General features: G+C 41.4%; 8 protein-coding genes across 11 annotated transcripts; 4 read left to right on the top strand and 4 right to left on the bottom strand.

Moving 5' to 3' along the window:
• Positions 1-12,828: 12,828 nt before the first annotated feature.
• LOC308295882 (F-box only protein 4-like) lies at positions 12,829-20,274 on the bottom strand. 2 transcript variants are annotated; one of them, XR_013962591.1, is made up of 8 exons: positions 20,035-20,274; positions 18,039-18,316; positions 16,755-16,975; positions 15,821-15,896; positions 15,530-15,702; positions 14,717-14,949; positions 13,536-14,611; positions 12,829-13,292 (listed from the first exon to the last, which is right to left on the bottom strand). XR_013962591.1 is itself a non-coding variant. In XM_080738956.1 (7 exons), the coding sequence occupies exons 1-7, from the start codon at positions 20,194-20,196 to the stop codon at positions 14,513-14,515; spliced, it is 1,242 nt and encodes a 413-aa protein (XP_080595082.1). In that variant the 5' UTR covers positions 20,197-20,274; the 3' UTR covers positions 13,397-14,512. The 2 variants fall into 2 exon arrangements, 1 of the variants encoding a protein (XP_080595082.1); XM_080738956.1 differs by lacking the exon at positions 12,829-13,292 and having other exon boundaries at positions 13,397-14,611.
• Positions 20,275-22,693: 2,419 nt separating this feature from the next.
• On the bottom strand, positions 22,694-30,013 carry LOC308295585 (F-box only protein 4-like; the record flags this gene model as incomplete). The annotated part of the gene is made up of 7 exons (XM_080738637.1): positions 29,865-30,013; positions 25,724-26,001; positions 25,034-25,254; positions 23,875-23,950; positions 23,600-23,784; positions 22,896-23,128; positions 22,694-22,792 (listed from the first exon to the last, which is right to left on the bottom strand). The coding sequence occupies exons 1-7, from the start codon at positions 29,889-29,891 to the stop codon at positions 22,694-22,696; spliced, it is 1,119 nt and encodes a 372-aa protein (XP_080594763.1). The 5' UTR covers positions 29,892-30,013.
• A 2,573-nt stretch (positions 30,014-32,586) lies between these two features.
• Positions 32,587-44,031, bottom strand: rimoc1 (rab7a interacting mon1-ccz1 complex subunit 1; the record flags this gene model as incomplete). Its single annotated transcript, XM_080739378.1, has 6 exons — positions 32,587-32,903; positions 33,087-33,201; positions 34,611-34,742; positions 40,146-40,292; positions 42,760-42,869; positions 43,938-44,031. 6 exons carry the CDS (start codon positions 44,029-44,031, stop codon positions 32,668-32,670), a joined length of 834 nt encoding a protein of 277 aa, XP_080595504.1. The 3' UTR covers positions 32,587-32,667.
• A 1,795-nt stretch (positions 44,032-45,826) lies between these two features.
• oxct1a (3-oxoacid CoA transferase 1a) lies at positions 45,827-118,803 on the top strand. Of its 2 annotated transcripts, XR_013962567.1 has the most exons (18): positions 45,827-46,074; positions 48,930-49,038; positions 49,801-49,891; positions 55,078-55,213; positions 55,528-55,677; positions 56,130-56,236; positions 57,202-57,262; positions 84,289-84,396; positions 84,714-84,828; positions 85,302-85,396; positions 87,267-87,315; positions 87,790-87,862; positions 88,845-88,920; positions 104,021-104,110; positions 105,560-105,640; positions 115,884-115,985; positions 117,132-117,240; positions 118,035-118,803. XR_013962567.1 is itself a non-coding variant. In XM_080738220.1 (17 exons), the coding sequence occupies exons 1-17, from the start codon at positions 45,964-45,966 to the stop codon at positions 117,165-117,167; spliced, it is 1,590 nt and encodes a 529-aa protein (XP_080594346.1). In that variant the 5' UTR covers positions 45,827-45,963; the 3' UTR covers positions 117,168-118,803. The 2 variants fall into 2 exon arrangements, 1 of the variants encoding a protein (XP_080594346.1); XM_080738220.1 differs by having other exon boundaries at positions 117,132-118,803.
• A 2,544-nt stretch (positions 118,804-121,347) lies between these two features.
• On the top strand, positions 121,348-146,838 carry plcxd3 (phosphatidylinositol-specific phospholipase C, X domain containing 3). The gene is made up of 6 exons (XM_080739505.1): positions 121,348-121,519; positions 133,877-134,133; positions 135,020-135,193; positions 139,846-140,021; positions 141,128-141,229; positions 142,704-146,838. Exons 1-6 carry the CDS (start codon positions 121,417-121,419, stop codon positions 142,855-142,857), a joined length of 966 nt encoding a protein of 321 aa, XP_080595631.1. The 5' UTR covers positions 121,348-121,416; the 3' UTR covers positions 142,858-146,838.
• Positions 146,839-148,204: 1,366 nt separating this feature from the next.
• On the top strand, positions 148,205-157,623 carry c7a (complement component 7a). 2 transcript variants are annotated; one of them, XM_080738219.1, is made up of 18 exons: positions 148,205-148,340; positions 148,675-148,736; positions 148,832-148,901; positions 149,173-149,314; positions 149,717-149,861; positions 150,379-150,502; positions 151,432-151,575; positions 151,699-151,942; positions 152,049-152,165; positions 152,322-152,494; positions 152,768-152,990; positions 153,945-154,116; positions 154,871-154,958; positions 155,316-155,448; positions 155,535-155,723; positions 155,947-156,046; positions 156,239-156,423; positions 157,142-157,623. In XM_080738219.1, the coding sequence occupies exons 1-18, from the start codon at positions 148,335-148,337 to the stop codon at positions 157,324-157,326; spliced, it is 2,502 nt and encodes an 833-aa protein (XP_080594345.1). In that variant the 5' UTR covers positions 148,205-148,334; the 3' UTR covers positions 157,327-157,623. The 2 variants fall into 2 exon arrangements, with proteins under 2 accessions (XP_080594345.1, XP_080594344.1); XM_080738218.1 differs by having other exon boundaries at positions 152,768-152,999.
• Positions 157,401-170,711, bottom strand: rgs7bpa (regulator of G protein signaling 7 binding protein a; the record flags this gene model as incomplete). Its single annotated transcript, XM_080738222.1, has 7 exons — positions 157,401-158,616; positions 158,680-160,989; positions 162,429-162,499; positions 163,040-163,187; positions 165,141-165,271; positions 169,325-169,491; positions 170,562-170,711. The coding sequence occupies 6 exons, from the start codon at positions 170,709-170,711 to the stop codon at positions 160,898-160,900; spliced, it is 759 nt and encodes a 252-aa protein (XP_080594348.1). The 3' UTR covers positions 157,401-158,616; positions 158,680-160,897.
• A 29,415-nt stretch (positions 170,712-200,126) lies between these two features.
• On the top strand, positions 200,127-201,407 carry htr1aa (5-hydroxytryptamine (serotonin) receptor 1A a; the record flags this gene model as incomplete). The annotated part of the gene is made up of 1 exon (XM_080738636.1): positions 200,127-201,407. One exon carries the CDS (start codon positions 200,127-200,129, stop codon positions 201,405-201,407), a length of 1,281 nt encoding a protein of 426 aa, XP_080594762.1.
• Positions 201,408-230,918: the final 29,511 nt, after the last annotated feature.

The raw sequence follows: 230,918 nt of genomic DNA, 5'->3' as shown, positions 1-230,918 counted from the left end.
TATAAGCATATAAATAAGCACATTAATAATTTAATTCATAATCAAAATCAACAAAAAAGTATCAAAATCATCCCAATTTAAGTTGGTATATGGCCATTTCCGGTTTAAAACGGCCGTTTTGAATCTAGAAAATGTCAGAAATGGATTCAGCATCCTCAATAACCCCCAAAACCACTCCAATATTGTTCAAATCGTCCAATCAGTTTTTGATATATTTTCCATTATTATAGGTGATTATGCTAATTTAATCTAATTATGCTAATTATGAAAATTGCCCAACATATGCAAGTTAGCATCCGGCAGTTTCTAACTGCTGGGGACCCATACTCAACATTTCTAACATAAAACTTTAGGGTACTCAAAATGTCCGGGTTCACAATGGGGCTCTATGGGCTGGCTACTGGACTACTACGTTAAGGATGAAGTCTGAATTAGGCAAAATGTGCACATTAAAAATACATTTGTTTTTTATTATTATTATTTCAAAAAACATTCCCCAAAAAACAAAGATTTGCATGAATAAAAAAAAAAGAATGATTTTTCTAAGCAATTTCATTAATAGCCTATATAAAAGAAAGAAATTCTAAGAAATTCCATAAATTAGAAAATAATTGTTCCTAGTGAAAAAAGCCGATCTACAAGCTCACAACGCGGCTCAAAGCGACACACAGACAATCACAAATGCGTTATAGCCTGCAGATTAATCCCTTAATAAGCTTATTATAGCCTAAGCCATTAGGCTATAAGTAGCCTATTTTGTAATTATCCTTAATAGGCCTATTGACTATCATTGGCATTAAATATTGTTACTATTTCAGGTCTACTTAAATTAGCCTAACGTCAGTAGGCCTAGGCCCACAAGTGTTTATGAGGCTGGGGTGACCTCTTCGAGGACGAGGGGGGTCTCTCAGAAATATGTTCAAAGGTCAATAGGCCTTATCCTTGAGGGAGTTTCATGGGGTCCCCAGATAAATGATTTAGGAACCAAATGGACCATTATGGCTATGTAACTCAGAGAGTGTAGCATAGTAGCCTACAAATGGAACCAAATGCAAACAACTTTATTTGAGACAGACAGCAAGTTCACTGTAATTTCTGGTGTGAAATGGCAAGAGGGACCCCCACAAAAAGACCACCCCAAAAATCAGCACCTGCCTCCTCACTGCACGGCCCTGGTCATGACCATCAATAAGCCCACTCCCAGCCATAACACATGAGAGAAAACACGCAGCTGGTATTTTTTCAGCCTTTTGCATTAATTAATTTGATGGCTAATAAATGTGCTGCCTTTCAGCCTTTGATCACGTTTGTTATTCCCAATGGCATTCTTAATGTGATAAAACAATTTTGTGTAAATGCAAAATAGGTAGACTAAGTACAGTATAGAACAGTGAAGTCATGACATGACTCGCTCATCCCCCGGTTCCATGGAAGTAATTCTCTATGGAGAATAACATTGGGTCATCTTAATTTGTCTCATATAAGCATTGTGGTCCAAAAATAAACAAACGGTCTTTGCGATATTGTCGGCGAGGTGGCTCTGCATGGTTTAAGATAGTCAGTCACTCATAAGTGATAAAGCCTGTTTCTAGCGAAAATGTAACTAATTTGGCGACAGTAACATTAGCGTTTTTTCACCATCAGTTGATTCTTCATATCCATATGAGTCAAACCGCTGAGATCATTTGTTTATAATTGGAACACAGTTCTTATATGACGCGATATGAAAAAGGTCTATGGGAATTCAGAATGGGGGAAGAAAACCGCGAACCAGGTAGGATGTGTAAATTACATCACACTTCACTACTCTATTGTAGCCCCATATAACTGGCAGCTGGATATTAACCAACATCATAAGCTAATATTCAAGGTAGGCCTACTTTGCTTTTCCGAGAAAAATAGGCTAATATTGAGGAAGAGGTGCGTAGGCCTATAGGCCTGGCTGGGAGGCAGTGTCAAGTGTGTCAACATAGACTTTAAATACATAGCATTATGCAAAGAATTATAATAATCATAAAACAGTCAGAAATGGCCTGCTTTTGTGGCAAAGCAGGAGAACAAATTCAACCCTTTGTTTGAGCCAAATCTGGTTGGACGTGATTAGTGGAGCTGCCTCTGGTGTTATGATTGTGGACCTCATTGACGTTTTGGAAGTAGGCTACTGTACATGGGTATCTTAGTGGTGTAGTGTATCTTACACCAGGCCCATTGCAAGATGTTGTACTATGTCTAATATGGAGGTCTACGTGTGTTGATTATGTGTTTCTAGATTGGTGTTGAAATACTGGAGCATAAAGCTGTTGGCTTATTATTGTTTGAGTAATGGAGCACAACGAATTGCAGAATAAATGCTGTTTGTCATAGCAACTCTGGCAGACATCATATTATTGCCTGTAAAAATGTTACATCATGCTTTTCTTCACAGCATGATCAAATACCATGAGGCACACCCCATATAATATGCCCACGTTACAGAGGCTGATGCATCAAAAGCGGTGTCTTTCTCCCTCGTTCTGTCTCTGGAGTTCAAGCTCATTGTTACATGATTCCAGGGATCATTTGTACCAAATGTTGTGAAGGTTCATCCCCTATTGGTTGAATTGAAATTACTTTTGCCAACTAGACTGCTCTCTGTCGTGGTGCCAACTTGCGCCTTATCAGGTCGCACTTGTTGGTGACCGTCACAGAGAACGCTGCTCCCTCATTGGCTAAAGGCCCAGCCAAGATATGACCACATACATACCCACAGATAGCCCTCATCACTTGCATGCTCTGCTGGCACAAGTAATTACAGTCTACTAACTAGACTAGACTAATGTCCAACAATGCCCATTGGGAATGCCCCTCTGGTTATACAATTCCCAATGTACCTGTTATACCCATTGTACCCATTGTCGGAGTAACCAACCTGTCAGTGGGTACTTTGCAGTACCCATTATCATAGTACTCAGAGCCCAGTCTATGATGTCAGTAGTACTAATAATCATATAATGGCCATAAACCTGGAGGCCAGTCTATGACATCTGGGATCCATTTATCCATGTAAGGAGCCAACAGATCAGGCTTTGTCCGTTTGTCACAAGAGAAGATAGAGTTTCCCAGGCAGGGACACATTGTCCAAGCATTGCGGAACGCTTAATGAAGTTAACTCATAAATAGCACCGGTCACTTCCCTCTGGGTGTGATTTTTATAGATATCTTTGGAGATCTGCTGATCCAACCGACTTCACCCTGGGCGCACACACCCTAGAGGTATTATATGGAGGACGGATTTGGCACGTGGTGTGTGTGTGTGTGTGTGTGTGTGTGTGTGTGTGTGTGTGTGTGTGTGTGTGTGTGAGTGTGAGGGACAGATTTGAGATTTGATATCAATTATAAAACGCAATCATGAAATCTGAGATTATTTTCAGCAAGAAATGCTGCCCTAGCTGAAGAACAGGGCTGTCTGTTTTTCTGGCCCAATAACATTCCTTTTCCTACCTCTAGAAAACCTTGTTGATATAAATCGTGATGCAGAGGGAGAGATGGAATTGGCCTGTCTGTATCGAGCAGTCCTTATATTTATTCTCCTGTCCCTATCCAGTGCACAAGTTATGGCTTGACTTTCCCTACTCCTCTGTCTAGACAGAGGCATTCATAAAAAAGGCTCTGCAAATTCACCAGGATGGTCTTATGTAAAGAAACTATAGTTCCTCGTTCAAAGAGACTCCTGCAAATACGTTTGCATTTGTTCAGTAGTATTTTCATGTTTAAATCACTGTGAAAATGTCATTTATCAGCCCTCTCCCACAAGAAACCAATGTGTGTTAGGCTCCTAAAATGTGTTACATTCACCCCGCACTAGAATTGAAGCACTTGTTATTAATTCCCAAACACAAACAGTATGGACATGATGTGCTAGGAGTAAATAGCACACCCCAGCACATGTCAACATAACAAAAAATTACTGGACAGCGAGTTCCGATTGGAGGAGAGTGAGGGCGTCCATTGAATTAGTCCCTTTGTAATAGAATATATTCATCCCCCTGATTTTCTGCTCTACCTCTTAAGTAATGCTGGTTACAGCAATTGTGCTAAATTGAATGTGACAACAGAACAATACACAGCAGCCTACACAAAGTGATGCTACTGAGCTTGGATTAGACAGTTGGAGCAAAGGGCTCCTTTCATACCAACTTTAACCCTAAGCCATCATCATTGTTGTGTTTGGTCAACACTTTGTTGTTGGCAATTAAATTAATTTATTTGGGGTAATAAACAAAGTCCTCCCATAATTGAACTCCATGAATCTAAATTGACCTAAATGTTACTGTGTATACTGTACATTACACTTCGCCCATGTGATGATGACCATGTCAAAGACTGACCTACACCATTCCGAGAGCATTGCTGTAGTTTTAGGATCGAGATTCATTTGACATTAAATTTCATTTCAAATTTCAATTTTGACATAGTTTTGGATGCTGGATATCATGGTAATACTTGCAATATCGTTTTTAGAAATAAAGAATAACATAATTTGCAAAGGCCTTGCAGGTCCTACTTGGTTGATTGATTGATTGATTGATTGATTGATTGATTGATTGATTGATTGAACACTTTATTAACAGGTTGCAAAAAGTACATGTACAGTTTTGCAATAATGCTAAAAGGATAACACAAAGACATACACTGCACATACACATAATGACAAACACAGAAAAAGATTATTAATTATTTTGCATTATTCAAAACATCTCATCAGCTATAACAATAGACGTATCTTGCATTCCCTCTGATAACTACCACAGCATTGGTTCATTGTCATAGTCAACATGGGTTATCAGACATGTCACTCCAATCTCTAACTGAGGGCAACCATATCAGATGGTGTCATACAATACTATACAAGAAATCACCAGTAAAAGTATATTTACAGAAAAACTGTTGTGGGTCATTTCTTTTGGCAAGCTGGAAGACATGTCTAGGTCCAGTTCAGGCTTTTATTTCCCACGTAATGGGTTAGTGGCCTTTGAATCATCCCCTACCAGTCACCTGTAATGCATTTAATTCCTATTGGATTAGGATAGGAAGAGATAAGGTGGCTGCAGGGGTTACATAGACACATAGATGCACACAGACACACCCACAGGAGCATCAACAATCACAGCAAAGGTCCACTTTCCTTCCACTCCACTCACATTTTTGGTGTCCTCTAATCTTTAAAGGACAACTTTAGTTTTTTACAACAAGGGTTCATATTATAGATCGTAATTAGAGAAAAGAAAAGATGAGTGTAAAAATGTTTTCATTTATTGCTTTCTATTGTTTTAGCCATTTTAGTATTTTGATTTCAGTGGGTGGGGGCATGCGTACACATGGCTAAATATGTCTTTTTAGACACAATAAGCTGACAATTTCTTTGTTACTATTTACACCAACCCGCATAAGTCACATCTGCCCATGAAAGATTGTGGCGCATCTTGGGAATGGGCTTATTGTGTCTAAAAATACATATTTAGCCCCTTGCATGCAAGCCCCCAACCTTGGGGGCATGCATGCAAATCAAAATCGTTAAAATCACTAAACTGATAGAAAGAAGTAAATGAAAACATTCCAACAATCATCTTTTCTTTTCTCTAATGACTATCTATAATATGAACCCTTGTTGTAAAAAAACAAAGTTGTCCTTTAAAGATATGGAGTGTAGTTGTTGTTAGGCTCATACTGGTTCGCCATCTACAGTTATAAAACCGCTGTTCACAGTGTTACGCCTGATTTATACTTTGTTGCACACCATCTCATGCATGGAAAATATGCAAGCGCACAATGAGTCGCGCTGGGACATGTTGTGTGCTTGTAGATCGGCTATTTTCAGTGTGCGACACCAGCACACACCTAAGCACATCATGCCTTACAAGACCACATCTCATCGTAGACAAGCCAGTAGGAGGTAGCTGAGACGGAAGAACTGAAATAGGGGAGGAAATTGAAGGGAATTAGTGAGATTGTGAGGCATGGTGAAAATCCGAAGAGTATCAGCATGGGAGCCCCAGTCAGGTGCAAAACAAGCCAATTAAGAGGGACGCTTGGCCTAATCAGTGAATGCATCATGCAAATGATGTTATTTTTTCTCCAGTGTCTGCTTTAATGTTGGCGGTTATTGTAGAATACAAATCGTCAACTTAACATTGATGAAAAGGAGAGAGGGCAACCAGGAGGAAGAGAAAAGAGAGAAACTCATAGCAGAAGGAAAGGATGAAGAGAAAGCTGTGATGAGAGACAATTTTTTATGGGGAGGAACAAAAAGCTGCCTGCTGTATGAACGAGAGACTGCTGTTGGATGCAACTCTTCTCAATACTTTTCTCCAAAGTGCACATAATTATCCAATTATTATAATGCCATACACATTCAATTTGAAATAAGTGCTTTCTGATTAGAATTTGCAATGCTGTGTATTAAGTTATGCTCACTCTGCAACCATGAGAATCAGTTTGAAAAACACTGGGAGACACTCCTTTCAAAACATGCTGCTATATTGCATAATTGAATAGACAAAACATGTTGTATTGGTCCTACATTACTGGCTGATCCTGTTTTCTTCATTTAATTCACAAATGAGTCTTGAAGCTGAAGCCAATGGAAGGGACTTTGGATCTATTGGGTATACTTTAAATGATTTCCCTTGCTCTCTCTTTGCTCACAGTCAAGAAACTGCCACATTCACCCCAATTGAAATTGAAAAAATAATGAAAGTATTGCTGGATATGCTCTCTCTCTCCCCCATTCATTTAGGCAATGAAGGGCACATTAAATGTACATATTTCTTTCTTGCATAGAGCACTTCAACTCTCCTCGTGGTGTTGCTGAGGTCCCCTCGAGTGTCAGTAAACAGGGGCTTCTTGCTTGTGGCGTCATATCCTAGAGGCCCTTTCCCATTCTGGAACAGAGGCAAGAGGCATCCAGAGGTCTGGGAACCATCCCCCTTCAGAAACCTCCCCCAGCTAAGCCCAGCCTCCATTATGTGAACACATATGCCTATAGTCCACAGTCTAAAGCTTAAATAAACAGTCCTTAGAAAACCCCAAACCCAGCGAGTCCCACCTCTGGATCCCTATAACCACTAAGCCATTGCAACAACAATTCATTCATTCATTCAGTAACTCACTATATACTATTTATATATTTTAACTCCAGATAAAATGCACTTCATTTTTGTGCAAAAACAGTTAGGAAAGAGTGCAAACATTAGTTCATGTACAATAAAAAAAATAAACAATGTACATATTGTATTGTGTGTACCACCCTATTATAAGTAAAATGGGAACTAATAGAAACATCCTTACAAAAGCAAAATAATGTGCTTAAATATGGCAATACATTTTTAAGTTGAGTTTATCTGAAGCCCCTTGGCCCTTCAATACTTCAGTCCACTAGGTCCGTAATAAAGAGTGTGATATGGCCTTAGGGAAGAAAGACTTTCTACGATGCTCTTTGATATACCTTGGCGGGATTAGGCTGTTGTGCTCCTCTGCTTGTTCTGAACGGAAGGGGTGGGGTTCAACAGCATCCTTCTCTCTGGCAGGAAGTCAAGTCCCCTCCCCAGAGCAGAGCCTTTTCTTCTTCTTGATCGATTACTTGTGACAGGTGACAAAAACAGCATAGAAGATTGCACTGGCCACCACAGACGGCGAGACGGGTAGCACATCTGCTGCAGATTCAAAGACTGCAGCCTCATCAGGAAGTAGAGTCAGCCTGTGTCCTGACCCAGTCTTTTTGATTGTCCAGATATATTCACATGTATTTGTAGTCCAGAACCACCTCAATATCTACCTCCTTGATGGACACAGGGACCTGCGGTAGCTTCGACCTCATTAGATCCACCACCAGCTGTCAGTGGAATTTTCTCCAAACTCCAGGGAGACATTGATGTTCAGATGTTTTATTGCCAGATCGGGACTTTCCCGTTTTATTGCGGTGACCACAAGGTAGCAATGTGCAGCACACTTTTGGTCAGTCATCGTATTCAGTAAAAGGGATACACTTGTGGAATTCCCTACCAACTGAAATAAAAAAACAAACTTACCTCAAAATATTTAATGAAAACGTTAAATGTTGTTTAAAATCAAACCAAAGCTGATATACTGTATAGGCACATTTTAGAATGTTAATGTCACTGCTTTCTGACTGTCATTTGGGAATGTTATTGACTTTGTACTTTTTTTGTTTAGAGCTTCATGCATGTACTTTTTGTAATAAACCTTTTAGGTAGATATTTGTATAGAAAAGCCTAACCAGGGACTGGGGTTGCAAATGATAAACCCTATATACAATGTATACTTGATACATTGTTTTTTGTATTTATTGTCCCTGCCAAATAAACATCTATATAACTATTAATTTACTAAATGTCTGTCCACCATCTGTCCGCATGCTGAGATCTCTGATACTAAACAGTGTTGCCTCCATGGTAACAGCCGCATGCTGAAACAATGCCCGACATCACTGACTGACATCACGGAACACCATACTTTATATGGCCATAAACGGGTAAAACAGTCAGCATGCTGATATCACTGATATTAAACAGTGTCGCCACCATGGTAACAGCCGCATGCTGAAACCATGCCCAAATAATGTATGTCTGACATGATGAAACAAGTGACCAAATTTGGAGATGACTGACATCACTGACCGACATCACTACAGTGCCCAAATTTGGAGATGACATCACAGACTGGCCTGGACGCTGTGTCAGCAATGGAAAATCAGAGGTCTACAGTAGGAGAAAGCCCTATTTAAACAGACCGCCTTGTTGAGGGAATGAGGTGTGATTGGTGTAGGAAAGGGTGGCTGACTGAAAGCAATCATCAGACTGACAGCTGATTACAGCTGAGCATATGCGACTTTTGTGCTCCGCATGAACTAACACTATATGCTTCATTATCTGCGGATTCATTTAACGATTATTTGCATCAGTGGTGAAAAAGTGTGTTGAACCAAGTGTGTTGATGTTTATTTCAGGATAATTTGTATGTGTACACACACCCTTAATGGCCCTAGGTCTGTTTGTAGCTGATGATGTTCCTCATTCCACACATAGTTGTTCCGGAGTTTCTGTTTTAGCTTCCTATAGTGAACTCCTGATAGTTCATTTTACTGAGTGTAAAAATACACGTAAAAGTCTTGAGAGTTAAAATAACACTTTTGCTATAGCTTGCTCTACCTGCCTCATCCACACCCATAGTTTAGCCTTAGTGGGTAGAAAGGCTCTTTCCTTGTCTGGTAATCAATCAAGTACAGCGGCCCTGGGCCCCTCTGTACTTGTCCCCTTTTTTCCCTCAACACCAAATCTCTTCGCTGAAAATAGCTGATCCACAAGCTCATGTCTGCTATTTTTGCTGAATGTTTGCCTATTATGACATGCCAAGACAAGAGACGCTAAGGTACATGTAACATGTACGGTAGCCCCTAAACGCTCCTCCCTGGACGCCTCTGAGCAACCATCAGCTGGATAAAACTGACACTTTCCTTCTGGATTAATAGCCTAAAGAGGATGGGGGCGTGATGACAAGGGGCACGGATGGCGACAGTGGGGTGGAAGGTGAGGATGTAGGAGTGAGGAAGGGGAGTGGGGATGAAGGGGCGATGAAGAGGATGTGGGCTGAAGGGAGTGAGGGAGGGAGGGAGGGATGATATTGGCGAGGGAGGGAAGTGCGAATGGGGCGTGAATGAGTGAGGGGCGTGTGTTGGGATCTGAGAGCGATGGCGTTCTCATCTGTAGTCGTCCGTGGACTGGCCATCACTCCCAAGACCCCCATCTGGAACCTGAAACTGGAAAGGTAGGTTAGAACAGTAATAAGGGTGGGAGGGTGGGATGCAAAGTACTATGCACGAGAGATGGGCAAGACTGGCAGGTTTAAATACACCTCCTTATTGGCAATGGGTGGAGCATGAATCAGTTACCATGGCGGCTGTGCCACTGTGGATGGCAAGGGTGGAGCTATGATCAGTTACCATGGCATATAATTTGAGGGAGGAGTTGACTCAGTCACCTGGGTAGTAACCTCGCCTACCAGGCTTTGGTGTTCGTTCACAACAGGCCGTTTGGTTTCTGCCTAAAGCGCGGAAACCACTAGAAGAAGCGGCGTCGCTTTGATTTGGTTCCCCCCATTTGTTTCCCCAATCCCTATTAAAATGCTCGAGTAGCCTAGTGTAGTCTTGCCAGTCGCTAAAAGATGCATATAACAAACACATTTTTCAAAAGCAAAACTACTCCGCATCAAGGAGTTTATTAGTTAGGCCCTAAAAGTGTGTCCTTGAGCACAGGGGAATATTTTGGGTTAAAACTGAATCCGGTTCGATCTTTCCGGCAAATTGTAGTCCTTTGAGTACTACAACATGACGTTTTGTGGTTTCCGCTCCAGACCGGTTACAAACCCGAAAAGTGAAGTGATCCCAGACTACCTGGGTAGTAGGAATGAATAGAAGAGAGAATGTAATAACAATCTCATTGTTTGAAGGCGTAGTCTTCCTCCTGAACATACGTTGTACCAACTCCATTTCATAAAATGCATGGGTGTAGTACAAAAAGTTTTTTTTACATGTTAATCACAGAAGAAGGCCAATGAGTTTCAGGTGGAAAAAATGTAAACTTCTACCTTTTTTCTTTTCAAATGAAAATTTAAAATGGGTCAAAATGATCCAAACAAAACTTAAGGGGTAATCAATTTGAACAGCCATTGATCATTTACAAGTACAATGTACAATGAGTACTATTTCACCTCTGGTTTAACCAGAGGTGAAAGAGTAATACATGCACGCACGCACGCACGCACGCACGCACACACACACACACACACACAGCCTAATAACAAAGGATTTCTTTCCAATTCTTCAGTATATGGACTTTGATGACTCAAAAAGCCTAGGAGGAAATTATATTTGTCGCTACTTTCAGGTTATTGGGGCCTATTGTTGAAGGTTTTGCTCCTCCTTTATGGTCGGGCAGACAGTGCCAGAACAAAAGCGTATGCGTGTGTGCGCACACATATTTTCATTTGTATCACAGCAAGTGTATGTATGGGGAAATAGTTGAGAAGTTAGGACCAGCGAAATACACATCCTGTTTACACAGAACAGTAGGATGCATTCAGATGAAAGGGTCATTTCATAGTTCACATACACGTGCATGCAGCCATGCACGCATGCCTACATAGCAGCTGACTCCTCCATTATGTCTCTTTAAATTTAAAAGAATCCATCTTCTCTAGTATTCAGTCTGGACCTAATGCATCTAAATTGCACCAATCATTGGCCTCTTCTAAATTTGGAACTCTATGAAAATTATTAAATGAGAAACAGGGCCCTTTTAAAGAAGGGGTTGGAGGAAAAATGCAGTAAGGGCAATGATTTATGGTTACCTAGGGGACTGCAACAAAAGAGTGGTGTCGAGATACATTATCCTATTACTGCTGTCAGAGTATGTGTGGGGAAAAAAGCACAGGAATACTAGGAATATTGAAGACAATCTACTCATTTTCAGTGTACAACTACATGATGAATAACATTATGAGAATGATACAGTTTGAGTCCCACCAAATGGTGTCTCATGTTACATTTGTATTGGAACACAATCCTGAAAACAAAACACGATAATAAGGTGTTTCATGTTATTCTTTTCTTCGTGCTTTGACTATTGGAATTATGTTTTACCATGTCTTAAGGGGACAAAAACTCTTTAGGCTCACAATTGTACAGAAAATTGCTGCTAGGCTTTTAACTAAAACCAGTTGAGGCTGAAAACAATGGGTGACCATACCTTTCCTGTCCCGGCTCCTCAACTATGCAACAACCTGCCTGAGGAGCTAAGACTTGATAAATCAGTGTTTAAATCACTTCTTAAAACATATGCTTTTATCCAAAGGCCTTGAGATTGTTAATATTTAAAATGTTAAATGTTAGATTCTCATGTTTTAATTCTCACTGCACTTAAGCTGATGCCTAATTCACATTGGATCCACATGCCCCTCTGGTTATATAGGCCAGTCTATGACGTTGGTACTACAACATGTCATATTTATGACATCAGGCAGGGTTCTCCATATATGGGTATACAAGGTTGACAGGCATAGGTTTATACTTGGTTGTAGACCATGTTGCACTTTTTTGGAAAAGTATAATACTGATGAGGTATTGCAATTTCAAAATGTTCTGTTGAAAAGTACAATACTGATGACTTAGGATAGGATAGAGGCCATCTGGGAAGGTTCCAGATTCCCTGGCTCTGGCTGTCGCGCTGTCCATGAGCAAGACCCCCCCCCCACCCCACACACACAAACACAGTATTCCCACCACACACAAACAGTATTCCCAATCTCCCACCTCACGATTAATGAGGTCTACCTTACATCCATTATTATACAGTAATTAGCCATACAATTGGGTGGGAAAGGTGGCCTCCATTCTTTCAGAACAGAGTACTGGTGCCAAAGCAGAGAGCTCCCCTCTGGGATTAAGACAGATGTGGGCAGAGGATTATGTACCACTGCTGACCTCAGAGGAAAGGAAGCACAAGGCCTGTGTGGAGTCGCAGGCTGTAGACTCTTACTCTGCTGTGCCAGCACAATCTGGCTTACCACTCAACTCTGGATAGAGGAAATACCTTTCGTTGTCCTCATTTTTTTGGCACTTGTGAAAAGAGCAGCCGGCGGGCCGTATAACAAGTTCAATTAGAGAGAGAAGACAGATGGATAATGAGCCACGGTGGTAACTCACACACATTTTAAGTCCTTGTACTGCATGTCTAAGTTTATCTTTATTGAGAAACTCAAACATAAATCTGCAAACAACAGCAATGTATACAGTATGAACTGTAATTAGGCCGCAGGTTATAAGAATAGTTGATTTGTTTAAGAACAATCAGTCTTCAAAGCAATTTAATTGTGCAAACCATTGTAGCTGTAAACAATACCTACAATATTATATACATTTAGCATTAAACAAAAGCTATACATCTGAAATTCTATCAACACAAATTGTACCATACAATTTGTACTGTATGCCTTCATAGTTACATTTATGTGGGGAGTGAGTCTGTATCAGGTTTCTCAGATCTTGGAGCACAGGTCTTTGGGTGGCCTGCCTACCCAGGGCTGTGTCAGTCATAAATTCGAGTCAGCAGGACACAAGGAAGCTACGGGGTAACATACGGTAGTATTTCTTTGACGTATTATAATCATATCATGATTTCAATTGTGGGTTGATTGGAGGTGGGGTTCATGGTATATGGCTTTTTGGTAAGAAATAGGACCTGCTCAATGCTCCACAGTGTTTATTTAAAACATAAAGTTAGACGACGTTTCGGCCATCAGCTGGCCTTCATCAGGTCACCTGATGGCCGAAACGTCGTCTAACTTTATGTTTTAAATAAACACTGTGGAGCATTGAGCTGTGTGCGGACCTCTATTCTTTAATCTCATGTCAACCTGAGCCCAGCACCAGCACTTGGAAAGGATGTGCGCATCATCTTGTTCTTTTAACTAAGAAATAGGACCTGCCCACAAATGTTTACCATAAGCCAATTACAGGCAAACAGCATTGAATATCAAAATATCATTACATGACTCACAAGATCACCATTCTATTAATTCACCAAATACCTAATTTGGTGAAAAACTAATCACAACTAGAAAGGTGCAATTCGGGGAAACTGCAACTCCTATTTTGTACAATAGGCCCTCCCACTAACTTTGGAAACCTATTATGGACAAACGGTATGGACTATCAAAACTTTGCTTCTATATGTTTATCGCATGGGTCCAGAGATCATGTGTACAGATTTTAGTGAGACCAGGACAAAATGTAGGAAGGGAGAAAACAAAAGTGAGAATTCTAAATGGCGGAATATCACGCAAGGAATCCAGCAACAACATTTAGATTTTCTGACCTACGGTTCAAGAGACATGAGGCTGATTTGAAGAATTTGGGGTAGAGTGTGTTCTTTGGATTACTCCCTACTGGGAATATACATGGAAGGCTTGACGCAGATAGGTCGAGGAGTGTCTGAGATTCGCTGCACGGATGGACGGCTGCACACACAGAGAACATCGTTTTCAGTAAGACCTGAAGTGTGGGATCACTAAGAGATGGTGGTTGCCTGAAAGTTGGGAGAAATAGGATCTTGATTGGAAGGCTGTAGTGGTAATTCCTAAGTAGCAAGACATTTAATACCCAAGTGCTTAAGCGAAGCTGTTCTGGGTACCATAGTACGTGATTGTTGTAAAGACCAGTTCCTGTGTGTGCGTGTGTGTATAATATTATCCCCCCTTCCCCCTGCAACTCCTAAGAGTTGCTGTGATTATGTATGGGATTCTGTTCATTTTGCCTGAATGAATAAATGTTCACAACTCATATGGCCATTAGTTGGCCATGTCAATCATTCCAATACAAAATGCAAGGAGTGAAGTGGTGTAGAACAGGTACCCTGTGTAGCAACACAAGAGGTCAATTGAGGTCAATTGTTTCATGTCCTCAGTCAGCTAGCTGCTGTAGCCTGACTCCAGAGCACTTCAGCAACCATGAAACTCCATCCAGAAGCCCAGACAAGGATTCTGCTACAACATCCTGTACCTGACCCAGTGACAGTAACACACAAAGACAGAGAAAGCATATAAAGACAACACATGGAGCATTATGGAATATTATAATGCAAATGTTTCAAAGTGCAGGCAGTACCATCCAGGGATTGGGAAGTTGGGGAAGTCCAAGCCTGTGCGCTACTTCCACACAAGGTGTTCTCCAGCTGCCTCTTGGTCCTGTGCTAGTGCTACTGGATCCTAGGCTTGTGGCCATAAGTGTGTCTCTTTCCTCTCTGGAGACACAGGAGAGAACCAGGAGAGGTCTGGAAGTCAAGCCCCAGGCTGGGCTCAACACAGCCTGGATCTGAGCTCCTTCCAAGTCCCCCTCACCTGGTATTGACATAGCATTGTAAGCAGATGTTCTCTGATAATTAACAATTATCTGTTTTTGCTGTCAACACTAAATCTCTTTGCAGAAAATCTACAAGCTCGCAATATGTTGTGAGATTCACCCAATATTCGCCTATGACAAGCCCAGAATAGGGACTTTAATAGAATTAAATAGAATTAGGGTTTATGTGATTAAGCCCCATTAATATGTTGTGATTCACCCAATATTCGCCTATGACATGCCCAGAATAGGGACTTTAATAGAATTAAATAGAATTAGGGTTTATGTGATTAAGTCCCATTTACTTTATTTATTTATTTATTTTTAGATTCGTTTTGGGGATTGTTATGCCTTTATTGGATAGGACAGTAGACTGACAGGAAATGGGGGGAGAGATGGGGAGTGACATGCGGCAAAGGTCATCCGGATCGGGAATCGAACCGTGAGGCAATGACTAAGTGCGCCAGTGGGTCAGTGGGCGCCCCGATTAAGCCCTATTTCATACTTTGTCACAGATAGTTATTTTAGCTAATGGCATGCCCAAAATAGGACACAAGATTTACTGATGCCTCATCTCACCTTTGCCCGGCTCTGCGTTGGCTACATAGATGAAGCCATCGACCACCTGACACACTTCCTGGACCTGAGGCGTGGGGTTGCAGACTGGGTAGCCTGACTGGTCAGTTCCTCCCAAAGTGAAAAGTTTATTGCTGACGTTTTGCTGTTCCACTCTGGCTCGTTCCCTCTCTGCTCTGCCAACACAAACATCAACAGGTTAAAATAGGGTGAAAGGTATTCACAGTAATACGTGGAAATAAATGAATTATGAATAAGATTACATATTGTAATATAACTTCAAATAATGCTTACCTATTAGTTGAGTAGAGAGTCAGAATATTCAATTTGTGTTGGTTGTTGTACATGAAACTGATTCCGGAACCAACTCCTAGAACAAAGTTGATTGGTTGGTTGGTTTGGTTATTGAATGAAAAAGATTTGAGAGACAAGACAGCCACCTACTGGAGGAAAACTAAACATGCAGCATGTAAAATGACAATTCAAGTTTATTTACTTTCTGGACAGCATTAGATTAAGGCCTCTTAACAACAATAATGTAGAACAAAAATCATATTCATATTACAGCAAATGAGCATGACAGTGGTTATTTACTGTTACTGTAATACGTTGGATACATTACAAATACAGACATTGTTATAGCACTAAGGTGTCATTTTCACCGGGCACGATAAAGATACAAATATTGTTTTAAACATCGTTCTCAACTGATGTGGATGGAAGCGTCCTGTTGTCGGCAACAGGACAACAGGATGGCAGTTGTTAATTATCGTTATAGTTATCTTTATTTTATTATTATTTATTTATTATCTTTATGACGTTCAACAATGGTTGTAGAAGTGGACAGTATAAATGCAATTAGTAGAGTGCCAATCTCCACCAGGAGGCATAACCTAATGATAATAGTATGCAGTGAACATTCCTACAGCCATGACCGTTGCAAGCCCTGTGACAATGTACAAGTTGGTCTCTACTATTTTCCTCTCTCTCATATACACATTAAATTGTTTGAATCACCAGTTAATAATTAACGGTTGTGATATGATATCCAAGTGTTGAATTATCACTTCCCCACCTCCACTTCCTTCTTGAGAGGAAGTTAGCTCTGTAATTGTCATTGACATTATGTTTACACAAGCTGACAGTCATTACATAAATGTGACTGTAAAAGCGAATGCCTGTTATCCTGGTGGAGATAACTAAATGCTAAAGCTTCACCTGATCTCACCATTGATCTGTCGCTGGGGTATGCCTGCTACAGGGAGTATGTCCGGGCTATGCATTAGCCTGGTCACCAAAGAGACATCCAGCTGCTCCATGCCGGGGCCGAACATGGCATAGCGTGGCTCAGGTGACATTACCAGAGACTGAAGGAAAGATGTCACCGCCTCGTACGGAGGACGCAAGGGCCGCCATCTTTGCCTGTGGGCCGGGCAGCCTTTCAAGTATCTGTCAACACGATGAGAGACTCAACTTGTACTGTATGTCACTGACGAGAATGGACAATGTAAACTAAAGGCCCATTCATACTCCAGAGAGGTGAAGAGCAGCTCACTGCGGTGTAGTTTTCTTAAAGTGATCCCTGACTAATACGACAAATATGCCTTAATACATTATAATTGTCCTCTATAACTACAATGTAAAATTAAAAACACCTTAAATATTGTATTTCTTCAAGAAATAGCTAATCTTTCACTCAACAGGGGAAACGCCTGTCGCAAGTTGATGATGTCATAAATGTCATGTGTGATCTATCCCTATGGAATTTATGGAATGCAAGTGCAAAAAAAAATTGAAATATTGAGTTGATGCTCATATTAACCATTATGAAGTATTAAGTTTGTTTTTATTTGCACATACATGCCATAAATTCCATAGGGATAGATCACACATGACATTTATGACATCATCAACTTGCGACGGGCATTTCCCCTGTTGAGTAGATTAGCTATTTCTAGAATAAATAAAATAATTAAGGTGTTTTTAATTTTACATTGTAGTTATAGAGGACAATTATAATGTATTAAGGCATATTTGTCGTATTAGTCAGGGATCACTTTAAGTCTCACTTCACCCTCACTTGACCCTAGTATGACTTTAGAAAACTACACTGGGGTGAACTGCTCTTCACCTCTGGAGTATGAATGAGCCTTAAGGAGTAGTTCACCTCCAAAATGACTTTTTTTCCATTGATCACTAACGCCATGGAGACTTGATTTCAATAATATTTTTTGTATTTGTCGAATTCCTAAGACAAAAATGGGGTTATAGTAAATTTACCCCCATTGATTCCGGATGGGGACCCAAATGCATTTTGTTTATTGAACTCAAGTCTCCATGGCGTGAGTAGTAGTAGTAATCAATAGAAAAAAGGTACTTTTGGGGAGAACTAATCCTTTAAAAATAAGGAGTTATTTTTAAAACAGCTATAAACTCACCCATGAGCATATTTAAGGATTGTAATGGGAGAGTTGCAATATGGAAAAATATCAATAGGGGGATATAGACTCACTCTGCCATATAGTCATGTTTTGGTTCCATTCCTTGGTCATCATCCTCTACTTCATCAACGTTTATTTTGTCATTTTCACTACACAGTGGGCTTGCCAAGGCCTGTAGTTGGGGCATGGACACATGATCAACGGAGGACCAATGTGGCATGTCTCTCTGCAGGAAGTACCTCCACAATAATGGGTCTCTGACCACATCCCTCCAGTAGCGACTGGTGGCACCGAGGCGACAGATATCCGGAGGAGACAGGAGTGTCATGACCAGGAACTGTACATTCACCTATACATATACAACAAGCAGTTAGATTAACCCTGATTGGGACCTAATGTAGCAGTAGGCGTCTGTCTTTCATAGGTCAAGGTCAACAGAGTAGGTCTGCTATTAACCTTAAAAAAATAAAAAATAAATAAAAATAAAAAAAGGTCAAATGTGCCTATTCCGAATTACTTCGAGTGAGTGATTTGCTTACAATATTTTATATTCAGAGATTACATTACACTCTGATTCACATCCAACAGTAGCCTTATCTCGATACTCCTGGGATCAAGACTATATTTGAGGCTACCTTGATACAATACAAAACATATCAGTCATATCATATCAAAATGTTGAGGTATTTGTACTTTACTACCAATTTCCAATACTTTTACTTCTACTCCACTACATCTCGTATCCAAATATTGTACTTTTACGCCACTACATTTATTTGAGAACATTACTTTGTATATTGATTATTATTACTAGTAGACGCCTCAGGGCGACAATGTCTTGGCCGTCTGGCCAGTGATGTATATCGGACCAGTTCCTCATATGTGGATATGAAGTCCTGTTAGATATGGGCTAAATATTGATGACATCAGGGATCTCCATATATGGGCATAGAGTGGTTCCCATGACATCACAACATACAATCCCTTTTATGCACATACATGGGGATCCCTGTCTGAACCAGCCACACCACTGTGATGTCACCTGTTTATGCCCATATATGGATATCCCTGCTCTGAGTATCTGACATCACTGTGATGTCACAGTGAGGGATGTGTCAGGGCCCAGGGAACCACATGTGTCAGGCGTTACACGTATATACATATACGGACAAGCTGTGCCGGTTCTGACAGTAAACTGCAACAAAACAAACATTAACCAGTGACCACTCCATTTGAAAATAAATAGCCGATCTACAACTTGTGAGCTTGTAGATCGGCTCACAATCAAAAGATAACTTGTCACAGAGTAGCCTATTTCTACTTTTACTTTAAGTAAAATATTTGTTTGGGTACCTTTACAAACCAAAGCTCTATGGTCAAAACATGTTCAAGTGGAGGTAAACTTCCAGTGCCAACGCAGGTGAATGCCAGCCTAAACCTGGTCTTATACCTCTGTGAAGTTGGCACCCCATATGATGAAAAAATATATAAAAATGGTGTCATTCTTTAGTGCTGAATTTGTGCTGAATTGTGCCGTAAATGTTATAATTTGTGCTGGTATCACTTTTTAGTTATTCTACATAACACCACTGTTCTGCTCCTATGTTCTACCACTATCTCCATCGCCCTCTGCTGGCCACACCCCTGTAATGCTGCTAAATCTGCCAATTCATAACCATATAAATATTTATATATATATATATAAAAGCACAATTGATGATTTCAACGGCACAAATTAGAGCACATCCAGCACTAAAGAATGAGACCCTTTTTTCCGATTTGGAGCCAAAAAATTGGGGGTGCAAGGCTCAGCAAAACTATAACTTGAAATATCTCAAAAATGATACCACAAGCACAATTTTTTTTTTTTTTTTCATTATTAATGACACCATTTTTAATTATGTTTTCAACAGGGGTGCCAACTTCACGCAGGTTATCCTTATCGGTCTACTGGGACGTAGAACCGCCGGGCCATCGACATATCGAGATTTTGCCCTTTTTTGATCCATCGAATGTTTAGTTAGCATAAGGGTTTAGTTTAGGGATATTTTCTAATTGGTCTCTCACCGGTAACACGTCCAGAAAACATGGCATATCCTCCGCGTCTGTGTCAGCGATAGTTGTCTGATCATCTTCAAGTTTACATGCATTTGAAAAGTATTTGTCTCTGAAACGCCTGAGACTGCGAATCACAGCATATTCACTAAACTGATGACTTTCCCCCTCCATGTTCTGTTGAAAGGTGACGTCAATGCATATCTGATACTGAATACCACTAATGCTTTCGCTTGGAGAACGGACGGTTGTAAAAACATTGTGAAATGTATTTGCCAACAACAAATGTTACTCAGTGGCACTTCCTTGTTGCTTGGTTTGGAGTTTGTGGTGCATTCTGGATACTGTAGTTCTAGACAGCAGCAAAACATCATGGGATGGACAAATTCAGCAGATCGAAGCACTTTGGGCTACATTATGTAAGACAGGTGCTAAATACAAAGATATGATACATATTTACATATCTATGATTTATAGACAACGATTTTGCCATTAACCAACGCGCCTATTTATTTTCAATGAAGACATAAAAAAACAATATTTTTTTTTCTTCCTCAAAAGACCACCAACACAGATTCTCCATTTATAGGCATACTATCTTGCAGTAAATGGAACTTACAATAGATGAGGGAAAACAAGTGGCATATTACAAAGCTGATATTAAGAATAAAACTGTAGGCCTACATACTTGAAAAAGGTCTTGAATACTTCAGTCTCAATCAACACTTTTTGTGATCATCTCCTTACCTTTTGTAATATATAAATGCAATTAATAAAAAAAATATTAACAAAAAACAAAGGCAAAAAGCAAATAAAAATAAATTAAAAAAACAAATGCTGTGCAATCTCTCATTCCCAGCTGGATTATCGTTAAACTTTAAACAATCGTTTTTTGTTTTGTTTTTTAAATGTTATTTTCGTAATAATCTTTTTTTATATTAATATTAATGTTATTCTACCACATTCTCAGAGCAAAAGACATGCCCAAACCAACAGTCTGGAATCTGGAAGATAAGTGCTTTTCAGGGGGTGGACAGGGAGAAAAATATTTGATAGGATTCCTCCTTTACCCCCAACAATTTTACACCATATAACTTACTCTCTACACTGCAAACCACAAGTGTTAATTCATCTCTAGAGTGTGTCCAAGTGGAACTAAATGTACTCCATTTGGTTCCCGATTCCAATCAACTACAGCCAGGTAGCTAGAACCACCAAAGATCTCTGCATATTGTATAGTAAGCAGGGCATGGTGCACTGCAGGCGAGGGGGCAAGCTTTCTTAGGCCCTGTATTCCAGAAGCAAATGAGAGCAGATACTCTTGATGCTGTAGTGCTGCTCTTGCAGTGTGTAGGGACATTGAGGGCATGGGCATCGTTCTCAATCACCTTATTGCTGCCCATTAGTTTTGGGAAATCTGTGGGATGTGACAGACAAGGACATTAAATGCTTCTATAAAGCTCTGGTTGTCTGCTGGGCCTGGAGCTCTCTTCTTGGATCATATAGGCATGGCCCGTCACTGGCCACAACCCTTTAACAGGAACTGCAATAGGTCCTTTCATCATTACAATTAGATAATTTCTGGGCAGTTTAACAAAGAATTAAATACTTTGTCTGCAAAAGTTTAATATTTGTCACTGTATGCTGTATTCTATTTTAATCTAGTTATTTCTATTGTGATTTATTTATTATTATATTGTTCATTTGGTGTCAGTTTTATATGCACACTTCAAATCATAATGTATTGCTAAATGCTGAATAACGTTTTTGCCAAATAGAAATATTTGGACTTTCATTTGTGATTTTTGGCATTTTTTTGTAAAATAGGCCGTCCCACTAACTTTGGAAAACTAGTATGGACAAACGGTATGGACTATCAACATTTGCTTCTATATGTTTATCGCATGGGTCCAGAGTAGCCTAGTAAACGACCAACTTCCGTTCTCCAGGAGAAATGGTTTCTGGAAGAGGGGCGGGTACGAGGCTAGGTCCAGAGATCATGTGTACAGATTTTAGTGAGACCAGGACAAAATGTAGGAAGGGAGAAACAGTGAAAATTCTAAATGGCGGAAAATCACACAAGGAATCCAGCAAAAACATTTCGATTTTCCGACCTACGGTTCAAGAGCCATGAGGCTGATTTGAAGAATTTGGGGTAGAGTGTGTTCTTTGGATTACTCCCTACTGGGAATATACATGGAAGGCTTGACGCAGATAGGTCGAGGAGTGTCTGAGATTCGCCGCACGGAGGGACGGGCGCACACCTGAAGTGTGGGATCACTAAGAGATGGTGGTTGCCTGAAAGTTGGGAGAAATAGGATCTTGATTGGAAGGCTGTAGTGGTAATTCCTAAGTAGCAAGACATTTAATACCCAAGTGCTTAAGCGAAGCTGTTCTGGGTACCATAGTACGTGATTGTTGTAAAGACCAGTTCCTGTGTGTGCGTGTGTGTATAATAATATCCCCCCTTCCCCCTGCAACTCCTAAGAGTTGCTGTGATTATGTATGGGATTCTGTTCATTTTGCCTGAATGAATAAGTGTTCACAACTCAAATGGCCACTAGTTACAATGTCAATCATTCCAATACAAAAGGAAAGGAGTGAAGTGGTGTAGAACAGGTACCCTGTGTAGCAACACAAGAGGTCAATTGAGGTCAATTGTTTCATGTCCTCAGTCAGCTAGCTGCTGTAGTCTGACTCCAGAGCACTTCAGCAACCATGAAACTCCATCCAGAAGCCCAGACAAGGATTCTGCTACAACGTCCTGTACCTGACCCAGTGACAGTAACACACAGAGAAAGCATATAAAGACAACACATGGAGCATATGGAATATTATAATGCAAATGTTTCAAAGTGCAGGCAGTACTTTACCATCCAGGGATTGGGCAGTTGGGGAAGTCCAAGCCTGTGCGCTACTTCCACACAAGGTGTTCTCCAGCTGCCTCTTGGTCCTGTGCTAGTGCTACTGGATCCTAGGCTTGTGGCCATAAGTGTGTCTCTTTCCTCTCTGGAGACACAGGAGAGAACCAGGAGAGGTCTGGAAGTCAAGCCCCAGGCTGGGCTCAACACAGCATGGATCTGAGCTCCTTCCAAGTCCCCCTCACCTGGTATTGACATAGCATTGTAAGCAGATGTTCTCTGATAATTAACAATTATCTTTTTTTGCTGTCAACACAAAATCTCTTTGCAGAAAATCTACAAGCTCGCAATATGTTGTGAGATTCACCCAATATTTGCCTATGACAAGCCCAGAATAGGGACTTTAGGGTTTATGTGATTAAGCCCCATTTATTTTCTTTATTTTATTTTTTAGATTTGTTTTGGGGATTTTTATGCCTTTATTGGATAGGACAGTAGACTGACAGGAAATGGGGGGAGAGATGGGGAGTGACATGCGGCAAAGGTCGTCCGGATCAGGAATCGAACCGTGTGGCAATGACTAAGTTGTATGCGCCTGGACCAGTAGGCCAGTGGGCGCCCCGATTAAGCCCTATTTCATACTTTGTCACGGATAGTTGTTTTAGCTAATGGCATGCTCAAAATAGGACACAAGATTTACTGATGCCTCATCTCACCTTTGCCCGGCTCTGCGTTGGCTACATAGATGAAGCCATCCACCAGCTGACACACTTCCTGGACCTGAGGCGTGGGGTTGCAGACTGGGTAGCCTGACTGGTCAGTTCCTCCCAAAGTGAAAAGTTTATTGCTGACGTTTTGCTGTTCCACTCTGGCTCTTTTCCCTCTCACAAACATCAACAGGCTAAAATAAGGTGAAAGGTATTCACAGTAATAAGTGGAAATAAATGGAAGATTACATATTGTAATATAACTTCAAATAATAAATGCTTACCTATTAGTTGAGTAGAGAGTCAGAATATTCAATTTGTGTTGGTTGTTGTACATGAAACTGATTCCAGAACCAACTCCTAGAACAAAGTTGAGAGTTTGGTTGGTTTGGTTATTGAATGAAAAAGATTTGAGGGCATCTCTTATGTGACAAGACAGCCACCTACTGGAGGATAACTAAACATGCAACTCAACTCAAGTTAATTTACTTTCTGGACAGCATTAGATTAAGGCCTCTTAACAACAATAATGTAGAACAAAAGTCATATTCATATTACAGCAAATGAGCATGACTGTGGTTATTTACTGTAATAAGTTGGATACATTACAAATACAAACATTGTTATAGCACTAAGGTGTCATTCCCACTGGGCACGATAAAGATACAAATATTGTTTTAAACATCGTTCTCAACTGATGTGGATGGAAGCGTCCTGTTGTCGGCAACAGGACAACAGGATGGCAGTTGTTAATTATCGTTATAGTTATCTTTATTTTATTATTATTTATTTATTATCTTTATGACGTTCAACAATGGTTAAGTGGACAGTATAAATGCAATTAGTAGAGTGCCAATCTCCACCAGGAGGCATAACCTAATGATAATAGTACACAGTGAACATTCCTACTACAGCCATGACAGTTGCGAGCCCTGTGACAATGTACAAGTTGTACATGGTCTCTACTATTTTCCTCTCTCTCTCATACACATTAAATTGTTTGAATCACCAGTTAATAATTAACGGTTGTGATATGATATCCAAGTGTTGAATTATCACTTCCTTCTTGAGAGGAAGTTAGCTCTGTAATGTCATTGACATTAACCCTCACCCTAACCCAAGGTTAGGTAGGTAGGTAGGTAGGTACTTTATTGATCCCAGAGGGGAAATTCAAGTGTTACAGCAGCTCATAAAGACATCGATGAAAACACATCATGATAATAAATAAATATCTAAAAAGTGCATCTAAGCAAGTTAAAACTACAACTACAATGTTAACAAATAACTGACAAACCAAACCAAACATTACTAATAGAAGTCTGAAAGCTTGTATCCCACAATGACTGTCACAGGTTGACAGTCATTACATAAACGTGACTGTAAAAGCGAATGCCTGTTATCCTGGTGGAGATAACTAAATGCTAAAGCTTCACCTGATCTCACCATTGATCTGTCGCTGGGGTATGGCTGCTACAGGGAGTATGTCCGGGCTATGCATTAGCCTGGTCACCAAAGAGACATCCAGCTGCTCCATGCCGGGGCCGAACATGGCATAGCGTGGCTCAGGTGACATTACCAGAGACTGAAGGAAAGATGTCACCGCCTCGTACGGAGGACGCAAGGGCTGCCATCTTTGCCTGTGGGCCGGGCAGCCTTTCAAGTATCTGTCAACACGATGAGAGACTCAACTTGTATGTCACTGACGAGAATGGACAATGTAAACTAAAGGCCCATTCATACTCCAGAGAGGTGAAGAGCAGTTCACTGCGGTGTAGTTTTCTTAAGTCTCACTTCACCCTCACTTGACCCTAGTATGACTTTAGAAAACTACACTGCGGTGAACTGCTCTTCACCTCTGGAGTATGAATGAGCCTTAAGGAGTAGTTCACCTCCAAAATGACTTTTTTCCATTGATCAAGACACAAATTTGGTTATAGTAAATTACCCCCATTGATTCCGGATGGGGACCCAAATGCATTTTGTTTATTGAACTCAAGTCTCCATGGCGTAGTAGTAGTAGTAATCAATAGAAAAAAGGTACTTTTGGGGAGAACTACTCACCCATGAGCATATTTAAGCATTGTAATGGTAGTTGCAATATGGAAAAATATCAATAGGGGGATATAGACTCACTCTGCCATATAGTCATGTTTTGGTTCCATTCCTTGGTCATCATCCTCTACTTCATCAACGTTTATTTTGTCATTTTCACTACACAGTGGGCTTGCCAAGGCCTGTAGTTGGGGCATGGACACATGATCAATGGAGGACCAATGTGGCATGTCTCTCTGCAGGAAGTACCTCCACAATAATGGGTCTCTGACCACATCCCTCCAGTAGCGACTGGTGGCACCGAGGCGACAGATATCCGGAGGAGACAGGAGTGTCATGACCAGGAACTGTACATTAACCTATAAATACAACAAGCAGCTAGATTAACCCTGATTGGGACCTAATGTAGCAGTAGGCGTCTGTCTTTCATAGGTCAAGGTCAACACAGTAGGTCTGCTATTAACCTTCTTTTCTATGTACATCGCCTTTCTGACCCTAAACATCTCGATTTAGAAACAACGCCATTTCGAATAAACCCGTCGGAATGGCGGGGTGTCCCCGTTTTGCTATAGACATCACCATTCCGACCCTTGGAAAGCCCTTCTATTTTTGCAAAAGCAATGCGAGGCCGCTGCTTATATAAGCGAACGGTAGCCAGATAAGTCGACCTCTTTCAAAGTCGACCCAGACTCTTTTCCCAACGGGTCTGTAGCTAAAATTAGCCACAGATTTGACTAAAATCAAATCTGTGCTTCTGGGGGTCCCTGGAACAAAAAGGTTAGCAATAGGGGTCCATCCGTGGAACAAACTATTTTGAGATGGGGGTCCACGGCCAAAAATACATTTTGGGGGTCCTTAACCACTGATAGGCACATTCTACAAATGTCTTCTAAATCATAACAATTTTCTGAAAAAAACTTATGTGGCCATCAGTGTTTCTCAAACTTTGTCATGTGAAGGACCCCCAGAATGATATGTATTTGGCTACGGACCCCCATCACAAAATATTTTGTTCCAGGGACCCCCAGAAGCAAATATTTGATTTTTGTCTATTCTGCATCTAGCTAAAGGCCTCAGACCCGTTGGGAAACGAGTTTGGGGTCGACTTTGAAAGAGGTCGACTTTTCTGGCATTCAAGCGAACGATTCAACTGTGCGTAGAGCGGCAGTTCATAGGGGTGGAAGAAGAAAAAAAAAGGAATGAGTTTATGTGCGCATCTCCCCCCATCTCTCTCTCTTTCTTTCTCTTTCTCTCTCTCTCTCCCTCTCTCTCTCTCTCTCTCTCTTAACAGCAATCTTGTAACGGGCTAGTATTATTTCTGTACTTCAAGCTTGATGGTTTGATGGAGGGACAATTAAAACATTACACTGAATGAATATAGACACTTCACAGATATACAGTACTTAGAATTAGAAAAATCCGTTGAGAATTAACCGAGCAATAAGGCTTTGTGCGTCCACCGAGGCGGCGCCGACACCCAGGCCCGCGGACCACCGCCTGTCCCCCCGCCGTTCAGTGGGCACCTGGGCCAGGCCCACCGGAGCCTCCAGGACCACGGACAGCAACGACGCGTCATTCCCCATTAAAACCCTTAAGTGCTGTTCGGGTCATTTTGACCCGTTTTACATTTTCATTTGGAAAAAAAAGGTAGAAGTTAAAAATGTTTCCACCTGAAACTCACTGGCCTTAAAGATTCTTCTGAGATGAACATGTAAAAAAAATATTTTTGCACTACACCCATGCTACACCCCCCTCATATTTTTTGAACCTTAAGTGCTGTTCGGGTCATTTTGACCCGGAAGCACAGAAATACACAGTATTATGCCAAAACACAGACATATAGTCACCCCCACTTCTAACACCCCCCTTCCGAAGCCCCATTCCGAACCCTCCCCGCCTTCCTATAAGCATGAGCAATATTGCCCAGTATTAAATGAAGTAGTTTTTTTTACATGGATTTCAGCTAAATCAGTAAAAACGCCTAGCTCTTTCAGTGTTTAATGTGATATAGCAAAGCAGAAATGCAAACATTTACCAAATATATCATATGAATTGTTTGGTATTGAGTCAAAGTCAATGTATCATGATGATTTGTTAAGTTAAAATTTATATTAGTGTTGTTTTTTTTAAACCAAATATCCACCGGGTCAAAATGACCCGAACAGAACGAAGGTGTAGTGAATCTGAACAGAACTTAAGGGTTAATGATTGAATAATATCCTACAGAACAGATGAAATCGTAGCTGTAATGTAGGCTATATTGCTGGCTTAATTTGTTAATTATTAGGAGCAATAAATATAGTCTATATATGCCTACTTGATTTAACAATAAATAGGCTCAAGAAAGTTGCCAAATTACAATGGGTCACTGTGACATGGCTTATTTTTTTCAAATCTAATCAAAGCTTTAGGCCTATATATGCCTTTGGGTAGCTCACCAGATCTGCAAACTCGCAAGCATGCATGTTGTGTAGGCTAGTCTGTAGACACACCTCGTTGTGAGCTTGTAGATCGGCAATTTTTCAATCAAATGATATCGTCAGCCCAAAACTGACGGACATGGAATATATAGCTACTGACAAGGCGCACAGTTGTGCACGACGCTGTCTGTCTGTCTGTCCTTATTTAGATCGGATTGGTCATGTAAATGCACCTATTGCCGCGCTGTTGCATTAGGCCTATATTATCATCATCACATAAACAATCCATATTTGCGCGCCTGACGGCCCATAGGCATAACATAGCCTAATAGGCTCCAATCGCTCCATGTACAAGTGCATTAAACGAACAAAAAGGCTTAAATAGGCCTACTTCTAACATGGACAATTTCTTATAGACCTATCCCTTTACCCCAGTCTGCTTAATTTAACACACACACACACACACGCACACACGCACGCACGCACGCACGCACGCACGCACGCACGCACGCACACACACGCACACATTTGCGCTCTTAAGTTATGTAGGCCTATTGCTGCAACCAAATCGCCCCTCGGGGACAAACGAATATACACGTAGGCCTAAATGAACTTGGACACTGGCTGGGAGTGGATCGATCGCTCTCTCCCTCTCTCTCTTTCTGTCATTTGTTTCTTTTCCTAAATAAATAAGCAGCAGCAGTTAACGGCTGCATGGCGCTGTCAACTAAATGATCAGGTCGCTTTTGGCTGTATCCTCTATATATGAACCTCTCCCTCTCTCGATGAGTCGTTACTGGTAGTCTGGTAACTGTCGTTTCCATTCTGTGTAGAGCAATGGTTGTATGCAGGGACCACCACCAGGCTCTAAAAGTGATTCTCAAACGTTTTCATTTCTAGGACCCCCAGGTTAACATGCATGAGTCCATCCTTCCTTCCATCCATCCATAGAGAGAGAGAGAGAGAGAGAGAGAGAGAGAGAGAGAGAGAGAGAGATGGAGATGGAGATGGAGAGAGAGAGATTGCGGGATCCGTGGAGGTCGCTCGCACACCCCAGGTCGAAGTGGGGCATAGACGGACTTTGAAAAAATGCCCCCCTGGGCCCCAAAATGCAAAGGGCCCCCGTTCTTACGACCGTACAGCTACATAACGATGGTGTGTGTTCCGTGTGCGCGGCACAGCCGTGCCAGAAAAAAATAGAGTTTTTAAAGTCCCAAAAAAAAGATCCCCTGAAATGTATAGAATAGTTATACCGTAATAACACACACAATATTGTGTAGATAACATGGTAGCTATTCTTGAAAACATTTTGGTTGGGTTTATTTTCCCTCTCCTCTGCCCTAAAAACAGTGGTGCCAGGTTCAAAGTTATTAAACTTCAAAAACTTCCATAAGTTTGACTCAGTGAAAACGGGGCTTTATTCTATGCTGTGTGATAACATTCTTCATTAGCCATTGCTAATTCTTCGTCATGCTTATGTTAGCTGCTAAAGCAACTTAAAAGAAAAAAATAAGAACATCTAACAATACTTTATATAAAATTGGATCCTGACTTATTTATTTTAGATATATTATCATCTATATTTTAATAATACATTAAAAAGTGGGGGGGTGGGGCGCGGTCGAAATGGGAGGGGTCGAAGTGGGGGGTCGAAATGGAAATCTGTCCCCACTCCTGGGATCAAGACTATATTTGAGGCTACCTTGATACAAAACATATCAGTCATATCATATCAAAATGTTGAGGTATTTGATCCAGCAGCATAATAAGGGTTTAGGGATATTTTCTAATTGGTCGCTCACCGGTAACACGTCCAGAAAACATGGCATATCCTCCGCGTCTGTTTCAGCGATTGGTGTCTGATCATCTTCAAGTTTACATGCATTTGAAAAGTATTTGTCTCTGAAACGCCTGAGACTGCGAATCACAGCATATTCACTAAACTGATGACTTTCCCCCTCCATGTTCTGTTGAAAGGTGATGACTGTCCTTTATGTCAATGCACATCTGATACTGAATACCTCTAATGCTTTCGCTTGGAGAACGGTTGTAAAAACATTGTGAAATGTATTAGATGCGTGATTCCTAAACCCACCAGGCTTGAGTTAAGACCCGCCTCGCGGAAACGCGAGGACTTCCAGGAACACTCGCTGGAAGGAGTGGCTGAAATCCCTGCCTGACACATGGAGGGTGGATAAAGTCAGAGGCATGAAGACTTGTAGGCCTACTTGTGAAAAGCCTGCATTTGCACAATGCACAGCTATTAATTTCTCACTACAGTGCTCAAAATAAACTACTAAAAAAAAACTTGAAACTGACTTAATTGTAGTCTACTGTGCTTATTTAATAAAGGGAAAACTTTGTAACTTTGCTAAAGAGAAAAACGTACTGAGAAAGCTATTAATTTGTCACTACTGTGCTCAAAATAAAAACTCTTACTTTTTATCAGTTAAATTGTTATGGTTTGGATATGGCTTTGGGCGTATTATGCTGCGTGTATTATTGTAATGGATCAGTAGGTAGTAGGTACTTTGCACTTGAGCGAGCAGCACTAACGTTAGAGGAGGCGGGTCTTAACTCAATCCTGGTGGGTTTAGGAATCACGCGTATTAGATGCCAATGTTACTCCAGTGGCACTTCCTTGTTTGGAGCAAGGAAGATCAAAGAAGGAACGGACACCAACGTCATTTTCGTCATTTCAGGCTCCATGGGACGCCGCCATGACACTTTGGCCACCCAAAATTAACATTAGCGTCTATGAGCACTTCGTCACTTCCGCCACCCAAAAGTGGCCACCCGGCGTGCCAACTTCCGGGTGTTGTCTGTTCCTTGTAGATATTCCTTGGTTTGGAGCTTGGTTTGGAGTTTGTGGTGCATTCTGGATACTGTAGTTCTAGACAGCAGCAAAACATCATGGGATGGACAAATTCAGCAGATCGAAGCACTTTGGGCTACATTTTGTAAGGCAGGTGCTAAATACAAAGATATGATACATATTTACATATCTATGATTTATAGACAACGATTTTGCCATTAACCAACGCGCCTATTTATTTTCAATGAAGACATAAAAAAACAATATTTTTTTTTCTTCCTCAAAAGACCACCAACACAGATTCTCCATTTATAGGCATACTATCAAAGTTATCAGAGTTGCAGAAAATGGAACTTACAATAGATGAGGGAAAACAAGTGGCATATTACAAAGCTGATATTAAGAATAAAACTGTACATACTTGAAAAAGGTCTTGAATACTTCAGTCTCAATCAACACTTTTTGTGATCATCTCCTTACCTTTTGTAATATATAAATGCAATTAATAAAAAAAATATTAACAAAAAACAAAGGCAAAAAGCAAATAAAAATAAATTAAAAAAACAAATGCTGTGCAATCTCTCATTCCCAGCTGGATTATCGTTAAACTTTAAACAATCGTTTTTTGTTTTGTTTTTTAAATGTTATTTTCGTAATAATCTTTTTTTATATTAATATTAATGTTATTCTACCACATTCTCAGAGCAAAAGACATGCCCAAACCAACAGTCTGGAATCTGGAAGATAAGTGCTTTTCAGGGGGTGGACAGGGAGAAAAATATTTGATAAGATTCCTCCTTTACCCCCGAACAATTTTACACCATATAACTTACTCTCTACACTGCAAACCACACGTGTTAATTCATCTCTAGAGTGTGTCCAAGTGGAACTAAATGTACTCCATTTGGTTCCCGATTCCGCTCAACTACAGGTAGCTAGAACCACCAAAGATCTCTGCATATTGTATAGTAAGCGGGGCATGGTGCACTGCAGGCGAGGACCAAGCTTTCTTAGGCCCTGTATTCCAGAAGCAGATGAGAGCAGATACTCTTGATGCTGTAGTGCTGCTCTTGCAGTGTGTAGGGACATTGAGGGCATGGGCATCGTTCTCAATCACCTTATTGCTGCCGATTAGTTTTGGGAAATCTGTGGGATGTGACAGACAAGGACATCAAATGCTTCTATAAAGCTCTGGTTGTCTGCTGGGCCTGGAGCTCTCTTCTTGGATCATATAGGCATGGCCCGTCACTGGCCACAACCCTTTAACAGGAACTACAATAGGTCCTTTCATCATTACAATTAGATAATTTCTGGGCAGTTTAACAAAGAATTAAATACTTTGTCTGCAAAAGTTTAATATTTGTTTGTCACTGTATGCTGTATTCTATTTTAATCTAGTTATTTCTATTGTGATTTATTTATTATTATATTGTTCATTTGGTGTCAGTTTTATATGCACACTTCAAATCATAATGTATGGCTAAATACTGAATAACGTTTTTGCCAAATGGACATATTTGGACACCCTCAAGAAGTAAATTAACACGGAACGATTTGACTGTGTAGCCTCCCATTCTTCCTCCTTTGGCCAGAGCTGGCAAAGGATGAGGTTGCCTCTAGACACCGATCCAAGGACTACACCCCACCCCCTCCCATCCATCTGCTTTGCCCCACCATCACCCCACCACACCCCTAACCAAAAGGGCGATGATTTTATTTAGGGGTGACATCATTAAATACTGATCTCAGATCTGTGCCTGAGGGCAACTTCAACACAGAAGCAGCTCAGTTCACTGTAAGATACTAAGGATTTCCTTGGCATTCTCTGTGTTCCAGCCCTGGCCCTGCAGAGGACCCTCGCAGGCCAGCACGTATTTGTTGAGGATCTGTGTTCCAATGTCCCGGAACTGGAGGCGGTCTTCTTTGCGCTCCATTGTGTCAACGCTGCAGTCCTCGTACTTCACTGCCCAGAAGCACATCTCACCGATGTACATCATTGTCAACAGGTGGGTGTCCGAGAAGATGCCTGATTGAAAGAGTAAGCAGGGATGAAAATCAAATGACTACTTTGTATAGAAGTACTACTGGGTTTGCTTCTGAATGTCTTAATGAATCTTTCAATGTGGTGCTTTGATCATTAAACTTTTGTCAAGATTGGTACACCATATGTGATAAAGAACTGACTTGTTTTTGTTTTGTTTTGTTTTACCTTCAGAGAGGAAGTTGGCTGTAGCAGTATCATGGAGCACAACTCCATCGTTGATTTTCACAGAATTCCTCACCTGTAGCATTCGCATTAGGTAACGCACACCCTCCTGAATACACTGTGTCAACAGAAAAAGGAAGTTAATTATGGTGGTGAGCCGTAGAGGAAATGGTAGCAGAGTATTTACATTGTCTGTTATGGTTTGTTAGTGGCATGGCCAACAGTGGACTGAAATAAATAAGCCTGTCAAGATCACTTGATATACCTGCAAACATTTTACGTTTTTTTTCTTCTTCATTTACACAAATTGTGTAGACCAGGCGTGTCAAAACAAATCACTGTGTCCTGCAAGCAAGAAAGATAGTCTCTGCTATAGCTTGTGTCTTACTTAATTTAATTTATTAAGATTACCTTATTACCTTATAAGATTACCTATATTGATCATAGGGTACATTACATTTCTGATAAGAGGAAATAATTAAACTATTTTTGAAATCCAACATCAGCAGACAGAAATGCAGAATACTGTCCCACTCCCAGCTATAACTTTCTTCAAAACATTTCACTTAATAAATTAAATTTCTTCTTCATAACAAACATCCCGATACATTTTGCTTAAATGTCAGGGACTTCAGTTGCATAAACATAACATGCACGTGTCACAGTGCACTGAACATTCAGTGATCGTTATTTTCATAATGTCATTTGGATGTTTATGTATCACTTGCATAAATTGCACATTATATTTATTAATATTAATTATTGAGAAAGCCTGACTCCCGAACATCTCGGGTCTCCTGAATTTTGGCAAACAGTGATAGACGTTTTTTAGCGCTGCTTCAAGCTATAGTTAACTTTTGCTTTCTATGGTCTCCTGCGTTCTTGTCATGAACAGCCTGGGAAATGTGGCTATATAAATAAATGGTTGTATATAAGAGAGAAGAGAAGAGAGAGAGAGAATATGAATGAAATGGACATCACGTTTAGCTGATGTTTCAACAATTCCCAAAAGTCATACGATTGGAAGTTATTGCTCTACACAACTAACAGAGGAGAGGGGGAAGTGCGAAGTGAAGTGCAAGCGTGCGGACAGCCAGGGACGTGCAGAGAATGTTAGAGGCAGGGGATGACATTTCTAAAAGGGCCTTTTGGTGGACAATTCTCTTGAATGCAGCCTTCAGTTATGGTATAGAAAGGGGAAATGTATTTTACTAGTTTCTCCTAGTTTTATTGTTTTTAATGTGAAAATATGGCACTTTATTATGGGGAAAAACTGGTGTATTTTCCTTTTTTAAATCGCTAAAATAACAAATTTTTGAACACATTTACTGAATTTCCCCCTTGGGATAATAAAGGTATCTATCTATCTACATTTCCTTAACGGTTAACGGTTAATTAACCGATAAGGCATTTGGCCATCCCTAGATCAATGCAACTGTATACATTTGTCATGATCAAGCCCCCGTTAATTAATATGCCATGCTCATTAGTAAGCGTATCCTCTATGAAACAAGAATGATGTGCTACCTTAAGGAATGTGTCCTTGTTCTTCTTGATCCATTGCTTACGTTGGTGAAGGGTGTGGCAGTACATGTACAGCAGAGCTCCACGTCTCCAGTACAGACATTCTAATAGTTCAAGGCCCAACACAGACTGCACCTGCCATGGATCAAAAGACAAGGGCAAATGTGAGAAAGTGATGCTTGCTTTAAAGATGGGTCAACTTCACCTCAATAACAAAAAGGATGATTATCCAGCAGAGACAGCAATACAGAGTACAGCTATTGTACAACTCAAATACCAATCAAAATTGTGATTGGGCCTAGGAGATAAGAGTCTAGTCTACTAGATGTGTGTCCAACCTTGAACTTGCCTCACAATTCAATTATGATTAACCTGTTAACAATTTCATTATATGATGCAATCCAAATTATCTGCAATACAAGCAGTCAGATACATATAAGGAAATCATTTTTCATTTCTAAAATGTTTTAATTTTAAACCAAAATACATAGTAGCAATTGTATGTATTTTAAAACTATATAATAATAATATTGCATTCAAACTTTACAAGTGTGCTGTAGTGTAACTTCAAATCAAGCCGTGAAGTCTCGCCATACAACAGTGTCGCTCACTGAAAGCAACTGATCTATAAGCTCATATCACGTCACATCGTGATACGTTGTGAGCTTAGAGATCTGTCGAGTGCTTGAGCGACGAGTGTGTTGATCGTTGTTGTACAATCTAACTATACATTTTAGAGTCACACTCAGTCAGTCAGACAGACAGACTGCATTTCCACTTTATCTATTCACTCGCTTCAGCAACTGATCCCAACTTTCACATGGCATTAGCCATTAGCATTATTCAGACGGTGAGGAATCCCAAATTCAAGCTGTTTATTAGTGTTTTCTTCACACTTCTGTTCAACTCCACGGCCAAGTTTTTGCCGCTAATGCGCATGCGGTGTCTGTTGTTAGGTTACGGTTCGGCCCTCCAGGCCATGGGATCTGTAGCACTACCTACACCAGAGCCTTGCTCTGACCATATATATCTATGGCTCTGACTGCAACTTTGTTCAACTTCACAAACTCAACTAATCCACACAAAGCCAAGGACTTCATTACGCTTTTAGCCAAGGACTTCATTACGCTTTTTTTCCCTTTGCAATTACACTTTTTCGTCAAGGGGAAGCCGTCTCTATACACACCGCCGGGACACTAATTCCATTTTCCAGTGTTAGCTCTTGATGCAAACTTTTAGCGTCTACAATGCTGTGTGTGTGTGTGTGTGTGTGTGTGTGTGTGCTGTCAGCGACAGCGAGGAAATATAATTTCTCTGTGGGTTAACGGTGTGATGCGCGCGTGCGTTACCGTATGTGTACACATTTCTCTCTTCTGTAAGCCCGTCATTAGCATGTCCACCGTTACGTGGGCCGCATGCAATACCATGCTCCTTACATTATGATGCTCCTACACAGTGTTTCCCCTATATGCATTAAGGAGTGGCGGGCCGCCGCCCCTTAAAATCTGGCCGCCGCTCTATGATCTTTTTTTTTTTTTTAAGTTTCTTGTTCTCTCGGTTAGCTACGGCTGGAAGGAGATTATAGCGCTCCTCTGCTACACTCATTGATTGGATGGAGAAACAACAGCTGTGCACCGAGTACAAACCCACTCGTGGCGTCGCATAGGCACATTAGGCAGTGCACTGTTACAGGAGAAGTTTACTTGTTGTCCCATTCATCATTACAGCTTAGCTGTACATTTCTCAAGATTCATTTAAAAACGTATTGATAATGATTTTAGAGTGGTGTAGTTTGTGGTTGTCTGTGGCTAAATGTGCAGTTTGTGTCTGACTGTTAGCAAGCGACCTAGCCTACAGTGTGTGGAGAAAATAACAACATGCAGTTGCCAGGTCTGATAATATAAGCCATGTTGGGCTAACCTGACTTTCGCCAGATGGTTTGCAGCATTGCGTATGCCTGCATAACGCTCTGCTTCTACCATCTGGACTCGGTCCAGCACAACCGATGTAAGGGGCGGGCCATTTTTTAAAATTCTAAAGCAGGTGATTGGATATGGCCGTGCCAACTCCAACGACTCATATTGGCCTGTCTGCATGACGTTGCACCCAGAATCCACCTCCTGGGTTTCCACGTGGTCTGCAATCAGACTCTATTGGCTCAGAGCCGCTCAGAGCCCACCCATAGCTGCCGCTGATTGGTCCGGCCAGGGACATTCCGAAGGGAACCCCTCCTCCGCAAGTGAACCCAGATGGTAAAGCAATGCATAAGCAATGCTGCCACCATCTGGCGAAAGTCAGGTAAATGTTGGGCTAGGTTGGATGAAATACCATGCAGTGTTGCCAAATCTGACTATTATGTATTTGGGCTCTTATTTCTGTAAAGTTGCTTGTAAATAATGGTGGTTGCCAGGGCACCAAATTCTGGGCCCTGGGTACAAGGATTCACTGTGGGCCCCCCATTAATGTTCTTCATAGGGGGAGTGTCAGTGGTGCTCAAACCTTTTCATGTGAAGGAGGACCCCCAACATTATATGAATTTGGCCACGGACCCCCATCTCAAAATAGTTCCAGGGACCCCCCAGAAGCAAAATATGAGTTACAAATGTTAAGAAATACATATTTTCAAAGATTTGCACCCATTTTCACGACTTTTCAAAAATAGCAGATCTACAAGCTTGCAGCGCGGCACTCAGTGCCGCGCTGTGAGCTTGTATAGGCCTATCTGCTATTTTTCGATTGCTAAAGTATAAAATAATTAAGGCCCCTCCACCTTGGGCCCTAGTAACTCAGTCCCACTTTCCCCCCCTTTTGACGCCCCTGGTGGTTGCTTGTGAGCTTGTAGATCGGATATTTTCAAATAGCGGAAGTATTTAGGTTGCTCATGTGGCCTGGCTATATTCACTTATTTTGGGCTTGTTTTCATAGACCTGGTTGTTTATTCCTCCTGACAAATCTGACAACAGAACTTACTTAGGTTACTTAAAGGAAAATTCCAGAATAAAACATATTAATCCTTAATCAGCCTTTTATCACGTCTGTACATACCTGGTATGATGGATTTTTATCATAGTCCTTCCAGTTTTTACTTCTCCTGGACTCCTCAGATCTCTCTCCCACAGCCAAAACGGCAGTCAATTGTGGTTCTCCCAAAGCGCTAATTTTCACCGCTGCAAAGTTACTTTTTTCTTCATAAATCTGCTATTTATAGTTCATTGAGAGCCAGTAATCCACTGTTTTATCACGGGTTGAGGGAAATGGCCGTTGTTGACATGATCCCAATAGTACTCACAGAAGAAGAATGAAGTCTCGCGTCTCGCGTGATTACCGTGTTTCCTTTAGCTTTTTCTTTAGCGCAAAAGAAAGCTTTCTCCTGGAGTTATTACAGCCAGTATGTACACAACAAGGCATCGTGGTATATATATAAAAAATAAGAAAGCAGAAGAATATAATCTAGTTAGTCTATTGATCGCTAGAATCTAGTAATATGACTGAGAAGGATTCATAACAAAGCATTTTAACGGACTTCCTGTAGTCATAAGGTAATTCTATTACCTTTATTTATTTTTTCCTCAATACATTTCTTCGATTTTAATTATTATTTATTTATGGAATTACTTATAAAATAACTTTGACGTGTATTATTATTTGTAAACAATGTAGGCTACAATATAATCACAAAATAATCGTATTTTCCTCAAGACATTCTGCAATGCCTCACCAAATAAACGTTAGGTAAAAAGTACCTCATGAAAGACACGTTTCTGTGGTCATGAAGTAATTTTTACCTAAAGTTTATTTGGTGAGGCATTGCAGAATGTCTTGAGGAAAATACGATTATTTTGTGATTATATTGTAGCCTACATTGTTTACAAATAATAATACACGTCAAAGTTATTTTATAAGTAATTCCATAAATAAATAATAAATAAAATCGAAGAAATGTATTGAGGAAAAAATAAAATAAATAAAGGTAATAGAATTACCTTATGACTACAGGAAGTCCGTTAAAATGCTTTGTTATGAATCCTTCTCAGTCATATTACTAGATTCTAGCGATCAATAGACTAACTAGATTATATTCTTCTGCTTTCTTATTTTTTATATATATACCACGATGCCTTGTTGTGTACATACTGGCTGTAATAACTCCAGGAGAAAGCTTTCTTTTGCGCTAAAGAAAAAGCTAAAGGAAACGCGGTAATCACGCGAGACGCGAGACTTCATTCTTCTTCTGTGAGTACTATTGGGATCATGTCAACAACGGCCATTTCCCTCAACCCGCGATAAAACAGTGGATTACTGGCTCTCAATGAACTATAAATAGCAGATTTATGAAGAAAAAAGTAACTTTGCAGCGGTGAAAATTAGCGCTTTGGGAGAACCACAATTGACCGCCGTTTTGGCTGTGGGAGAGAGATCTGAGGAGTCCAGGAGAAGTAAAAACTGGAAGGACTATGATAAAAATCCATCATACCAGGTATGTACAGACGTGATAAAAGGCTGATTAAGGATTAATATGTTTTATTCTGGAATTTTCCTTTAAGTTTGAAAAGCCAAATAGTATTTATTTGTGTGTGTAAATAAAGCACTGAAGATGATGGCAAATGTTGATAATAAAATAAAGATCAGAAGATGAAGATTTCCGCCTGCACACGGCGCTGTGCGCGAACGCTATGCCGCTCCCCGCAACTCTCCCCCCACTCCTTCAGCTTCTGCCTAGGGGAAACAAATTCTCATACACGCACCAGTTAGTTACTTTCCCCATAACCCACACTCTGCACATATTTTGGAGCACATATTTTCAAACGGTTAAGTTCTAGTCATCGTTAACTTAACAGAGGATTTAGGGCACCCGCTGGCCTACCGGTTCAGGCGCATACCACATAGGCTCAGTGTAGCCTGACAGTGTGTCGCTGGTTCGAGTCCCAATCCCGACTACCTTTGCTGCGTGTCACTCCCCATCTATATCCCCATTTCCTGTCAGTCTACGGTCATATTAATAAAGGCATAAAAGCCCAAAAACATATCTTAAAAAATACAAATAAAAAATAAAATAACAGAGGATTTGACTAGCAATTGTATACTGGGTGAGATTTGAATCGCTTCCCTCAATCACTTCTCTCATTGTGACAGTGGTTAGCCTTGCAGCCTAGTAGTGTCAATGGAACGCTACTCCTGGAATGAATTGCATCTTCACAGCTTTATTGCATCTTCAAGTCATTATGTCGCAGAGTCATCAATGCCCGAATCACGATGCATCATTGAATCAATTATCCACATCTCCAATACTTGTACAACAAAACTAACTTTGGAGAAGCCACATCTATTGTTTTAATTGTAATACTGACACCTGGAATAGAGAAGAATAAATACCCTAAGAAAAGGTTTGTGACTGGCATCCACAGCCAATAATTTGTCAGTGTTCGGCTGGTGAATCAAATCTGCTGGGCAGGGTTTACATTAAGGGGCTTCTCAGTCATGTGTAATTAAACACACATGAGCACTGACTCGCATCCCACTACCACAACCCACACAAACCTCCTGTGCTGGTGCCAATCTTCCTGCCAACACCTCTGGCTCAGTGAGATCCTGCAGCAGCTGCTGAATTTTGAATGGTGAGCAGTCTTCAGGAAACTCCTGGTCCACGAGCTTATTCTCCTCATAAAATGTTATGTCTAGTATCACCTAAAACACACAAAGACAACAACCAAAATAGAGGGCATTCTTATTTTTTATTGAATTCCATGCAAAGCCTGCCATCCAAAAACCTTTCAAAACGCTCACAGGCAGTGCACATATGTGCATAATAAACACAGACATATACAAAGTGCCATTTGATGATCATTTGTCTCGATTTGCGGTGCTAATGGCATTTCAGTGACCTTGTGAGATTATCAACACACAGATGTTGTGATAAGGGTTAGGGTAATAGGCTGTTAAAAGCCCTTCCCTAATCCCCAAATAAAAGGAAGATTGGCAGATGTGTAGGAAATTCTGAACCAAATTAGGATGTAATATTAATCGACTAAGTGCATCACATTCCACAACTGTCTCTCTTTCGTCCTCTTTTCCTCTCTCTTTCGTCCTCTTTTCCTCTCTCCCCTTCCCCTCTTTCCTCCTCCTCTTCCCGTTTTCCTCCTGGTTGACATACAGTATGTGTCCTAAAAAAAAGAGATCAAGTACCTCTAGAAATACATTAGTGGCCAATTAGCCCTATTCACGGCCCGCCCACCTACTTCCGTTTCTCAGTTTCCCCCGGGTGCTGACTTCAATTTAGAAGGGGAAACTATAATAGAAATAGCTGGACAAATCGTTATTTCTAACAGTAAAGTAAATTATAATGCTTTGTGCCGTTTACTATCTTGTGTTCTTGATCATGCTAGCCGTATTTTATACTTTACTATTCGGAAATTGCATTAAATTTGCGATTTCTGTGCTAACTCTATAGGCTTATAGTAGGATTTTCCCCTTCAAAACGGGACTTCAGCACCCGGGGGATGCTGAGTGGGCGGGTCGTGAATAGGGCTAATACCTGGGTTCATTCAAGGCCATAGGCCAATAACAGTCCAATATCATATTTAGATCAATCATTTATGACCTCCACTGTACCAAACAGCTAAAATTACAACCTCTGGATGTTTAGTGTTGTCCACTCAATGAAATGATCTAATATATTCCTATTAATACATATTGACCATCCACATAATGCAACATTTTATTCCACAGTTCCATTTATCTGTATATAATTCGATTTTGCAAGCCCACATCAAAAGCAGTATCTAACAGCCTGGGTAATTAAATAGTAGGAATTATCATCAATCTGTGATAATTTTAAACTTTTGGTTTAATTGAACAGGCATGCTTCATTTGGCTTGCCAACCGATCACTACTTTTCATTCAATATTCGATTTTATATTCATAATAGTTATAACCTGCTATAATAATGAGGAGGCAGTGGCTCAGGAGATAGAGTGGCCGTTTGGTAACCAGGAGGCTCCCAAGTTCGATCGCTGGCTGCTCTTGGCTTCATGTTATTGTGTCCTTGAGCAAGACACTGAAACACTAACTGCTCCTGAGCAGCAGGTTGGTGCCTTGCATGGTAGCCTCCACCATCTGTGTGTGAATGGTGAACGCAACGTACATTATGAAGCACTTTGGATAAAGACGCTATAGAAAAGCGGTCCCATCCTCTTTTACAGTACATTTTAAGACATAATAAGACAGAATAAAGCCATAATAAGAAATAATGTGTTGGTAATTAGAGCTAATATATTTTATTAGACAGAAACAAAGACAGAATAGTAGAAAGAGCGAATACATTCTCTGGCACCGTCACCTGCCGCGGAACTGCAGCGGCAGACACTGCCGCACGACCGCCAGTTCGTGCGGCGGCCGCCGGTCCTACTGGCGGGACTGCTGGTCCTATCGCCGGCGATGCAGTGTGACTGCTGGTCGAACTAGCGGTCGTGCGGCAGTGTCTGCCGCTGCAGTTCCGCGGCAGGTGACGGTGCCAGAGAATGTATTCGCTCTTTCTACTATTCTGTCTTTGTTTTTGTCTAATAAAATATATTAGCTCTAATTACCAACACATTATTTCTTATTATGGCTTTATTTTGTCTTATTATGTCTTAAAGTGTACTGTAAAAGAGGATGGGACCAGAAAAGCTAACCTCGCGTCACCAGGCTTTCTCAGAGGAAAGGCAGGTATTCGTTTACAACGGGCCGTTTGTTCTGGTCTAGGCGGAAACCACAAGCAGAGGAATCGGCGTTGCTTTGTCAGGTCTATTTAGTATTTACAAAACATGGCACTGGCTTTTAATCCAGCAATCAACTACACTGAAACAACTGAACATTTCTCCGCATAATATAGAAAATGAAAATACATGACCATCAATTTGTTTGAGTGGTCTTTGTCACAGCATTGATACAGTTGGATCATGAGGGGAAAAAATGTTTTTCCTTAATCATATGCAATAAATATATAGCAGCTTAATTTAGAATAAGCAATGGGCCTGTTGATTTCCAAAATCATATAGATCTTAAAAATCATTAGTATGTTGAGCTTACTGAACATATTAAGATATTGGCAACACCCCATGCATTGCCGGCTGAAATAAAGAACCATCTAAAAGTTGGACATATACTGCAGTACCTGTGTGTAATCCTGAAGCAGCTTAGGAAGACTGCTACTCTCCCCTCCTTGTCTGTAAAAGCTTTTCAACTTGTCTAGTATGGCAGACGCATTTTGCAAATAGTCATCATCTAGGGAAAAATGAGATATGTTAACACGTTACCAATTGCAATTCTGACTAATGCAATGACTACATATACACAATATACAAGTTTTTAAGATACACTACAGTGACACTAGTGTTTGTCTGATGCATACAATGTGTTGATGTAAAATAACGGTTAGTGTCAGGGACTCAGGGTAGATAACCTACAAATAACTACTAGTTGATGTTTTGCATTTCGAGGCGGAATGACGCTGGCTTACGGATGTGCCACACTGTCACTTATTCGTCATTTTAAACTAGAATTAAGTACCAAATATTAGATACAGCTCAACATAAAAAAACTCTGGGGACCTCCAGGGGTCCTTGAGGGAGTTCCAGGGGGTCCCTCCCCAGCTAATGATAGTTAGGAACCAAATGGACCCTTGGTTCCATTTGTACACTCTCAGAGTTAAATTAACATTGATTTTACACTATAAATTGGGGTCCAAGAGATAGAAATGCCATAAATGGGTCGTAGCCTATAATACATGTCAAATTGGGGGTTCTTGGTGGTTGAGATTTGAGAATGACTGCTACAGCTGTTGAAGTCTTATCTTAGGGGGTCCCTGGAATAGCTTTTCAAAAAGGGGGTCCGTGGGCTAATAACGTGTCATTTTGGGGGTCCTTGACATGAAAAAGTTTGAGAATCACTAGTAGTAGTAGCTTGTTGACAAGTTACACATGCCTCAATATATTTCAGAAAGCCAGATGACTTCGCTATTTAGCAACAACACGCATGTATTTTAGTTAGCATTAGCAAGCTAACACTGTACCAAACCGTCAAAATGCAGGTAGTTAGCTCACATTTAAGTTGGCACGAAACAAAACATGCTAAAACGTCAGTGTATATCTACAAAACACTATACGGTCGGCTTCCGAGAGTTTATTTGGAAAACACGAAAGGTTTCATCAGAAGAGCAGTTGTTGTTGCTATGGTAGCATCGAGCTAAGTTAGATAACGCTAGCTATAGCTAGCAGGGCAATTAAACTGGACACAGCTGTCAGCTACACAAAAGGAACGAGCACAGCGTTGGTCTTCGTGTGTGTTGTGTACCTTGTTTTTCTGTTCGGAGGCTGGCACACTTGATATCCAACTCAAATATCCTTCTCTCCAGCTCGAAGCCCTGTCGCCTGCAGTCGTCGGCCATGACTGAAAATGTTGGTCACGTGATGAGCCTAGGATTATTCACGTGCCCCAAAGTGTGTTTATGTTTCCCTTTTTGTGTCGTAGAAACAACGGAACGGCAATGGAATAAAATGCGAATTTATTATACTGTGTCATATTTGCTATTTATTATAGTTGGTCGCACGACCCTTTTGCTCAACACAAAATACATTTAAAGTAACAAAACCTTGTGCAAAAGTACTGGAGTGTTCTGTTTATGTTATTTTGTAAATAACTAGGACCAGTAAATAACCTACAATATATAAATCAAACAAACAATATTGCAAAGTAAAAACATGTATTTGCAATGTGGGCCTTCATCAATGACAATCAGGCAACAGTTCAAAAAGAGTTAGACGCAGACCAACTATTAATAATGATAAAATAAAAAAATCATTAAGCTTATTAGAGTAATTACTAATACAAAACTAAAACATACTCAATTTAAAAAGTAAAACCTGCCTATTGAATTTCAGAAGTTCATTCCATGGAGAGATAAAAAAAAATGTGTAACTACTTTGGAATTCTTTTTAGTTTTATTTTATTTGGGTGTAAGTGTGAGGCCCCGTCCAAACATTTGCGACAGCTATCGTGTCTGTGTCGTTTGAGAATGAGTGGAGAGAGGGTAGGTCCAATTCATTCTCAATGAAGTTCACATGTTTTTTTTGTCTCTTGCAAATCTCTTGGCCAGCCTTCGGTTGAGCAAGAGACATGGCAAATACATGAAACCACGTTCTCATTCTCAAACGATACGGAGAAGATGTCTCACGCTCACGCATATGTGTGATTGCGGCCTACGATTTCTATAGGGTGGGCCAAATGTAGTTCTAAGAGCGGCTATTTATTGGGTAAACACAGCCTTACACAGGTGTTCTGATTTAGTTCTGATTAGACTATAGCATTAGTTCTATGCAATCAAACAATTGAAACACCTGTGTTTTTACCCAAGAAATGGCCGCTAAGGACTACAATGACGTAGGCGCTGGCACACACTATAGGGAGGGGGAACACTTCATACACAAAACATTAATGAATGGGCACAGAGTTGAGCTCTCTGTCTACCGAGCAATCTTCGTTCCTACTCTCAATGGTCATGAAGTAAGTGTGGGTCACGACCAAAAGCATAAAGGCCTGTTCATAGTATCTCCGAAATGTTCGGTGAGTTGGACTTTCCAACTCGGAAATTTCCGAACTCTCATTCAGACTAATGCTTTTCAGAAGTCCCGAGTGACGTCATTTTGTAGTGAACAGTATGGACAGGCCTTTAGATTGCGGGTTCAAGCGGACAAAATTAGTTTTCTCAGACGGGTGGCTGGCATTTCCTGGACCCGAGAGAGACTTGGAGTAGAACCGCTGCTCTTGGAGCTAGCTTAGGTGGTTGGGGCATCTAGTACGGATGCCTCCTGAGCGTCTCCCGATGCATGTCCCACTGGGACTGGGAGCAGACCCTGTGGCAGACCACCAAAGACCAGAAGATGGAGGGATTACATCTCTACACCGGCCTGGGAACGCCTGGGGATCCCCCCAGATGAATTGGATAAGGTTGCTCAGGAGAGGGTCGAGGACCACTGGAAATCTCTGTTGGAACAGAACAGCGACCCGATTCCGGATAAGCCGTTGAAGATGGATGGATGGATGGGCACAAGCACAACACCCGCGGTGAAGCAGTTAAATGTTAATGAGCTTGTCGAGCCTCTGTCACTCCTCCAGACCCGCCCACCGCCCCGCCCACAGCGCGCTCATCATCACTTGCAGAGAGACAGACGCGCTCTCCGCTTTGTCTGTGCTGCTGCTAATGTTAGCTGCACTGACAACCTGACATCCCTCCCCGTCGTCAACAACCCGTCCCACAGTCCCCCCAGTAACCTCATTCCTGTGCTGCATGCTGCTAGCAGCTATCTGACACCTCTAAAACATGGCGGCCTTTAAAGTATTGACGAGAGCGGAAAATATGTTCTTCAAAAATCTATCTGGCACCTGCAGACCTAAATTGAACTTGGCTACTCGTTCTCATTCCTTGGGCAAGGTCAGTATTGAAATGCGACCACCGAGGCTATAGCCGAGACGGGTGGGTTGAGTTTAGTAGTATAGTGAATGATCATCAGACAGGACAGGACAGGTTACAGTCCAAAATAAGGTTTATAAACGCTTTATTAGGTTTATTACGTTATGCATGATATTTGTTAGTGTTGTCTCTGTTTGCACTGGCAGAGAGGTTGTTTGTTCATCCGCCAACTGATTTATTTTCGACCCAATCTGTTAACATCAATGAAAGTCACCTCCATGAAAATCGTTATTGTCCTCAGATTTCAAACGTTATATGATTGTAAATGCAACAATTTGTGTTGAATGGCCACTAAGTATTATTTTAAATAGAGTAGGCTATTCATTTTTGAAATTGTATCTCAAGTGACATCAAAACCTCATAATGCACAAGCGCATTCTTACAGTAGGCTATCTAACTTTATTTGGATGTGTTATGAATCTTTTTTTCCAAGACATGTGGCTGTGTGTGTGTGTGTGTGTGTGTGTGTGTGTGTGTGTGTGTGTGTGTGTGTGTGTGTGTGTGTGTGTGTGTGTGTGTGTGTGTGTGTGTGTGTGTGTGTGTGTGTGTGTGTACAAATGTCCTTAATTCACACGTTTAAGAGAGAGAGAGTGATAGATAGAGACGAGTCACACAACAACCTTGCATAACCTACTACCAGCATGGTCTCACTCAGCTGGTGAGAAGAATGTTTCCATTGCAACCATGTGCTAAAATGGTCTTGGTCAGACCGTCTACCTGCATAATATTTGATTGATTGATTGAATACTTTATTAGAAGTTTGCATAGGAAAAGCACAGGACAGTATACAGTTCAGCTGCAAGGTCTTTAATAGGATTTAAACCCAAGAAAGCCAATGGCTTGTTTACATTGTGGTCCTTTTGTACTCAGTTCAGACAGATAGACCTATACACAGAACTATGCAAACAAAAAACATAATAAGCTTATCTGTGTAGAGGAACTTTATGTTTACATTTGAGAAGAGAACCCCTACACGCAATAATTACAATTATTAATGCATGATGATCTACAGTATTTTAAGGCATTAGATTGGGCATTTGGGCAAGGTAACTGCAGCCTGTCTGGATTTGGCAGTACACTTCTTCATAATGAGATGTTTGTCTACACTCTCTTTAATATTGTGTAAAGAAGGCAGAGTAGCATACACAACATCAGTCATATTCATATTTCTGGGCTCATGAGTCATGACATCCAAGTTGCTCTCAGACACAGCCAAAATATGGATGTTATCCTGAGCTAGTTCATCATAACCTCCTTTAATTAACATGCTGAATTCATTGATTTAACATGTTGAATTTCACGATTTGAAAACATTTTCTGTTTTCCAAACACATTTCTAACGTTTGAATGTTTCTCGAGTGTTGCAGCCTCATGCCTACAAGTGAATTACAGCCATGCTGATATTCAGTACAACAGCACAACCTCAAGTGTTATTGCTTTTATACAAGAGTTTTACAAGCACCATTTATGAATTAACAGTAATAAGAAAACCGATTGTAATAAATTATTTGGCTCTGCCAACTAAATTCATTCCACAAATGGACTGGGACTGGTGACTGGTCATATGAGCACATCTTGTAGTTTGCACTTAAGTATATTGCCTTCTTTCCTTCCCTTTGTCCTCTTCCGACTACCATTCATAATTTAACCTAAAGGTAATTTATGGAAAAATGTCCATCTTTGCGGTGCAATGTTTGTTACAGTGTAGCTAAGATAGATAATGACAGACCAATCAAATTACTTGGTTGGAACTAACTGTTGCATAATTAGTTATGACAGGAGTTAATAGATAAGCGCAGTAGGCGAGGAATGGGATACCGTCTGAAAATGAAAGCCCTGGCCCCTGACCCCAGATGGAGTTTAAGCTGCTTCAAATTGACCTTTTAACTCCTGGCTGTTGGTAGACACGAGACAGACAATATTACACCCTTTACTGACTGTCCACTGGCCGGTTTTCCCACATGTCTTACTCTTGAGGAAGTTCTTGGAGGAAAAACACAGGAAAATATTTTAAAAAATGTTTTAGAACTGTAAGCACCCTTTGTCATTCCAATCAAACAATCCAAACACTTTTTTCAATGTTGAGTTTCACATACAGTACTTTATTCACAGCATTGTGCTGCTGGCAAATACAATCCAGAATTATATGTGTGTGTGATAACATCGAAACAGTGGGGCCAACAGACCAACCCTAATGACAATGATAATTGATAAACATGTCGGATTGAAAATTTAGCACACACCCCAGGGAAAAAAACTAACGTTTAAAGTTTAACTGCATAGTACATACTGTCATACATACACTTAAATATTTATCTTTTACCCTGTCATTTGTTGTATGGTATTGGGGTCATACCATTAGTCTTGCAAATCAGTCTAGGTAAGAGCATCTTACAAAAGTCTGTCAAAGAAATAACATACACTGTTGTTGGTAGTTGTACTTTGAAAGATGCATAATAATATAGGCTGAATAATAATAAATAATGAATAGTAGTAACAAAGCTAGAAGGATAGACATTATATAATGTGTAAGCAATCATTTTCAAATGAATTAGCTGGGTAATCTTTATTCATAGCTGAGTGAAATAATGTATTTTTCTAGCTGAGTCTGCCAACTGTATTGGAGTGGCACAATGACGTCCTAAATCTCTGCTCCCTTTGTTGCGGGATTGGCTCAGCAGTTTTGTTTATCTTTTCATTCTTTGACTGTATAAACTGGATCAGCTGTATAAATATATCTGTTCCCCTCGCACATTGTTCTGTTTCTATCAACTCCACAGCTTATATATTAAAATGCATTTCTCCTCTTTCCACAGACATGTGTTTGTTACTTTTCCACTACCAGACAGAGGAATTCTAAGTTCTTCTCAGATCCCACAGAAGCTGTGAAAGACATCCCAAGCGGTGCAACTGTTCTGGTGGGAGGTAAGCTGTACATTTAGGACCACACTTTAGAACAGTGGTTCTCAACCTTTTCAGGCCCAACCCCCAAAATAATCATATTTTAACTGGGGACCCCTCCACCCTGACGAGCACTAAGAGTTGAGGCATTACATTATGTATAACATGGTATTGTGAAAATAGCAGATCTATATGCTTTGCGAGGCGTTTTGAGCATGCAGATCTGCTATTTTCACAATTTCTGCCTCTAATATTTGACAGTTTGGTTTAATTTGTCATTTTAGAGGTATTAAAGAGTCCTTGAATTCCTTGAAGTCCTTTATGTTGGTTTGTTTACTGTTGAGAGAGAAAACAATGTTGCACGTTAAGTTAATCATCTGGGGACCCCCCAAAATAATTTGGGGACCCCCTCTGGTCCCGACCTACAGGTTTAGAAAACGAGTTCGGTGACCACTGACGGTGTCACCCAGTTTATTATGAGCAAAATGCTGTTTGTTTCTTATAACAAAAACATGTGGGCTAGTAGACTGTTTAACTTGATTGGGCATATGATACGTATATGCTATGCTAGTAAGCCTTGAATAACCTTGCAGTCAAACAAGTGTCAAATCTGTGTTCACCACATTGTCTTACACATTCTGTGCCATTAGTATGCACACATACACACTGAGCTCCCACAGCTCATATTTATAGTCTCTACTTTCCATTGCGTTATCTCCATGACCTTTCTCAAAGCATTTGTCTTGTTCTATGCATTGCATAACCCATTTCTCTGTTCATATGCAGGCTTTGGGTTGTGTGGAATACCAGAGAACCTTATAAACAGTTTACTGAAGACTGGCGTTAAAGGACTCACGGCAGTAAGCAACAATGCTGGGTAAGTGTGTGTACGGTATTCTGTTTATTTGTGTGTGTGTTGTATATATGTCACATTCTGGTGTGCTTGTGACATCTAGGCCTAGGCTGTTTATATGACAGTGCACATCATGTGCAGGTACCTGCATGCAACCCTAAACCTAAAACACACACACATTACCTTCCATGGTGGTGCAAGATTTTATAAAGGATGTTGTCAAGCCAAAAGCTCCTTTTTAAAATTGTTTAAACAGTAAATTCATAATGAATTGTAAGAAGATACTTACTACTAGGTTTGTTTACATTTTGCCATGGCCTGTCATGGATGTCATGTGACATCAGAATCTTGGGGGGGGGGGGGGGCATGTTTAGATGCCCACTGGACCCGTATCCCCTCATTAATAAGGCTCATTAGGGATTGTTTAACGTCTGTTTAACATCTCCCACTAAGCTGTCAGTGGTGATTATTTTATTTGCCATTAGATAATTTGTGAGATAGAGAGAGACCAGAACACATTAGTCTGAATGCCTGTCTGTTGCTCATTGAGGAGAAAGCTGCAGAACTACCCAAGTATACTATGCTCTAAAATATTGTTGAATTTACAATCTATGCTTATCTCTCAGCGGGAAGTGCCACACTTTATTATGTCTTTTGTCAGATGATAAGGTTGGCAATGGCAGCATGAATTGGCTTGAAACTACCATTTGAAACAAAATATAATAGTGGTAACGCATGGTAGTGCTTCTCAAATTCTAGGCCATGTGGCCATATCAAAATTAAATTCAGGTTGTAAGGAGATTTAAATGGGTCCTTTGTTTAATGATCAGTCAGTATACCGTGAAGTGAATACATTTCAACATCTATCTTGTTTAGCTTGTAGGCTTTCAAGTTGCACATGGCAGATATGACATATAACCTAAATATACAAAGAAATTAATTGCATATTTGACAACTTTATACTTGAAAAAGAACATTGATAGTGGAAATACTTTTGAAAATGGTTGAAAATATATTAACATTTTTCAACATGTAAGCGATTATGACGATTATGACAACACAATTGCGATTATGTCAAATAATTGCGATTAGACGATTATGTAATAATTGTGACAGCCCTACTATCTTGTGACTGCAATGTTGGACTGAATGAATTGCTATAGTTTATTGCCTGAAAACAAAACCAGAAAAATGAAAAACAAAAGTGGTGATACTCCTTTGGACTTTATCACCCTTGGGACAGATAGTCAAAATGTTTGCTTTCCAGGATGTACTGTATGTTAAAGGTCATGCTCTTGAACACCCACTACCCTCTTCAACCTCTCTATCATTCATTTATGGTGAAATACCCACATTGTCTGAGGATTTGTTTAGCTTGTTTCTGATTTTTTATAAAGTCCTACTGCTCTGCTGTCTTTTCAGAATAGTACATGGAATTGGCTGTAACGTAACGTTAAACTGTGAAGTTATTAATTGACCTGAACTCCTGTAATTATTGTATTTGTATAAGGGAAACTGGAAACAATACAAATGTGGCACATGCAAATACACGATAATACATATTCTTTCATTTCCATGCATTTGCTTGGTGGATGGAAACAGTGCTTCTCCCTATAGCACTTTAGCTTCCTAGCATTCACTCGGAAACAAAGGGCTGTAGTGTAATATGAGATGGACAATGGTGCATGGAAGAAAAACTCAGAGAGGGCAATTCCCTACTGGAGTTTTACATTTCTTTTAGAACCAGTTGCAAGTGTATTAAGTCCAGTACCTGTCTACTGGACTTTAACCACTTTCAAGCTGATGGCCCTATTTTGGCATGTCATTATAGGTGAAAATCTATAGTATTATCTGTTTAAAGAACAGGAGAGACACTGAACAAACACAATATAAGAAGAATATCAGAATATAGAGCTTTATTTGTATATACTGTATATACCAGTGGTTCCCAAACCTTTTAGCTTGAGACCCAAAAGAGAAATGTGACATTTGCCAGCGTCCCAAACTAGTGACAATAGCAGATCTACAAGTTCACAACGTGTCGCTTGGTGCCGCGTTTTTTTTTGAAAATCGTAGCTTTTTGGGAATGTTATTTTTTTTTAATGTTTTGAAATAATAACAAGAAACAGTGCTCTTCCGAGCACAGGTCTCCGCCAGGTCAGGCGTCCTGGTGGTGCTATAATAGGCCAATTTGAAAAGGGTGGCATTTTTTCCTTGATTTGAGGCATTTTGTTCAAAAATTGAGCAATTCTGCAAACTTTGGAACTTTGGAAGGTAATATTAGCCAATTAGGACGGAATATGAAATAAGGGACAGGATGGTCTTAACATATTGTCTCCTGGTGCCCACGACGCGTTTGACCACGCCGCATTACAGCCTGTGTTATGAGATTTACAAAAGTGCATTTATCTCCTAATCTAACTTTTATATCACGTTCATGTTTAAAACGTGGCCTTCTCTACCGGCCTACAGTACCTTGTAGTACTAGTGGTTTATGGCAGTGGCTTTTATTTAAACATTGAGATGTTGGCCCTACTTTAACATGCCTCTGGCACAGGTGTGCACATGTTTGATCTGACATTTAGAAGTAGAAACTATACGTTTGTGGAGAACACACCCACCCACACACACACCCACCCACACACACACGCACACACGCACGCACGCACGCACACGCACGCAGTAGGCTCGGCTCCAGGATGAAATGACTGACGGGGCACATAATCTTTTACAGTATATAGTAAAACAATGTGTACATAAAACCTAAACTGTAGGCCCAGTAGGCCCACTGGCCTACTGGTACAGGCGCATACCACTTAGGCATTGCCACATAGGCATGGATGCCTGGCGGCATCGCCGGTTTGCTTCCCGATCCGGACGACCTTTGCCACGTGTCACTCCCCATCTCTCCCCCCATTTCCTGTCAGTCTACTGTTTTATCAATAAAGGCATAGTAAGAATGTTAAGCTGAAGGGGCAGAATTTGCAACTAAGGGTGCCAGACCCCCTCTGGCACCCCTGTGGCACTGGGCGAGACGCACGCACGCACGCACGCACGCACGCACACAAAACACAATCTGAACGTGAAGCTCTGTCCCTTTGCATAGCCTGTGTGTGTTTTTGTGCAACAGGGAAAATCATGTGATTATTTTTAGTATTCTAAGCACACATGACCTAGATGTCTCGTCAGCTGACATGACTTGAGCGAAGGACAAAGCAGGGTTCTCTGTGTTGTGTCGTCCTCATTCCACAACTGCTTCGGAACATTTAGTAACTATAGATAGAATACTTAGAATGAATCAGCGTACAGTTCTCTTCTTGGCTGGAATAATGAAAATGAAATCGACCAGGGTGTCTGATCATACAGATTGTATGGATAACTAATAGCAAGAAATGTAATTTTGTGGAGCAGTGGTTGTAAAAGTGATGTCTGGGGACCCTCATGGGTTCAACTTCTTGGTGGAGTTTCAGGAAGCCTACAGCAAAATGAGAGACAGTTAAATGTTTTGCACACTGACTAGAAGTGAGCTCAGTGAGAGAATTCAGAAGATATAGGTTTAACTCTCTCCAATCCTATCCTGCTACAGTATAGGCTAGTCTAGTTGTATATTCTTTCCTAAATCTAATCTAACAACACATTATGGAGGTTTCTTGCACAAAATCTTTTCAAAATAAGGATTTGTGAGTCACTGACATGAAAATGTTGATTTATTCTATTCCAATACGTTAATGACTGACTGACCTCATTCTTTTTCATTGCTGCACTAACACCATATAGAATACAAAAGGCATTATGACAATTGGCAGTCTCCATGGGCATTGCAACTACCCGTGTGAAACAATAACTTTACTGGACTTTTTATTGGTCTAAATCCATTATTCAGGAAATATCTTCTGCATTTTATATTGCTTCTAGTAATCTAGTAATTTGTTTTATCATTTGTTCTATCCACCCCCCTTTTCGCTCTTGTATTAAAATAATGATGTGCTTAGTGTTACACCGTCTTCCAGCTCTGAGCTCTTAAAATGCCTTGTCTTGTAGTTCCTCTTGGCCTTCATACTGACATGGCTTCATTCTGTGTAAGGTTTCATTGTTGTGGTCATAGTTGTGGTGAGGGTGCAGCTAGCATGTGCTCCGCCTGTCTAGTTTTGACCTTGAATAACCTCTTTGGTGGCTTCAAGTAAATGAGCTATGTTATAGATCAGGGCTATTCAACTTTAGATGACTCAGGGGCCACTCAGCAAAATACAAAAAGTCCAAGGGCCGCAAGATAGAAATGACAATCCTATTTTGGACGTTTAGACAAACCTCATTGAACAAAAAGATTTTCATGGATAGATTCATAATGAAATGATGAAGTTTCTTCTATTGGAACAAACAAAACAGCAAAAATGTTTCCTGTGGTTTTGGAGAGAAACTGAAAAATGACTAAGTAGACAATGAAAGTAGACAAAATATATATTGGTATGACCACGATAGGCCGTATAGACATGCCACAGGGGCCCATGGGCCACAGGTTGAGTAGTGCTGTTATAGATAGGGGAAATGCATGGAAGTTGGTGGGCGAATAAGAACAAATTACATAATCAGTGAAGGGAAAATGTCAGTGGTACAGAAGTGTAGGAGTGTCTTTAGGATTGCACTACAACTGATTGGTCTTAGTACTTAAGTATTATAACATGTGTTATGACGAGATAACGGCGAGACACTTATGTAGCATCAATCAAGGCCAAGGTTAGGTTGGTTAGGATCACCCTTTTCTGTTTGGCACTGCATTGATAAGTAGTACTGTAAGTATTACAGTTTTTTTTACCTCTGTAGAGAGACTGCTCTCTCTCTCTCTCTCTCTAGATGTAACTTGTGTAATACCCCCACCTGTGCAATATTGGTTTGGATAGAATTTAGAGTGTTAAAACCAGGCTCAGAGGCAGTAACAGTAATTCACTGTAGCAACCAAGAACACAAACACACCAACCAGCAGGCGCTGTCAGAGTATTCACACTTCTCAACCACTAGGTGGTGTTTCACTTAGAGAATCAAATATGTGAATATAAAAACCTAATCATTCTTGAATGAATGTTATGTAACAATTTGGCAATACCCAATTAATTAAATAGCTGGACAAATATATTTGGGATGTATTCATTATACAATGTATTCATTATACTATGATATATTCAGCATTCAATATTGTGTTTGTGTGTGTACAGGGTGGATAACTTCGGGCTTGGCCTCCTCCTCCAGACAAAACAGATCAAAAGGATGATTTCCTCATACGTTGGGGAGAACGTGGAGTTTGAGAGACAGTATCTGGCTGGGGAGCTGGAGGTGGAACTTACACCACAGGTTGGACTCACAACACACACACACACACACACACACACACACACACACACACACACACACACACACACACACACACACACACACACACACACACACACACACACACACACACACACACACAGCAACATTGGCAAATCCAACATTCTGAAGTATAAATGCTAAACGCTTAAAGCAATTATGTGGAGTGTTTGTTAGTAATTTATATTTCATCTAATCGTGTTGCTCAGTAAATAGCAGATTGTTTGAGTGGAGTGGTCGTACGACATAGCATAAATGAGGCTGTACTCCTCCCCACCTGTCAACTCTCCCTTCAGGGCACCCTGGCAGAGAGGATCAGAGCAGGGGGTGCAGGAGTTCCAGCCTTCTTCACAGCCACTGGCTATGGCACACTGATCCAGGAGGGAGGCTCCCCCATCAAATACAACAAAGATGGCACCATCGCCATTGCCAGCGAGGCGAGAGAGGTGAGAGTGCAACCTATTAGCATGCTGGTTGTCTCACTTGACAACAACTCAACACATCAGTTTAGTGCGGGGACAAACAAATTGTTCTTCCATGGCACGTCAGCTGTTTGAATGAAGGCCAACCACTAGACACTTTTCACAATTTTCATTTGGATTTCTTCCAAACAGCAGTTTGTGCTGAATAGAACCATCATGAGTCACCTGAGTTAAGTGGTGTGTGATTGTTGTTCTGTGCGACAATAATCTACTTTTTAGCCCCTACAATGCGTGTTGTGGATCTGGTATTTTTGCTGTTTAAAATAAATATATAAAAAAACTAAAATGTGGTTAAGCACTAAGCAATGTAGCTTGCTTTTGCCTTTTATTCCTGGCAACGTTTTAGAAAAGCACTATATAAAAGAAAAGCATGCACTATATAAATACTGCATGTATGATGTCTTGAATGTGTGCAGGTGCGGGAATTCAACGGTAGGAACTACATCATGGAAAAGGCTATCGTTGGAGACTTTGCTCTGGTCAAGGCCTGGAAAGCCGACAAAGCAGGAAACATTGTCTTCAGGTACTGATGGAGCCCACATTAGCCCCAGCATGTTCCCTTACAACAGTGTAAATATTTACCTTTCCTGTGGTTCAGCTACTTCTCACCTCAGAGCACGTTAAGCCTTTCTTAATCATCGTGTCATGTTTGCACTATAAGCAGCACATGTTTGTGCCTTCAGGCCATTCAGTAATGGATGGTATTATTTGTAGGGGTGTGTGGACAGTTCTTTCTTTCATCTCTTCCCGTTAGATGAGATAGTTTTAAAGGAGGAAGGGTCACATACCTACGTATCCCATAAGTAGATACGGTGGTGTTGACCTTTGGTTTACTTTGGTACTACCTAAAATGAAACGGTTGATTTGGTTTGGTTAGTATTTTCAAAGATGACATTAAAATATTTTCCATGGCTTAATTCATTAATGCTAGGAAATGTAGAGAATCATATGGGCCTTGTTGAAGTCATCGATTGAGTGTTTTCAGATATGGCTCTGAACCAGGGGTTTTCAACTGATTGTGAACGAGGAACCACCACCCTGGTCCCTGACCCACAATTTGGAATCACTCACCAGTTCTGGGCGTAGCCGCTCGTTTTCTATTGACCATGAGGGAGTTGGTCCGACCAGGTTAACATTCAACAGGTTAGCATTCACCAGCGTTAGTTTTACTGAGGTTAGGTTTAGGGTTAAGGTTAGATTTAACCTTTCGGCTGGTGGAGACAATGACATTATTTGAGAAAGGCATTTTCTTCCTATTCATTGATATCACTGCAGTTAAAAATCTGTTGATGCAGTTCAGTCTTTATTCACAAGAGAGCAGTGTTTCACCTCAAGTAATCTGTTCAACAGATACAGTGTTGATTGCTTTTTTAAAGCAGGTCTGAAAAGCAGGCATGGCTACTCCTTATTGTTTGTTTTCCAACCTATTTTGATGTGTGTTTGGGGTCTGTTTGGTTTATTGCCACCTCTGTCCTTCTCTTCGAACAGGAAAACGGCGAGGAACTTCAACCAGCCTATGTGCAAGGCAGCCAAAACCACCATAGTAGAGGTATGCATATCTGACACAACAGTCATCTGTCAGCGGCCCTGCACTTTCTTTACCGCAGTCACAAAGTTGTGGCACAGTGATTATGAATAGTCTTAGTATTACATACTTTATTATAATAGAATATTGTAAATAATACGTATTTCCGCAGGACAGCAGGTTGAGAAAGCTGAGCATGGCATCAGTAAATACTCCAATCCAGATGTTAGCAGTGCTGCGCGCGCACGCACGCCCGCACGCACGCACGCACGCACACACACACACACACACACACACACACACACACACACACATGGCAGCTACATAACATGTAGCTGCCATGCACCACCACAACACACCCACCACCACAACACATTATTTCAACTTAAGCTTTGTTCATACCTCCCATGGACAAACTGAAAACCAACTGCGTTTTAGTTTTGATTGATTGAAGACTTTATTTGAAGAAGTTTGCATAGGAAAAAGTACAGTTTCATGACGGTACAGTTCACTGGTACAAGGTCTACTAAAAGGAGATCCTAGAAAAGACTACGATTATTTCCATAGGAAATTAAATTAAAGGCTTGAATAGGTGCATGCTTCTTAAATAAACAGTCTGGAGTTAAAATAAGGCACAGGCTGCTTCCTGTGAGGTCCCTACATAACGTAACAAGCTGGATAATGGTGGTAAAGGTTATTTTGTAATCACCCCTGTCTTATCTGACACAGTAATAACTCAGAAACTTTTATGATTTGGATCAAACTTGGCAGTAGCAGTTAGTTAGGCTAGGACCTGTATGATTGATTGGTTGGGTGGTTGATTGATTGATTGAGCTGAATCAGTTAAAGGTCAGGTTTTATGGTGTGTGGTCTAAAGGGATGGGCCACAGCCAGGATACATGTGATGAATAAGACAACACCGGTGACTAATTGAGTTGATTGGCTGTCGTTGTCAAGGCTGCGTTTAAGGGTTAATCAACTTTCTTGAAAAATCGAAGTGCAGAGGAAGATGGCTGCTTGATTGGATAGTTCCAGCATCATTTCTGTTTATTTTGCTTAAATCATCCATATGTTACTTGAATCACGTGTGTTACTTGGCAAAACAGTCCTCTACTAAATCTTTGGATGGATCTGTGAGACAAAATCTAATCCTGCGATTCTACAAACGTTATCTGACATTAGATGGGCAAATCTATTTATGGTTTCTGAGGATAAAGACGACATATCTTATTTTTTTTATATACATTTTGCACAGACACAGGAAACATGAGCTTAAAATGTAACGATTACAAAGAGGTCTGTAGTTTTCTGATAAAAAACAAACGATAAAAAATAACACACAAACACAAAGTAAATTGGTATGCTTAAGCGTGAAGTGCATCTGTTGGTAGATAAGCAAAACAAGACTATCAGATAAAGACACCATATCTTAAATGAAGAAAACACTTTGGGAGATCTTCCAGGAGGATTTTCCTGGAGGCCTGGATTTGAAGTGCGTTCAGCTGGTCGTTGGCTCCATTCAAGAATGGGCCTCCCCTGAGGCCTTTCGTCATACGCTTCCTGAGAAACCTCGGCAGGGAAATCCAATATATGCGCTAGAAAATTAGCTTCTTCCAGGATTCCTCAAAGCTACACAAGATTGAGGGCACTCCTTCCTCGAGTGTAAATGTATTACTTCGCTTAGCTGAGTAGGGTATCGTATACCCTGCTGTATATCCTTCACTATAATACGCTCAGGGGTATTAAACATTGCAGTGCATCAAAAACTATAGAACGCTTCCTTGGATACTAAAGCACCTTTTCTACTGGCCCAACTCCACTCCACACCACACCGCCCACTTGTGTCAGGTTTTCCACTACAAGGACCTGGGTAGAGTGGTGTGAAAGTGGTACTAAACGTGGTACTAAAAAGTATCCAATCTAGAGTAGGTCTGAGCTAGGCCAAACAGGGCCAAACACTTCATAGTGACTGATCACTCACTTACTTTTCATTTAGACCACCAGGATATAGTTGTAATACCTGATAATAGATTATATTGTGTTATAACCACTATCATAATCTATTACAGTGTATTATAATTATCATAGTAATACATTAATACTTTATAGTCGTTGGCTCGAAGGGAAATTTGTCTTCACAGTCTGTTCAAACATAAAACAACATGTAACACATAGCCAAAAAGACAACACGATATGTTGTGTTGTCTTTTTGGCTATGTGTTACATGTTGTTTTATGTTTGAACAGACTGTGAAGACAAATTTCCCTTCGGGGACAATAAAGATTATTATTATTATAGTGTATTATTATCACAGTTATAATCCATTATAGTGTATTATAATTTTGGATAGTTGTAATACAAATTTATATTGTATTATAATCACAGTTAAAAGCGTCAATTTGTTTCTTGCCGATAGGGGTACTTTTGTGCAATGGAAAATGTAGATAATTGTATGTGGTGCGGTGTGGTGTGGTGTGGTGTTAAAGCTGCAGTCGAGAAGGGGCTTAATTGAATTATACTAGTAGACTGACCTGGTAATGGTATTATTCATTAACCAGATGCCTTACTTAGGGCCTGTTGAGCTATTTTCTCTCTTTTCGTCAGCTTCGAACTGTGATGCTGGGGAGCAGGGGGAAATATTGTCTCGTCTTGGGTTCTTTTCTCATAGTGTTTTTTTCTTATTTTTTGGAGCGGTGTGCAGAGCACATGAGCTCCCAGTGCACAGCTTTCAGCTTTTGTCCCGTCTAGTCCTTTTGTCCCGTCTAGTGGGAAAAGATTGTTTCGTTCAGTTCGAACAGGATCTACGCATGCGCACGCACGCACACACACACACACACACACACACACACACACACACACACACACACACACACACACACACACACACACACACACACACACACACACCACGTTGCGATAAAAACAAAGGTTAACGGCAGCGAGAGGGAGACGGGGGGAGAGGAGGGAGAGAGAGAGAGAGAGAGAGAGAATCGTATTTCAGAGAGAGAGAGAGAGAGCTGCAAGCTCACAACGCCTCGCGCAAGACGCACATCGAGATGTTGTCTGCGTGAAGATCAGCTGTTGTGTGTGTGTGTGTAGTCCGTTAATAACAACTAACAAGCATGGTATGTTGGCGTATCTCGAGTCGACCCCCTCTGCTGTCTGCGTCTGCCCGTGATAGCCGCTAGAGTGGAGGCTCACGAAGCATGCAGCCACCGTAGCGAGCCACGGGCAATCAAGAATTGACACATGTCAATATATAAATAGGTGAAAAAAGTCAGGGACTTTGAACAGTCTATCCAAAATATCTCTGTTCCATCTATTCAGCATGCAGCCACCGTAGCGAGCCACGGGCAATCAAGAATTGACACATGTCAATATATAAATAGGTGAATATATTTATATATTTTATATATTTACCTGGAACTGCTCAAATTCACCGCTCCACTTCGAACCGAGGTTTGATTTTATTTTTTGTGTGTGTAAGCTGTTAGTGATTTTTGTCCCTGTCTGCCTTTTGTGTTATACTATACTGGTTCCACTATACCACCACACCATGTGGCACCTCAATGAGTGCATTTTTACCACTGTAATGAATTTTGCCATTTGTACTTAAAGACTTCTACATCAACACACAGGATACATTTCATTCTGTCTGTCTGTTGTTCACGACATTCACATGACATTTGCAAAAGAATCATTGATGTATGCATACACACAGCCTAGTTTCACAGTAAACACCTCCAATATAGAAACTATTTGAGTCAGAGAGCAGCAGGGAGAAAATGGATATGTGTGAGGAAAAAAAAACATAAAGCTCTGTGTTCCATTTATGAGAAAACCTCTCCACAATAGATGCATTCTTACCCAGGCCATGCTTGAAATGCTATTCTTTCCTTGCTGGTGTGCCTGCATGCTCTCTCAAACTGCTACACCTGATCCAGAATGCAGCGGCACAGCTGGAGCCATAATATGATTTTTTTTTTTTTCATCAGAAGTATGAAAGATGAAAATATGTATTTTATCATAAATCCTGACATGGTGGAATAATAATGGTGATATTGTGCACACGTGAATGCTAAATATCCAATCCAATTTTTACCCCTAAATGGTTAGAAAAATGTCTGCAAAAACAAGGAAAAAGACTTAACAGACTAAAACAATAAAAAAAGTAATCTGGCATATGAAAGAAAAAAAGATTGGACTAAATTGTTTCGTGCTGTAAATATAATTACTCTATAGCGTTTGTTCAGAGCAATGCTTTAAGGGAGAAGTAAAAAAGTGGTTGGGACTTATAATGGGAAGCCAAAAAGCGGAGTCAGCCACTGGATAATAATAACGATACATGTATCATAAAAGAATATGTACTGTCTGGCATTCGTACTGTAGTGGTTTCGCCACTGGACCAAATCATGACTGGTATCAACGTCCATAAACGCAGCGATTTCCCCAAAGTTTTTCTGATAAATGTATTGGCCCGTTTATTCATATCAAGTTGTACCAGTCCAGCAGTGAAAATTTGCTTTGAACTGATGATAAATTCACGTAAATAATGGACAGTAAAGTAGTAAATTCATATCTGATCTTGAGCAGAATACACCATTTTAAAATGCACAAACCTTAAAGGACCACTTCAACCATTTTCAACCTTATCTTCATACCAATGCTCATAATAAGATGGGACAATTGGCATCTACTCACTCTGCATCTCATTGGTGGGTTATAATAATAATAATCTTTATTGTCCCCAAAGGGAAATTTGTCTTCACAGTCTGTTCAAACAAGAAACAACACATAGCCAAAAAGACAACACAACATATCACATAGACAATTCATCAGTACCCCACTGTACACAGAAAAGACCCTCTTAGCGACGGGGGCGATTGTTTAGCAGATTGTTAAGGTGCAGCAATGGCTGAGGGGACAAAACTCCTTTTAAACCGAACTTTGTGCCACGCCAAGGTTCTGTATCTTCGCCCAGATGGCATTAGGTCAAAGTGGCGATGCAGAGGATGGTCAGTGTCACTTGTTATTGAGAGTGCTAAGCGTGTAATGGCCTTATCGTTTATAGTGGCGCTCTTTAACAAACTAATCGCCACTCGGCTGGGCACATGGAAATGGTTTTTGACGCGTTCAAGTAATCATTGTCCAGACTTCAGCTACTGTTGGGTGGTGTTCCCATTTATTCAAGGTCACAACCAGGCTTAAACAGTAAGCTTTTCAAAATGCAATATAAAGAGAAACGGTAAAAACCGTGTGATCTCCCTCCGTGCCCACACCATGCCATCAAGCGACTGTTTGGTCGCCATTTCCCTTATCAGCATAAGTGATTGTTACGGCACCCCTCCCCTCCAGGTGAACCCGCCCACAATCAGCTATAGGCAGTAGGCACACAGGCTGAATGGCTCCTTCACCCCGGCCCCTAATTGTGAAGGTGAAGGCGAACAATTATGAAGTCAAAAGGAGCCACAGTTCATCATAAATTACAGTGCTTCTTGGAGCAGGAAGAGCTTGGTTATGGGCCGCTCCAACTGCCCTGTCTTGGTCTTCAGCTGCACAGAACGTACAAGTCCCTTTTTGTCCGGAAAAGTCCTCGTCACTTTTCCCATGATCCATGATCCACGAGGGGCATTTTGATCCATGACCACAACAAGGTCTCCTGCTATGTAACTCCTCTGAGGCTTCGTCCACTTTTGTCGTTCCTGTAGTAACGGTAAGTACTCCTTTGTCCACCTCTTCCAAAACAGGTCAGAAAGGTACTGAACCTGTCTCCATCGTCTCCTGATGTAAAGATCATTCTCTTGAAAGAGTCCGGGTGTAAGGAGAGGTTTCCCTTTGAGCAACAAGATATGATTTGGAGTAAGAGCTTCCAAGTCATTGACATCCTCCGAAACCTTTGTTATAGGACGGTCGTTTAGAATAGCCTCTACTTCGCACAGAATAGTATGAAGGCTTTCATCGTCCAATGATTGTTGTTGTAAAACAGAGAACAAGACTTTCCTAACCATTCTGATGAGTCGCTCCCAGACACCGCCATGATGGGACGCAGCAGGGGTGTTAAAGGTCCAATCAATACCTTTTTGTAAGAGAGCACTCTGAATCTTGCTGTGATCTACAGCGGCGAAGGCCTCCCTTAATTCTCGCTCCGCTCCAACAAAATTTGTGCCGTTATCGGATCTCAAACAACACACTTGGCCTCTTCGACACATGAACCTCCTTATGGCATTAATACAGGAGTCTGTGTTTAAAGTGTAGGCGATCTCCAAGTGTATGGCCCTGCTAGCCATGCAAGTGAAAATTACCCCGTACCTCTTGACCAGAGCACGTCCTCTCTTGACCTCGATGGGCCCGAAGTAGTCTACTCCGACGTTGGTGAAAGGGGGCAAGTCAGGGGTAATTCTTTCTTTCGGCATATCAGCCATTTTTTGCTCACTTGGCTGTCCTTGATAACGCCGGCAGACCACACAGTCTGATATTACCTTTCGACAGGCAGAGTTGGCGTTGGTAATCCAATATTTCCGTCGTAATGTTGAGAGCATGTGGTTCCTACCGGCATGTCCGAGCTGTCTGTGAATGTACTGCAGAATGAGGGATGAAACATGTGAGTTCTTTGAAAGTATTGCGGGGTGTTTGAACTCTTCAGGTAAGGCTGCTTGACTGAGCCTTCCTCCCACTCGCAACAAACCGTCCTTTAACACGGGATCCAATCTGCAAATATTACTGGTTCTCCTTACACCAGCTCCACCTTCCAATGAAGTAATTTCTTCCTCGAAGGTTTCCTGCTGACTGAAGCGGATGATGGTAGACTCTGCTTTGTACAGGTCACTTACAGACAGTGATTGCCTCCCAACTTCGGTTCGAACCTTTCTCATTTCCTCTTCTATCCTTTTCGACTGTGCGGTCGAGCTGTCGCCAGTCAAGGATGAAATAATTTCGTTCCTCCTTCTCCTCAACTCCAGAAGTATGGCTTTGAGCTTAAGGAACCAAGCGATTGAAGTCCTGAGCTTTGTCCACCCAGAAAAGTATTTCATGAGCTTGGTAGTTGCACCTTCAGTTTCTGTGATGACAACATTCACCATCAGCTCCCTTTTTACCTCTGGATCATCTGGAGAAATGGGTTGTGGGTCAAAAGGTCTTGGCCAATCCATTTCTGACTTACGAAGAAAGTCCGGACCTGAAATCCACCTTTTACATGCTAGGAAGTTGTCAGCGGTCAAACCTCTTGAGGCCTCATCCGCCGGATTATTCTTCGAGCTGACATACCTCCACTGCACAACCTTTGTTGCTTCTCTTATAGAAGCCACTCTATTTGCAACAAAGGTGTGGAACCGTTTGGTATCATTGTTGATATACTTCAGCACTGTCTGACTGTCGGTCCAGAAGCATGAATCCTCCAACACGAGTGGTAATTCGTTCCTCAACATCTTGTCGACTTTAACGGCCAGCACAGCGGCGGTCAGCTCAAGACGCGGGATTGTTGTCTGCTTTAATGGAGCAACTCTGGCTTTACCCAACATAAAGGCAAGATGCACCTCTTTGTCCTGGTTCTCCAATCTTAGGTAGGAAACTGTGCCATAACCATGGTCACTAGCATCTGCGAAATGATGCAGCTGCACCTGAATAGGTCCTCTAAAGCCGTTTGGCTTAATGCAACGATCAACCTTCAATTCTTCCACCTTTTCCAAGTCCCGCAGCCATCCTGTCCACTGCTGTGAGAATGACTGAGGTATAGGTTCATCCCAGGACATGTTTTTTCTACACATTTCTTGCAACAGTAATTTCGGTATTAAGGTGAATGGTGCCAAGAATCCAAGTGGGTCATATATGGAACTGACGATAGAAAGGATCCCACGTCTTGTGTGTGGTCGGGTTTCCACTGCAGGTTGGAACATGAAAGCATCGCTTTCGGCGCACCAATTCAGACCAAGTGCAGTCTCCACTGGAAGATCTTCTTTTTCCAAGCATAGCTGTCTGGTTATTTTAGACCGCTTTGCTTCAGGGATAGCTGATAGTACGGCCCGGCTGTTGCTTGTCCACTTCACCAACTGAAATCCCCCTCTTGAGCATATGTCAGTCAGGTCCATTACCAACTGCACTGCTTGTTCTTCTGTGGGCTTAGACTTTAGACAATCGTCCACGTAAAAGTTGTTATAGATAGTGTCAGTCACTTCCGCATTGAAGTTATCCTTATTGTCTACTGCGGTCCTCCTCAAAGCATAGTTGGCACAGCTGGGTGAAGAAACTGCGCCGAAGATGTGAACTTTCATTCTGTGTTCCACTGGGCTCTGAGATATGTCTCCCTTTGGCCACCACAGAAACCGCAGGAAATCCACATGCCTTTCTGACACCTTTACTTGATGGAACATAGCCTGGACATCAGTCATCAGTGCAATGTTCTCTTGTCTAAATCTCGTCAAGACGCCAAAGAGAGAGTTAGTGAGATCCGGACCTTGCAACAGCTTGCCATTCAAGGAGGTTCCTTTAAACACTGCTCCACAATCGAAAACCACCCTGAGTGTTTTCTTCTTTGGGTGATACACCCCGTGGTGAGGCAGATACCACAAATTGCCATCGTTGCGCTGCACCTGATCCTGAGGCACGACCTCGGCGTATCCACTGCTGATCATGTCAGTGAGGAATGCTGTATACTCTTCCTGGTAGGTTTTGTTCCTTATGAACTTCCTTTTAAGACCTTGAAGTCGCTGTTCGACCACGCACCGGTTGTTTGGCATGGTGACGTGATCTACTTTAAAAGGTAAGTCCATGCAATAATGACCCTCCAGCGTGCAGGTCGACTTCTCCAAGATTTCCATGAACCTAAGGTCCTCTCTGGACATCTCTTGTTTCTCCTCCAATACCTTCTCGTTGAAATCTTGGTTGTACTGGGACACCAGCAACTCCTCCAGCTTGGCAATAGAGATCCTATTGGCATATATGGTTGTGCCGCTTCTTTGGCACCCACTATTGCCCCTCAAAGGACCGTTTATGACCCACCCCAATAGGGTCCTCACGGCATAGGGTCCGTTGCCTTGGCTATTTATTACCTCCCAGGGTTCCATGAGGCTTGATACATTAGTCCCGATCAACATTTCAACATCGGCGTCCAAATCTGGGATTTTAACATCTTTCAAGTAGTCCCATTTGTCGATGTCTTGCTGTGTAGGGATGTTATTTCTAGACACAGGGATAGAGTCCTGAGTAAAGATCTCTGGGAGCTCTATAAATTGGTTCCCATCCAATTTGGATACTTCCAGTCCAGTAAGGATTTGGCTTTTGACCACACTGTCCTGGCCCATGGTACGCAATAGTATGTTGGTCTTCGTACCCTGCAGATTCAACCTTTTCATGAGGTGATCAGTGCAAAAGGTTGCAGTACTCCCAGGATCTAAGAAAGCATAGGTCTGTAGCACCTTGTCTCCTTTCTTAGATTTTATCTGCACTGGCACGATGGAGAGTGTGCAGTCTTGGTCTCCGGCCCCAGTACAGCCATATGTCTGAAGAGACACTAGTAGCGCTACTTACTGGAGTTTCTGGTGTTGTATCCTTGTGATGAATATGTAGAATCGTTGGATGTTTTAAATTGCATTCGTCACAAGTCAGGCGGCTTCTGCATTCCTTGCTCATATGGCCTGCCTTTAAGCATCCAAAACATATTCCTTTCATTTTTAAGAATTCAATTTTTTCCCTTTGAGGAATCTTACTCATCAAGGGACACCTGGGTAGTGGGTGCATCTCTCCACAGTACAGACAAGGTTCCACGGCTGACTCCTGTGATACTATAGGCCTGGGGGTTACAGTATAATTGGTGGCTGCGATTGTAGTTGCGAAGCTGCTTTCTTTGATGTTGCTCCTGGGTGGCAATCTGCTCCTGGATACAGTTTGTAATGAGGTGTTTGATCGTGCATCTGAGATGTCACCAAACAGGGGATGCGTCATTACTTTTACTTGGTTCTCCAGGAAACTCACCATGTCAGGGAATGTGGCCCTGTAGCCTTGTTGATCCTGTATGCTGCAAGCCTTTGACCTCCATCTTTCCCGTAACTTGTAAGGCCACTTCATCATAACATGCCTCATGTTTGATGGAATATTCATTTCCTCCATATACTGTATCTCCATCATTGCATTGCAGCATCCTCTTAAGAACAAGGCGAATTCCTGTAGTGCCTTAACATCCTCAGGTTTAATGGCAGGCCAACCGAATGCTTTGTCCATATATGCTGTTGCTATTTTATATTCGTTGCCAAAATGCTCTTTAAGAAGTGCTTTAGCTCTTTCGTAGCCTGGTTGTGGCAGCATGTGTAGGCAGCTTCGCACCAGCTCTCGGGGCTGCCCCCTGGTGTATTGTTCCAAGTAGTAAAGACAATCTTGATAACTGCTTGCTTTAGCTTCGACACAATGCTCAAAGGTCCTGATAAAGGAAGTACATTGTAATGGATCACCATCAAATACCGCTATATTCTTTTGAGGTAGAGTGGCTGCCATCTGTTGTTGCATGAGCATTGTGGTAATCTCATTTTGTCTTTTCATTATTTCACAAAGGGCCTCTTGGTCAACGGAGCATTGTAATGATTGTTCTGGCGTCTGGTCTTGTACGGACAGGGGCCTGTTTGTGGGTTGTTGCTGTATATGGGTTTCGGCTGTCGAGGATATATTGACATTGTGACGGATGTTACTTTGAGTTGCTGCTTGAGGTGGTCCAAGGTTAGGTTGGGGCTGTTTTCTGACAGTGGAAACGGTAGAGTTTTGGGGGTCCGCGTTCACCCTTGGTCGCACATCTGGGTTGGATGAAACGGGTGGTGGTTTTGAACTTTGTTTTAAGGTAAGGGTGTCCACTTTTGGCACAAACTCCTGTGCCTTAGGATCAAATTGAAGGCCTTGCCTTATAAGGCCTTTGCTCACGTAAGAGCCCATTGCATTTGATGGGGCCTTTCCTCCCACGGTACTGCCCTCCAGCACAGAAACCATGGCATTAGCAGCTGCTATTTGTGAATCAATATCCAACTGCTCTTTCATTTTCCTCAATTTTTCCTCTTGTGCCTCTATTTCATGCCTTTTTTGCATAGCGGTAGCTTTCTCCAATAGAGCTGCCTTTTCTGCCTTGGCCCTCATGCAAGCAGATGACACTCCAGAACCTTTGCTAGAGGCCTTTGACCTCTTTGAACCCCGTGACACACAAGACACACTGTCCTCCGGATTAATGTTATCTTGACACTGTTTATTTGGACTCAATTCCTTATTAGCCTTGTCACCATCATCGTTTGCACGTCCATTTTCGGACAACCATTTTGACACATCATCAATGAACACGTCACTGCTCATCATCCTTGCTTGAATCCATGTATTTTGTTTGGTTTGTTCATCCTCGGGCATGGGGTATTCAGAAAGCAGTGTAGTATGGAGTTCGGTAGCCTTTTTACACAAGAGTTTGAACTTTTCCAGGTTATGTTTGACATTTGAGGCATTTCCCTTAGAAGCCATGAGAGCAGTTATTTGGTTCTTTAATTTGGTTGACTGTGTGACATTGCTGTTCCTTTCTGTTTGAAGCTGTTCCATAACCATTCTGATCCCTTTAAAGGTCGGTGTTCTCAACCTTTTTTCAACAGAACCAACTTGCATTTCTGCGGACTTTTGATTGGCACCATTCATTTTCAATTGCAACCAAATGAACCAACAATAAAACTGTACATAAATTCAGTTTTACCCAACCATAAAATACACGTTCATTTGTAACCAACAATAAGACCATGCATGATATGCAAACCCAAAAATAAGACCATCAAGCAGTGTATTCAATTCCAACCTGAACCAACAACAAGACCACAGTGTATTCAGACCACAACAATAAAGGCATAATTAAACAGTGTATTCATGGGCGCTCAAAAATAAGACCTTGGACACAAATGCATTCATATTCAACCCCATTGTATGTGTGTGTGTGCGTGTGTATGCGTGCACGCATTTGCGTGCGCATGTATGCTTTGAATGCTTGTCGCAACGCACGCTGTGAAAGGCGTTTGAATCAGAACGGACAGTCAAGCAACAGTCAGTGACGCTGTGTTCCTCCAGGCAGCCTACTACGGCCGCTATCAAAGTTATTATACGGCGCGATGCCGTTCAAAACAATAAACATGTGGGTGTATAGTGTATGCACTAACCGGTACCAACGCTGAACAGCCGCCGTTGGTTTGTATCGTGTTGGCGGCTCACGCTGTCTGTCGTGCTTGGTGAACGGGCCAGAGCCGTACGACTCTGGAACGGGCGCTCCGGTTCTTTCGGGAAGGGGAGGGGGGAACGCCGCTCTCGGAGACGAACAGCAACGGACGAGTTGCGCAACTTGCACCGCTGCGACACTGCAAACCAAGTTGTCCTCCTCCAGCCAATATCCAGGATCCCAGGAACGATCAAAGCCACGGTGTCCTTCTGCGTTGCTCCGCTTGTCCGGGTAAGAGCAGGACTTCCAGTAGAGAAGAAAACGTGGGTCCAAAGTGTGCTAATACTGTCTTCTTTTGTCCAAACGAGATCGGGTTTTTACTTGTATAGTGGCGCTCTTTAACAAACTAATCGCCACTCGGCTGGGCACATGGAAATGGTTTTTGACGCGTTCAAGTAATCATTGTCCAGACTTCAGCTACTGTTGGGTGGTGTTCCCATTTATTCAAGGTCACAACCAGGCTTAAACAGTAAGCTTTTCAAAATGCAATATAAAGAGAAACGGTAAAAACCGTGTGATCTCCCTCCGTGCCCACACCATGCCATCAAGCGACTGTTTGGTCGCCATTTCCCTTATCAGCATAAGTGATTGTTACGGCACCCCTCCCCTCCAGGTGAACCCGCCCACAATCAGCTATAGGCAGTAGGCACACAGGCTGAATGGCTCCTTCATCGTTCATATCAGACAGTGTGGGTGTGGGAATTAAGTCCAATGATCTTGGAAGCAATACGGGTAATACTGTAAAGTTTGTTTCTGTTAGGCATAGACAGTATGGTGAAGAAACATGCAGAGCAGTACAACAGAACAGGTTGTATAATGCTTTTGTACAGTAATAACAGAAGATGGGGGGCAACGGACAGTGATCTTAGCAACTGGATGGACAGAAACGTACCAGCAATGACATCAGTGGGGATTCCAAGCTAATACAAACTACAGCCTTTTTCTTCCGGGAATGTTGGCATGCTGGAATAGAAGCTATTGTTTTTGCATTAATACAAAATAACAATCTTGTTTAGAATTAGCAAAGTGGCCTATACTGATGATGTCACAGGTAGATGGCCACAGCCCTCCTCTGAGACTCAAACTGAATAGACAGAAATGGTGCCATCTATATGGATCAATTATATGAAGATAGGTTGAAAATGGGTGAAGTGGTCTTTCAATTCTGCAACAGAATTTCACTGGACACAGACTTAACTGTTTATGTATAATCTCTATTTTCAACTGTTGCCAAAACAGAATATCTGTATACACCAGATCTGTGTATGTGGAGAGGACTGCACTCAGGGTTCCAACACCTTTGGTGCTTGCAGGGGCGTCGCAACAAATTCTGGGCCCTGGTACAAGGATTCACTGCGGTGCCCCCCATGAACGTTCTTCATGGGGGGGGGGGTTTAACCCATTTAGACTGGGAACGCATTATTACGCATTATTTTGTGCTTTAACTGTTGGAAAAATAGCACAGTGTGGCACCGAGTGTCGCGCTGCGAGCTTGTAGATCTGCTATTTTTGAAAAATCACAAAAACTTGTGCAAGGTTTTTTGAAACACCTACAGTATGTTTCTAAGTCAGTGGTGCTCAAACCTTTTCATGTAAAAGACCCCCAGAATGATATGTATTTGGCCACAGACCCCCCATCTCAAAATATTTAGTTCAGGGACCCCCCAGAAGCAAAATTTTAGTTACAAATGTTCGCTTAAAGATTTGCACACATTTTTACGACTTTTCAAGAATAGCAGATCTACAAGCTCGCTGTGAGCTTGTAGATCTGCTATTTTTCAATAGCTAAAGTATAAAAGAATTAAGGCCCCTCCACCCCACCTTGGGCCCTAGTAACTCAGTCCCACTTTCCCCCCCTTGTGACGCCCCTGGGTGCTTGGACAATACAAAGGATTCCATTACCATGACATGGTTGTGATGACGGGGGAGATGATGGGAGTGTTCATGATGAAAACCGCAGGTTGTGGATCAGTGTCACACCGTGACAACGGCACATTTTCTCTCCGTAAGGAGTAACATTTGCCCCCCCCTCTGACGCAAGCGATGCAGCCCGGTACTGTAAGGACTCTTGTGTGACGTTGGAGTTGTGAGGTAGCAGGGGGAGAGTGACATGAATGATGAGGCTGCTCAGCTCGGTGCAGACGAGACGAGGCCACACAAACCGGCCAGGACATAATTTGTTGGGTTTAATCATGAACTGTCTGCTTCAACCTTTGCGCGAAGGAACCATCTGCTCAGGGTGTCTGTGCTAAGCGGAGGGAGTGGTTCTGAAACACACTGTTTCAGTTACAGTTGGGCTGTAAGATGACAATAACCATTATCTTTATGAAGATTATTTCAATGTAAATACATACTGTATTCTTCGGTTTAATGGAAGACTAGACGTTGAAGTGCAGTGACACATTATGAGATCTAAATAATTCTGTGTCGCACATGTCAATCCCATGCCTAGTTTCTCTGGATTACATCACACACACACACACAAGAAAATAAACAAATAAACTTAATGTAAATGCTCAGAAGAAAAATCAAATACATCATTTCCATCATTTCCGCTAGTCTTTGACGAAGTCTCTTATTCGCACCCCTCCTTTCAATCTCCCGTTTCAACAACAGCCCTTTGAGACACTTGTCTGCATATGAAATAAATGCTTTCATCCAGGCGGCCATGTAAGGTGAATCACAAGCACATTTGTGTTTTTCTTTCATGGCACATTCAATTGTGAAAGAGGTTATTCACTTAATTTCAATTGGTTCATCCCTCCCAGGGGACATCAATATGTCTGTACACTGACAAAATGTGTCCATGGCAAAGACTTGATGGCAAGTGTGACCGTGGCAAATTTTAGATTTACACACCATTATAATTTTTGATTTGATTTTGATCATGAGAACGATTACTGAACGTCTCCAGGTTTTCTTCAGAATATGTAGTATTTACTTCGACACCATGACATATTAGGAGCCCAACTAGTACTAGTGGTTCTCAAATGTTTTATTTGCAAGGACCCCCTTAACTCTGTGAGTGTACAAACAGAATCAAATGGAGTGGACCATTTGGTTCCATTTGAACACTCTCAGAGTTACAGACCTGTTATGGTCATTCAGGGCAGATCCCTTGACATTCTGTCACTGGTTTTTATCACTCTCAAACGGTCTATATCCTTATGATTGTCTTCTATACATGAATGAATCACTTAAATTTATTATAATGTACTTGTATTTGAATAAAGCAAGAAATTAAGCAGCAGTTCATTTTAGACACGACGTGTCTAAGGGCTCAGACACCCATTATTGTCAGAACACTTTCTGTCATCAGTCCTTACTGGTGATTTGTGAAATCATATCTGCCATATATATTCCAACACGTGAACATTCTCTATGAAAGGATTAATTATTGGACACAATAAAGTAATAGGACTGTGCAGCCGGGTCCATTAAGAACCTTTAATGGCTGCTAGGCTAGTGAAGCAGTTGTGGTTCTCCTGACCATAAGTTGCTCGTTAGGATTCAGAGCATGCCATGTCACAAATCTGGCGTGTGGTCAGTATTGATTCTGCTGTGGTTGTACACCGAAGAGGCTGTGACCAGAGGGAGGGCAGCCATTGGTCAGCTGTTTCTAGAGACCACTGTTTCAGGCACGTAGCGTGGATTAAAATATTGCCTTCTCTAATTTAGTAGGCTATGGACCGTTCAGAAAACTGCCTACAAATGACATCATCAAGGTGGATTCCTTGATTTTCTTCCAAGCTAATAGAAACTATATCATTTCTCTTCCTGGAAAGAATGCTGAAATAGAAGCCATTGTCTTTACATTCATTAAATCATAAAATAGAAATGTTTTAAATGACCAAACCTGCCTATCTATGATGTCACTTGTAGGCTGGTTTCTGAACTGTCCGCAGCACTCGTCTGAGACAGACATAATAGACAGACATGGTGCCATATTTGAATGAATTTGAATTAGAATTAATAATAATAATTATAATAAAACTTTATTTGTATAGCACCTTTCATGACATGAAATGCAGCTCAAAGTGCTTTACAGAGCAGAAAATGAAGCACAAGTGCTGACAGAAAAGAATACACATGACATGATTACAATAAAGCAGAGAAAAATTAAAACTTAAAACATTGAAGAACTTTTAAAATATTTGAAGAACAGTGCGGACTTCAATAGCAGCACAGGAATTAAAAACATCAGCTAAAAGCAAGAGTAAAGAAATAGGTCTTGAGCTGTGCTTTAAAGCTATCCACAGAGGCTGCAGGCAGTCATAGAGATACGAAGGTGCTAGACCATTTAGAGCTTTATAAACAAGTAAAATAATTTTAAACTCAATCCTAAAAACAACCGGGAGCCAGTGCAATTAATTAGAGCCAAGAATTAGTGAGGACCAATTATATGGAGTGGTCGAAGTTATTGCTAAGCCACAATTTGTTTGGAGGCGACAGAATATGATGCATTCATCCCAAATTCATCCAGAACAATACAGCTGTGACCACATTCAACAGCAGTGACAGCCTCTGCTTTTAAAAGCTGTTGCTCTGTGTTTATTTGCCCACATTGGCTGTCAGATTGATATGCAAGGAAACTTCTGATCTGTCACTGATGACATTTTGATTATGAGAGTTATGGACCATTTATTTGTCTTGCCTTGAAGAGTGAAATGATCCAGGTTCAGGGTGTTCCTTTTCGAGATAAAATGGTGACTTTGAAAGAGTTTAGCCTAGAGAAGACGCGCATAGACAGTGATCTTTTCAGTATTTCCAGTAATGGTGCACTTTGTTGAATTTAAATATAATTTGCACACATATTGATTTCATCCGAGTCTGTGCCCTTTGACTTTCACACAGCAGTCTTTCAATCCCATTGGCCCAGGTGTGCAATACTGTCTGACTTTAGATGAGATTCCTACTGCTTCATTCTGCCTTAGCAAATAAAACATTTACAATATTATAGTACTACTCAAGGCTTACATACATAAAGTGCTATCCATTATCTTCTTGGAGATTATTCATTGAATTAATCTAATAATCGTGATGCTTTTTTTAAAATAATGTACATCAACAAATCGGCAAAAACAAATTGAGGAATTGTTTTTATAATAATTGATTACATTAATTAGTCCAATTAATTGTTGTAGCCCTATTGCACTTCACAGGCTGTATTTAAAGACATGTACAAACAGACAAGCATTTGTCTGTCATTGTGTGATTTATTCAACCTCCTCCTGCTTAACCACTTAAAACTCTATATAGTTAGTAGACTGGCATCTCCAGGGCTCTCTCTATACTGGGTCTGCTCCGTTTTTCTGTTTAAGGGTTTTCAACTGATTTTTGAACCAGAGACCACCAGTCTGACTGAGAATTAATCTTTAATTGAGTTGCACAGTCTGTTCATTCTTGGCTACAGATTCTTCAGGTATGCCTGAATGGAAAAACACTGTAGTTCCAAATGCGCATGTGCATCTTGACAAAGGCAGCCAGTGAAACTTGAAGTACTTTTGGAATTGAAGCACAAGCCCACTCGATAGTGCCTTTAATTTCACTGTTCTTATATTACACAAAATACCAACAGTTGTGGTCCAGGTTTCTCCAAAACAAAATTATGAAAATATTGTCACTTTCCTACATTACGGTGTGCATGGTCATGGACCACATGCAATACCTTCTCGGACCACCAGTGGTCCATGGACCACCAGTTCTCAAAATGTCGGAATTTTCAATGAATATTCGTCCCAGAATAGGGACGCTAGGGTTCATGTGAATTAGAAAAAGAGTATGTATTGTGTGTGTCAGCACTTTGAAAATTACCAAATCATCGACAGCTCCCACTATGGTTGCTTGGTAACCGATCCGTGCTATTCAAATGTGTAATGTTCTATAGAGTATCCAGCAGATACACGTATTTCCTTATCGCAGGTACAATACAGTGAAAGGCCCGGTGCATTGTGGGATTCAATACACAGGGGATTATATCAAAGCTGCGTTCTTTGCCACAGTTGGATTATCTGTTGCCGTAAACAATGTACCTGTTTGCTGTTGGCTACGTGTTTGTGTGTGTGTGTGTGTGTGTGCGTGTGCGTGTGCGCGTGCGCGTGTGTGTGTACGTGTGCACGCTTGTGTGCAAGAGGGTATACAGCAAATGTGTATCTAATGTTCTGTATACCTTCAGAGCAGTCTGGGGTCTAATTGGACTTGAAGGAGCTCCATTCTCAGGGTGTCATCAACAGCCTCCAGCCATCTGTCCATCTGTGTTGAAATGAAATCAAGGGTCAATGCTTAGGCTGGGCAGTCAGCACAGAAGGAAGAAGAAAGATGCAGTATGTGTTGTAGTGTATTTGGGAGCTGGTAGCCTACGTTGTTTTGGTCTATATTATTTTCGAGTACTGCAGTGCATTGGTGGTATCAGTGCCTCGTGGTAAATACTTCCTTGCCGGGAGATTATCTAATGTAGCTATGTCCTCGTTCAACAAACATACATACATCTGACAAACATACCCACACCCGGCACACACAATGCTTTGTTTTGTATACTGTATGTGTATATATATATAGGCCTACTATATGTTTGCCTCTTTGGCCCATATTTATTTCATTTACACAAGATTCCGCCCCAGGACGAACAAAAGTTCATGACCATTTATTAGCCTTTGTGTCTCAAACTAAATTAAATCGAATGTATTTATATAGCACATTTAAAAACAACATTGAACAAGAGTGCTTCAATGGTCAGAATACATTACAAAACGGCCTGCAGAAAGTTGAATTTTGCTAAATGAGTTTGGGACCCCTGTTGTAGACTACTGTGTGCTTTTGTTATAATTTGGGGAAGGCCGTTTCCTCAAATTGACAATGCCTCCATGCTACCCCAATCAGACATTATTTGTTGAGATCAGTCAGGAAGAGCCTGCAGATCACAACCTTTGGAATTAATTAATAATATTTGTCTTAGTGTATCATCACATTGCATATGAATCATTTGAAGCGTAAATGCATGGCGTTATGGCCCCTGTGGCGTGCTCACAAGCTGTCTGTCTTAGTTCACAAGTTTGTTTTGTATAGCATTAAAGGCTTTCTAAACATTGTGAAGAAACTGATTGTTGTGGTGTCAATATCCTGGGTTAGAGGAGCCTGAGCTGAGCCCAGACGCTGAGCAGGCTAACAGAGCATGGTTAAGCTCTCTCTCTCTCTCTCTCTCACACACACACACACACACACACACACACACACACACACACACACACACACACACACACACACACACACACACACACACAGGGGGGAAGATGGAGAGTCTATAAATACACAGGGTAATGAGAGTATGGAGACACTGTCATCCTTCTGTTCTGTCACCCGTAGCCACTCTGTCTCTTTCTCCTCATTGTGGCATGGCACCAGACACACACACACACACACACTGGGATGATAATCGTTATTATCGTATCGGGGAGATTTACATTTAGCGTGAAATTATCATCTGTCATGTGCTGGGATCGATTCACCTTTTATCTGCCGAGCTGCATATCCGGTACCACTTAAACCCTCTAAAATTGGCTTTTTTTTCACTCTCTACCAAATCTCTTACTTGATTATCTAGATAATATCGTAAATCGCAATTTCTTTGGTCACAATACACACACACACACACACACACACACACACACACACACACACACACACACACACACACACACACACACACACACACACACACACACACACACACTATGCAGACAGGCGGATTATATACTATAGTCTAAGATTAACAATTAAAATATTAATTGATACTAAAGCTATTACACTGCTGTGTATTGTGTAGTCATAAGATCTCGCTGAGGAAGATTTAGAAATTGGTATGTGTGGTTGGTTAGTCATGTCCCTTATCTTTTTGGAGCTGTGTGAAGCACAGGCTCCCTATACGTGGCCGTGTGGGTCTGTCTGTGTGTGTGTCTGTCTGTCTGTCTGTGTGTGTGTCTGTATGTAGCCTGAACTTCCTAAACTTCGGCACGCCACTAGTCCCACAGTTTTGCCACCACACACTCGCGCCATATGTCAAATCGACCGGCTTACTCGGGAATCGTGGGCTATTACTTTTCTAAGAGAAAGGTTCTATAGTTTAATTGATATTAATTTATTAGTGAATTAATTTTCCCCATTGACTTATAATGGGAATCGCAAAAACTCACATTCAATTATTTGTCTCTCGCAAACCATAGGGGCTAGAGTTTCAAGACTTGGAGAGGAGGTTCATAATGATTTCAAGGATTAAATAAAAAATAATTGTGTCATTTGGCCGCATGGTGGCGCCATAACACCCCACTTTACGTTTTGGCCTGTAACTCTTGAACCGTAGGTCGGAAAATTAAAAATATTTTTTCCCTGGATTCCTTGGGTCATGACGCATCTCCCCATATAGGCCACGCCCATTTGCGCCATGATAGATTTTCCGCCATCTTGAATTTTCTCCAAAACACACTTTTTGCTCCTTTTCCTACATATTTCCTTCAAATGTCACAAAAATCGGTACACATGATCCACACACACACACACACACACACACACACACACACACACACACACACACACACACACACACACACACACACACACACACACACACACACAGCTCCACTTCACACGGGTGTGATTTTTTCCATTTCACCCCCCATTTAGCAATTACAATTACCCACTGAACAGGCACCAACACCAAGCCATAGGATTCGCTAGTGCAGGGACAGCTACTCAACCCATGAACACGGCCAGCTGTGTTGGTTGGAGTGTCGGTTAAGCGTGGAGGATTCGAGTCCCAATCCCTGTGGTGGTGGGCTGGGCCATTGGTTCTCAAAGTGGGGCCCGGGGACCCCCAGGGGTCCTTGAGGGAGTTCCAGGGGGTCAGCTAAATGATAGTTTAGTTTACCATGGAACCAAATGGAGCTGTGGTTCCATGTGTACACTCTCATTTGTACACAGTAAAATTATATTATTTTTCTTTTTTTAACCTACAGTAATTCTGTAAGAGGATTTTCTTTTCCTTTCTTTTTTTATTTTGGATCAAGACTCTTAAATTGCCATGGTGCCATTTTTTATTCTTACTGTCATAGACACTACTTAATCAGTGTTGTAGTGGTGATTCTTCAGCTGGTCGGACGCTATTTTAATGACGTCACAAGCAAGCGATTGTTGATTGAAATAACAAACCTATAGTAGGCCTATTTATTAACCCACAATATACACTATGCCGAATTTTATTCTATTTACTTGCATAATGGGGATACTTTGTTGTCATATGCATTTACCTTGCGGACGCCCATCAGCCATTGCTATCCGAATGTTCTCTTTGGACTGCTTCAGAACGTGCCTGCCTACACCTACAGCACTTAGTCACACACAGGACCAATGTCATGCATCCAGCCAGGGTCATTCCCTTGTTAATTCACGCTGTTGACACTTGGCAGCTTTTGTAAGCTTTGGTTAGAGGTGTGAAGCTTTGTTTTTGATCGATAAGTGAGGTACTGTAGATGCACTCTCATGGGTATGCACTTGCACATCCATGCATGTGCATGCGTGCACGTGCCTCTGCTCAAGGGACTGGCTGGATGCCGTGGTACTGCATGCAATGAGCCACTGCATGTAATACATCATAAGACTTATGTCAGTAATCTTTTTAATATCGTCTTCCACTACATTGACAAAAAGAGGACTATAATCCCAACTACTAATTGACGCCGAGACCCATGGGGTCCCGAGTTGCATGACAGGGGTCTCACAGCATATGGTTGGTTCTACAGACTCCAACTTTCGCACACGGATAGCTCAGATTTTTTCCTACGTTCTTAGCTACTTCCCAGCACCCTACATTCGCTGAATGCTCCCACATCCGTAGCGGGCTATGCTAGCGCGGTGCAAGGCATGGTAAGCGGCACACCTCATTGGCTTAGCCATCACCATTGGTGACATGTTCACGGTACAAGCCTCCACCTCATTGGCTTAGCCATCGCCATGGTGACATGTTATAGCCTATAGCGAACGAGCGCCCCCAGTCTATGGAACTTGGCTCGAGCTAATCCACACAGCTTCTCCTCTGTGTGTGTGTGTGTGTGTGTGTGTGTGTGTGTGTGTGTGTGTGCGTGTGCGTGTGCGAGTGTGTGCGAGCGTGTCTCAAACTCTCTATGTAGCGAGCAAGCGTGCTTCTCCTCTCCTCCGTTACTTCCACTCTGTCTGTGTGTCCACAACAGAAGTCCAACTTATCCTTTTTACACGTCTACTTCTTCCGAAAGTCACCGCCCACTCGTCCAGAAGGCAGCTAGTTGGAGTTAACTCACCTGACCCAAATTTCACGAGCACGTTGCTGCACAAGCATGGAAACAAACCATATACACATTATAGTATTGGAATGCCTCTGTGTTTAAACAACACATTCCACAAAAAAATCATGTGCTTTTGCCTATGTTCTTAGCTGCCTCCTCTGCCATTACTGTACTTGCACAATGTACAGTTGTATGTAACAATTTTGCTGTCATTCTGGATATCATTTCATTGTAGTACTATTCCCTTTCTTATTAGTATATATGTTGCAACAAACACTGTCCTATATTACAACATGACAATAAACAAATGCTATCTCATTTCCATCAACAACTGCCCATATGTATTTATACCCAATTATCCACATGCCATTCATACTCATTGCTCAAACAAACACCTTCCTTACTAACTACATGTACACAACTACGCAGTACAACGTAACTGTGAGGGCCGCATAGCGGCCCGAACTTCTAGTGTAACCTAATATTTGTCTAATCAGCCTAAATCCGTATATTGAGGCCTAGTCCGAAGGTTCATTAGTCCGAAGGTTCATTAGTCCAAATTTGTTAAGAATACTATGCCTAATTCTAACCCTAACCATAAACCTAACCTCAGTAACCCTAACTAAATTCAGACTAATGAACCTTCGGACTAATGAACCTTCGGACTTATGGGCAGTCCCCCTGTAGATGTCGTTGTTGTCAGGTGGAAACCTTGTAGGTCCCAAACCGTTTATCGTTTTAAAAATGATTTAAACTAGAGAAAATAGCCAATCTACAAGCACACAACGCCTCGCAGTTTGTGTGCTTGTAGATCTGCTATTTTCACTAGTTTTGTGCGGCAGTTTTGTGTGATGAAGCAGGGCTTTACTTTACAAACATACACATTTGAAACTTGAAGATACAAGGTTTCTTCCCGACAGTGACGAAATGAGAGCATGAGAGCCAATGCAAAGTTCTGTGCTACTTGGGATCTCTGCTGATACCTTCATGTATTGATAGGAATGTCCCTCTGTTTTGTAACTGCCCCTGTTTATGTTTGTTTTGGGTTGAGCAATAATGAGCAATCAGTTGGGCAAATTGTCTAGCGCTTGTCATCACTATTAATACACGTTGACAAATCACACACACACACGTGCACACGTGCACACACAGCGCGCACACGCTTAAACTGCACATACTTTCTCCTTTTCAAGGTGGTTTATTCTAGGAATCTGGAAACATTGTGTGCCCATCAGTTTGAAACTAATTGGTTTTGACAGTGCTTACAGCCCCAAAGAGCACAAACTGACAAAATAAGGTTTGTGTGTGTGTGCGTGTGTGCGTGTGTGTGTGTGTGTGTGTGTGTGTGCGTGTGTGTGTGTGTGCGTGTGTGTGTGTGTGACTGTGTGTGTCCGTGTCCAGAGGGCACTTTGATTCCCTGTATCCATGTGCCAGCTCTCTTCATGCTCTGCTCTCATTGATGTAAAATTTGCTTTGCAGATCTAGGAATACATATGTGTGTGTGCGTATGTACGTACGTAGGTGCGTGCGTGTATCTGCGAGTGTAAGAAAATGTGCTGGCTCGATACACATGCCTGTTTAAGCAAGTAACACAGTTAAGTGCATAAAGATCTGTTATATACGTATATATATTTTTTAGACCTCAAAATGTAAATCTATTTTCTCTTGTTTACTCTCTTGTTTTTTATAGCTTTCTCTATCTTTTTTTGTTTTCAAGATGGTCTGGTCTAAAAGCGCTACATCCAAGCAGCGGTGCAGCTGCAGCGCATCAGCCACATGAAAGGGAGAGAAGGCTGTTTATATACAGTACATCACACACAGCACATGTACATTGTATGAGCTCGTTATTGTGCTGGCTTGGCTTTGGAAGGCTAATTGAAATTTGAGACGAATGCAGCAAATGTGAGATGTGACATTTTTTTAAAACAGCTTTGTGTACTGTTGGATTACTCAGTTTTTCCTCCTGGAAACATAATTTTAGTTAAATTCTCTCCACAGAAGTGATATCACTTTGGGGGGAGTTTGTGCCATAAAACATTCCAGGTGGTTATCACCAGTGGTGTGCTCTATACGATAAAAGGGATATGATAATCTACCTGGTTGTGGGTGGAGATGAAATGGATAGTAGAGGGCTATGCTTTGGAAAAATTGGCACGTCATACTACATATACGGTATAGCGTAATGCGGTAGAACACACCACTCGTTATCGCGGTCCCATTCTATCAACAACCAAATATTAATTACAGTGTTGTGTGCTAAAGACTTCTCCATTGCAGTTGGCAGTTTCACAAAGAATGATATCTGGGCATGCGATCAGAGGCCTTTATTAGTTGGGATACTTAGCTGCCATTTTCTCCCTTCCACTGTAATAATAATAATAACTTGAATTTATATAGCGCCTTCCAAGGACGCTTAACAATACAAATATAAACACACTATTTTCCAAAAGCCTGACTCTGAGTAAACAAGTACAGTGTCTCTTCTGTGGTGCATTTGCAGAAGAAGTGCTCTTGATTTTTACTTAAGTAAAAGTCCTGTATACCAAATTTTACTAGACTAAAATTAGTAAACTATTGGCATCAAAATATACTTAAAGTACCAAAAGTAAAAGAACTCATTATGCAGATTTTCTTTTTAAAGTGGGGGGCGGTTGACAAGTAAAGTAAAATTACTTAAAACATTTACTCAAAAAGTACAATACTGGATTATTGTACTTATAGTTACTTTCCACCACTGTGCATTTGGACATTCAACATAACCTTGGAGGATCCCTAGAAGTGCTAGGGGAAAATAAAGATTGTAGAATCACTTTCCCAGCCGAGCAGCTCCGGCCCACGGCAAACAAAATCCTGCGTATCCATGACAACACAACACACAGTGGAGATCCACTATTGGCCCATTGGCTCCTCTTTTTGCAGTCGGCTCTTAAGGTGAGGAGAGAGGCAGCATAGATAAGGAGAGATTCAATTCAATTTGTCGGTTAGCGTTAGCGGCGGCGTAACCCCTGTGGAAAATGCAATAAGTGTAGTTTACACTCGTGAGTTTTGTTATCGTAATTTCCACCCCTGTCTCCTTCAGAGATGTGAAGACAAACACCGTGTCATTTCTGTACCTCTCTTCACTGTTTTTAGCACAAGAGCACCCTGTGGAGTTATGTCAGTTTGCATTCCTCCGCCATTTTTCAGACACAAGACAGCTTTTATCTACGCGGCTAAATGCCCAATTCGGCCTATGTGATTAGGCCAGCCTGTGTTTCGGTACAGATTTAGTGCAGTCAATACTTGCTGTCACAAACCCCATATTACTGCTAGATACTGTACACGTTTTAGTGGAGTAAAATCATTTGTGAGTCATTTAACTCAGAGTGTACAAATGGAACCAAATGGACTCTTACGGGTCTGTTGAGTTTTACAGCGTACACCTGCATACTGTACACACTCCTGGAATCTGTATTTGAAGAGTTAAGGCTGTAGGCGCTATTTTTTGCAACAGAGGAAGGTGTGGGTGTAGCATAGTCATAGCTTCTCAACTCCTGTACAGGGAGATGGAAGAAAAAAACAATTAAGTAGGCCCACAAGGATGTGGGCCTACTTAATTGTTTTTTCTTCCATCTCCCTGTACAGTAGTTGAGAAGCTATGAGTATGCTAATAAGCGCTGAAGATGGACACATTGTGGGTTCGACCTCCTCTCAGAATATGGTATACAAAATATCACACTCCACCGAGTGGGATACGCCGGTTTGTAACACAGCCACATATAACAATGTGTTTCCCATGCTGGAGTCAACCTTGAAACCACTTAAACTCCATACACTTTTCCCCCTCTACACCGAATAGCTTTGCAGAAAATAGCCGATATCAAACGTTCCCCCCAGAACAGTGGCTCATAGGGTTCATGTGCTGGATCCTCCACCAGCCCCATATCCACCGCCTGTCCACTGGTATGTGGGTTTGGCAGTTTCTTTCTTATCCCATCAAGACCGTCTACTCTCAGTGAGTCACCATGCTCTGCCTGCGATGACTCAAGTCACAATGCCCTGCCGGCAATGACTCGCATTTTTTTTAGATAAGTGTGATAAATACATGGAGATGGGCATGGATTGAAGGAGCGGGCGGAGATTATCTTTCATAATCTAAAAGTGTTCTCAGGGACAGTTCTGTATGGCAGTGTTTTTGCAATGAGAAAGATCCCAATCACAGGAGCGACGCATCTACCTTATACTTAGTAGAGAAACACTTTTAAAAAAGGTGAGGGGCAGAAAGAGGCAATTTAAAATCCTCAGGTTTATCTATCAGTAAATCTGCGTTGCTTTTTCTACAGTATATCTGAGTGGGCAGAAGTTATTTCCTGGGAGAGTGATTCTATTAGTATCGTTCCCTGATCTCCACCTCTAATCATTAGGACCGGGAGACGTTTTCCCTGGAGAGATCTGTGCTCATCTATCTGTGTCTGTCTGTCTGTCTGTCTGTCTGTCTGTCTGTCTGTCTGTCTGTCTGTCTGTCTGTCTGTCTGTCTGCCTCTCTCTAGGTGGAGGAGATAGTGGATGTGGGCACCTTTGCTGAGGAGGACATCCACATTCCTAGCGTTTATGTCCACAGGATTGTCAAAGGAAGCAGCTATGAGAAGAGGATTGAGGTACAGTATGCACTGTACTGTAGTATCTGCCTTGATACATGGGGTTGTTTGTTTTTTCCACTATTGTGTTTAAACATTGGCCAACTTGTCAAATATTAGAGGCAGAAATTGTGAAAATATCTACATGCTCACAACGCCTCGCAATGGGAGACATCATAATGGCCGCCGTGTGAATATGGTCAATTGCTTTTTACCCATGTTTCTTGCACAATCTTGCCACGCTACTCAATGACCCTTTCTTCCTTTCACCATCTCTCTCTCTCTCTCTCTCTCTCTCTCTCTCTCTCTCTCTCTCTCTCTCTCTCTCTCTCTACCAGAGACGCACAGTAAAGAAAGGCCAGGCAGAGAAGCCCAAACCAAAGAAAGATTCTGACATTGTTCGGGAAAGGATCATTCGCCGGGCTGCTCTGGAGTTTGAGGATGGAATGTATGGTATCCTTTTAAAGACATGAAAAGAAAGAAATATGGAGTTACTCTACAAGGTTTCCGACCAACAGCGATGGTATCTGGTTTGCCATCAACCGTCTGCCTGAATCCATGTGAACGCTTATGCACACCTGATTAAAGCTTAGAGATGGGTGCGTAGGCAGGGGTAAACGTAATTTCAAATATGCACAGGATGTACACATGACCCACACAGATGCCTGAAGAAGGTCTTTGACCGAAACGTTGCATTTCTAATGTCATGTGTACATCCTGTGCATGTTTGAAATTAAAATAAATTACAAAAATCAATGTTGCTATAGACTGTATAGGCTACAGCAACAACTACACCAAAAGGAGTTCCCGGATTGAAAGGTATTGGTGTTCCAGGTCTAAATGGGTTGTATTACATAGTATTATTAGTAGTATTTGTAAGCTTTATGCTTATTTAGGTTATGATCTTTGACATCAGATTCCATCAGCCAACCTTGGTATTGGTATTCCCATGCTGGCCAGCAACTTTATTAGTGATGACATCACTGTGCACTTGCAAAGTGAGAACGGCATTCTGGGATTGGTAAGACAGCCACTTATTTTTCTCCTATTGTTTAAAATGATGTCTGATCTTATTATTTCTAGCTTTCAGTGCACCAGGTGAACACACTAATGAGGAGAGTAAGGCCTGATTTATAATTAGTTTTGCGCCAGTGTCGCGCAAGCAAAAATAGCCCATCTACAAGCTCACAATGCGGTGCGACACGACTAATTGCGAACTTGTAGATCTGCTATTTTCAGTGGGCGACACAGAGTACAACCAAGTATAAATCAGACATAACATTATTATTACTCCGCTGTGAAGTTCGCCCTTTTTATCACTATACATTTGAAACTGAAGCACTCTCGAGCACATCATTAGAAGAGTAGCCGTCCTTTTTTAAGAATATAATTTTAGTGCAGGTCCTCACTTTTTCCAATGTGCTGAATTTATTATACAACGAATGTGGGGGTTTGACAGTTCAATTCTTTTCCCCTGCATTCATTATTTGCCTGCTGCACATCCAACAAAGGACGCGGCTACGGCAAGGCTTTCCAATCAGATCTGTTGACAGGAGAATGTAGGCAGCTATGCTAATGACTTATTTGTCAAAGTTTCACCGTAGTATGAACATCAGCTTTCAGCAGGGGCGTCACAAGGGGGGAAAAGTGGGACTGAGTTACTAGGGCCCAAGTTGGAGGGGCCTTAATTATTTTATACTTTAGCTATTGAAAAATAACAGATATACAAGCTCAGCACCAAGTGCCGCGCTGCGAGCTGATAGATCTGCTATTTTTTGAAGTCGTGAAAATGTGTGCAAATCTTTGAATATACAGTATGTCTTTTTTAAGCCAACATTTGTAACTCAAATTTTGCTTCTGGAGGGGTCCCTGAAACTAAACATTTTGAGATGGGGGTCCGTGGCAAAATACATGTAATTTTGGGAGTCCTTCACTTGAAAAACCTTTGAAGGATTAGAAATATTCAAAGACTTGCACAAACGTTCACGATTTAAAAAAAATAAATAGCAGATCTACAAGCTCGCAGCGCGGCACTCGGGGCTGTGAGCTTGCATATCTGCTATTTTTCAACAGTTAAAGTACAACTTTAGTTTTTTACAACAAGGGTTCATATTTTAGATTGTAATTAAATAATATAAAAGATGAGTGTTAAAATTATTTCATTTACTTCTTTCTATTGTTTTAGAGATTCTTATTTCAGTGGTTGGGGCATGCGTACAAGTGGCTAAATATGTCATTTTACACAGAATAAGCCCATTCCCAAGATACAACGCAACCTTTCATGGTTGGATGTGACTTATGGGGGCTAGAAGTGTTACTGTAAATAGCAATAAATAATCTGCTGGCTTATTGTGTCTAAACATACATATTGGGCCACTTGTACGCATGCCCGCATGCGTAGGCCTACGCATGCGTGCCCCACATTTTAGCACGGTAAACGCGAAAAAACAACAGAACGAAGCAAATGAAAACATTTTAACACTCACTTTTTCTTTTCTCTAATTACAATCTAAAATATGAACCCTTGTTGTAAAAAAACAAAGTTGTCCTTTAAAGCACCCAGGGCCCAGAAATGGTGTGACACCCCTGTCTTTCAGTGAAGTGGTTCTGTAGCCTCTCCTGTCCTCTCCACCCCTCTGCCATTCTCTATGCCACCCCTATAAGGATTGCTCCTTTTGTCACAAGGAGAGAAAATCAATGTCTCATCTAATCAGAAAGATGTGATTGTGCCTTTGTGTGTGTCTCTTGACTTGAAAGATCATGGCCAGTCAGGCGGACTGACCTGATTTTGTGTGTGTGTGTGTGTGTGTGTGTGTGTGTGTGTGTGTGTGTGTGTGTGTGTGTGTGTGCGTGTGCGTGTGCGTGATCTAATCTCTCTGCTTTCTGTATAGGGCCCATACCCCGCAGAGGAGGACGTGGATGCAGACCTGATCAATGCTGGTGAGTTCCCCCCTGAGCAATAGAATGGTCGTTATCAATCAATGTACAGTATTTTCATGTAAAACATGAAAATAAAACACATTTTGCATATCAAGTTTTAATTGGCTGTCACAATGCATTTGATTGCCTTCATTTCATTTTTCAATGTTTTAACTGCATTATTACTTTAACCATTATTTTATGCTTTAACTATTAAAAAATAGCAGATGTACAAGCTCACACTGCAAATTTTAATTTTAATTGTGAAATCTTTTAAAGCGAACATTTGTAACTCAAATATTTGCTTCTGCCATACATATAACTCTAGGGGTCCTTGAAAAACTTTGAGCACCACAGATAAAGAAACATACGTTTTTCAGAAAACCATTAGGATTTAGAAGACACTTTTATGTTTTTTTCAGGTCTAAATGGGTTTTAAATGCATCTTGCTTGATAGATCAATTGTGTAAACCTGACTCCTCTTGCTGTGTACAGGAAAGGAGACTGTCACTGTGCTTCCTGGTGCTTCTTATTTCTCCAGTGATGAGTCCTTTGCCATGATCAGAGGGTAAGGCCATAACCTATTAGATCACACTTAAACCCAATTTATACTTCATCACACATTGCTATCGCTCATGAAGGAAAATACATTTTCAAGCAAATAATTTGCTGAGGAATGTCACGGAGCGACGCATCCAAACCACTAAATTATGCTTTGTACTTAGCAAAGGTTAGGTATGTGCTCAGACACACACATTTGTATCTAAGGTTTTGCTGAGAACCAACCACTGTGTTCGTAGAACACCTTATATTTCATATCTTTCTTAATAGCCTTTCCCACTCATGTCAGAACAGTTTATCACCTGAACAAAAAAGCCACCAGTAACCATAAAAAAGGATGTGACGACCAGCCCCGGCCATGATTTGTAACCTCTGTGCATTAACAAATAACCATTGTCGCCTGTGCAGCGAGACGTCAGCCGTGACAGTATTCCCCCGGCTGATATTGATTTGCTCGTTGTCTGTGACACGGCCCACCCACCCTCCCTAAAGCATGGCTTCTGTTCTTCCAACCCAGCCGAAATCCAATAGCACTCATAAATAGTGCTGTCCAATGGTCAGGTTGACCGATTCTTCACAAAACTCTTACTGGCCACGCTGAGTCATGCAAAACTGCTGTGAATTAAGTCTGTGGTGGTGTGTCCATATTTTGTATGGAAACTATTGTAGAACATCGAGTCAGTGGGCAGCGATAATGAACTGCACTGCTGTAATACCATTGTGTGCCTAAACCATCAATCGCAGTGACACAGGTCTCATGGCAAATTCTCTCTCTCCGACATCTATGCACAAATTAATAATTAATGGTTCCATTAAGCATACAGCACATTAACATTGATGGAGCCAATCATTAAGCTGTTACTGCCTCTGACAGGTCACAGCCCCTCAAAAAAGCGGTTAATGTAGGGAGCAATTGATTAACTGGCAGGTGGATGAGCCAATCGATAGGTAAGCTGACGACTGTCTCCTCCTTCACGCCTCCTCCTCAGGGGTCACATCAACCTGACGATGCTGGGAGCCATGCAGGTATCCAAGTCTGGAGATCTTGCCAACTGGATGATTCCTGTAAGTCTGTCTTGTATTATGTTGAAAACGTAACCACACGAACCCTAGTGTCCCTTTTCTGGGCATCATTTGACAGAAATGTGCTAGAAAAATAGCAGATGTACAGTACAACGCAGCTCAATAAATACATGCGAAGAGATTTGTTGTAGAATTGAAATGTTGTACATTGGCACCCAACAAAAATTATTAATATATTTTTATCAAGAAACACTTAAAAAAAGTGAGGTTGCTGCGACCAGCGTGAAGCGAACAGACGCTCTTCGCCCTCTAACACACACACACACATACACCCAGATCCACCCCGAACAAAGTAGTTTAACAGTTTTCTCCTCCTCCGAGATGGAAAGACTGGTGGTGACGCAAGGTTAGCAGACACATTCTTCATAAGCATGAATAATAAACGATTTCTTAGGATTATTTTTAATATCAGCGGGTGTTTTTTCGGTTCCATCTTTACCCTCGCGGTGTTAAATTTCAATTGCGACGCGATGTAACGTTACCGACCGGCTCGCTTGGAGTGGGGAGATCATTCCAGACAGACAGACAACCAGACCAGTTATCGAGAGTTGGATCACTATATTAGTATTACTAGCAACATATTATGGCTAAATGCTTATGGGGGTGTGGGTGGTACAAATAAGTGGTCCATTTAGATCCATCACCCTGTATTCTGTACCCTTGCAGAGTTTTCGATCGCTTAATGCAGAGTTTTCGATCTCTTAAGTGCCTGTGAGACTGCTTTATGCATTATTTATTATTGTTTGATTAATTTTACACCTCCAAAATAAGTGTTTGTGTAAGAGAGTACTAAGACTCCACACTGCTCTTGCAAAGCATTACTTTTATTAGGCTACAACTGTTTTGATCCCACTGGATTTAATTAGGTCTGATTTGCAAAGGGATTGTGCATGATTTTGTTAAGTTATTTTCTTTCTATTCTTTATGCATACTTTTTGGAATATATGTTGAATAGCCAATAGCCATGTACATAATACAGCAAACCTGTTAATTGTGGATTGCCACATTTCAAGGTAAACTATTAAGTCATCTTTGGGTTCTCTGTACGTTGCTCTGGACAAGATTGTCTGCTAAATGCCTAACTTGTCAATTGTCTTAAGTAATAGACAGTTAGCCGCCACTTCATTCAGCTTGTCATTTAGTTCAAATCTTGATATCGAAGGCCCGGCAAGTTTTCCTGGGTTGACCATTTACGCGTGTTACACAAGAAAAACAATGCAGCAACACATTTCTCTGTTCTAATCTACATTTCAGTCTTCATTATTCCGCCTTTGAACAGATAAATGAATTGAATTGCAACCCCCAAGTGATTATGAAAATTATTCAGTATCTAAAGATGGTTACATAGCGTGAAATTAGGCGATTGGCCATGGTGATTATGTCGATTATGAGCGTTTTTAATATGCAAAATGCAGATGAACATTTTCCAGTTGAGCGGATTCAATGCTTTTACCAAGTGATGGTTTTCAATCTCCACTCGAGGTGAAACATGGAAAAACAAACATGTAATACAAACAGAGAGATCATACAATACATTCTATCATTTTGCACATCATTTACTATTTTAGCACTTAACTAAAAACGTTAAAAACACCAGTGATTTTATTTTGCTCATCAAGCTGATGAAAAAGCTTGCTGACTAAAAAATGCATCCATTCATTTGTTTCCTAATCCATCCTTATGATTTTCCCACCTTTACATAAGACCAGGGCCATCTATTCTTGGACACATTCTATATACATGCCCTGACCTATCTCCTCATGACAGAACTCGTAACTTAACAGAGACAGATACTATAGGTGTAACAATACATTTGAACAACGATACGATACGTATCACGATACATGGTTGACGATGCGGTACATGGACGATATTGGTTCATTCATGGCGATACGTTACAATTTAATTCAATGATATAAAATCGATATAGTAACTTTTTAGCAAAGACATCTGTGTGAAATGTGTCAATAGAGCAGGTTTTTAAAGGGAAAAATCTATTATTACGGATACAAATAAGTAAACACTGATTCTTTAGCAAATACATGGACATTGGACATTATATTACAACACATACTGGTATGGACAAACCCGCACCTTAACATGAACACACATTTATCGATAAACCAAGAGTAGCTATATGGAATGGAAAAGTAATTAGAACCCTCTTTTAATTTTCCCTCTTAAAATTGCTAAATACAAGGCACAAATACTTTGTTTCCTTACAATCGATTATTTGCATTGCAAAACGATTTCATACCAATTATTTGCATTGTAAAACGATACGATAAGATATACAAAGCCAAACGGTACGATATTTGCTTTAGCAAATCGATATAGTAGATCATTGCCAATTGAAATCGATTTTTTTGATTTAGTTACTATATCATTACGCCCCTAGCAGATATAGATCTTTATCTTTCTATGCACTTTCTTGCAGCAGATTTATAACCGCATTCTCTCTGTACAGTATGTACGTACATTGGGTCATACTGCTCATACGTTAGTCATAGTATGCTATGCTTGAGGTGCTTGAAGGTCTGTCTTTGAGGGTTCCCACTTCTAAAAGGTATCCATGTGTGTACTGTATGTGCGCCCTGCGTGTTATGTGTGCTTAGTTACATATATTTACATGTGTCTCCATGTGTACTATGTACATTTACAAAGTGTGCATATGTTTGTGTGCAGTCTTGATATCCAAAATGTCATACCCACTCGTAAATGACACTCGTGGTGTCTGTTTACTCTTTCATGCTTCCCCATGGTCTTATCATTCACAACCACAACATCTATTTTCATTGTTATGCAAATGATACACAGTAATACATCCATCCCACTAAAACCTGGTGATGAAGGCAATATGTCCCGTATCTCCACATTAAGTACTGGATGTACTGTAGCTATACTCATGAGATCCTTCTACCCCCCCACCTCCCTCTCTCTCTTTATCTGGGTGTGATTTTTGACTCTGAACTGTCCTTAGAGGTCAAGTGACAAAGGAGGTACAATGAATCATTCTTCATTGTACCATTCTTCATTGTTTCTCATTTTGGCAATGAGAAACATTGCCAAAATTAAGTCCTTCTCATCATTTGGACACCTCGAAAAGGTCATTCAGGCTTTCATTTAGTTGTGATACATAGACTACTGCACCTGCCTCTACTCCGGGCTCAGTGAAAAGGTTATCTCATGTCTTCAACTGGTGCAAAATGATTAATCAATTCAAAGAATGCGACCATATTGCACCCATTATCTCGTCACTTTTGCTGCTGAGTTTCAGAATTGATTTAATGATATTACTAATTACTTAGTTTTAAAGCCTTGCCAGGCCAGAGTCCCAGTTACATTTTAGATATGCTTGTCCCATCTGTGCCAGAGCGCAGCCATAGTTCCTCAGATTGGTCTCTTTTGGTTGTTAACCCGGTGTGATTTGCCTTTTATAATCAATTGAATAGATGAATTGTTGCAGCCCTGAAATGAAACTATGGATCGTTACACCTGAAACACAAGTGTCAGGTACCCATGCATGTCTGCCAGACAGACCGGATGATGCCACGCCCCTAAACCCACCTGTGCGGGGTGCAGCTAACGGGTGCAGGGCACCTGATGCTATAATAAGATGCAAGCGACCCCTCAGACTCGCCACATTCAGTATCCGGACTCTTGTTGCTCCCACAGCAGCAGGCAGGGAAGAGAACGTAGGCTTAAGACTGAGGAGCTAGCATCGAATCTTAACCTCCAGACACCTGGATTGGGGTATGCATTGCAAGGGAGGCACACAAGCTACTCATTGGAGTTGAGCGCATATCAGAATGAATCATCTAATCACAGCATTATTCCAGGGAAACCCTGCTCTCACAGTCATTGTAGCTTACTCACTAACCAAAGATGCCAGTTCTACCACAAGCTCAAGCTGTGGAATAATCTCCCTGTTGCACTTAGAACTACAGACTCACTCCCTAGCTTCCGCCGTGGACTGAAGACTCACCTCTTCAGACTCCACCTAAACCCATAGCACTACTGTAACACTCCCCCTTCCCTCAATGACCATACATGAAGCTAGATTGCATTTTTTAGGTTTTAGAAGTTTTTTACATTTGGGCAGGTAACAATTGGGCAGGTAACATTAAATGTTCACTCAAACTGTTCACACTAATGTGCTCTTTCCTTTGTCACCAAATACATTCATTCATTGTTCATTCATTCAATTATAGAAAATGTCACATTCTTTTAAAGACATGTTTATGTAACTACAGTACATACTTATTGTTACTTTGTACAACAGTAAAATAAAATACATTGAAGCTTCTTTAAAGGGGGCAAACATTGTTATGTGTTGCTGAATTGTGATGATGTACATGTACTAAATGTGGGAGAAGAAGGCACCCCTTGAAGACGGTAACTAGTCTGTGTTGTGGGAAGGCATGGAGTAGCTCGGTATATTGTGACAATTCTGTGTCTGAGTGAAAAATGGCATTGTCAAGTGATTAATGAAAAGGAACTGGAGAAAAAAGGTGTCTCTAACACTGTCGTAGATGTGTGAAGTATTCTTCCACAACTGTCTTCTTTGCAGTTGCCAGTATTTTATCAGTGCTTTCCATGCTATGCGGCTATTCATTTAAATTCAGTCAATTAATTGCCCAGAGTGTTGATGCTCTACAAAACAAATTACTCACATAAACACTTCACACACACAACCCCACGGGTTAGCGATTAAGTTCGTTTGAAGGAAATGCACAAAGTACCTCAAACTATTTGGTGCAGCAGGCTCTGGGCCAAGGCTGTTTTTGGATTTGAATCTAATGGTGCATTCCACACACATTGTAAAGTTGGAAAATCTTGTTGGAATGTGTTGCAGTAACTTGTCTTTGCAACAAATCTTAATAGAGTACCGAGTCCTGATGTCACTCGTTCATCCCCTGGGTCACGGAAGTAATTTCTCTATGAGAATAACATTGGGTCATCTTAAAACCGTCTCAACAAATTTGTGGTCCAAAAGAAACTGTCCTGGCGATATTGTCAGGGAGGTGGCTCTGTATACTTTATGATAGTTAGTCACTTATATTTGATACAGTCTATTTCTGGCAAAAATATAACTAATTGGCCTGGGCCACAGGGTAGTGGTCCAGGCACCTACTGTAGGCTGGTAATCCAGCACTTGCAGCGTCGCAGGTTCGAATCCCGATCCTGACAACCTGCGTGTCACCCCCCCATCTCTCTCCCCGTTTCCTGTCAGCCTACTGTACACCTATCAACAAAGGCCAAAGCCCCAAAAATATATTTAAAACCGCCGGGATAATTTGTTTATTTTTGTAACAGTTCTTATTTGACGCAATATTAAACATGGGAATTCTGAATGGGGAAAAAAAACGTGACCCAGATAGGATGTCTGTGCTCTATAGACTTCGGAAATAATGATAAAACATACAGTTTAGTTCTCTGAATAGGCCTCTGTCTCCACGCATCTACACAGTAAACCTAACCTCTACAATGTATACATGAGAATCTCTATACCTCTTGACTTTTAATCAGGAAACATTTCCCAGTATCCCTAAACCTCCAAACATTTGCCACTTAGTTATTTTTTTTTGTTTTCTAATCAAAACGTAAAGCACTTATGCCAGTTAATCTAACCCCAGGTGACTCATTCCCTTGTTACTTGAATGAACTTTAGACTTTTATCATATATGGAATACATTGAAGACATTTGTTTATTGCATGGCTTTGTAGCTTGATTCTGATTGGTCAATCGCTGAATTCAGCGGTGTGTTATTTCTGGATAATGAATGACCGCTCTGCTCAATAACAGACCGATGTCTAATCAAAGGCTTGGAGCACCTTCTGCACTGCATGAATGTTATGTTGTATCCAACATGACAGCCATGTAAACAAACACACTATATCATTTACAACTAAACGTTGCATGCTCCCAGGAATGTTTTTGAAAACATTTGAAGCGAGAAATAGACGATGCAGTATAGAGCAACGAAGTCATGACGTGACTCGCTCATCCCCCGGTTCCACGGAAGTAATTTCTCTATGAAGAATTGTCTCATATAAGCATTGCGGTCCAAAAATAAACAAACGGTCTTTGCGACATTGTCGGCGAGGTGGCTCTGTATGGTTGCGACCGTCAGGTCGCAGTTTAGTATCAAAACCTCCACCGGCCGTCCGTCCGTCCGTCCGTCGGTCACACGTCACACCTTTGCCCTGCTCATATCTCCGCATCAGTATGACATCACGCTGCTTGGTGTGTGCCGTCAGGGTCATTTGTGTACGGTGTGATGTCATACTGATGTCAGCAGTGTGATGTCATACTGATGTCAGCAGCTATGTCTCTATATATGGAGTTATATGTTGTTCGTGTCCAAATATGGGGCTTGTGAGGTCAGACTTAGTGAGATTCGTCGGTTATCTCCATATATGGAGAGATGTGTTGGTTATCTCCATATCTGGAGATTCAACCTTCAACGATTTTGACATCTTGTTACTAATCTGTCGGTAGGTGGGTCAGTGACGTGACGCCCCAAAAAATGTGTTTTTAAAAAAACTTTAAATTGCAGGCATAAAAGTTATTTACTTTTGTTCTACTCACTCTCAACCTTATGGAAATACATTTTGTTTTTAGATATTTTATTGGAATCAGACTTTATTCAGCAGTTTGTTGTACTTGTGCCTAAAATCGTCATATGGTGTGACATGAAAATAATTGTTCATAAAATGAAAATGGAGTACATCTTTCTTAAGTTACTCACTTTATCAAAGTCCTTTATCATAACTAACCAGTGATCCACTATAGTTTTTTGAAAATTAATTATATCTGTATATTTTTTTCATAATCGACACTCTGTGTGAGGCCCATGTTCATGATCTTCAACATATTTTAAATGTATTCTGTCAAAACTTTCTCTAAAATTACACAAATATTTGTGACTCTTCCTGATAATATTCTCTATGTAATCCATAAACATTTTTTTGGTTTAATCATTAATAAAGGTATGATTTCTCACTATTTGGAATGTCACACCAAATGATTTAGTGTCACACCGTATGATCATATCTTCATGTGTCAAAGCAAACTGTGTTTTAACCTACCTATTAGTGAGTACTGAACTGAACTACTGATTGATTAAACAATTACCCAGGATAACATGGCCTTAATATTTCTGAACAGGATATTATTGTAGGGCTTTAACATGGGATAAGAAAGAATTGTAGTAGTAGATGGATGATGAGGATGTGCACAGGAATGCTACGCACACCTAAGTCTTCTGCCGGCCCACGGCAGAAGGATCCTAAAGGGACAATAAGGCGCATAGCCACACTTGGAGCCAAGGCATTGAAGGCAACATTTTATTAACACCAATTAGTGGAAACAGAACTCAGCATTCAGGTAAATTGCTTTTTTCCGAAGTCTCCTGAACTTGAACACAGCATTTTGTGTTGAACAAATGTAATTAGGAATCATGACATTACACCACATCTCCACTAGCTAAAGAGTGCTGGGTTGCGCAACTCCGAAAATAGCTGATCTACAAGCTCTCGCAGCACAACGTGTTGAGAGCTTGTAGATCAGCTATTTTCGCTAGTTTTGTCTCGGGTCCTACCTTAACACTGTCCACTGTCCAGTCCAGTGAGTGAAAGTACAAAAGTATTAGATCAGATTAGATTATACATTTAGACTGTATTGTACATCAGCCAGTCGTATTTGGTGAGGGTAGCAAACCGGCTGCCTTGTTGCGGTTCTGCTATGCCACAGACAACCTCCTGCTCTTCGTAGAAAATGCAGTCTCGCCCCTTTGGCTCCTCTCTCCTTGCTGGGTCATTGTTTAGTTTCTCCCTGTACTTTCTCGTTCTCTCAGCACTTGTCATTTTCCAGCTGACAAAAGAAAATGCAATGTATAGTTTAAGACAAAGAGAAAATATTGTTTAGATTGAAACAATATGTTAAGGTTTCTGTGAAGGGGTTTCTGCTCTGTCTGATGAATTTGAAGTATCACTGAATGAAGCTAAATTACATTTTATGTAAAAATGTTTAAAACAAATGTTTAAATGTACAAAAGAAACATGGAACTTTGTTATTTGTTGTTATATCTGTAGTTAAATACAGTATAAATCATATGGTGTGACAGTCAAGTCATATGGTGTGACAAGCAGACATGTCACACCATATGATTAAGTGTCACACCATATTACTGTTTTCTCCATTTAGGTTTACCTTGAGGCTACTATGTACACATTAGCATGCTAACAGCATGCTAGCTATAACAAAGCAGCCTAGATCTACATGGAAATATGACCAAAACTTCAAATAACTTAAGCTTTTTTTAAAGAAAAGGTGTCACACCAAAAGACATCCAGAATGGTGAGTTTGTCAACGTTTCAACAAGATGGCATTTCATGAAAATGTTAAAATCATAACTCACCTCAGACACCTGTCTTGCAGTTGTGCTGGGAGTGCTGAATAGCCTTACAGAAGAAGGACCTCTCTAGCCAATAGGTGTCCAAATAATTGCCTGTTTAATTTTTCCAAACTAGTGTCACACCAAATGATTTTGGGTTGGGGGACAAAATGTTTTTGATCAGAAATGACTGAAAACATTATGCTTTGACTTTGAAAAGATATAGGCTCAAAATAGAATTTTTTTTTAGCCTAAATTCATTTTCAAATGATTTTTAGCAATTCTTTTTCTTAGTTTTATTCAAGTTCCCACTTTGAGAAACAAGGTCAGGACAGTCACACCATATGAGTTTTGCCATGTTTGGTTGAAGATTCTGAAGAAATGAGGAATGAAATGTTTTAATCTTGAGTAAGTTCACATAAAGCTTAATGTCCTGCACAATATTCAGAAGGTTTTTGACAAATATATTTTTTATTTATACATGTTTGACACCGAGGACAGCGAAAACGTTACGTCACGTCACCCACCCAGATAATGCCGGTCTTATATAAGGGTCATTTGTGTACGGTGTGATGTCATACTGATGTCAGCAGTGTGACAGGAGATAAGCGACCAACGGTCGCTTATCTCCCGATTAGGGAGTCTTACTGGTTTATTATAGTCAATCACTCATATTTGATACAGTCTGTTTCTGGTGAAAATGTAACTAATTCGGCGACAGTAACATTAGCGTTTTCTCACCATCAGTTGATTCTTCATATCCATATGAGTCAAACCGCTGAGATAATTTGTTTATAATTGGAACACAGTTCTTATATGACGCGATATGAAAAAGGTCAATGGGAATTCAGAATGGGGCAAGAAAACCGCGAACCAGGTAGGATGTGTAAATTACGTCACGCTCTATTAACCAAAAAATTTCAGAGGCGACCGTGTTGTGCTCGGCGGACTGCCGGCCCAACACTTAAGGAATATTTGCGTCAATTTATTTCTCAAGTAGCCGTGTAATAAGTGAGATAATATCTGCTCCGCCGGTTGTTGTTGACAAATAACTCCCGACAGGATGATTAAACATCGAGACGAAATCATCCTGTCGGGAGTTATTTGTCAACAACAACCGGTGGAGCGGATATTATCTCTTGCATTACTAATGGGTATTTTAGGCCTATTATTCCATTCTTGCAGTTCATGTGGAATGGCCCGCTAGATGGAATGTACACTGTGCTCACTGTAATTTGAACTTTGGCTCAAAGGTTCAAAAGGGCATTATTTCTTCAAAAACTGTATTAACCACTTTCAATCTGGTGCCACTATTTGGAACATGCATGCAAAAGGATCATATGGGGCTCAAGTGGTTAAATGTAATTTATGACAATATTCTATCCCTTGGTTACATATATAAGGGACTCCGTACACAAGAGCGTCGTCCATTGAAACTGAACATGGAGCCTATTGTTTTCTGCTAGTCCTGCCTCTGCCGCTGGCACTTGTCATTAGTTGTCTGGGCAACGATTCTCTCGGCAGTCTGTCGCTATGTTATTAACCCATTAAAAATGTCTTCTAAATCCTAATGGGTTTCTGAAAAACAAAATTTTCTTTATCTGTAGTCCTCAAAGTTTTTAATGTCAAGGAACCCTAGAACTATATGTATTTGACCGCGGACCCCATATCAAAATATTTTGTTCCAGGAACCCCCCAGAAGCAAAGATTTTAGTTAAAAATGTTTGCTTTAAAAGAATATTCAAAGATTTGCACACATTTTCACTGCGTTTTCAAAAATAGCAGATCTACAAGCTCATAGTGTGGCACCGAGTGCCTCGCTATGAGCTTGTATATCTGCTATTTTTGTATAGCCAAAGTATAAAGAATAATGGTTAAAGTCATTACGTGAAACAGATGCGTTCCCGATCTTAATGGCTTAAATAGAGAGAGGCATTTGTATCAGACAGAGGAGATTGTCAGAGAGCCAGATAGAGAGAGAGAGAGAGGGAGGAAGGAAGTGGGAGCTCTTGGGTTGTCAAGGGGGTGATTTTCTACCATGTTTCTCCAGTCGTTGACTGATAAGTGAACACAAGGGCTACACAACCCACAAGATGAAAATGTACATGTTGTCATGGTAACGCAACAGCGCCAGCTAGACTATGCCTAGCGTTATAGACGTACAGTGGTAGACGGGTTCAAAGAGCAACATCGTGCATTGTCATCCCAGTAGAGCTTCCACCTGGGAAGGTCTCCTCTTAGCTTGATCCTTCTACAACGCTCCCTCCAGAACTCACACACACCTCCCTCCCCCTTTTTAAAGGCATTAAGTGAATAAGTGAATGGAGATTTCATCTTGAACTTGCTCCTCAGCACCTATTTAATTAGCATATGTGGGGGGGGCTACTTTATGTATCCTGCATATCGTCGTTGTCGGGTGAAAACCTTGTATGTCCAAAACCGTTCGTTTTGCATTTATCATTTTAAAAATTATTCAAAGTAGTGAAAACAGCCGATCTACAAGCACACAACGCCTCACCGTGCGAGGCGGTGTGTGCTTGTAGATCGGTTGTGTTTTCACTACTTGTGCGACGGCCTTGTATGAAGAAGCAGGGCTTCTACAAATCTGAAACTTGGAGATACAAGGTTTCTGTCCGACAATGACGATATACTGTACCTACCATATCTCCCTTTGGCAAGGATTAATTTCAAAGGGAGAGTTCAATGAACCAGCTACAGAGTCAAATACCAGAATATGGGGGGGTGTGGTGTGGGGGGTGTGACACATCCATGGGAACTGTTGCACAAAGATTTTCTCATCAGAGATCTAATTTGAAACGGTGTTAAAAAAAAAGAAGAAGAAATAGAACAAAAAGAAAGATAACATGAAAGTGATTGGGTTTGGTTCTCATGCTCACTATGTACATACCGTGTTAGGCAATTACATCCACATTATGCAACGCACATTCGCCTCATACGTAGGTAAAAGCGCACGTAGGCTCCCTCCAAAGATGGGTGGTGATTTGCAAATTTGACAATGGGTTTTGTATGAGAATGTCAGAGAGGTCAGACTTGTCACGACTTGTTTTCATGTTTTGTTTGCCTGCGATAATGAAGTGTGTTCAATGGCATCTCTGCAGCTGTCCTTGTACACGCACACACTCGCACGCACACGCACACTCGTACACACACACACACACACACACACACACACACACACACACACACACACACACACACACACACACACACACACACACACACACACACACACTTACCTCCTCCCAACACCAGGATTGCAGGATGCAAAAGGACACAATCAGAGCGGCGAGGAAATTAAAACCTGTGAGACTTCACTCGGACCGGGCAAGGTTAATATCATCAAAGCTGTTTTAATTAAACGCCTAAATTACCGCTGCGCTTGTTGAGCACTTGGCAGAGGATGTTTCCCTTCCGTGGATAATTTGGATATTGTCCTTTCATTCTTCCTTTCTGTAGGTTTGGCTGCCAACCTGTCCCGTAGGTTTGCCTGGTACAATGTAAAGCAGTGATTCCAAGAAACCCCAGTTTTATATGAATTAGGCCAATATTATGTGCAATATTATGTGCAATTCTCATTAATTCAAGCTAATGAGCTACAGAACGTGAACATTATGTGGCGAATGATGTTGATTTTTCACCACCAATAAAGGCATCATTCTGTATGAATGAGGCATTAACTATTTTGATGTAACATGGTCGTTACTTTTCATAATTATTTTTCATAATTTATATGACATGATCCCGACAACAAAAGCTGTGACATCCATTTATGTTTGAGATCCTCTGGAATTATTGTTAGGTTTGGTGAAAGGGTGTTGTCCGGAATCCTAAAGGTCATGAACATGGAACAGGTGAAAAGGGTCGATGTCCTTGAAAGGACCCATTTATGTCCACCACAGACTCCAGGTGAGCAGAGTCCCTGTATCCTAGCAACCACGCTCAGCCAGACAAAACAAGTCTATGCAACGGCCAACAAAAGTTTACACCTTGATTGGATTGAATAAAATCAGTTTAGTGTGCAGGATGAAATAGGTTATCATTTCATTCCCTGTCTCATGCTCCCCTTCTCTCTCTCTCTGTCTCTGTCTCACATGCTTAGTCTCATGCTCTCCTTAAGGGTGATTTATACTTGTTTGTATGGTGGCGTCGCTCACCGAACATAGCAGATCTACAAGCTCACAACCCGCCGCGGAGCCACACTCTGTGAGCTTGTAGATGAGCTATTTATGGTGAGCGACACGATACGCAGCCAAAATCTCTCTCTCTCTCTCTCTCTCTCTCTCTCTCTCTCTCTCTCTCTCTCTCTCTCTCTCTCTCTCTCTCTCTCTCTCTCTCTCTCTCTCTCTCTCTCTCTCTGTCTGTCTGTCTGTCTGTCTGTCTGTCTGTCTGTCTGTCTCTCTCTCTCACACACACACACACACACACACACACACACACACACACACACACACACACACACACACACACAAATTGCGTTATATGAAGCAGCTTAAAGATCAAAGCTGGCTCAGATAACCAGATGCTAAGCTGTGGAGCCAAGGATGAGCAAATGCAGTGTGATATAGGACAATGACAAGCCTCATACCCCTCTTTTTCAATTATGATATATTTTTTTTATATTGTGCAGGGACCTTATAACTGACATTTGTCCCCACATTTACAAACCAGGTGCTCAATTTCATATGTTTTCCCGGATATATGTTATATATAATGGTGGAAGCAAACAGAGATGACCCATTCGAGGCTAAAAACCTAGTATAATTTTAATGCTGGATGTCAGGATGCTGGCACCGGTTGCGATGCCACACAGGCACTGTTGCTGGTCCATTTCACTCCACAGCTGATGGACAATGGCCTGACGTCCAACGGCCTGTGGCAGCACCAGTAGCTTTAATGGCTGCATTACAGTAGTATCGTTTATGGCTTGCAGATGGGGATTCGGTGCCAGTAATGGGTGTCGGTGCCCAATGCCATGCAGATGCCCTGGGCCATTTGATTAATTTTATACACAGCCTCCTCATCCCCATTTTTAATGGTTTAGTGATCAAAAGCAGATTTTTTCCCCCCTTTTTTTGCATTTGCTTAATTGTATCTTTGCACTCAGCAACCTTATTCAATGAGCTGTAACAGGGTTAAATGGCTGTATGTGGCACCGCTTGCACCCACTCTCATTAATGGCAGCCCAATGGCTGGGTGGACTCCATTATTGAATGTCTACTAACATAACATAGCTGTAAATCTAACCCCCCCATGTTGTGTTATCTTCTCTCTCTCTCACACACACACACACACACACACACACACACACACACACACACACACACACACACACACACACACACACACACACACACACACCAAGCACTTTGAGCACCAGAGAGCAAATTAATGTTGGCAATATGAGAAAGGCCACAGTGTCCTTTTAGCCTGCCATCTCGGAGTCACCGTCCAAGGATACGGGTTATAGAATAAGAATAAGATATAACTTAGTTGAGCAGCCATCTGAAAAGCTCTGCAGAGGTCAGACATTCATCATTCCCATTGTCCTCTTTATTATTTTTTTTAACCTGAACACGTTTTGCAGGGAATTGGCTTGCTAGGATGGACATAATCTATTTTGAAAACAGGTGTTTTTCAGTGGTTTCCACTTCATATGTGAACATTCGGATACAGTATGTGCTGTTGAGGGCACGTTCAGAAATTAAATTCACACATGGACCCGACCTCCCCCCACCCCCTTACACCCCACTGCAGTTTACCGCTGGTAGTCACTCTCCCCTCAGCTGATATCTTCCTCACCCAGCCTGCCTCCCTTGAGGCATACAGTATCCTTATGATGTGGCGTGCCCAACATATCCTCTGGTTATTGAGCAGAGAGCATGGCAAGCTCTTCCTACGTATGATTGATGAGCGAATGGGATTTTAATTCAGTTACACAGCCACTGCCCTGCAGCGATAGCTACATGTCAGCATTCCTTATTCAGAAACAGAAGAATGAGATAGTCATAGACAATCTTTCTCCCACCTGGCAATTATATTTTTATGGTGATTTTTTTTTCTTGTCTCCCATTTTAATACAATTAATGCAATATTTATTCCTGTTTAAATGGAATCCTGCATGCTTTTGCATTGTTTCAGTTAATGCTGTGGCTTTGTTAAGCTAAAAGTATATAAACATATTTTTTTGAGATACTGCACCGCATGGTACTGTACCTTTATTTCTGTCTCGCGTTCTATAGACATGTTGTTTCTGTGAGTTTTCACACACATATTTTTATTCAGTGTCTATGTCTTTCTGTTCTTCTCTCTGTTCTTTTGCTACTCCTTATACAAATATTCAGCAGTTGTTTATGAGCTCTCCACAGCCCTCTTCTGAGACATTTTAATAATGAGCATTATTGAGGACCAATGAAGATAGGTTGGAAATGGGTGAAGTTCCCCTTTAAGTTAAAGTATTGTTTCCAGACTTGGTGTACTTGTTCTGAAGCTCACTTGGGAGTGCCAGAAATGCAAAAAGTCTCACAATTCTCAAAACCTGGTTTGTACTCTTTTCAAATGTTTGCTGTGAAAAACATTCTCCTGAAATCAAAAGGCTGAATGCATAAATTAATGAATGTCGCCTAATAAATCATTCAGTGAACCAAAGCATCTTTTCTCCTTAGGGGAAGATGGTGAAGGGAATGGGAGGAGCCATGGACCTAGTGGCCAGTGCTGGTACCAAGGTGGTGGTGACCATGGAACATTCAGCCAAGGTACTGTACTACTGGACATGTGTTGCAGCAAGTGCATGCAATGGTAGACAGTAACTAAGTACATATACTTGAGTTTCGTACTTAAGTTCATTTTATCTTTACTGTATTGTACTTTATATTTTTGGACACTTTGACTTTTACTCCACTACATTTCAAAGACAAATACGGTGTTGTGCTTTTGACCTCTACCACATTTCTAGGAAGGGAAAAACGTGAGCCCTATTTCAAATACACCGATCTCCAAGCTCATTTTCACCATTATTGCTTTCTGGAAGACCTTTGAATTGTACATGTATTCTAAAGTTGTTTGCAATTTTGAAAACTAGATATTTTTAAAGCATGTACTTTGTTTTTATTATATTTTTAAGTACTTCAACTCAATGAGTTTGACTGATCACTTATAATTGAGTAATGTTTGACCAGGAATATCTATACTTTGACTCAAGCATTGAGGTTGAGTACTTTGTCCACTTTGTACATAATGTGTGCATCTATTGTACTCATTTCCCCCCTCCTTAGCATTGGAACCGTCAATTAGTAACTCATTCTTTCTTGTTTTTTCCCCTCCCCTCCATTTGCTTCCTAATTTTAATTTCCAAGAAGTCCTATTTAATGGACCGTTTAGCCTGTGATACACAAGTGCCTCCAACCAGTGCACCTTGTCTCTCTCTTCTATGATAATGAGTGAGAGCGCATAATGACTGATTGAGGATGATTCTGCTAATGGATTGCTTAATGCCTCTTTGTCAGTCAGTGTGTGCCAGTTCAGCCCCACGAGGTTCTCTGTAGACAGACGGCCTCCTGCAGTCTCCGGTTATTTAGCTTATGGTTAAGTTAAACGCACATGTAAAAATGGAAACAAGTCTTTTTGGGGGGTGGGACAAATGCATCCATTAGGCCAGTCCTGCAGTGTATATAAATCACCTCACAGGGGTGTGGGATTTGGCTTAATTGGTTTACTCTTGGAACGCTCTGGGCTGGCGTGACGCAATGGCATCACAGTGCTGTGTTGCCCAGTGAATTCTTACTGATATACAGTATGCCAATGAGAGTGTCTGATGCTCAGCTGTAGTCCAGATGGTGCAACAGGTGAGCATATATCAAGCGCTGTGAAGCCTGTCATCATTAGTGATTGAGTGGGTGTGGGGGGTGCCGCACATGCACAAGGGGGTGCCGTTTTGAGTGGTGGTGTGTGGCTGTTGTGGGGAAATTGAGACACACATGGGATCACACACCCCTAGGGAGGGAATAATGAAAGTACTCTGTTGCCAGCTGTATCCCTGAAACAAACATGTGGCATTTGACTGACAGACTGAACATAAACTGGATAAATGACCCCTAATCCAACTCCCTCCGTCCCTCATCTCTCTCTCTCTCTCTCCCTCTCTTTATCTCTCTCTCTCTCTCTCTCTCTCTCTCTCTCTCTCTCTCTCTCTCTCTCTCTCTTAGGGTGGAAAACACAAGATCCTGGACAAATGCAACCTGCCATTGACAGGGAAACAATGTGTGGATCGCATCATCACAGAAAAGGTATGTTTTTACCTGAGTGTTATACGTGCACCCAGTATGCAAGTTAGCTTCCACTAACCCAAATCTAAATCTAAAACTATATGTGGAATTACCAATTATATTCTCTCTGTGGATTTGAGGATTTGTTATGCACTGCAGATATGGTGCTATGAATTTGTTGCATTGCCTTATACTATATATGTTGATGTATTCTAATCATCCCAAAGGCTGGTGGAATAGATGCCAGCCAACTACCCAAATGTTTGTTCTTTGGTGAGAAAGTCAGCTGCATTTGCCTGACCTTCAAGAGAGACAAAAACAGATGAGGGCAGTCTGGCAAAGAAAATATAGCTATTTCCTGACTATGTGGCACTTATTCCATTGACTGACTAAAATGCAAATGTAATAAGCTCACATGGTCAATCACTGGGTTTGCTTTCTGCTTTATCAACAACCAATCAGTTCTCTGAATGTGTCAGTGATACGCACGCACGTACGCACGCACCCAGGAGCCAAAGAAAGACACCTTCATGCTCATGTTCTCACGCACACACACACACGCACGCACGCACGCACGCACGCACGCACGCACGCACGCACGCACACACACACACACACACACACACACACACACACACACACACACACACACACACAGGACTGATAGTGTGGGGATTGATGAGCACAGTGATGCAAGAAAGCAGCACAGGAAGAGGGAAGTTACATTTATTCAGCCTAATCCAATCAGCTGATTACTGCGAGTAGCCTTATCGATTTTTCTTGATAATTGTTTCTTGTGCACCGTAAAATCATTTGCGTTAATTTAACTCTGAGAATGTAAAAACTGACCCTTTTAGGGTCCATTTGGGTATTTTTTTCTCCCCCCACTCACAGTCATTTTACACGGAGGATTTTACTTTGTGGTTAGATTTGGGACTGTCTCTCCCTGATGGTGTGTTTTAATGATCTCACCATCCACTCCACATGGCCCGGCTTCAGCAGTGTCGCACCAAATTCTGGGCCCTGGGTACAAGGATTCACTGGGGGCCGCGCATGAATGCTTTAACTATTGAAAAATAGCAGATATACAAGCTCACAGGGCGGCACCGAGTGCCACCCTGCGAGCTTGTAGATCTGCTATCTTTGAAAAATCTTGAACATTTCTACAAGTCTTTGAATATTTCAAATCCTTCTGAGGTTTTTTGAAAAACCTATTTTTCTATGTCGGTGGTGCTCAAACCTTTTCATGTCAAGGACCTCCAAAATGATAGATATTTAGCCACGGATCCCCATCTCAAAATATGTTGTTCCAGGGACCCCGCAGAAGCAAATTTTTAGTTACAAATGTTCGCTTAAAAAATACATATATTCAAAGATTTGAACATATTTTCACGACTTTTCAAAAATAGCAGATCTACAAGCTTGCAGCGTGGCACTCGGTGCTGTGATCTTGTATATCTGCTATTTTTCAATGGTTAAATCATTCAATAATTATAGGCCTAAATGGGTTAATGATCTCACCATCCACTCCACATGGCCCGGCTTGTTCCCGTCACTGGTGGTGACGGTGGTGATGCTTCATCAGTAATTCTCACTTACTCCCCACCAACCCCATTGGTCCTCACCACAGGATGGTTGCTGCACACCACAACAATGCATCATTGCGATGGTACATGAATCGCTCATTACAAGTAATGGGCTACTACTGGCACTCTTGGGCATGCAGTGGAGGAGGGGGGGGGGGGGGTCAAAATTATTATTTTTTTTTAGATACATGTCTTATTCTAGGATGTCTTTATTTTTTTATATGTTTTCATTTGTGTTTTGTCCAGTTTTCTCTTTTCTTACGGTGACAGGGAAGGGAGTAAATACTACTGTATAACTGATTCACCCAGCAGATGGCTGCTCAGATGGAGCTTTTAAGGGCCCTATTTTGCGAGTCTTATCTCCGGGTCTTATAGTCGGTAATTGTGGGCTCGCTGAAAGGCGAGACCAGTATGTTTTTTTTTTACTCAGCTACAGTGCTCGGATGAAAGGCAATGCTGGAACCTAAAGAGAGTAAGATGGTACTAGTGGTAAGCATAGCGCTGGAGATTGGGGCAGGCGTGCAGAGACTAGCACCACGCTTATGGTCATGGGCTTCATTACCCTCTGTGGGAGCTTATACTGTGGAAACATGACCTGTCAGACAGACTCTGCTCTATTTCCTTATGTTTCTCTTTTGCGTCACGTACTCCTCCCCGTCTGTTCTTTTGTGCTCTGTCTGCCGGCATTCGTTTGGAGCACACAGCTCCAATTTTCTAAGTGTAACACATCTGTGTCTACATGTACAGTATAAAGGGGTGAAACTATTTGGACCACCCTGCTGACATCTCCCCCTCCTCCTCCTCCTCTCCACCCTCTTCATTTAATCTCTTCCTGCTCTCTCTCTCTCTCTCTCTCTCTCTCTCTCTCTCTCTCTCTCTCTCTCTCTCTCTCTCTCTCTCGTTCTCGTCTATTTTCATTTCTGCCTCTAATATTTGACAATTTGGCCAATGTTTAATTTGTCATTTTAGAGGTACTAAAACGTCCTTAAATTGTCACTTCAGAAATGTGCATAAACCCTCTATACACTTAAAGGGGAAGACCACCCATCTTCAATATTGAACTACCGGTATGTCATTAATATACCTTAGAGGTGTTGTGTGAAAAAAAAAAAAAAAAGTTCCCCCCCTTCTGTGTTGCCCAGAACTGGAGGATTGATTTTGGATTTTGGATTGTAAATCACACCGAGATGACACCGGTCACACCGGTATATTAATGACATAGTTCAATACTGAAAATGGGTGGTCTTCCCCTTTACACCTTATGTTGGTTTGTTTACTGTTGAGTGAGAAAACAATGTTGCACATTAAGTTAATCATCTGGGGACCCCCCCAAAATAATTTGGGGACCTCCCTGGGGGTCCCAACCCACAGGTTGAGAACCACTGTACTACTATCAGCTTATAATGGCTTAGAAGTTAGAATAGTATTCCTCGAATTATTCGTCGCCCCCTTTTTTCCTCACATCCCCATCTCTCCTTACACCACTCACCCCCTTCTTCCTCTCTTCATCCTTGCCCTCTCCGCTTCCACTTGCACGCCTACCTTCCTCCCAATCCTGCTCCACTAAGCTGATTTAATCACCACAAACACACCTCCTCCTATTTCAATTTTTTTTTAGTTGGAGGATAAACTAAAGAGAATGCAATTTAATTCGAGAACATTTCGTTTCACTTTAGTGTTGATGAGCCGCAAGGAGGTGGGGATTACATTACCCATAATCATGTGTGTCTCGTTATGTGTAAAACGTTTTAGCTGCAACGCACTCGATGCCGTCACGTGTCCTCATTCATTATAAAACACTTATATTTAACCGTGACCTTGATGTTTATATAAGCCATGCTAATCAATTCCAGACAATTCCATTTATATAACGACAAATCCCAACAAGATTTATCTCGTGACACTTTAGATATATAGGGGGGAGAACGGGGTAAGCTGACCCAGTGGGCAAGTTGACCCTGCACCCCCTAGAAAACTGTGTTTTCATGAACATCCATCATTTACACCTGGCTGGGAAGGACATGGGTGAAGTGGAAAACATTTTCTAGTAAGTAATATTTCTATTAATGGCTGTTCTATCGAAGCTTATTTATCCAGGTCTATATATATATATATATATATATATATATATTTAAAAAAATCAAACCTCGGTTCGAAGTGAAGCGGTGAACTTTTATTCTATGTGTTCTAGAGTTATGAACTCTGTGATCTATACATTCTTTATATTCTGAATGAATGAATGATTTTATCTGGAGGGCCGAATTGTCATGTGAAGCTTGACCAATCCTCAAAGTATCCAATCATCAGACCGGGACGGACACTACACACATATTCTGGACGTACGGGACAGATAAAACCTGTTCATTCTGGACTGAAATTACCATATATGGAGTATGGACATGAGGTGACAGACATTTTGTTTTTGATAAAACCTGTTCATTCTGGACTGAAATGACCATATATGGACATGGGACACACAAAGCCACTCCTTGGAAGCGGCTTTCACCGCTTCAAAAAAGGGCTACGCTGGTCCCTGATTGGGCTACGGTTAGTGTGTTAATGATGAAGTTTCGTCATCATTAACACACTAACACGCGTGTGATGTCCTGAAAATCGCGTACCCCCCTCTATTTGGCTACGGGCGTAAACACTGACTCCCAGATACCGTTTCTCAAATTTATAGAGAGATAGATAGATTAGAATTGGCTGATGGGAGGACCGGACGGCAACGGCAGCAATGAAAAACCACCCTTTAACAGGAAGAAACCTCAAAGAGGACCCGAGAGGAAGAGAGAGTAGCTTAGTGAATCTGGGAATGTCCCATGGAAGACTAATCCAATCGCAGGATACATCGCCCTTAAATTGTCTCTTAGTAATGTCTTAGTAATGAGGTACAGCAATGAAAGCACTGCCAATAGACTGGAACAGATCCTGCCATTTACATTTCACTTCACTCAATTTCTCAAGTGCCATCCCTCTGGAATTCTATCCAATCTCTCCAATACAGAGAGTATTATTGAAAATGAATTCATAAGCCATCTGCCCTTCCCTATAAACACAGCAGCTTTTGATGATGGTTTTGAGATGCTATTGTTTATAAAGGACTGATTATAATATAGAATTACACTACCAGTGGCAAATTTGTTTAGTGGGGCTACCTTGTAATCAAAGCTTTGCTGCTATTGCTGTTGAAATTACCCTGGGGGGGGGGGGACATTCTAGGCATGCTCTATTGTACGGAAATGACCACACTATGATGACACTTACTTTGTTTTGTCTCACGTGAAAAGTGTAAATGAACCTTTAGTTTAGTTATTCATTCATTGAAACAATCTACCACACAGTTTATTCATGCATATACATACCCTCAGGAAAATTGTGTCATCTAATGTTCTGCAACAATACTCTGACCGACTAGAGGTCAAATTGTGTCAGCTCCCACTAGTCAACAACAACATTGCAATATGGCTGGGATGTGACTTATTTGGGGAGTTCTGTAATGATCCAAGGGAAAGGGAATTTTGATTGTATAACCTACGGTTCAAGAGTTAAAGGCCAAAAGAGCCTTTTTTTGGCGCTATGATAGGCTAATGTGAAAGGTTTGGGGCAGAGGTTCTGCTCTGACCTCCAATGAGTGTGTGTACAGATGCGAGTCGATCGGTCCGGAGATTAGCTGCTCACAGTCAGACGGACACACGCACACACACATGGACGGATGGATTGGGGCGAAAACACGCCTTCGGCCTGGCGGAGACAAGAATGTGGGTCCCCAGAGGAAGTGTTTATAGCATTGCAGACAGTAGGCAGTAGCAGACTGTGCATGTGGTATAACCCTGTTAGTGGTTCCTAATAATTAATCATAATTAAAATCTCTCTAATTTGGTTCCAAAATAAGAGAAGACACTGGCCCTACAACCTTGCCAAATGACACAGACATTTCTGTCTCCAATCCATACTGCCACGTGTGTGCATACACACACACAGGAACATTGTATTCACACAAACAAAGGAAATCCTTCATGTACTCATAGTGGCCTTGGGGAAAGGGAATTTAAATATTGTCCTAAACTGTGCCAATTGTATTTGATGCCACAGATGGAAGAGAGACCAGTTTCTGAAGTGCAGGCTGCATCTCTACAGTTCTACAGACTCTTTCCTCTCTTATTTCCCTAGGCAGGGTTTTTTATTTTGCTACCATTTCCATTCCCTCTTAACTCTTTGAGTGCCACCCCTTTCACCACTAGAGGGCGCCCAGTGACCAGAGAAAATCCCATAGAGATATGCTGGTATATGCAGGTATATGCAGAAGCCCTGCAGCCATGACTTGCCTGAACACTTTCCTTTGTGCATGTACAGGAAGAGGATGAAGTTAGCTTGAAGTTAGCTATTGGCTACCAAGCATTTTAGAAGCCTTATTTTCGTCAACTTAGCCATGATTAAACCTTGCACACCTCATGCATGGGAAAAAAACAGAGAAGAATGAGCTCTAAAAAATCCAATGCAATCCTGGATTGCATTGGAGTGGATTTGTGCAGTTTGTTCACAGCTTTCAAACAAAAAAATCCGATTGGAAATCCGTTCAGGCATTCTTGAGATAATCGCCATTATGTTTTACATGTTATGTAAACAAACATGGCTGCCCTGTATGTTAGATGGGGTTGTATGGGGGTGGAACATGCAAAATCGCGATTGAAATCATGTTCACCAGATTTGATGGGGTCCAAAAAAAAAAAAAAAAAATTCAAAAAAAATTTTTTCCAAAAAAAAAAAAAAATTTTTTTTTTTTTTTTTTTTAAAAGCCGAACTTGTTCGGGATCGGCACACTGCGATACGCTAATAAAGCCGAACTAGTTCGGGATTGGCACTCAATGAGTTAATCACAGCTACGCTGTTTCCACGTCTCTTTGCAGCAATTTTGTTGTAATGATGGGTTTATTTGAACGATTTATTCGTGTGTGTGTGTGTGTGTGTGTGTGTGTGTGTGTGTGTGTGTGTGTGTGTGTGTGTGTGTGTGTGTGTGTGTGTGTGTGTGTGTGTGTGTGTGTGTGTGTGTGTGTGTGTGTGTGTGTGTGTGTGTGTGTGTGTGTGTGTGTGCGTGCGTGCGCGCGCGCGCGTATGATTAAATCGTGCCACCTCTGTGAACCATTGTGCTTGAGGTACTCCCGTGACATTGGTCCACTCCCCATGGTAACTCAATCATCGCACCTTTGATGAAGCATTACTTGGGGAGACGGCATTTTCATTCAAAAGATAGGCTCTCTCTGCTATCCGTTAAAGGCAGAGGGAGTGCAATACCTGAATTATTCAGATTATAGCAGCGGCGCCACAACAAATGGCTACCTGTGGCATCTGCAGTGATGAGTAGTGTCAACGATGGCAGTTATCCCCCCCCCCCTTTACTGTAAATTCTATGTCAATCCTTATGTACTATGTCTGATTTCTCTCTCTATCTCTTGACCACTACGCAGCATAATATTGTTAATTTCACTCCAAGAGTTCAGATTTTACTGTGTACATGTCTGAGACTTGTTCCTTAATGATTTGCCATCACACTAGACAGCAGTGTGATGAATGATAATGATGATGATGACACTGCTGGTCAAGATAACGATTAGAAGGTGACTATGTCGGATTCCTTTTGATCACTAATTAGGTCATGCTTCTCTACCCCTCTTTCAGCCTTTTTTCCAGCTCTGACTCATTCTTTCCGTCTCTATCTTTCTCCTCAACTCTCTGCCTCTCAATTTCTTTCAGCATCTTCTGCTAGTCACCCTGATTGTTCCTCAGCCACACCTGGAATTAAGAGACAAACTGTGGTGTACAGTAACTAAGTACATTTACTTAAGTACTGTAATTAAGTACAATTTGTACTTTAGTTGAGTATTTACAATTTCCAATACTTTTGCTTCTACTCCACTACATCTCGGATCCAAATATTAGCTTGGGCGTCATGCCGGCGTCGGACGGCGTCAAAAAATGAACCAAATGTGTCAAATGTCACCAAATGCAGCGCAACTTCGGCAATGGAGCACCCTTCATTGATTAAAAAGGGAACATTCCCTGCATTGACGCCGGCACAAGGCCCTAGCTATGTTTGCAGTGGAGGAATCTTGGATGTTTTCTTATCATTTTTTGATGTCACACTGTTAGATTTGCAGCTACATTTCAAGGTCTGCATTATCCATTGCTCCCATGTTGTACAGTATGTGACATCCCATCTGTCTTGCACTGCCATGGTGTGATTTCTGCCTACTGCCCTGTCACTGTGCGGGGTTCTAATGAGCTGAGACTCCTCCTCTGATGTCTCTATGGCTTAGCCTGTCACTCCCTGCCGAAGCAGCTAACAGCATCAGTCTGGCTCAGCTCAGCAGGCATGCGTCAAATAACCTGAGCCCTGACATCAGTCCAATGTTATTCTTAAGGGGAAATATGGTTATTGAGTTACTTATCGCTATGATTTATCAACCTTGGACATCAAACTTGGAATTCAAACTAGATTTCAAACATAAAAGATTATAATAATAATAATACAACAAGGTTAATTAATTTCACGAAGTGATAGGCTGTTGTTTATATTGGCTTCCAATCCATGGAAGTGATATTTAACAATTGTTAGATAGTTCTACAATATATTCCCATAGTAATCATTCCTATACAGGCTCTAGGTATGATTACTGTTGGAATATACTGGAATACCTATAATGTATTTTCATGTTGGGATACCAATTTCACCCAATCAGTCAGAGAGAAATATCTTACAGGATAAACAATTGGAAGTGATGAAAAAAATAAATGAGCAAACAGATTTTAAATTGGAAAACCATAACATTTAAGCTGAATTGAAACACTCCCTCAACCCACATCGATTCCCACCCACTGACACACACACACACACACACACACACACACACACACACACACACACACACACACACCCCTGCCCCAGCCTTCTGGCGAGGCATCGAGTCATCGTAAACACAGCTGAGGTGCAGGAGCTGAATCTCTGATGCAATACGGTTTCTTCTTAAACCAAAACTTCGTGTGCAGAACAGATGTATTCAGTCTGCTGCACGACTGCCAGAGGGTTACATAAGGCATAGATGCCTGTGAAGTGCCTAGTAAAGAATGTGTTCACCCATAAGGCATCAGAGAAATAAGAAATAAAGGTTGTATTCGGATTTGAAACATCACACACACACACGACTGCCAGCAGGGAAGAAATACCTCAATAAGTGACTCTTGAATCCACATCTCAAAAGATTGCAAACAGGTACAACATACAGTACACAATATTTTATAAAAAATAATGTTTTAACTGTGAGGTCAGAGAGTGGGAAGAATATCAGCGCTGTCGGGTGTAAACCTTGTAAGTCCAAAGCTGTTATTTTTTAGGAAATTGAAAGAAAAAAGGACCTGGATTCCAATGAATCCAATGTAGTTATTGTTTAGTCACAAGCGCTTGTTAATACTTTTCATTGGTTAAATAGTTGAAACGTAACATGCAGATGCAAGGTTTCTGCCCGAAAGCAGTGATATGCAGTCTCTAATCGGTAACATTATCTGCCCCCCACCACCACAGACTACCTACCTTCTATAATTTACAAGCAACCAATATTTCAGTGCAAGTGCAAGGTCACTCCATAGTGCTCAGAAAATGTTCCTGCAATCATAGAGGATCAGATAATGTGAATATGGGACTATAAGCAAGCATTGGACAAGCGCTACGATAAGGAGGATTTTGAGGATAGGTTAATGTGAGTTGAGAAAAACAACTCTAAGGTTCAGGGGGGTGTAATTTATTTCTTGAAGAGACTTCAGACTACTACTAATTAGCGTGTAAGGTGTATTTCTTTTATACAATCTAGGGCACTTATATTAAAGACTTCTTCCATAAGAATATTGAATAGAGAACTCATGTTTGCCACTATAAAATAATTACATTTCCTTGTGGCACTTGGTAGCTTGGCAAGTGGCAGCCGTGATCTATAAACCTATCCAGCTCCTTCAGTAATTGCTGATAATGAAAGATATGATGGTTGAGGAGTAAAGACCGATCATGATTGCTTTCTCAATGTTGAGGCTCAGCCAATTGAACAGAATGCACAGCTCAAAGTGGCACAGAAACCAAAAGCAACTCCTCAAAATGTTCGCAGAGTGGAGTGTATTCTGAGTTGAGCAAACACTCAACATGCCTTGTTATCCAAACAGGAAATGGCCTGTGTGCTTCAGGATAGAAGGAGGTGTGTTTTGGATTCTGTGGCTGCGCACCTCTTAAGAGCAAAGACCATGTTGGTGTATCCCGTGTTCCCTGCAGATACTCTGAGACCATTAAAGTCAGTTTCTCAACGCCAGTCATCCTCTGGTGGTCAGAATTCACTGTGTGTTGTGTTTTACCTTTGATGGCTTTTCATTTCCACCGTTTGGAGTATGTCCTAGCTGTCCTCCTGCCTGAAAGGCAGCGTTTGGTGTGATTCTCCAGAGCGCACAGTGCTTTTGTTGCAACAGTAGAACTGTGTCTGTGAACTCGAATCAATGCCCATTTAACCTGAGTTTCATAGCGTTCTATTGAAGAGATACTGTACAATGCCATGTCTCCTCTTCAGTTTCTTTCAGTTATCTCTCTCTTTCTCTCTCTTCCCACCCAAACTTACCATCACTATTTTCTCTCACTCCACCAGGCGGTGTTTGACGTTGACAAGACAAACGGCCTGACTCTAATCGAGGTGTGGGAGGGACTGACAGCGGAGGACATCAAGGCCTGCACTGGAGCAGACTTTGTGGTGAGTAACTATTACAAACAACAATGGAGCTCACAAACTGTAGCCTGGCCAAGGACCTTCCCATTATTTCACTTCATCTGATGATGTAAACTGAAGAAATATGTCTGGACTTGGACTGTAGCAAAGCATTTATAGTCCTAAAATGTCTTAAAGCCTAAAATGAATGAGAGCATTGCATTGCAGTAGCACATTTAACATAATTATGTCTTTTACAGTATAAACAGCTGTTTTGCGTTGTTAAGCATCTAAAACAGTCTAGGACAGGAGTCTTCAACAGGGGGTCCGGGACCCCTACGGGTTCCCAAGAGTTACTACAGGGGGGCTGCCAAATCTTTGTGTGATAGAAACTTTTTTTTTCTCCTTTTTTATATTAACCACATGAACCATAGCTTCCATATTCTGAGAACTTTAGCCAAAAATAGCAGCTGCGAGGCGTTGTGAGCTTGTAGATCAGCTAGTTTTGGCAAAGAGCTTTGGTGTAGAGCAGGGGTCTTCAACAGGGGGTCCGCGACCCCTAGGGGGTCCGCGGAGGTACTGCAGGGGGTCCGCGAAATTATTGCTTAAAAAAAAAAGATTTCAAAAAATGTTTTTTTTTTCATTATTTTTTTCATTTTTCGCATTTATGTTAAAAAATAAATCATGATTCTATCCATTTTGAATAGCTTGAATACATGATTACTATGCAATTGACAGATTGTTGATATTATTGACATTGGTTCTCAGTTAATAAGTATGTTTAGAAATGGTAGTGGTATGGCCCACCCTGCTCGCTGTAACTTGTACATGTTTAAAATAAAAAAAAATATGTCGTAGCCCCGACCCCCCCACCCTACGAGGTGGTAGGGGGTCCCTGCTCCATCTCCCCATCAGTTTGGGGGTCCCCGGCCTGAAAACGTTGAAGACCCCTGGTGTAGAGGGGAAAAAGAGACCACTAATTACAGTGTGAAAGATCAAGTTTATTAAGTATTGACAGTTCAAATGGTTAAATATCTGAAAACACAAATTGACATGAATCCAAGATACACTGATGATTGTGCTGTCAAACAATGAAACTATATGGAATCTTTGAAAAGGTTGTGGGGGTCTGTGCTTCATCTTTTCAGCCTATCTAGACACTTTTGTCACGCTGTGTTTGATGTCCAACAGGTGTCCCCCAACCTGAGGCCCATGCAGCAGATCTAGAACATCTGGAAGGGATCAGAGGAGTCCTGACTTGAAGGCTTTAAAGAATAGTCAGTTTTTGTTCTTGTTTCAGGTGATTTTCAGAAGATTCTTTGGCCTACAGGTGTAGTCAACATATGGTTTATATTGGTTTAGGTGCTGATGATGCATAATTAGTGAGAGTCATACGGGCGTTAGTGGGGTGTATATTTCTGTGATGTGTTTTAAGTATTACAGAACATTTTGTGTTGGTCCTCATGATTCCTTTATCTAACCTGTATGGCAGTAGTTATTCGAAGAGAACCAACTATGCACAGACCACAGGAATCATTCAATCTCCTGATTGAATGAAAATGAATTATTCTATTAAGCTAAGTACATTAATATGTACAAAGGAACCAGTACTATGAACAGCAGTCATGCCTGTCATTGACAAATCCTCAACTGCAATGTCAATTGACACAAGTTACTGTAAAGGGATATAAATAAGGGATGAACAGGGTTTAAATGTGACCTGTTATGAATTAGACAAACACCCAATAAAACTTGTCTAGAATCGGCACAGAATGAAACCAACGGCAACATGTATTTATGTCTACAGAAGAAATATCCAATGTAGAATGTGTGTAATGAAGTGGTCTATCAGTTGGATGACTGAAACACAGTACAGTAATTGTAAGCACAATGTCTGAGCTTCAAACGTGAAGCGTTCATGTAGCTTTTTTCTTAGATGCAAGATATCCTGGCCTCTTACATGCTTACAAACTGTGATTCGCAAATGAATCGTTAAAAAAGGCTCTCTTAAGAGTTGATTTGACTTGCACGAATCAAATTCATAATGAGATGAATCTAGTAAATTATTTGTTAATTGAATTCTCTGACTTACAGTATCTCTCCAACCATCTGGCATTGACTCCAACTTGGTCTGTCACAGGCAGCAACCCCCCAGCATTATTTCTTAGCTGTGCTGCTCATGAAAAGCTTGGCCACTTGGCACACCTTAGCCCATAACTCTCCAAATGTACTGTTCTTTGTAAACGATTAACCATGTATCACCAGCCTTCTACTGCTAATACTATTACTGTATAGATCTGTTATTATCTGTTATATAGATCTGTGATCTGCTATTTTAGAAGAATGTAACTTTTTACATTTTTTGAACATTTTGACTTTAATAACATGCCTAAAATAGGAATGCAAGACTGAATGTGTTTAATCAGTCAGAAATTGGTTCCAAATGTTTTGATTGAACACTGGCATTTAGTTTGACGGCAGCAAAGTGACACATTCAGCCGATAACCCAGTGTAGTGTTCCTTGCAGGTGCTAACGGAATCTGTGAGCCAATGTTTTGTTGTTGTTAAGGTCAGGGTAAGAATGTGAGAGGTTCCGTAACTGGATAAACATGGCAATGGGCAAACATCTCAGCACAATACCAGCCGAGAGAGACAGACAGAGAGAGAGAGAGAGAGAGAGAGAGAGACAGACAGAGAATCCTTGTTTGTTTTAGAAATTCCTGACCGGTGTGAAATACTGTACAGAACTGCACATTGACAGACATTTTAACAACAAAAGATGAGGCCTTAATACATTTATGCTCTGACTGTTTCTGTGCTGTTGGTATTGTATATGTAATAAAATACAAGTTTGGGTACAGTATACCATGTTTGGCTTCTGCCCTGTAGCATTGAAAAGTTGTATTTATTTATTTTCACAAGCAAAACATTTCAGACCTCTGCGGCCTTGTCTGGTGTCAAATCAACCAGTGATACATGAGGTATACTGTATGTATATATACTGTACCAATCAACAGGTATATGTGGCCACAACCACACAATCTTTACATGCCTCATTATGACTGTCCAACTCTGAATCAGTGTATACAGCAGAAACATACTTTACAAAAACAACACGCATTCCACACTAAACATTTAGGCTACATCCATCCAAAATGGACAATTGGTACAAAAACTGTCATGCTACAGTATTAACTGTTAAGACATTTTGAAATGATGGATCTGTGTATTTAGATAATTCAGTCCACCAGTAAACATAACATTCTCATTGATTCCTTTTGACATCACAGATTTCGAACTTTATACCCTGTGTGGGTGATGGACTTGGAATGACATTTATGATGTGATTTCTCACTTGGGTAGAGAGGCAATGCTATTACCTGAGGGCTGTTATGTAACTAAATAATTCAGCCAATGGGATCAGGGAGATCAACTGGATTTGATCAACAAGCAGAAAATGGAGAAAGTGACAGAGGCATCTGCCATTGGTGGCTGTTGCTTATCTACCACATTACTTAATGAACTGACATAGGGAGGTATTAAACCTATCCGTCCTAACCCATTTCTCATAATTACTAGGCCACAATGTTATTAGTTTTAAGGGATGGGTGTGGTGACATGTGAAATGGTGTCAATAAGCTGTTAATTAAGAGCAAGACCATGCGACTGCAAATTTGATTAGGACATTAGGTCACGATTTGGCAAATTCTTAAGATTAAAGGAGTCCCAAAATGACTTTTTTCTATTGATTACTCATGCCATGGAGACTTATAATATTTGTTTGTTTTTTGCCGCATTCCTAAGACAAAAGTTTAAATAAAATAAAATACCCTGAAGGTTTCCCCATCCAGTGCCATGCAATTGGGTCCCCATCCAGTGCCATGCATGCGGGTCTCCATCCGGAATCAATGGGGGTAAATGTACTATGGAGGAATGCGGCAAATACAAAAACATTTTATTGAACTCAAGTCTCCATGGCATGAGTAATCGATATAATGTTTTTGGTGGGGTGAACTACTCCTTTAAGAAGGCTATACAAGCACACAGATTCAGCACCACAGGACTGGACAGCTCCTATGTAGAGCAACTGGTTGCAGGCAGACTGCTGTAAAATCTCATTGCTACTTGTAGGCTATGTTTTTCATCATCTTTAAAATTATACTCTCAACATTTTTTGGACCACGTAAAAAATGGACAGTTTAAGTTATAATCTATTCAGCCTTGGTGATTATAAAGCAGCCAAGCTCACTAACCCCAGCACCCTGGTTTAAAAGCACCAGCTTTAATTTGACCAAGGCCTTGTGGCGTTTGCAACAGGACAATCCTCCAGGTAATTGTAATGAGATCAAATTCTACATACGCCTGCCGGGAAAGGCATGCACACATGCACAAAACTGCTTTCCCAGTCAATCGTTTTAGGTTATTACAAGCCAATGAAAGGGAAAACTATCACACACAATATAGCTACATTTTATTGATTTGGGAGGAGAATTGCTCTTTGGTTAAAGGGGAAGACCACCCATTTTCAATATTGAACTATGTCATTAATATACCTTAGAAGAGTTGTGTGGAAATAAATAAAAAGTTCCCCCCCTTCTGTGTAGCCTAGAACTGGAGGATTGATTTTGGGGTTTGTATTGTAAAGTACAATGTGTGATGTCATCAAGTTGTAATTTGCAACACAAACCCCAAAATCAATCCTCCAGTTCTAGGCAACACAGAAGAGGGGGAACGTTTATATTATTTCCACACAACTCCTCTAAGGTATATTAATGACATAGTTCAATATTGAAAATGGGTGGTCTTCCCCTTTAATTACTTTCACTGTTTGTCTGATAGGCTAGCCTAGGCCCATAGGCCTAGTTCTAAATGTCTTTTTTATATCTTCTTTTAGCCCATATACAGTAGGCTACACAATACTCAATCATAATTATGATAAAGACAATGTTCAATGAATGTATGGCCAATTAGAGTCTGTGTTCTCGGCTAGCCTATAGTTCCCTTGTCTGTGGGCTTAATTTCCAGCCTAATTAACAGTTTAGTTAAGAGTGCGTCTCCTCACATTAAAATATGTGTGTGATAGATTGATTCATTCCCCCTTCTTTCGTTGGCTTTATTAAAACGAATGACTGGGAGAGCAGACTGGCTGCTGTGTTAACGCATGTGCGCGCTCCCGCAAGGTGCATGCATGCCGCCTTTGTTTCACGGCGGTGTGTGCACGCACGCACACACACACGCAGGCACGCAGGCGCGCGCGCGCACACACACACACACACACACACACACACACACACACACACACACACACGGTGTGGCTGAAGTGTGCGTTTGGTGTGTGGATTGGTGAGCGAGCGCCGCACAGAGAGAGAGAGAGAGAGAGAGAGAGAGAGAGAGAGAGAGAGAGAGAGACAGGCTGACTGAAGGTTGGTTTGCAGACAGACAGACTCCGGGTGAAGACGGTTTGCTCGGCGGCAGCATGGCTTCGTCTCACGGGAGAAGTGACCTGCGGTTCGCCGACTGGATGGGAAGTTTACCGCAAACCATGCATACTACCCCGCTCACTAACCTGGCTATACCCGGTATGTGTTTATTGCATTTATTTATTATCCTTATTGTTGCACGCAGTCATGATCAATGGTTGATCGTGAACGAGACGTGTCTATCCGTATTGTGGATTGCAAGACAATGAATGTACTGGTTTGCCACTTTGCCACGTTAGAATTAAGAATTGCCCTTTTGTTGATCTGTACCACGAAAAAAGAAATCGGGAAAATAATTAGAATAATCATTATGATGATGAGACCTGTTGCTCAAAGTGAATATGCTGGCGCCGTGGCGCGTAAACAGAGTAGCCTACCGCGTCCGTTAGCTGAGACTTGTTAGGTTACTTTGTCTATAGGCTATTATGTATAATTATAATTATAGCCTGATAATAGAAGTCTCAATATAGCTTAATGTTTAAGCGCAGCTAGAAATGCATTTAACTTGCTCGGCGAACTAAAGTTGCACCGATAAAACGTGCATGCATTTCCAGCGGCTTGCTTTATCCAAATGGCGCTTTTATGTGCGTTATGCGAGCATCATTCTGAGGCTATGCATGCACCCATTCAAACACCGACGGTGCACGGAGGCAACCGTGCACGGAAGGAACCACTCTCATCGGGAGCAATTAGGGTTCAGTGTCTTGCTCAAGGACACTTTGATATGAAGCCAAGAGGAGGCGGGGAATCTGGATTGCTTGCATTTTGAAAATCCAGATGTTTGAAGACATTCGAGCAGGACTTATCAGACCCCATTCCAGCTCCCATTCTGCTGATAGAATGGCTAATTAGATGCCAGTTAATTCTATATGAGCACTTAGTGATTATCTCTTGGGCACACACACGCACGCACGCACGCACGCACGCACGCACACACACACACACACACACACACACACACACACACACACACACACACACACACACACACACACACACACACACACACACACATACACACAGCTCCCCACAGTTTAATCCTTCACTCTGTTTTATTTTATACTCTGACCCCCTCCTCCCCGCTGGCTCTAACAGATGACACATAGCCTGTATTTATACATGCTTCATCAGAGAGAAAGAGGGGATGGGGTGGGTGGGGTATAGGGCTGAGGGAGGGAAGCCACATTTCAGATGCATGTCCTTGGTTCCCAAAGAGGTGTGGCATAGCAGTGGCATTGATTTCAGCTCTCATGCCCACATGCACATGCACATGCACAGTTTAGGCTTTTATTTCCCCCCCTCTTCAAATATAGCCTGTTAAAACCCAGAAAGCATCTTTGTCATTTTAGCTTTTTTGCATTGGCTACTCATTTAGTGCCAGCATCTTTTCCAATTTGGGTGGGTATATGTGCCAGCCTTTTTTGACCATTTTGCCACAACTCTGCAGAGCCACAGCGAATCCAAAAATAGTAAGATATGAGCAAATTTCATTCTGAATGAAGATCAGAATGCCTACTTTCACCTGCAAGATTATGCAATAAAAGGCAAAACCCGGTGATTTTCGGGATAGGCACCACGGACATGAAAATAACCACCCGGAAATCTTTGGGATAGGCACTAGGAAATAAGAAGCATTTTTGAAAAATCTTGAAAGTGTGATATACTGATTTAGATGGCTTCTGTAAAATCAGCCTCGGGTAGAGCCTAAACAGTGCATGGAAGACGGGGACATTGAAGTGGCATGCATGAGACGTGTTTTCTGGTGCCAGCAGGTCTCGCTGAATCACGTTACACGTGCTGTGCGACACAACCCAGCCCTTTTACGATGAGGCAGCCTAGAAACATGGCCTGTTCCATCTAATTAGGTGTCATTACTGCTCATTGGCCCTGCAGCTCTGCTGCTGTCCATTCTGCACCAGTTGGATGCAGACGCAGTCACCTCTGACTTTTACAACCTTTCACTTGCCACTGTGTGTGTGTGTGTGTGTGTGTGTGTGTGTGTGTGTGTGTGTGTGTGTGTGTGCGTGCGTGCGTGCGTGCGTGCGTGCGTGTGTGTGCACACACGTGCATGTGTGCACACTCGCTGAGAACCCATTTCGATCAGTAAATGTATTTTTGAAGGTATTAGTTAACTGTTATTGTTTGTGTTTTAATGTTGTGTGAATCTGATGTTGGAGAGCAGTATTAAGTGTTCCATCAAGAAGAAAGAACAGGAGCAGTCTTGTCTAGTATCTGACAATTTCAGTATTAAGTTCAAAGCTATGTTATTTTTGAGCAAAATGGGTTTACTTTGCCAGCCAACACAGCTTGGATGGCTTACACCCAAGACACTGCATGGTGGCGATTTGGTTTGCCAAAAAATAAAAATGTTGATTGGGAATGAAGAACTAAGTCTGCCTGCATGCCTGCTTTGCACAGCTACTTGGTCACATATCTATCTATCTATCTATATATCTATCTTTCTATCTATCTATCTAGCTTCGCCAGCTCGATTCCCAATCCGGGCGACCTTTGCCGCATGTCCCTCCCTATCTCTCCCCCCATTTCCTGTCAGTCTACTGTCCTATCAATAAAGGCATAAAAGCCCAAAAAATCTAATCAAATTAAATACAAAAATTAAAATTACCCTTCCTGTCACAACCTGATGCAGAAACAATTATCCATGCCTTCATCACCAGCTGCCTATATTACTGTAATGCTTGACTACTCACAGGACTACCAACACAAGCCATAGACAGACTCATACAAAACTCTGCTGCTAGATTTATACTGACTCAAACAAAGAAAAGAGAACACACCACACCACCAGCCCTGTATACCCTCCACTGGCTCCTGGTCTCCCATAGAATAGATTTCAAGGTCCTACACATAATACAGAGCTAGCGCTCAGCCCTGCATACATCACAGCCCTTTTATTGTACACTCCATCCAGACTCCAGAGCACTGAGATCATTCACTGCAGGTTTACTTGACACAAATCAGCGGCCTCAAAAGAAAATAGAAGAGCTTTTCTTTCTATGCACCGAGACTGTACAGTATAGAACAGGGGTCTTTTTCAGGCCAAGGACCCCTTAGTTGAGAGAGTGATGAAGCAGGGACCCCCACAACCTCTCCATAGATTCCATATAGTTTCATCGTTTGACAGCACAATCATCAGTGTATTTTGGATTCATGTCAATTTGTGTTTTCAGATATTTAACCACTTTAACCGTCAATACTTAATAAACTTGACCTTTCACCCTGTACTTAGTCAGCTCTTTTTCCCCTCTACACCAGAGCTCTTTGTTATTATCATATTATATTATATTATCATAAGCCCTTCCTCTTATGCCTTCCTCTTATTCTATGCATATTCTGTGTTTTTGCCTGGTGTTTGCTATGTTATATCTGACTGTGAAGTATCCGAATTCTGTCCTGCCTGTGAAGCACTTTGAACTGCAACCCTGTATGAAAGGAGCTATACAAATCAAGATTATGATTATTATGATTATTATTATTATTATTATTATTATCACACACAAACAGTACAACAGGTGTTATGGCTGCCCTCCACGGGGTGACAGTAAAAAGACCAATTTATACCTAGTTGCATCATGTCAGTGTGGTGCACAAAGAAATCGCCCATTTAAAAGCTCACAACGCATACCATGCATTGTAAGCTTGTGAGTTGTGATTGATTATTTTTACCATGTGAAAGCAGCTTTCAGATATAGATTAAACTTATTGCGACCGAAGGTCGCAAAATATTCCTAGCCTACCTGCTACTACAGTAAATAACCACAGACTCTGTACACCATGGTGGTCTTTGATGCCCTGTCTTGCGCTCGATTTTCTGCTCTCAAATATTGAATGTTTTCAAAATGTTCTAATTGCCTATGTTTTGATCTTGGATTTAAATTTAAATTATATTTCCTTCTTATAAAACACCTCAGTCAAGTGAGGTGCAGGCAGATTTGCATGAACACCCAAGTAGGCCAAGGAAGAACCTCCACCCACAAATTTTCAAATTGTAACTTTATTTATTTGGGAGAAACAGCACATATTGATGCACACGGCATACAAAAACAATACATAAAGTTACACAGTCCGTTACACAGACGGACGGACAGACAGACAGATATACCTTATACCTTTTCAAGTGCTGATTTACGAAATGTATAATTCATATATTTAGCAGAGGTACTTTTCATTCACATTATTTGAATTCCCAGCATGTACTGTATCATCATCTGTTGCCCTCTCTTTAAGTGGCTGCTTTTTAACCAAGGACAATAACACTGTGGCTAAATGCAGATGGAAGATTTATTGACAGCTTTGACCCCCAAAGGTTGTTGGCTCAATCCATAATAGATCTGCCTATCCTTAGTGCTTACAAGTGGTGATAATGAAGCTCCTGACTGAGTAAATCTACCTTATGGGTGCAATGCCTTTCAAGGATAAGTGGTTGAGAATCAGTTTATACTGTATTTTAGCACCTTTTAATGTTGTGCTACAATAGAGGTATTTGCTTGCAGTTGGCTAAGGGGCTGTGTCCACAAAGGCTTTTTTTGTGCAGTTTGGATTGTATTGTGTAGGACACAATGAGGTACTTAGCATCTATTCTGAGCTGTGCATGCACCTCTGGCATTTTTATCTGGGCTCAAAAAGTAAATATTTTCAACTCTGAGCGTTTGGATGAGCGTCTAGAAGAGCACCTTTTGTTTTCAGCTGGGAACCAATGCTGGGAAACAATGCTTTGGTTGACACATCTAAGGGCCCTGTTGCAAATAAGGGACACAGGTGTCTGCTAGTTTTCAACTGACACAGTTGTCATTTTCATGCCCAGTGCCAAATGTCCTTGTGCACATCTGCGTGCCGTGCCCTTGGGCGTGTTGGACTTAAAATCGGGTGCATAAAAGGGACACAGACAGACACAGAAGTAATTTGGGCTGTATTTTAATTGTGTTAAGTACCAGCTCTTACCGTATGCCTTAACTTAAAGGTTCAACTACAAAATGGCGTCACTCGCATCTTCTGAAAAGCATTACCCCGAATTAGAGTTTGGAAAGCTGCATGTCGGAAAGTCGGAACTCTCAGACGAAAGGTTCGGGGTTCGGAGACAGTATGGACAGGCCTTTAAGTTAAGGCATAAGAGCTGGTACTTAAGACAATCGAAATAGAGCCATAGTGTCTTCCTCAGACACTTCAGGTAGACGTGTACGTCCGGGGACCTTCTGTTTCGGCCTCTCTACCCACTCAGCTACGGAGGCCTTGATGTGATGTCACACTGCTTAGACCAGCCGAGCCCACAGGTTTAATTAGCGTCTCCAAACTTAACACTCAACCTGTGAGAAAGAGAGAGCGATTAAGAGGTGAGAGGATACCAGAGAGTGAGAAAGGTCATATCAGTAGAAAGACAGAGAAAAGAGGTTGGCAGTGGGCAGTGGCTCAAAGACAGGGGTCAGGAAAGGCAATACGAGGCAGAGAGGAATGTTCCTTTGTGTTCCATTGTTTTTGTTGTGTAGTCAGGTGCCAATTGTCTTTTCTAGGATGATAAGTGATGGACATAATGGGGATTGTGCCCTGGCCATTGTTGGATCTGCGACTGTAAAGTGGGCGAGTGCCACAGACTGCCTGGCTGTGGTTGGGACTGTGGCGACACAGAATGAAATGGTCAGCACAGGTGGGCTGCCACAGATAAAGCTGCTTCTCTGTTGCGCTGTCAGCATTTAACAGGCTTTGCTGCAGTGTCTGCTGGTGGAATGTGGTGAATGGATTTAACTGTCCCGGGAAAATTTCTGGCATTTCTGGAGTCCAATGGGTTTCTAATTTGTGGAGTGTTTGTGTATTAGAATGCAATGTTCCAGGGTTATATTTATTTATTAGCACTTGATGTGGGATTGTGTCTTAATTTTGACTTATGTACCATATTTAGCTAAATTCTGCAATGAATACTGTAATCAATCTTGACTTCTCCATTAAGATAGGCAATCCATCCAGGAACTGAAACCTAGTTGAAAGTAGTTGAAATTAAGAGACATAGCTAACAGAGACTACCTGATCGCCTTTTAGTCAGACAGTATCCATCGGGGAGGGTTGAGGCTTTTTCAGCTCATGCTACACAGAAAGACCCCAGAAAGTATCAGATCAGAAAGTCAGATCATAGACTGTAAAAAAATATGGACCGTGTAAGGCCATTGGTTTCTATGCTGCGAAAATGAAGCTTTTTTGGCCGTTGTATGGGTGACGCCATCATTGTAGAAATCAACGTTCATTGGTAGAAATGGTACCATCTCGAATGCTATTGGCTGCCAAAGGTCACGTGCAACCGCAGGGATACATGGGACATTGTCTTGAGCTTGCCGAAAATACAGCACACGAAGAAGAATCATCACAAGCCTGTGATCACAAGCCCCTCCTACAGCATACCCTGCTATAACATGAAATATATATATATAAATTGGACCATATTTTCACAAAACGCATATCATGGTGATTGAAACGTATTTATGACAATGTTTATTAAGGTAAGAAAATCAAATGTAAAAGTTTTGAGGAAATGGATGGAATCCTATGGAGAAAATGTTGCTTCTGGTGCCAGAACAGTGCAACTAGTGGCCAATCATAGGAACTTTCAGTTCCGTGTTGCTTCATTTTAAATCGGTACAACTACACCCCTGAGTCAGATCCGTCTCATGAATCCACACAGGGTGATTCACAAACTCACACGCATAAACACACCAGCAGCATATGACTTCATCAGACACAAGAAATGAATAGCATACATAACTGTAGGCCAACGGTTTGAAGCTGACGAGGGAGAGCACTTGTTGTAACGTACAGTAAGTGAGCCTTTGGGACTGATGGAAGCAAATCCATCGCGTACGAAGCATCCCCTGTCTCCCTGTTTCCCTTGGGGTAAATGCCCAGGCCTGGTCAGGACCTTTAGCCGTAAATCTATCCAAACCCATGTGGCTAGATCACCCGCCTGCCACTTAAGCCCCCTGAACAGGCGGGATGAAATCTCAGATGGCAGGGTAAACACCATGAGCTCAGGGGATCTTTGAAGGGAAAAATCAGACTGTTAAATGGCACAGGAAGTAAAAACAAAGATAGGGGAAGGAAAGTTCCTGTAATTTAAGGTGTATGGGAGAGAGAGAGAGGGTGCGGGTGAAGATGATTCAAAGAGGAGAAAATGGATGGTAAATGGAGAGTTGATGAAATGATGAGCTATTTTCTATAATGATATTATCCATCCAGATCGCCAGTTAGCTGTCAACTATGGCATACCCAAGGGCAGTTATGGCCCTTAAGTGCTTGACTAGGTACACATCCTGCCAAGATTCCTTGCGCTTGCCACTAGAGAAGGACTTGGAAATAGCTTAGTCATCTATTCATAGCATAGCATTGATTTTTTTTGATGGACAGTCACAGTTATGACAGTTGCAGTACAGAAGTGGACAAATTAGTCTGCAGGCACAAATGTTTCCCTGTAGAACCAGGGTTTTAAACTGATTTTGACCCAGGGACCACCTTCCTGACCAAGAGAACCTGGGGACCACCATTATATTGTCAGGTATGCGATGTCGACATTTTCTGGGAACTCAGATTAGGTCCCACCCAATAGTGTCAGTTTTCAAAGCATTTTATTACCAGTAAAGAGCAGGTATATCATTTGTCAAGAAGCACAAAAACCTTTTGCAATATGAATGCATCAACAAGTTACAAAAGTATGTTTTACCTGGACCAAAGCAGGACAGCCCAAGTCCTCTCTCAAAATATTCACATGCAAACAAGAAAGAAGAGTTGCAAATAAAAGTAAAATTAAGTACGTTTTTTTCTTTTTTCTTTTTTTTAATGATTTTCTGAATGCATGGCCAGGGACCACCTGGTTGAAAAGCAAAGCTGTAGAATAATGGATTGAGAATACAAATGCAATGGGGTGAATTGAAGCTTGAAGACATGGTAGCACTCAGCAGGGTGTAGTAGGGAGAGTAGGGAGGCACAAATAGACTTTAGAATTTTAAAAGTGTCGTAATGTACTAATCACAAAGTACCCTACTGTTATTCAGACAGAATATTGCAGTCAACAGAGCTCAAGTGTGTGTCAGCCAAGGTGATTCCTCTTTATTTCTTCCTTTATTACTTTCTTCCTCTCTTCCTTCTCCTTCCTTCCTTCCTTCCTTCCTTCCTTCCTTCCTTCCTTCCTTCCCTCCTTCCTTCTTTCTGTCTTTCCTGTCTGTCTGTCTGTCTGTCTGTCTGTCTGTCTGTCTGTCTGTCTGTCTGTCTGTCTGTCTGTCTGTCTGTCTCTGTCTATCTGTCTATCTGGCTGGCTGGCTGGCTGGCTGGCTGGCTGGCTTTCATTCTATCTTTCTGTCTGTCTGTCCGTTTCTATGTCTGTCTGGCTGGCTAGCTATCTTTCATTCATTCTGTCTGTCTGTTTCTATGTTTTTCTGTTCATCCGCCAGTGTTGATTTTGTCGACTAAAACTATGACTGCGTTTGTTTCACTGACGAAAACTAAATAAAAACGAAATAAAAACTAATCTGTGATGACTAAGACTAAGACTAAATATATTGATAATTTCGTCAACAAAATAAAAACTAGACTAAAACATTAGGGAGGGACTAGTGGAGAAGAACATTTTATGTTTGGTTGCTCTCAGTGTGTTGCATGCTGAAAATAGCAGATCTACAAGCTCACAACGCGTCACAGCGTGACGCATTATGATGCCATCAAGGCCCGACAAAATACATTTCAGTTGACTAAATCAACTGTAGATTTAGTCGCCTAAAATCTTAAAATATTTAGTCGACTAAAATTTGACTAAAACTAATACTTTTCAGGTAACTAAATTATGACTAAAACTAAATGACATTTTATTCAAAAGACTATGACTAAAACTAAATCAAAATTTGCTGTCAAAAACAACACTGTCATCCGCCCATGGAGATGTTTGAGACAGACATTTTTTCGGACTGTTTTTAAGGTCACCCTCTGGTAAGGTTGCCGTTGTATCTGATCCTAATGCTACAGTTGCTACAGCTTCACTGTGTGGCCTTTGGACTCGGCTGTCTAACCTGCTTATGGTCACTCTCTGGGCTAGCTGCAATGACCTGGCTCTGGACTACGCTGAAGGTCACATTGGGCCTGTGTGAGTGAGTGTGTGAGTGAGTGTGTGAGTGAGTGCTAGGGATGTGGCCGTGTACAATATGTGGAGTGTGGGCCCACTGCTGTGTGTGTGTGTGTGTGTGTGTGTGTGTGTGTGTGGAAAGTAACTAAGTACATTTACTTGAGTAATTTCCAATACTTTTACTTCTATCCACTACATCTTGGATCCAGATATTGTACTTTTGTTCCAGAGTCCACTACATTTATTTGAGAACTTTAGTTACTAGTTACTTTGTATATTGATTATTATTACAAAACACATTATATATACATATATACATTTTGGCCATTTGCAAATAGACGATCTAGATCTGCTATTTTCAAAAGATATGTATACATTATAAAATATGTGAAATGGGACATTCTGTATAATGAGTACTTTTGATACTTTAAGTACATTTTGATGCCGATACTTTTCTACTTTTACTGTATTGCAGTATCGATACTTTTAGTAAAACATTTGAGTATTTTTTCGTGTTTGTGTGTGTGCTCGTGCATGCGATAGTCATAAATTGCTAGACAGAGAGGAACAGAGAGAGCGTTCACTGAGAGCAGAAACAGGGTAGCCGAGTCACCCCACAGCCTCTTCTGCATAACGTGCATGTCATGCACACACATTGTGTCCTTTTCTCCCTTTGTCATTCAAATAAGGTGCAGTCCAATCCATCCACTTAAAGTCACACTGCCTGATAGAGGCACTAAAAAATGCATTCATTCGTTCATTTCCTCATAGATTTTCACGAAAATATGTGTAACAATTATGTTAAGCCATCCAGAATGTCAGTGAATCATGACCATGAAACCTTTGTTTCTGTGAAAAGAAAATTTAGAAAACGCTAAACAAAGGGTAGCCTATTTATTAAATGTAGATCCTATATCAATTAATTAAATATTAAAATATGTTTTTATATAGGATCAAAGGTTTTATGATCATGATTCACTGAGATCCTGGATGGCTTGATTATAGGGTTAACATAATTGTTATAAATATTTTTGTAAAAGTCTATGGGGCACCATTAAACCACTTCCGTTGCGATGCTCTATAGGGCTGTCACTGTTATTACATTTACTTGGCGATTAATTGTCATTCAACTAATTGCAATTAACAATTTAATTGTGCTTCCGTCAGTTTATAACATGGAAATGATTATGACGATTATAAAGAATTACGAATTAGACCGGGATCTGTGTCACCAACATTATTTTATGCTTTAACTATTAAAAAATAGCAGATAGCACCGAGTGCCGCGCTTTGAGCTTGTAGATCTGCTATTTTTGAAAAATCAGCAAATCTATGTATATATTTTTAAAGCAGACATTTGTAACGTAATATCCTTCTTTTTCTTGGTCCCTGGAACAAAATAATTTCAGATGGTGGTCTGCTGTCAAACACATATATTTCTAGGGGTCCTTTACTTTTTTTTTAAAAGTATTTTTCATGTGGGTTAAAGTGTTGTTTTACTTGCCCATCCTGGAGATACTGTAGGTAGACAGTATATATCTGGTTGCCATAGCGCCAGGTCATTTTCAGTATTGACCTCAGCATTATGGCAGCTTCAGGGCCTTTCCATCTCCAGGGGTGAGGTGAGGAGCGGAGCACCTCAATATGATGTTGAATAGATGCATGCCAGGATGAGGCTTCAAAAGCAATGCTTTTTGAAGACTTATGCAATATGCATTAAAAGCATTAGAAAAAGGTCTAGGAAAAAGGCTTGACTTATTATGTTCTGAGGCATTAAAGATTTTGTCATTTCAGCAGGCAGGACTGCCTATATATAGGTACACTGCCTAGAATTATTTTTTAAATTGCCAGCACCCACAAAAACGTCCTTCAGGTACTTTATTTAAATGGGCATAGAGTAACGAAAACTAAGTCATGACGTCACTCACTCATCCCCTGGTTCGCGGAAGTAATTTCTCTATGGAGAATAACATTGAGTCATCTTAAAATTGTCTCATATAAGCAGTGTGGTTCAAAAATAAACAAACGGTCTCTGCGATATTGTCGGGAGGTGTCTCTGTATGGTTTATGATAGTCAGTTACTAATATTTGATACAGTCTATCTCTGGCGGAAATGTAACTAATTCGGCGACAGTAACATTAGTGTTTTCTCACCATCAGTTGATTCTTCATAATCTAAATTATATGAGTCAAACCGCTGAGATCATTTGTTTATGTTTGGAACACAGTTCTTATATGACGCGATATGAAAAAAGTCTATGGGAATTCAGAATGTGGGAAAAACCAGGTAAGATGTGTAAATGACATCAAAGTTCGTAGCTCCATGGACAACAAACCAAGCCTTCTTCAGCGTTATACAATACCAGAATGCAGTGTTGCATTGCATTGGTCATGTCACGCAGTACCACGCCGTCCCGAGTCTTTTAGAGCAGGAACACACAAAACACACAAAAAAAAACATGAGTTCACTCCTCAACAACGTTTACAAAAGCTGAAGTGTCACACCAGGGTAAATTAACATAGGAAAGAGCTGTATGCATATCAATAGTCCATTTCATTGAGCCCGAGGCCCTACCCGGCCCTACTAATTAGCATACATTTTAGGCCCTACCCTACCCTAAATGTCGGTCGGGTTCGGGTATGGTCGGGTTCGGGCAGAATTTGAGAACTCTAGTGTGTGTGTGTGTGTGTGTGTGTGTGTGTGTGTGTGTGTGTGTGTGTGTGTGTGTGTGTGTGTGTGTGTGTGTGTGTGTGTGTGTGTGTTTCTCTGCAAAACTACTACTTTATATCAAACATGCACTGCACGATTTTAAGATAATTAGGCATCACACAACACATCATGCCTGGCAGAACAATTAACCACTGTCCAATGCACCTGTTCTACAACAGGTTGTTTTGTTCAAAGTTGACATGACAAAAGTCTGATTCCACAGGGCGCGGTAGATGGCCACTGTAGACAAAGCTGCTCTCTGCTCTGTACTCTCTTGGCTTTTGTGGATGCGTGACTGTCCCAGATCCATATCATACATACTTGATAATTTCGGTGTTAGTGGAGAAATGCGAATGTTGATTGTTTGCAGCCCATACCCTTTAAATTACGTATGTCTAGAATAGTAGACAATTACAGATTTTTCTCAGAAGCTCTCATTTTAGAACCATATTTTTGGGGTTAATAAACACAACCCTATACACCCTATATACTTTGTTGACAAGTTGAACTTGATGTTTCCACCTCAGCAAAAAATATCATAATTATAAAGTCAATCATAATAAAGGCCTGCACACAGCACATTCCCCTCCATAAGTTGCAACTAACATGCATTTTTCCCTGTTATTCCCTCCAGGTTCCCATGACTCATTCAGTTTCTACATTGATGAGTCTTCTCCAGTGGGCCCGGAGCAGCCGGAGACAGTGCAGAATTTTGTCTCTGTTTTTGGCACGGTGGCCAAGAAGCTAATGAGGAAGTGGCTGGCTACACAGACCATGAACTTCACTAGCCAGCTGGAGGCTGGGGTCCGCTTCTTTGACCTACGCATCTCCACCAAGCCACGGGATCCAGACAACGAGCTGTACTTCGCCCACGGGCTCTTCAGTGCCACGGTCAGTACAGAGGATCTGTTTGATGTTCAGCATGCATGTAATAATGTAACATGCAGTGGTGATGCTTGTAGCGTGGGTGAGTTGTTGTGTCTGTGTGCGTGTGTGTGTGTAATTGTGTCCATACTGTAGGTGCACTTATAAAGAAAGGGAGGGTTATTAAGGCCAGACCGCACCAATGCAACTTGTTGCAACTCCTTGCAACAGAACAGCTTTAAGGCCAGTCCACACCAATGCAACTACTTGCAACTGCCATTGGGGATAATGGTTGCAAGTAGTTGCATGTTGCAAGGCCTTGCAACAAGTTGCATTGCTTGATTTGAATGAAGTATGGCGTCAACTCGTCGCTTAAACAGTATATACTTAGCTGACCAGGATCCTCTTGAATGAAAATAAAATGTGAATTCCTCCACCGGGATGGTTTACCAGGCTAGGATCATCCAGGGCTCTATATTTGGTCCGCTCCTTTTTTCCCCTCTACACTAATCAATTGACCACTGTTAAATGCACCTGTTGTACAACAGGTTGTTTTCTTTAAAGTTGACATGACAACTGTAGGTGTTGCACGTACGCCATGTCACACACCTGTCGCAGCACGACACGTTGTGAGCTTGTAGATCGAAGTTTGGTTATTTTGAGTGAAATAAATCGGTAGGTACAACTCAGGCTTTATGGTTAGGGTTTAAGAATATCCCAAAGTGGCACTGATAAAATTGCAATCCTGAACTTTTGATGTCCTTACAAGTATAGTAATACAAACTGTGTGTGTGTGTGTGTGTGTGTGTGTGTGTGTGTGTGTGTGTGTGTGTGTGTGTGTGTGTGTGTGTGTGTGTGTGTGTGCGTGCGTGCGTGCGTGCGTGCGTGCGTGCGTGCGTGCGTGTGTGACCAGGTCAGAGAAGGTCTGGAGCAGATCAGTAGTTTCCTTTCATCTCACAGCAGAGAGGTGGTCTTCCTGGACTTCAACCACTTCTATGGTGTCCAGAACCTGCACCACGAGAAGCTGGTCACCATGTTGAAGGAGGTGTTCGGAGACAAACTCTGTCCGCCCATCTTTGCCCAGGAAGTATGTCAGCTGACCTTGAAGGCTAACTAAATAATCCACAGCGGATGTCAACCTAATTAAAAAATATAAATGTCACAGTTTTTTTGAGTTTCAGTGAAATTGAGAACAGGAGCGCTCGGCTGTATTGCGTGGCTGGTATCGTTCGGTTTCGTTCCCGCCCCATGGGCACTACATAAACTTTGCTTCATTAGAAAGATCTATTGATATTAAGTAAGAAACAAAAAGTTATCCGCGTGTCACTTGCACAATCTTTGTCACCAGCCAGAAATGTATTTAATGGGAATAAAAAAAAAACGAAAATCTTGTGCTTCTGTTTTTGCTTGTAAAGTTTGATATATTGACTTTGGCAACACAAAATCTTTCTCAAATGTCATAAATACATCTACCTAACATCTGAAACAAGTATTGGTGCCTTAGTATACTCATATGCAAATTTAGATCATGTAATGTAGCAAATTTGTTGAAGGAAACGCTTCAATGCAAGTGATTGTCAGTGACTGTAATGTTGTTATAATGACAAGTAAACTTGGTGTCTATTTAGATTTCACAGCAAGAGAAACTCAATTGAATACTTATCTTCATGATTGGGTGTGTCTGGATCTTAATTTACATATTTCCAAGATGGACGCCACCCACCACCCTAGAGCTTTACTATGACTTTTACAGTGACAGCTGGCTGTTATGACAAAAGCAATATGAACACATTTGGTCAGTTTTACCTCTATCAAGAGTTGTGGGGAAGATTGCGGAGAAAAATCAGAGAAAACGTACATACAGCTAAATTTATCCTAAAGATGACATTTTTAATTTATCACATTGCTGAACCACCTACTCCCAAGTGTTTCTTGTCAGCAAGCAAAGACAGACAGAAGTCCAGGTCTCCTGAGCACTGGGAAGTTGGAGATTCTAGAGACTTCATCAGATGGCTTGGCTGAAGACCTTTTACTTGTGTGGCACCTACTGTAGGTAGAATAGCTTCCAACATCACAGTTGCTGAATGCTCCTCCAGATGCAGAAGCTGGTTTACCTGGCTTTTCAGCATTCTGTGTAAACTTTCACCCACAGGCTAGCATTATTGGCTACCTTCCACTCATCCCAGCATCGCCAACTGATCCTTCTGTCCTCAGAAAAGAGATGAAACGACTCTTCACTACATAAGTACACCATTATCACTGGAGATCAGGCAGCACCAAGATGAGTTTGGCAATGTAGTCCTGTTGCTGGGAGGCTTCCACCAAGCTCACAACTACTGAACATGAAGGCTATTTGCAAGATTATCAGGGATGCAGGGGCAGATGATCTGCTTGTTGCAGCAAGTCTTTGTCGAGAAGGAACTGTCAAGAAGATGTTTGTTGAAAAGACATAATACTACCAAACGTTACATGCCCTCAAAGTCCTGTTTGAAAAAGAGATAACTGGCAGAAGTTAGAAATGACGAGGCATCCAGAGATGGCGGTCCTAGGAGATCAGCTGCCTCTTTTCAGGAATCATTCAATGGGCAACCAACTGCAGTCCTCTGGGCAAACTTCCTGGAGATGTCAGATATTCTCCAAAGGTTTATCTACTACGAGCGGGAAGGTGACTGGACAGGACATCTCTGTGAATCAGCAAGAATGCTACCCTACCTCACTTCAGTAGGCCACTACAAGTACGGGCAACAATCTTTACCTTTGTATTTGCCTTAGATGAAGAAATGACTGGAAACAGCTTCAGAGGTACATGAAGCACTGGTGGCAGGTGTATTTGTTGGCTGACAAGCAGATGGCTGCCACAACAGTAGTGTTTATTTTGACATGCTACTGGAACAGACATATAATGCTGATGCCAAGGAAGCAAGCGGTCTGGATGGCATTACACTCAGCCCTGTCTCTGCAGAGCTCAAGTCTATGCTCCACCTCCATTCCTCCAACCCACACCATGTCAGCAGTGGACACTAACCCATCTACAGTGACCACATCATCCTTGCTCAACATATCTACAGGACAGTGTGCTGATTCCACAGTCAAGTGTTTTGCATGTTGTTTACTATAGTTGAAGACAAGCAAACCTGTACAGTATGTCTGCAAGACTGTCTTGTACTGATTTATTTCAGTGCCAGAACAGGTCGGAAACGGAGTGCCAGAACTGTGAGAATGTTTCAAAAGAAACAAGCTTTATGGGATGATGACTCTGATTAAGCAAGGGTCATTCATCACCATGCTGGCTTTTGGTGGAGATTTATGTTGAAATATCTTTTTTGCCAAGGACATACTAAATGAGTGGACAATATTATATACCAGAAACACATAGAAGAGCAAGCCCTGAATTACCATAACATGTGTGTAACTCTGAGAACCATTTGGTTCCATTTGTACAATCTCAGAGTTAAGGGCGTACTAGTACTGGTTGAACTCCTACTATGCCAAAATGTCACAATGTCATAGATATTCTGAAGAAAACCTGTCGACTTCGAATTCAGTAATTGGATCTACTGATCAAAAACAAGAAGATTATAAGATATAAAATCAGCCACTGACACATTTTGTCCGTAATACAGACATATTGATGACCCCTGGATGAACGTGATAGGGATGAGTAATATACGCACCATGTCGGCATGTAAAATTTGCTAAATACTTGTTTTATTTCAAGATTTGCTTATGCAATACATACATGTGGGAGGAAAAAGCTTAACATTTGCTGTATTTTGTCACAGCACAGCCTTACGTTTACTTATGCTGCCAACATTTGTATGTATTTTTGTTTTGGTTGGGGGGTAGTCTCGCGTAGCCAGACAACTATTCCACAATCTCCGAATGCTATATGGAGTCTGGAGCGGCAGCTCCCGAACGGCGAGTATCGGAAGTAGCCAGTGCTGCACTGAACTGTAGTCCCCTGGTAGTCCCATTGGAAACATAACAGAAACACAATAGCTCAGACAAAGTCATTCGAGCTGCCTATTCTTGTTATGGGTGTATAGTTTAAGAAAACGTTTGAAAACATCATGGAGGAAACACCAACAACACCAGAGAAAGACAAAATAACGCCCCCAGAAATATTGAAAGGAGACATAACGCTTCCAGTAGGACATGTTATTGCTACTGCACCAAGGGAGCGGTTGCGTCACATCCGCTTTATCTCGCACTCATTCGTTTCTATTTCCGTTTGCCAGACTGTATGGCGGGAGCATTTGCCCAAATCGCGGAGGCAACCGTCTGGCCTCGCGAGACTAGTTGGGGGGTGTCTTGATGTAGCCTACAAATGACAGATGTTGGGACACTCTGTGGTACTTAAATACATATTTTATACCTGACATGACCTTTTGTGCATTTATTATAGTCTTGTCCATTTTGGGATTTTTTCCAATTCAGGGGGGTGTGATAGCAGTTTGATTGATTTTCATCCATTTCTGGCCAAGGTACCTTTCATTACACAGTTGGCTGTGAGATGTGTTATGTATGAGACATAAGGTTTTAGCTCAATTTACTATGTGTATGTTTCATTTTGCTGGGTGCCAATCACAAACTGTACATTGAGGCGTTTTCTTCAACAAATTTGCTACAACAAATTGATCTAAATTCACTTATGAGAATACAAAGGCACCAATACTTGTTTCAGATGTTAAGTAGATGTATGTATGACATTTGAGAAAGATTTTGTGTTGCCAAAATCAATATAGTACATTTTACAAGCAAAAACAGCAGCACAAGATTTTCGTTTTTTTGTTATTCACTTTTATATACAATTCTGGCTGGTGACAAAAGTCGTGCAGGTTTCGTGCGGAGAACTTTTAACCCAAAGTCCACAAGGGTATTGTCTATGCAAAAATGCATTGAATGAGTAGTGCCCAGACGTGGGAACGAAATTCATTTTCTAAGCACTTTTCCTTTTAACGCAATACCGCCTATCGTGCGGCGCGGGGCGGAACAACAACAACAACGACAACGTAGCGCCGGCAGGAATGATAGCGCCTCACCCCACGGATGTTAGGGTTAGGGTTAGGCATAGTTTTACAGAGGTTAAGGTTAGGGTTAGGGTTAGAGTTAGGCATAGTAAGCTAATGGCTAAACACAGCTGAGCTAGGCTAGTGGATAAACAACGAAAGAGGTGTCGCAAACGAGTGACGTCAGCGACTACACAAGTGAATGGCTGTTGTCGCCATCTCATGGTGACTACGCACTGTACACAGAATTACACAGGTGCGCTGATAAGAGACTATCAAGGTGAATTGATCCAGGTGGTGTTAGGGGTGTGTGGTGAACGACAAAACAAGCGCTCTTACCCCAATCTCACTGAGTTACACAAACTGACTGTAACATATATACAGATAGTATTATATTAGTACTGTTCTATGCTCAGGAGGTGAAGACTAAAGACAATTCAAAATTACATTTTACAATTTGACATTTTTATTTTATTTTCAAAGCAAAATCTGGAGTGTAATTTACAGGTCCTTGTTTACATTCAAGTAACACTCCAGATTTTCAATGGCCCTGAGTGTTGAAGGTACCCAAAACCTCTGGAATTTTGTTTTGCTATACATGTACATTTGGCATTTAGCTTTTTAAAATGCTATTATAAATCATTAAAAGTAGTATTTTACTGTGCATTCATCATGTCTGCTTCTAAGCCAAATAATCCATCCTAGCCTCTCGGCTTCCCTGTATCCCCAGGTGACCCTGCAGTATCTGTGGGAGAAGGACTACCAGGTGTTAGTGTTCTACCACAACCCCATGGCTCTGGAGGTGCCCTTCCTGTGGCCGGGTCAGATGATGCCTTCTCCCTGGGCCAACACCACCGACCCAGAGAAGCTGGTGCAGTTTCTCCAGACCTCCCTCACCGACCGCAGGTCAGCGCCAACATGTTACTGTGTGGCACACTGTTTTGTGGCATAAAATTATGCACGTTAGCATGCCAAACAGTGTTGATAAGTAACAAGAAATTAACGTGTTAATAATATAATAATATACATAATACAATACCAGTAAGACGCCTAAGGGTGAAAAGTGACAGGTTGTGCAATATGGGCTTAATATTGATGGCATAAAAGGGATTCTATTGTATGGGAATTCCCAGATATGGGCTTAATATTGATGGGCATAAAAGGGATTGTATTAGTGTGGTTGCCCTAACAGGGCATCATCTGGAAATCAGCTCCATATATGAAGATCTAGATGATGATCCAGTCGTCTCCAAGTATGGATATCCAGGGTTTGATCTTTGATGAGGTGATGTCAAAACAATGTGTCGTCACAATGTCAACAAACAGGTCAGCAGCTATAAACATTGAGGCGTTACGCACGTACGGACAAGATGTGGTGGTTTTCTTAGTTAACTGCGATACCAGGAAGTAATATACCTTGCTACAACGTTTCGTGTAATAATATTGCAGTTACTTTCCCCCCAAAAGTAACTCATTTCAATATTCATGCTTTGTTGTGGAACTGTGCGTCGACTTGATTTGTGCGTGTTCATGTTGGCAGGATACAGTTGGTGTCACCTGCACTCCCTTTGAAAACATGAAATAATATACTGTAGGCTACGCTGTGCGCAGGAAAGAATGCCTCAATGGACAGTGGACACAGCCCCTAACAAACAACACGTTGCAGTAACTTGCCAACAGCATTATACTTGTCTCCCTCGATCCAGTTTCACGCCACGGCATCACTACAGCATTCTCACGCAGTATGAAAAGCTTGCACCTGAAGTGCACTCGTAGTAAATCCCATTTATAACTTATGTACTGTACATACAGTAGGCTGCAGGAGACACCCAGCAATCTATAATTTCAAAATAATTTCAGCAGATGTTTGCAATATGTTCTGCCCTAAGAACATTTGTTAGAATGACTTTTCTTAATTCTTCCTTTTTTCCTCTTTGTTTTACCTCTTCGGAACATAAATGCAACTGAGATCATGATAAAAAAATATACTTGTTGAATTCTATCTCCTGCAGGAGGAAGGGGACCTTCTTTGTCTCTCAGGTGGTCCTAACGCCCAAAGCCAGCACTGTGATGAAAGGAGTGGCAAGTGGACTGAGAGAAACCATCACAGAGAGGTCATTTTAAAACACATCATTGACCCTTTGTGGCCTGAAAATCTAGTTTCAAGTGGTCTCCATGTTACGTTTGTGGCGTTCACCAGTGGGTGGACATCACCCACCATACTGTATATCAGGGTTCCCCAATAGGCGGCCCGTGGGCCATTTGCGGCCCGCGGGGGCTACTGTCTGGCCCCCACCAACCCCAGTAATAATGGTAGTATAAGAGCAGCAACAACACTAGTATATCGTCGTTGTTGGGTGGAAACCTTGTATGTCCAAAACCGTTCGTTTTGTATTTATCATCCATAAAATGTACTAAACTAGTGAGAACAGCCGATCTACAAGCACACAACGCCGCGCATCGCGAGGCGTTGTGTGCTTGTAGATCGGCTGTTTTCACTAGTTTTGCGCGACAGTCTTGTATGATGAAGCAGGGCGTTGATTTACCAAAAAACGTACACATTTGAAACTTGGAGATACGAGGTTTCTGCCCGACAGTGACGATATCTGAACTGTTGCCGGAGTAGCGGAAACGCCACTGTCGCCCCCTGCAATGTTGTGTCCCTCTGCTTGGTACTCTAGACATAATTCGGACCTTGGGGAAAACTATTCGGGGAACCCTGCGGACCTTGGGGAAAACTATTTGGGGAACCCTGCTGTATATGTTCAGGCCACAACGCAGCCTTCAAATCTAGTTTAAAGTTGTTTCCACATAGTAGACCATATTACGTTTTGTGATGCCCACCATCCACCCAATATTAATATAGGTCCTAGGATTATGTACATATCAGTGATGATGTGATTATGATAAACATAAGCATTGGGAATTTGTTTGGATTTTATAACAAAATGTAGAGGCCTGTTGGGTTGCACAACATCTCCAGGCGTTTGATACAGACGTCTTTTGAACAGCTGCAACAGACTTCAGGGGACTCCTATCATCGTTCTTCTCTTTCTCTCCATTATCTCTCATTTTTGGTTGAGTGACTTGCGTCAACAGCAGAGCCATCCTTTTTCCCAGCATGAATAATTCATTTGATAACCGCCGACCATTCTATGCTGTTTGTTTGCCTAATTGTATGTAGGCATCCTTTGAAACATCCCCATTCAGGCTATCATGCTGCAAATGATGACAGCATATCCAAACATGAGGATACTTTTCAGTATGCTGAAAGTGTCTTTGTGGGTTCAAACAGCTTTAGTTACTTTGCAGATTTGTATTATTGATATAAAACCCATATCTATACTTCAGCTATTTGAAAATAGCCGATCTGCAAGCTCACAAGTTCACAATGTGTCTCATGGCAACGTTGCGAGTTTATAAATTGGAAAAATCTTGAAATGTCTTCAAAATGTTTGACAAAATTGTAATGTGAATATTTTGCCTTTTACATGTAACAGAGTATTTCTGTGTTATTGCAATTTTATTTAAACTTACTACTTACTTTACATCTGAGTAGTTCTGCAACCACTGTTTGTATCCTCTCAGGGCCTTGCCAGGCATGATGCAGTGGATCAGAGCCCAAAGGCCTGGCGAGAGTGGCATCAACATCATCACGGCTGACTTTGTGGAGCTGGGAGAGTTCATAAGTGCCGTCATCACCCTCAACTACCACCTGGAGGACGATGATGACGCCACCTGAGGGGAGACAGGGGGAGCCGGAGAGCACAGTCAATCCCAGGACCAGAGGCTGGGCCTGTGCTTTCATTCTTACAATTTGGTGTTCATTTCTGGAAGGGGGGAGTAGAGCCTCTCCTCTCTCTTTATTTAGGGCTATTGAGAAAAGGCCGAAATAATGAAGAGTGAGTGAAGGAAAGTTGTGTTGGAGTGGAGAAGGCAGGACAATGATGAAGATAGTCAGAGGATTTGTGTTTCATACATTTTGGGATCAAAGGGCAATTGAGGCTTTTCCAGTGACATGATTTGTTTCTCTTTTCCTTGACCTTTTATTGGCTGTAAATAGAACAGCTTTACGATCAGTCAAGTGCACTGTTTTGGGCTTTACTGCTTCGTCATAGGGTAAGTTCCTTCAGAGCATATCAGCATACTGATGTAAAATGTACAGGTACAGGTACAGGTAGATGTTCTTGGTATTCTAGTGACAGTGATGGTTTTTTCAGAGGTTATTCTGTTTCAGTGGCACCAACCAGCTCTAAATTTGTGGTCAGTCTGTGTATCTTGTAAACTGCTCACATAAATGCTGGTGTTAGTAGCTACAGTAGACGTTGTTTTGTCTTACTTGGAAAAACTTACTTAAACATACTTTTTACTTTAATGCATCCCATGTCAGATAACTGCATGGAGGCATCTCTGCGAAGGTGTGTGGATGTGGCCTCCTGAAGCTTGAAAGCATAATGTGTTTACAGAAAGATCTATCTCCAATGCACAGCGAGGAAATGAGGGCGGGCGGTTTTCCATTACGGGGTATTCATGAGCTAGAAACTAGTTGAAGCCACCTATCCAAGAGAGTCTCTTATGGGAGTTTCTCCCAATAACAGCCTCGTCTGTAGTCAGCGTACGGTCTACACATTGATCACACATGTCTTCACAGTGGGGCCATTGATTAAATTCCCGCTTTCAAAGCCACCAGGGAGAGAGAAATAGATACAAATGCAGAGGCAAGGCTATAGATGCAGTGGTGTCTGTCCATCTCATAGTCAAATTCAGACCAGGACTAAGGGTTGATTCATACTCCACTTTTAGAGCCTAATTTATTTTGGTTCGGCTCATTCATTTGTGTGCAATAAGTGTTGGATTTATATTATTGATAGTACTGTAATAATTTCTTGATCGCCTTGATGGTTTAAACGTGACATCATGGGCCACTATGCTTGATAACAAGCTTGATAAGCCCAAAGCTTATTGATACCGGGTACTCAATAAATCTGTTATCGGGTTATCGAGCTACCGTACCCTTGTTTAGGGCTCCCCCCCGATCCTCTGAATGACGCCATATAATAGTTTAGACAGAGCCCGAAACCGAAATAAATTAGGCTCTAAAAGTGGAGTATGAATCGACCCTCAGTCATTGATTGCATTTATTTTTGGCGAGGCACCAGAGATTGCTACTTTAAGTATATTTGTGGTGGCACTCTTGGGATGCTGACAGACCATGAAAAACACATCAATGTTGTTCAGAAAAACAGTGTTCAATATATCTATGTATATCTGTACGTACTAGTTATGTATTATATCATACTGGGGGTACAACAATGTGCCCACCAGCCACATTTACTCCAATGAATGCCTTGACCTCCGTTAGTGTGTTTGTACTAATTTACCATATACTTATCAGAATTACTATTGAAGGCATTATGAGATCTATGTCTGTTAATGTCTTTCACAATATCAGGGGATAAAGGCAAGCCTATTGCTGCTGTTAGATGTGAAAAGTTAGTTTATATACTGGTATACTGTATATATAAAAAAAACTATAAGCAGTGGGTTTGGACATGAACAGAATAGGCTGTTCAGGACGTGAAATGAAATGGCTGTTACGGGATCATGAAATTTGCCCTTGCACATGATAGAAGACTATGTCTATTCATTTCATTCAATGAACACCCAAATTTAGACATGAGGCATTCAACTGGTTTTTGAATATTGGTATCATCCCCGATATCAGACATGTCCTGCCTAGTAATATTCGTATATCTCTCTGTATTACCCCTTAATATATCCCTTTCTCTCCTACTGCAATATAGTCTGGCCATTGCCTACAAGACAAACCTCAAACACCTTTAAACATTACAGAAACGATTTACTACATAGAATATCGTCATTTTCTGAACTTGTCAGTTCTGGTACATCATTCGAAAATCTTGAAATTCCTCTTTGATGTCAATGCATTCCAGTTATTTATTTATTTAGCCAATTCTGACTTTTTCTTTAAACGGTTTGATACCAAGGTTTATTTTTATTTTAACAGCTTAAAAAGGGCTTAGAATGCATCTTCTCCAACAGATTAATGAATACACTTATATGTAAACAATTTTCCAAGGGGGAAAAGTCAAAAATGGAAAGTACACTATAGGCATGATATGTCACTCAAACACAATACATTAAGTGTTTGGATCTCATTGAGATCATCTCAATGTCATATTTTTAATGTCTGCCTTGTCAGATGTTTCATGTTTGAATCCAGTATATTGTCTGATATATGTTGTCTTGTTTCACATAATTAATATAGCTTAACATGATGCTGTACAATATGATTATTTACTAAATATACTTATTTTTTATTGTTTTGTAAATGTTTTCCAATATAAGTGATTTATACAAAATACAAATGTTGTTAAGAAGCACAGGGCAATCCATTTGAACTGACACTTTACGATAGATGTTGTTATTGTTCTGGTTGTTTTTTATATGTTATACATGAATACCATAACATATTATACAAACACCCACTTTATGATCAGTGAGTAATCTCTGCAGAGAATGTATACAGTGAGGACATTTTTGTCTAGGTTATTCTTTCAACTTTTAACGGTCTTATGACATCATTTTATTTATTATTTTTTTAATTCTTAGGCATGTTTCCTGACCTCAATTACACCAAAAAACTGACCTTTCAACATTCAGTGTTTTTTTCTCTCTAATCTGTAGTTTTGGGAATAATTAGGCTCAGAAAGGTGAGTTCATTTGTCTCTGGACGTACGCATCATCATCCAGGGGAGGGTGTATCACCTTTGCTGTTACTTTACATTGTGTTTGCATCGGTCCAATGCACCATTTACCATTCACCACTTTGGTTGTTGAGTTCACCCTCCCCTGGGTGATGATGTGTACGTCCAAAGGCAAATTAACTCACTTTTCTGAGCCTCGTAATTCAAAAAATATATAGATTACAGAAAAAACACTGAAAGTTGAAAGTTCTGTTTTTTTGGTGTAATTGAGGTCAGGAAACATGAAACAAACCATCAAAATAAAGAAATATGAAATTTGATGTCATAACACCTTTAAATGTGTGATTGTATGTGACTTGTGATCGTTACATCTGACGGAGTGAGCATCGACTGAAAAGAGTTTATATAGACTATTGAAATGATTTAAACAAAAAGTTCCATCTTATGCCCCCCTCCCCCATTATTCCAGTGATTGATGTTTAAACTATTTTTCATATTGTGAAAAGCTTGTACATACTCTAATTGCAAATAGGTGGCTGTTGATGAATTGTAAATATTCAGAGTCATTGACAAGAATTGTATCTTTCAAGTGTTCCTGCTAGTATATTTTGTTTTCACATTTATTTGGTATTTCGGTAAGCTTGTGCATGAACCAAACTGTATTTATAGGTGTACTTTGTGCCATGCATCCAAAGGTATACATCTCTCACCTGAAATTATATTCTTCAAATGAGGGAATGTCACCCTTTAAGAAAAATCCCCCAGAAAGGCTTTTTTTTATTGCACTGTTACCCTGTAAAGATTTAAAAGGTTTTATGTTTTTAAATTGGGTCTTAAGTTCAGTGTGTCTTCCCTCATCCCGAAATGATTTTGTTACCTTTCATGTGTTCACATTTATGGTGAAAAGAGTAATTTGTTGTTGTAAGACTCAACCCTTTGTATGTTCTAATGAAATTGACTGTTCTACGTGAGAAATTACCAATCTAATAAAGCTTCTACGCCTATAATGGTGTTGCTTACTTACTTACTTGCTTGCTAGCTTGATTGGTTGATCTATAATTCAGTATCAAACACCTGGCAATGTTTAATAGCTAGCTACTCTTGTTTGTCTTGTGCAAAATATCGCATTAGAAGAGAGATAAATGCCAATGAAAATATCCTCCACTTAAGAACTGGCATGCTTATTTGTCAAAGTAATAAAGATAATGAAGACAAGATATAAGCCACCCAGAATGAAATCTGACAGTCAATTATGAATTATTTTGTCACTGGCTTGATCAGGATCGGACCATGGAAGTTGCCATTGCTCCAAATTTAAAATAGTTAGTCACTTAACATGCACTTACCGTAAAACAAAAAACAAATGCTCTTTATAGCAGGGCTTTGTATAGGCCAGCCATCTATAAAAGTGTGTGTGTGTGTGTGTGTGTGTGTGTGTGTGTGTGTGTGTGTGTGTGTGTGTGTGTGTGCGTGTGTGCGTGCGTGTGTGTGCGTGCGTGCGTGCGTGCGTGTGTGTGTGTGCGTTTCACATGGAGCAAGTCTTTAGAAGGCCAGCTTTATGCTACTCCATTTATTTTTTCAGCAGGCAGGTCATTGTAGAAAGATTATTTTCACTGAACAATTATGAGAAGTTTACCTGTTCAAAATCAGAAGCATCTGCTTCTGTTTGCTTTATGGGAAGGTATTTCTGTTCACTTTATTGCTCTGGAAATCTGCTCTGCCTCTCTGCTGTTTATGCATCATCTTACCATCTTACAATTCATATTACGTATACCCCTTCTCACTGTATCCCTCACTCCCAGTAGGAAAGGAAAGGCATTATGCAGAATCAATAGACTAATGTGGGGTGAACTGTGGCATTGCTTTATTTATTTCACCTGGGATTAAAAATAGTTTTCTTCCAAAGTTTTAACAGTCTGTTATACAGTAAACAGGGTGGTGGATTTTTCCTGCCCTCAGCAGCTAGAGGAAACTGCTCTTTTTTGTCCCCTAGTGTTAGCTAGACTGTATCACATCTCAGGAGTACAACTCTCAAAGACTGCAGCTGCAGTGAAGACTGTTGTCATTGTCAGCGCAGTTGGCTTAAGCAGGTAGTCAATGCTTGTGCAGTAACAACAGTAGGCTACTTTATGTTGTGGTTAATGATTTCACACCCTGAACATTGACAGTAAATATAGATTGCATAATCATTTAGCATTTTGTAAATGTCAAGCAGCCCACAGACAGGCTTTTGGGGGGAGTTATTGCGAAGTAAAGTCAATTTCTTTGCTGTCTGGTTTATATCCAACACACATATTTGTTTTAAGTGCATGCACCCTCACACACTGACACATTTGCAGACTTCATTTGCACACATACACACAGTCTCATAGTCCAAACAAAACTTCCCGAAAGCAATCAATATCTGTGAAAGATTGGAACAACTGAAGTAGGCTATACTCCAAGTGAAAAGCCAGAGACCAAGCATGCTGAGAGCTGCTCATTTCTCACAATGAAGGTAAAGATTCTCTCTCAAGCTGATTTCAACACATGTTTTTATTATAAGTTATATTGCATTGTTTTAAGATGTAAAATGAACCGGAACAGGAAATGGGTAGCCGATGGCAGCTTCTGGAACGCCTCAGAGCTCATTATGCACTTATTGACAGTTCTATTTACACCTACCAGGTCTAAAGTGGGAACACTGCCATGTTTATAAATCCTTTATTGTGCACTAACTGTGAATTATGCCTTTTTGCATCTACTTAGTCTAAAGTGGGAACAACACTTATTAGGGTTAACAACTCCTTTTGTTATTCACTCATTAGCTAACTCTCCTTTCCTCTCTTAAGTTTCTACCAGTATATCTAACAGGGCTGCATTGGCTGCTGTTCCTGATGATGACACCCACAGGGTAAAGCTGTTTCTGTTTTTAATTATGTTTAACAAGCAAAACACAAAAACAAAACACTCTTGTATTTAATTGTAGGCTATTCCTTTGTGTCTAAGGTTTTGTATTGACTGCCAATGGGGGCCTTGGGGAGAGTGGTCTGTGTGTAATCCATGCACCAGATTACAGGTAAAGATCACTAAATAGTTCATTAAATAATTAATTAAATTGGTACCTTCTGACATGGAAGTTCATATTGTTGTTTTTCTGGTCTTGCATTGTAATAAAGGGTGCTACTTTAATTTGCTTGTGTCAGTAAAAAAAAATGACAATTTATATTAGCTTTGAACTATAATAACAAGTTAACAACCATGTGTAAAATGATACTGTTGCCAGCTAGTGCCGTTTTTAGTGATAGTTGCATTGTTGCTTTGCTGTGTGTGTGACTCTGACATTGCAGACTAGAAGCCGTGTCATGGTGGTATATGCTCAGTTTGGGGGCCTCCCCTGCAGTGGAGAGCGCACCCTGAGCAGACCCTGTGCAACCACACAAGGCTGCCCTCTAGAGCAAGGATGTGGAGGAAGGTTCCGATGCCAATCAGGTCAGAAACCTATGGTCAGAAATTAAGGGTGTCGGGTGGAAACCTCATATTGTCCAAAACGCTTACTTTTAAGGATTCAAATTCAAAAGTAGCAAAAGTAGCAGATGAACAAGCCCAATAAGGCATTTCACGCCACGTTTCGAGCTTGTAAATCTGCTACTTCTGATACTTTTATGTGACGCATCTGGGTTTCTGCCCAACAGTAGCAATCTAAAACCTAACAGTATTCTGAAACTTATGTTGCTATATATTTCAAAAATGTATTAGATAGATAGATAGATAGATAGATAGATAGATAGATAGATAGATAGATAGATAGATAGATACACAACACCTGAATATTCTCTCTCCCACTTTCCACCCCCTGACCCTCATCTGTTCTCTGTGACATATGGCCTTCAGGGATGTGTATTGATAGGTCTCTGGTCTGTAACGGTGATCAAGACTGTGAGGAAGATAATCTGGATGAGCATAGCTGTGACCAAGCTACACGATATGTTGCATGTGCAGGTGGAACACCACCCAGCATTGAACTGTTAGGAAAGGGGTATGTTGTTGTTCTCACTATGCAGTATGATAGATCATCAATCAGCAATCAGCAATACCTGTGATAAAAATATACTGTATCTGCAAATGCAGGCTCGGGTCTTCTCCCTGCAGCCATGCACAGTATACTGTACACACCCTACACCAGTGGTTCCCAAACATTGGGTCGCGGAGCAATTTTTATTGGTCATGAGAAAGTATCCTTACATAAAAAATACTATAGACTACAGAGCCAATGGTCAAGTTTACAAAGTGTTGAGGGTTTAAATGTCTGACAATACACAATAACATTAATCCAACATAGAAAAGATATTGCGTTATCTAACAAAAAACATTAATTTACACAACACTGATGATGACACTGTCAAACAACGATAGTGTAGTGGAGGACCCTGCTTCATCTCTCGGCAGCTAAGGGGTCCTTGAAGTAGAAAACATTGAAGACCCCTACTATAGACCATTTCCTGTACACTCTCATTTGACATCTGGGATGAAGTCTGTTTGTCTGTTTTGTCTAGGTATGACATTGTGTCAGGGAAGCCAATGCAGGGCGTAATTAACACTAAGAGTTTCGGTGGGCAATGTCGCATCACCTCCAACAACTACAGACTGCCCCTGAGTACTATCAACGTTAACTTCATGGTTGGTTTCCTTGAAACACTTGCACTGTAGGATCGCTGATTTTGGAGATATAAGTTTGTATTTTAAAGTAAAGCATTCAGGAGGACAGAAAGGCTTAGAATAAGTATTTGGAAGGAACAGCAAAAGAAGAACCATGTAAATTAAATGTGTCAAATCAGTCTTTGCAAGCAAAGGAGAAGAACTGTAGTCTAAAGACAAAGCAGGGCAATCATTTTAACATTGTCCAACTCAGACACAGTAAATTAATTGATAAAATTGGCTTCAGTTCTTACAGTAGATATACCATCAATTAAGGAACCAGAACTACAGATAGATAGGCAAGAGCAGCAAGACTGTATTAATGAGTTAGGGATTTGAGTTTATAGTGACAAATATGTATATCTGAGTACTTTTTAAATGAACACTGTATAAATTATTGTTGGTAGAATCTGGATTTGTGAACTGCTGTTGAGTGGGCTGTTTCAAGCCAGCAAGGGCCAGTCGTCCCTTAGTCATGATGGTTGGCACTTGGCAGGGCTTGATTTGTTAAAAAAGGGTGAAAAAAGCGAGAAAAGAAAACAGAAAAAACAGAGGGAACCCCACCCATATTCTGGGGAAGATATTAGCCAAAAATAGCAAATGTACAATATTGTAGATTGTAAAATAGACGATCTATATAGACGTCTATTTTTGGCAAAAGATTTGTTGTAGAAAAAACAGCCCAATAGAGACAACTTCCCAGTCTACTAAGTCTAGAGGGTTTAAGTGGTGTACTAAATAGCTACCCTTCTTTGTATCACAAATAGCAAAGAATAGCTGACCTACAAGCTCATATTTTAAACACAGAGCTGAATGAACCTTGAGGATTTACCATGTAGGAAAGCATAACTTGGTCTACCACTAGTCTACTTTTACAAACCATGAACCTTTTGTGTAATCTGTCACATCAGGTTGAAGTTAAGAATGGCTTCAGTGAGAATTCCTACGAAAGCAAATGGCATTATGCTAAGGACATTGAAAACAGAGAGACAGTGACAGGTACCACGAAAGGATTCAGAAACTATGACTACCATGAGAGGGAGGACACGACTAAGGTATGCACAATGTGTCACAATTCCAAGGTTCCAAAAAATTGACTAATTCAATGAATTGATTAAAACCACAAAACTAGAGCATGTATTTTCTATTGTTGACCATAATTGTCTTTGTCTGTGCAGAAACAGAAGCTGTTGGTTTTAGGGAATGATGTAGAGGTCGCCCAATTCCAAAATAACGCTCCCCAGTACCTCCCAATATCGGAGGCATTCTGGAAGATGCTGGCCAAGCTGCCAAACGTGTACGACTACGCTGCCTACCGGGAGGTCCTGCAGAGGTTTGGAACACATTACCTGTCTGAAGGCAGCCTCGGAGGCTCCCTCAGAGCCATCCTCAGCATTGATGAGGAGACGTATAAACACAATGGTGAGAAGAGATTGTTCATCAGGCAGTTTCTTGGGAAGTCTAAAACTGAGCATAATTGTTTGGTAGTGACACGTGTTTTCTTTCTTTGTTGGCCCTTGTTTTTCAGTTAATACTAAAAGCGTCTATAAGGAATGTACAACGGTCACCCATTGGATTTTGTTCTGGCCCATCCGAACAGAGACGTGTAATGATGGTGATACTGCTTCGTCACCTGTTCCAGTCGGTAAAGGGACAATCATTGATCATAATGTATTGTATGAGACATTAATTTATACCATAGAAACCAGAACTCATGAGACAAATTGCTAGGTTGGAAAAGGAAGAATCTCTCAAAACTGGTGAGAAACTTTTTTTCCCTTTTTTTTTAATGGGTTCCTAGTTCGGACATCAAGCAAAACTATGCCTATGCAAGTTCTTCCGGTCGGAGGGGATGTCTCACACATCGCAGCCCTGCAGACCATGTCGACCCTCGATGATACCGCCAAGACTCAGCAATATTACTCCAACTGGGCTGCATCTATTCGGGACTTTCCAGCGGTTATAAAGCGTAAGGTGAGAGGAGAACAAATTTAGCTCATTGATGTATGCGAGACATTTTATACAATTTAAATTTTCAGCGGTATTGCAGCTCATGCTACATGTATACTGTACATAGTAATAGTAACATAGTTACATACAAAGTCACGCATAGGAGACAGTGTGACCACCGCTCACAAATAAATATATAATAATAATAAATTGGTTAACTGAAATACAAATAAAAACAAGACTTTACAAAAAAAAAAAAAACTAAACGCTTGGGTGTTGCTGCCTGCTGTGCTGTAGCTACGGCCGCTGTCTGAGCTGGTGAAGGAGGTGCAGTGTGCTGGGGTGAAGAAGCACTACCTGCGCAGGGCCATAGAGCAGTACCAGGCTGAGTACCACCCCTGCCACTGTCGGCCCTGCAGCAACAACGGCCTGGCTGCCATGGAGAAAGACGTGTGTAAATGTGTCTGTAAGAAACGCACGGATGGTGCAGGGGACTGTGAGCAGGGGACTGACCTGCAGGGTCAGCAGGGTGGGTGTTCTTCTGTTCCTCCTTGATGGAAGCAAAGGTCTTGCAATTTGTTAAATATGTAAGAATAGGCACTGTATAGGGCCTATAGCCCTATACATCAACATTACAGTGTGAATTGATCTGCCGTTCAATTTGTAACATAATGGGAAATCATTGGACAGTTCATACATCATTAATTCCATCAAATCATCCCTCTTGCATGATGAGTAGGCCTACTAAAGATCCATGTAGACAAAAGAAGAGCGGGGGCAGTTCTCCATTCCTAAACCTGCCATTCTTATCCACTGCCATTCCTACTGAGGTTAGGGTTGGGGTTAGGGTTTGGTATAGGAGGTGGTCACTCCGTAGGAATGGCAGTGCAACAAGAGCATGTTTTGCGCAGGTTTAATAATTATTCACTTTTATTTTCACTTTCACTTTCACTTACTGTAGCCTACCTCCCCGCTCCCACCGTTGTCTTAAAGAGGTGGTGCCATGATTTTTCCCCCCTCTAAAACATGATTATCAAGTATTATGATTATACTAGGAGGAAGATTTTTTCCAAAAAAGTATACAGAAAGAGTTAAAATTGGGTTTTTATGTGGCCACACCCCCAGTTCATTAAGTATGCATGGATGTCATGGTGGGTGGTGACCCAGCTGAAGTTAGCCACACCCCACAGTGTTGGGTGAATGGTAATTAGGGGAGGAGTTGATTCTGTGATAAAAGTATCTGTTTTTTAACTGACACTTTTGACCACAAGGTGGCAGCCTCCAAGAGAAAACAAACAAATACCAAGAGAATACATAATTGCTCATAAAAACCACACCAGGGGGTCAAATGATGTACTTTCAACCTCCTAGACACATGAAAAACTGAAAAAGTACAAATATGGCACCACCTCTTTAACTTCTCTGTGTCCTAATATACATGCTTCCTCCCAATACCGTGTTTTTGCTCACACAGGAGTGGTCGATGGTAGCTGGACCTGTTGGTCGAGCTGGACCGCTTGTTCTGGGGGTCGCAGGGCACGAACACGGTCCTGCTCTAATCCAGCTCCCCAGCATGGAGGCCAACACTGTATCGGAGAACCCAGAGAGACGTCTGACTGTGGAGATCAAGAGCTGGAGTATTTAAAGTGAGAGCAAACTGTGATTTACTTTTGATGAACCACTTAAACCCTTGCACAGTATATATTTCGTTGACTGGAGTCCCCCAGATTCCAGACCCCTCTTTTTCCTCCTCTACACAATTTACAGTATGTTCATAGAAAACAGCCAATCTATACAAGTTCACACCGCATTGTGTTGCAATGCGTTGTGACCCTATGGTTGTAACTTGTGAGCTTGTTAATCTGTTATTTTTGTTGCATAGAGGGTATGCAGTATGCACATGACATCATCGTACCCGGAAGTTATACGGTAACGCCTACTGAGTGGCAAAAAAACAGAGTCGGTAGGAATGAGGAGGAGTTTCTCAACGAGCGCTTCCAAACTCCAATGCTTCATGCTGCTTTATGTTTTGCCACTCAGTTATGATGAGTGGCACATGATGCATACCTCTATACTAGTGTTCGGGAGGCTCTCTCCATTCCGACATGTCGCCACTCCGAAATTGACTTCTTATTGTCGGAGTGGCGACACTCCCATGGGCCTAAGGTTTAGGGTTATGGTTAGAGAGAGGGTTAGTGTCGGAATGGAGACATGTCGGAAAGGAGACATGTCGGAGTGGAGAGATGCACTCCTAGTGTTCATGTGATTACTGTAAACTGTTGTGTTCATATTATGTAGGCCTACAGTATTTTGTTGTATTGCAACCAAATACTGTGAGTTGTTGCAATTTACCTGTAAAGGCTTTCTATTCCACCTGTCTGTTTTGTGATGCGTATCCAGGACAATGGAGCCTCAGTGCTTTGACCTGTCTCTTGCAGCAAAAGAAAGGTGCCAAGCGCCACCTCTTCTCATCAATGGCTATGTTCTGGTATGTTTGAGCCTTGTAAAGTTTTCTTTTGGTCCTGCACTTTAGCATGCTTGATTGTAATGATAAGTGAGATGGTGGTGTTTGTGTCTACCTTAGGATCCTTTTTTGGTCAAATATATTTTATTAAGAACAAATTATAGAATGTTATGTAATTTACACATTGTAAATGTTTTCTTCATTACAACAAAATCCAAGGAAAAACAAAAACAAAAATCAAACAAGACATACGAAAATAACCCCCTCAGTCCCCCCCACCCATACTGCTCAGTCAGTACATACTGTATATTATGGAGAAAAGAAAAATATTTGTAAAAGTTATGATGGACAAGTCAACCTTAAACAACGTTTCTGCCTCAGGATCCTAAGGATGTGTACTTGGTGGGCAGTAGAGTTGAGTACACTTGCATTGATCAGTACCACCTGACTGGTACCAGCATCTTAGAGTGCACGGCTGACCAAACATGGTCTGGGAGACCCGGGAAGTGCACACGTAGGTGCTGTTTAATAATTGAACAAAGAGCATTACGAAGACACGTATGGGCTTGCATATTTAAACTGCTGCCTCGTTTTCCCCAGGGTCAAAGTGCCGGATCGGGTCCATCAACGAAGGCATCACGGCCACTCCATGGATGTCGAGCTATGACATAGGGATGAGGATCACGCTGTCTTGCCCAGAAGGCAGACAGATCCGAGGGGAGAGGGAAATTATCTGTGACCCCAGCCTGAACTTTTCGCCCAGCCCAGCGAACACTGAATGTAGCGAGGGTATGTCTCACGTAGAAGAAGCTACACATATCCTTCCCTTGACTTCTTTTTCAAAAGGAAATATTCAAATGTATAATTTCTAATTTAGCTGTCATTTTATATTTTACATATTGGATGGCAATTATGTAATTTGATCATTGTGTGTTCATATCTGTACTGTAACATAACATTAATGAGACAAAATGAAAGAGGATTATAACCTGGATTTCTCTCTCTTCCTTAGTCATTACCCCACAACAACACAGCAATTCTACATTGCAATGTAAAGCATGGGAGAAATCTATCGAGGGCAAATGTATTTGTAAGATGCCTTATGAGTGTAGGTAAGTTTATTGAACAAATATGGGTTATTAATTATAAGCCCAGGTGGTTATGAACCCATAGTACTTTTTTAACCTGTCTCTTTTCCAGTTATGCAGATTTATTTCACACTATGATGATGATGATGATGATGATGATGATGATGATGATGATGATGATGATGATGATAATAATGATGATGATGTTGGTGACAGGTCATCCTTGGAGCTGTGTGCCAGAAATCCTGAGAGAGGAACTACAGTTGTAATGAGTGTGTGCAAGATGCACTCCCTGCAATGTCTTGGCAAGGAGCACCTGGTTGCAGAGAACAGTGCCTGCCGGTGGCGAGAGCGCGCCAGTGCACCGTGCACCAGTTGTTCCCTGTGGGAGACCTGTGATGGTATGAACACCAGAGGGTTAGATGAAGTGCTCAGGCCATTTTAGAGCATAGCAGAAAACAATAAAATGAGGCAGAGCACCTAACTTCCATAATTTTTTATAATTCCATTTAAAAAGAGAAAGGGAAGAAGTAACGTCACCATATGGTTTTTAGTGTGCAGTGGTGTAAAGTAACTAAGTAGAGGTACTTAAGTACTGTACTTAAGTACACTTTTGAGTTATTTGTACTTTACTTGAGTAATTCCAATTTCCAATACTTTTACTTCTACTCCACTACATCTCGGATCCAAATATTGTACTTTTACTCCACTACATTTATTTGAAAACTTTAGTTACTAGTAGTTACTTTGCAGACCTAAATTATAATATTATAAAAAATACACGAACCACTTTAGCCCTATTATATACCATGGCTATTTGAAAATAGCCGATCTACAAGCTCACAACGCGTCGTGATGCGACGCGTTGTGAGCTTGTAGATCTGCTATTTTCAAACATTTTGTACTTTTACTTTTGTTACTTTAAGTACATTTTAATGCCAAAACCTTCATACTTTTACTCAAGTACACTTTGAATTCTGGACTTTTACTTGGCACCCTAACAGAGTACATCTACGTTGCAGTAGCCTATCAATACTTTTACTTAAGTAAAGAATGTGAGTACTTTTTACACCACTGTTAGTGTGTGAACATTCTCATCTCTCCGTCCCACTCTTACAGATCAAACCGGCCTCTGCCGCTGTAAGGACTCTGCGGAATGCTCGTCCCCTGGGTTGAGTGTGTGTGTCCGTGTCGGGAACGATGCGACCGCAGGTAGCCAGACCATGAGCGAGTGTGAAGCAGGGCTGCGGAGGTGTAAGGGAGAGCAGGTGTCAGTTGTCAGCATCCTGCCCTGTGAAGCATGAGTGTGAAGATGAACCACAACACACCCCTGCACCTCCAGTCCTCTCACCCTCCTCATTCCAAGCCCAGGTTGCACTTCTTTGTTTACATTTCTCCATTAAGCCATACAAGAAATATTATTGTGAGTATCATGTTTCATTGCTATAGCAGTAGCACCTTTGAAAACTGCAGCATTAAAGCTGTTATGTACAGTACAAGCTGTCATATTGCAAAACTGCCATGTAAAGTCAAAGCCTCGTCATGAAACGGCATCAATCTGTATCAAAACAATATTATTCTAAATGTCACAGTGTCAATTGTCTTGTGTTTTGACTGTCTTTTTGAGCATAATGAAAGGATTCAGAGGTGGGCCACAAAACGTCACTTTTACTGGTTGTATTGCACAGCATAAGCTGTTGATAAAGGTTATGCACTGTAAGGTTGTGGAAGGTAGGCCTATATAGGCCTATGTAGTGTATGTCAACTCAGCACTGTAGGTAAGTGGAAAATGTGTAGCCTATAATCCATCATGCCCAATTGACTGTGGAATGGTCAGGTTTGGGAGTTGAAAAGGTAATTTTTTTATTTGTAAATGTGGGTTCCATTCCATGTGATAAAGTTAGAGAGAATAAGAGGGTCTATTTCAGTGTGTGCCCTTCACCTTGCAAACTAGACATGGCACCGTCTGCCAACAAAACCCCCCCGCTGACATTCTATTCCTGCCTCGTGTGCGGATTCATGTGAGCGTGTGTGTATGCAGCCAACACAACACATGCCTGAATATGTGTGTAGACTCAAGTTACGGATGCACTCCTTTTACACCAGAACACGGGTAACAAATGTGTGCGCCTCATATTGATGCTATCGAAGGCAGATTATCCTAAAGGTGTGAATATTATATTTGATATTGGCATTTCAGGCTCTGCCACATATCAGCTTTGCACAATTAGAAATTAACCATTTACTGTAGTATGAGCAGTGAGTTATATTCAGGGTTATTATAGCTAACTAAAACTGACTAAATAACCAAAACTGGAATTGACAAATTATTTTAGTTACCGAAAAGAGGCTTTACAAAACAAATATAACCAACTGAAACTGTAGTGTGTTTACAAAACTACAGTAACTAAAACTGTCCCTCAAAATCCTTAGTTTTAAACTTTGTCAATATTTCAATAGATAAAAAGTTGTAAAAACTAATGAAAAAGTCAAAACTACAGTATGATATCCTTGGTGCAAAGAATCACATACTAACCTGCAGTGCTATGTATTTGCAAGAGGAACAATATTGGAATAGGGTGAACTTAAATAAGCTGCAAAAATGGTCAGCTGCTTGACACATAAGACATAACAGTTAAGTGACATAGGTGACCCACTTGAATATATCTGCCTGAACTAACGTACAAGCTACACATCATTTCCCCATGAGATGAAACCTTTCTTTGTGACTTGAGGTGTTGCTGTCTGTCTGTCTGTCTGTCTGCCTACCTACCTACCTACCTACCTACCTACCTACCTATACCTACCTACCTACCTACCTACCTACCTACATGTACCTACCTACCTATACATGTAACAACTACAGAAACACTAGTTCTTACATATTTAAGAGATACTGTAATATTTCAAGTGGACACGACGGCATATATAATCTATTCTGTAGTTGCAAATAAAGTAATGGGGCTTTTTTAAACTTTCAGTCATGCTAATTTGAGCATTTCTCTTTTAGCGTCCAAATGACAGCTGTCAGCACGCAGGAGAGATGCTCTGTTCATACTTCATACCATATATGTGTTAGCAAACAGTTTTCTACTCCTACTGTACTCAGGACCATTTGATAGTTGATAGAAACCTGTGTAGTGGAAAGCTTTCCAGCTTTGTTTGGCCATACAGTACTTAACTGACAGGAATGCAGGCCTGCAGCTTAGAGAGATGAACAGCTGGACATTCTCTGGAGACCTGGATGTGCTGAACTCTCTCACGCACGCACGCACGCACGCACGCACGCACGCACGCACGCACGCACGCACGCACGCACGCACGCACGCACACACACACACACACACACACACACACACACACACACACACACACACACACACACACACACACACAAATACACTTTCTTCTGCACCCTTCTCTCTTTATCCCTGTCAGAGAGAAATGGTGCCTAAGCAAGGGGAGAATGCACAGCTTAAATGACACCAATGATGTATTGTTAATCATCAAGAGCAGCAAGCAGTGTAATACAAAATTATTTATTTTGTTGTTGTTTTTCTTCGAGGGGGGACAGCAGGTGTTTAAAAGCTTATAGTTTCCAGACATATTTTAGATGATTACTTATGGTATTATTTGTTACATATTGAAAGCAACAGTTACCCTCTGAGGATCTAATCAGTTCAACAATGCATTTTACTTCCAGATTCCTGTACCCAAGCGAGAACAGATTCTTTACTTGCCCTTATGAACCTTTGCCTCCATCTAGTGGATAAAGCGGTGTATTACGTGCAGTTTAAGTGTATTTTAACAATGACTAAATAACAAACAAAACAAAACAAAACAAAAAACTTCTTCAGAAAAGAGACTGGCCATACTTTTCAATAACAAAAGTATTTTATTAACAATGTAAAATGACTTATAGCTTTTATCAGCTTTGACTACAATATCTTCACCATGCCCTAAACATTAATCACAATCAGTAATAAGCGAGACCCATGCTGCCTACCGTCTGTCTGCACTGATTGCACCAGACAAAGGGAGGCTCTCCCTGCTTATATGGCAACCAAACAGATTCTTTGCCAACTAACCCAAAATCTGAAAGTAATTCATATAGCGCATCGCGTAAAGAGTATGTGTATATACAAGTCTAACATCTCCATTTATAGATAGATATCGTGTGCAAAGAAGTTTTCTTTTTCGAGTATTGTATCATATTATATTCCTCTTTGAAGCAGGAAAGTAAAAGTTGGGTACAGGTATTTGGTTCATGGAAGACTAAATTAAGTTAAGTACATTAAGAAGAGAAACAGCAAGAAACGGAAAACATAGACCACAACAAACGTACTCTGCACAGTTCTGCCAACTCGGTGTGGACAGACAAAGGTGTAACTTTGTCATTGCAAGTGCCATCCATAAGTATTTGGATGGGGTCTAATAATAAGTTATTACACTTTTTTTTACTGACACAAACAAACAATTATATTTGCCTTGTTTTACATGAATCCTCAACTCATTCACTCAGCAATCATGTTTTGTGGAAGTAATCGAACATTGACAGTATTTCAAATGACCTCTCATTCCCGCTTTACATTGGACAAGCAAGGTATCTGACTTCATTTACCAAAAAAGGGAAAATCCGTTGCAAAATATTTTAAAATATATGTCCGTGACTATTGTTTTCATTACATTGCAATTACAATTCTTCTTTGTATTACAAAATAAAATTATAAAATGGGCAGCTTTTAAAAAAAAGAGAAAGAGACAATTTATTTGAAAATGGCAGTAATAGATTGGTGTGGGAGACACAAGTGGTGAAGAACAGTGGGTAATGGTTGTGTTTTGTTTCCGCCTCCCACCGAAGGAAGGCGGGGCCCCTTAGCTGGTTACCAGGCAACAGAGCCCAAAGAAGCGCCTCTTCCTCTGTCGGACCAGCGGGTAGGGGGTCAGGTTCAGTAAGCTGCTGTCATCTGGGCAAGAGCACAGACAGGAGAGCCAATAAGTCAGCCTTTCCTGTTACTTAACTAAAGCAGTGGTTCTCAACCTTTTCAGGCCGCGACCCCCAAGATAAACATATTTTAACTGGGGACCCTCTCCCACCCCACCCTGACGAGCACTTAGAGTTGAGGCATTACAATTTGTATAACATGGTTCTATTGTGAAAATAGCAGATCTACATGTAGATCGGCTATTTTCACAATTTCTGCCTCTAAATATTTGACAATTTGGCCAATGTTAAATTGTCATTTTAGAGGTATTAAAAAGTCCTTAAATTGTCACTTTAGAAATGTGCAGATGCCCTCTATACACTTAAACGTTATGTTGGTTTGTTTACTGTTGAGTGAGAAAACAATGTTGCACATGAAGTTAATCATCTGGACCCCCCCCCCAAAATAATTTGGGGACCCCTCTGGGGGTTCTGATCCACAGGTTGCGAACCACTGGCTTAACTACAGGTAGGCTACACACTGTGTTAATTTATCCATTTACGGGTCCATTTGGTTACATCTGTACACTCTCAGAGTTCAATCAACCCTCCGAATGTTATATAATTTATATAGATCATGGATTGCATCCAAAGTGTGCTACAGGTAGGGATCCCATCTAAAAGGTGCTACAGGTCACACCTTGTTAGCACTTTTCATTGGTTCAATATTTATAAAAGCCACAGACACACTTTCACTTAAAAAGAATATATAGCAAAAATAGCTGATCTAGGCTTGTTCGCTTACTATGAAAACCTGCAGCTCCCGTGCGTCAGTCAGTCACGCCTCATGTCACACTCCATATATGGCCAAGGATCTCCATATGTGGAGCTGACTAATTCTGTCCATGTCCCTTTTATGCCCATATATGGAGATACCTGGTGTAAACGATATTAAGCCCATATCTGGGAATGCCCATATATGGACATATTGTGTCAGTCTCATGATAACCAGTGTGGTTGTCGCGACGCAAATCACACTTGCAAATGACTTCCGTCTTTGTCGCTTTTATGCCCATATATGGAGATCTCTGATGTCATCAATATTAAGCCGATATCTGGGAATACCCATATATGGACATATTGTGTCAGTCTCTGTTGTTTCAGCGCGACTGGTCGCTTCTCGCCCTTAGGGCGTCTTACTGGTAGCTATTTTCATGTGACACTGTCCACTCTGATTGACGTCCTTACTATATAAAATAAAGCTGCACACGCAGCTAAAACTGTCAAAAATGGGGCTGGTGCTGAGATCTCTACAGTGCAAAAACTACGAGGTAGGGCATTAATTTAAGAAAAAACAAACATAAAAAGTTGAAATATTCTGCACGGTTTCTGCACGACAGCATCTAAAGAGTCATACAGGTATGGAAAAGTCACATCACCTCAAAAAAGTGCTACATACTTGGTTCCCATGCAAAGTCCTACCTTGGTTCTTCAGTGGTAAAGGCATCGTCTCCCTGAGTTTACTGAGAAGGTTCTTCATCTCTATCATATCCCTGGCCAAAGACAGATCGTATTTTTTCATTTACTGTGTAATAATGACCACACTGTATCTGCAATACTACTACTTAACTTATTCTTTGAACCAATTTGTCATCAAAAGAGAGAGCAAGTAATACACTGAGCGTCACCGTACAATGAGCTTCAAACTACAGTTACAGAACAGAATAGTGGAAAGTCTAATCAATGTACAGAGCACTTATGCACACACAGAACTGTATGGTCCCTCAAACACACGTACACAAACACACACACACACACACGTACACAAACACACGCGCAAGCGCACATGCACACACACACACACACGTGTGTGTGTGTGTGTGTGTGTGTGTGTGTGTGTGTGTGTGTGTGTGTGTGTGTGTGTGTGTGTTTGACAGGGACGATACAAAAAGAAAAACAGTGTATAAACAGTGTCAACACAAGATCGTTGCATTGTATGCATGGTTTGTAGTCATGGCTAATTTGCACACATTCACATGCACTCGTGCATGCAAATACTTAACACGCACATGCAATTTCCCCTCTCTACCCACCTTTCTATGTTGTCTATGTCAGTGGCCACCTGCCAGCAGAGCTGAGGACAGTCGGTGGGGGTGGAGGATGTGTCCTCCAGGATGGGGATGTCTGAGCTCTCTTCTGCTTTACTGTCAATCCTGGGCGGCCCGCAGGACTCCTTAATACCTACTGTAGAACACACATGAAAAACACAAGGGTTCAAACTCATGAATTACCCATTTTTCAACCCAAATAATTAGAAAGTTGGTCGAGCGACAGGGTTGTGCTACGAAGCAGCGGTGTAAAGTAACTAAGTACATGTACTTAACTACTGTACTTAAGTACATTTTGAGTTATTTGTACTTTACTTGAGTATTTCCAATTTCCAATACTTTTACTTCTACTTTGTAGATCTTTATTTTTATTACAAAAACATACATTAATAACCATAACCATATTCTATATTGCAGTATTGATACTAAAAAAAGTTAGTACTTTTTCCACAACTGTAATGTCTGGAGTGGAGAGAGACACTGCTATATTGTTGTTCATTTCTTACCCCTTATCCCTAAACTTTTTTGCCTTTTGTCAATATTTAGATTTTTTTTTAAATACCTCAAATAGCCGATCTTCATCAAAAAGTTGTGAGCTTGTAGATCAGCTATTTGAAATATATATGTTTTTTAATTTATAAAAAAATTGCAAAAGAGTTAAGGGATTATTGATAAGGCAAGTACAAAAATAAGGCCCTAAATCCACAGAGAGAGTTGGTGAATGACATGCAGCAAATGGTCCAGCGGGCTGGGAATCAAACCGAGGACTCGCTCATCGAAGCATTTTGTGCCCATGTTTTGTGGTATATGCGCCCTAACCTCTCCGCCCCACTGTTACGGCCCTATGAGGCCGCAGTCTGTGTTTTAACCCTCTGTGAGCGTTTTCAGTGGCCCATGGTAATCAGAGGTTGGAGTGGAGATTGGAGGAGTGGCATGGAGTCTGGAGTCACATCTGGCCTCCATTCCTCAGTTAAACATCCAACATAAAAGCCTGGGAGAAGCTCCACTTCAGCCCTTTTCGCCATCCGTCACCTTCTTGTGCTGAACCCTTCCTTTTAGTAGCTAGCATTCATTCCTGTTACTGTTAGCTGTAGCTGTGTGCCATATCTTATGCTTGGTGCTTAAGGTAGCTGTAATACCGTGTGTTTAAAGTGAAGACCAGGGAATCTTGGTAGGTGTGTGCTGTCATTTCTTTTAATTCCCATTATGATTCTGTTTATGCTTAGTAAGGGAGGTTAGATTGTTATTTTAGTTTGGTCTTCCATTCCTTTTCAGTTAGGATGGAGGTTTTGTTTGTTGTGTTGGCCTTGGCCTCCCCGAAGAGATATGCTTGTGCCAGTATACTGGTGTCAGTATACTGGTAATCTGAGAAGTTCTTCTCGCCACTAGGGGGGCGAGAAGAACTTCTGGGAAGAAACCATTATATCTCTGTCAGCCCAGCTCAGAATCTGGGTAGCAGGAAGTTGCACAAGTATGGGTAACCAATTGGTGTCAATATCCTGGCATCAGTATTCTGTATCCTTGTGTCAGTATCCTGGTGTCAAGTGTTCTGGCGCCAGTATTCTGGTGTCAATATCCTGGTCAGTATTCTGGTGTCAATATCCTGGTCAGTATTCTGGTGTCAGTATTCTGGTGTCAATATCCTGGTCAGTATCCTAGTGTCAGTAGTACTCTGGAGTCAGTATCATTTAGACTATCAATTAATCACTCCTTTACAAGCCTGTGTGCAGCAGCCTAAGGTCCACAGGCAGGAGCCTGCGGGTTGTTCCTGAGTCAAGGCTGAAGACAAAGGGTGACTATACCTTTGAAGCCAGGGCTCCTCAACTCTAGAACAACCAAGCCCAGGCTTGCTGAATAAGTCTTTTTTTTTTAACATACTTTAATCCAAAGGCCTTTCCACAAAATGTAGAAATGTTATCGATTGTTTGATTCTCTTAACAAGAAAAAACAAAAAGAAACATCCTTCAGGTGTTTGTCCCCTTCCTATGTTTGAACCACCCCATGCCACCCATACTCCCCCATCTTCCAAGTAGCTCCAGCGTCCCCCCACCCCCACCCCATCTGCCAACCCCCCTACACCGCCTACCTTTCCTGTGAAGCTGCAGGGAGCCCAGCAGACAGACTGACTTGAGCATCTCAGTGATGTACATCTCCAGGCAGCACTGCAGCTGGATGAAGAGTCTGCAGATCTCCGGGTGGATCTCCCCATCCTCTGGCCTGCAGTGACACAGACACTGATAACTGACCATATGGAATACCATGAACCAAGAACATAATGTCAGACTTTAAAGATATAGGTTATAGGTTATATCCTGACCTCAAAAGACATTGCCTGCTGCGCAGATGACATATGGTTGACTCTGTATTTAATGTTTATTTTAGGTTTGATTTATGTCTGCAACCATAATTTAACTCGCCCATAGCAGTATTTTCTTAATGCTACTTAATGTTGTACGAATGACTACTGGTAGGGTAAACTAGAAAAAGGGCACTTTAAGGAGCGCATATCTTCGCCAGGCTAGGTTTCTTAGGCTCTCATGAAAATTCAGCAAAATGAAATGTCAGATATGCCTTCCGTTCAGACGACAACAGCATTTCCGGGGTTGAAAACGCAAGTCCCAAATCCAAAATTTTGAGTGAAAATTTGTGAAACGATCCTCCTTGTGTTTCCATCTAAATGGGCGAGTTACAGGGAAACCGCAAAATGTATTATGTAATGACTGACGCTGCAAAGCCGACAGCAGTGGAGCGCAGTGGAGCCTGTACGCTAGAGCTTAAAAGTTCAGCCAGAGCCCGACGGGACCCGACGGGTCGGCGCGGCGCGGGCTGGGCCGGGCTCATTTTGTGACGTATATGTCAGGCTTTGGGTTGGGTCGGGCTTTTATAATCCGGTAGGCAAGCGCAGCGCAGTATCATGATGTCTCTGTGACTGTGTAAGCTGTGCGCTCATAACGATCGCTGCACTGCGCCGCGGCTGCATAACTTGACACAGTTGAGCGTGTGTGACAGTACCGGTATGTGCGCTTCTGTGCAACTTTCAGACAGTTTGGCGTGTGAGTGTGCTCCTGTGTGACTGTGTGTGTGTGGCGGTGGCTGCCTGCTGTGGCAGAGCAGAGCGGAGGACATCGTTGAAACCATTCACAGACGCTTTTGTATATCCTAATAATAATATAGACGTAGTGTGAATGTTGTAGCTATAACAGCCTGTATGTTTGCCTGCTTCCTGATTAGCGACGGCTGTCAGCTGTGTTTTCCAGCGAGGCTCCGATGATTATTTGTTCCATAATTAGGAGTCGGACGGTGCTTGCTACAATGTCTTTTATATAAAGATAGTGGTAGAATGACTCCGTTCTTAACGAATCACCAATATTGTATGAGAAAAAAGGCTGCTGCTGTCTGCATCAACTAAATGTTGTGACAAGGAAGTAGAGCGGACATGATGTCACACACTGCCAGATAGGGTGTCACTGCCACCTAGCGACCTCTATGGACATGGCATACACGCTACATCTTGGTGCGGCTTCATATAAACGCTGAAGAAAAAGTGACAACGCAATGGCGATGTCCCGGGACCTCACCGTTTTCTCTACAGAGCGTTGTCGTCTGAACATGGCCTTAGTCAGGGCTGTGAAGTTGTGGGTTAAAGCCGACAGGAGCCGAGGACACATCTTCACTTATGAAGCCCCCCTCATAATTGTTGTTTTGAGCAATTAAATTGCTAAATAAGTCACTTGGATGAGGTTAGAAGACCCAATACTATTGATATTGTCTGCACTAATTGCATAAATATTCTTGAATGCATTCCTGTTCTGGACATGTCAAAATGTCAACAGACATGGAGAAAAAGGACGGGGCCAATTACAAACCCCTGGGGATCCTGATTTAAGGGGTTATTGTCAAAAAGACCTTTAGTATCAAGTCATATTAAAAAGACTACCAGGTAGTCTCTGGCATTATACTTGCTAGCAAGTAATGAGTATATTCACGTGAGAAGTTTATGTGAAAATCAAATTCACATTGAGTGGATCAACTATTTATAAAAAACCCAATCAAAAATGTTCTGATCGCTAGGTTTTTAAGAAGCCACTGCAGAACCCACCAAAGCACGTCAATCCAGAAGCCAAAACTGATCACATTTCGAGGGTGCGATAGATCACAGAGGAAAGTGGCACAGAGGAAAGGTGAGAAATTTGCACCTGGTGAAAATATTTCTCAGATATTAACACTGCTACATGTTCCACCACAGACAGCAGGCTGTCCTTTACTGTGGTTGTTTTGTCACAGTGCTCCCTGCTACTGTATCTAAAGTACAGCTGTCATCATGCCATCCTGCTTATCAGCTTTCCTCTGGCACATTGGAGAGGCCCAGAATCACTCAACCCGTTCAGACACACTGGCTTTATTTGATTAAAGGGGAATGATCTGTGCTGGCTAATTCAAGCTCTATGTCTGTCTAGTGGGACAGACATGGAAATGGCCTGAAGAACCTTCAGAGAAGAGGGTTTAAGGATGCGTCGGTGATGATTATTTTGACGATGATGTTGATGCTGTTATCAGTGGGAACTTAGAGTTCTTGCTAATGTTATGACACCAACTCCATTTCCATTACAGCAGCAGGAAGTTCAAGTACGGCACTTTAATGGACAGTACTTGAAGTCTTGGAGAGGACCTGATATAATTGCACCTAATTGTTTAATTATAGGGCACATTTCTGGAAAGGGGCAGTGAAGAGCATAAAAGGCCTTTGTATTACAGTAGTGCAACACTGAAGGAATATACAAATAAACTGCCGTGATTCACTTAAGATTCTAACAGAAAGGCTATTTTGAGCCTCGTGATAAAAAGGCACTGGGATGAGTTTGCTCCTGTTCCTGCCTGTATGAATCATGTCCACAAAAGACGAGGAGCGCGTTCCATGCATGTTGCCTGGCTCACGCCATGGGTCTGAGAACAGCTTGTCACGGACATGTGGCTCAGAAGAACTTCCTCTGCATGGGATGCAAAGACTTCATCATGCGTGTAACAGACGCTGAAGGATACACTTTCTAAAATCACTTAAAGAGGATTAATTATTGAATCAATGAGGGGGTTAGGAGGTACAGCTCGACACATCAAGCTCCTCATTAGCATACTGGAAGAAACACATACAGACAGGGTACCGGTATGTTGATGGTGCAATCTATCTCGTAATGAAAGAGCAACATACTGTTTATATTTGATGTTGCACCAGTTATTCAGTTAATGCCTTGGGTTGGACAAAGTGACACATATTGCAAACACTGCAAACACTCTTTACTTCATGAGAGCTGGTTGAGTTGCAATAGGTACCTTCGCAGTTCTCTTGTTGTTCTTTGCTTTTTACTTGTCCATAGTACAGTGTGTTAAAATTGTATGAATGTACTTGTTATGGTATGGATCATATTCTTCTGCATGTCTCCACTACCTCCAAAGCACTTGGCACTCAAAAGCATTACAATTGAAATAAGCTCTTGAGCTTTTTTGTGTTTTGTCCTTTTGACAGATATGTACAAATATAGGGTCACGTTTATGCCTATATTGTGTCAAAACAAACTCCACATATATTTGTTTTGCCTAACCTGAGTGTCTTTAAATGTGTGGGTGCCATATCAGCCAATACTGTATTATTGCCCTTGTTGGATGCACTCAAATACCAAGATTTACTGCCCTTCTTCATTTTGGTACCAGTGTAGAATATATGTGGTAATGGCCTGGGTAAAGTGCAGTCAACAAGCCCCTGTTACCAAGTACCACTGTGTAGCATATCATAGCAGTAAAGCATCAGTTTCTGATTCAGAAGTGCAATAAGTATTTAATAACCATCGTATATTTCTGTAAATTGTCAAAGACACACCATTGAATGCTGAACAGTATGCTATAGGCCTAGTTTCCAGATTTCCATTTAATATTGCAGTAGGGTAGGCTATAGAGACCTATGTGTCACAGCTAATGTGCAAATCCGAGTGTTGAATGAAGTTGGCCAATGTCTCTGAAATGTATATCGCCCAAAATGGAAAAGCTAAGCTAATCACAAATAATTAAATTTCAACCTCAAAATATATGCGAGTTAATCTGTCTGCTTTTAGGACTACAGCCTTGAAATATGTGAAATGTAACACTGGTTCTCCATTTGGCCGCGGTGGGGCGGTTCTCACTGTCAGGACCATGGACAGCGGGGCGGTTCTCACTTTCAGCACCATGGACAGCGCCAAGCAGTTTATAAGTATGTCTGAGTATACCTTTACCACTCACCCCGATATCACGGAGAGGCTCTGGTGTGCTGCCCTCGCCATTTCGCATCCTTTAGTTCGGGTCTTGAGCATTTCGGCCCGTAGAGCGGGACAATCAACCGTGATTTCACCAATGGAGATGACCAACTCACGGTACAGGGCCACAAGCGTATTGAATTCTTGAACAATCTGTGATATGGGGAAAATGGTCCCAAAATCAGTTCATTGGAGAGAAGACTTAAACCAATAATGCAATATCAGGTCTAGGGAACTTTTGTTTGAGCTGTGCCTCCTGATATGATCCCCGCTAAGAATCCATTGCAGTAGAGACAGAGTAGCCTAGAAGCCTACACACACAGCCTATAATGACTTTATCAACGTGGAAACGTGTCACTTCTGAGCGGTAAGAAGACAATGCTGAGCATTAGCCTACCGGTAGGCCTACTAGACAAGGCTACCTCATATTTTCAGTTGTTCTCCGCGGGGAAACATGCCACCACAGGTATATAGCTACAGTAGGCTAATAGACTACAAAACATCATGTTTTACCTGCACTGAATTACATTAGGCATAGGAAATCAAATGAACCAACATCCAAGAAAGACAAGCACTATTATGACATAATACATGATGAATGTTGAGCAGGTTTTCTTCTTCTTCTTCTAATCTTCTTTCTTTCTTTCTTTCTTTCTTTCTTTCTTTCTTTCTTTCTTTCTTTCTTTCTTTCTTTCGGCCCGTTATGCTAAGTTTGGTTGTTTGCACAGTATCAGATGATCAATCCATGGACTGGGACGCAGATCTCGCTCATTTTGTGCAACTCCAGCATTGCATTCTGCTGTTCTCGTATAGTATGAACTCTGATGTGGCGTTCATCACTGCTTGTATGAATGGGCACAGTGTAGCCAATAGGCTGCATATGGACCTTTCTGCAAACATCTGTCAAAACAGACAGTCCTGCATGAAGTCTGCAATTCAGACAGTTTTCAAATAGCAGCAGTTTTCCAACACCTTAATGCAAATCACACGCTCACTATGCACAAGGATCAATCTGACTTCACTGCAACAAAATGCAAAAATACAGATACGTAGCATTATGACTTGCATTATCTTTCGTCTTATTTAAACAATCGTCTGTATGTGAACACACGGGATAGTCGATCGCCCAGGCTAGAACAAAGGAAAGGGTGGGAGAATAACAGAGTAGCGCTGCTGATGATCCGAGGCACCATGCAGGCATTGACGTGTCGCAATAAACCTACCATTCTGCAGTCGGCCACAGCGCGCTGGGCTTTGCGGGTACTCTCGGTGCTCTCTCTCCTCTCCGGGTCTCGGTGAGGTGGTTTGCCGATCTGGAAGATGTTCCCGGCGGATCTGGGGCGGTTCTTGCGCCCATTCGGTGCAGAACTCATGCATACACATGCACTAATAAAACAGCACTAATACAGAACGTTTTTCTACCCTCTCTCTCTCTCTCCCTCCTAAACTCCACCACCTCTGTCTGTCTTATCGCCGTGTATGTGCCCTATTCCCTCGTCCTTTTTACACCCAATTCACCTTCGACAACTGAATTCAGTCTCCCTGATTATTGCTATTTCTCGGTCTATCCCCTCACTTTGTCCTCCTGTGGTCTACTGTGGTCGAAGGAACAAAATCTTTCCGCAGATGAGCCTCAGCGCGCAGAAGTACCGGATGAGCGCCTGCAACAACTCCTCTCCGCATTGCCTCGAACTGCGAGTCACCTTCAGTCTTCACACCCAGTCCAGGAGTCCAGCTATCTGAGGCGTCTCTCCTGACGTACCGATGCCTTTGTCGGAACGATTATATCACGGATATTCGCCAAATGCAACCATTTTTTATGATTGCGCTTTTCCATTAAGCACCAATAAGGCGACGACTGGTGATGATAACGGTCTGTTGAAGCACTGCTATGCAGCCAATTTGCCTACGCAAACATTCAGCAAAAAATACCGTCCGTCGCCAATGTCACCGTTGATGAAATCACATGTCGTTCCTCGTCCCTGCCAAAGGAAACCCAGAATGATTGATTATCGGTGCCGATTGAAAATGTGTTCCTGATGTCTGATTCCTTTTTTTTTACCCCCCTCCTTCTTCGAGTGTCTCCAATCGAGCAGGCTATATGGGATCTAACCTTGGCGAGTCACAATGAGACGAGTAGAGTAGTTGCTTGCTACAGGCCTGACGTGACGCGGTAGCTGGCAACACTGCGCACCCATAGGACACGAATACTAATAGGTACGACCCCCGCCCAGAGCCTTCGGAGCTATACAACGCGAGGAATGCTGTAGGACTACTGTAACTTATTTGTTTCCAGTGGTGGAAAAAGTACTCACACATTTCACTTATGTAAAAGTATCAATACAGCAAGATGTACTCAGGTTACAATAAAGATATATAATCAGACACACTTATTATAAACTGCTTGGTGCTGTCCATGGTGCTGAAGTTAAGTCAGGTAGGACTAAGATTTTCTTGAGCATTTTGGTATAAGTTCTCAAAGTACTAAAAGTAGGCTACGAAAAAAACAAAGTAGGCTAATGCAGAAGGTCCCATTTAACAAGTCTTCAAATGTATAAAACATCTTTTAAATGAAAATAGCAGATCTACAAGCTCACAATGTCGCATAGTATTGTGAGCTTGTAGATCGTCTATTTTCAAATAGAGAGGTTAATGCATTTGTAATAATAATCCAAATCTACAAAGTAACTAGTAAATTAAGTTTTGGAAATAATTGTAGTGAATTAAAAGTATAATATTTGCCTCTGAGATGTAGTGGAGTAGTAAAAGTATTGAAAATTATAAATACTCCAGTAAAGTAAAGTAAGTACAGTAGGCTACTTAAGTACAGTACTTGAGTAAATGTACTTGGATACTTTACACCACTGAATGGGACAGAGTCTATCTTAAAGCGTCATACTCCCCACCCCCCATTCCCATCCCCATTCTAAAATATGCTACTTAGGGACAAGTTTAAAAGCCCTAATCCATTGAGCATCCCAAACTTCATGTAGGATGGCTTTACAAAATGTAATCTTCTGTGTAAAGTTTGTCTGATTGTGGGTCTTGGCCATGCCTGCACAGTGCACATCCCAGTAGGATACTGTCATGTGTGTCAAAGGAACATGTCGTACATCAATTTCACATGTAAAAAAGAGGACCCAATTCTATTGGGAAGAGAAGTTCATTGGTCTTACTTTAGTACTCTTTCTTTGTGTGGGCTATATCAGAATATACTGTGAGTCTATAATATATTATTCATGCATAACATCAGATTTCTTGTATGCCTAACACCTGATTGTTCTTTAAGTTAATGTGTTGCATGAGCCTAACAAAAAGAAGATAAAGAAAAGTTTTGTTTTATTTTGTTATACTGTGTCATGCTATATGCATGCTCTAAAAACAATTCTAGAATCTGGATCCAATGGATGTTTTCATTTTCAGGCCATTCTTTGCTTGGCCACACTGCATAATTATGTAGATATTTTCAATAAATTAGAAGTCAAATAAGTCATTATTATTTAATTATTGTACATGCAAAGGAGGTCCCAGACAATCCATTTACAAAGGTACTTCAGACACCCATTTGTGTCACCCACGCGTATGCATGTGCACACGCACGCACGCACGCACGCACAGACTACTGTAGGTCTCTGAATGTCAAGTAAAAATGTCTGTAAGCAGGTGATATATGAATGAATGTGTCTATGGCCAATTACTATGAATGGATATTATGTACAGACTATCAACAGAATGAATGTGTACAGTGTTGACTGTGTGTTTCTGGGTATTATACACTGAATATATGACTGAATATATTTGACAGTCTGTCAACAGTCTGTCAACAATGAAATAAGTAAGTCGCTCATCAAGTTTCTGTAGTGTGTGTCTGTAGTCCATGTGCAAGTGTGCCAGGATCAAAGCTAGAGGCAGTAATAAGTCACCGGAAAAACGTTTTTTGGAAAGTGGAATATCCCTTTAATAAGTCTCATGAGACCAATGGTTTATAATATAGTGTGAAGTGAAAGGATCTGTGTGTGTGTGTGTGTGTGTGTGTGTGTGTGTGCGTGCGTGCGTGCGTGCGTGCGTGCGTGCGTGCGTGCGTGCGTGCGTGCGTGCGTACGTGTGTGCGTGTGCAAGCGTGTGTCCACTGTGCATGTGTGTGTGTGCTACAGTATACAGTAGGTGAGGTCCTCTGCCACCTTAAGGTGGTGGACGCAATGCTGGAGGCTATATGCTGAGGTGGTACTTTTGAATTCAGGTTATTGGTCTAGCTTCGCACTCCCAATGTTTTATTCATTCAGTAGATACATTCTAGGAAATGTTACATTAAATCTAGCCTTGGAAACCAAGACTTCTTTAAATCTGGCTTGTAAACATTAAGGTACTCTGACATTTAAACAATATTTTTATATTTAAGTGTGCCTGCCATGCAATGGCAAAACACTTATTGTAATCCGCCATACTTAAAGGGATATTTCACTTTCAAAAAACTTTTTGGCATTTTATCATCTAATCAGGCTTTTGGGAACACCCAGGAGAGTTTTTGAATATCTTCATTCAGTATTTAGATATTTGATATTAATTTCCCCCCCATTTTCCCCCTTCCAGGACCTTCCTATACAAACCCATTATAACTTCAAACTCCATTTTAACCATGATAGAATCAATGAAAACAACTGTCCTTTTTTCTGGTGACTCCTGACACCCTCCGAATATGTGAGCAGGCTGTGTTTTTTCGATGAAATCTTTCATTGATTTCTATTAATCTTTTGGGGAAATGTAAATTATTAAATACAATAAAAGATTATAAAAACTTGACCAAGTTGAAAAAATCCACACAATTTTCCTCCTCTTAGGAAATGGCACACGCAGAGGCTTTCCGCCTATGCTTTCCACCACTTTCCTCCTTTGTGGAAAACATAGGTGGAAAGCTTCTGCGCTGTACCATTTCCTCAGAGGAGGAACATTTGGTGGATTTTTATTTTATTAATATTTTTCATTTTTTTAATAAATCTTTATTCAAAAGTCATGACATACAAGACAATATAAAACAGACAGTGAAAGACAGAAAATGCTTTTCACTGGTCTTGAACCACCAACCTTTGATTCTCTAGGCAAAGTTCTTTCCTCTGTGCTATTGAGCCATAGTACGCCTATAGGGGCAAAATTGATTGTCCTTTGACACCTTTATTAAAATGTTCTGTCTTTCACTGTCCACCTAAATGGGAAAAAAAAACGTTTAAATTATGAAAAGAAAGCTTAGGCTTCTGAATCCTATGAGATTAATAACTGTGTTGTCCCTTGTAGACTTACTATGGCTCTATAGCACAGAGTAAAGACCTTGGCCTAGAGAACAAAGGTCAGTGGTTCAAGACCAGTGAAAGCATTTTCTGTCTTTCACTGTCTGTTTTGTATTGTCTGGTATGTCATGACTTTTGAATAAAGATTTATTAAAAAAAAAATGTTCCTCCTCTTTGGAAATGGCACAGCGCAGAGGCTTTCCACCTATGCTTTCCACCCCTTGCCTCCTCGGTGGAAAGCATAGGTGGAAAGCCTCTGCGGTGTGCCATTTCCTCAGAGGAGGAACATTTGGTGGATTCTTTCAACTTAGTCAAGTTTCTTTTTTAATTTATATCATTCAAAAGTCATGACATACAAGACAATACAAAACAGACAGAAAATGTTCTTCATCGGTCTTTAACCAACAACCTTTGGTCCTCTAGGCAAAGTTTCTTCCTTTGTGCTATAGAGCCATAGTAAGTCTACAGGGGCAAAAGTGTATCTCCTTTGACACCTTTATGTCTTCACTGTCCACCTAAATGGGGAAAAGAAAAACGTTTAAATTATGAAAAGAAAGCTTAGCCTTCTGAATCCTATGAGATTAATAACTTTGTTGTCCCCTGTAGACTTACTATGGTTCCATAGCACAGAGTAAAGAACTTTGCTCAGATAACCAAAGGTTTGTGGTTCAAGACAAGTGAAGAGCATATTCTGTCTTTCACTGTCTGTTTTGTATTGTCTTGTACAGTATGTCATGACTTTTGAAGAAAGATTTATATAAAAAAATATCTATCTATCTATCTATCTATCTATCTATCTATCTATCTATCTATCTATCTATCTATATATATATATCCCTCTGCCTTCCTATTGGCTGGGCTTTAAACATCCATAACTCCACTTCTCAACACGTTACTGGTCTCAAACTCGGTGGGTGGTCCCACAGTCCCAACGGCTAACCACTACTTCCGCTAATGCTAATGTTAATGCTAAAAATGCTAATGCTAACACCAACCGCTACACAAGGTTGCACACACTCAGCGAGCTGCAGGCACACTTAAAATTTCTTAGAAATTTTCTTTTCTAGTTTCATTTTAGGTATTAGCATGATAAACATTCTTCTTCCCTCAATATAATTTATATAATATAAGATAATATAAGCACAATTTAACGTTACTAATTGCCTCTTATGTGAGATTTTTTACCACCTGGATTCGAACATGGACTGCATATGAAAGCGGAACCCCCCTTGCGGCTAAGGAAGATTTTAAGCCTCTAGTCTACATTGAAGTAATTTTCCTATAGGGAAAAGAGGCATATTCCATGTTCATTAGCTCTACTCAGAGGGTAGACAGAAAGGGCACAGGACCGTTCCACCATTCTTATGAACCACTAGTCTCCTCAGATCATCAGAGGCCTGACAACCTGTAAATCAGGCCACAGTGAGGGCCTCATCATGGTGTCCAGAAGTCCTTCGTGACCAGTGACATGATTTATTCATTCATTAATGATTAATGATGATTCATGACTTCTTGGATTTTTCCAGCAGCTACTGTATAGAGAGAGAGGCATGATAGAGGTAAGAGTGGTGGACAGGATATGCCACAGTTCTGTTTGCTCTATTTAAATAATAATAACAATAATAATAATAAAAAATAGGCTATGTCCGGGGGGGGAGATTATTTTTTGCAGGTCTTTAAGTCCGAGTTTATCAAAAAAGCAGCTGGGTTAAGCACCGTTGGTCTGACCAGTTTAACATTCACCAGATTAGCATTCACCAGCTTCGGCAGGTTAGCATTTCACCAGGTTAGCATTGACCAGCATCGGCCGGTTAGCATTGACCAGGTTAGCATTCACCAGCGTTAGTTTTGCAGAGGTTAGGATTAGGGTTAAGGTTAGGTTTAGGTGTATCTCCGTCCCCCTGACTTTTGTCACCTCCGTGCAGCCAATCACACGCTTCCTCTGCCTTAACCCAGTTGCTTTTTTGATACACTACTACGCAAAAAACGCTCTCCCTTAACTCCCATGTCCGGGTAGCTAAGCTGGTAGAGCACTCACAAGGTCATGGGTTCGATCCCGGGCACCGCCAACTCAACGTATGAGTAGCACGGTTAGGGTGTGGCAAGTCGTGCGGCAACTCGGCAAGTACTGGGGAGCTGATGTTAGGTGTTGTGCTCCACCTCAGCAACCCATCTCCCCGGGGTCTAGCGCACTGTGAAACGGGGATAGACTCCCACGCTCTGACTGCAACAATAAGCGTCTCCGACCTACTTAATGGCATGCCAGAGTTAAAACAGTAGGGACAGAGGGAATAGGGAGAGTAAGTAGTATAGGCCGGTGAGGGAATTCAAGTCAATTCAAATGCGAGCTACAGAGGGAGAAGTGGGTTAGGTGAGTGTTTATATGTTGTGAGCGGAAGTGATCTGATTGGAGGCGGCTTGGAGGTGTGTTCGTGCTCCTGAATATGTGCTGGGAGCTCCATTTATCATCATCATCAGGGGCTCAGGAGGTGTAGGCATGCAGGGGTGTCACAAAACGGGGGAAAAGTGGGACTGAGTTACTAGGGCCCAAGGTGGAGGGGCCTTAATTATTTTATACATTAGTTTAGCTATTGAAAAATAGCAGATATACAAGCTCACAGCGCGGCACCGAGTGCCGCACTGGGAGCTTGTAGATCTGCTATTTTTGAAAAGTCGTGAAAATGTGTGCATTGCACACATTTTCATACATATATTCAAATATTTGCACACTGTGTTTTTTTTAAGGGAACAGTTGTAACTCAAATTTTGCTTCTGGGGGGTACCTGGAACTAAATATTTTGAGATGGGGGGGTCCGTGGCCGAATCATTTTGGGAGTCCTTCACATGAAAAGGTTTGAGCACCACTGACATAGAAACATATGTTTTTCAGAAAACCTTAGAAGGATTTGAAATATTCAAAGACTTGCACAAAATGTTCACGATTATTCAAAAAATAGCAGATTTACAAGCTCACTGTGAGCTTGTATATCTGCTATTTTTCAATAGTTAAACAACCCATTTACGCCTGACGTAAGTTTTCTGAATAAAGTCAAATATTATTCAAAAATTACAAAAACAAATATGCTGCTACATACTGTACATGAACACTAAAATGTGTTCCCGTCCTGAATGGGTAGCACAAAATGTGAGTGAATCCTTGTACCCAGGGCCCTGCAGAATTTGGTCAGACACCCCTGGGTGTAGGGCAGCCACTTGAGCATCTGAAGGTTCCTGGTTTGATCCCTGGCTCTCTCTGTGTTAGTACCCTTGAGCAAGAGTTAAATTTCATCGTTGTCGGGTGGAAACCTTGTATGTCCAAAACCGTTTGTTTTGTATTTATCATTTTAAAAAGGATTTAAACTAGTGAAAACAACCGATCTACAAGCACACAACGCCTCGCACCGTGAGGCGTTGTGTGCTTGTAGATCTGCTGTTTTCACTACTTTTGTGCGACGGCCTTGTATGATGAAGCAAGGCTTTACTTTGCGAAAAAATGTACAAATTTGAAACTTGGAGATACAAGGTTTCTGCCCGACAGTGACGATTTACTTTGTTGACTGCCCAGCCCCCAAAATGGAATGAGGCCGACATTTTATTTTTTATTTTTTCCTAATGAACCGACCGATCGGGAGTTGTCCCGCTTTTCACAATGGCCAGCACGTCCATGCAATTAACTGTACTGTCTGCTCCTCCTGATGAGTAGGACCTACTAGGTTAGTGCCTTGCATGCCATGGTTTCCTCTGCAGTCGGTGTGTGAATGTAATGCACATTGGAAAGTGTTGTGGTTAAAGGTGCTGTATAAATGCACAATTTATTTAGCAAATTAATGTCAAATGGAACTCCAGAAAAAGGTTGATACTGTAACACGGAAATAATCTATTGACATTTATATTGCCATTTGTTTTATACAGATATTTAAAAGAGCACAAATATGCACCGGGAGGTAAGCCCTACCTCACTCCATCTGTCTGTGTTGTTGTTTTTGTGTTATTGTCTGTGCATGAAAAGGCATGGAGCAATGTATGAGTTGTCATCATCACTAGGACAAACATGATGTCACAATGTTACCAGACAAAGGAAGAAATAAGCTTGGGAATGCTAATACCCCCCCAATGGGTGTGAGGTAATATATTAACAAAAGTTAATTAGTTAGTTAGTTAGGTAACATGCATAGTATTATTTAATGATTAGAGACACTGGTTACAGTAACTGTTAATTAATGCTTATTATTTTGTATTAACTCATGTAAATTAATCTACCTGGGGTACCCATTCAAGACGAATAATTAGGAATATTTGCTATTTTGAAATATGCCATGGTGGAAGTTACTGAGGGGTAGTCTATTTTTTGTAGATTGGCTAATACACAAAAGAGCATTAGTTCTGTGTAATATAGGTTAATTTGAACCTGAGCATACAGCAGTCCATTAAGCAAATGATATGGTGTGGGGTGATAGCTGTGGGGAAACAATAGGTTACTTGAGTAACTATACAAGTAAATGACAAATGGATATATACTGTCGATGTAAAGTGGAACAAAATGTAGGGAAAAACAAATAAACAAAACATCAGCATCCTTTAGGTCATATATTTTTCTATCTCAGTATTTGATATGGACTTTGTGGTAAATTTATTTGTTTAAAAAACATGCTGACTTTGCACAATAAGTGTAAATGTCCATTCCCTCCTGGGGTTATTACTCCACAAAGAAAAGTTTTCCTTTTCATATAAAAAAATAAGATATGCCTCTATAAATGTACAACACTCCTTTGAGACATAAATACTAGTAAGTATTGACATTATTTCTGCCAAGATTTTCACGTTTTAAGGCATAGGCTTCACTGTAAGAAAACACTGATTTCCAATGTGAGGTCTAAATTATTTAGATCTACACAAAGAATATACAATATGAAGAAGAAGAAGAAGAAGAAGAAGAAGAAGGAAAAAAAACAGGTTCACTGAACAGCATGGATCTACAAACATGATCCACAATTTCACACCAAAGAGGAACTAATGTGAAACATCAAATTAATTAGTCTAGTGATGAATGAAAAATGAAAATCCAAACCGGCTAAACATGTACAAGTATAACTAATTGTACCTCAAAGCCAGAAGAAAATATCTATTGTATGCTGTTGTCATCCAGGTCAGCTCATCCACTGGAAATGCATGTGAAATAGATCCATTTAACAGAATATTTTAGCAGAACAAATGTTATCTAATCTGGTCAAGAAATAGCTCTACTATGAAATTAACTTCAAGTGACAAAATACAGGGTGGTAAGAAAACACAGATACATGCTATAACTCCACACATCAGCCAGTCCATAGGCAATGGAGCAGATGAAGGTTGTGTAAGCTTTCTGGAAGCCCTCTGGAAGCCCATTTCCATCACTGGGTTCTCAAAAAGTTCTATTTCGGGACTCTGAGGTACTCTGGGGGGTTATTGTGATTAATGTCAGAATTCTTGAGTGTTGAGAATTGAGATATGAAGTTGAGAAAATAAACAAATATAATTGTGTTTTATTCAGCACCAGAAATGGACTTCCATACCATGCATCTCTGATTTTTCAACCTTTGTCTGATTTTCACACGTTGACATTATTTTTTACAAAAGCCGATTGGAATCTGCGAGATCTTAGGAATAATACAGTATAGTATATGTTATTAAATGCTTATATTCATGCAGTTTGGTGGTTTTGTGGTTACACGTTTTCTGCCATGTGGAAAGCCTGGTGACGAAAATGTAATTCTATTTACTACAAACACTCAGGAGCCTCTGCAAAGCCAAATCTTGAATCTTTGTATATGGTTAACTGTGGTTACAATTAAGCCATGCCATTATATGGCAAGCAGTGTGTTACTTGGAAATGAATAACTATGGCTGTGGCTCTGGCTGTATGGTCCTACAGTTGAGCCTGTAACAAAGTTATGTCTAAACAAAACTTAATATATTTATAAACTTGTTATTGATGATGTTTGGGTTGAAATGTCTCCAATAAAGAAGGGAATAAATAGGTTTTCCCTCATTGTTTTATGTACTGTAGATGATGGTAACCCTTCTTAAATAACAGACCATTTCAAGATGAACATCACAACCAATGAACATTTTACAGAGAATAATTCAAAGTATCCAAATATAATTTGAATACCTTACTGAATTGGAGCTATTCCACTGATCGATTCTTACAATAGTAAGTGGCGCATAAATCTATAGCCGTGAAGTAATCCCTGAAAACCGCAGCAAACGCAGGTCCGGACCTGCCGTGTTAACCTATGTTATATGAGCATCATGTGTGTAAAGGTGGGGAACAGAGAACACTGGATTCCCAAATGTCCCCCTACACATTTACCCATTTCAATGATTTATTGATGTGAGACAACAAGCTGGTTCAAGGTAGCTTTTCTTCCAAGCTATCCAACCTGCACAACAGTCACGCACTACCTCCTTATCTTTTCCTCTATCGTGCATCTACAGTAGTCTTTCTTTCCTACTTGGTTAGTCCATCCAGCGGTTCATGATTCACTTCAACCCGTTGATCTTGCCAGGATTGTTAAAAAGAGGAGAAGAAGAGATAGCACAGGAAGCAGAAGACGAAGAAGCCAATGACCCAGTTGATGGAGTAGATGTAGATGATCACCATGTCCATGTCGAAGCGCCAACCACGGGGGGAATCCTCAAAGTCCATTGCGTCCAGACGGTAACCTCCTCCATGGGGAAACTGCCGCCGGGCGATGGGACTAGCTGGTCTCTGGAAGCCTGGGAATGGGGACAAAATGGTGCAACTGGTCACATTCATAGAAGTGGACACACTTGTTAATTCTCAACTGTTTCAGGGGTCTCAAGCTGAAAGGATTGATAAACTTGCCTCCGAAGATGCGAAAAAGTTTTCTGCAGCTCGGGAGAGGCCACTTTGCACAACTTGCTTTTTGGAAGTTCTGTTTTCGAGAGAGGTACTCCTTTGGGAAGAATGTCCTTGCTGTTTGATTCAGCTCTGTAAGAGAGGCACATGTACAATCAGAAGATGAGCTCAGACTTAAGTCAAGGCCTCTTATCCTGCTCCTTCTCTCCAGAGTCTATTTAGATTATGCTTGATTTTATGCAATGTATTCAAGCAATCTAAGAAAAAGCATCATCTGCAGCAACACATACTGTAGGGCAGCTTCTTTTCACTCTACAGCTATCTCCTTCTGACCTTGGCTTTGGTAATCAACACAAGAATCTTATCTAAAATCCTTGCCACCTAATCACCATCAAGAGCCCTTAATGTGTCTGGTCAGCCACTCTGCTTTTTTGTCCCTGTCCCTCTCGGTCTCTCTCCTTACTACTAGAAGTAGGCCAAAATGAATCACACAACCTCATTAGGTATTCACAGATCCAAATCAGACTTGGATTGCTGTATGATATGTTCCTATCTAATCAGCAAGGACAGATTGCGAACATCAAGCTAGATTTAAAAGAAAGTAATGAAGTAAAAAGAAGTATAAGTTAACAAAGGCACAATGGAAATAGGCCACAGAATGCAAATTGTGGTCGACAGAAAATGGCAAATAAATTATTTTATAACCAACTTCATAATTTGTCATGCTACAATATAAATGAATACTTCATTAAACTGCTAACTGTATCCAAATAAAGGTGTGGAATTGTATTACATTATGTCGGCAGGGTCTAGAATCTAGACATTGAGGGCCCTATTATGATCCAGGTCTTATGCCTTATGCCTTAACGTCTTTACCTTTTTTTCACTATTTTGAAAAACACTTTTAAATACTTCAAATGCTGATCTACATCTGCACGTTGTGAACTTGCAGATCAGCTATTTGAAATATTTAAAAAACAAAAACAAAATAGTAAAAAAAAAGCAAAGTAGTTAAGGCATAAGGCATAAGACCTGGATCATAATAGGGCTCTAGACTCTAGTCTAGATGACCTATCTGGCCAGAGCTGAGCCGACAGTTTGCTCCTCTCCCTATGGGGGACTTGCAACTGAGTCCTCTCCACAGTTTAGATTTCATATCTGTTTGCCTTCATTATCAACAAACACTCACTGAAGAATATAGAACACTGTTTCCCCAAACCATGGGTCTGGACCCATTTGTGGGTCGCGGACACATTTTTATGGGTCCCTAAATGATTTATTTCCTACATTTTATTACAATTATTTCAAAACATTTTAAATTCGTTTTATTAATTAAAAACGAAATAATAATAATTTCATGAAGAAATAAAAGAAAAATCTAAGAAATTCCATAAATTTGAGAACAAGTTTAATAAGTGGTAAAAAACGCTGATCTACAAGCTCAGAACGTGGTGAGATGCGACGTATTGTGAGCTTGTAGATCTGCTGTTTGACTCGTTTGAGTCCCGGGCAAACGTCTAATTTATCTTTTGGGTCTTGTGATAAAAAGTTTGGGAACCACTGCTATAGAAACTCATGTATGCATGTTACATGGATTTACACCTGATGAGCCAAGTGCTGTATGACAACATAATTTGTGTCTGATTATGTTTACAGTGATAGTCTACAGTAATCATTGCACTTAAATTTTAGACAAACCTTACACACAATGTGCATTGTTCCTTTAGGTGACTGTTTTCTCTCACCCTTTTGGAAGAAGACATGCGTGATGACGGTTCTGCAGAGAGGACAGGGGGTGTTGGTGGGGCTGTTCTTGGCCAGTGTCCTCAGACAGGGTTCACAGAAGATGTGGTTGCAGGGGTGGCACATGTAAGGGCTGAAGTACACATCCAGGCACACAGCGCAGATGTAACCCTCTCTGTCCGCTGCACTAAGATCATCGTCCTCACTGCTGCTGCTGGACGGGTTCCCGGTTGAACTCTTTGTGTAAAAGGAGAGATATTGAGCAGAGAGAGATAAACTTCCTCAAGGACAAGGGCTTTTCTTTTTTTTTTTTTACAGGATATTCAAGTCATAGTCATATCATGTTGTGATAGTTTTCCAAGTACAGTAAATATCATCAGTGTAAGCTTAGTTGTAAGCTAACTCCCCTCTATCCCTTTCTCTCAGACACTTTACAGTGCAAAACTGGGAGTAGATGCTGTGAAAGGTAATTAATGAGAATTACGATATATCAGGTGGAAAAGCACTCTGACTTCCATTTGAAGCTACATTATATGTGGAAGAAAACGTCATGTAAGCAAGCCTATATGAGCAAGCTGTACAGTACTGTATGTATACAGGGATTCAATTTGAATTTGCGAAAATTGGTGTGTTGGTTGTACTGACTCAGTACAGTTACCATAGTTAAAAACTTTTTTTTTTTTTAATTAAATACACAAGCAGTTTCCACAACTTTTGAAACATTTTGAAAGCGAAAGTTGTTTCACTTTCAACTATATGTGCCTGTGGGTTTTATAATCGATGAAAAGTATTAACAAGAGCTTATGCCTAAATAATAACTATATTGGATCCTTTGGAACACAGTCAGTATCAATTTCCTGAAAAGTAACGGTTTTGGAAATGGTTTCCATCTGACACCGACAATATTGAGGTGTGAAATGACTGAGCATTTTGACTTTCCCTGTCATAAGATGAGAGATAAGACCTTCTGGAAAGGTCAGTGTGCCCAGATCTCAACTGAAACATAAGGCACTCTGTACAAAAAACTTTCTTGCAAAGAGCAATTTCAGAAAGATATCATTGTTATTTTGTTGTATCGCCATGTCATTTTGATGACTGTCATTAAAAGTTATTATTAAAAGTGCCTTAAGTGACATCTGTTTGCTAAAATAAGTAATAATAACTCTATATTCTGATAGTTATCATTGCTATCAATAGTATCAAAGTTATCAAAGAGTGTTTGTTCAAAAATAGTCTCTCCATCTCTTTCATAAACAGAAAATATACTTTTTCAGGTCAGGGCTCCAACTTCATCCAAGAGAATGTACAACAATATGCAGAATACAAGATGAAACAAATGAACAGACACAATTGGAATTGGATCACAAGCTGATAAATTATCTTTAGCAGTGTTTTCTCTCCTCACCTTTTCTTTTTAGTAAAGAGCTAAAGAGTCAGACAGGTCCCTGTTACTGAACAACTACTTCATTGAATGATTACTAACAGAATCTAGAATATTTTTAACCAAATGTTGTTTTAACCAGACATATCAAGCTGTGTAATTTATCTGCCTCTTGGTCAGTTCACACTTGAAAAATCACACCCGTGCTGCTGATGATAGACCCACATGACATCACAGGATAGGGGGTCAATATCTGGTCAAATATCACTATTTGATACAATGGAAAAACATTTGGAAATGTGACAACATCAGTATTTGATACCATGGAAAAACACTTGGTCATACACACAAAGCCACGAAAAATAATCGATGGTGAGCCTGGGGCCGAGGACACCAAAGAAGGAGGGAGTGAGGAAGGTCAACTAAAAAGATCCAATTCTGAGAAATTGCAAGTGTGGTTGCCGTGACGCGAGTCACACTTGCAAATGAATTCCGTCTTACCATTTGAATTTTCCCCATTCAAGTCAATTGGGAAAAGGTATTCACTAATAAATGAATCCCCATATATGGAGATTTCTGTGTCAGTCCCTGTCCCATGTATGCCCATATACTGTATGAAGATCCCTGATGTCATCATCAATATTAAGCTCATATCTTGGAATGCCCGTATATGGACATAATGGTTGAATCTGCATTTTCTCATTTGGCTTCCATGTCAGTCTCAAGTGGTCTATGATGTCAGACATCTATGATGTCAGTCTTTTCCATATTTGGGAAAAGTTTATTTTTTGCATTTTCCCCATTCAAGTCAATTGAGAATCAAAAAAGTCAACCAAGTAATTCGTTTTTTGGTTAGTAAGAACACTTTGAAGACTATGGAGTATACGCATGGTATACCGCTGCTGACTGCGCCAAACCAACCAAACCAGGAGAACTAGAGGTGGCCGCGGTCCCAGAGCTCTGGAATAATCTCCCCCCTCATATCAGATCTGCTCAATCTATTATCATTTTCAAGTCCCTAATTAAAACACACCTTTTTTCTCTAGCTTTTAATAACTCCTGAACCCATAGCCCATGTCTGTTTTTATCTCATTTGGTGTTTTTGATGTCCATATTTTGTGTTTATTACTATCTTTATTCCACAGTGTATGTCCTTCTTTGTTTAAACCCTTAGCCCAATCAGGGACCAGCATTATTGGCAATCATCATTAACAGCCAAACATAGTCTACATAGTGCTATGTTTTATTTGTCTGTCATTTAATGCATATACTGTTTTTTATTTGTCTGCCATTTAATGTTGTATGAGTTAAAAAAGGACCCCAATTGAAACAAGCCCAAAAGCATTCTTGTAGTGTTTATCCTTCCTTATACCATGAACTATGCAAACTTCTAATAAAGTCTTCAATCAAGCGTAGTGACCTCCCTATCATACCACCACTGCCTCCCAAGGAGTGTTTTTAAAATGGAACACAGACAAGAGAGCTTTTTACACAATCATGGCTGCCCATGGCACGTTGCATAAATAATGCATGGTAGAGATAGAAACACTGTGGCCTGGACAGACTGGTAGAGCAGTCAAACTTTAGATTGTTACATACTGTATAAAGTATACACAGACGCAATGAGGAGGGGTGGAGGGAGGGAGGAAGGAAGGATGGGAGGGAGGGAGAGGCAGGAGGGAGAGAGGAAGAGAAGAAGAGTGAAAGAGGGGAAGATCACCCTTGCAATGACCCAGCCAATGCTGGGTATCGGAACTGTTCGGAACCCGAACTGATCGTTGTAGTCGCAATATGCCACTGCTCAGTACCAGCTTACAGTAGTAAATGCACAAAATCTCTGTGTTCGTCCATCTACTCTGTCTCAAGAACGGTCCGACCGACTTGAGACCAAACAAATGGCTACAGAGATCTTAATATATGGCCATAAATGGGACACAAATAGACAGACAGATAGGTACTCTGAAAACGGATACAATGGGTATTGCATAAGCAGGTAGGAATTGCATTACCAATTTGCATTGTCCCAACATGCATCTAGATACAGCTCACAGTAACTGAAGCCGCACAGATAAATCGATGCAGGATACATCAAATTGAGTATACATCCCTCTTTACCCCTCAGTCACAAGACAACACTTCCTGTGGGAACTAAAGGCCACCTGCACTGACCTTTGGCATTCTAGAATATGAAGCATGATCATTCCTGCAGAGGTTATACTAGAGGAATGGTTTTGTCATACTCTTAGGGAATGAATGGTCGGATAGCATCTCGCTCGTCATCACAAACTTTACATATTGCCCTGTAACTCATTCATTTCTACTTGATATCAAAACTAAGTAAACAATTGCTGCTTTTTCAAATCAATAGTACGTAAGATAAGGAAATACATCTACTAAAACAATCAAAGCAGCTGGGGTCATTCTTTCTTTTAAATCAGAATCATTTTTGTCTACTGCAGATCTGCAGTAGACAATCAAGCTGGAATCTGTTATTTTGTGTGGGTCGTTTTTGAAGGGCTATCTGCCCAAGCCTCATCGTGCAACTAATTCAAATGTAACCCCACTTTAAACCACGCAGACAATTGCCATTGAGATGAGCTGGCCGCTGATAATCCTGTTGTGAGTCACTGTCTACAAAATGAACACGGATACGAACATGCATGTACAGGTATATGCATGTGCAGTTGTGTACAGCATACACAAGAATAGGGCTTAAATATGATAATATTTAATCCCCATCTGTTTATTTAATGCACACACACACACACACACACACACACACACACTCGTGTCCTTCACACCACAGAGAGCCAGGTAATGGGTGTGAACTCCACCCCATCCACTCCCATCTGGTGTATAGGAAATATAGAGCCCTGGCTGACACAGACTCCGGTCAATGTGCAGTACATTACAATGAATTTAAAGATACATTACAGCTATGCACTATTTTTTTTAATGTTTTTTATCCCACATTTTTGCAACCCATTTTTCTCACCCGGTGACTACCTAACCTGTAGTCCTGGTTTCCGCTCTCCCCCTGCCGCGCCAGGGGATATTGGGGAGCACCCGGCTGGCTAGGGGGAGGTAGTATAGAAACCAGGACTACGGCATGTTTTTTGTGTGAGGGCCTATGCCCAAGGAGACACGGGGAGAACATGCAAACTCACCACAGAAAGGCCCTATCGCCAACCCCACCTTGGGTGTGGGTGCTGATGACGCGGGTGGAGGAACACGCCCCCAGCGCCCACAGCTTCCCCCGGCAGGAATCGAACCCAGGACCTTCTAGCTGTGAGGCCCAGTGCTAACCACTGCGCCACCGTGCCCCTAGCTATGCACTATTAACAGTTATTGATTATACAATTATTTAGATTGTTATGGGTCCACTCTGCCAAACAGAGTATAAATAGCCTGTCACTGATGGCTGCATGGATCAAAAAAACTAAAATGTGGCACTCATTCATCTCATCTTCCAAAAATACATAATTTACCTAAACAACCGTTAAACGGGAGCGTTTCGCTGTTACTATGTGTCATCTTTTCGACACCCAAACCCAACCCTTACCCTAGTAACCCTCCCGACGCTCCGTTGTCGAAATGATGACACGTAGTAGTATCGAGATTTCACCCCGTTAAACAGCCAGAGTGTTAGTTCCCAGTATGCTAAACGCCCCAAACTTGATAGGTGCTCTTAGACTGCCAACAGGGACAGGCTGTAATTGTTTAAGCCCCGCCCCTCTGTGTTCGTATTGACTGGGGTTTAAACAGCTATAAATCCAGTTCCCAATATGCTAAATGTTGCAAAATTGGTGGGCGGTCTTACAGGACCGGCTGTAATTGCTGAAGCCCCGCCCCTCTGCTTTCCTATTGGCTAGGGTCTAAACATCCATAACTCCATTACCCTGTTATGCTACATGATCCAAACTTGGTGGTGCCACTTCCAATTTTATCAAAAACAATCACTTCCGGTTTCCCCTCCTACCTCCGGTTTGTCGGATTCCCGTGAAACTTCACCCACACACTCCCTGAGGGGTGTGGAGTTCAATGGTGCAACCCGGAAGTGTCCCTACCATCCAAACGCAAGGTCGCATAGGTATGACTGCTCGGCAGCAGTATATGGCTATACTTCAGTGACCATTGCTCTTATCAGCACAACATAGGAAATTTGCGTTCAAATGTATTTATGATTATCATAATCTACCAAATGGTTTTAATAGTTTTTCTTTTCTTTTAATCCGGATATTCATTCATATGTCATACCATACGTAAATCCAAGGATAATGCATAGAAAATGCAAGCATAATACCTGTCGTACTTCTCTTTAGAAGTGCCATGTTTTCATTTTCTTCATTATTTTTCTTCTTCTGAACTATTTTCCTTCACATTAGGATGTAATGATCATTAGACTCAGAATAATAAAAAATCTCCCAGACTCCCTCCCCAGTCGGAGTTCAGAGTTTGAATTGTAGAATTTGAGTGTAGAATTATGTGCAGGATGTAATTTGCAAGATGTGAAGGGGACACACTGGCACACTTATGCCAGTGTGCCAGTGATCACCCTCTCCTGTGCCATTGTTGGCATACCACTGATCCTATGCTGAGATAAATCTCCATCAATGTTGCATACCGTATGTATTATTTGGTATAGTTATTGTTATGACACTGGCACATGTGCACATGTACATGTGCACATGTGCCAGTGTCATCATGTTGAAATGTATATACATTTGGTATTTGTATTTCCAAATATTTGGTATATTTATTATTCCTTACTAGTAACATTGTTGTACTTATTTGAACTTATCTTATTGTTATCTAGCCTGATAAATCAGTCCGCACATTACCACCCCCTGTTGGTGGGTCCCAAAACGAAGTGAAACGTAGTGTGTGAAGAGTCTGACGCTTGCAGTCAGGCAAATTGTTATCCACTCACTGTTGAGGGAGCTGGAGATTTCCTCTGCTTATAACAAGCTCAATTAGCCTACTGCACGTGACAAAGAACACCTGGAACAATGAACTTGAAATAGCCTAGTTAATCCCAAAACCAAACAATTGTACACTCAGTGTTAAAAATTTGCAAATGTAACCAAACAGACCACACAAGGTCCCCTTGGTTACATTTGTGCAATCTCAGAGTTAATCTGATAATATTTTTAAAGTGCGCCATGTTTGGCTGTGGCTTCCTCCCAACCCTGCTCCATACATTACGTGTCTCACCTGTCTGTTTTCCTGCAGTTGACTCTGTCTCCATCTCTCCCTCCTCCTCTGCCTCCTCCTCAGACACCTCATCCTGTTTCTCTCTCTCTTACTCGTCCTCCTGTCCGCCACCGCCAGAGCAGAAGGTGTCATCAGTGGGTTCAGGGCCGACATGCCGCTCATCCCCACCTCCACTCCCTCCTCCTCTTCCTCGTCTCCTTCCAGTCCCACTACCCCTTCTCCCTGCACCACCTCCTCTTCTTCCTCCTCCTCCTCCTCTTCCTCTCCCAGCTCAGAGCCTGTTTGAGGCCGGAGGCGTGTCTGGGACCCGCTGCTTCTCCACGTCGAGTGGCCCGCCCCTTCTCCCGCCCTCACTGCTACCCAGAATGCATCTGGCTCTGTGGAGGTGTGACGTGTGCCGCGATTAGGCCCCCCGGCAGCCATTCTTGGCGATGGTCTTTGTGGTGTCGAAGTTGTGGCTCCGGTCCGGATGGAAGATCGGTGTAGGCCCGAGGATGTGGGGCCCGCGGCTGGTCGGGGGGAGCCAGTACTGGTGCTGCTCGTTGGCGAGCAGATGTTGTTGTGTTGCCTAGGAGGAGCTTGATCTCTCTGCGTTCTCTCCGGTCCCTCGCTTTCCATCCCTCTCTGTTGAGCGTATGAGTAGCTCTCCCACATAGTCCTTCTCCCTTCTCTGTCTCTGGGTCTCTCTCGGTCCATTTCAGTTCTCTCTGTATTCCTCTGCCTTCGTCTTTCTCGTTCCATGTCGTCCTCCCTGGCGCCAACACTCTCCTCACTTGCATCGTCCCTGTCACTGTTCCGCCCTCTCAGACCACCGTTCCCCCTCTCCCTGTTCTTGTCCACGCTGTGAGCCTTTCTGTGGGCCTTCCTCCCCGGAAGGGCAGGCCTCACCAGCTGCTCCACCACTGAGGAACCTCCCTCTCCAGCGGGGCCCGTACTCCTCTGGCGTACTTCCAGGTACGGAGCCTCGGCCGCCCGTGTTCGCTCTCTGTCGCCGCTCTCTCCACCGGTGTCTCCATCCCCACCGCCTCTGTCTGGACCGTGTACACAAGTGGCTCCCACACGGGAGCTCATGATGACACTTTTACCTGGTCCAGCCCCAACCAGCTAACATGGCCTTATCCTTCGCCTGGTTCCCGCTCCCTTACCCTGTTTCCGCCCCTCTCTCTGCCTCTCTCTAACTTGCCCTCTGACCTTTCACTCTTGCCTTCTGTCACTTTCTCTTCTCCTCCCCTCCCCTCCCCCCCTCCTCTCTGGTTGTGTCTGCAGTAGTTCTGGATGGCATAGGTCGGAGCTCTTGTTCTGATGGCTGAGAGGGGAGCCTTCCAGCTCAGTGTCGACCCCCCATGCAGTCATTTACAGAGGTGAGCAGCGTAGCTCTCAGCCCTGTGCCGTGTCCTGCCCCAGCTAGCTCCCCTGGGACATTCCACACTGTTGACAAAGCCAAAGCCCCCCCCCCCTGAGCCCCACTACAATGTGTGCACCGTTCACAGACTCACCATTGTCCCGAGAGGCCTATGAAAAACACACTGCAACAATATAGACACTGAACACACAAAAAAAGGTGAAATAACCAGAGTCACCTATTTTTCTCCAACTACCATGGTGTCAGCTTTTTCTCTTTCTGGTTGATCAGCAGGGCTGTGAATCATTGTATACTTGTTTGTGTGTGTGTGTGTGTGTGTGTGTGTGTGTGTGTGTAAACACGTGTGTATACGCACGCTGGCGCGTGCATGAATTGACCTTGTTGTCACAGGTCAATAATGGAGGTGAAGCCTCTAATAATAGCCCACTATTCCTGGCCAAGCCGCACGTTTTGATGTATACCGGTATATTGGTCTTGGATGTACTTCCAGATTGAGTGTTTTTGGATTAGTTATGTTATATGGTCACCGCCAGGTCCTACGAAAGAGCACCACTCAGGTGTTTCTGATGTTGTCGGCAGTGGGGACATGTTGTTTGTAGGGGAAGTAGGTGTGGTAGATGGAAAACTGGTAGGAGTAATGTAAACAAGAACCACTAAAGTGTCCACACTGTGGAGGTGAACACTACAGGCCAGGGTCATCACAATGTCCTAGAAAAGTGAAAGAGATTAAAGTGAGTATAAGATCAGAGCAGAAAAGGAAGGGATGTCATAGTATGCTGAAGCAGTGAAGAGAGTGGAGGGGACTAATGGGAGTAATGAAAGGATGGCAGCTGGAATTGGAGGAAAGAGGGCAGGGAGCTGAGAGGGGTATCTGCGTGGACAGGAAAAGATTCTTGGCATTTATTACCATGGTCATTAATTTTGCGGTCTAGATAAGAGATTGCTGGACGTGGTGGATGTCAGTGAAGGGGACATGAGAGTGGGATTCATAGCAAATGGGTCTCAGAATGGACGAATCTTGGGTTTTGGGAATGGGAACACTTTGGGTGGACCCTGTACATCTTTGGTTTGCACTGTGACATGGTCAAAGATATATTCCAGTATGTGGCGGTAATGCAACAATTACAGTTGCCAACCGCCATGTAATGCCAAAGAAGAAGAGATGTTGGATCCTATTGTTGCGACTGTCAGGTCGCAGTTACTATCAAAACCTCCACTGTCTGTCACGTCACGTCACGTCTGTCACACGTCACACTTTTGCCCTACTCATATCTCCGCCACCGTTGCCCCTATCCATGCCAAACTTTCCACACTCTCCTTGCCTGCCAATCCACAACCTCCACCCCTCCAGGGAACCCCGGAGCTCCAGGGACCCCCAGGGACCCCATGGCGCTGCCGCCAAAAAATGCAAAAATTACTGGTGCTCCAGAACAGATGCAAAAGTGGTTGCAACCCCTAGTGGAGGACCCCCGCCACTGCAGCGCACATAAAATGCTGTAACTCGGGCTAGGAGCGACCGGGAGAGACGGGGCCGGCACCCAGGGGGTCCCCGGGGGCCCAGCCACCAACGGGGCCCCCGCCGACCCCCGCACCGCCATAGAGCACAGCGTGGCACCGAGTGCCGCGCTGTGAGCTTGCAGATCTGCTATTTTTGAAAAGTCGTTAAAATGTGTGCAAATCTTTGAATATATGTATTTTTTAAGCGAACATTTATAACTCAAATTTTGCTTCTGGGGGGTCCCTGGAACCAAATATTTTGAGATGGGGGTCCGTGGCCAAATTCATATGATTTTGGGGGTCCTTCACATGAAAAGGTTTGAGCACTGACATAGAAACATAGAAGGATTTGAAATATTCAAAGACTTGCACAAGTTTTCACAATAAAAAAAAAAACAGCAGATCTACAAGCTCGCTGTGAGCTTGTAGATCTGCTATTCTTCAATAGTTAAAGCACAAAATAATTGAAGTGAAACTCAATTCTCCCAAGTCACGGAAAAGACGTGGTGTGTTAGTCACTTTGAGGCCCTTTGACTGACAGTTGGGACTAACGCTCGTCCCGGGGGCAAACACTCAACCCCAAACATGATTTACCTTGTACTAACTCGAACGACGTTGAGTAGTGTCAAGCAATCTTCGCAACGTTTGGCACGGCAACTCGCATCCTTTAACTCTGTGGTGGCTCTCGTGGCTCAAGGTCGCTTGAGACTGCACGCCTCCGACACGGTCAAAAACTATACTTTAACGGCCAAAAAAACCCCAACAAAAAAACTGTTGAAACTGTTGTTGTTGAAAAAGTAATGGTGGTAGGCTGGCAGCAGGATTCAATACCATGGGGTTGGGGTTGAGACTGAGAGTCCACTGACTAACACGTCACAACACCGAGCTACAGTTGGTGCTATCAGTTTTTGGCTATATTAGATTGTGACAACGGCCCAACAGTGTCCTTGTGTCTTGCATTTAGCCAATCAAACGCAGGCAGGGCGGCGCTTGGGAGAATCAAGTTACTCTGCTGCACTATCACAATGATTGGCCACACTGTGTGTAATAAGGACTGGAGAATAAAGAACCTTTGTTTGCATAAAGTAGGGTCAGATTGAGTTTTCCTCCGTTTCGGTCGAGTTTAGCAAACTCCTGATATTCACAATGAATTAAAGCATATATTGTAGTATTCGAATTGGGCTACTGCCTTCTATCTGTCACGCCCCAAGCCCCTGTTTCAAGTCACAATGCTGCCATTTAATTCTGTAAAAAAAAATCCCATTTCATGTTATCTTTAAAAAGTGCATATGCATTAATTAGGTCAATTAAAAACCTGGATAAGCCGAGGTTTGAACTGAGGACCTTCTGACACAGATTGACACTGTAACTCCTGAGCAGAAATAAGCTCATGCAATTAACAGAGTGCTGATGGATTGTGGATTTTGTGGATCTCTTTATTATTTTGAATGTAATGGCAGAATTCAAACTCCTTTAACAAGTCAAGACTTTGCTAAAAAAGAAAAGAATACCAGGAGAGTTAAGGCCTGTCCATACTGTCTCCGACCACCAAACCTTTCGTCGGAAAGGTCCAGTTCAACTACAAAATGACATCACTTGCAACTTCTGAAAAGCATTACCCCGAATTAGAGTTTGGAAAGCTGCACATCGGAAAGTCGGAACTCCCCGACGAAAAGTTTGGTGGTCGGAGACAGTATGGACAGGCCTCAAGGATTTGAATGTTTTTCATGAATTCAAAATGGCAAAAAAATGGTCAAAGCAGCAGTTGTGGGGACTCCCTCTTTCCTTGGTGTTTTGCCTTGATTGCACTTAAACCCTAATATTAAACTTCACAAAACTATGCCTAAACCCAGTGGTTTAAAGTAACTACGTACATTTACTTTTGAGGTACTTTTACTTTACTGGAGTATTTCCAATTTTCAGTAGGCCTACTTTTACTTCTACTCCACCACATCTCAGAGGCAGATATTGTACTTTTGCTTCACTACAATTATTTGAAAACTTTAATTTTGTTTCTTGGACGTTTGACATGATCCTCTGTCATTCTGCCAAGTTTTGTATAAAAGGATTGCTCACTTATGCCAGATCTGCAAAAAGCATAATAACTAACTTTTTTAATAAATAACTTTTTTCCACAAAGGGATTTGTACTCAACGCTATGCATAGTGAGCAAGTAGTATCACAGTTGTTGCAGTGATAAAAAACTTAATGTGTTTTGGAAAACTGGTGCAACTTAGAGCTCTTTGGTGGACTTAAGGAGCAAGAATAACTTTTGCCAACTATTGGCATAGCCAAACAAAATTGTTGGGGCTTCCAAGTCCCTTAATCCAATATCTTCCATAATCTGCAAGATAGATATGCACAATGTCTGAAATGCAAGGCAGGAACATTTAGGGCTTTAGTGTGTGTGGTGTTGACAGACATTTCAACACTGCTATCAGGAGCCAGGATAAAGCCGGGAACCTGCGGATGTTCAGACGTCTACTCTACCTTCTGAGTCAGTTAGTTATAAATAAAGTGTTTAGGTGAACGCATTTGCATTAAAATTGCTCCATCATCCATAAAATAAAATAAAACACAATTCTTATATTGCTATAAGCAATTCTTGTCCAAGTTACTTTATTATTCTCTAATGTAGGCGTAGGCTACTACATAAGAGAAAGTATATTCTGGCTGCCCCTTCAGGGTAGACTATAGTACTTAATTGCCTGACTTTATTACATCCATCCATCCATCTTTGCTTCAACCCCCCCCCCCCCCCCAGATAAACTTTATTTTGACGCGCTACTCCTCCCACAATTTTGGCACGCACTTGGGCCATATGTCAAATTGACCGGCTTCATTAGGAATCGATTCTGCTAAGAGATACGTTACATGGTTTAATTTATATAACTGTATTTGTGAATTAATTTTCTCCATTCACTTTAATTAAAAATTAAACGTTTCCCCAAATATGGAGATGACTGACATCATAGATGTCTGACATCATAGACTGACACAATATCTATCTATAAATGCGAGAAGTCTCTGCGTGTCTGTCTGTCTGTCTGCGTGTATGTAATCCGCGTATCTCGAGAACCGTTCGTCCCACCGGCTTCAGATTCGGCACGCACGTTCTCCGCCACGGCGCGGAGTGCAGTGCCCGGCCTCGACCCGACCCGACGCGCGTTTTTTCCGAAACGGCGCAAAACGTTCGGAATCTCCTTATGCGGAGCTGATTGTTGATTGTTGACATCAGGCTGTTCCGGAGGAAATCGGCGCAAGCGCTGACTCATTGTGACATCATTTCATAAAAGGCTCTGACATCGCGTACGCAACATGAGTCAACACAAAATGCCATGGTTATGTATCTCCATATATGGGCATATGGGCAGATCTCCATATGGGCTACATATATGGGCATATGGGCACTGCAAACAGATGGTCAAAACGGGTCCTATGACAACAGGTATATTGGGGTTTGCATTAAAGGGTGGGGACAAAGGCAAACAGATAGATGGTCAAAACGTGTCCTATGACAACAGGTATATTGGGGTTTGCATTAATGGGGTCCGCTCCAAAAAAGATAAAGAAAATAAAAGAGACAAGACAAACATAAGACAAGCAACAAAGCGTGGGACTGGGAGGATGACTTGAATGATGCAGATTTAAGCAGGCTGCGTATTCTGCTTAAAGAAGAAACAAACAAAAAGCGACAGAGATCTCATATATGGGCATAAAATGGACGCATATAAACAGATATCTCCATATGCTTAAAGAAGAAACAAACAAAAAGCGACAGAGATCTCATATATGGGCATAAAATGGACGCAGATAAAAAGATATCTCCATATATGGCATATATGGGCATAAAATGGACGCAGAATCACAAAGATCTCCATATACGGGCATAAAGGGACACAGACAGACAGATACAGAGATCTCCATATATGGGCATAAAATGGATGCAAATAGACAGATATCTCCATATATGGCCATATATGGGCATAAAATGGACCCAGGATTATATCTGCAGTGATCTCCATATATGGACATAAAATGGACGCCGACAGACAGACAGATACAGATATCTCCATATATGGGCATAAATGGACACAGGCAAACAGATGGTCAAGACGGGTCCTATGACAACAGGTATAATGGGGTTTGCATTAAAGGGCGGGGCATTCATTCCCTATTTACATCGTTCCCGAGTTGGCCAGGTCGCCGACTAGACGCTGGGCCGCCCAAAGGGCGGCCCAGCTTCTAGTGTCTATAATGGCCTATGGGCATTCCAAGATATGGGCTTAATATTGATGACATCAGGGATCTCCATATATGGGCATAAAAGGGACAAGTACTGACACAGAGATCTCCATATATGGCCATTCATTAGTGATTATTAGTGAAATAATTTTCCCCATTGACTTGAATGGTAAGACGAAATTCATTTGCAAGTGTGATCCTGTCACGGCAACCACACTTTTTTCCAATTGCATCTTTCTAGTTCCATAGTTGCTGGTGCTAGTAGTATGTATGCTATTGTTTTATTAGTGTGGTTGCCCAACAGGCAACACATTATAGTCCAGGGGAAACTTTATTTCTAGAGTAACCTTTCCGCTGCCATTGGAAATCGATGGAATCAATGGTAATGTGAATCAATGGGATAGGGAATCAATAGGAGTGGGAGTGGGGATTAATAGGGAATCAATTGGTCGAGCTTGTAGAATATAGTCACGTCAGCAACCGTCAGCAACCACACTTGTAATTTCCAATTGCATCTTTTCTAGTTTTCATATGTGATCATCATCATCATCATCATCATCATCATCATCATCATCATCATCTGTTTTTAGTCTCACATCCTTGACAGGCTTCAGATGTGCTTCAGATGTGTCTTCTGCAGGAAATGGTGAGTGTCATTAATCATTTCCTTTTCCCTCTACATGTAGCCTATGATGTGTGTCATTTTGCAGATCCTATAGACGAGTACAGGCAAATGCAATATGTGCCGTGTGATGAAGTGCACTGAGCTTCTCCACAGCAGCTTATGAGGAAACCAGAGCAGACTGTGGTGCAGCCAGTGACTGAGTGTCTGAGGTTTCACTGCAGCCTGATGCCTCCACCCAGTGATGGAGGATGTACGCTACTCACATTTTTACTTAGATAAAAGTATCAATATTGCAAAGTAGAAATACACTGTTAGGGTGCCCTCACACCAAAATACCTATGAGAGTGGAATCCGCGTTCCGCCAATGCATTTCAATGAGAGTGAAGCGGTTTCATGCCAGCAGAGGATTTCTGCAAAAAAAACGCTCCCTTCACATTGAAATGCATTGGCAGAACGCAGATTCCACTCTCATAGGTATTTTGGTGTGAGGGCACCCTTACAAGAAAAAGTGCAGAATTCAAAATTTACTTGAGTAAAATACCAAAGTATTGGTATCAAAATACTACTTAAAGTCAAAAGTAGAAAGTATACTCATTATGCAGAATGTCCCATCTCACAAGTTTTCAAATATATAAGATACATAAAATAAACATCTTTTGAAAATGGCAGATCTACAAGCTCACAATGCCTCGCATCTTGATGCATTGTGAGCTTGTGGATCGGATATTTTCAAATGAACGAAATGTATATAGGGCTGAAGAGGGTAATGTTTTGTAATAATAATAAGTAACTAGTAACTTTAAGTTTTTAAATAGTTGTAGTGGAGTAAAGTTGCCTCAGAGATGTAATGGAGAAGTACAGAAAATGTGAAATACTTCAGTAAAATACCTCAAAATTGTGCTTATGCACAATACTTGATTAAATGTACTTAATTACTTTACACCACTGCTACTTGACATGTAGCCAGATACCTCCACCCACAGTCTTGCTGAGGAAGGCTCGAGCTGAAATCTATCTGTACATCTGTGCTGCCTGGCGTGCCCATGTCTTGTAATAAACCAGAAGATGTTGCAGTGAGTGCTGGTCATATTGTGATTCTTATCGTACTTAATTTGAACCATGCACCTGGTAAAATACTGTTGTTTCACGAATGCTCGAATATCCTATCCCTGTCAAGCTGCAAATGTGGAATCTGTTCCACATATTTTGTGTTTTGTTTCAAATCTCTCTCCTCTCTCTCTCTCTCTCTCTCTCTCTCTCTCTCTCTCTCTCACGCACGCACACACGCACGCACACGCCAACACACACGCATACCGTATATCTCACAGGCTCGCTCTCACACACGCACACGCACACGCACACGCACACGCACACGCACACGCACACGCACACGCACACACACACACACACACACACACACACACACACACACACTATTTTGTGTGCCTCAAACTGTGTGCCAAATGCTCGTCCAGGAGTGCAGTATCTGCCATGTCCAGCAGATGGCGACAGGCTTCCGCTCTGGACTGGAGCGTGGCGCTGTCCTTGGTACTGAATCCACTGTTTCAACATGTTGCTTTCTTTTCCCCACATGACTCAGATTAACGGGTTTCTTTATTTGATAAGCGTGTCCTTTATTTGATAAGCGTGTCCCATTATTATGTCCCGATTCCTGTTCAATGTTGTTTTAATAAAAGCGGCTTAAGTGAAATTAATGAAGACAAATATTCGAGTAAGTAGAGTAAATCTTTCCAATGTGAATGTTACGATTAAAGGGATAGTTAACCCCCAAAATTACTTTGTTTTCCTCTATAGATTACTCACCACATGGAGACTTGAATTCATTGATATTTTTTTGTTTGTTTTGTCGCATTCCTAAGCCAATAATTCGAGGAGACTCTTTGTGTCTCCATAGAGAACAAAGCGGGCTCTTTGCGTCTCCATAGGGAACCACTGCTGGTCATCAAAGTATTGGCCTATGAATGCGACAAAAACAAAACAATAATCAATAGGAAAAAAAGTTATTTGGGGGAGTGAACTTTCCCTTAAAGCAATGTTATTTGTAGCCTATTTATTTGGACACAAAACTAAAAAAAAAAAAAAAAAAAAAAAAGCACTCAATGTAAAAAAAGAAAGAAAAGGGAACCCAACGGTCTGGAGACAAGCAAAAGAAGGAAAAAGAGAGCAGAGCTCTCAGCTCCCTATCGGTCGTCTGCAACGAAGGACAGAGCGCACAGGAACAAAACTCCAGAGCGACCTCCTCGATCTGACGTATCTCAAGCTACTGGTATAAATGAATTCACGGCGTCACCAGCATCAGATGACTCGCAGTGTATCAGTGAGTGAGCCAACATTCACAGCCAAGGCTCCAACAGTCACAGCCCCCTACACACATAAACACGTCTGCGTCATGCGTCCCAAGAGCGACGGCACCGATTCGGAAACTCCGATGGACCCTGACAGTACGCACAACAGAACCGGCGTGAGGGACTGACTGATACCGCGCTCCCCCCTGTTGCTTGTTCCCTCTAGTCGTGGACCAGTGTGCGCTCTAAGCGCGCCGGTGAGGGCGAATCATGGATTTCATCATAACAAGCGCCAATGACAGCAACGCGACCACCAGGTTTCCCGGCGCCGTCGAGGACTGGGACGGGACCGAAAACGGCACGGCGGCGTCTGGGTCTCACTCTCAGCCGGACTTGAGTTACCAGATCATCACCTCTTTGCTCCTGGGGGCCCTGATCCTCTGCTCCACGTTTGGGAACGCGTGCGTCGTGGCTGCGATCGCCCTGGAGAGATCGCTCCAGAACGTGGCCAACTACTTGATCGGCTCACTGGCCGTGACAGACCTCATGGTGTCGGTGCTGGTGCTGCCCATGGCGGCTCTCTATCAGGTTCTGAACAGGTGGACTCTGGGGCAGGCGGTCTGTGACATATTCATCTCCCTGGACGTATTGTGCTGCACATCATCCATCCTGCATCTGTGCGCAATTGCCCTGGACAGGTTCTGGGCCATAACAGACCCCATTGACTATGTCAATAAGCGAACGCCGAGGCGAGCTGCGCTTCTGATCAGCGTGACCTGGTTGGTTGGTTTCTCCATCTCAATTCCGCCTATGTTAGGATGGAGGAGCGCCAAGGACAGGGCTAACCCCGACGCCTGCACCATAAGCCCAGACCCGGGCTACACGATCTATTCCACTTTCGGGGCTTTCTACATCCCCCTTGTTCTCATGCTGGTCTTGTACGGGAGGATATTCAAGGCTGCTCGGTTCCGAATTCGAAAGTCAGTGAAGAAGAAAACCGAGAAAGCAAAAGTGTCAAACAAGTGCTTAACTTTGTCCCCGGTGATATTTCACAAGAAACCCAACGGAGAGACCTCGGTCAAAGGCTGGAACAAGCGCAGCGTGCAACCCAAAGGCAACTCCCCGTGCGTAAACGGCGCGGTGAAGCGCGGAGAGGACGGCGAGTCGCTGGAAATAATCGAAGTTGTGAACAACTCGAAGACTCATCTGCCTCTGCCCAACACGCCGCAGTCCTCCCAAGGGCACGAACACGCGAACGAAAAGAATGTGGACGTGAAGAGGAAAATCGCGCTCGCCAGGGAGCGTAAAACCGTCAAGACGCTGGGGATCATCATGGGGACATTCATCTTCTGCTGGCTGCCTTTTTTCATCGTGGCGTTGGTTCTGCCTTTCTGCGCGGAGAGCTGCTACATGCCCGAGTGGCTGGGCGCCGTTATAAACTGGCTGGGCTACTCCAACTCCCTCCTCAACCCCATCATTTATGCTTACTTTAACAAAGACTTTCAAAATGCATTCAAGAAGATCATCAGATGCAAATTCCATAGAAATTGACCTTGCAAAAAAATCCTGCCATTTGTGCTCTTGTTTCCTTCATTTGAACAATTTATTTAAAGGACAGATGTAAATGTCACATTTTACTGACTGTGTGAAATACAAAAAAAGTATATATATATATATATATATCAAAACAATATATATCTATATAGATAACCTGTCCTATACAGACTTGTACTTTCAGGGACAGTCCTTGCTGCGTGTAATTGACAAAATGAAGTCTGTTTAAAAAATATCTGGCCTCCTCGGCTACTGATGATACAAGAACAGGAACACAGGACAGTGACCTTTTTTACTGTACAACCTCCTGTTTATTCAATGTTGTAGCTATAGCCTGTAGGCAACCATCATTGTGTTACCATGTAAGACATGTCATGCAGTGTGCTGAATCCATGCATTATTCCATCAGAGGACCAGAGCGGTGTTTCTGACCTACACCATGAGCTTCTTTGTAGCACTGAAACAATAAAAGCAATGGAATTAAATAATTGATAAACAGCCTGCCCTCCTTAATAAAAAAGAAAAGAAAGAAATAACACACACTGAGCAAGATCCAGACCAGTGCACGTGGTCATGAAACATATCTCATCAGATGTGTGTCCTGGTCTAGATCTAGATCTCTTAGATCAAGTCTAGAATTTCAACTAAATATAATCTTTCTCATACACCTCCAATCTCAAGTTATCTTGAGCCAATAAAAAAAAGAGCTGTATATGAATTTCTTTTGACAGGCCATATGACAACTGAGGGTGATTAGTTTATCAGTGCATGGTGAATTTGAGCTCTATAGTAAATGGGTATTGAACCACCCTAATGTTATCCATCTATCTTAAACAGTACCAGGGCAATCTGAGAGCAAAAGGAGATGATTAATATTCTAAAATAGAGGCACTGAACTGCACTTTTGTTATTACAATATTACATCAGTGATAAAAAAATAAGAAATAGTAGTAATTAAGCTACTAGACTGAAGTAATTAAAGCGGGTCATGTTTGCATGTTTAGAATTGTAACAGCTGAAATGAATAGAATAATATATCAGTATTCCGATATTCCGCCAGTTGCCCATGTATAGCCTACATCAAGGCTTATCAAATAATCATATTTGAACTGGGGACCCCACACATTGATAAGCTCAGAGTTTGACTTGGTTCCACAGATAAATATTGTGAAAATAGCCGATCTACAAGCTCATAACGACTGCGAGGTGTTGTGAACTTGTAAATCGTCTATTTTAATATTTTTCCTCTTTCTTAGGTAATATTTGACAATTTGGCCACTGTTTGATCATTTACTTAAGTGGAACTATAGTTCGTTTGTTGTACATTGGACTTTCAGAGGTATTAAAAAGTCCTTAAATTGTCACCTTAAAAATGTGAAGATACCATATACAATTACTGTTGAGTGAGAAAACAATGTTGCACATTAAGCTAATAACCTGGGGACCCCCCAAAATCGTATCTGCAAAGTTTGGTCATATATAGGGTAGTAGTTCTCAACCTTTTCAGACCGCGACCCCCAAAATAATCATATTTGAACTGGGGACCCCCAACCTTCACAAGCACTTGGAATTGTAGGAGTTGGCATTACATTTAGTTTGACTCGATCTATTCCTTTGTGAAAATAGCCGATCTACATGCTCACAGCGCCTCGCAAACGCAAGGTGTTGTGAGCATGTAGATCTGCTATTTTCACAATTTCAGACTGAGTGAGAAAACAATGTTAAGCTAAACATCTGGGGACCCCCCAAAATAATTTGGGGACCCCTCTGGGGGTCACGACCCACAGGTTGAGAACCATTGATATAGCGTACAGTCTGGGTCATCCCAAACTGAACCCCAGTTTGGGAACCACGTGCACTGGCCTACGTATGTGACCAAGAACTGAATCGTCACTGTGTTCATGCAATTAGCAACGTTGGAATCAGACTCACATAGCAGGTAGAGTACACTGATAAGAAAACAAACAAGGTATTTTCTCCAGTCCAGATGGAGGGAAACTAATGCATTGCAGACACAAGATGAAAAATGAGGAAGGGAGGGAGGGAGATGAAATATTACTACACAAAGGATGAATGAGCAAAATAAGTGTCAGAACAGCTGCTTTGGGAACGCTCTGGGTTTCACTCTCCCCAAGTAAACATAGCCACCCTGGGAATATGGTTCAAAGGAAACCTAAAGACAAGTTGATGATCATTTCTGTGACATTCAAAGATTATGCTTGTACAAAAAAATCCAATCTACTGTAATTCTCTAAAGGCATAAAATAGGTGTGATAACTAGAACTACAAAAAGGACAACATTCTATAGTCTCTATATCATAAAAGATAATGTGCTTGCAGGGCTTGCAAGTGAAAAGTAACAAGTGTATCCATGCATCCTAAATGGAAGAAAAGTCTACAAAATAAAGGCTAACGTGGGCTGGGACACATGTTGGACTGTCCTATCTGATCAGTACATGAACTGCCAATTAGAATACAACACAGATGCCACTATATTGAATTGTTGGGTGTTCTTAGTCTTGCATAGCCAGACAATCAATAGGCAGAGATCTCTGAACGCGCTATGCGAGACTAAATTGATCTGCCAGTGCTGTAAAGGGTCACACAGGGTTTAGGGAGCACCAGAATGAACATTGCTACATCGGTTGATTTTGTTTATCAGCCAGAGCCTAGGCCCAGAAGAACGTTCATTTCAGTCTAAAAGCTCTGGGATTACTCACAGGTACCAGCTAGGCCAGCTTAGATTCTCTCACAAAAGTGAATGTTGCACTGTATTAATCCCAGGCCCTCTGCGATCCTTGGAGTATAGGTACAGTAGTTTTGTACCTTGAGAGAGGAGAGGAGAGGGAGAGGGAGAGGAGAGGAGAGGAGAGGAGAGGAGAGGAGAGGAGAGGAGAGGAGAGGAGAGGAGAGGTCATATGGGCTTGGCTTTCCCATAAGAAGTCCTGTTATATATGGGCATAAGATGCAGTGCCATGATTCTTTCCCCCCTAAAACATGATTATCAGGTATTATGATTGCGACCGAAGGTCGCAGACCATGAGAAATGTTGCAGCTTGTCTCCGTCTGTGTCAGTACAGGAAGTGACGTCACGTGACATCATGTGACATCACGTGACATCACCTTATCAAAGATCAAACCCTGGATATCCATACTGTGTCAGTCAGTCAGTCAGTCAGTCAGTCAGTCAGTCAGTCAGTCAGTAAGTACACATTTTGACAGTCTATGGGTTGGTTCCCTTGTCACAGGTGATATCACAGGTGACATCACCTATGTAAAAGTCCATACAGTATATGGGTATCCCTTTTATGATGACGATCCCAAACCCATTCTGTTAGAGTGGTTCTAACAGTGATGTCACAGTGATGTGTCAGGGGAACCACAGTGCAGGCGAGATACGGTCAAGCTGTGACCGTTCACATACTAAACTGCGACCTATGGTCGCAATAAATTAGCAATTCATTAATGTGTTCATCACTTGAATGTTGCAGCTGGTAAAAGTGGAGCTGATTTGCTTCTTGTGAGCTTAACTTGTAACACATGCTTATTTATCAATTAATGCATGTTTTCTATTGATAGTCAACAATAAAAGAGGTGGTGTAGACTTTCCTCAGGCATGCCTGAATAAATGCCAAAGGTATACATTTTATTTACTGTTGTTTGTTGCCTACCTATGCACCTGCTTATGAACATAATGTGTGCTTGGAACTTCTTTTTCACTAGTGTTCTATTGATAGTCCAAATCTGCTATAGTAACTGAAATAATTATAGTAGAGTAAAAAGTACTTCCTGCGTTTGAGTAAAAGTACCTAAATATTATACTAGTAATTAAATAAATGTATTTAGTTACATTCCTCGACTACACACATGCTTTTAAAAGCAACATTTCCCCAAAGGAAATTGTTGCCATATGCTTCAATGATTCCAATTACTTTGTCACTCAGTTAGAGCTGTCATGCATCACTCACATTAGGGCATTATTCCCATAAAACTGGTTCTTGGAAAGAAAAAACTAAAGCATTCCCATTTGAAACATGCAGGTGAATTATTCATTTCGTGTTTTACTTCTCTGTATTTTTCCCCATCCCCCTCTCAGATGCTGATGACTGCACTGAAAACCACCATCAGTGTTGCAAACACCCACTTTCATCACCCGCTTTCATCTTTTGTCTATGTCCTGAGCAGGAATATGAGAGAGAGAGAGAGAGAGAGAGAGAGAGAGAGAGAGAGAGAGAGAGAGAGAGAGAGAGAGAGAGAGCGTGCGTGCGTGCGTGCAACATCATCACGGGAAGAGGAAATTAAAGATGCTTTGATTGGCGGTTGGCACTCAGTACCTCAGGTTTTAGCAAGGAGGATGGTTTTAGTTGGGGCTGGGGGGTGGAGGGAGCAACAGGAGGAGCTGTAGGAGGGCATAGCGGAAGGAGCTGTAGGAGAGCGTAGCGGGGGAGACGAGAAGAGGGGAAGAGAGAGGTGCGAGGTGGAGGGTGAAGAGGTGAGAGGGAAAGTGGTAGTGGTAGAGTGCTGAAGAGAGCAAGACAAGGCTGGAAGGATACCTAGCACATTGTTTTTAATAAGAATTTCACCCATATTACCTGTAATGTGATGTGACAAATAAAGATTGATTGATTGATTTAGTTTCGTCCCCTAACAGGGTTCTCTCTCTCTCTCTCTCTCTCTGCCCCCTGTCTGCCCCTGTGTGTGCACTCCATTCGAATGATATTAACGCACTGAATGGGAATTTGTCACATCTTTTCAGACCTTTGAATGATGGAGTAGGTGAGATACGGAGCTACAGGGTAGGTTAATCACAACATTGATTGGGAGACAAATGACCTACCGGTACCACCAACAGGGCTCAGTAGCTCCGCCGTATAAAGTATATTTATTGATTGTGTGTTTGGGGGCCTTTTCTCTCTTCTCTCTTCTTTCTCTCAGTCTTCTGGCCCTTTTCTATTCTGTCTTTCTCATACTGTCTTTCGCTCACACACTCATGCAATGGAAATATTGTTTAAAAGCAGTCAGGGTATAGTAAAGTATACTTCATGCCTCGTCCACACAAACATGCACAATTCACTCCATGCCAGCAATGAAGGCCATGGTCATGGGTGACTCCTGGATATGAACGTGTATGAAAGGACATACATGCTCTGTATTGCCTGCATAAATATATAAAATCACTGAGGCATATGCCTTGATGCCCACACTAAAGTGAACTTCACAAAGCACAGGGAGAAGCTTAAAACATATATTCACAGCTGGAATTCGGTAAAAAAAAAGCTCAACAGCTTAAACAAATTAATTTGAGCATATTAATACATACAATTAAAAAGTTCAAAGCTGTGTTCTTTTATGCAGATTCAAGAGATTGCAGGTCTCACAGCATCAGTCAGGATTTCTTTTTTATTTTAGTTGTTTTGTTGTTCTTGTTTAAGAATAAGTGCCACAGGCCCAAACTTCTGTTGAGATAAACTACTGTATCTGTGCAGACAGATGGATGTTTGGAATGCAGATCAAACAGTGTGACCTCGTCCTTGATCATGACACATAATCCAAACACTCCTGTCCTGGGGTGGGGAGGACTTTTATTTTTTCTGTGCAAACGTACAATTGCCTGCAGGCTGTGTATGATTTGGAGAGGTGCTGCTATGTGTTATTCATAATATGGGTGCCTGTGTCTTTTGGTGTATGTATGTGTGTGCGTGAATGCGTTTGGGTCAGTCAACGCTTTAAACTTAATGACCGCAAAACCTTGCAGAGAGAGAGAGAGAGAGAGAGAGAGAGAGAGAGAGAGAGAGAGAGAGAGATCGACCGACCGACCGACCGACCGGTGGGGGCACATCATGCCTGAGTATAGACTGTCTATCTGTGATACCATGTGAAAATGTACTAACTTCATTTCTTGAGCATATAGAGAATCCCATAATACAGAGTGAATATCCACAATTTCTGATATGCCGGAGGGAGACATCCTCAGAGTGAAATGGGCTGCGAAGTGTGAATTTAAAGGTTAATAATAATAACAACAAACATGATGGTCAAGGCTCAAGGATAGACAAGCCTTGGGGCTTTTGTTTGTCTTGCAGCTAATTGCTTTTCATAAATTAATACTATTCACGTGACTCAATATATTGCAATATTTTCTGTGAAAATAAAAGAACATTTGCACATCTATACTATAATTTTGCGAATGTCTGAGTGAGTGTCTGTCTGTCTGTCTGTCTGTCTGTCTGTCCCAGCGTTTCTCCTCGGTGGCTGGAGCAATTGATCTGAAATCGCATCACCATCAGCATATGAACACACCTGACATAACTGTGAAGCCCGTTTGTCACTTTCACAAATCGTATGCTGTATATTAGCATTTTTATGGTGTATCTATATCTATTTAGCCTACAGTACCTTTTGTGACCACACATGTTAAGGGAGGGGCGCTGTTGTTCAGGCCATGCACAATCACACACAAACCCACACACACAGGGGGGGGGCAGATCGGTACACAGTATCTCTGTAGCCGTTAAATGGAACGGGTATTTCTTACATTGATGCTCCTACATATTAGCATGCAAGCACCAGTTAAAGTTACTTTCCATCCCTCATATACTGTGTGCACAGTGCACATCCCATAACCCACACACTGCACATCATTTCGGAGCTCATATCTTTGAACGGGTAAGGGCTAGTACATTAAATTTAGGAGCAGTGGAAAAGTGCCATTAATACAGGAGCCGGGAAGCAGTTAAAGGGGTTAAGTGTCTTGGACACACATACCGGTGCTGGGGCGTTAACTGGGACCTTCTGTTGGACAGGAGGCCTCTGTGATTACATTACACTACAAGGAGCTCATCTGAGCTCGCTCCCCTTGTTCCCCCAACATTCGGCTCAAACATGCATTCTACTATGCTGCCACCAAAACGTGGAATGCCAAAGGTAATCCAAGATATCGACTCTAAACTAACCTAAAGGATTGGCTGATATTAAAATACAGTTGAGCTTAACAGAACATCTTTGAACACCTCGGTAGTGAAGTATATACTCTGCCTCCATTTCTGTAAATATACATTTTGCTGCTACTGAGCTTTTACCGACAAGTATTGTATTGTATGTATTATGTATACATGTATTGTATATCTTACTGATACAGTAAATTGAGTACAATGAACACAATGGAGACAAGCTCCTGGTACTTTGTGTTATCCTTTTGGAATAACCTTTAACTGTACAACTAGTGCTGTTAACAATCTTTTTTTAATAAAGTATCAATCAATCAATCAATCAATCAATCAATGTGTGTGTGTGTGTGTGAGTGTGTGTGTGTGTGTGTGTGTGTGCGCGCGCGCGCGCGTGTGTTATTTATGTGATTGCATAATGGTGTCTTTTGGTGTATGTGAAAATGCATTTGTGTGCTTGTGTTTGCGTTATTCATGCGCCTGTGTGTTTCTGCATGTGCATGACTGTATGTGCATGTGCATGTGCATGTGCATGTGCATGTGCATGTGTACTGCATGTCTGACCATCCATGTGTGTGCACTGTTAATAACTAATGTTAGTAGACAGCAGCAGTGCCGCCCCCATGGCCTGGCCTCATGTATGATTTATACTTGGCTGCTTGCTGTGTCGCAAAATAGAAAAAAAAATAGCCGTTCTACAAGCTCATAAGGAGCTGTGTCACATGGTGTTTTGAGCTTGTAGATCTGTTATTTTAGTGTGCGACACACTGGCACACAACTAACTATAAATCAGGCTTAGTCTGGCCTATTAGTCTCTGTCACAGCCCAGCTCCAGCTCTGGTGATCTAATGGATAAGAGACCCCTGACTCTTCATCATCCATACACTAAACCTCACATATAGCGGCCAATTAGATAAACATAGCCAGTCATAGCAGCCTGTGGTCTCATATACTCTGCACTACTTACAGCAGAAGACGGAGACAATGCATGGAAATTGAATCATTCTCTAGTCTCTATCTATGGGGTAGCATGAAATGCGTTCCTTGTGTAACTTCGATCTATTTACTGTCTGTATGCAATGGTTATACTGATGATGTGCAGTGTCAATGTGTTATCTGAATCTGTACATGGTAAAATCGTAGTGGGGAGAGGAGGAGGGAGAGTTTATTTACATATGTTTATGTAAACTTCTACACCATGACATCAAATACCATAGCATCACTTTATGCACTTAGTCACATCACATGGTATATAGTGTATACCATAACAAGGGCTATTCAATGCAGTACCTGAATCTGGCTGAAAGCCTGGCCTTCTGGTTACATAACATAATCTCAAAGCCTCAATCTCTATTGTACAGTGGGCTCGACAAATGGCTGTCATAAACTGCTGTTGTGGTAATCCCCCACCACTGTGGTCCCCTGACACTTAAAATGGCGGCTTACCAAAAGCAATGGAGACAACGAAATATTTCCAGAATTTATTTTCTCCCTCTGACGCATACTTCCATGTTGCTCTCTACTTACAGAATCTGGCCTTGACATCTGGCATTGTCTCTCTATTCCCTATCTCTTGGTTTCCAAACGGCAATAATCTAACCATCCAAATGGATTCTGGCCAATTCAAGTCAAAGTAGCAAGTTGGAAGAAGAGTGCGCATGCATTATCTCCATCAGCTCTATTACTCATCTTCCAAGCTTTTTATTAACCCCTCCCCAATGACGGCCCTGACGGGCACATTAACTCACATTTTCTTTATACTAAGTGAAATATGAAATCTGATCCAAAAAGTAAAAAGATAAAAAGAATGTGTGATTTGTTTGAAGTTATTGATTGGTTGACTTCAGTATTAGAAGTTATGAGAGGAATGGAATGGCTAAGGGTTGTGTTCCAATTAGGGGCCATGACATGAGTCTGTGGCTGAGGACGTTCCTCACGCTGTTAACTGATGGTATTTTATTTTCACTGATTCAGTTGCATTCCTTGAGCACTAAACCCTAGGATTTTCTTTCTTGGATTATTATTATGTTATTTAGCATGCCCATGCAGTACTTCCAGAATCCATTGAAACCCCATGTGTATACATTTTTGCGGGGTTAAACCATGTTGACTTGTCTAAAGTGAAAAGCTTGCTGAATGGGGTCAACCATCTTTACAATTGGTTGATGCCCAGTAAAATGTTCATCTACACTGAACTGCGTGTATGAACGTGCTGCAATGAGAAAGTCCACCACTTCTCTCCCATAGCATGGAAGTGAACAGGACACATCCATTTCTGACAGGTATGTGTGACCGTGGTCTCATGCTATTGGCAGTCTTAGGTTTGTGGGTGAATGTGTGTGTTCCTTATGCTCAATCGAGTCCCATGCCATCAATTTAATTGTACTTCGCCCCCTCCCACATTTCATGCATCAATCTGTTACACTGGTGATGTAAAGCACTGTAGCACTGTAAATCGAGGCGAATAACTAAGCATGATAATCTGTTTACCCATTGCAACACTGAGCTAATGGAGTAGACCTGCCAAGGTCAACGGGGGGTGAATGTTACTGAGTAGCACTGCCCCAGGTGAAAGGGTGGTGAATATAACGGAGTAGCTCTGCCAGCTCATAAGCCTAATATAGCCCATGGTCAAGGGGGAATTCAGCTTAACACAACAGTAATATTTAGACAATAATTCTGCTATACATCTGAAAAAGTATCAGTTTAGTTTAGTTTAGTTCAGTATCATGAAAACAAAATAGAGTGCGAGGAAAGGAAGAAGCCAGCAGGCTTATTTAGAACCCTTTCCTTATTGGAAAAGGTGATTAATTAACATTCTTAAAAGTTCAATAAGAACAATACAATAAAATACAAGGGGAGCAGTTGTGCATAAAAACACAGAAACTGCACAAAAGGAAATAGACAAAAAAACAAGATAAAGAGAGAAAAAACACACCACATCATTAGTACAGTTGGGAAGAAATAAGATTTAGATGTTTTAGATGTTTCTTAAAAGTGTAAATGAATGTACACTATGTTCTAGTTATGTTAAAAGTAATCCTTCATTGGTATTCCATCCATGTGCAGTCGTGTCATCTTGCCATAAATGTATTCTCCTCTGAACACAGACACGTTGACTTTTTATCACTCCACGATTTGTGCTTCTCAGCAGAGTTCTGGTGAATGATCATTCATAAGGGGCCGCAAACAAGACATTTAGGTCTTCTGGCTTTATAAGACAAGATTGAATGCAGAAGGCACGAAGGTGACTTTCAGGTAAAACAGGCTGTTTGGCATAATGTGAAATATTCCGCCATGCTTACTGGGACTAGGTGCTGCATATGAACCGTATGCAGATATTGACCATACGATATATTGCGTTCATTGGTGTCCTTGCGTGAGCAGCTACAGTTGATCTAGCTTGAGAAATCTGTGTCCTCTGCAAAAAAATAAAATAAAAAACAAACCAGCAAGATGAAAGATTGAGTGTGAGAGCGTGAGTTGCTCATATGGAGAGGAATAAAGAGAGAGAGAGAGGAAATTAGAGAGGAAATGAGTAGCTGTAGGAATTAAAGGCTAAAGATAGAAAGGTACAATAAATAATGTGTACGCTCTCTTTCTATCTATCTTTCTGTAATCCAGAACATGCATTCGCAATGAATGTTGAATACAAAAAGAGAGCTGAAACTCAAGAACCCTCTCTAAGCTGTGAGGGCCACAGCAGGGTGATCACATGCGCATACAATGCTCTGTGCTGATTCCCTGAGACAGCACAGCATCCTCTTGGGGGAAAGACACACTTATCTGAATCCTAAAGCAGAGAAGATGTGTGCCTCTGAAAAGGAACATGGGATGTGTAACCCATTCTAATCTCCTGTTATTCCTTATGCAAACGTGCTCTCACGCGCGTATTCATGAAACACAGATACAAAAGGGAACACATGCACATGCATGCATGCAGGTGCACACTCACAGCAAAAATTCACAGCCTCTGCTCGTCTTTTCATTTCTACCTCAACGTTTCTCTCCCTTGCTCTCTATTTAGGTCTCCATTTCCTATCATCTCTTTTAATCTACTTTCTTCTATTTTGATGTTTTCAATGGCTTATTGTCTCCGCCAGGCCGATGGTGTGGTCTGTCCGTCCGTCCGTCCGTCTAATCCCACACTCCCTGGATGCGTGAGCAGAACTTTTCAGATCGGCCTGTGAATTGGTAGTATCTCTATCGTACAGGAGGCCGATTTTTGCAAAACAAACTTTCTTTTTTTATATTACTCACTCATTATTCACATTTTGTCCAAATTGGTACACATTATGTCTATGTGATCAAGACAAACTTTTTCGTATTTCATACTGATTGGTAATAACATTCATAAACATTAACCATTCAACTTCTACAGATTCCACTATCCTGTATAATGATTGAATTCCGAACATTGCTGCCGCAATCACGGGCGCTGTTTTTTTTCTCTATTCAAATGGCTGCCCTTTGACCCTGCCCCCGAAGAGTAACAGGAATGTGGATGAGTGAGAGAGAAGTGTGAGAACTCAATAGGCTTGTAATGGCGCGCTCTAGCCCTCACGTGCCCACTATGTCAGCGCCATAAGGCCGCAATAACCTACTTGACTTGACCTGGCACTTTTTCTAGCTCCATTTGTGTGCTCTTCTAAGTCTCCTCTCCTCTCACTTGCAGCATCCTCACTGTTCCTCTCCCCTCACATCTCCTCAGTCCTCCTAGTCTCCCCATCCCTCACATCGCTTCACCTCTTCTCTGCCCAGGCCTCTCCTCTCCCATACCGTGTTCTCTTTTTCAGCACATTGTGCCATTAGGACCAGCTCAAATATTGTGCCGGAACATGATGCAAAATCATCGAGTCATGAGTTACTAAATGTGTTGTAAAAATTGCGTTGCTGCCATGTGTTGAAAATTACACATTTTGTTCCTCTTGTCACCCAAGGCCAGAGGGCAGTTTAACAGTTGTGGTGCAGACACACAACCCCATATGGTGCTACTAATTTGCATAATCAAGCAAGGTCAGCTCTCCTGTGTCCTCTCCTCTCCTCTCCTCTCCTCTCCTCTCCTCTCCTCTCCTCTCCTCTCCTCTACTCTACTCTACTCTACTCTACTCTACTCTACTCTACTCTACTCTACTCTACTCTACTCTACTCTCCCCTCCCCTTCCCTTCCCAAAGTCCTCTTGTCACCTATTGTCTTCTTCCATCCTACACATCCCTTTTCAGTATATACTTTACAGTATATACTTTCCTCTCGCCCTGTTTCTTTCCTGCAGTCCCTGCTATCCTCTCCTCTCCTCTTATCCTCTCCTCTCCTCTCTTATTAATATGCAGTGCAGGGCCTCACCTAGCACCCTAGACACAGAAGTATCTACGAGGTCACACTTAAGTGGTGCTCATGATGTCTTGGCATACACAACGAAACGTGAAGTTGGCACTTGGCAGAACATTTATAGGTGTTAAATGTGCTGATGGATGGATGTGTGTGTGTGTGTGTGTGTGTGTGTGTGTGCGTGCGTGCGTCCATGCGTGCGTGCGTGCGTGCGTGCGTGCGTGCATGAGTACGTGTATGATTGTGCATGTGCGTGTGCGTGCATATGTCTGTTTGTGCAACATATCTGCGTGTGGATGTGCAACGTAAAGTGTGATGGCAGAGAGAGTGTGTGAGTTTCACTTTTTATGTTGCAGTTCTGTAGAAGCTTGTGTTATAAGTGAATAAGTGTCAATTCAATATCCATAAAAGCAGAAATAACCAACATCTCTAAATGAATACAGTACTATTGATCCTAATATAGAGTGGGCAAATACTTGGGGGAAAAGATCTTTCTTTTGCTGGGGGAAGAACCCTACACTATGTCCCACTCATTATGCTTGCACGATGCCCTTGATCCTATAGAAGTGCTTGTCAGCAATGAATTAAGGTCAAGGAATAACATAACTTCATTCAGTATGTCTTTATGCTGACCTTTTTAAATGTATAATTTAATGAATAAACTGTTATGTGTGCAGTTTCATGTACTAGCTGAAGGGGATTTAAGTATATTCATCTGAAACGCTACTTGCTGTAATTCACAGTAATTCCAACTGCTTTGACTATATCATCTTTTAGTTGTGTGGAACGACACACTAGCAGAGCTGAAGGCTAAAAAGCCAGAGTAAAATGTGTAAAACACTCTCAGGCAATTGGCACTGGGTGAAAAATGCATTACAAAATTGTGGAATAAATATATATATATATATATATATATATATATATATATATATATATATATATATATATATATATTGATAAAACCAAAAACTAAAAATGTAAATTGATGGGACGCAGAAGTGGAAGAGTGAGCTTGTGGATCTGCTAGTTTTGATATTCTAGAATTAGAAGTATATGTGAAGAAACTTTGGTACATCCATCATGTTGGGTGAGTGTACCTTTCTCAATCTCTCTCAATAAAGTGCAGAGTTGTTCACATAAATGTTTCAAGAGTTTCGACACTGCTCTCTATCTCTCCATCTTCTCTCTCCTCACAGTGTGGTGAGGAGTACATAAACTGTGTGTGTGTGTGTGTGTGTGTGTGTGTGTGTGTGTGTGTGTGTGTGTGTGTGTGTGTGTGTGTGTGTGTGTGTGTGCGTGTGTGTGTGTGTGTGTGTGTGTGTGTGTATGTGTGTGCGCGCGCGCACGCGCGCACACACACACACACACACACGAAAACAAAGATTGTCACCATAGAAACGCCTCTATCCTATGATGAGTGCCCGTTTCTGAGTTCTAAAAGGACCAATTATCTGATGACATCAAAGACAGACGATGACATAAAAAGAGGAGCATGAGGAGAATCCTGGCCAGGCCTTTTATCAGGCAGATGGGGAGGAGGAGGTGGTGCTGTTTCACTTCTCACAGATAGATTGATGACCTGCTTCAGCCATTCACTCATATTACAGTATTTATGTTATGTACATGTTAAGGGCCATTCTGGTAGAAATGTGAACATCTGGTGAAAGACACTTCTGGTTAAAAAAAAGGATTGCTCCACAGTCCGCAGAATGCATCTAAGCCAGGCTGGTTAGCCTAAGCAGGGCTGTGAAAATTCTGGGCTGCTGACGGAATCCGTTGGACCTGGAAGAGCTTTTATTTGTATTTGCTAAGTGGTCAAATCACCAGAATAAAAAAGACTAACCAGTAAAAACAACATTATTTTATTTTGAATAATACACATTTGATGTGTCACGGGTGCAACGCACAAGTTACAAAAACGTCCTGCCTTACAACTGAAAAGAAGAAAAAAAAGTTATGAAAATGTTTACTTCATCACTTGAGATTTGTTTTTGTCCATCTCAGTCAACAAAACAGAATTGTTGTATTTGAATGTATTATTATTATTTAAATATTGGTGTTACATTGAATGGATATCTTGTTACTCTGAATGACACATAACACTACAGCCCATAAATAGGCCTACTGATTAAGTGTGATTCCTTAGCAATGACAATCTTGGCCCTATAACTATTATTACTAACAACACTATTCTTTTTCTTTTACCTATTTTTCTGTTATAAAAACTACACAGGATAAGATTACTTTAAAAAATTGCTAAAGGGAAATATTATTGCTTCTAGTAATAATAGCTTATGGAATCATTCTTAATTATTACTGAATAAATTATATTTAATCAATAGTCTAGGCTCTAGTGTTGCTGTATGTCATTCAGGGTAACAAATGTCATTCAGTGCAACACCAGTAAAACACAAGTATTTTTAATGAATGGTCTTACAAGGATAAGTGCTAAAAATAGATACAGAAGTACAGATTCGCTGACAAAGTGAAGTAAGCATGGAGTAGTCATCTCTGCTCTTATAGATTGACAGCTGTAGTTGAGTTAAGATTAGCACACGTATTGTGAGAGCTTGCTGACTAGACATTCAATGAGTTTGAATGGGAGGCCAGCAAGAACACAATACATATACCGTAGGTGGCAATCTATAAATTCCTGCCACCACAGACGGATGGACAGGGGTGACTTTGGGGAATGACATTGGGGATCACCTCCCCTCCCTCCATGGCAGAGTTGAGTAACTAGGTATTTCTGTGGGCTTTAGCACCACAAATAAGAGTGTTCCTATAAGAGAAGATGTTGCTTGAATTCCATATCGGTCAGACTGAAAATCAGACATTTCCCAATCCATTCTGTGTGCAGAGAGCTAACGCTGGAAAAATGGCTGTCAGTGTCAGTCTGTTTAAAACTAGTAATAGATCGAGTTAAGAAGGCTGGAGGAGCCCTCTCCACATAAAACGTGTGGTGAGTGCTCGCCTCCAAGACAGGAAAATACTGTAGGTTAGTGTAGCGGCTAAGCAGCTTGCCTAGGACCAGCTTATAGCCTATGACTGAATCCAACCACAAACCTCCCACTGTGCCTCCCTTTTACAGCTGTTCAAAAAATTGCAAAATATAAAACTAAACTGCACAAACTGCTATTCCTGCTGTACTGTACATAATACTATGAGATTTGTTTTGTCAGCAATGTAACAGATGTCCTGTATCAGCGAAGACTGTAAGACTTATCGTCTTCGCTGACACGGGACATCCATCACATTGCTGACAAAAAGCATGTTCTTGGCAGATCAAACGTTCCATCTGGATGTATCTTTGATTAGCGGCAAGCCATTGGTGGATCGCTGCAGTCCATGTTAACAGATATCCTTCTGGTTTCCTCATGCTAAATTGGTCACCTGGGACTTTGCATGATATATGAAGCACTGGGAGGTATAACGGGTTATGGTGTACGTCCCTTTCATGCACAGCTAACTTGCTGCCAGTGTGCTTGTGCCTCTCCTGACTCCAAGGAAAATATGATGTACCGCTTCCATAATGGATATCATAAATTTGCAGCTACAGGGTCACACAGGACTTTGGGGTTAAATATTACATCCACTCCTTCTTGATGTTTTACCCATAACTAAGCCTAAACTCTCAAGAGATAATTTATTGCGACCGAAGGTCACAGTTTAGTATGTGAAATGGCACATGCTGACTCCGTCCGTCTGGACTTTTATACAGTCTATGGGTTTTGCCGCTCTGGCTTCACTGTGATGTCACCCTAACAAATCCCTTTTATGCCCATATATGGAGTTCCCGGATGTCAGCAATATTACACCCATATCTAACAGGACTTCATATGGGAATACCCATATATGGATTGGAGGCCACATCGGTGACATACCACACTAAAGTAACAAGAAATCTTGTGAAATAAAATGTTGTCAACCAATCATCAAGGATGATGATACACGAAAGAAGAAGAAGAAGAATCCATATATGGCCAAGACAGCCCATATCTGTGTGGCAGGTTCTACAGACAGGGATCTCCATGTATGGGCATAAAAGGGTAGGATGTCAGATGTCATAGACTGTAGACATCATACGACTTTCACATAACGAATAGCTGAGTAAGCATGTTTGGGCTCTCACAGCACATGGATGTCCATATATGTGTACCAGGGGTCTCCATATATGGGTAACTGGTCCAATATACAACACTGGCCAGATGGCCAAGGTTGTATAAGGTTGCTCAAGGTTGCTGTTGTATCACGACACGTTGTGAGCTTGTAGATCGTCAAGTTTCAAATAGCCAATGCATATATGGCTGAAGTGCATGAAATGCATGTTTTGTAATAATCTAAATCTAAGTAACTAATACTTTTCAAATAATTGTAGTGGAGTAAAAGTACAACATTTATCTGCAGTATAAGTATAAAGTATTGAGAGTAGAAAATACTCCAGTAAAGAATTTGAAACAATGTGGTATGCGCTCTTATTTGGTGAGCTACCTTTGACCTTTCAGTTTAATTTTATCATGTTTCATTTATTACTTTTTTGTAGTCATTTTGGATTGACACAATCAGACAGGATTCATTACAATACCCTACCACGCACGCATTTGTCATATCTGTGTGCCTATACATACTGTAGATTCCAGTCAAGAGTTGACTGATGTCAAACAAAGCCAGTATCCTTGACTGTACACTCTAGTCGTACATTTTCATGCAAATATTTACAGAAAGTAATCACGGTCTATTGCGAGACACCTTGTAGCATGGTGTAATGGGGTATTGGCAACACTGAAGCCTTCTTTAACACTTTCCCAGCCACCCAGAAATGGCTGTGCGGTTATTTAACCGGGGAATTTCTATTATTTCAGGAATATACCAATATACCTACAAGACCACCAGAGAGCCCCAACTACATGTCTATCGTTTCACTGAAAAGGCGTCAGTGATTTTCTACTTGTGTCTGAATAAAATGCCAAAGGTAGGATTTTCCTTCTGCAGCACTGTGCTTTTTTAATGGCCTTGTAATCATGCACATCATCAAAATACAGGTGGTGGAAATGAAACAGCACCATAATAAAATGATGTGCTGGTATCCATGTTTACGAATGGGAAAACATTTCACTGTGACAACCATAGCTTTGAATAATAAAACCAAAATAAAACCCAACAGTGAGTTATGTGAACAATTTTTATGAATAAAAAATAAGGCACAATTTCTTCTTTTTTTTTTGTGTGTGTGTGCAGTTCCAACGAAACATGCGGATAAAGCCAAAACACATCATACTGTACCATACTGAAAATGAGGCCTCAGAGGAACAGAATCATAAGTGCACCACATACAGTACAATGTAGGCTACACAGCATCACCAGTGTTTGAACCAACGCTTCAGAGCTTGAGCTTCAGATCTGATCGGAGACCAAATAAGCTCCCTGTTGAGCTTCCAAGTGCCTGTCAATGCCCCTGCTATGTTGCATCTCTGTTAACATGAAAGATACAGTCAAATAAAATGTGCATCACAGCTTGACTGATGGTTCAGCATGACAAGGGGTCGCCAGGGGTGTGGGTTTGGGAGGATGTGGTGGTGGGGGGTGACCTTTGGGGCTTCTGGCGGAGATGCTGAGACCTGACTGAAAGCATAGCAGCTGTGCAGTATCTGATCTGACAGCTCCACTTGATGGTGTGTGCTTATTTCAACTCCATTCACCCCCTATCTTTCATCTCCTCTTCTCCCTTTTCAGCATCATTATCATCACCAACACTATCATAATGATGGGTAAATGGTATGGTACATTTACAGCATATAGCACTTTTATCCAAAGCGCTTTCTGTAACTTATTGTGCATTACATTCACCCATTCACACACACATTCATACACCGGTGGTGGAGGGAACCATGCAAGGCACCAACCTTAGGGGTCAGACAGAGTCTTGCTCAAGGACACTGGGATCGAACTTGGAACCTCACGCTTCCCTCCCGGTCACTCTACCGGCCAGTCGGCCACTCTAGCCCTGAGCCACTGCCGGGTAAGAAAGTATCAAAATTAACACTTAACTTAGTCAAGTGGAGAAGCAGAAACTGAACAGATGCATTGCATTACTGAGCCAACGTCTGACACGACAATTACTACTAAAGGTTCGCGGCCCTTCGGGCCGCTCACATCTAGAGTCCACGCCCGCTTCTTTACTAAAAAACTATTTTTTTCCAAAAAAAAAAAGTTTTTTGAAAAAAAAAGTTAAAACAAATATTAAAAAAAAGTAAAAAAAAAAAAAAAAAAAAAAAAAAATTGGGGGGGGGGGGGAACTATTGTGGCGGAACTATTGTGGCGGAACTATTGTGGCGGAACTATTGTGGCGCAGCGCACGTTTCCGGTTGGACATATTTGACCGCCGGACGCACTTCCGGTTAAGAACTCCGTGTGCCACGTGATCAGTCCTAGCCAAGTGGTGTATACGGATGTTACTGCGATTGAGGTGAAAGAGAAAAGTGGAAAGTTGTGAGCTAACTATTAGCTATTTTTGTGTGTGTGTGTGTGTGTGTGTGTGTGTGTGTGTGTGTGTGTGTGTGTGTGTTCTGGCTACGCCCCCTCGGTTGAAATTGGATCCGCCGGTCCCATAGCTGGGAATACGAGCCAATGGACGGCGGTCACCATGGCAACGGGGGGCCAATGATAGAGTTATGGGCGGTATTCCTTACGTTCTAGCACCTACCTATGAGTTGAAGTCGATGTAAAGGGGGCGTGAATGGGCTTGGAAGTGGGATGCGGCTCTTAGAGGAATGTATATATAAGATAGTTAATGTGAATACTGTATAGTGAAGTAGTTGGAATTGGATCACATTTTAATTATGTGAATTAAAGGTGCCTTGCTCGGCAAAACTGATGCTCATGCCGTATATCTGCTTCTCTCCATTTCCCCTTGCTGCCAAGCAGCTTGATTGCTTAGCACAGCATGAAGTGAACTGAAAACTAGGGCAGCAAGTTCATCCAGCCTGCTGAAATAATATCGATGCAAAAAGAAAAGGATCTCTGAAATACCAATTGAGGCGTATTTTTGCCAGAATGGATGCATTCCCTTATAATTACTTCGCACAAATTGTTCTTTATAAAAGGTAGTTATAACAAAGTATGATTGGAGACAATCATTCAATCCAACAGTAATTAGTGGCCAAGCCATGGAGTGGCGGAGGCCACTTATTGAGATTGTAGTTTCTATTATTATTATTCTTACGCCACTTTTTCTGTCCTGGCTTGACTGTGCAGTCGCTTTTTATGAAACTCGGCAATCTGGTAGAGGACTATGCCAAACGGCAAAAACACGAAGCTCGCAACAATTGGCGCCACCAGGAGGCTAAAAAACCTACCTGACCTGCCGGAGACCTGTTCTCGGAAGAACATTGCTTCTAGTTTTTCTTTGATTTCTTTTCACACTTTTCTTGCTTTTCCTGTTTTTTTTTTTCACTTGCTGCTTTTTTGCTTTCCTACTTCTTCCTGGCTTGGCCACTTTATCGCTGCTTGCAGCTATATTTGTTATTAAAGTAGCCTATTCACCAACTGACCGACACACAGTGTGTGTGTGTGTGTGTGTGTGTGTGTGTGTGTGTGTGTGTGTGTGTGTGTGTGTGTGTGTGTGTGTGTGTGTGTGTGTGTGTGTTTGTGCGTGTGCACATGTGTGTGTGCGTGTGCATCTGAAGAACATGGATGGAGTCAGTATTAGTTTCCGATACGATGGAAACCTATTTAACATCGGTCGCCTCCACAGGCATCCACCAAGACTACCGCAATCCAAGTCTGTGAACTTCAGTATGCTAATAACTGTGCTGATTGTTCACTCCCCCATGTCCCTTCTGCATGCCCTCATTGTGGTAGCTGCCACCTTCAGGTCAACATCAAGAAGACACAAATAGTCCACCAACCTATACCCAAACACGTCTTCTACATTGAGAAGTTAACACCCCTCTGGAAACTGTACCACATTTCAGCATCCTCTTCAGACAGTTCATCCAAGCCCGCGTCAACCTTGCCTCCACCGCGTTTGGTCACCTGAGATCACAGGTTTTCATAAAAAAAAAACCCTGAAGGCATCAACCAAGGCAGCAGTGTACCAGTGTGTCCACACTGCTGTGGCACTTTCACGTCTGCTGTCTGTGAAGGATCCTGGCTGCATGGCATCACATGGGAGCACCACATGACCTATGCAGAGATTTATGAACACACCAACTCATCCAGGCAAACTTCAATCTGGCCAGAGGTCTGAAGGAGGGCAACAAAAGCGCTACAAGGACCACATGAAGGTGCTGCTCAAGAACTGAAATGTACCATCCTCATTCCTCAAACCTGGAAAGGATAGCAGCAGATCAAAACTGGCATTATTCCTGTCTCCCAGGTGTCTTCCACGACATCCTTGAGACGTGCAGAGAAGCGCAGACAGCGACATGAGCGCGCTACAAGGACTGTCCAGTCAAGTTTAACACACACATGCCCCACGTGTTGTCTACACAGCCACATGAGATGGCACGAACGCACCAAGTGCTGAAAACGACCATTTCCCCCCAGGAGATATGAAGTCATCATCGACAATGATAATGACTGCCATAAGTAAGTGTGTGTTTGTGTGTACGACTGTGCGTGTGTGGAATGAGTACGCCATATTAGTGGGGGCTAGCAAAGACAGTTATTAAAGAATAAAAAATATAAATAAATAAATAATTACATTCATACATATTCCAATGTAAAAGCAACTAAAATAACAAATATCAACATTGTTGAATGGAATCAATTATGGTTATAAGTCCAACTACCAATAACTATTCACCTTAACTATAAGTTTTCTACACATTTCACAATAAAAACAACATTTACTTGCAGTCATTAATAAGAGTTAATCTCTCTTTATTCTCATCTTTTCTCTCCCTGGATATACTTTCCAGATGCAGTGTGTGTAGTATTGTAGTGCTTTGCAGCAACAATGAACAATAACAGAGAACCACAGGGAAACCCAGCTAAAGATTTAATTTAAGATATGAGGTATGTTATGAATATATATCCAATTGTTTTCAGTGTGTTATATGCTATGAAATCCTGCTTCCCTAACTCATGTGTTGGTTTGAAATAAACAAACAATATCTGTGAGTGAGTGAGGCGCTTAGAGAGTTATTATCTCCACCAAGCTGGGTGGTTTACCAAGGGCTGTGTTAGCCATGGCCCACGAGTTGCAATCATCAGGACCAGGGGAAGCTGCCGGGGGAAATACAGCTAGCTGGGTTGTGCAAACAAACCGGCGTGATTCTAAATGCAAAAAAAAAAAAAAAAAAGGAGATAGCTGAGGAAAGTTGGTGGACAGGCAGTTTGCTTTCACTGCCAATGCTGCAGGATTACCTCTATGTTTGATTTTCTGTTAGAAGTTATCATATTGAATGAATGCTTGTTAAGATGCATTTGTGTTAAATTCCCTACAAGCGTTAATAAACAAATAATCAGATTATTAAGTGTCTTATAAATAACCATATTAACAGTCAATACATGTCTTATAAACATCTTATTATTTGTTAATAAATGTTTGTTAAATTCCTTACAAGCGTTTATAAACAAATAATACGATAGTGTCTTATAAATAGCTTATTAACAGTTAATAAATGTTTGTTAACAGGACCTTAGTTTAAAGTGCTACCCTAACCCTTGGGTATTTATTTTTTATTCCAAATTGGCTTTTGACATTTAAGGTTGCTGAACCCTGCAATGGATGGCAATCATTAAGAGTTTACAGTAAACATTCTATGTCAGCAGGAATGCATGCACTATTTTATGATTTGTCTAAGAGTCTAATATTGGTATTCCCTTTCTTTAATCTTCAGATAATTGCCTGGAATCCCTATAGCGTATTGATAGGCTTTTATTAAGGCTGGTATCTCATACCTACCATTGGTTCCTATCTGTGCAGGGCTTGCTTGCATGGCGGATAATCAGAGGTTTGCAACGTGGATGGTTAAGAGTAGACACTTTAGTTTAGTGGGTAACATACTGTATAGTTATAGATAGAGTGGAACAGCAGAGGTTATTTTATAGTAGGATGAGTTCATTTGTAGAGGTACTTCTATCACCTAACCTGGTGAGCCTTGCTTTGCTGTTTCATCCTTCTTTTCTCTCTAGCTTTCAAAGGTTTATTCCTGATGTATTATGTGACTCATTGTCCCTTTCAAGTGAAGGAGTCTAGTGGTCTGTTGAATCCACCTGTTCTACTCATATACTGCCTGTATTTCTCTTCTGGTATCCTGGAAAAAATATTTTAAAGTATCTTTTAAATATCCCACAACCTTAATTAGAATCGCCCCAAAAAATAGTGTGTATGTTTGTCCGTTTGTCCATCTGTAACTCCACGTTCAGCAGTTGTTCAATTGTCTAAAAAACATAATACAAAAATCAATAACGCATGTACCTTGCCCAACATCAACTGTATCACCTTCAGATGTGTCTCTACTTCTCATAATCCCCAAATGTTTAAAATATTTTCCCAAATTTTGGCCTGTAGGCGGCTGTCCTGTGATGCGATTTACATCACAAATGGGCGTCACCAAGCAGCACACTCCCAGTCCGGGGGCACTTCCAGAAAGAGCAACATCACAGTCTGTCTGCTTCACACCAAGGGGGACTAACAGGCACACACACAAAGGGGCCAGGCCCCCGCAGGGGGCTGTAGGCTAGTATTTTTTAGAATTTCCATTTCTCCTAAACAGCTATACTGTAGCTGGACAGTAGATTGGCTTCAACTAATTTGGTTTGTTAAATGGAAGTGGGAGGCAGGCAGAACATCCACTCTACTTTCTATTAATTTTCAGAGCTTTCAAAGTGCAGACCATTAGGCGTTAAGTGTTTGAAAATGATGGGGGACAACCAGGCGACAAGGTTCTGTCGTTGGAAATGAAGCCAGTGCGGAAGTAGTGAAAATGCTGCAGTTCTCATTATTGGCCTAGAGGGTGGCGCTAATTCCTGCTAATTCACCTGTCGCAGAAAATGACATTAAGACAATGGAAATATGACTCGACTTTACACTTGGTTTTACAACATTAGGAAGAGAGCCCAAATAAGAAACTTTAGATTCTAAAGTGCTGTTTTTTGGGCCTTGTTTCTAAAGTTTCGAAAAAACAACTCGCAACTATCAATATTTACAAGCAACTTTACAGAAAAACAAGCCCAAAGTCACTTATAATAAGCAGACTTGGCAACTCTGCTCTCAACCTTTTCTCTCTTTCTCAGTGCCCCCCCCCCCTTTCCACTGGTTCTGTATTCCTATCCTTCTCTTTTGTTATCCTTGCTCCCCATCTTTTTCCAACCTCCACTTTTCTTTGCCATCATGCCCCCACCTCTCCTCCACACTCCTCTCCATCCATCTGTCTTTCTCTCTCTCTCTCTCTTCCATACCATTCCCATAGCCATCGAGTGTGAAATGAGAGAGTGATGAGTTGGCTGTAATAGCAGATGAGTTAGTAGCCTGTCACAGTAGAATGATCTTCACAGGCAGTGTCTCTTACACATGTGCACACACGCTCACACACGTACACGCACGCACACATATACTGTACACACACTACACAAACACACACACAAGCTCACACAGACACATGTGCACGTGCACGTGTACACACACACACACACACACACACACACACACACACACACACACACACACACACACACACACACACACACACACACACAGTCATCTGTCATAGGGTCACACAGCGATACAAGGCCCCATATTGGGTTGGAGGATCTCGATCATCAATATTAAAGGAGATATAGTCAACTTTTTCTTGAAAAACGGATGCTAAAATAAAAATAATGTTTCGAAAATATTTTATAAAAAAATAAGCTTCATATATGTGTTTCTATTCATAAATGACCACAAAAAGCGTAAAATAATGATAAAATAATCATTTTGGCCATTGTCAGACCGACACTTTGTTTACATTCTAGTCTTTAGACTAGGATGTAAACAAAGTGTCGGCCCTACAATTAAAAAGTTGACTATAGCTCCTTTAAGGGAGGCAGAATTGAGTCCTTAATTAAGAGCTACATGCATAGACATGACCATGTGTAAGCACATGTACACAAATGTACACAAAGGCGCGCACACTTTACTTTACTTTACTTTATTTGTTTATTTAGACGGGACAATGCATATTAATGAACACTACATGAATGCAATGTAAATAAGCCGGAATTAGCAAGAATGCTAAATTTCATCCGTAGTCCCCACATGAAGACAAAACAATACATACCAACAAACAGTAACCCTACATTAGGAGAGGGCGCCTAAGAACATACATACAAATACTATTTTTCCTGAACCAAGAAAAAAACAACAAAACAACACATATTACTAACAGTACCCTACATTAAAAAAGGATAGTTAAAAATATACGTACATGGCATGAGCTGTACTCTTAGAACTATACATGGTCACAGGTTTGATTGTCAACTAACCATTTTTTTAGATTGAACTTGAAGGATGGAAATGACAAACAGTCTCTTATTGTTAGAGGTAGGTCATTCCAGATTGAACATCCCTGCACTGAAAGGGTGTTTTTTCCAAAAGCGGTTACCCGGTACGGTACTTCGCAATCCCCTCTAGTGATTGCTCTAGTATTGAGTCCTCTATCAGGCTTCCTTTTTATGAATTCCTTTAGGGGAGGTGGGCATAGACCATTTAGTGTCTTATATATGATACTGACCTGTTTAAAAACCTTAAAATTAGCGAAACTCAAAAACACACACACACACACACACACACACACACACACACACACACACACACACACACACACACACACACACACACACACACACACACACACACACACAACCTCTCACAGAGACCTTTCTGCTTTCTCCACTTTCAAATCGGTTTACCCTCTTTCTTCAATAATTCTCATACTAAATGATAACAAAGACGGGTAATTGGATTTTATGGGGAAACTTTCCTGCAAACTGACACTTTTCTGACCCATGCAACAAAATGACATGTATTAGTCTAAAGTGCTGACTGTGGCAGCGGATTGTGGCTTTGTTGTCAGCTGTAGGCAGAATACGGGCAGAGGTGCTCTGAAGCAACAGTTACACAGATGTGTGTAGCATTTAAGAAGCAGATTCTCAGTGTCTCCCACTGTTCTTTCTCTTGACAGAACTAAGACTGGGGCCAAGATTTTGGCATATACGATACGATAGAAGAATGTCAGTAAAGTTTGGATTGAGGAGAAGGGAGGAATCTTTATTAAATTCAAAGTAAAGTGTGTGAGAAACACAAGGTACTGCATGGGAAGTGGGAGATTGGAGGTCATCATAACAAGGTTAAGACTTGAAACAGCAAACACCCTACAGGTTTATGTGATCATTGCCAGGCGGAACGGTCTGTGCATGCTGCCAGTAGGTCAAAGAAGTAACACCCTGCATTTGTTACAGAACACAAGTTCTATGTGTTTTGATTTTGGGAAGTTAAGTTGTTGTTGGATCTGGCTAGCCACACCGTTATAAGACCAATGTCTTGTTAACTTATTTAATTTAACATTTTTAGGATCTAATATTTGGTCTATAGCCGATGTCAGCTTCAATTTACATAAAACATGTTAAAGCTTACTCTTCCTGCGAAGTTAGATAATTCCTCTTCTTTCTATCCACTCTGATATATTCTTCTCTCTCTGTCTTGTCGGGGTTTTTTATAATCTCAATAATCAGAAGAGCTACCCAGCTGTAAGCCAGTCTTCAAATCATGCTGTGCAATTCAACCAATAAATCATTTTAGCAGGGCTGAATGGAGTGGTGAGGACTCAATGGTACAATCGTCTTAAAATGATTGGAGGGCTGTCTGATTTGGAAAGAGTAAAAAGAAGATTGTCTACAAGGTGCTCAATGAAGTAGCTTCTGATTTCAAACCCATGAGGCCATTACATTTCTCAGAAAGGAAGAAGAGCTCCTTTCTTTCATCACAACTAGTAGGCCTATTACACTGGTGGGATCAACAGAGAAATGGGTTGCTGTCAGGGTGAGTGCCATGGCGATAACACAGCCTAGATGACATCTGACAAAATGAAAAGAGGCATTTAAGCTTCATGGGCTGCATTCAACAGCTTAAATCGAACATTTCTTTTTTGCACACTAGTGGCTTGTGCTACCTAGGTACCTCCCTGTGGATCTATCTACCTTGTGGAATTTACCGCTCTATGCGAGTGAGTCTGTCAACACGATCTTGTGGATCTACAGTACCATGTGAATTTTACCTGTGAAAGTTACAGCCAGTTGTCGACTACTTTGAATGTTTACACTTTATTCCATGTACAATGCGCTGACACTCATTTTAATGTCTAACCTCATGTACTGTAGGCCTACATAGTGTTACAGTAGCCGCAAATTGCAACACTAGATCTTTTTATAATCGGTTGAATCTAGGTTTGCAATACCTCCCATAGGGATCAAATGCATCAAAACAGTTTTTTGCTATCTGATTGTGTTAAACGACGTCAAACTCACCAATATTGCGGCTCTATGGAAAGCTTGGAATTTACTCTTTCTATCTGCAAAGTGTTTGTTTCAGAAAAATCCACAGTAGACATGTTAGGAGCTACTTTCTATCCAAGAAATTTGGTTCAGGAGATCATTTTTTCTAAGTCCTGGAGTTTGGAAGCGCTCGTGGAAAATGCCTCAACGGTCCTGTGACCACCTGGTTCTAAATGTCACATAATGCTGCAGGAGGCAGCGGGACATGGCGTTATAGAAGACGAGCGCTTCCGAAGTTCAACACTTAGAAAATAAACCATGTCTGCTCGGATTTCTTGACAGAAAATAAATCATAACAATGATACGGTGGATTTTTCAGAAACAAACACTTTGCAGATAGCAAGAGTAAATTCCAAGCTTTCCATAGAGCCACAATATTGGTGAGTTTGAAGTCGTTTAATACAATCAGATAGCAAAAAACTGTTTTGATGCATTGGATCCCTATGGGAGGTATTGCAACCCTAGATTCAACCGATTATAAAAAAAATCTAGTGTTGCAATTTGCGGCTAGTGTTACAGCTGGATTATCCCTTTACGATTATTACGCATATTACTTTAACCATTATTTTATGCTTTAACTATTAAATTAAATGCCTTCTAAATCCTAAAAACCCATGTTTCTGTGTCAGTGGTTCTCAAACCTTTTCATGTCAAGGACCCCTAGAATGATGTGTTTGGCCGCCGACCTCCATCTCAAAATATTATGTATCAGGGACCCACCAGAAGCAAGTTACAAATGTTCGATTTAAAAAAGACATTCAAAGATTTGCAAAAAAAATATTTAAAAACAAATTGCAGATCTACAAGTGCGCAGCATGGCACTCGGTGCAAGCTTGTATATCTGCTATTTTTCATTGGCCAAAGTGGTTAAAACATTCCAGGTCTTAAAGGGTAATGTAATATATGCAGATTTCTTAGATTTTTGCGTATCCCTGTTTCTCTTTAATCTTTGATTTATTTTTCCTTGCTCTCCTTGCCCACCTGTTATTTTCTCTTCCTGAAAGCAAAAAATGGTGGAGTGCACAGAAAAAACAATTTTCACCTACTTCTTTACACCTGTGATGAGACAATAAAGTTGATTCTAAATACTGAGTGACTCAATGGTATTCTGGCCATAACACTTTCAAGAGCCACATTTATGAGAAAGATTGATGTGATTGCTGCCACATGAGAATGTGAGTGATGGAGGCTGAGAGAAATGGGTGGACAGACAAAGATAAGATTTTATCTGAGCCTGGAGTCTCAGATAATATTGGAGTTTTGGAGCCGCAGGTATATGAAAGTAATTTCATATTACATACAGTATGAGAGGGAGAACACAAGATGACCTGAGTCATGGAAATGGGCTGAGGGAGACGTGCAATGACTGGTTGAAGGGCTCGCATGGAAATTGGAAAGAGAATAAAGGATAATTGGACAGTTTTATGGATCGAGTTGTCGTAGTGAAAAACAAGACTGAAGAATGAATGCATGTAAATTAAAGGGTCATTAGAGCAGTTGTTGTGTTTAATGACGTTTGTTTGTCCTTGGCTATAAAGAATCATGCAAAAAGGAGAATAATGTACAATTACAGTACAGACAATGTACTATTATCTTCAATGAATGGCTCCCAAATGACTCAGAGCTGATTGACTAAGGTTGATGATGATGATGATGATGATGATGATGATGCTGCTGCGAGAGTGTGCACTGCAGCCAACATCAACTTCTCTACTCAGGCTCTTGAGCTCTGCAGTGCTGTCTGCAGTGAGGTATAGTTGGCAAGGCAAGTTTACAAAGTATAGCACATTTCATACACAAAGATGATTCAAGGTGCTTTACGCAAGGCTTAAAACAACATATGGTACTTAACAAAGCTTGAGCTTTAGGATACATAAGGATAGGGACTTAACACATCTACTGCCTTTGAATCTGAAGGGATGCTTGGTGCCTTGGTGCCGCGCCGTTTCCTCCATAGGCCTCCTCTATTATTTTGAAGGGCCGGAAGGGGGTTGTTTTACGATAACGTCATCTAGTCACATGACAGTGTGAGCCCAGAAGAGAAACATGTCTGCGCCCAGCCCGAGTCTATAGTGTACAGTATGGAGACCACTCTTTGTATGAAAATGTCTCTTTTGAGTAAATGAAGTCTCTTTATGAGCCTCTCAATGGATTTACTATGGAGGACGTTCACTTCGCGTGCACGCCCGATGTGCGTTGTAAACAAATCGCGGACATTACCGATGCGGGCGGGAGCGGAGCGACGTACAGTAAGTAATAATACCTTTACTGTATATACAGTAAGATTGACAGTCCTCACCGTCAACGGCACCATGATTTTAACCCTTTCAATGATGGTGAGGATTGTCAACGGCAGCAGAACTGTTAAGGGCCATCCACACAAAACACTATACTGTAACTAACTATAACCATAACCATAAGAAGGGGACCATTTCCCCTGCAAGGTTATTTTTTATTTCTGTCGTCAAATCTTCAGAAAAACGAATATGGCATTAGATTGTGTGTGTGTGTGTGTGTGTGTGTGTGTGTGTGTGTGTGTGTGTGTGTGTGTGTGCATGCGCACAAGTGTGTGTGTGTGTGTGTGTGTGTGTGTGTGTGTGTGTGTGTGTGTGTGTGTGTGTGCGTGCATGCATGCGGCATGCACACAAGTGTGTGTGTGTGTGTGTGTGTGTGTGTGTGTGTGTGTGTGTGTGT

This window comes from Nannobrachium achirus (genome assembly GCF_963921795.1).
Source record: "Nannobrachium achirus genome assembly, chromosome: 12".
In the NCBI taxonomy this organism is placed as follows: Eukaryota; Metazoa; Chordata; class Actinopteri; order Myctophiformes; family Myctophidae; genus Nannobrachium; species Nannobrachium achirus.
Note: the sequence above shows the minus strand (reverse complement) of the source record. Positions and strands in the feature narration are given on the sequence as shown.

Coding starts and splice junctions, on each gene's coding strand:
- LOC308295882 (XM_080738956.1), bottom strand. CDS start 20,196: ATGGAGGGGGAAAGTCATCAGTTTAGTGAATATGCTGTGATTCGCAGT. Junction 16,976..18,038: donor AAACATGACTATATGGCAGA/GTGAGTCTATAT, acceptor TCGTGTTGACAG/ATACTTGAAAGGCTGCCCGG. Junction 15,703..15,820: donor ACTCTCTACTCAACTAATAG/GTAAGCATTATT, acceptor TTGTGTTGGCAG/AGCAGAGAGGGAACGAGCCA.
- oxct1a (XM_080738220.1), top strand. CDS start 45,964: ATGGCGGCCTTTAAAGTATTGACGAGAGCGGAAAATATGTTCTTCAAA. Junction 87,316..87,789: donor TGCAGACCTGATCAATGCTG/GTGAGTTCCCCC, acceptor TGCTGTGTACAG/GAAAGGAGACTGTCACTGTG. Junction 115,986..117,131: donor GCACTGGAGCAGACTTTGTG/GTGAGTAACTAT, acceptor GATGTCCAACAG/GTGTCCCCCAACCTGAGGCC.
- plcxd3 (XM_080739505.1), top strand. CDS start 121,417: ATGGCTTCGTCTCACGGGAGAAGTGACCTGCGGTTCGCCGACTGGATG. Junction 135,194..139,845: donor CGCCCATCTTTGCCCAGGAA/GTATGTCAGCTG, acceptor CTGTATCCCCAG/GTGACCCTGCAGTATCTGTG. Junction 141,230..142,703: donor AGAGAAACCATCACAGAGAG/GTCATTTTAAAA, acceptor GTATCCTCTCAG/GGCCTTGCCAGGCATGATGC.
- c7a (XM_080738218.1), top strand. Junction 155,724..155,946: donor GAACACTGAATGTAGCGAGG/GTATGTCTCACG, acceptor TCTCTTCCTTAG/TCATTACCCCACAACAACAC. Junction 156,424..157,141: donor CCTGTGGGAGACCTGTGATG/GTATGAACACCA, acceptor CCACTCTTACAG/ATCAAACCGGCCTCTGCCGC.